This window comes from Cardiocondyla obscurior, unplaced genomic scaffold, assembly GCF_019399895.1.
Source record: "Cardiocondyla obscurior isolate alpha-2009 unplaced genomic scaffold, Cobs3.1 scaffold38_0_513239, whole genome shotgun sequence".
NCBI lineage: Eukaryota > Metazoa > Arthropoda > Insecta > Hymenoptera > Formicidae > Cardiocondyla > Cardiocondyla obscurior.
The window spans coordinates 232,663-513,239 of record NW_027228789.1 but is presented as its reverse complement, the minus strand read 5'-3'; the positions used below and the strand labels follow the sequence as shown (position 1 = coordinate 513,239).

General features: G+C 40.1%; 9 protein-coding genes and 5 pseudogenes across 11 annotated transcripts in view; 11 read left to right on the top strand and 3 right to left on the bottom strand.

Annotated features, from left to right (window-relative positions):
- The first annotated feature begins 523 nt into the window (after positions 1-523).
- LOC139112623 (histone-lysine N-methyltransferase SETMAR-like) lies at positions 524-2,016 on the top strand. Its single transcript, XM_070673703.1, has 3 exons — positions 524-896; positions 1,292-1,494; positions 1,564-2,016. The coding sequence occupies exons 1-3, from the start codon at positions 524-526 to the stop codon at positions 2,014-2,016; spliced, it is 1,029 nt and encodes a 342-aa protein (XP_070529804.1).
- Positions 2,017-11,680: 9,664 nt separating this feature from the next.
- LOC139112622 (uncharacterized) lies at positions 11,681-17,760 on the bottom strand (annotated as a pseudogene).
- Positions 17,761-38,545: 20,785 nt separating this feature from the next.
- LOC139112633 (uncharacterized) lies at positions 38,546-192,586 on the top strand. Of its 2 annotated transcripts, none has more exons than XM_070673713.1 (5): positions 38,546-38,728; positions 56,417-56,570; positions 112,534-112,663; positions 163,906-164,063; positions 164,234-166,531. In XM_070673713.1, exons 1-5 carry the CDS (start codon positions 38,632-38,634, stop codon positions 164,418-164,420), a joined length of 726 nt encoding a protein of 241 aa, XP_070529814.1. In that variant the 5' UTR covers positions 38,546-38,631; the 3' UTR covers positions 164,421-166,531. The 2 variants fall into 2 exon arrangements, with proteins under 2 accessions (XP_070529814.1, XP_070529813.1); XM_070673712.1 differs by lacking the exon at positions 164,234-166,531 and adding an exon at positions 192,044-192,586 and having other exon boundaries at positions 38,548-38,728.
- On the top strand, positions 84,796-88,208 carry LOC139112634 (uncharacterized; annotated as a pseudogene).
- Positions 124,876-127,656, bottom strand: LOC139112626 (uncharacterized; annotated as a pseudogene).
- Positions 146,129-153,743, bottom strand: LOC139112607 (uncharacterized; annotated as a pseudogene).
- LOC139112632 (piggyBac transposable element-derived protein 4-like) lies at positions 178,931-192,037 on the top strand (annotated as a pseudogene).
- Positions 192,587-201,780: 9,194 nt separating the features above from the next.
- On the top strand, positions 201,781-204,251 carry LOC139112620 (uncharacterized). The gene is made up of 4 exons (XM_070673702.1): positions 201,781-203,102; positions 203,168-203,271; positions 203,346-204,106; positions 204,216-204,251. The coding sequence occupies exons 1-4, from the start codon at positions 202,012-202,014 to the stop codon at positions 204,249-204,251; spliced, it is 1,992 nt and encodes a 663-aa protein (XP_070529803.1). The 5' UTR covers positions 201,781-202,011.
- LOC139112630 (uncharacterized) lies at positions 203,851-205,782 on the top strand. Its single transcript, XM_070673709.1, has one exon. The coding sequence runs from the start codon at positions 204,311-204,313 to the stop codon at positions 205,700-205,702; it is 1,392 nt and encodes a 463-aa protein (XP_070529810.1). The 5' UTR covers positions 203,851-204,310; the 3' UTR covers positions 205,703-205,782.
- Positions 205,783-229,027: 23,245 nt separating this feature from the next.
- Positions 229,028-230,732, top strand: LOC139112627 (uncharacterized). Its single transcript, XM_070673707.1, has one exon. It carries the CDS (start codon positions 229,646-229,648, stop codon positions 230,726-230,728), a length of 1,083 nt encoding a protein of 360 aa, XP_070529808.1. The 5' UTR covers positions 229,028-229,645; the 3' UTR covers positions 230,729-230,732.
- Positions 230,733-230,834: 102 nt separating this feature from the next.
- On the top strand, positions 230,835-232,526 carry LOC139112619 (uncharacterized). The gene has a single exon (XM_070673701.1). The coding sequence runs from the start codon at positions 230,835-230,837 to the stop codon at positions 232,524-232,526; it is 1,692 nt and encodes a 563-aa protein (XP_070529802.1).
- On the top strand, positions 232,524-233,425 carry LOC139112631 (uncharacterized). Its single transcript, XM_070673711.1, has one exon. It carries the CDS (start codon positions 232,589-232,591, stop codon positions 233,369-233,371), a length of 783 nt encoding a protein of 260 aa, XP_070529812.1. The 5' UTR covers positions 232,524-232,588; the 3' UTR covers positions 233,372-233,425.
- Positions 233,426-249,847: 16,422 nt separating this feature from the next.
- On the top strand, positions 249,848-251,050 carry LOC139112618 (uncharacterized). The gene is made up of 3 exons (XM_070673699.1): positions 249,848-250,283; positions 250,386-250,682; positions 250,806-251,050. Exons 1-3 carry the CDS (start codon positions 249,848-249,850, stop codon positions 251,048-251,050), a joined length of 978 nt encoding a protein of 325 aa, XP_070529800.1.
- A 26,308-nt stretch (positions 251,051-277,358) lies between these two features.
- LOC139112625 (uncharacterized) overlaps positions 277,359-280,577 on the top strand; it is a 4,251-nt gene continuing 1,032 nt past the window's right edge. Inside the window, exons 1-4 of one of the 2 annotated variants that reach the window (XM_070673706.1) lie at positions 277,359-277,712; positions 277,818-279,106; positions 279,179-279,355; positions 279,439-280,577. The exon at positions 279,439-280,577 is cut by the window's right edge and continues 1,032 nt beyond it. In XM_070673706.1, the coding sequence (XP_070529807.1) occupies positions 277,587-277,712; positions 277,818-278,420 (729 nt within the window). In that variant the 5' untranslated portion in view covers positions 277,359-277,586 and the 3' untranslated portion in view covers positions 278,421-279,106; positions 279,179-279,355; positions 279,439-280,577. The other variant, XM_070673705.1, reaches the window with a different exon arrangement.

The window sequence follows — 280,577 nt, the reverse complement described above, 5'->3', positions numbered from 1 at the left end:
CAGATTAACATATCTGTGTACTCACTAGCTGTATACCGCATTTCAATATAATTGAAAGCATTAATGCTGCAACACGTTCGTACAAAGAAGCACTCGACTGTTAAAGAAACAACAATTTAAAGTTATAAATAGCTGCTGCTGAACAAGTTAAATAATATTATAACTAATAATTTTATGCGGTCGGTAAATACATTCAACTTTTGCGTGTTAATTCTCATTAACAAAAATTTATTTCGTTTTCTTGTATAATTTTTGTTTAATTTTTTATTTTTTTTGAATAAAATTGACCACTCGCAAAAGTTGAATGTATTTACCGACCGGTATTAAAATTATTAGTTATAATATTAGGCGCCTTGTTACAAAAGCAGCCCAAGCAATATTTATAACTTTAAATTGTTGTTTCTTTTAACAGTCGAGTGCTTCTTTGTACGAACGTGTTGCGAGACATTAAGTGCTTTCAATTTTATATTGAAAAATGCGGTATACAGCTAGTGAGTACACAGATATGTTAATCTGTTACGGGATGGCTCACGAAAACGCGTTAGAAGCAGCCCGTATTTATCGCGAAAGATTTCCCAACCGAGCCCATCCAACGGTTGGGACAATTTTAAGATGCGTTCGGCGTGCGCGAAATACGGGTTTTGTCAGTGTGCAGAGACAACAGTTAGTGCAATTTGATCGCGGTGTTCGTCGGAACATTAATCGTGAGGAAGCAATTCTAAACGAGTTCGAAAATGATCCGACGAATAGTGTGCGGCGCGTGGCTGAAAATGTGGGTGTATCAAGACAATTAGTGCACCGCGTGATACGAGAGGATGGATTGCATCCGTTTCACTACCAACGGGTGCAACATCTTCTCCCACGGGACCAGATGCAACGCGCAATCTTTTGTCAAGGTATTTATATTTTTTCATTTCTTAAAACTCATTGTTTTGACAAAATACATGAAAAAGCGAATAAAACGATCGACGCGCAAACTCTTTTGTTAAATCTAATTCGAGCAATTCGTTGTTTTATTATCAGAATCGTGAATCTTGCAAGCAATTTGATCGTTTTCATTTAATTTGAAAAAAACATTTAATCTTGTTAGACAAGCAGGTCGATGTAAACGTTATGTACGTACACAATCGACGCGACAACATTTAGTCGACCTGCTTGACTCTAAATACGTTGAGAACGCGTATACATACATTTGTCTAACGTGTACATATGTATGTATACTTTGTTATAACTGATACTTATAATTAATTTAATTTCTCAATTAATAATAATTAATAATGTATGTTGACAGTCTTTTTAGCTCAATGTCGTCAAGATGAGACGTTTCCTGACAATATTTTATGGAGCGACGAGGCAATTTTTACTCCAAATGGAATTTTTAATTCTAAAAATTTCATTATGTGGCAACATCAAAATCCACACGCCGTTCGTCAGTGTGCCTTCCAATTTAGATGGAAGTTAAACGTCTGGGCAGGAATAATTGGCAATAGAGTAGTAAGTATTTTTCTTACATAAAATTATAATAAAAACCAAATTTTAAATATTTGTATTATTAATTTGCAGATTGGTCCGTACTTTTTGCCTCCGCGCCTCGATGGGGAAAGATACGCACAATTTTTGGAAAATCATCTTCCAATTTTGTTAGAGGATCTTCCTCTACAAATGCGGCAAACGATGATTTTCCAGCACGACGGAGCACCACCGCATTATTCACGTCGCGCGCGAATGGTCTTGGATCGACACTTTCCGGATCGGTGGATAGGCCGAAATGGTCCAATTTCGTGGCCAGCAAGATCTCCAGATCTTAACGTCCTCGATTATTTTGTGTGGGGATACATAAAAAATCGAGTGGAAAATGTGCGCGATCGTAATGTAGAAGAGGTACGCGAAAACATCATAGCGGCCTTCAATACAATTACGCCGAACGTAGCACATCGCGCTACTCGTCAAATTATTCAAAGAGCACGATTATGCATTCAACAACAGGGCAACCATTTTGAGCAGCTAATGCACTAATTTTTAACAGTGGATTAGGCCTATTGGGGACACCACTAAAAAAACGCGCCAAGCTATCTACCTCGCGAGGTGGTGTGGAAACGATAGCGTTTTCATACCGCAATAATAGAATTTCCATAGTCAAAACAATTAAAAAATAATACTTTATTCATCAGGTTGCTTATCTATTAAAGTTATAATAATAAAGACATTAAATCAAGTAAATAATCGCGAACACGAATAGAAAATAAACCCTACAATTTCCTTCGCGCATTGCTCGATGCTTGAATAGATAATATACATTAACGCGATAATAGCGTAAGCTGTGATTTCGGACGGCCAAACCTCTTCCCTCACCATGCGTCGTCGCTTCCCTTACCCGCGCACCGTCCTCCGACTCGCCTAAGAACCGAACCGCCCAATCTATGATTTTTGTAAAGTCGCGTGGGATGGGCCGTACTTCCAGCGTCTCGGTAGCTTTCAGCGGCGCGTTCTTACTCGCACGGGGGGCGTCAAATCTTTACATGTTATTTTCTCGGTTATTTACGCCTAACTTACAAAACCGTATAGGACTTTTCTACTTATTTTTCGAAGCCCAACCTACAGCTAAGAACTTTTTTATATCAACTGGGACACCCTGTATAGGTAAAACTTTCTACAAACGGTATTTCTCCTCGCCATACACTAATAGATAAATTTTTTCTAATATCTGATATTGTACAGAAAAAAAATTTTATTTTTGGTTATCCCAACCAAAGGGATGTTTAATTAATGTTTAATGTTAAATTTAATATTTAGTAAAAGATGCAAATGGCGTGTGAAATCTAACCAAATATTCAGTTGCTTCTTCTAAACGTACATATAACTAAAAAATTATTTGTTTACAGAACTCTACTATTTAGTTGCATATATTATAATCAAGCATTTGGTTCGGACAATAATACATTTTTTTTTACTAAATTTTTATTCTTTCAGATGATGTTCATAAATAAAGAAAATATTTCTTAAGTAAAACAGAACAATTTGGTTTGGTATTTGTAACCAAGTATTTGGTTAGAAATACGCAGTCAACTTGTTCTGTTTTACTTCAAAAATATTTTCTTTATTTATGAACAATTATCTGAGAGAATTAAAAATTTAGTTAAATCCAACAAAATATTTTGATTTAAGTTCCTTGCAGTACCAACCAAATGCTTGGTTAGAAATATACAACCAACTTGTTCTATTTTACTCTAAAAATATTTTCTTTATTTATGAACACTTATCTGAAAGGAATAAAGATGTAGTTAAATTCAACTAAATATTTTGAAAGATAAATGAAAGTCTCTATGTTATTTTATAAAATTTTACTTTTATTTTTTAATAAAAATAATAGTAAGTAGCTGTTGTGATAAATTTTATATAAGATTTGGTTGATACTTTTAAAGATTTGCATAGTGGACAAAATTCTTTTCAAAAAATTATTGATTCCGAGAACTAAATAATTAATTTATTTTAATGTAAAATACATATAGTAATTAAAAAATATTATTTTTAGAAAATCTAATAAGTGATGACACTCTGGGCGATTTGACTCCGGATTTAATAAAAGAGATGATAAAACCTATCGGTTTAAGAATAGAATTTTTACGGAAATGGAAAATAACATATATTAAAACAAACTGTAATGTTAGTATACGTTATATATGTACAATTTAATGGTTAAAAAAAAATACTTTAGTATAGTAAATATCTAATATGTATTTTAATGAAAAGGTTGAGCAAACCACTTCCGAGATAGAGACAGAGACAGAAACAGAGATGGAGACTTCGTCAGATATATCCGGTCTAAGTCAAAATCTAGTAGATGAACATAATAAATCATTAAAAGACAGTTGACTTTTCTGAAAGTTGTCTTTTGAATTAAGATCAAAAAAAATATCGGTTAAAAATATTTTGAGTAAAAACCTCCAAGGACAGGCAATAATCAAGTCATATAAATTAAGTAAATTTTTGACCCGAAAGTCACGAAATTTGATCGTTGATATAATATTAACAGAGTTAATGAACGAAGCATCCCGGTAAATTTTTAAATACATTAGATAATTTTTATTTTTATATTTTGGTAATAATTTTTTTGTTATATTATTTCTTACAGTTTAACTAACGAAGATTTTCAACATATTGCTGAGGCAATAGTAAAAGATTTCCCTACCGAAAACATTTCTACATATTTTATTCCTGCAATTCCCAAAAAATTATCTCGCGTGGGAAAATCTATAATTTCTCGGGGAAAATTGGTTGACAAATACAGGAATAGGTTACGCGACCTAAAACGCATTGACGCTTTATAATTTATCATTAATTTCTCAATCATGTAGTCAGTCAACCGAATATCTATCTTCGGATGAAGGTAAAAAATTTATTTTTTCATATGTACATTATCATTTTTTTTAAAATATATGTTAAATCTTTGATTTCTATGCTCTTAAATATTTTACAGAATCTACTCCCGAAGCAGAAGAATGGCTTAGAGCCCATTCTACACCGTGGGAACTTGTTTTAAATAAATGGAAACAGACTGTCGAACATCGACAAAAAATTCTGAAAGCAAATCGGAAATTAACATTGGGCGAAATTTTTGAGCGTTGGCCCATTTTGAAACATCCAAATGCATATAAATTAATTGCAGAGGATTTTAACTTTTTGAGGTTATCAGCTGAAAAATTAACATTCGACAATTGGAACAAGTTCTTTACGAACATCTTGAAAATTAGACCGGCAAAAAAAGATGACGACAATGCACGTTCTTTATTAGAAGTTCTTGAACTTGAAGATTTAACCGAGAGTAAGAATATTTGCGTAATTTTGAAATACTAGTTCCCCTAATTATTATGTTATTAAATTGTTATTTTAAAGAAATCATTAAATTTATATTTTTATATCTGTATTTATTTGTATATTATTTTAACTTTATAATCTATTTTATTTTTTATCACAGATAGCAAGATTGTTATACAATTAAAATTATTGCCCCACTTGCTGCCTCCAAAAGGTCGCGTATATCTAAAAAAACAGCATTGGAAACCGTCCATTATAGAATGCAAAGATAGTTTGATTGTTCATATAACAGTAAGTTAAAAATAGTGAAATTGTAATACGATTTTTAACAGTATTGTTTCTAACTATACTTTTTTACAGATACTCGGTGATATAACAAAAATACAAGAAAACCGAAGAGCAGCAGCGGCGAATATCGGTACAACCTTGCAGCCGTATGTGATTGCTGTTGGTCCAACACTTGCTAAAAGTAACGAATTTTTTTTAGCCGTAGATACCACAATCTATAAAATATTATCAGCTCTGGAGGCAATTGATATATGTTACAAAATATATCACGTGTTTGATTTAGAATACCCGGTTGAAAGTGCTCATTTATGGTTGCTTATGCAAAGAGAATTATATCATTATAGTAACGATGTCGACAAATTGACGCCGTATGTAACAGAAACCATCAGTGATTTACGAACGCTTGAAAACACGAACGCCTAGTGTACAATTGTATTGTGCAAACTTTTACCTAAACTTTTTTTTTTAAAGCGTGTAAAAGAATTTACTTATATAATACCAGTATATAATACCAGAGTACTATTTTTAGTTTCTTATATATTTACTTTATATTAAATACAATTATGTTTTTTATTTTTTGTAAGTAAAATTGTTTATTTATTTATTTAAAGTGTGCAATTCGTGTTTATTTATATATTAAAAGACTATTATTTCTTAGTTTAAAATTTAAATATTATAATAATTGGGTGCCTTTTTTGTGATAAGAGATTTAATATTAAAATTTTGTTTTTTCATATAAAAGTACAACATAAAACACTGATGCGTTTCGCATGCAAATGTCGCGAACCAAACTGTTCGCGAACGTTTGTGAATTTTTATAATTATAAAAAACACATATTATTACAACATTGTGTTTCACATAAGACAGTAGAAATTGAAAATGGTAATTGGAATATTAACGATAATTCTTGTAATTATTTAGAAATAAATAATGGGAGTGATTCTATTTCTACAAATTTAGCTATACCATCACTTCAGGTTACATCCTCCTTTAACGTCGAGTCATTAGATTGTAATATCGATAATTTTGATTTTATTATGCAAAAAGAAATTTCATTATTTGTTTCGGAATTATACGCATCTTCTGTTCTTCCAAGATCATTTATTTCTAATTTAATTACAAATTTAAATAAAATGTATAATGAGACTTTTTTACCAATAATATTAAAAACGTGTAATTCTACAGACACGAATCAATCAACACATGATCTGACAAAAATGTTAACAATTTTACAACATGGATTTCATGGCTAGGAATGGCGTCGTCGTCTGTCGCGCTCACTTACGCACAGCTTCCTTGTCGCTCTTACGCCTATACATTTTATGCATTTTACTTTTTTTCTCAATAACGATTGAGAATTTTACAAAATGGTACGGGACTTTCCTATTTGTATTTTTGAGTTTTATCTATAACTAAGAGATGCTCACTACTCAACCAGACATCCTGTATACAGGATGTCCCATTTTAAGTGTTCACCCCAAATAACTTCCTTATTTTTGTGTTACGTCAGGAATAGAAATATTCTTTAAAGGAGGATTACCGCTTCTCAATGGTTAAGGAAATGGTTTAAGAGCAGGTAGAAAGTTAGGAAAGAGAGAGGGAGACGCAACTACCGATCCTTGCGTGACGCGTGTGGTTCAACACCACGCGTATAAAGCGCTAGGAATAGATTTAAGCAACAACAGGTTTGATTTAGCGCGATTTTTGTTCTTTTGAGGGAAAGAATTTTACTTCTTGTTCCCAGGGAAAGAACTGGAGGCGGTTTCGCAACAAATGGACTTCAAAGGTTTATTTAAGAAATGCAGAAATTTTGGTTTGCAACTTTTAACTTAAACATTTATTTTAATTAACTAATACAAAAATAAAACAAAGAAAATAAAAAAAAAAAAAAATATTAATCGCTTTTAATTTTTAAATAAAATAAAATAGGTAATTTTAACAATTTATAAGAATAACATTTCGAAGCGCAAATATGAAATAATAAACAACAGTCGACCATAAATGTAAGAATAAAAATATATGTGTATATAAACGGTAAAGAACAAAAATGTGTACAAAGGGGTACGATGACAATTAGATAATTCTACTCGAGATCAATCTCGATGATCTCCGAGATCTTGGCCGTCGTTCTGGGAAAGACCCGATCAATTTACCTGATCGGAGCAAGGAAAGTGTGTTCCACCCCGGGATAAAAAACGAGGATGTTCTGATCAGGAGATGCCCTGCTGGCCTCTTTCCTGATCTCCTCAGGAAAGGATCGAAATAGTCAGGGCCTATGGTGAAGGCCCTTTCCGGAACAGGATCCGTCCACGGAGTGCAAGTCCTCCGGAGGAGCTCGAGGAGAGGAACAACGATCACTCTCGGTTCCTCTTGCCCTCCGAGGAACTCCACACTTGGGGCGGGGGAAGGGGAATGTTTCGGACTGTCTGGCTCTTGCCAAAAGACGGTATCGTTCTCAGCGAAAAAGCCGACTTCCTCGGGTTCCCCAGGATGTACTATCGGAGACGGGATGGGAGAGGAGCATGCTACAGGAGTAGCTCCAGGAGAATGATCGGCAGAATTCAGAGAAATATCGGGAGTATAGGAGGAAGTAGTAGGGCGGAACTGCTCCGACTCAGGTTCAAATTCGCTCAAGGAGACATTCACTGGTGTCGGACTCGAAAGACGGGCCAGTTCCGCGGTAATGATTCTGTCTGGGGAAACCTCTTCCGGAGTCGGTGAATTCGGGGGAGCGGGTGGTTGAGAAGACCATGACCGCTCTCCTCTTCTACGGGGAGGGTCGGATTTTATCTCCCTTGACGCCGCCGCGAACAAAAATTGTACAAAAAAACTCTGTACAAGTTCGCGCAGATTTCTAATCTTCTTATTTCGGCGCGTCCGGCTTTTCTTTATGGTATGGTTGTTTCTTGATTCCACTAAAATAGGATTTTAATTTAATATTTAAATTATGAATATTAAGGAGATAAATGTATAAGGGCAACTCGCCGCATTCTTTCCCCCGGTTCTATCCTTCCGTCCGTCCAAACCTTCTCTCGGATTCACAATCGCTTGAAACCTCCTTTGAGTTCCGAGTCACAGATAGTCACCAGAATTTGGCGGCTTATCGCAACCGTCTACTCAAGGAAGCTAAACATGCAAATTGCATAATCGGAAAGGCGGAAGACTTCAGAGATATTCCGAAGTTTTGACATGCGAACGGCACTCCCTCACTCTCCCGTAATTCATTTACTCAAAATATATGTGACATCTTTTTTATCCTCCTTTTTATTTTTAGCCGAATCAAAAGATAAACAATGTGAAGACTTACTACTTGACAATCTTGATCTAGAAGTCGAAGCTCTTTTCCGTTGGCTCTTCACACCCAGAACTTCCTTTGCTAGCTAATTTGGTGGCTTCTCTCTTACACACAAACACGTTCACTCGATTGAATTTTTAGAGACAATAAGAGCGAGTCGCACCAAAACACGTTGTTTTATAAGCTCGGGAAAGAGGAGAACTATTGTTGAGTTTCAGTCTTACTAAAAATTAGAATTTCATTTGCTAGGCTTGTTCCTCCACTTTTCCGTCTTCGCAATTATTGGTCGCCCTTCTCTCAGTTTTTCTAATTTCTAAGTTTTCGCCCTTAGTTTCTAAATTTTGGTGAGGAGTTCCCGATATCTATTGGTCCAGGAGAAAATGTTTATAGGCTCCCCTCCACATGGCTTTAGCCCTTCCAAGCTTCCAGATAACAGATTCAAAAATGTTTAGGTAACCCTTTTTATCGGCAGCGTGCAATTGCTCCCTGAATTTGTATAGTTTCCGGCCGCGTATCCTATCTTCATTATCGCAGGTGTTTTGCCTCTTGTTTTTCTAATCCCTAGGATCCACAGCGCAATTTTGATTTTAAAGAATTATTTTTCTTCCAGAATTTCCTTTGTCCACCGCCAGACATTTGTTGTTAATTTAAGACATTCCAAGTCCTTCTGAACTATTAATGTTTTTTATATATTTTGACAAGTCCCTTTGTTTCAATTTTTTATTCGACATCTGTTGCACAATTGTTTCAAGTTCCTTCTTTTTATTTATACATCTGGCGATTCAGGATATTCTGTCAGTAAAAATTATTTTTCTGGAAGCTTAGAACCCTCTCCTTTGATACCAATACATTCGGTATACTTCTCTTTATCTACTTTATCAACCATGTGTCGGACAAAGGAGATGTGGAGTTTACAGGACGTAACATTTTGTTTCAGGGAAAAATGTTTTAGACAAAAGTTATTTGGTTTGAAAGGGGACAACCGATGGTAATTTCGTCTTTGACTTTGAAGTCGAATTTGTAGGTCATTTAAAGATCAACTTTGAAATCTTAAATGGAAACCCCAACTTTTTTTTGCAGATACTTATTCTTCATTAAAAAGTAAGTAACTTCTGTCTGAAACATTTTTCCGAAAAATGTCATGTTATTTCTTCAAAATAATTTTTTAGTTAGATATGCCTGCAATCCAAACTGTAACTATCTCTGTAACAAACTGGATCAATCTCGGAGTGTAACTTGTCTTGTAAGCGTTTACTGATTGTTAGTGTCAATTTTTAGCACAGATTAATGTTAAGCGTACGAGCAAATTACCAAATCTTCTAATACTTGTCAGTCATTGCAGGCATACCTAATGGATTAGTACAAACGGCAGACAGATATTGCATCCATTGACTTTTTCTTGGTAAGACAAAAACTTTCAATATTTTGTCAAGTTTTTTCTTTTTTAAATTATGGCTGGTTATCTACCAAATAAAATTGTGAATATAATCCGCATTTTGGGTGAGACCAGAAATAATTACTCAACAGCAAAAAGGCTTTATGCTGAAAGATTTCCAGACCGACGCCATCCTGACAGGAGAGTAATAAAAAGATTTTGCGATTGAGCTGAGCAGGGTTTTCTTAGAAGAAACCGGGGAAAATCGGGTCCTAATGAAGTAACATCGTTAACTGTTATAGGTGCCGGGGTTTTTAATTCTCAAATCTCTACAAAAATTGAAAGACAATATGGCATACCTAAATCAACAGCCAATCGTGTGCTCAAAGTCTACAAGTTTTATCCATACCACATTCATTTTACTCAGTAATTGGAAGAGAGGGATTTCCAACGCCGAGTCAGTTTTTGTAACTGGGTTGGAAATCAAATCCAACAAAATCCCCAGTTCGCTACTAATATGCTTTTTAGTGATGAAGCCACGTTTTGTAATAGAGAAGGCGTCGATGTTAATCTACATTGGCAGAGAAATCAAGATTTCCAAAGACAGTGGTCTTTTAACGTTTGAGCAGGTATTCTGGGAAATGTTATTGTTGGTCCATATTTTTTTGAAAAAAACTTCAATGGGGCAAACTATTTAAAATTTCTACAAAATGACCTACCCAACCTCTTAAAACATATCGATAATAATGTACTCAGACATATGTGGTTCCAACAAGATGGAGCACCAGCTCATAGATCTCGAGCTGTTACGCGATATTTAAACGAAAGATTCCCAAATAAGTGGATCTGAGCAACCGAATTCAAGAATGGCCTCCAAGATCACTCGATTTGACGCTTTTAGATTTTTATTTGTGGAGATACATTAAAAACAAAGTGTATTCCAAAAAGTCAACAACCGTTGATAATATGAAAAATCGGATCAGAAAAGCTTGCAGAAGTATTAATACAGGTGTTCTTCAAAATGTTAAGGACGATTTTCAGGATAGACTAGAGTTATGCATTCAAGTAAATGCATGTTTTCAAACATCTAAAGTAATTAAACTAAATAGATCTTTGATTGGATCATATTTAAATCTTGACTGGTTGGGTTATGTCATCTTGAAAATTATTTTAAGGAAATAAAAACATTTTTCACTGAAACTAAAAATAAGGAAGTTATTTGGGGTGCACATTTAAAATGGGACACTCTGTATACTAAAGGACACAATTTCATATAATACACCATAATTTAACTGTCAACTATAAAATTATAAAAGTTTTTCATAATTTTAGAATTTTATATAAGCTATTATTAAAATACCTATGTTTTGATTTTCGTCAATACCATTTTTAGACGTATTAGTATCTATTGTACTGTTAGAAATTATCGAATTATTTATTAAAATACTGCTATTTGTGTTGGCAAAAGTGTTTGTAGTGATATCTTGAGTTTTGTCTAAAATCTTTGCCATAATTAAAATATTTAATTCTGCCACAGGTTGCTTGTAAATATTATTGTGTATATCCTTATGATGACCCATAAAGTCAGTAACAAGAGAGATTTCAGTGTCAGATAAATCAGCACATTTTGTAGCCATATCTTTACGTAAAATTGTTCCTCGTAAGCTCTCTGTATTCTCTGCTTCACACATAACAAAAAATTCACGCATCAATTTACTCGCTCTTAAATATTTAAATCGTGTTTTATCTTTACTTGGCATTCTAAATATGTATGGATTTTTGAAGCTTACGCCTGCCAAATGCCAATAGTTTATTATTACATCTACAGCTTCTTTCATTTGCATATTCAAAAGAACTGGAACACTGCGATTTAACTTGCCACGAATGATAATACAAATGTATTACTTTAGAGCAGATTTTTTTTTTTTTTCTGGCAATTTCTTATATAATTTATCATCTTTGTAATCGTCATAAAATTTCGATAGTCTGCAATATAAGCTCTCTCGACTTCTCCTGCCCAGCGACAATTAAATATTTGAATTATTGTCAATGTTGCTTCAGCAAGTGATTTCCAAGCACAAAACGTAAAATTATTTTTTACTTCTTGCATGCTAGATAATCTTCTTTTTTCTAAATAGTTATTTATCTGTTGAACGTCTGATGTTTTCGGAAGATTTACTTTTTTCTTTCGAGCATTATTAATTCGCTCTTCTGTAACAATTTTATTAACAGTACTACCATATTCAATTGTTAAGATTTTCAGAAAGCTTTTTGCTAATTTTTGTTCGTCATATTTGTATTGTTTTACAATATAAATTTATTTAATAAGATCTTATACATTTTTTTTAAACATGTACCTACAGAAGTAACATTAAATAGTACATCATAAGAGTCTGTGTTTACATTATATTTCGCAACTATATTTACTGCTTTTATGGCGATATCGTAATATTTTGGATCAAATAGCGTACATACAAGGTGTCTCAACCCACGTGTAAAATTCTATACGGATAGGTAGGTTTTGGGGAGATAAGTAAAAAAGTCCTGTATCGTTTAGAAAAATTTTCAATAGTTATTGAAAAAAAAAAATTAATTTGTCTATCTTAAGCGCGACAAGGAAGAGGCGAGCGAGCAAGGCGAAGCGACGACGCGTGAGACAGAGTAAAGAACGACATGCGAGCGAGACGAGGCGACAATTCGCGCGTGAGGCGAAGCGACGACGCATAAGGCAGAGTCAACAACGACACGCGAGCGAGACGAGGTATTCTTTACTTCATCTCGCACATTGTCGACTCACCTCACGCGCGCATTGTCTTTTCGTCTCGCTCGCGTGTCGTTCTTTACTCTGCCTCACGCGTTATCGCCTCGCCTTGCTCGCTCGCTTCTTTCTTGTCGCACTTAGGCTAGACAAATTAATTATTTTTCTCAATAACTATTGAGAATTTTTCAAAGCGGTAAAAGACTTTTTTACTTATCTTCCCAAGACCTATCTATTCGTATAGAATTTTACACATGGGCTAAGACACTCTGTATATATACAGGGTGGTCCATTTAAATTGAGACATTAAAACATCTCAAAAACACTGCGCTGCTAAATCGAAAAATGTTTCTTACAAAAGTTGTATGTTTTTGAGGGGGACATCCGGTGGTGACCTTGAGTTTGACCTTGATGTCAAATTTGTAGGACATTTAAAAGTCAACTTTAAAATCTTAAATGGAAATCTCAACTTTTTATTGCAAATTTTTATTCTTCATCAAAAAGTAAGTAATTTTGTCTGAAACATTTTTTTGAAAAATGTTAACTTATGTCCTTAAAATGTCCTTAAACTAGTCTCAAAAGTTATCTTCAAGATCATTTTAAGTAATAAGATGACATATTTCGAAATAATGTTTTATACAATAGTTGTGTGGTATAGAGTGAGACATATTGTGATATTATTGGTTTGATCTTCAGGTAGAATGTCACTATATATTCCAAATACTTAAAACTTTTTACTTCTTCTATTTCTTTTTCTTTTCATTTCCGTGACATCTTTTTCCATCTTTCCTTTTTTTCCGGCACCTCATTATTTTTGTTCTTTTCACATTCACCTCCAGTCCCTTTTTTTCTGTATATTTTTCTAAATTCTTCAACATTCCCACCATTCCCGCCTCATTTTCCGCTATTACTGCAATATCATCTGCATATGCCAATCACGAGCCCCGCTGAGCCCCGGCAACCCTGCGTCGTCACTTTTTACATATAAAAAATCGATGTTGGGACTCAACGGCACCGTCTTGATCCGTTCGCTCTCGAGCGAACAACCGATCCCAGAGCACAAACCACGGGGTGAAGCGATCTTCGTCTCGGCCAGGAACTCCTGGCGCTCACAATTCTCTCGTTCCGATCTACGAAATTCCGCACGACTAGCTAGTGGGGTGGAGCGCACTCTGCCTCCTTTGAGGACTCTCGATCCTAAGTCTGCGTTACGAATAGACCGGAGCATTAAAGATCCTGTCGCACTGTCGTGATCCTCAGGGTGGAGTGCTCTCCGCCTCGGCCAAGTACTCTTGGCTAAACGACGCCGGTCAAGGTGCATCCTGATCCACCGATCTACCGCTCATTCGCGATCATCGTCAAAATTTATTGTACCGCGCGCGCCGAAAGAACCGCGACCATATCTATCATTGTAACGTGGGCCACGCCCGCCGTTCCGCGTCCGCGTCCCGCGTACCGTCGGTCCTGCCGAAAAGGATCGTTCATAGATCTCTGTTCGAGTGCGATACACGCCGAAAACCGCGCCCACCGATACGCGACACCCACTGTGCCTGTCGTGGAGCATTTGCGACCATCCGCGAATTGTAATATGGCGCACGCGTCGTATCAATTACGATCTACGGACCCAAAGTACTCGCCGCGTAATTATACATCGTCTAGTTCGCATTTCATATCTATCTGTGTTATTGTGTATTTCTATCGACGTCGCTTGACCAAACGCAGGCCGTTGTTATATAATAAATTTGCTTACTTTGTTACTCAATTCCGTCTCGATGCATTCAAGACCTACTAACTCGAATCCTGTATCCCGACGAGCGTCCCGGGCCCTCTAGTCCGATATTCGAGATACGCGACAAAAGCAGGTCGTTTCAAATTTAATATATACACTTGATTAATTGTTTCTAGTTCTTTTCTAAAATCCGTTTGGCTATCCGGTAAAATTCTTTTTTCTTCCACCTTTTTTCTTAATCTTTCTGCCAATACCGCTGCATAAACTTTGTACGCATGCGTAAGGGTTATTCCCCTATAATCCTCTAGTTTTTCTCTATTTCCTTTTTTAACTATTGGTATAACAATCTCTTCCCTTCATTCCCATGGTACTCCTTTTCCTTTTCAAACCTTCTTACATACCTCCCATAACCCTTTCTTTATTTCTTCTGTTCCCCACTTCCACACCTTATTTCTATACCATCACTTCCTGATGCTTTTCCTCCTTTCAGTTTTCTCAGTACTCTGTCCACTTTTTCCAATTTAATCTCTTTTTCTTCCTCCCCTATTTTCCTTGATTCTTCCCGTCCCACCACTCTCCATTCCACCTCTCCCAGCAGTTTTCTAAAATGTCCATCCCATTCTTTAATCTCAATATTTTCATTAATCCCTTATCTTCTTTTTCTTCCTCTGTTAACTATTTTCCAAACATCCCCTTTCGATCTCACTTTCTCTATTTTATTTTCCCATCTCCTCTGCTCCTTCTTTTTTCTTTCACACAATTTTTTATATTCCTTCTTTGTTTTTCTGTACTCCTCACCTTCCTCTCCCTTTTCCCTCCATTCTTTTAATTTTTTCTTTCTCTTGTAGCCACGTTTCCATTAAATATATCACATCCCACTCTTTAGTTCCCTTTAAAAAATCTTTCTCTTTATTCAAAACTTCCGCTACATTTTATAAACCTATTTTAAACACTTTTCTCTCTTTTCCTTCTTTTTTAAACATATGTTTCTTATCTTCTATAATTATCTTACTGGTCTCTTTACTTTCTATATTTTTCTCTTCACATTCTCTTATTTCTTTATCTTCTCACTCTCCCCCGAATACAATTAAAAAACCTTCCGATTCTTTTCTTCAGCCTCTTTTTCCATTCTATTTTCATCTTTTCTTTCCTTTCTCCTTTTTAACTTCACTAGTTCTTCTTTCAAGTTATTCCAAATTCACTTTGTATTATCCACCCACAATTTCATGTATCCAATCTTTGCCTTTTTCCCTTCTTTTTCAACTTGTCAACTTTCACCTTTATCTTCCATTCTACCTTTCTTTCATACCGTTAAATCATCGCTTATCTATTCTCTTCTTTTTTTCAATTTCCCTTTTTTCTTTATAACTTTTAATTTCCCTTTAAAGTTTTCAAATCTGACTCATACCATTACATATCCTTTTTTACTTACTCTTCCAATCTTTCTTACTTCTTCTATTTTTACATTCACTCCCAGATCTTTTACTAATTCTTCTACCTGTCCCTTCAAGGCTTCTTATCTTTCTCTTACCTTTATTCCTTGTTTTGCAAAGATTTTAAGCGCGCGCGCAAGTTCAAAAAATAAATGAAAAAAAAACACTTAAATGAAGACGAATACTTTATAATCACACTCTAATTTATATACACTATATACAAGTCTGCATTACAGTTTTTGCCAGCACGGCAATGTTCTGTCGCCACGCAAATTCGCGGTCTTGCGTTACGCTCGCACGATACCGGTTTTTTTCCTTCGCTAATTTTGGCACTCCCAAATACCGACGCGGTCACATTGATAACTTATCGCAAAGTGGTTTTCCCGGGCGTTTCTCCCAAGGAAAAACGCGCGAATTTTAGCAATTTCCAAAAAAGGCAATTTTGGGAATTTGGCCTCGACATTGGTTATTGAGCGTCACGCAATTAAGATCCATAACATAGAGCCATTGTATCAATACACGGCACACCGTCCGACAAGCTCGCAGCACGAGCCCTCGGCCGACTGAACGTCGCGATCAGCTGCTCGTGCCTAAAAATAACGCGAGACAGCCAGCACGCTAAACCGTCTTTCGCGACCACGCCAGCGATCGACGAGTATTAAACATTCCTCTTATAATTACGTTACATTTTCTTACCTTTTTTCTCTCTCTTTTATTCTCTATTTTCAACAATTTTACTCTGTCTTCTAATCTTACAATTTCCACTTTTTCTTTTTCCTCCACTTGCTTATTTTTATCTAAGTTCTTATCCAACCCTGTTTCCCCCTATTACTTTCTTTGCTTCTTTTTCATCTCTTTCCTTTACTCTCTTCTCCAATCCTTCTATTTTCCTTATTAACATCTCTTTTTCTCTTCTCCATTTCTTCCTCAAGTTTTCTATCCACTTTTTAACTTCGTTTTTATTTTTATTTATTTTTTTTAGTTTTTTTCTTTTCGCTTCAAAACCTGCTCTTATCTCTTTTACTATATCTATTACATTTACATTTTCCTTCTGTCTTTCTTTTTCTTTTTCTTTTTCTAAACCTGTCATTTTCACCGATGATCTCTTAATCTTTATACTTTTTTTTTAACATTTCTGCCTTTTCAGACTCAATGCTTTTCTCTTGTCTCTCCTTTCTTTTCTCCCCTTTTTTGAAAACCAAATAATCGGTAGACTATGCAACCTGTCTCTTCCCCAGCTTTCTGCTTTCAAAAGTCTTCCAACTCCAATTTAACATTTTCTTCTCTTTCCCATCCTTTCCCCTCCTTACCCTCCAATTTCATGTCATCATTCTTTTTCACAATTTAAACCTGTCAGTTTTTTCTTTACTTCTCTACCTTACCGACTCTTTTATTTCCTTTAATCTTTTACCACCCTACTTACAGCGCTACTCCCTTCTTTATCCACATTTTCCTCTTTATATAGACTATTCTCTATGCCTTTACCCAATCCTATCTGCTACTCATTCAAACCTCTTTTCACTTTCCCCTACTAAATCCCGTTTTTTTACCTTTCTACCTAAATTTCCACTTTTCTTTCCAATCACTCTTTCTTTCTTCTTTACACCATCCCCTACTACCTTCTACTTTCCCTAAAACCTTCTACTATTTCAATACTTTAACCAACTTTATCCTTCTCGACAATTACACACAACAGTCATTCATGTCATCGGAAACGGAAGTCAGATCAAATAGCATATATAATTGTTCTATTTTTAGTTTAATTGATTTCAGTGCAATCAAAAATCGTCCAACAAGTCGCAATTGTTATCTTACATAATCTTCTAGATGCTGTAATCTATGAATTTGACAGAGGTAATTGCCATATAGTATAATAAGTAAATCATATTTCATCACTCTCTAAATGTTATCATTTCGCATTACTGGAAAAATATCTTTTCGTAATTTAAAGCTTGCTCGACTATGAACGGATTGTGCAGTGCTTTGTGCTAGTTTTAATATATTTCAAACTGTATCTTACTTTTTAGCTCAAATGCGATAATAATGCCAGAGATTATTTGTTGCATAATGCCCTTTTCAATTAAAACATGGTAAAAAATGAGTACCAAATTGTTTATATTTCTCAGTAGATCTTCTTACAACAATTATAGTACTATTATTTAGATTGGTTCCGTAAGAAAAGACAGCGGAAGCATTGTATTGTTTTCACTTGAGTTCTTTAATTTCGGATTTACAAGTTCTCACATCTTCTAAAAGTGAGCGTTGGCGTCGGCACCTAGTGCAAGTCAACAGAAGAAGCCCACAAGCATTGGCTAATCTGATAAAGTTTCTGCCTGGAGTGAGAGAGTGTACTAAGAAGAAAAGGAGGAGGATGGGGTACAGGTTCTCACCCAAATTCTTCTCCCAAGATGTGTGTACATAATAGAAGGACAGGGAATTCAAAAGCCCGACGGCCTTTTGTGAAGAAACTGTGGAAAGCAAACGGTTGCGACACCGCTACTTTTGCTACCGATGCTTATACAGAAGCTTCTAAAATGTTATCGGACTACGAGGCTTATCTCAGAAAGGAGAAATATGGAAAAGCTCTGAAGCGCAAGGCTGCCATCAAGACAGAGATCCGGTCTCCAAAAGTAGGGGAGAATAGTGAAGAAGTCATATTTTCAGGGAAAGTGGACGACCTTGCCAACAAAATTTCCGACGACTACACCCAGTTCGGAAATACTAAAGAAGAAAAAGATAGTATATTTGTCCTTATTAGTAGTATAACATCGGTGGACCACGCAAAACAAAGAACACCTTTGGAGGACCCTGATTTTGTGACGGGAAAGAATGTCGTCGGTAGCAGCCAGGAAGGCGGAGACACAAAGGTGATAACTAGGACAAAAACTAAATTACCATCACTTACAAGCAAGGGCCCCGACAGGATAACTGAGGCAAAGAAAATCGAGAAAGTTGAAAGATCTACTTCTCGAGCCGAAACTATATGTTAGCTAAGTTTCAAGAATTACAATACTGTCAGTGGGTACATGAGAGGAGGAGCAAAGAATAGAGCGTGGACTACATACTTGGTCAAAGGATACGCGAAAATCGTTGAAACGACCTGTCCGCGTGGTCCTCGAATAACGGGCCAGCGAGCCCGGGACGCTCGTCGGATCACAGGATTCGAGAGAATAAGGTCGAGAATGCACCGAGACTGGATTAATTAACAAATGATAATTTATTCCTTAACAACGACGCTCGCTTAGTCAAGCGACGCCGATCGAGATATAGATATATACAATGACGATGACAAAAATGAATGTGTGTACGGCGTGCGGATATAATGTGCCGGTGGGCGCGTCGGCCCTTCGATCGTGGATCGATATAACGCGTGCGCTATACGGATATTCGCGGATGGTCGCGGATGCACCACGTGAGGCGCGGTGGGTGGCGCGAAATCGTGGGCGCGGTGTTCGGCGCGTATCGCTAATTTCGGGATCGGTCTTGACGGAAGGACCGGTGGTACGCGGGCCGCGGGCGCGGAATAGTGGGCGCGGTTACGCCGCGGATCGTCGGTTTCGCGATCGATCCTGCCGGGCGGACCGACAGGATGCGGGGTGCGGGGCCGCGTGACGGGCGGGGCCCGTCGTGCTATGGATCGCAATACACTTTATTTCGTTTGGTGGTCGAATTTTACCGATGCGTTGGTGGATCGCGGTGGACGCGATGCGCGTGGTCAGGATGCACCTTGCCAGGTGTCGTTTAGCCAAGAGTCCTTGGCCGAGGCGGAGATCTCTCCACCCCGTGGATCACGACGGTGCGACAGGATCTTTATTTCGTCTGAGTCTTTCCGTACCGCCGATCTAGGATCGAGAGTCCTCGAAGGAGACGGAGTTCGCTCCACCCCACGAGCTAGTCGTGCGTTCGGTTAGAGTTCGTACGGATAGGATTCTGAGCGCCAGGATCTTCTGGCCGAGACGAAGTTCGCTTCACCCCGTGGTTCGTGCTCTAGGACGGATGTTCGCTCGAGAGCGAACGGATCAGGACGGTCTCGCTGAGTCCTGGCGTCGACTTTTTATATGTAAAAAGTGACGGCGCAGGGTTGCCGGGGCTCAGCGGGGTGCGTGACGTGTTCCGACGCGTGGCGCCGAGGCCCCGGGATGCGGCGCGCTCGGAAACGACGGGCCTCGACGTCGACGGCGCGGTTCGGCGGCGCTCGGAGACGCTCGGCTAAGTCCGCGGATGGACTTAGCCGCGGAACGGCTACGCGTTGCCGTACTGTGCCGGCGTATACAATGTTATAAAGTTTGGGGCGCACCGCGCCCCGGGTCCCCGCCGGACGGTGTTGTGTCCGGCGGCCGGCCGTTGTTGTGGCCGGAACGGTGCATCGCCGGGTGCACCGTTACATCGTGACCCAAGACATCCTTAATATCTGGGCTTCCCAGCTAATTAAGAAGGGGATGGAACCAGAGAAAGCAAAAAAGATCATCGCCACAACATGGTTTGGTATTCAATCCTGGGCCTTAAAAAACAAGAATTTGAATGAGGAGAGAACATTACCAGCAGAGCAGTCCCTACTGGTGGAGGATGCTGACGACTATAAGACAGGAGCCAACATTTTTAGTTTGGGAGTTTGTACCGCTGATCTAATCAGTGAGCCCTGTGTTCGGGAGAAGGTATGCCACCTCTGTTTACACTGCGAGCTGAGTGGATTCCATCTTATCGAATTCGATCAACAGAGCCTCCAATCATCACCACCAACTATTATATCTCCGCTAGCTTTTAAGGCTAACGCCGACTGATTGAATGCCGTTGCTAACAGGCATAATAAAGAGCAGCATGCATTAAGTGGCAACATAGTGGAGAATAACATAGATGAAGGACGCGATACTCGGGAGGCGATTATATGCCACGACACTAAAAGAGCGTGGGATATGGATCCCATTACAGGTATATGCCGTGTTGTGTACGAGGAGAATAATAAATTGAGATGAAGTTTGTAAACTAGAGCCGTCTTTATTCGTACAATGTTCAGTAACGACTGACTAATCTTAAAGCGCTCGGGGACGGTACGAACCAGAGACAACTGATACAGGATGAGAGGATGAGTTCGTATCGTATGCATATCTATGAGTAAGAGAATATAATATGATAGCTGCAAATAATACTAAGAATGACTAATCACATAACACCTTCCCTTGTAAGAAAAAGAAATAATAAACTTATTCGTACGTTAAGTAGTCTGGTTTTTTTCTTAAACGCGTCGGACGCTGTAGAATTTCTTGTGGTGAAGCACGTGGTGAGATATGTGGTGAGGTATGTGGTGACACACGGACGGGGGAAGCTTCTTTTGGTGCCGGAACTATATGATCTTTGCCGTCCGTAGTATCCCAGTAGCATTCGGAGTCGGAAATATTTTCTTGTACTGGAGTATCGCTGCCGATGGAACGTATTTGATTAACATGACGCGACCAAATACGTCCGTCGACGAGTAATATTTTATAATGCAATTTTCCGGATTTGGCGGAAACCGAACCAAATTTCCATTTCTCTTTACCCAAATAATTTCTGCATGCTACTCTTTCATTGCATTTGAAAGTTCGCGTTGATATATTAGAATTTGTAAAATTATTGTCTTTCTTAAGAGGTAAAATTAAATCTAATTTAGTACATAATTTTCTGCCTAAAAATAATTCCGCTGGTGACGTATTAGTTGATGCATGTGGCATAGCGCAATATTGTAATAAGAACTCGCATAGTATATCGTTAACATTCGATGAATTACAGTTCATGCGTTTGAGTGCTTGCTTGAGAGTTTGTACGAAGCGCTCCGCCTGTCCGTTTGTTGACGGATTATATGGAGATGTAACTCGGTGTGTAATACCGTGATTTTGAAGAAATTGCTGAAATTCGTGTGAAATAAATGTTTGACCGTTGTCGGTAACAATGATTCTAGGTAAACCATAATTCGCAAATATGTTTTTGCATTTAGCAATTGTTGTCTTAGCAGTGATATTTGATACAACGTGTATCTCGGGCCACTTAGAGTATGCATCAACTATTACTAGGAACATTTTTCCGAGGAAGGGTCCGGCGAAATCGATATGCAAACGTTGCATCGGGGCAGTGGCCTGTTGCCAGGGGTGAATCTCGACCTTCGATGAATTGTTTTTGTATGTGTTGCAGCTGGCGCAATTTCTAGCAAGGTTTTCAATATCTTTCCATGTTAGACCACCAGCAATAGCCGCGAGCTAAATTCTTCATTTTCATTACGCCAAAATGATCTACGTGTAATTCTTTAAGAATGATATTCTGCAGCGATTTTGGAATAACAACTCTGTAACCGCGCATGATAATATTGTCATGTAATGTAAATTCGATTTGCTCGATATTGAAACGATTTGCTTTGTTGAGTTGTTTACCCGTTCGTAAGGCTGATATTAATTCTTGTAAACTTGCATCCTTACTAGTCTTGATTGCTATTTTAGTTGCAGTGACGGGGAGAGTTTCGATAATTTGTAATTGGAAAGCGTCCACAACATCTGCGTGAAATTCTGAAGATGAGATGGAAAGCCGCGATAAACAATCTGCGTTGGAGTAATTTTCTGATTTTTTGTATTGAATTTTGTAATTAAATTCCTGTAGGAATATGGCATAGTGTTGCATACGCTGTAACGATGCCCCCGGGAAAAAGCACCGTTCCCGGCTAAAACCCGCCGGAGGCCAAGACGACCATCTTCTCGGCCAGGATGGGGAGCGCGGGGCGCTCCCGAAGAAGCCGATTATCGGCACGACGAGTATTACAAATAACATGTACGCGCAAAGTCCCGCGAAACGGACTTACACGAACGGCCCCGAGTTCGGCCGAGCAAACACGCCGCGTTCGGTACCACGGAATACCGCGGCAAGCGCCACGTGCCGGGATACTCCCGGCCGTCGTCTTTTCCACATAAAAAGGCGAATTCGGGAAAACCGCGCATCGTTCTCGTTCCGTTCGCCTCACAGCGAACATCCGGACCAACCGACTCCTAATGCAAGCAGAACAACGGGGTAGAGCGCACTCCGCTTCGGTCAGGCACTCCTGACGCTTGCCAGCATAGAAGTCTTCCACAGTCAAAAGCGATATTCGATCCGTACGACCGGCTCGCGGGGTGAAGCGCACTTCGCCTCCTTCGAGTGATCTCGATCCCGGATCTACGATCGTATTGCCAAGGCGCATCTCCTTTCGCACCGTTGCACAAACCCGGGGTGGAGAGATCTCCGTCTCGGCCGAGCACTCTCGGCTACTGCAACAACGGACAGGTGCTCCTTCCTCAGCTATTCTAAAAACCGCATTCGCGTCGTGATCTACGATCCATTACGGCTACCGCGTCCCGCGCCGCGTACATCGTTAAGGCCCCGCCCAGGCCCGCGCCGACGAGGAATATTCGCGCCGCTAGCCCCGTGATCCGTTAGGGCGTTATCTAGGCGGTTGCCAAAGATTGTAACGGCCCGCCCGCCGAAGATCCGCGTATCGATAACCGCCGTATCGATCCGGCGCATAAACGCTACGACTACCGCGTTACCGTCATATTATTAATTCATGTATGCTATTGTTCATTCCGGCGACGTCTTAATCACGCGTTTGTCATATTTGTCTTCTATTTAATTGAATAAACATCCAATTAATTGTTCATTCAAGTCTCGTTGCATTTTCGGACCTAACAATTCTATCGCGAATCCTGTTATCCCGGCGAGCTCGTTCGGACAATTCCGCTGGCCCGATATTCGCGGCCCAAGGAATTACGGTCGTTTCAACACATAGCCGTGTAAATTGGAAGGCTTTTGTTTGGAAAAAAGATTTGCACTAGCGGACTGTGGTCTGTAATTAAGGTAAACGTATTACCATAAAGAAATTGAAAGAATTTCTTGATACCGAATATTATCGCGTACGCTTTTTTATCTATTTGAAAATACTTTTTTTGTGTATTAGAAAATGTTTGAGACGCAAATTGAATAACCTTTTCAGAACCATCCGGGTATCTGTGCAATAAAATTGCGCCAACTCCATACGCGCTAGCATCTGTAGCTAATACTGAGGGAATTTTTGGATCAAAATGCGTCAGAAATTCATCGCTGGCAAATGCTTCTTTGGCCTTTTAAAAGGCAGATTCGCATGCTTGAGACCATATGAATGGATGATCCTTGTGCAATAGGTTATTTAATGGTTGGAGAATTGAACAAAGGTTTGGTATGAACCTGCTATAATAATTAATCATTCCGGTAAAAGCTCGAACTTCTGACACATTTTTGGGGCGAGGCATTTGCTTAATAGCTTCCGTTTTAGTCGCGTTCTTATGAATACCGTGTTTATCACTAATAAAACCGCAGTAAGTTATTTTATCTAAGAAGAAACTAGATTTTTCTAAATTAATTTGAACATTGAATTTACGTAACCTATCAAGCACCGCCTTAAGTCTTTGTAAGTGCGACTCGTCCGTTTCGCCCGTAATAACAATATCATCGAAGAAAATTGCAACGCCTGGAATTCCTTGTAAAATATTTTCGATTTCTCGTTGCCAAATAGTCGGCGCAGAAGCGATTCCGAACATTAATCTATTGACTCTGTAGAGTCCCTTGCATGTACTGATAGTAAGCAACTTTCGCTGTTCAGAAACTAATTCTAATTGAAGATAAGCCTTCGTTAAATCTATTTTTGAGAACTTGGAGCCATTAGTTAATTTCGCGAAAAGTTCATCAATGGAAGGAAAGGGGTAATCGTCCACCATTAAATTCGGGTTGACCGTGACTTTGTAATCCCCGCAAATTCTTATTTTCCCGTTCTTTTTGAGGATAGGGACGATCGGCGTTGCCCACTCGGAAATACTGACTTTTTCAAGCACTCCCTCTTTTTCTAAATTATCTAGTTCCTGCTCGACAAGAGGAATTAATTTGAAAGGAACAGGACGAGCACGCATGAATACCGGTTTGGCGTCAGGTTTTAAAGTTAGTTTGGCTTGAATACCGTTAATCGCGGAAAATTCTGACGAAATTGAGTTTTGGTACTCCGAAAGTATGGTTTGTAACTTGCCCTTTGATTGGGTCGCCATGTTATTAATAGGTACGTGCTGCGGGGAAAAATTGCATCCGATGTTTAACTATCGTAACCATTCTCGACCTAAAAGTGGTTTCCGATGGCTTGTAACTACGTACAGTAACCGGCATAATAAAGTGACCAGCACATATTGTACATCTAAATATCTTAAAACTAATATTTTTAATAAAAGAAGGATGCTGTTGTCGGGTTTTTCTGAAAGGTTTAGTGTCTCATCAAAGGTTGGTTACAAAAAATAGACGAGTATTTGCAGTAACAAAAACTTATAAGTTCATTTTAACAAAACAAGCATTTTCATATATGATAAAAAAAAGAGACCGCTTTATAAATCTTAATATATATTTTAAATAAGTTAAATTTAATATTTAGTATGACCTTCTTTGGCCTTAATAACTGCCGCCAATCGTCTGGGCAAGCTTTTGTGGCCCTAGGCCCCTGAGTTACATTCAGACCCCGCGCCGCGACTAACACCGATCGCCCGGAATTATCGCGCGGACACCGACCATTTTTAATGTTAATTACGCGGGCCGACCAGCCGCCCGCGGCGTGTAGCGCGGATCACCGGAACGCGTGACATGGGCCGCCCAACCGCCCACACCGCGCACCGCCACCGACCGCTCGGGAGTGGGAGGTCCCCCACTCTCGGGCCCACGGGTATATAAACTGCCTCGAACGCAGACGAGGCACCTTTTCCTCGCTGGAGAGCACTCCAGCATCCGACCCTCCAGGTCTTGGGCGCTCCCAAGACTTCCTCGACCGGGCTCACCCGGCTTCGATACCGCTACCTCCAGGACTCGGGCGCTCCCGAGCCTGTCCTCGACCGGGCTCACCCGGCCTTCGATACCGCTGCCTCCAGGACTCGGGCGCTCCCGAGCCTGTCCTCGACCGGGCTCACCCGGCCTTCGCTACCGCTGCCTCCAGGACTCGGGCGCTCCCGAGCCTGTCCTCGACCGGGCTCACCCGGCCTTCGACACCGCTATCCTTTTCCCCAGGACTCGGGCACTCTTGAGCCTTCTTTCGTCCGGACGCTCGCGGATCTCCCTCGCCACAGTCCGAACGGTCTCCCCTGGACTTTGCGTCGCGAACTCACGCGCCGCGGAAGTTGTACGACCGCCACGGCCCGAACGGCCTACCATGTAACCGGCGCCGCCGACTCGCGACCGCGAAACCTGTTCGATCGTCTTGGCCTGAGTGGCCCATCCTGTGTATTCATAATACCGACTCGCGACCGCGTAACCTGTCCGACCGTCACGGCCTGAACGGCCTATCTTGTACATCGTGCCGTCGACTCGCGACCGCGTACTCCCGACCGAACGACACGACTCGGGGAGTTCATTACACACCGCGTCGCCGACCCGCGAGCACGCCGCTCCGCTCGAAAAGATACAGCTCAGAGGGCTTGCACCACCCGTTGCGCCGCCGCCTCACGACCGCGTGACTTCCCCCGGACGCGGGGCCCACCCTGGATCAGCACAAAGACGGCTCGCGGCCGTATACCGCCACCCTCAGAGCGTAACACCGATCGATCCGAGAATTCGAGGCTGGTCGCGTACCGTTCCACCGAGCAGCTAGAATACTTCTGTTACTTTCTGCGTTTACTTTAGCATTAGATTTCTTTTGTATTATAGGTTTATTTTGTGTTGCCATTGATCTTATAGTTTATAATAAAGTATCATTTATATTTTTCCACGTTTAATCACGTCTCACTTCTTACTCGAACCTTGGTTCCCGGCGAGCTTTCCGCCGATAAAATTACCGCGTTACACTTTTAATTAAATTTTTTAATAATTAGGATCGAGACTATCCCAAGCTTGCTGCAGCGCATAGAAATAATTATTTTTGTTTGTGACTTCAGTTTTGTTCACATTTCTGTCTAAATTTGATTTGAAATTGACCATAAATTTTCTATCGGTTTCAAATCAGGAGATAGCGGAGACCAATCAAGCAATTTTATGCGATGATAAGTAAAAAACTTCTTTGTTTTTTTGGCCGTATGATTAGGATCGTTATCTTATTGGAAAATAAAGTTATTCTCCAAACCTAATTTGATCAAAAAAATTTCCAAATTCTTGCGTAATATATCGATATAAGTATCAGTATTCATAATTCCGTCGATTTTTATTAATTGACTCACGCCTTCCCAAGAAAAACAGCCCCAGACCATAATATTACCTTCACCATGTTTTATTGTTTTCTGGAGGTGACGATCTTCAAGTTTTTCGCTAGTTTTCCGCCACACTTGAAGTCGATGTTTGCACCCAAAAAGCTCGAATTTACTTTCGTCTGTCCAGAGAACTCGTGTCCAGAACTCCACGGGTTGATTTGCATACTTTTTTGCAAATTTGAGTCGCTTTTTCCTATTTTTTTATTAATTAGAGGGCGTTTATGTGCGAAACGACTCCGTAAATTTGCTTCCCGCAGTCTTCTGCGCACTGTTCGATCGGAAATGGAGAGATTGAGCGATTCACGAAGGTTCCTAATAGTTATCTACGGATCTTTCTTTATCATTCGTATGATGTTTGCATCATCACGCCAATTTGTGCTTCGCTTTCTACCTCTTCCAGACCGATCAGCCTCTGTTCCGGTAGTCAAAAATTTTTTACACAGTTTCTGGACTGCGCTTTTACTAACTTCATATTTTTTAGCAATCTTCCGCTGTGGAACACCGCGTTCACAATCTTTGATAATCAACTTCCAAACCTGATAAGAAATTTGTCAATCAGCCATGTTCACTACCTTTCTATGTACTACTGCGCTTTGTTCGACATGTAAACAAAGAAGTTAGTCGCAGGTCGATGTCTTGTTTATACTTTAAACGCGTTACATTGCGTTTACACATAATGGTTAAATAAAAATGCTACAAATTCTAAAGCGGTCACTTTTTTTTGTCATATATGAAAATGCTTGTTTTGTTAAAATAAACTTATAAGTTTTTGTTACTGCAAATACACGTCTATTTTTTGTAACAAACCTTTGATGAGACACTAAACCTTTCAGAAAAACCCGATAACAGCATCCTTCTTTTATTAAAAATATTAGTTTTAAGATATTTAGATGAACAATATGTGCTGGTCACTTTATTATGCCGGTTACTGTAGATATTTAAATTCTTTTTTTCATTATTGAACTCGACAGTAACCGGAATAAATCCTTTACTTTGGACAACTTTTCCGCAGTATGAGATTGCAAGAATGGGTCGGCAGGATCGAGCCGATCGCAAAGAACGTCAAAGGCTGCCGATCCAACATAGTGAAGTAATTAGGGAACCCTTGCATTGTCCACTATGTGGAAGATTAGAAATGCGCCTTGCAGGCGCTGCACCCATCTCCTCCATGAAGTTGTAGCCGGATCGAATGCTTCGATCGTGAAGAAGCCAGGTATAGTTGGTTTGGCATCAAGGTTCGGAGGTCTTGCTGGTGTAGCCATGATTAACACTGAACTTGTTAATCTGTATTTCTTGAAATTTTACTAAAAACGCGGGATTGAGCGTACTTCAATCCGCCATCCTCGTCGCCAATATTTGTTGTGTACGAGGAGAATAATAAATTGAGATGAGGTTTGTAAACTAGAGCCGTCTTTATTCGTACAATGTTCAGTAACGACTGACTAATTTTAAAGCGCTCGGGGATGGTACGAACCAGAGACAACTGATACAGAATGAGAGGATGCGTTCGTACCGTGTGCATATCTATGAGTAAGAGAATATAATATGATAGCTGCAAATAATACTAAGAATGACTAATCACATAACATGCCGTTAAAATCTGGCATCAGATAAATAGAAAAGCAGAGAAATACATGTTTCATTCGTCATATACAAACAGCCACTATGATGGAACATCTACTTATGTGAGAGCAAGTACTTTGCATCAACCAGCGGGACCAAGCCTACAGAATGTTGAGGCCAACATACTAGACCATAATTTAAGTGTGGAACAAGATGGTAAAATACAGCCATCCAAACAGAGAGGGAGGCAAGAATTCTATCATATTGCTTCTCATTCCACTACCTGCCGATGTCACGTTCTGATAAACGTATTTATTTAGTCCGTTTTTGAGTCAATTTATCTAAGAACTTTACCCGGGATCGGACAAGGATTGTGTTACTTGTTTTTAATCGTTTGGATCAAAAAGATAAAGATTTCTGTAAGTCACAAAACGCGGATCAGTTTTAAGAATAATATTAAAATTCAGATAATTGATCTGGAAATCAATCGAAATTAATTTATATTTTGGTTTAATAAATTCAATTATTTGATTTAATTTCTGGATTAAAGAGAAAGGATTTTGTTTTGCTTCAAGGGCTCTTTTGACTTGGTATCGAAGTCGTTTTATTTGAACTCGTTTACCGGCGCGTTTCTTCATTTAAAAACTCCAAAATCTTAGTTCTTTTGCTTAGCGACGGCAGCAGAAAATCTCCGGAAATCTTTCCGCGCGCTCCATAAAGAAGCGACCAAACCAAACGCGACACTTTTCGTCCGCGAGGTTCTACAGAAATACCTCCTAAAAGTATCACAATAAATAATGACAATAAACAAATTAACTCAACTTCCTTCAATTTAAAATCCGACACCAGAATCAAATTTAATCAAAATAAAATATTGAAATTAAATTAACAATAACAATTTATTTAATATAAAATATTTACCTTAAATTCCCAATTAAATTATAAAATCTCTCACAATCTTTTTAATAGATCTTCAACTTTCAATCTCTCAAAATCTTAGCTTAATTTCCTCGGTTCTCTCGCTCAATTATTCTTTAAACTCAATCGGAATCAAACAACTCTTTCTGACCATCAACCGCTTCGTTGAAAAATGCTTTATGATAATGATTATTCCAGAAATGATTTACAATTGATTACTCGCGCTTCTTCGCACGTTCTTTTATAGGATGTGGTTCCCCTTGTCCCCGCTAAAGACTTGGTTCACCACTTCTTTCAAAATCAAGGAGGAAGGATATTTGAAGATCGATAATTAAATATAGCTAATTAGTAACTGTTCTCCCCGTCGTTATTCGATCGATAAAATCAATAGTTTCATATAGTTATCCCGGCTCGGTCCCATCCGGTAACAATCGCTTATTGTTGTTCTTTAAATAGAATTGGTTTTAAATTTCTTTACATTCCAAAGTTTTATTCCCACAGTTTAATAATTAAAATAATAAATTTGTCAGCATGTGACACCTTCCCCCTTAAGTCATACGTAGTACATTATGTTACTACGTATGGCAAGTATATTAATATTTTCTTTGGTTGAAAAATTTTCATAAAATTTACATATTTTTTTTAATTAATCGCTATTAAACACTTATTTTCTTTTATTTGTTCTTTAGATGTTCACTTTTTTTTTTTTTTTTTTATTTAAAGAATAGGTAGCTTATTTTAAAATTATATTTTCGCATTTCTAATTTTTTAAATATAATATATTCTGATTAAAAAAAAAATATTTGATATAATTGTATAATAAATGTATTTTATAACAATTTTAAGTGTATATTTTATAACATTTTAAATATGATTATGTAAAGTATACAGGGTGTCCGAAATATTATTAGCAATATTAAAACTGCGGGTAAAGAATCAGATTTGGAGACAAAAAGTCTTTTACGAATTTGTAAAATTCGAAACCATTGTTGAAAAAAAAATTAATTTGTCTAGCGCAAGAGCGACAAGGAAGCCACGCGTGAGTGAGCGCGACAGGCGACAGCGCCATTCCTAACCATTCGCCTGTCGCGCTTACTCACGCGCAGCTTCCTAGTCGCTCTTGCGCTAGACAAATTAATTTTTTTTTCAATAATGGTTACAAATTTTACAAATTCGTAAAGGACTTTTTGTCTCCAAATCTGATTTCCTACCTACAGTTTTAATATTGCTAATAATATTTCGGACACCCTGTATATCATTTCCATATCTATCTGGCCTTTTTTTAGTTCTAGTAGATTTTCTTATTTCTAAATTTCTTTCAAAACTTTGTTCCTTATCTAATTCTTCATCTGAGCTAACTATAATTGTTTTATCTAGTTCTTCATTATTTTCCTGCTCTGCATGTTCAGTTTCATTTTCACTAAATCCTATTAAGTTTTCATTTTCTTCAATTATATCTACATGTCTCGCGATTATTATTTTATTATTAATCAATACTCTATAGCTTATGCTGTCATATCCTAGCAAAATTCCTAAGTCTGCTTTCCTGTCCCATTTCGATTTTCGTTTTTCCTCGGGTACACGAACAAATACTCTGCTGCCATAAAGTTTTAAATTTTTTATATCCGGCTTATTTCCTGTAAGAATTTCATATGGTGTTTCTTTATTATTGTATTGGTAAGTATTCTATTTTTTAAATATGCAGCTGCTTTAATAATTTCCGGCCAAAATCTTTTATGTACTTTTGCTTCTGTAAGAAGGCATCTTGCAATGTTCATTATAGATCTATTGTAGCGTTCTGCTGTACCATTAAGTTGATGTACATAGGGTGGACATGGTTCAATAATTATTCCCTTTTGTCTAGCTAATTTTGTGATATCTTTATTTATATACTTTTTTTCATTATCGCATCTTAATTTTTTAAATTTATTTCCCGTTTGATTTTCAACAGTATTGATTTAATCTTTAAAACAAGTATATACTTCGTTTTTTGATTTTATTAAACTTTTGCCGCTTTATTATAGTCATCTATAAATGTGAGAAAATATCTTTCTCCATATAAACCTTTAGTTGCGTAAGGTCCATTTAAGTCTGAGTGCACGATTTCAAGTATATTTTTTGCTTTTGATCGTTGATTTTCAAAAGTTAAATTGTGCATTTTATTTTTAATACAAGTTCCGCATGTATAGTTTTCTTTGTCTAATTCATCTGGGATTCCATTTATTACTTTATTTTTACACAAATTTTCCAAACATTTAATATTTACATGTCCCAAAATACGATGTAATCTTTCTTTTTGTGTAATATTATTTTTCTTTACTATCAAATTAGATTCTTTTTTATACATGTAAGTTTTTAACTTATACAATCCATTTTCTTTAAAAGCAATCGCGATTAAATCATTATGTTTATTGTAAATTTTAGAAGAATTTCCTACTGCAACTAACTTGAAATTATTTGTTATTTTTGCCACACTCAGTAAATTTTAATTCATTTCTTTAACGAAGTATACATTTGTTATTATTATTTCTTTATTTTCTCCATATCGCGAAAAGAATGTTTTAACATTTCCTACTTTAGTAGATTGTATATATCTTCCATCTCCAACCTTTACATCAATTGGCTTATTCAATATTACATATTTGTCAAACAAGGATTCATCATTAATTATATAGTCAGAACAGCCGCTATCAACAATCCAGCATATTTCAATCTTATTGCAGTTTAAATTTGTATTTAGGCTTATTGAATTTGTCTTACCTTCTATTTCACTAATAAAGACGCTTGAGTCACTCACATTTGTTTCGCAATTATTGTCTCTATTTGTTTGACGATTTCGGTTGTATGTTTGTATGGCCCGTAGCATTCCTCTTCCTCTAGGATTTAGAGCAACTCCTTATCTCGGTGATCCTCTTCTTGGCAGATTTGTCCTCTGGTAGTTTTGATTTCTTGGTCCTGAATGTCTTCCTCTCGATGATGTTTGATATTTTCTGCAACCTCCTCTGGCTCCTGCATTACGGCAATTAATCTTGATATGGCTAGGTTTGCCACATGTAAAACAGATACGTTTTTCTTTTTCTCCATAAAATGCATTTGATTGCATTTGACTTTTCTCGTGTTTGTCTTTATCCCTTAATTCCCACATTTTTATTTTATTCTTCACGAACTCACACGTTTGGTCCTCTTCTTTAATCGCATCAATATGGTCTCCAATATAGCTTAATGACTCAAAGAGTGTTCGCAGCATATAGTTTAATTTCTCTTTTTCAGTTACCTCAGCTCCTGATATTTTTAATTCATTGATGAGTTTTTCAAAATCTGTAAAGTATGTGTTGGAATCTTCATAATTTTGTAATTTTAATTTTTTCAGTCGGTTTCTGACACATATTTGAATTGCCGTTGATTCTCTGGAATACATGCTGTCGAATTTCTTAAGGATATCATATGCTGTCTTTTTATTGCTAACAAATTCTAATTGTTTGTTTGTTAGTCCACAATAGATATAATTCATCGCCTTCAAGTTGTTTTCAGCCCAGGTATTCGCATTGTCTGGTGTTAGCATTTCTCTTAATGCTGTTTCATCGCACTTTTTCATTTTTAAGAATAATAATATTCTTTTTTTCCATAATGTATAGTCGCGTCCGTCAAATTGTTGAATTAGTCTTATTTCTTCCGCCATTTCAGAATCTTCTTCTTCCTCTTCTAATGCCTTTTCCTTTTTCAACAGATATTCTTTTAACTTAATTATCTTCGGAACTACTTCTTCGAAGATATTTTTTATATCACTCCACTTTAACTCAATGCCAATTTGCATTTACTTAATGTGTTGTAGTTTGGATTTAACTACAGATATGTTATCCAACTTAATTTTTTTTAAAGTTTTTTTTTTATTTTATGAACCACGCTCTGCTACCATGTTGAGATTTTATTACAAATGGATCGTGGTTTGATTTATTAAATGAATTAATAAATATAATAATTATTAATTCTTTATTTGAAACACCTTTGATAACATACAAATAAAGTGCTTGTGAGCTCTGCTCATGGACGCGTTAGATCTGGGACTGAAGCCTTCGCCTTCCTATTATTCTGTTCGTCTTCACAAGGGACTTTCCCTTTGTCTTTTTCTTATCAAGGTTCTACGTATTTAATATCTATAATTAATAGAGTCACGTACTCTTCTAAGAACTATTTACTAACTCAGTTGGGGTATCTTATATCAATTTAGATAATATAAATTTATGGATTATATTCAATATTTCAACAGATATAGCATAAATTTAGTGACGTATTTATCGCAGTAAAATTTATTTTTACATTTTTTTAACTGTAATATGATTTAATCGCTCAACATATGTTACAAGTATGTTCTGAGAATATACAGTATACAATATACTATTAAGATGTTCCAAAAACATTTTAAGAATATACGAAAATAATGTTCTAGTGAGATATTATAATAATGTTTTCAGTACATTATATACGGTACGTATTTTCACAGTATGACTAGAAAATATTCGAATAATATCATGTGCTGTTAAGGATAATAATGCGACGGACAAAGATATTTCTAGTCCCATCAAAATGTGGTTGGCCTATGCCAAAGAACGCCTGGAGAAAGAAATGAAATAAATTAGTTTTTCAATTCACATTAATATCTCCGGTGGGTACTGGGACTGTCACTTTGAAGTGGCAGAGTTCGCACTGGTAATATTGGTGTAAAACGAATGATTAGTTTATTCCACTTTCCAGACAAAGTTTTCAAAATTAACAAAGCAGTTGTTAGTTTCACACCAATATCTTCGGTGGGTGCTAAGACTATCCTTTTCAAGTAGCAGAGTCCGCACCAGAGATGTTGATGTAAAACGAGCAACTGCTATGTTCTTTTTCAATAGTTTTGTACTCAATAAGGAATATCCTTTCGTATCAATTGGTGACTGTTTATCGGCAAACACAGAAATATGTTAGTTATGTAAATTATATTAACGTAATCTAATAAATATCCTTCGTTAAAATTCAAGCGCAAAATTTCGAATACCGCGTATATATTTTAGTTTGTTGTTACTTAAGAAAATTGTTACATGCATAAGGTATAATATGAGGCCGCTAGATAGTTTTACACTAATCTGAAGGGTGCTTCGAATTATATATTGTAACGAAGCCTGTTTTACCTCACGGTTTTCGGTGTCAGATTACCGACCTAATTATGTACCGACTCGCGGAAAATTTGGCGGTACCGGCGAGTAACGAGCCATTGCGTCGGCGCCGTTGGCCTAGTTACGGGCCTGTTTGCGGGATTCGGGACAGTCTCATGGAGGCCAGAAACCGTGAGCATTGGTTTTCCGCCCTTGGAAAAATAAGTGCGCGACGACGAAGACGTGCACGAGGCCGACACCGGCACAGAAGATTGCCATCGAATTTCCGCCCACAAGGGAGGATCCATTAATTTTCCACTCACGCGGATCCACAGATTTCCGCCGATCTATCGATTTTCCGCCCGGCGGGATAAATCACGTCGAGGGAGCGTGACCAAAGGAGTATCGTACCGTGAGTGCCCGTTCTGTGACGAAGAGCCGGAATTTTCTCGATCACGGTAATAATTCATTTTTGAACACAGGTTCCAGCCAAAGGCTGGACTCGGACCGGGCGAGATAACTCGGAAGCAGGTGAGCGTGCGAGCTGCACGCATCTATCACATGATTGCGCCGTGAGATCATACCGGCACGGGAACCGCAACGTGGAGAGTTGCTGACGGCGACGACGGTCATCGTCGCACTGCGGGATCAAATCGGCTTTTCTTGATACTTGGAGTCATCGGGGGAAAGTTGTTGAACGTCGAGGGACATCGTGTCGCAGCCGTTCACCGTGTGGAAGCAGCGTGCAGCGAGTACTCTAAGACTTTGCGTGCGGGGAGCCTCGGGGTACGGGGGAAAAATTTTGTGAAGAATTTGCGCGTGCCGAGGCACGATTCATGTGCGTGATAGGAATAGTTCGGTTTCTCGGTGATGAATTCTCGTATCAAAAATTGTATTTACGTTTTTTTTTTTTTATATAGAGCGCCGCGAGGCCTGTTCCGTACTGAGTTGCGTTCCGAGCGTTTTCGGCATTCTTTAGTTATTTCTTTTGCGTACGTTTAGAAATTAGTTGCGTTGCGAACCAATATAGTTTGCGTTCCTTTAATATTTGCGTTGCGATAAGCAGTGCGAGCTTTTGTAGTACCGTTATCACGTGTCGTTATTTCGCTTGTGTCGTGTAATATATACCGTGTCGTTTTGAGATCAAATGAGCAGCGGCGGCTGAGTCCGGTACCGTATCAAACAGCACTTTGTGCTAGATGAGTAGCCGTGGTAAATTTTCTTTTTGTACATTTTATTTTTGTTTGAGTCGCGGGTTCATCCCCGTTTATTAACTTCAAAAACTTTTCTTTTTTTTGAAAATTCTTTTATTGTGTAAATTTTTGTTTTTGGTTTTTAATAAATCTAGCACAATATAATTATTACAATATTTATGTTGTTTGTTATATGAATGCGATTCTAAATTTTGTTTTACAGTAATTTACAGAAGTGTAGTAATAATTAACGGTTATTTTGAAATTATTTTATTTTTTTGCGGCGTTGTATTGTAAGAATAAGCTGGTAGGTGCTAAGATTGCTACATGAAAGTGACAGAGTCGCACCGGTGATATTGATGTAAAACAAACAACTTTTATTCTTTTTCGAGGATTTTGTAATGAAAAAGTTACATAAGAATTGTAATAACAATTTTTTTTATTTATAATTTATATACATAAAAGAAACAATATAAATACAACATAAAATTTATGAGAAAGTAATATATTCATTAAATTTCAATTTTATTTTGTTTTATTTAACTTAACCTAGTAATAAATTAAACCTAACCTAATAAACATACTATGTTATGCATATGTGTGTGTGCGTACATGATATACTGCGTAATTTACTATAGACAATCTATTAACATTTAACTAAGATACAAATAAATATTTTGAGTATATGCTTTTAATCAAAATAGGCAGACATAGAAGCAATCTTAGAATGTACTCAGAATATCAAAGTACATATTTCAAATGTTTTGAGAATATACGCAATATACTTAAGTGATATTCTTCGAATATTCTGAGTATGCAAATGTGCTATTAGAAAATAAACAATTTAATCTTATCTACTATTACAAATTACTCCTACGCCATCGCATGCGCGCGCGCGCGCGCGCGCGCGCGAGAGAGAGAGAGAGAGAGAGAGAGAGAGAGAGAGAGAGAGAGAGCGCGGGCGCGCCATTTTGTTTATACATACCATACGCTCATTTATTCTTCCTTAATCATTCTTGGACCTCCGTTTTCGGCAATTCTTCCTCATACAGATCAACACTATTTCTTTTATTCTTACCATCACACAAATTCGCCTTTTCGCTTACCTTTTTCAATTTTTTCAGCCACCCTTCGCTCTTTCTATTTTCATTTAAAATATCTACCACTGCTTCTTCCCATCTCCTTTCATCCCTCCAGCCCACACAACTTGACCACGTACGTTCCCATGTTTCTTTTTTCCCTTCACATATCCTACACTTTTTATTTTCCTCTTTATTTCAGTACAAATTACCCTTCATATCATCCCCTAATCTAAATCTTTCTATCTTTTGCCACCTCTCCTCTTTCCAATCTCTTTTCAAATACCTTGGAACTCCTTCTTCTTTTATTTTCCCATATAATTTATTAAACCTTGTTTCTTCTATCTTTTTCCACCTTTCTTCTTTTTGTAAACTTTTTTTTCTTTCTACCATTTCTCCTCTCCTCATTTCCCCTTTCTCCCTTAATTCTTCTTTCTCTTCTACTTCCTATCCCAAACCTGCAAAATACTCGTTTTTTCCATTTCTCATTATGTAAAACTTTTAATTTCTTCTACTATTTTCCCTTTCCATTTCCATGTCATAATTTTTTTTTATTATATTTTATATTTTAATCAAATATTATAACAACTATTAAGCTAATTAAATAAAATATTGTTAAATTAACTAAGCATTTTAGTTGCATTATGTGATTTCTTCAAAATTTTTTATTATAATATTTAGATATAATAATAATTACTTACAACAACAATATTTTTTATTCAATTAACTAAAGCATTATTTTGTTATTTCTATTTGTATCATTTTCTTGATATTACTTTGGCATATGCCATTTTAACATATATAAAGTTAACAATTTTTTTTTCAGTGTAACCGAAACTAAAAAAAAGGAAATTGTTGTACTATATATGCAGAAACGCAATTAGATAATATAAATCTTAAACAAATACGCGAATAGATAATAGTTTAATTCTTAGACTAAGAGATGTACACAGTTAGCGGCTCAGCTGCTTGCGTGACCCATCAAGAGAGATAATGGGCAGTCTCTGGATGGTCAGCGTGCGCATCACTTACAGCCTACTGCATCTGATTATTAAATATGTAATTTTGTTCTTTGTTTTTCCTTTATTCTATTACAGTACACATGTCTAAAAAAGGAAGAACGTCGCGTTCAAATTAAAAAGTTAAAATTCTAAATAAAGGATTCCTTACTTAAAAACAAAGACCCTTTTCCTTTATTCAATCAACTAAAAGAATTAGAAAATCGACCTTCATACAAATTGTCTAAATTAGAAGTTCCGCATAATTTTTCAAATTATAAAACTATTAAAAAAGAAGACCCGCGTAGATTTATCTACAAACTCCGAGTAATATATGAAATTGACTCAAAGATTTTTCTTTTATCTAATTATTTGATTCTTTCTCCAACTCACTTGTAAAATTAATTCTTTAATATGTTCTTCACATCCCGAGTAAATAGTTTAAATGCTTTGACTCAAAATACGAAGAATATATCATATTTGAACGTAACAACAAAATTAAGAAATATATAAACAAACTCATATTATTATTATCACATTTTAATATTTCTTCTTAGAAAGTTTGGGATAGAAATGTAATTTACTTAAATACAATACGACAAATATTCAAACACATTCGGTTAAAAATGTTACTTGCAAATAAAAACTTCAATGTGACAAACTGTGCAAGAACTTGAATTGATAAGTATCATGTATTTACATAAACATAGTCGAGTTTCTTTTAAAAACAGAACGTGTATAATGACATTTCAGTACAGAACAATTTTATGCTTAAACTGCGTTCTAAAACTTTGATATTAGTGATTATAAAAACATGCAACTTTTTTTTCACGTTAATTGTAATATGCTACTATCGAATATATTTGTAATTGTGTTCATATTTCAAAATATTAATCTTCAAGTTGGAAAAGGTAAACATTTAGATTTTAAGTAAAATTAAGTCTTATTTTCGAAAAGTAGAATAACTATCGGCAAAAAATATATTACGACTATAAACTTAATAATTGCAAAGAAAATTAATAAAATATTTTAATTTTTTAGAATTTATTTTCTAATATTAAACAAAAAATAGATATAAGATTTGTTTCAAAATATTAATTTTTAAAAAATTATAATAAATTAAATGTATATTAGAATTATTCTATTTTTTTAAGAAAATTTTTTATTAAAATGTTTTTTCAATGTTAAGATTACAATTCTAAACTGTTTTAATTTTATTTAAAAATTATATAAACTGCAATACTCTTAAAGGTTAAAGGTGTTTAATTTTTTAAAGAATTTTTTAATAAGAATGATAAAACTTTGATTTCTAAAAGTATGTAATAAGTATTTGTACAATTGACGGTACGCGAAGCGTGAACACGCGCGACACACGTGCACGCCGATTTCACCCTGACTAGGGCGTCACGCAGTACGGGTTGTGGAAGGTTCTGTCGAAAAACGTAATGACAATAAAAAAAACCATTTTGACGCACACTATTAACACTGTCTTTATTTAAATGAATGAATATACGCGAGTAGAAACGGAATTAACAAAAGAAAAAAAAAAAAAGAAAGTATTCGAATCGGAAATCTTGCTTCACCCGTCGTTGCTGCAAAAAACGATCCGACGGAAATCTTGCGAAGCGTCCTGAGTGGAAGCCTCCGCGAACGGAGATCTTGCGCGCGACGTAATTTCGCGAGGCAGCCGGGCGACTGCGATCGCGATCCGTTCCGCCAGCGTAAAAAGGCACCGCAACACAATCGGTGCGACGATTAGAAAATAGTTTTAATAACGACGGCTTAAGCGGGCCTCGTTGGCAGACTCAATGCGCCGGAGACGCTACGATAAGAGTTCAGATAATTGTAGAAAATTGCCGAGATCATCGAGTAGATTTGAGCCGATTTCGATAACTGTTTCTGACCCGATATCTCGCGAGAGACTAACTTTGGCGGGCTAGTTCAGCCGGGCTCAGTCAGCCAAATCATGCTGGAATTTATTAGAAAAACTATAAAACGCTTATTTATTTCCCTCGCGATTGAGCAACAATCCTCACGCTTCAAATGTGTAATTCTTTTATGCTCGCGACGGAAACACCTAACGTGCTCGTGTCGGGCGACAGAGGAAAGTTCGGTCGCTCGAACGAGCTTACATACATGTGCGTGCGCGAACATATACAAAAGCTTTATAGTATTTTATATTCTTTAGAATAGTGTATTCTCATTTTTCAAAATTTCCAATTTTTTTATTTATTATTACTCTTTATTTTTTCAAAATTAAACAATTTTATAAGGACAAGAATTGAAAAGAAGCCCCAATATCGAACCTAGCCATGTATATAGTAGTAGCGGAAAATAAAAACACTTTTTTTATATAATTTAACTCTAATTTACACGATAAATTTAGAAAGCGATTGGTTCAGCCGTTGTTGAGATCTGAACATATATGGATTTCTCAATACAGCGTCTCGCGTAAAAAAGTCTCGGTAGTACTGTTGTAACCCGAACCTCATTACAACAATTAAAGTAGCACGGCATAAGATCTCGCAACACAATTCGACTAAAGCTGCATCAGCAACTTACATTTAACAAAAGATATAGAATAAATTATAATTAAAAAGAAAAGGCTGCAAGATTTTATTGCCGAAATCGTTGAGGTTGCATTGGCCCGGTAACCGTGTTACGGTTATGCAACCTGCTAACGAAAAAGATCTAGATATCATTTAAATACCCGCAGGCCACTGGCAGCGGGCAGTCACACTGAAATAAAGACGCGCGGAGACCGACGCGAACATCATGCTTGTAACGTAAACCCGGGCGCGTGCCGACGGCGATACCTTGCGAAGACGAAGACGCAATTAACTTAGTATAGTGCAGAGTGTGGTAGAGGTGAAAACATCGACCAAGTGTAAAAGAACCATTAAAACACTTTATTAATATTGAAGAATTATATATCTATTATTTTCGCTTTTTAACCCTTTCCGACGGTCCCGAAGGACGGACCCTGTGCACCGGCCCCGGTGCAACAGTAGTGCTGTGCCTATACTTGGCGCGAGATGCTACCGTACTTCTTGATTATGATTCTACGATTTATGTTTTAAGAAATCAAGATGATAACATCGTGCTATACATAGGTATCTTATTATAGATTGGTATTACGTTATTGCTTTCTAGTTGCGCTGATTCAGCTCAATAACTTAATGATATAATATGCATATTGTGCAAAATTTGTCATACAATAATATGAAAATAATATGAAAATGGATTAATTCTAAGGGTATAATACGAAAAATATTACACAAAATAAAAATGTGAGCATATATGTATTTATAAATGAAAGCTGTGATTGTTGATCTACTGTGTATATTTTCTTCATTACATTTCTATATTACATTGACGTATACATATTATCATGGAATATATTTTTCACAAAGATAATATTCATGGAAGAATTATGTTACGTAAAGCAAATTTTTACACGAAGAATAAGATATACAGCAATTTTGTCACAATCATTACATTTTTCTTTTGAATTTTAAAATTTAATTAGTGTTTCAAATTCTATCGGTTTATTCTGTATACAAGATGTCTGATTGAATAGTACTAAGCTCTTAGGGATAAATAAAGCTCTAGTACACAAGAAAAAAAGTCCAGTACTATTTTGTAAAATTGTTGACCATTATTGAGAAAAAAATTAATAGGTCTAGCGTAAGAACGACGTACAAAAATACTTTTGTAAAATGATAATAAACTTTACTATACAAAAAAAATAGTTATCAAATAATTGTAGCAACTTTAAGATATCCGTACAAAATTGTAAAAGGTAAAAAAAGAACTTGACGCTGAAGAACCAAATCTTTAAACCATTTTTCCTTTCTCTACTTCATTCTATATCCATTTCTATTTTTATTAAAAAATTTTTTTTTGTTCTTTTTTATATATAATTACAATTTGAAAGATTTGGTTTTGCAGCGTCAAGTTTTTCTTTTTTTATTGTTGAAATCAGAGGTTTATGGATCGATGGTTAGTAAAATAATGTTTGCACTTCAGAATTTATAGTTCACAAATCTATTTCTAATTATTAAATTGAATATATTTAATACACAACATTAGTACAAACCACACAAGCAAATATGATAATAAACGACAAGAACTTTAAGACAACAAGAGTTTTTGACAAAATAGCAGAGTCATAATTAAGACTTCTGCACCCAAACAAATCTTGTGAACGACTAATTTATTTCTTTGTAGTTTTTATTATTGGTACTTCATAGAGATTTCCTCTATGCCTTTGTCTTAATCATTTTTTATCTATTTGAACTATAAGCACGTAACATAAACTGTCTTCTCTGAACTGTTTATTCAAATATTTTGTTTCTTTTCTTGTATAAATTTACTCATGTTACTTATAATTCAACATTTTTATCTTTTATAATTCTGTACGGATTTCTTACAGTTGCCTCAATTATTTTATACCACTTTTCTTGAATAAAAAAGTTTATTATCTTTTTATAAAAGTAATTTTGTACAAATTTTTTACAGTTGGCGTATTTTATTTGATATCATTACTTTTGTAGAAAGTAACTATTTTTGTAAAGAAAACTTTTCCTTTAAACCGTTTTTAGAACGCCAACTTGTTCGGTGCGCGTACACTTGACGTCTTTTTTCTACTTTCTTTTTTACGAAAAGTATTTTTGTAATGTATCACTTATTATGTGGTTTTTAAAAAAACATTAAAATAATTTGTTTCCCGAATATTAAGTGTTACGTCCGAAACCTGAATGTCGGAAATATTTAAGAATGCTGGAATGTTATTGGGTAAGCAGAATAAATAATCATTTAATCGCTTGTATAAAAAAAAAAGACAGACCGTGCTGCTGCGATGGCTCGAAGAGTCACTCTGCCACCTTCCGGAAATCTGTGCGTTCGATGGCTCTTTTTTAATAAAAAAATTTAATCCTCTTTGTTGGGATGGGGCCGTGTCAAATCAGGCGAATAAATTTCTAGAGCCAATATTCAAATGTAAATTGTACTAATTTATTGCACTAAGTTTTGATTACATTGGCAATTTAAACATTTTAAAAACAATTAATATTTAATAATAGAAATACAAATGTTAATTGAATACAAATATGGACCAACCCAATTGTTGCGATTGAAATGTCCGAGATAGCGTCTATAGATGAGTACAACTCAGATGGAGACGATTCAATGGCGAGAGATGAAAGAGCATGGCGGAAAAGATAAAAAACTTACAAGAACAAGCTGAGTATTATGCGAGGACAGGCACACTGCCGCCTGGAAGAGGAAGAAGGTAGAGAAGAGGGGGAGGGGGTATTGGTATACGGCGACCGTGTATTGAAAAGTGGTAAAGAGAGTCGGGGACCATGAGTTCCAGTCAGAACCTTCAAGGCGGGAAAGATCAACTCGCCCACCAAAAGAGGCGCTTCGCAGCGCTAAGAGAAAGAAGCCAACTTTCCGAGTGATGGACTAGTTTACTCATGCAACTGCAAAGTAGAAATAATGAACCTAAAGATTGCAATAGGAAGAATTAAAAACATGTTGATTCAAATAAGTAATAAAAACAAAGATCTCGATTACTTCATAAAAACACGAATGACGGTATTCGAGAATAGATCAGTGGGAATACAAAGTTCCAGATCTGCCGCAGCAATACAAAGAACCTTGGAATTACGGGAAGAAACCTCAATCGCAATCCGTCAGACGGTGGGTCTCTCCGCTTTCTCAGCGTCTCCTCCGCAGATGGTCAACCTGCATGCTTACCCGCAGGAGTATATCGGGACCATACTAGGAGTTCGAAGAGGAATTGGGAAGCCAACCCAACCTTGATCGACTCAATCGTGACAACAATCCTGAACAACGATAATCCCGCTCCGCAGCTCAGCTGCCACAACACAAGGACCATGGGCTGCTAGCCGTAGAAAAATGCGAGGACAAGCACTTGACTCTTAAAAAACTATCTTATTTATTAAAAAAAAATTGAATGCAAATATTCTTACGCCGCTTATATGGAAGATTGTTATATATGTGCGTGAATAAATGGAAATAAGAATTACAGGTGGTGTATGCAAGTGTACATATGTTTTTAAATGAATATATGTGAAAAGTATACGAGAGTTTGCGTATGTATTGTTGTATGTAGATGGGTGTATATGTAAGCGAATGTGTGCGTGATGTGTGTCTCACGAGTGTCACAATTTTTCGGTAAGTGTAATTTTATAAGTGGTGATTTTGATACATGTGTGGATGGTAGTGTGGTTGTAAGTGTCTACAGGGCGGAGTTTGGTGAGAAAAATGAGAGGGTCGAAAAAAGAAAGGTAAGTTCTGGTTAAGAAAGCAAAGAAGATAATGTGTTTTGTTTCGGCTGATATAACCGAAATGATGTGAGCCTGGCCATTAATAATTTTTTTAGGCTGTTTGGGTAAACAATTGCATGCCCATTGCGAGTAAAGTTGTCGCGTTTCGTTAGATCTCACTTCTTGACAGGGGTAAGAAGGAATTAAATAGCGCGAGAATTGGGAATGCTGAAACTCGTTACTGCAGCAATACCCAACCCTTCTGGTATTATGACCAGAATAATAATTTTTGCCGGTTAAAGAATTTTAAGGTGGCTTAAAATATCGGGATGTATTTAAATTTTGTTTAGGGATAAGACCAGAAAAATTATTTTTTGAGTGAGGGATGGTTTATTGCTGCTTGGTTATAAAAATCAAAAAATCAATTTCGGGAAAATGGGAGTAGGCATCTGGTCTAGATCAAGAATAGGCGTGTGGAAGAAAGAGCTGATGATCGATGTCAAAGAGATAAAGTTTGAAGATCTATCTGCAGGTTGTCCTGCGGAAAGACGTAAATTACAACGGGAGACTCCTGGTAAAATGTCGGAAGTAGAATAAGTAAAGTGATGTGTAATCGATCACGAGGGTGTAAGATTACTGGTATTACAATTAATTGACAATCCAGTCTGCGATAGTCGCAAATTGTCGGAAGCTTGTGGCGCGTGAGGTTTATTGGGTTATGTACTATAAATTTTTTAGGAAAAAATCAGAGACAGCGCTTTTTTAACGTCAACTTTTAATGTTTACGGTACCGACCCACTTTGATTTCTAGATCGGCCGATCTCGTACGTGACTTATTATAGTTTGCGTGGGGTTTCTGGAATATTCCATAATGACGATTGCCTTGATTGTTGCTATGCTAGCATATCAGTTTAGAGATATTCTATAATATTTGTCTTGTGCTCTCTTAACTAGCTTGTTGTCTCTAGAGTGTTCCATAGAAGATCATATTTCTTAGTATTTTTTGTCTTGAGTAATAAAACCGAACGCCTTCTGTGGCGTAAGTGCTTCTGGTCATGAGAAAATTCAGAAAGAAACATTTTTTGATCGTTAAACGATCTGTCGTCGCTTGTCCGTTTTATTTAAGACTTTTTTGGTCACCCACGAGCGTGTCATGTAACCTGTTTACCGCGGTACATCTGTTTCCTTATGCATGAATTATTACACAGCCGGGGTGTAGGTTGTCCGAAATTAATATTTTCCACATAGTAAGAACGTCTCTGTCTTTCCGATTTTTAAACGGATAATAGTTTTTAAGGAGGAAGAGGCTTTCTCTTAGATTTTTTATATTTTTCTATTGCTTATTCTTTTTTCTAACTATCCCCTACGAAAACGAGGGTTTTTATCCTTCGGAGTAACAAGCTTTCGAATTTTTTTCAAGAAAATTATAATTTAATTTTGGGATAATTTTCGTTTTCTGTCTTGAGAAAGACAAGGCAGTTAAAATTGTCTTCCAAGTCCAAATTTTCCCCCGTCCTCTCGGTCCTTTCGGCGTTTCGCGCCTCACATACGCAATCCGCGGTAAGGCCTCACGCACACTACCCCACCTCACGCGCGGGAGCCGCCGTCGCCGCAGTGCGACAGGCCATTATTGCCGGTCACTGTACAATCGTCGCCCCTACAGCTCGGGCCAACGGGAGCGTTCGTCGGGGGAGCCGAGGTTGCTTGGGAAGCAGCGGTCGGGAGCACCCGGACGCGTCCGGGAGATTGCGGTGGCACCAAGTGCCCTTAACGTCAGCGACGGTCGGAAACACCCGACCGCAGCGGTGTCGACGGCTGATTGCCGTACGACAAATTTTGGACTTAGATGGGAGCGCCCATCCAGAAGATCTCTGTCGCCCGAAGTGTCTGGGTACGCCAGCGGTATCCGGTCGCGGTGATGACAGGGCCTCGGGAGCGCCCGAGGTTCCCAGGAATCTGAAGTTATGCTTTGCTTTGGGAGCGCCCAAGACAGCGGAGCTCTCACCGGGAACGCCCAGGTTCGACTCAAAAGCACACGAGTCGGAGAATATACGAGAGGCTTCGGAAGCGCCCAAAGCTTAAGGATCTAGAAGATGTGTTCGGGTCAAGGATCGGATCCGGATAAGGTGTTCGTTTAGCTGCGAGCTCGGCTTATATAGCCGCCGAGATGAGAGTAGGGGAGTTTCCACTTTCAACTCGGCGGCGCGCGCCATCGTCGGGCTGGTGGTCACCCGACAAATTATCCTGGGCGCGCCTGGAGCCGCTCGGACCGGTGTTTGCCCGAGGAACTTCTTGGGGACGGCCTTATGCCGTCCGGGGCCGGTCGTCGCCCTGTAGTGGCGAGGCTTGTGCCCTCGCCACATAAGTAAGCTCTCAAACGGTATCTAATGTACCTGGCTGCTGTTACGTTAAAACTGCAGCAATCTTCCGAATTTTGCCAAGAGCGGAAACAGTGATACTCGAGAACCGTCGCAGCTTCTCGACCAGATATAGCTCGTTGGTCTGACGGTTTTGCATGGCTCGTACAGAAACTCGCGGGTTTAATTTCAGCCTCCATCTCTGAGAGCTCGAGTTATAACATATTATTTGATAGAAAAATTAGATGTAGACTAGATGTATTAAGACCTGCGTAAAATATACAGGGTGTCCCATACTAAACGGACGTAATTTGAGAAGTAAGTAGAACTGGTCTAGACGAATAGAAAAGTCTTATACCATTTTGTAAAATTCTCAACTGTTATTGAGAAAAAAATTAATTTATCTAGCGCAAGAGCGACAAGAAAGCCACGCGTGAGTGAGCGCGACAGGCGAGTAGCTAAAAATGGTGCCGTCGCTTGTCGCGCTCATTCACGCGTAGCTTCCTTGTCGTTCTTGCGCTAGACAAATTAATTTTTTTCTCAATAACGGTTGAAAATTTTACAAAATGGTATAAGACTTTTCTATTCGTCTAGATTAGTTCTACCTACTTCTCAAATTACGTCCGTTTAGTATGAGACACCCTGTATACAGTAAAGATTTTAATTGAAATAAAAAAGTAAATAATGTCGCATTTTTGCAATGTTAAAAACAACTGTTAATCAGAAAAATAATATCTATTAAACTCCCCAATACTTTGCTCCTTATCAACCAGTTGTTGAATTTCTCACTATAAGAAAACTTTGTTTTTGGGCGCAATAAACTGGACTATTATTTGTTGCATGTCATTTACAACTTGCAGTGTTTTTTCGGTAAGATAGTTTGACAGGCTACGAAAAAGACAGTATTCTTTTGATGCAAGATCTGGAGATAATACTTGATAAAGAATCCTTTCCTAACTAAATTTCATGTTCTGAGCGCGTCTATCGTTGCTGCTTTTGTTAAGGCTTTAACACATGAAGTACTCATTTTTTCAAATTTCGACACGTATCTAAAATTCTGTAGATTGTGATGATCGGTCGAATAGTTGAAATGGAGTTTTCTGGTCAGATTTTCAACAATTTGCGTTGGATTTGCCTTCACTATTGCTCGGAAGACAATGTTGTCTAGTAGAATAAACCTCCCTTTTCGTAACTTTATTGCTGGGGCTGTTGTTTCCAGACTAAAATCTTTAGAATCATCTTTAGCGCGATGGCTAGGAATAGCAATTTCGCCTGTCGCGCTCACTCACTTGCAGCTTCTTTGTAACTCTTACGTTAGACATTTTAATTTTTTTCTCAATAACGATTGAGGATTTTACAAAATGGTATAGGACTTTTGTATTTATCTCGACAAGCCCTACCTATCCTTAAAGACTATGACACATGGCGCGGGACACCCTGTATGTAGGTTATTTCTAGTACGCTGACCTGCCGAGATAGCGTTTGTTCTACGGCGACTGCGGTTAACGTGCGTGAGCTAGCGAGGTGTACGTCACACAGCACAACAAAGCGCGCGTGTGCTGCGGAGCGCCGGGAAGACTGAGTGAGTAGGGAAAATAGTGCTGGGAGGTGTTCTGATGTCCCATCGTTTAACGTAGCGGTGCGATTGATAGAGCACGCATGAGATACCCGCATTTGCATGTTAAAGGCGTACTATAACTCTTTCACACGCACGCGTTTGTTCCAGCAGGCAAGCATGAGATAGAAAATATGTTTGGCGCGGACGCTTATACTTATGAACATAATTGTCGCCGTTTTAATTGCCGATTTTATTTAGCGATTAAATAAACATATTTATACAAGTAAGAAAAATCTTTCTCACTTATTCTCCTGCCCTTTCAGTCATTCCGGCGCTTCGCGGCACACGTACACGCTTCGTTGTGCGGCGTGACGCACACCACGCTAGCTTACGCACGCTAGCTGCCGTCGCCGCAGAATAAATTATCTCAGCCGATCAGTGTACAACAAACGATGAGAACACAGCTAGACAATTCTTTTTTTAATGTACATATGACAATAAAAATTACTAGATTGAACAAATCCTTAATAAGAAGATTTCTTTATTATATTACAAGTAATTTCATGCCGAGAAGTAATGAATGCTAAAAAATTTGTTTTATTTATTCTCAAAACTGCCAAGAAATTTATTAATATGTGCGAATAGTTTTACATGCCAGCATCCGGGCAAAAATTGCTAATTTATGAAAAAGCAATAATTGCTAATTTTTTAATCCCCATTAAGCATTTATGAGAAGAAGCAAGTAAAGCATGAAATAAGGCATTTCGAGAATACAGAATGCATTTGTGCAAAATCGATAGAACAAAATGTAATGATGATATTTTATATCACCTATTAATTTCATCTGACCCCATAATTTCTGAATTAAAACCACACAAAAATGAAAAGAGAAGGCAAGGCATGTTTTCTAAAACATTAGAAGTGATTTTATAAACACACGCCCGCACGCACGCACACATGTACGTAAGCACATACTGGCAAACGCACACGCACCCGCACACATACGATATGCAAAATCCGACCATGCAACTTCCTCGTAGTGCATATCGGTAAATATTAATGCCGGCGGCAACAGCAACCAATTATTGTTAATAATTATTGTTTATACAACAATGCCTATAAAAATTGTTAAGGTAATACTTAATTGATTAATTGAACAAACTTATCTAGTGAAGTTTGATTGCAATTATACTAGTCTCGTCCGGATGGATAATGGTAGTAGCGCTCTGTCGCTTAGCTCTCAATAGAATTAGTTCAACCGAGATTTTAAGAAATGTCGCCACTACTGTGGTACTACGCCACGTGTGGCGCCCTAATGTATATAAGTTTAACTCAGAGCAAATTTAAAAATTTGGGTGGGCAGTGGCGGGTCTCCATCCGGACGAGACTAGCATAATTGCAATCGAACTTCACTAGATAAGTTCGTTTAATTAATCAATTATGCGACGTCTCGTCCGGATGGATAATGGTAGTTGTTTAACAGGGATTTGCTTAAGCCTAGGAAACAAAGCGGCTAATAAGAGAAAGAAAAAAAGGTATATTTATACTTAGTACAGCCTAGATACAAAACGAAACAAAATTAATTAAAATTATTTAAAATAACTGCCTGAAAGTTCGCCTTCACTATTGATCTATTGTAGAACCTGGCGAATACGTCCGACGACTTAGTCCAGCCCGCCGTTCTCCTAATCTCCTCCAGGTTGACGCCTTTGCTGGCCGCAAATGAAGTTGCAGCATGACGGGTAGAGTGAGCTGAGAAGACAGAGGTTTCTATACCCGCTGTTTTGAGATCAGTCTTCACCCAGCATCCTAAAATCTGTAAAGATACAGGTTTATAAGGGCGGCGCCAAGAAATAAACAGAGAATCGCATCCGTTTTCCCGAAACTTACTGGATAAGGCTATATAATGTTTTACTAATGAGAAAATATTGTACATAGCTCGGATCGGTCACTGAACGGCTTAAAGTTAAGAAAAGGTTGTGATCTTTCTATTCCAGAAGTTTTTAGTCTATCTGGCACTCTGATAATTAGCGAAGCTGCAAAGGTAATATTAGAAATGCGAATAGCTGCCAGCGTTTGTAATCTCTGTGCAGTTGTAAGGGCCAAAAGCGTAACTATTTCTCTGGAAATTTTTTTGAAAGAGAAGTTTTCGTTAGAATAGATTCCAGCTAAATATTCGATAACAGGAGAAGGATCTCAAATATAGTTATAGCGTGGACCCTGTGGTTTTAAAGAGACAACGCCTCTGAAGAACCTTCTGACTAGAGGGTTAGAGCTAATGTTATTAGACGGTATCAAAGAGATTGCAGATCTATACGTATTCAGCGTGGAATAGGAGAACACTTCTGCAAGATTGTTTCATAAAAACTCCAAAAAGGACGAAACCGGTGGCAGAAAACAATCTATGTTCTTCTCCTTACAAAATAGCCACCATAGCTTGAAAGGTTTCTTGTATTGCGCCAATGTTGACGCTATGATAGACTTCAATGTCGTGTCTAGAGCTATTGCAGGAATCCCTTTCTTTATAAAAACTTAGCGGACAATTTTGCTGCCACCAGGGAAATCCTTCGCCATGCCAGGTGAAAATCCCTAAAAAGAGAAGACAGCATATTAATGTCTGGATCAAAGCTAACAGCAGTGTCTGTGATTAGCTTATTAAACAGAGGAAACCAGAACTGAGCTGGCCACCAGGGAACCACCAGAACTTCCTCTACTTTATCCGAAATTATTTTTTGCACATTTTTTGCACAACCCTTAAAATTAGAATAAAGAGGGGAAAAGCGTAGAAATATATGGAACTCCAGTGTAAGAAGAAGGCATCTACTGCTATAGCTTCCGGGTCCGGAAGCCAAGAAACAAATTGTGTACATTTCTTATTAATAGACGAAGCAAACAGATCAATTTCTAAGGGTCTGAAGTGAGAATTAATTTCATTGAAGAAAGGTAATCCCAAAGACCACTCAGTTTCCTCCGATCTCACTCTAGATTCGGCATCTGCTTCCAAGTTCTCAGCACTCGGTATATATGAGGCAAAGAGGAAAATGTTGCGATAGGCACACCAGAGCCAGATCTTTTTGGCGAGATCTGATAACAAGGGAAACTTTATAGACCCCATACGATTAACATATGCTATCGCCGTAGCGTTATCTATCCTTAGCGAACATTCACGTCCTTGAGACGCGTAGCAGAACATCTTAAGCCGTGAAAAACCGCTAACAACTCTAAATAATTTATATGAAATAACTTTTCCTCAGAGGACCAAAAACCATGAGTTCGATTCTCACGACAAACCGCGCCCCAGCCTGAGGTAGAGGCGTCAGTAAATATAGCAAGGTCAAAGTTACCTGATCTGATTTTGTTAATTTAAAACACATTTTCAAAGATAGATTTCCACCATAGTAAGTCCTACCTAATAGAAATCGGAAAATTCATTCAGACCTTAAAATTATCTTCAGAGTTGAAAAGAGCTAAGAATTTTTCCCTCTCAAGAATTTTGGTATGTAAAATACTATATAATACTGCCGGACACACTGAGATAAAAGAGCCGATAAAGCTGGCAAAGTCGCGAATCTTACAAATTCTTTTATTTAAAAAAGAAATTGTTAGCTGCAATAAAAGAGTCCTTCTGTCCGGATGAATAGCGATTGAAAAGGATCTGGAGTTTAAAATAAAGTCAAAAAATCTACAAGATCTAGAAGGCACAAGCACGCTCTTTTTGTTATTAACTACGAAACCGAAATCTGTCAATAAATCCCGAGCTGTGAATACATTAGAAGCGCATTGATCGAAGTCCGGGGCAATGAGGAGGAAATCATCCAGGTATGCCACTGATAACAGACCTTCCTTCCTAATTGAAAATAAAACGGGCTTGAGAATTCTTGAAAAAATGTAGGGCGCCGACGCCAGGCCAAAAGAGAGAGCTCTGAATTGGAATAAGCGACCCCGAAAACGAAAGCGTAGAAATTTTCTATCGCGCTCATGGATTAAAATAGACAGGTAGGCATCCTTTAAATTTAGCGAAGCTAGGTAATCGCCCGAGGAAATAAGCCGCATGGCCGTTTTCCAATCCTCAAGCTTCAAGTGCGGGGCTACAATAAACTTATTTAAATGTTTTAGATTTAGGATAAACCTCCAACCTCCAGATGACTTCCTACGAAGAAAATAAGAAGATGTGAATTGACCTTCTGTTAACGCGAACACGAAAAAGCGAGTAAATTTAAGGAGCGTAAGTGAATTGTGGACTGTATATAACAAACTGTTTACTTGAGTAATATTTACAGTATGAACAAATTTCTGCGAGCTTAGAATATCGCTAATATAAATGCTGTGAACTAATGCTAGTTCAATAAAGACGGGTTAAATACTATGCGAATCACTGCGGATCGATGTGAGACTGCGGATTACTGCGAATCGATGTGAGACTGCGATGCAATAGCTAAGCGAGCGTGTCGGAGACTGACTCAATCGGCCGCGCGGTCAGTCCGGTACAGTTAATGCTTTTGTTGTTAGACAAAAGCATAGATTCTTCGAGAAGTCGGTTCTTCCCGAAGGGATAGTCCCGTTGCCATGCGCCATTAGGCACATACGGGAGATCATATTCTCAACATATGCCTTGTAACATATGCATTGTAACAAAAGACTCGAGACTGGTCAAGGCTATAGATATAAAAGTAAGAGGCCCTTACATTTTTTACTTAAAATTATGCTAAATCCTGAACACTTTCGCTAAACTCTGCGGGCTCGATAACGCTAATCTCAATAAGCCTGGAAATCTCTTACGCACATATGTTCTCTTCTGACGGTGACAGCTGAGCTGATGTCTCGATAGATTGAGACGAAGTGTTCGCGATTTAACGGGCCCGCTCGGTGAGACCGCGCTTTAGATTAGTGTCGCGCATAATTACGCGATGGCACCACGTTACGGACCGGTAATTCATCGATAATCCGCGCCACGTGCGGCATTTGCCGGTTCTAATACTTCTTCTTGTTTCGAAAGTCAGTGCGTACGGACGGCTCTCGAAGTGTCTCGGCAATCTCATAGTTTTTTGTGGTGTTAGCTCATTCGTAAAGTGACCGGTGGTCAAGCGGTGTTGCTCAGGAAGTGCGAGAATTTCTCTCATAGATTATAAAGTAGTCTGATCAGAGATTATTACGGATACAGCCTCACTGTCCGTGCACGTGGCAGCAACGTACTCGAGCACATGCTCACGGCGTTCTCGCTACGCGCGCTCATTGTAATTACGGAATACGCCTCATTCTTTTAGACTGCTCTTTTTGTGTTAAATCACCGCGCCGGTTTGCTCATTGCTCAGTCATTCAATTAAGAACCGCTCATATCGTGTAGAAAGGCACCGCGCGCAACGCAATCATCCTGGTGGCACGTGGCCCATTCCGGCCATCAGGTTGACTCAGCTTCTTTCTTGATACGTTTCTCCGCTGCCCGTTCGATCTCGGGCATTCTCAAGTAATTAGATAATTTTTCTATTACATGAAGGATAAGAAATAAACGGTAACCGCTGACAGCTTCTAAAATTACGCAGTCTGACGTAATTAATTCCCAACGAGAATAGAAGCTGGATAACCTGCCTCCTACGCTTACCTGCGAGGAATCTATCTCCTTCTCAAGTATAATCTGAAGCGGTAGGCCTGTCGACGATTGTTCTGTGCCCCTGTACTCTTCCGACTCACTGGCCGCGAGTTCCGTACAGGGACCTGCTGGTTTCCCGACTTAGACAAAGATGCTTGTGATTGCACGTTGAGAGGTTGTAAGACTTCTGGGTAAAGTCGGAACTGTCTTCACAAGACTTTTGCTCGATTTTTCAATCGTCGTTGCTTTCTTGATTTTCTTATCGAAAGCTGTGCCAAATAAAAACTCGTCTGCTGGCAGTTGGTCCGCTGTGCTTTTAGCAATAAAGTTTAAGATGGATAAGATCTGAGCTCTTCGCGCCACGGAAAGGCGGTAGAAGAGATCCGCCAAAATCTTCGCGCTTTCGTTCACTTTAGCTACCGCCGCACGAACCTCAGTGCTCAAGGAGAGCTGTACATTAGGCGTGAGGAATTCTGAGAGAGCCTCTCCTAGTGCGCAAAAGGCTGTGCCCACTTGGTCCTGATTTAAACCAGTGTAGTAGTCTTTTTTTACAACAACGTTGTTCTTTAGGCTGGCCTTACATTCCGGGTTTAGTTGCGGTGCTTTAAGAAAAGCAACAGAGGACGGGGGGGGGGCGTACCTCTTTAGCAAGGTTTGACGCATATTATATTGAAGGCCTTGGCGAGATAGATTTTTTCAACTATTTGCTACTAAATCATTTCAAGAAGGTAAATCTTTCTTCTGAAGATCCGGCCCGAAAAGCTCCTTGGTCAAAGCCCCGACCTCTTCCTCGACTTCACCTGGAGGAGATGAAGGAGGGATTTCCTCATCGTTCAATATACTTACGACACCTAGAAAAAGGGAAAAAGATAAATCAACAACTTGTTGAAAAGAGGTTGTGCCGTTATGCCGCCTGTATTTCGCAAATACAGATCCAGCATTTTCGTACACACCTGGGGGCTGTGGCTTCGGTAAGCCTGCACTCGTGTGCGGATTCGGGGAGACCGAACGCCTAGCAGGCATCACCTGCCTCTGCTCGTCAGGAACATCCGATTCCTCCGACGGCATTAAGTCCCTGCCACTTTATTGAGAGGGGGAAGGCGAAGATGTGGCACGCCGAAAACGATGAGGCTCCCTAACCTCGCTAAGAGAGACCGCCAAAATTTCCATCACCCTGTCCAGCTTGGCTTCCAACGACGAGATTCGCTCGCTCGAAGGTGAGCGTTTCCTCTTTTGTGATTTGTGAGAAGATTTTCCCATTGCTGAATAATGCTGCTATCGTGTACTGAAGAACTTGCCTGTTAATTGCACGTGCAACAGGAAACAAATGAACATTAGGGCGCCACACGTGGCGTAGTACCACAGTAGTGGCGACATCTCTTACAATCTCTGTTGAACTAATCCTGTTGAGAGCTAAGCGACGGAGCGCTACTACCATTATCCATCCAAACGAGACGTCGCATAATTAATGATTATGTACGTATAAATATATCGTTTACACTTGACGCTATGTCGGCGCGCAATGCACGTGAATAGCCGATAGGGATTCAGCATTTGCGGTGACATACGTCTACCTCATGCTTGCATGCCTTGAACGAATCAGTGTGAGTAAGAGAGCTATTGCATACCAGTAATAAATATCGACGTCTAATGCGTTTTTTTTAATCACACGTTTCGTTAAAGAATAAAATGTCAGACCATGTCTCACTATTACATTTGTCTTCTCGATCCTCGACGCTCCGCAGTACATGTACACATTTCTTTGTAAACCCCGACATACATCACGTTAACTCACACGTACGCTAGCCGCTGTTTTATTGTAAAAAAAAATGTGTTAAATTTTTTTTATTGTTTTTCATATAATTATTGTGTTGTAGTCATTTTTATACAGATAACATTAAGGATGATTCAATATAGATACCTTTAAGAACGAACACGCCGATAAACGGACTCTCTTGTCAGAGATCGGTCAGCCGCAGAACTATAACAACACTCCGGATCAGATAATAAACACTTTAATTCTTTATTCACACCCAAGACATTACAATTATATTACAAAAATATTTACATAATTATAATAACATTTTATATTTCTACACACTTATAAAAATGTAATAATATTTTTATTAAATAAAATATAGGGTATTTTATAGTAAAAGACCAATTTTTCGGAGGTAGATAAAATTTGTAACGACGAATAAAAGGCTGTTTACTATAAAATATTTTTATAATATCATTTTTCTTATGTTAACCTTTAAATAATGCATTGAATTATACTAGGCAAAACGGTTATAGCTCAAAAATTAAAATAGTTTAAATTCTTCTGTGGCTATTTTAAACATGTTTTTAACATATTATTTTCTTAATATTTGATATATTAATTGGGAAAATGCTATAAACTTGTTACACTAAATCTTGAAATATAAACAAAAAAAATATAATAAATAAATAAAATAACCAGAAGTGTTTTATTTAAAAGTTAAAAAAAATAATCAACATTTGAATTTTTTTTAATAATACAAACAATTATATATTAACTTGAAAGTAGTTACTATTGCCTCACCTGTGAAGCAACATTATTTTGCCTTATCATGCCAGTGTACCTCATCGATAAACATAAATTTTATTTTATTGGTAAAATTCGAATAAGTCATCAGTGAAGCACTAGCGTTGTGAGACAAAATAATGTATTCTCCAGTGTGATATTAGCAATCAACATGTTAATAAAGTTAAAAAATTGTGTTATTCAAATTATTAACTTTATACAATTAATTAATAGAATTTTGAAATATGTTAAATAGCACACTGGTGGCAATCAAAATCGGCTGCACCAACATGGAATTTTCAAAAGAGATTTTCAACTCCGGAAGAATGCACGCGGCAATGTCAAGATAATGAAACACCAAAATATTGTTATTTTTTGTTTGTCCTTGAATATTACACAACAAATAATTAGTATGTACAATATTTAAGTAAATCTACGCTTTAAAATTTATTCTATATACAACATAATACAGGGTGTCCCAGACATAACGAAGGATACTAGCAGGATAGATAGAATTGATTGAGACAAGTAGAAAAGTCCCGTACCATTTTACAAAATTCTCAATCGTTATTGAGAAAAAAATTAAAATGTATAAATTGTATAGGTATAAGAGCGACATGGAAGCTGCGCGTGAGTGAGCGTGACAGGCGACGGCGCCATTTCTAGCCATTCACCTGTTGCGCTCACTCACGCGCAGCATCCTTGTCGCTCTTACGCCTATACAATTTATACATTTTAATTTTTTTCTCAATAACGGTTGAGAATTTTGCAAAATGGTACGGGACTTTTCTACTTGTCTCAATCAATTCTATCTATTCTCCCAGTATCCTTTGTTATGTATGGGACACCCTGTATAATAGTAATACGTTATTCTTTTCTTGTAGTATTATTAGAAAAAATATAGTATAAGTTTTTCTTCAATTATTTTCTTAAATAGTTATAACATTAATTGATTTATATACAGGATGAGTCACGAGAAGCTGAAAACCTAAATATTGTTGTCAAATTTAAAGATAAAAAAAATGGCTACATTGGAATTAAAATGGTTTCGAAGGATACACATTACCATTATAATTCCTTTCTGCCATAATTTTTGGTATTATCAAGGTTACTAGTTCTTTTTTTAATAAAACTATATATTTTTTTTTGTATAATTGTAATCTACATATAAGTAAGTTAAATCATGTAACATAATGTGACCTTTAAATAATCTTTAACCCAGAAAAATGGAATAATTCGAATTCAACGTCTAAAGTTCATTTGTGAAATTGGACATAACGGATCCGTACTGTACCCAGTACGCTTTAGCAGATCTTACATCCCTCGATTTTTATCTTTGAAAAAACTGAAAGACGAAGTTTATGATGAACAAAACTACTGTACAGAATATTAAAAAAAAACTAGCGAAAGTACTATCGTCACTAATTTAACGGGCAAACACCGGCCTTGACAGCGCTGTGTGTAGCGACACTTGCACCGCGATTGGACCGTTGACGCGCAACTGCGCCGATGACTAATTAATTATCAGGATTTTTCAGCAGAAGAAAGATTTGGTCGACAGGCAGAAAATAAAGTGCAAAAAAAGAAGACTATTGTCACTTTTTGTTAGTCGTCCGTTTCAGATCAATACATTTAAGTAATTTACTTTGGGATCAGGTAAGTTGTACCGTTCTATCTTATTCGTCGAGTTTGAATAAGTAGCGTAATTTATAAGTTGGTAACGAGGGTCCGTTTTGAAGATCGTTTTACAGTGCGGATAGAACATTTGAAAGTTGATAGCAGTTGGTTTGTAAAGAGGATGATCAGAAAATAAGAGATTGTGTAATGGTTTAGTAAAGTAGTCGATTAGATCTTTATTTAAATCAAAAGCTTGCTTGATTCAAAATAGGAGTTGTTTAATTTGGATGTGTTTATACAAACGTTGCTTTATTCGTATCGATGAGAATTTGATTATTAAAACGCAGTCGTGCTCTTTTGCAAGTACCTCCATATTCGCTATTTTATGGCAGCGATAAGTTTGCTTGCTACATTTTTGACAGCAAAAAGAGCTTGAGATACCTTTCTAAGAGATTGCGAGAAGGCTACTTTAAGTAGCAAAGAGTTGGAATAGATCAAAATTCGGACCGATATCAAATTAAGAACGTGATGTTTTTCGCAATTAACTGTATTTAATACTATTCAATTATAAAGACACCTTAAGAGATAATAGCGCAATAACAATTTCACGAGTTACAAGTGGCGAATAATCAATGGTGATTGTTTGTTTGCAAATGACCAAATAACCTCGTTGCAGTAAATTTTGGTCTGGATTTTACACAAAGATAGTCTCGATCTCCCAGTCTGAGATACGGGTCTACCTCGCTTGAGTTTAAAAAAAAAAACAAAGTGTATTGTGTTAAGATTTTTGTGCTGATGCGTAATTAGCATGCGTTTGTAATTTTGATACTCGCTAAAAAATGAATAGTCTTGAATTGTCTTGAATTGTACTTAGTTGCATGACTTCGACAAAGTTCCGTCGCAAATTAATATTTTTTTTAATATAGGAATTTGTTAGCCTGTGACCCTTCTTTTTCTGGTGAAAGATAATAGATAATTGAGTTTTAAGTTTTTATCGTAATTGAATACTTACCTGAAAATAAAATTGATTACTTATCTGAAATGGAAATAGAATACTTAACTCCAAATGAAATATTTATTATTTTATCGCGAGTATTAATCTTCTTCTTTCTCAAGCTGTTAAATTGTGTAAGTCCAGTTTGGACATTGTGGAGAAAAAGTAATCCAACGCTTGTTACCAAAAATATAATTTTATTCTTATCAACTACTATGTGTACTTATGTTTATGCTATCTTAAATCGACACACAACAAAAGAATTACTGTCTTTGTTTCGTCGAAAATTAAAACAAATTATATTATTGCGTATATTGCGTTGCCGTTTGGTCTCGTGCAAAGCTATATAAAGCGATCGTGTAGAAGCTGCGACGACTAGTTTTTGTCGAAATTTCCGAGTCGTTCTTAAGTCGCTGTAAATATTGTTTATCGAGATCGAATCTTGCGTTCGCGCTCATCGTTAAGTACGATACTACATCAAGATTGTCCGATTCTCACGACTATCTAAATCTTGAAGATTTCTAGCAAATCTCGCATCTGAAGATTTCCGACAGTATTGCTTCGATCCTCAATTTTGTATTAATTTCCTTTTTTTTTGTTTCTGGTATTAAAACTTGTCCGTCAATTTATCTAAGAATTTTTATTTTGACTCAATTTTCTTCTCTATACTTGTGCGCGTCGAAATTCAACGCTGAATATCACTTCTCGATCGTCTAAACGCAGACAGTCTTTATTCATGGTAGGCAATATGTGGTGCGCCCTGATCACGTCGCCAGGGTATGAAATGGACTCCCTGTCAGAGGAAATACTAGTCGTAACTCACAGATCAATTGAATCCCCACTTCGGATATCGTCAAGACGTGCGGAAACGCGTGGTGTTTGTCTCTAGTTTGTGTCGCTCGGTGCGTAGGAATTGGTTACACTGCTTCAGAAGGCGCCCGGTGCCAGCTGGGACCGGAATATCGCCAAACTCGGATGTCTTCTGGGTGTAGGAAAATTCTCTGAGGCAGCGTCAGTCAAAGAGGAAACAAGGCCAATGGTTGCGGTGCCAACAACCGTATGTAGAACGATTTCTTCTTAATGTGTACGCCAGCGCATCTCGTTGTTGAAAATGGTGGTGGTTTCCTTAATATCCCAACAAGCAGTTGCGTGGCCGGGAAAGTTTCTACTGCAATAATACGTGCCGCTGTTTAAGTACCAGCTTGCATCGGTGGATTATCGTTCGGCAGGCTTCCGAGCTTACGTGTCGGCGGTTGTAGCAGTTCACACTGACTGCCACACATTGTTGTAACGACCCCGCTTTTCGCGGACACCGAATCGTCGGCTCGGTGCGGGATGCGCCCGTTGCACTCGTCGGTTTTCCGGGATTCGAGTATATGGGGTCCGGAAATGCAGCGAGACTGAGTATCGAATGTAATAGAAGATTTATTATAACAGAATAAAAGTAAAGAGTCTTTACAATATGTACAGAAAATATGACGAGGCCGCGCGAGTGGCTTTGAGGCGATCAATAATTGCGATCGAGGCACGCGGTGTCGGCGTGTCCACGGCGCGGGCTAGATCCTACTGGCACGTGCCGCTCGGCGGCACGTGCGATCGCGGTAAACTTGACGCGGGACCGATCTGAATTGTTCGCGCTATTTGCCGAAAAGATAAGTTAATTCGCGGTGTCGGTGACGGTTTGCGGTGACGGGATGTGAGTCACCGGCTTGGTGTCGCGTACCCGAGATCACTCGGGCGAGACAAAGATCTCTCTACCTTGTAGTCGGCGACGGTGCGATAGGAGACTTGGTGTCGTGTTCTTGGCTTAACGAGGCCGGTGGCCGAGGTCCGAGATGACTCGGAGGAGGCAGAATTTGCTCTACCCCTCGAGCTGGCCGTGCCGGCGCGTCGGAAGTCGTGAACACTAGGTTGGGAATGAGCCCTAGGATCACCTGGTGAAGACAGAGAGCGCTCTACCCCCGGATCGGCTCTTAGGTTGTCGGAGATGTTGCTCGCAAGCGAGCGGATCGAGGACGGTCCCGCTGAGCTCCGGTATCACGGTTTTATACTAAAAAACGATGGCGCCGGGGTTGCGGGGTCAGCAGGGATACGGATGATCCTGCCGTGGCGCCGAGGATCTCGTTACGGCGCGATCGCGAAACGGCGGTCCTCGTCGTCGTCGGCGCGTTCGGCGGCGCTCGGCGTACTTCGGCTAAGCCCGTGCGGGGACTTAGCCGCGAGACGATAGCGCGGCGCTTGCTATCGCCTATTCTGTTCGTGTATTATAAATGTTCGGGGCGCACCGCGCCCCGGGTCCCCGCCGGCAGTGTTTTTGCCGGCGGCCGGCCGTTGTTCTGGCCGGAACGGTGCACTTCCTGGATGCACCGTTACATTGTATCAGAATAAATCCTTATTGTTTGTTAACAATCCGAATTTTAACAGTAGCGATAATGTTTTTCCATTTAGTGCTTGGTAAGATTCCAGAAATTTACTTTAAAAATATAGCATCCGCAACATGCATTACCAAGCTTGGTGTGGCAGTTCCTCTCTCTCTTTCGGTTCGGTTGAGTATACAAATCAGTACAGCAATCGAGAAATCACCTTTTTTGATTCGGTTTTCAGACACGAATCATGTTCGACTTCAAGCGCTTCCGAAGTTTTTCCTGATATGATTCTTGATGCAAGCACCTCCGAGCTAAAGATAAGCTCATTCAAATTTTTCTAACTCAAGCGCTTTTGAGTAACTTTGAGTTATACGATCGGGTGCTCTCTGTCGTTGTTAGGTTTGTATGTTTTCAAATAAGGACAGAATGAATCAAAAGATAACTATGTCTATTTATTTTTGTACTCGGATTCTCACTATGCTATTACAGGGAGAGTACGGATGAGAATGAACGTTCTCTCGGGGTGTCAGTAATGCGCGGGTGCCCACTCATGAGCTCGTGTGCAAAAGTCGTGTGCACAAGTCGTGCGCAAATCTATTGTTCTTTCAAAGAACTTAATGGAAGCTGACAAAGCTTAATGACGCACGATTCTTCTTAGGAACGGCTTATGTCACTTAGTGTAATTTAATATTTATAATATCTTATTCTCGCTATCGCATCCTAACACCTTCCTTGTAAAAAAATGAATATTGTAATGTTTCACCGAAACGAGAAGGCGGCTGCCGTTTTCTAGAGGATCGTCGTATATCCGGTGTAATTTGTGGACTTTTTACAATTTGTTCTGGGCGGTGTGGCGATGGGGGTTTTGTAGGTGATCTTGAGAAACTTTTTGGAGAATTATAAAGAATAGGGGGATTTTGATCTTGTAAAATATCTTCGACGGGTCCGTAGCTTTCATGACCATCGGATGCCGGTGTATAAGCTCCGATAGCGCGCAGTTGGTTAATATGACGTTTCCAAATTCGATCATCATCAAGCGTAATTTCATAGTGTAGTTTACCAATCACTTTCTTAACGTATCCGTATTTCCATTTAACATTTCCTATATAATTTCTACACGCTACTCGCTGGCCTAATCGTAATTGCTTAACTTTTATCGCAAAATTTGCCGTAGCCTCTTCCTTTTGTGAAGGAAAGATTAAATCTAATTTAGTGCGAATTTTATGACCTAAAAATAATTCCGCCGGAGATACATTTGTGCTCGCGTGAGGAGCCGCTCGATAATGTAACAAAAATTTTTTTAGATTAGAGTTTACATTTGTTTCAGTAGCATTTGCACGCTTTAACGCATTTTTGAGAGTTTGAATAAAACGCTCGGCTTGACCATTAGTAGCGGGATTGTATGGTGAAGTGCGTTTATGTGTAATGCCATGAAGTTTGAGAAATCTTTGAAATTCCTCAGATACAAAATTTGTGCCATTATCTGTAACTATAATTTTTGGAAAACCAAAAGATGCAAAGAAATTTTTGAATTCTGTAATTGTAGATTTTGCTGTAATATTTTTCATTATTTTAACTTCTGGCCATTTCGAATATGCATCTATAATTACTAAGAACCATTTTCCTAAGAATGGTCCCGCAAAGTCCGCATGTATTCGGTGCATTGGAGCAGATGCTGGTTCCCATATATGTTTTTCAATTTTTGGTGGATTATTTCTTGTTGCATTACAGGCAGCACAGTTGTAAACTAATTTTTGTATATCTGTATCAATACCGGACCACCAGCAAAAACTACGGGCAATAGCTTTCATTTTATTTATACCAAAATGTCCGGTGTGTAATTGATTTAGAATTTTTGATTGTAATGATTTCGGTATAACAACGCGAAAGCCTCTAAAAAGTATATTATTTTGGATTGTAAATTCTTCTTGATTTAGATTAAATCTCTCTTTATTTTGTACTTGTTTTCCGGATTGCAAGGCATGTACTAAATGTATTAATTCAGGATCGCGTTTTGTTTCTTTTTCAATTATTGATGCATTGATTGGAAAATCTTGTAATTCTTCTAATTGATAGGCTTCTACCACATCCATGATTGTATTATTATTAGATACCGGTAATCTTGAGAGGCAATCCGCATTGCTATGTTCAGTTGATTTTCTGTATTTAATTTTGTATTGGAATCCTTGTAAGAAAATTGCGTAATGTTGCATTCTCATTGCACTGTATACAGGTAAACTTTTATTCGGGGCAAAAATTTGTATTAGGGGCTTGTGATCTGTAAGTAATGTAAAGTGATTTCCGAATAAGTATTGATGGAACTTTTTAATACCAAAAATTATGCTGTAAGCTTCTTTATCAATTTGTGAATAGTTTTGTTGTGTTTTGGTGAGAGTTTGCGAGGCGTATTGTATTACTTTTTCGGTTCCATCAGGGTGCAACTGAGATAGAACTGCTCCGACGCCGTACGGACTGGCATCTGTGGCTAGTATTAAAGGGAGTTTTGGATTGTAATGTGCAAGAATTTTATTGCTTAAAAATGCCTTTTTAGCTTGGAGAAATGCCTGTTCTTGCTTATTTGTCCATACAAATTTTGAATTTAAATGAAGCAAGGTATTTAATGGATAAAGAATTGTACTTAAATTTGGGATAAATCTACCGTAATAATTAATCATTCCCAGAAAAGCCCTAAGTTCCTGGGGGTTTCGTGGATGCGGCATGTCTTTAATAGCTTCCATTTTTGATTTTTGTTTAATTATACCTTCTTTTCGCAAAGTAAATCCGCAATACTGAATTTCATTCATTAAAAATTTGGATTTGTCCATATTAATTCTTATGTTGTGTGAATGTAATTTTTGCATAACAGATTGTAGTCTTTGTAAGTGTACTTGTTCGTTTTCACCTGTAATTACGATATCATCTAGAAAAACCGCGGTACCGGGAATGTCTTGTAATATATTTTCGATAGTTCTTTGCCATATGGCCGGGGCCGAAGCGATTCCGTACATTAAACGGTTTACTTTGTATAGGCATTTATGTGTGTTAAGTGTAAGCAATTTACTACTTTCGGCATCAACTTCTAATTGTAGATAGGCCTGACGTAAGTCAATTTTTGAAAATTTGGAACCACCCGCTAATCGGGTAAAAATTTCATTAATGTTAGAAAGGGGGTGTTCATCCACTTTCAGTTGTGTATTTAATGTAGCTTTATAATCGCCGCATATTCGTAAACAGCCGTTGGGTTTTAAGATCGGCACAATAGGTGTAGCCCATTCCGAAGTTTCAGTTTTCTCCAGCACCCCGGCTTGGAGTAACTCATCTAGTTCTTTCTCAAGAAGTTCTTTAATTTTGAATGGCACGGATCGAGCTTTTAAGAATACTGGTTTTGGATTCGGAATTAAATGTAATTTAGCTTGTACTCCCGCAATTTTTGACCAGTCATTCGAACGAACTTCCTGGTATTTATGTAAAATATTTTGTAAGCTCAAGTTTTTGGAACTGCCGGTTGTAATATTATCCATTGCATCACAAGATAAAATCTTTGGAAAATCTACACAACTGAATAGTTGGCGAATCCACTCCCTGCCTAATAACGGTTTCCTTTTAATAATAGTTAAATAAATGTTTAGTACGCGCAACATATTTGTATGTTTAACTTTAACGGTAATATATCCTACTACCTTAATAATAGTTTTACAAAACGCAAGTAAATTCAGATCGGTATGATTTATGATCGAACCTGGAAACAAACGACTCGCATCGTTTTTATTCATGATAGTGACGGCCGAACCGCTATCCACTTCAAAGCTGACAGGTTTGTTGTTAATTTCCAATGCGCAGAAAAATTTGTCTCGAAATTGGGGATGTTCTAAATGTAAAATATCCTCCAGTTGATTTGCCTGCTCCCTGGATTTGAAGCACACCTTTCTCAAATGCCCTTTTTCGCCACAGCCCAAACATTTAAGATTCCTATCCAAATCGCATTGTGAGGCCAAGTGGCCTTTGCCGCATCTGTAACATGTAACGGTTTTAGAGAGAGGTTCCCTCTTAAATTTAAAATTACCTGTCTGCGCACGCGAATTAAAAGTTTGATAACGCGGAGTAGGACTAGAATTAAAATTATTGGTACGTCCCTGGGTTGGTTTCCCCTTAAGTGTTGCCTTAGTGAACGAAGTCTGCTGTCGCCGCGGGTTCCTTTTTCCTGTCAGCACCGTATCCACCTGAACAGGCGCCCCCGTATGTGCCACTTGGAGCGAAGATGATCCTTTTTCTGATAATTCCATTGTGGTGGCCACCTTGAGGGCTTCTTCGTATGTTAAGTCCTTTTTTACCAATAGTCGGGTTTGAATTTTCTTGCTGGCCAATCCGAACACCAGTTGATTTCTTAATGCCGTTTTCAGATAATCCCCAAATTTGCAATGTATACTTAATTTGTGCAGCGCGGATGCAAACTGCTGCACATTTTCTCCGTTTTCCTGGCGGCGTTGATGAAAACGGAAATTCTCCGCTATTTCCAAAGGCGGAGGCTCGTAAAAATTTTCTAAAAGACTTGTCAATCTTTCAAACCGTTGTTGAAAAGGATCCTCTGGATCCAAACGATCGCAGAGAATATCAAAAGCCGAGGACCCCACATAATGTAAGAGGTATGGTACTCTCCCGTCCTCGCGAATATTAAAAATCAAGAAGGCCCCTTGTAGTCGTTGTAACCATCGACACCACGATGTCTTTTCCGGGTCAAAAGCTTCAATGGTTAGTGAATTGGGGACTACTCCGGCTTGTACCGCCGGTGTCCTTGAACTTCCCGGTACCGCCGGGGAGGCTGGGCGTGACACTGCTTCTTTTGAATCCAAAGTCTTCGACATCTTAACGATTCACCAATTTGTGTGTAATCACTTGTATGTGTAAACAAATGCTTGACTGGAATGTTCGTTCTTCAAACTTCTTCTAGAATTTGTAATTAGCACCGCATCCCATCCTCGTCGCCAATTGTTAGGTTTGTATGTTTTCAAATAAGGACAGAATGAATCAAAAGATAACTATGTCTATTTATTTTTCTACTCGGATTCTCACTATGCTATTACAGGGAGAGTACGGATGAGAATGAACGTTCTCTCGGGGTGTCAGTAATGCGCGGGTGCCCACTCATGAGCTCGTGTGCAAAAGTCGTGTGCACAAGTCGTGCGCAAATCTATTGTTCTTTCAAAGAACTTAATGGAAGCTGACAAAGCTTAATGACGCACGATTCTTCTTAGGAACGGCTTATGTCACTTAGTGTAATTTAATATTTATAATATCTTATTCTCGCTATCGCATCCTAACACCTTCCCTTGTAAAAAAAAATCAATATTGTAATGTTTCACCGAAACGAGAAGGCGGCTGCCGTTTTCTAGAGGATCGTCGTATATCCGGTGTAATTTGTGGACTTTTTACAATTTGTTCTGGGCGGTGTGGCGATGGGGGTTTTGTAGGTGATCTTGAGAAACTTTTTGGAGAATTATAAAGAATAGGGGGATTTTGATCTTGTAAAATATCTTCGACGGGTCCGTAGCTTTCATGACCATCGGATGCCGGTGTATAAGCTCCGATAGCGCGCAGTTGGTTAATATGACGTTTCCAAATTCGATCATCATCAAGCGTAATTTCATAGTGTAGTTTACCAATCACTTTCTTAACGTATCCGTATTTCCATTTAACATTTCCTATATAATTTCTACACGCTACTCGCTGGCCTAATCGTAATTGCTTAACTTTTATCGCAAAATTTGCCGTAGCCTCTTCCTTTTGTGAAGGAAAGATTAAATCTAATTTAGTGCGAATTTTATGACCTAAAAATAATTCCGCCGGAGATACATTTGTGCTCGCGTGAGGAGCCGCTCGATAATGTAACAAAAATTTTTTTAGATTAGAGTTTACATTTGTTTCAGTAGCATTTGCACGCTTTAACGCATTTTTGAGAGTTTGAATAAAACGCTCGGCTTGACCATTAGTAGCGGGATTGTATGGTGAAGTGCGTTTATGTGTAATGCCATGAAGTTTGAGAAATCTTTGAAATTCCTCAGATACAAAATTTGTGCCATTATCTGTAACTATAATTTTTGGAAAACCAAAAGATGCAAAGAAATTTTTGAATTCTGTAATTGTAGATTTTGCTGTAATATTTTTCATTATTTTAACTTCTGGCCATTTCGAATATGCATCTATAATTACTAAGAACCATTTTCCTAAGAATGGTCCCGCAAAGTCCGCATGTATTCGGTGCATTGGAGCAGATGCTGGTTCCCATATATGTTTTTCAATTTTTGGTGGATTATTTCTTGTTGCATTACAGGCAGCACAGTTGTAAACTAATTTTTGTATATCTGTATCAATACCGGACCACCAGCAAAAACTACGGGCAATAGCTTTCATTTTATTTATACCAAAATGTCCGGTGTGTAATTGATTTAGAATTTTTGATTGTAATGATTTCGGTATAACAACGCGAAAGCCTCTAAAAAGTATATTATTTTGGATTGTAAATTCTTCTTGATTTAGATTAAATCTCTCTTTATTTTGTACTTGTTTTCCGGATTGCAAGGCATGTACTAAATGTATTAATTCAGGATCGCGTTTTGTTTCTTTTTCAATTATTGATGCATTGATTGGAAAATCTTGTAATTCTTCTAATTGATAGGCTTCTACCACATCCATGATTGTATTATTATTAGATACCGGTAATCTTGAGAGGCAATCCGCATTGCTATGTTCAGTTGATTTTCTGTATTTAATTTTGTATTGGAATCCTTGTAAGAAAATTGCGTAATGTTGCATTCTCATTGCACTGTATACAGGTAAACTTTTATTCGGGGCAAAAATTTGTATTAGGGGCTTGTGATCTGTAAGTAATGTAAAGTGATTTCCGAATAAGTATTGATGGAACTTTTTAATACCAAAAATTATGCTGTAAGCTTCTTTATCAATTTGTGAATAGTTTTGTTGTGTTTTGGTGAGAGTTTGCGAGGCGTATTGTATTACTTTTTCGGTTCCATCAGGGTGCAACTGAGATAGAACTGCTCCGACGCCGTACGGACTGGCATCTGTGGCTAGTATTAAAGGGAGTTTTGGATTGTAATGTGCAAGAATTTTATTGCTTAAAAATGCCTTTTTAGCTTGGAGAAATGCCTGTTCTTGCTTATTTGTCCATACAAATTTTGAATTTAAATGAAGCAAGGTATTTAATGGATAAAGAATTGTACTTAAATTTGGGATAAATCTACCGTAATAATTAATCATTCCCAGAAAAGCCCTAAGTTCCTGGGGGTTTCGTGGATGCGGCATGTCTTTAATAGCTTCCATTTTTGATTTTTGTTTAATTATACCTTCTTTTCGCAAAGTAAATCCGCAATACTGAATTTCATTCATTAAAAATTTGGATTTGTCCATATTAATTCTTATGTTGTGTGAATGTAATTTTTGCATAACAGATTGTAGTCTTTGTAAGTGTACTTGTTCGTTTTCACCTGTAATTACGATATCATCTAGAAAAACCGCGGTACCGGGAATGTCTTGTAATATATTTTCGATAGTTCTTTGCCATATGGCCGGGGCCGAAGCGATTCCGTACATTAAACGGTTTACTTTGTATAGGCATTTATGTGTGTTAAGTGTAAGCAATTTACTACTTTCGGCATCAACTTCTAATTGTAGATAGGCCTGACGTAAGTCAATTTTTGAAAATTTGGAACCACCCGCTAATCGGGTAAAAATTTCATTAATGTTAGAAAGGGGGTGTTCATCCACTTTCAGTTGTGTATTTAATGTAGCTTTATAATCGCCGCATATTCGTAAACAGCCGTTGGGTTTTAAGATCGGCACAATAGGTGTAGCCCATTCCGAAGTTTCAGTTTTCTCCAGCACCCCGGCTTGGAGTAACTCATCTAGTTCTTTCTCAAGAAGTTCTTTAATTTTGAATGGCACGGATCGAGCTTTTAAGAATACTGGTTTTGGATTCGGAATTAAATGTAATTTAGCTTGTACTCCCGCAATTTTTGACCAGTCATTCGAACGAACTTCCTGGTATTTATGTAAAATATTTTGTAAGCTCAAGTTTTTGGAACTGCCGGTTGTAATATTATCCATTGCATCACAAGATAAAATCTTTGGAAAATCTACACAACTGAATAGTTGGCGAATCCACTCCCTGCCTAATAACGGTTTCCTTTTAATAATAGTTAAATAAATGTTTAGTACGCGCAACATATTTGTATGTTTAACTTTAACGGTAATATATCCTACTACCTTAATAATAGTTTTACAAAACGCAAGTAAATTCAGATCGGTATGATTTATGATCGAACCTGGAAACAAACGACTCGCATCGTTTTTATTCATGATAGTGACGGCCGAACCGCTATCCACTTCAAAGCTGACAGGTTTGTTGTTAATTTCCAATGCGCAGAAAAATTTGTCTCGAAATTGGGGATGTTCTAAATGTAAAATATCCTCCAGTTGATTTGCCTGCTCCCTGGATTTGAAGCACACCTTTCTCAAATGCCCTTTTTCGCCACAGCCCAAACATTTAAGATTCCTATCCAAATCGCATTGTGAGGCCAAGTGGCCTTTGCCGCATCTGTAACATGTAACGGTTTTAGAGAGAGGTTCCCTCTTAAATTTAAAATTACCTGTCTGCGCACGCGAATTAAAAGTTTGATAACGCGGAGTAGGACTAGAATTAAAATTATTGGTACGTCCCTGGGTTGGTTTCCCCTTAAGTGTTGCCTTAGTGAACGAAGTCTGCTGTCGCCGCGGGTTCCTTTTTCCTGTCAGCACCGTATCCACCTGAACAGGCGCCCCCGTATGTGCCACTTGGAGCGAAGATGATCCTTTTTCTGATAATTCCATTGTGGTGGCCACCTTGAGGGCTTCTTCGTATGTTAAGTCCTTTTTTACCAATAGTCGGGTTTGAATTTTCTTGCTGGCCAATCCGAACACCAGTTGATTTCTTAATGCCGTTTTCAGATAATCCCCAAATTTGCAATGTATACTTAATTTGTGCAGCGCGGATGCAAACTGCTGCACATTTTCTCCGTTTTCCTGGCGGCGTTGATGAAAACGGAAATTCTCCGCTATTTCCAAAGGCGGAGGCTCGTAAAAATTTTCTAAAAGACTTGTCAATCTTTCAAACCGTTGTTGAAAAGGATCCTCTGGATCCAAACGATCGCAGAGAATATCAAAAGCCGAGGACCCCACATAATGTAAGAGGTATGGTACTCTCCCGTCCTCGCGAATATTAAAAATCAAGAAGGCCCCTTGTAGTCGTTGTAACCATCGACACCACGATGTCTTTTCCGGGTCAAAAGCTTCAATGGTTAGTGAATTGGGGACTACTCCGGCTTGTACCGCCGGTGTCCTTGAACTTCCCGGTACCGCCGGGGAGGCTGGGCGTGACACTGCTTCTTTTGAATCCAAAGTCTTCGACATCTTAACGATTCACCAATTTGTGTGTAATCACTTGTATGTGTAAACAAATGCTTGACTGGAATGTTCGTTCTTCAAACTTCTTCTAGAATTTGTAATTAGCACCGCATCCCATCCTCGTCGCCAATTGTTAGGTTTGTATGTTTTCAAATAAGGACAGAATGAATCAAAAGATAACTATGTCTATTTATTTTTCTACTCGGATTCTCACTATGCTATTACAGGGAGAGTACGGATGAGAATGAACGTTCTCTCGGGGTGTCAGTAATGCGCGGGTGCCCACTCATGAGCTCGTGTGCAAAAGTCGTGTGCACAAGTCGTGCGCAAATCTATTGTTCTTTCAAAGAACTTAATGGAAGCTGACAAAGCTTAATGACGCACGATTCTTCTTAGGAACGGCTTATGTCACTTAGTGTAATTTAATATTTATAATATCTTATTCTCGCTATCGCATCCTAACACCTTCCCTTGTAAAAAAAAATCAATATTGTAATGTTTCACCGAAACGAGAAGGCGGCTGCCGTTTTCTAGAGGATCGTCGTATATCCGGTGTAATTTGTGGACTTTTTACAATTTGTTCTGGGCGGTGTGGCGATGGGGGTTTTGTAGGTGATCTTGAGAAACTTTTTGGAGAATTATAAAGAATAGGGGGATTTTGATCTTGTAAAATATCTTCGACGGGTCCGTAGCTTTCATGACCATCGGATGCCGGTGTATAAGCTCCGATAGCGCGCAGTTGGTTAATATGACGTTTCCAAATTCGATCATCATCAAGCGTAATTTCATAGTGTAGTTTACCAATCACTTTCTTAACGTATCCGTATTTCCATTTAACATTTCCTATATAATTTCTACACGCTACTCGCTGGCCTAATCGTAATTGCTTAACTTTTATCGCAAAATTTGCCGTAGCCTCTTCCTTTTGTGAAGGAAAGATTAAATCTAATTTAGTGCGAATTTTATGACCTAAAAATAATTCCGCCGGAGATACATTTGTGCTCGCGTGAGGAGCCGCTCGATAATGTAACAAAAATTTTTTTAGATTAGAGTTTACATTTGTTTCAGTAGCATTTGCACGCTTTAACGCATTTTTGAGAGTTTGAATAAAACGCTCGGCTTGACCATTAGTAGCGGGATTGTATGGTGAAGTGCGTTTATGTGTAATGCCATGAAGTTTGAGAAATCTTTGAAATTCCTCAGATACAAAATTTGTGCCATTATCTGTAACTATAATTTTTGGAAAACCAAAAGATGCAAAGAAATTTTTGAATTCTGTAATTGTAGATTTTGCTGTAATATTTTTCATTATTTTAACTTCTGGCCATTTCGAATATGCATCTATAATTACTAAGAACCATTTTCCTAAGAATGGTCCCGCAAAGTCCGCATGTATTCGGTGCATTGGAGCAGATGCTGGTTCCCATATATGTTTTTCAATTTTTGGTGGATTATTTCTTGTTGCATTACAGGCAGCACAGTTGTAAACTAATTTTTGTATATCTGTATCAATACCGGACCACCAGCAAAAACTACGGGCAATAGCTTTCATTTTATTTATACCAAAATGTCCGGTGTGTAATTGATTTAGAATTTTTGATTGTAATGATTTCGGTATAACAACGCGAAAGCCTCTAAAAAGTATATTATTTTGGATTGTAAATTCTTCTTGATTTAGATTAAATCTCTCTTTATTTTGTACTTGTTTTCCGGATTGCAAGGCATGTACTAAATGTATTAATTCAGGATCGCGTTTTGTTTCTTTTTCAATTATTGATGCATTGATTGGAAAATCTTGTAATTCTTCTAATTGATAGGCTTCTACCACATCCATGATTGTATTATTATTAGATACCGGTAATCTTGAGAGGCAATCCGCATTGCTATGTTCAGTTGATTTTCTGTATTTAATTTTGTATTGGAATCCTTGTAAGAAAATTGCGTAATGTTGCATTCTCATTGCACTGTATACAGGTAAACTTTTATTCGGGGCAAAAATTTGTATTAGGGGCTTGTGATCTGTAAGTAATGTAAAGTGATTTCCGAATAAGTATTGATGGAACTTTTTAATACCAAAAATTATGCTGTAAGCTTCTTTATCAATTTGTGAATAGTTTTGTTGTGTTTTGGTGAGAGTTTGCGAGGCGTATTGTATTACTTTTTCGGTTCCATCAGGGTGCAACTGAGATAGAACTGCTCCGACGCCGTACGGACTGGCATCTGTGGCTAGTATTAAAGGGAGTTTTGGATTGTAATGTGCAAGAATTTTATTGCTTAAAAATGCCTTTTTAGCTTGGAGAAATGCCTGTTCTTGCTTATTTGTCCATACAAATTTTGAATTTAAATGAAGCAAGGTATTTAATGGATAAAGAATTGTACTTAAATTTGGGATAAATCTACCGTAATAATTAATCATTCCCAGAAAAGCCCTAAGTTCCTGGGGGTTTCGTGGATGCGGCATGTCTTTAATAGCTTCCATTTTTGATTTTTGTTTAATTATACCTTCTTTTCGCAAAGTAAATCCGCAATACTGAATTTCATTCATTAAAAATTTGGATTTGTCCATATTAATTCTTATGTTGTGTGAATGTAATTTTTGCATAACAGATTGTAGTCTTTGTAAGTGTACTTGTTCGTTTTCACCTGTAATTACGATATCATCTAGAAAAACCGCGGTACCGGGAATGTCTTGTAATATATTTTCGATAGTTCTTTGCCATATGGCCGGGGCCGAAGCGATTCCGTACATTAAACGGTTTACTTTGTATAGGCATTTATGTGTGTTAAGTGTAAGCAATTTACTACTTTCGGCATCAACTTCTAATTGTAGATAGGCCTGACGTAAGTCAATTTTTGAAAATTTGGAACCACCCGCTAATCGGGTAAAAATTTCATTAATGTTAGAAAGGGGGTGTTCATCCACTTTCAGTTGTGTATTTAATGTAGCTTTATAATCGCCGCATATTCGTAAACAGCCGTTGGGTTTTAAGATCGGCACAATAGGTGTAGCCCATTCCGAAGTTTCAGTTTTCTCCAGCACCCCGGCTTGGAGTAACTCATCTAGTTCTTTCTCAAGAAGTTCTTTAATTTTGAATGGCACGGATCGAGCTTTTAAGAATACTGGTTTTGGATTCGGAATTAAATGTAATTTAGCTTGTACTCCCGCAATTTTTGACCAGTCATTCGAACGAACTTCCTGGTATTTATGTAAAATATTTTGTAAGCTCAAGTTTTTGGAACTGCCGGTTGTAATATTATCCATTGCATCACAAGATAAAATCTTTGGAAAATCTACACAACTGAATAGTTGGCGAATCCACTCCCTGCCTAATAACGGTTTCCTTTTAATAATAGTTAAATAAATGTTTAGTACGCGCAACATATTTGTATGTTTAACTTTAACGGTAATATATCCTACTACCTTAATAATAGTTTTACAAAACGCAAGTAAATTCAGATCGGTATGATTTATGATCGAACCTGGAAACAAACGACTCGCATCGTTTTTATTCATGATAGTGACGGCCGAACCGCTATCCACTTCAAAGCTGACAGGTTTGTTGTTAATTTCCAATGCGCAGAAAAATTTGTCTCGAAATTGGGGATGTTCTAAATGTAAAATATCCTCCAGTTGATTTGCCTGCTCCCTGGATTTGAAGCACACCTTTCTCAAATGCCCTTTTTCGCCACAGCCCAAACATTTAAGATTCCTATCCAAATCGCATTGTGAGGCCAAGTGGCCTTTGCCGCATCTGTAACATGTAACGGTTTTAGAGAGAGGTTCCCTCTTAAATTTAAAATTACCTGTCTGCGCACGCGAATTAAAAGTTTGATAACGCGGAGTAGGACTAGAATTAAAATTATTGGTACGTCCCTGGGTTGGTTTCCCCTTAAGTGTTGCCTTAGTGAACGAAGTCTGCTGTCGCCGCGGGTTCCTTTTTCCTGTCAGCACCGTATCCACCTGAACAGGCGCCCCCGTATGTGCCACTTGGAGCGAAGATGATCCTTTTTCTGATAATTCCATTGTGGTGGCCACCTTGAGGGCTTCTTCGTATGTTAAGTCCTTTTTTTCCAATAGTCGGGTTTGAATTTTCTTGCTGGCCAATCCGAACACCAGTTGATTTCTTAATGCCGTTTTCAGATAATCCCCAAATTTGCAATGTATACTTAATTTGTGCAGCGCGGATGCAAACTGCTGCACATTTTCTCCGTTTTCCTGGCGGCGTTGATGAAAACGGAAATTCTCCGCTATTTCCAAAGGCGGAGGCTCGTAAAAATTTTCTAAAAGACTTGTCAATCTTTCAAACCGTTGTTGAAAAGGATCCTCTGGATCCAAACGATCGCAGAGAATATCAAAAGCCGAGGACCCCACATAATGTAAGAGGTATGGTACTCTCCCGTCCTCGCGAATATTAAAAATCAAGAAGGCCCCTTGTAGTCGTTGTAACCATCGACACCACGATGTCTTTTCCGGGTCAAAAGCTTCAATGGTTAGTGAATTGGGGACTACTCCGGCTTGTACCGCCGGTGTCCTTGAACTTCCCGGTACCGCCGGGGAGGCTGGGCGTGACACTGCTTCTTTTGAATCCAAAGTCTTCGACATCTTAACGATTCACCAATTTGTGTGTAATCACTTGTATGTGTAAACAAATGCTTGACTGGAATGTTCGTTCTTCAAACTTCTTCTAGAATTTGTAATTAGCACCGCATCCCATCCTCGTCGCCAATTGTTAGGTTTGTATGTTTTCAAATAAGGACAGAATGAATCAAAAGATAACTATGTCTATTTATTTTTCTACTCGGATTCTCACTATGCTATTACAGGGAGAGTACGGATGAGAATGAACGTTCTCTCGGGGTGTCAGTAATGCGCGGGTGCCCACTCATGAGCTCGTGTGCAAAAGTCGTGTGCACAAGTCGTGCGCAAATCTATTGTTCTTTCAAAGAACTTAATGGAAGCTGACAAAGCTTAATGACGCACGATTCTTCTTAGGAACGGCTTATGTCACTTAGTGTAATTTAATATTTATAATATCTTATTCTCGCTATCGCATCCTAACACCTTCCCTTGTAAAAAAAAATCAATATTGTAATGTTTCACCGAAACGAGAAGGCGGCTGCCGTTTTCTAGAGGATCGTCGTATATCCGGTGTAATTTGTGGACTTTTTACAATTTGTTCTGGGCGGTGTGGCGATGGGGGTTTTGTAGGTGATCTTGAGAAACTTTTTGGAGAATTATAAAGAATAGGGGGATTTTGATCTTGTAAAATATCTTCGACGGGTCCGTAGCTTTCATGACCATCGGATGCCGGTGTATAAGCTCCGATAGCGCGCAGTTGGTTAATATGACGTTTCCAAATTCGATCATCATCAAGCGTAATTTCATAGTGTAGTTTACCAATCACTTTCTTAACGTATCCGTATTTCCATTTAACATTTCCTATATAATTTCTACACGCTACTCGCTGGCCTAATCGTAATTGCTTAACTTTTATCGCAAAATTTGCCGTAGCCTCTTCCTTTTGTGAAGGAAAGATTAAATCTAATTTAGTGCGAATTTTATGACCTAAAAATAATTCCGCCGGAGATACATTTGTGCTCGCGTGAGGAGCCGCTCGATAATGTAACAAAAATTTTTTTAGATTAGAGTTTACATTTGTTTCAGTAGCATTTGCACGCTTTAACGCATTTTTGAGAGTTTGAATAAAACGCTCGGCTTGACCATTAGTAGCGGGATTGTATGGTGAAGTGCGTTTATGTGTAATGCCATGAAGTTTGAGAAATCTTTGAAATTCCTCAGATACAAAATTTGTGCCATTATCTGTAACTATAATTTTTGGAAAACCAAAAGATGCAAAGAAATTTTTGAATTCTGTAATTGTAGATTTTGCTGTAATATTTTTCATTATTTTAACTTCTGGCCATTTCGAATATGCATCTATAATTACTAAGAACCATTTTCCTAAGAATGGTCCCGCAAAGTCCGCATGTATTCGGTGCATTGGAGCAGATGCTGGTTCCCATATATGTTTTTCAATTTTTGGTGGATTATTTCTTGTTGCATTACAGGCAGCACAGTTGTAAACTAATTTTTGTATATCTGTATCAATACCGGACCACCAGCAAAAACTACGGGCAATAGCTTTCATTTTATTTATACCAAAATGTCCGGTGTGTAATTGATTTAGAATTTTTGATTGTAATGATTTCGGTATAACAACGCGAAAGCCTCTAAAAAGTATATTATTTTGGATTGTAAATTCTTCTTGATTTAGATTAAATCTCTCTTTATTTTGTACTTGTTTTCCGGATTGCAAGGCATGTACTAAATGTATTAATTCAGGATCGCGTTTTGTTTCTTTTTCAATTATTGATGCATTGATTGGAAAATCTTGTAATTCTTCTAATTGATAGGCTTCTACCACATCCATGATTGTATTATTATTAGATACCGGTAATCTTGAGAGGCAATCCGCATTGCTATGTTCAGTTGATTTTCTGTATTTAATTTTGTATTGGAATCCTTGTAAGAAAATTGCGTAATGTTGCATTCTCATTGCACTGTATACAGGTAAACTTTTATTCGGGGCAAAAATTTGTATTAGGGGCTTGTGATCTGTAAGTAATGTAAAGTGATTTCCGAATAAGTATTGATGGAACTTTTTAATACCAAAAATTATGCTGTAAGCTTCTTTATCAATTTGTGAATAGTTTTGTTGTGTTTTGGTGAGAGTTTGCGAGGCGTATTGTATTACTTTTTCGGTTCCATCAGGGTGCAACTGAGATAGAACTGCTCCGACGCCGTACGGACTGGCATCTGTGGCTAGTATTAAAGGGAGTTTTGGATTGTAATGTGCAAGAATTTTATTGCTTAAAAATGCCTTTTTAGCTTGGAGAAATGCCTGTTCTTGCTTATTTGTCCATACAAATTTTGAATTTAAATGAAGCAAGGTATTTAATGGATAAAGAATTGTACTTAAATTTGGGATAAATCTACCGTAATAATTAATCATTCCCAGAAAAGCCCTAAGTTCCTGGGGGTTTCGTGGATGCGGCATGTCTTTAATAGCTTCCATTTTTGATTTTTGTTTAATTATACCTTCTTTTCGCAAAGTAAATCCGCAATACTGAATTTCATTCATTAAAAATTTGGATTTGTCCATATTAATTCTTATGTTGTGTGAATGTAATTTTTGCATAACAGATTGTAGTCTTTGTAAGTGTACTTGTTCGTTTTCACCTGTAATTACGATATCATCTAGAAAAACCGCGGTACCGGGAATGTCTTGTAATATATTTTCGATAGTTCTTTGCCATATGGCCGGGGCCGAAGCGATTCCGTACATTAAACGGTTTACTTTGTATAGGCATTTATGTGTGTTAAGTGTAAGCAATTTACTACTTTCGGCATCAACTTCTAATTGTAGATAGGCCTGACGTAAGTCAATTTTTGAAAATTTGGAACCACCCGCTAATCGGGTAAAAATTTCATTAATGTTAGAAAGGGGGTGTTCATCCACTTTCAGTTGTGTATTTAATGTAGCTTTATAATCGCCGCATATTCGTAAACAGCCGTTGGGTTTTAAGATCGGCACAATAGGTGTAGCCCATTCCGAAGTTTCAGTTTTCTCCAGCACCCCGGCTTGGAGTAACTCATCTAGTTCTTTCTCAAGAAGTTCTTTAATTTTGAATGGCACGGATCGAGCTTTTAAGAATACTGGTTTTGGATTCGGAATTAAATGTAATTTAGCTTGTACTCCCGCAATTTTTGACCAGTCATTCGAACGAACTTCCTGGTATTTATGTAAAATATTTTGTAAGCTCAAGTTTTTGGAACTGCCGGTTGTAATATTATCCATTGCATCACAAGATAAAATCTTTGGAAAATCTACACAACTGAATAGTTGGCGAATCCACTCCCTGCCTAATAACGGTTTCCTTTTAATAATAGTTAAATAAATGTTTAGTACGCGCAACATATTTGTATGTTTAACTTTAACGGTAATATATCCTACTACCTTAATAATAGTTTTACAAAACGCAAGTAAATTCAGATCGGTATGATTTATGATCGAACCTGGAAACAAACGACTCGCATCGTTTTTATTCATGATAGTGACGGCCGAACCGCTATCCACTTCAAAGCTGACAGGTTTGTTGTTAATTTCCAATGCGCAGAAAAATTTGTCTCGAAATTGGGGATGTTCTAAATGTAAAATATCCTCCAGTTGATTTGCCTGCTCCCTGGATTTGAAGCACACCTTTCTCAAATGCCCTTTTTCGCCACAGCCCAAACATTTAAGATTCCTATCCAAATCGCATTGTGAGGCCAAGTGGCCTTTGCCGCATCTGTAACATGTAACGGTTTTAGAGAGAGGTTCCCTCTTAAATTTAAAATTACCTGTCTGCGCACGCGAATTAAAAGTTTGATAACGCGGAGTAGGACTAGAATTAAAATTATTGGTACGTCCCTGGGTTGGTTTCCCCTTAAGTGTTGCCTTAGTGAACGAAGTCTGCTGTCGCCGCGGGTTCCTTTTTCCTGTCAGCACCGTATCCACCTGAACAGGCGCCCCCGTATGTGCCACTTGGAGCGAAGATGATCCTTTTTCTGATAATTCCATTGTGGTGGCCACCTTGAGGGCTTCTTCGTATGTTAAGTCCTTTTTTTCCAATAGTCGGGTTTGAATTTTCTTGCTGGCCAATCCGAACACCAGTTGATTTCTTAATGCCGTTTTCAGATAATCCCCAAATTTGCAATGTATACTTAATTTGTGCAGCGCGGATGCAAACTGCTGCACATTTTCTCCGTTTTCCTGGCGGCGTTGATGAAAACGGAAATTCTCCGCTATTTCCAAAGGCGGAGGCTCGTAAAAATTTTCTAAAAGACTTGTCAATCTTTCAAACCGTTGTTGAAAAGGATCCTCTGGATCCAAACGATCGCAGAGAATATCAAAAGCCGAGGACCCCACATAATGTAAGAGGTATGGTACTCTCCCGTCCTCGCGAATATTAAAAATCAAGAAGGCCCCTTGTAGTCGTTGTAACCATCGACACCACGATGTCTTTTCCGGGTCAAAAGCTTCAATGGTTAGTGAATTGGGGACTACTCCGGCTTGTACCGCCGGTGTCCTTGAACTTCCCGGTACCGCCGGGGAGGCTGGGCGTGACACTGCTTCTTTTGAATCCAAAGTCTTCGACATCTTAACGATTCACCAATTTGTGTGTAATCACTTGTATGTGTAAACAAATGCTTGACTGGAATGTTCGTTCTTCAAACTTCTTCTAGAATTTGTAATTAGCACCGCATCCCATCCTCGTCGCCAATTGTTAGGTTTGTATGTTTTCAAATAAGGACAGAATGAATCAAAAGATAACTATGTCTATTTATTTTTCTACTCGGATTCTCACTATGCTATTACAGGGAGAGTACGGATGAGAATGAACGTTCTCTCGGGGTGTCAGTAATGCGTGGGTGCCCACTCATGAGCTCGTGTGCAAAAGTCGTGTGCACAAGTCGTGCGCAAATCTATTGTTCTTTCAAAGAACTTAATGGAAGCTGACAAAGCTTAATGACGCACGATTCTTCTTAGGAACGGCTTATGTCACTTAGTGTAATTTAATATTTATAATATCTTATTCTTGCTATCGCATCCTAACAGTCGTTCTTCAGGCACCCTCGGAAAACCGAACTTTGCTAGACGGCCACTCAGGTTCAAATTTCTCGTCATTACTTTCTGTGGCACAAATCGGCCCGGCTATTGACATTGAAGCACTTTTGAAAACAGAGAACGACGCTGTCGGCAGCAGTGCAGTTTTAATCGCTTTGCCCGACACCTCGCAAATCTCTTTTGCATTGCTGAATACAGTTCTAACAGCTCCGTTTGCATCGCAGTAGTAGCAGCGCAGTTTGAACCGCACTTCTACTCCTCTCAAATCGCTTGTTACTATACTGCCCTACTCAAGCGACTTTAGCCAGTTTCGGTCTCCATTCAACTGCTTTCCGACTAAAGATCGTCAACCGATAATTAGATTACAATCGCAAGTAAAGTGCTCAGCCTAAGAGACATTTTAACAAACTGCCTTTGAATCGCAAGTAACATCGCTCTGCCCAAAAGGCGTTTCTGTTAACCAAGACGCAACAGCGAATAATAGCGTTCGGCCAAAAGAGGCATCCGCAACATCAGATCACGACCGCGAGTATCTACGCTCAACTTATACGGGGCAATTGTAAAAAGCAACTCGTGAGTTCTGACACTCGGCACACCGGGCTTAAGTATATTAACAAAAAACAATCCAATAACACATGTCGTTAGCGGCGGTTCCCTGCGACTCTTCTTTCCCATACACTCATACACACACATTGTAAATATCCAAAAAAGATAAAATAAATTACACTTTGTTATCTAAATTTGTGTCTTAGTGTTTTCTCAACCCTGTTTCCGGTGAGCTAATTCCAGGTTCATGCCGATGCAAAAATCGCTAACGTTATAGAGCTATGCGTTAATTTCCTAGAAAATAAAGTACAGAGCAATACGTTTTATTATTTACGACTAAATAAATGTATTACAGCTTATGAGAATAAGTTTGAACATTTAGTGTAAGAAAAATGAAGCAAATAAATCTTACACGCTGAATTAATTTTATTTCATTCTTATGGGTTGAAGATCATTTGAACGTCACATTATGTTACATAATTAAACTCGTTAGATATTGGTTACAATTTGTGCAGAGGCTATAAATGTAATATCTCACAAATCTTTTAAAAACAAAATTTTTTATTTAACAAGTTAATATATTTTAGGTGTGGATAATCCCACAATCGTCGGGCAGTTGAACTCAGCCCGAATTCGTCTACTTTCAAACAAATAGTGTAATGTCAACACAAAAATCTAAATTAGACTTCACGCAAGGATACACGAAATTAAATCGAACGCAAAATATATCGGAGCAGAATGTACGCGAGCGCACGCAAAACTAAACCTAACGCAAGATAGGTCGGAACTAAAAATATGCAAGCACGCGCAAAACTAAATCTAACGCAGGGCCGCACAAAAATGTTTGTGCTTAAAGTCGCATACTGTACTTTCGGACTGTCTATACGAGTCTGTTTCGCACTTCTCACGTGCACAATGTCTTATTCTTCCCACGGCGTATGCGACCATTTTGCTGGCAAGTATTCATGCACACCACGACGTGGTCTTTCTTGCTGCCTTCTGGTCTTCGCCCGGTACTTAAAACTGTGGAAAGCGTGAAGAGCGGAAACGGCGTTCACTAGTAGAAAAACCTTTGTGAAAATGTTCCCTTGGAAGTCTTGCCACAAGGTACACGCAGGTGCTCCAACCTCAATACGCCTTACCAATACGGCAATGGTATCATGCGAGTCGTTCATTTGTCGTCCCTCGATGAGCAGCTCGCTTACCTCGCTTGCTAAGTTCTCTCACAAACTTCTCGTCCAATTACCTCGGCATTTACTTTGAACGCACTCATAACCGTTTATGTCATCGCTCTCGAAATCTCACGTGCTACTTATTGGGACGAAAATGACCGAGCAATGCCTATCGTTGGTTGAGATATCTCCACGCGCCGTCCGAAAAGTTACATCAGCCGATCAGTAAGATGTGCGCTCCAACCTAGCGCCATCGAAATCAAGGATTACGAAACTCCTCACGTTACAAATTATACAAAATAAAAAATATAATTAAAATTCATTGATGACTTTAAAAATACCAAAAATATGGCACAAAATAATATAATGGCAACAAGCAATCTTCAAAACTTTTTAAAATAATTCCGATGTAGCCATATTATGTATTGTTAAATTTAACACAGATATTCAGATGTTTTACTTTTCATAAGTTATTTTGTATAATAATACTGTTGTAAAATGTGCTCAAAATGCGTCTACCAGCGGCAGTACATTACGAACGCACGGAAGTGCCGAGCAATTACTAATTAATTAATAATCGATTAGTCGCGTTTCCGATTTCTGGCTTGCTCGTGACCGGTTTTGGTACCGGCACTTGTACGTTAGTGCTCTAAGAATGAACACGTGTGTGCACATTATATTATTAGTAGTAATTTTTAATTACGAAGACTTTGGCAATTCTTTTGAATACTTTCGCAGAATTTTTTGGACCAACTCAATACAATCATCTTTTCTTTAGACACTCAGAAACATCAACTCATCTTTACACTGTAACGGTGCACCCGGCTATGCACCGTTCCGGCCACAATATCGGCCGGATGCCGAACACAACACTGTCCGGCGGGGACTCGGGGCGCGGTACGCCCCAAACATTTTTAATCTAACACAGCGCAAAGTATAACGGCGGCACACCTGCTGTCGTTTCGCAGCTAAGTCCGCGGGGGGATCACCTACCCGCGTCTCCTACCTTCGCTCGGCTCGCCGCGGGGGGATCGGCGGACCATAGGTCTACCAGTCGACCAATCGCTAAGCGACGAAAATACTAAGGCAGAGTCTATGCTGCTAAGCGTGGATCACTTCTAAGAGCGCGCCCTATTCGCTAGGTAAAAAATATTATTATTAATGTTAATATCGCGAATTGACCAAATCGGTATAAAACTTTTGTAATTATATTTTAGATATCTTTTTAAATCCACGGTGGTGTACAAATAAGACGGGACACTCTGTATAACTACTCGCGGTTGCCCGCTAAAATATCCGGCTGTTGCTATGTAAAAATCATAGCACTCAGCAATTCGCGGGTGGCAACCGCGATGGTTCGAGAATCGTCCCGGCCGGAAACGCCAGGTTACCTTGATCGGCGCGTTTCTGCCGAATTTGCTATTTGTTTCGCGCGTGTAAGAATTTGTTGGTTTATCTCAAGTTTTCTGTTACCAGGAGCTTGGGATACAACATACCGCTAACACCAACAAGTAACACTAAAGAAGTGTCACACAACAATTTTCCTGAAACTCGGCATACAAGTAATACATGAAAAATTATTAACCACGTGTTATGTTATATTGGTCCAAAAACTGTTGGAAGAAAAGAAATCACTTTTACCGATTTTAGGGATGTTCGACTGTTTTATAAATTTTTTTTTAATAATTGCGAAATCAAGTAACTAAGAATTATTAAAGTTGCTGATAACGTTTCTAAAGTCCGTTTAAAAAAATTAAAAATGATGGATCTATTAGGTCGGAAAGTCCGTGCAGATGTAACAAATATACGCTGAAAAAATCCATGTATTTTTACATGAAAATTACTTGTTTACAATTGAGAAAATTTGTTGTTTTACGAGCAAAATCCAAGCCATTCACAAAAGCGTTAAAAATGTTATCGTTACAACTATTTTCAAATTAAGTAAAAACTTACAAGAGAACAGACACAATTGTCCCTCACTTATTTTGATGAATTTTGGATATGTTGTAGAACATCAAAAAATATTAGAGTACAAATTAGTTCGGTCCATTTTTTTGTGGTAAAAATGCATTTATTTCAGAATTTTCAAAATTAATCAAAGTATTGCCCATCATTGGATATTACTTTTTCCCATCTCTCAGGGAATTTTTGAATCCCATCGTAATAAAATGTCTCTTCTTTTGAGGCAATCCAAGTTAAGAGCCAATTTTTAATTTCTTCAAAAGAAGTAAATCGGTGGCCAGCCAAATCGTGTTGCATCTTTCGAAACAACCAGCAATCAGAAGGAGCGATGTCCGGAGAATACGGCGAGTGTGATAAAATATTCCACTTGAGCGTTTTTTATATCTTTTTACACTTTTTGCGACATGAGGCCGAACGTTGTCATGCAGAAAATAATCTTGTTATGTCGTTGCTCATATTCCGGCAGTTTTTCTCGTAGTGCACGGCTCAAACGAATTAATTGTAGTCTATATCAATCGCCCGTAATGAAATCGCCAGGTTGTAGCAGCTCATAGTATACAATACCCCTTTGATCCCACCAGACACACAGCATGACTTTTGAACCATGAGTATTCGGCTTTGGTGTTGATGTTGAAGTCGATGGCAACAATTGATCGGACATAGCATAGAATTTTTTCCTCTTAGGGTTATAATGGAATATCCACTCCTCATTTACAGTCACAATCCGATGTAAAAATCTTTTTCTTCGTTGTCTTTGGATCAACTGCTCGCAAGTAAATAATCGCCTTTCGACATCACTCGGATTCAATTTATGAGGCACCCAATTGCCTTGCTTCTGAATCAGTCTCATAGATTTTAGTCGTACGGATACTGCTTGCAGAGTTACTCCCAATGATTCTGCAAGCTCCTTTTGAGTTTGACTACGATCTTGATCGAGTCAAATCTCCAATTCGTCATTTTCAAATTTTTTTGGCTGTCCAGAGCGAGGCTTGTTTTCAACGCTAAAATCCCCATTCTTGAACCGTCAAAACCATTATCTACATGATTTTTCAGTTGGAGCATTGTCCCCATATACTTCCACAATTATTTGATGCACTTCCGCTGCACTTTTTTTTCTAATTAAAGGTCCATTTACACAGCTCCGATCCGTCTCAGGTCCGTATCTGTTCCGTCCACGTCAGTGCACGGATGCTAAATCGGTTCTATATAATTAAATGTAAGCGTTTACACTTTTCCGATCCGTACCGTCCATGACGTTTTAAGTGTTCGAATCCGTCACTTATAAGTATACCAAGCATTCTATAAAAATAAAAATTAAAATTAATATAAAAATTAATATAATTATTTAAACATTGATAACAAACCAGAATGGACATGCGCGGTCATGTATTAATGTGCGACCGCACAGCGTTCGTGTTTGAATGTCAATTTTATCTTCAACGTTCAAATAATCTGTTCATATATTTTGATAATATGGATAACGAAAAACTAATTGAATTAGTTAGAGAGCATGAGGTGCTATACGATCTTTCCCACCCGAAATATCTCGACGGACAATACAAAGATAAAGTGTGGAAAGTTATTTCTGAAAAACTGGATCAACCAGATAAATTTATAACCTATGTTATAAATATTATTTTACAAATAATATTAAAATACATGTAATATATAAAAAAAATTCTTTTTTAAAAAAATCTTTTTAAAAATCTTTCTTAAAACTTTTTAATATCAGACATTTTATTAACAAATAAAATAACATTAACATTGACATTTGTAAATTAAATTTAATTAACATTAAATTAAATTAAGATTAACATTAACATGAACAAAAACATAAACATAAATATAATTATCATTAAAATTTCGGTAAATGTTAAGAATACGGTCCTCACCTTTGATTTCGATGATTTTAGTCCCATTCGACGCGGTTTTATTCAACTTTGACAAAACTGTTTGTTTTTTTGGTCGGACTTGTTTGTGGTCCGAGATATTCCGCGTCAAAGTTGACTCCTTTTCAGGTTAAATTTTCTGTCACTTCACCGTTTGCTACGCTATTGGAGGTTACGCAGAAGCTTTTTGTGCAAGCAAATACATGCTGATCATGTGTGCATTGAACTTGATTGTAAGAATTTTTGAAATGCCGCGCGGAAAAATAAAATGTATTTGTTTTAATGTTTTATTTTATGTTGTAATTTGTTACATGTATTATAACAGTGCAATAATGCTGACTCTTTTTGAATTCGTGCGTCTCACTCATTTGCACGAAGAATTAATTAATTTTTTAAATTAAACATAAAGTAATATTAGAGGCAATTAACTACGAAAAGTGTGATAATGTCCTATACATAAATAAAGAGACGCTAATGTTTAGATGCACCAAGCGTTACACAGTGCTAAATATGCACAGAAAACGTGTTTCTAAACAGTGTGATTTTCGAAAAAGTGGAAAAGCTAGTACGTGGTTTGGCAAAAGTAATTTAGACGTGGGTACTGTATGCAGAATAGTAGGATGTTTCTTAATGCTACGACACACACGTCTAGATGACACATGTGAAGAAGTTAATGTGTCAAGGACCACGGTTATTGACTGGTTTAATTTTTGCCGAAAAGTATGTCATTTGCATTAATTTTTAATTGTTTGTTAATTAAAGATGTATAATATAACTAATATTTTAATTTGAATTAAAGGTTTGTGTGTTCTGGACTGAAAAGCAAAACGAGAAGCTTGGTGGCCCAGGACAAATAGTTGAGATCAACGAGGCAAAAATTGGTCACAGAAAATATAATCGTGGACGATTAGTGACTGGGAAGTAGATCTTTGGAGGCATCCAACGCGATAGCAACAAACTTTTTATCGTTTCAGTCCAGGATCGGACAAGTGAAACACTCCTGGTATGTATAAAGGAGTGGATACTGCCGGGTACAACAATTATCTCAGATTGTTGGAAATCTTACGATTGGTTAGCCAACGAAGGTTTCCAACATCTGAGAGTAAACCACTCATACAATTTTGTCGATCCTGACACTGATGAATACAATTATATTACTTTTCATATTCTTTTGTATGCTGTTGTATGTTAATATATATTTCTCTAATTTACAGGTGCTCAAACACAGCACATTGAACGTGTTTGGAAAAAAGTACGGGGAAATATACCAACATATAGGACGACATCATCCCATCTTGTTGGGTATTTGGCGGAGTACCTCTTGAAACGCGTTCTTTGTAAACTGGAACGAGTTGTAGCATTTTTTGAAGTTATCGCGGAAGTATATCCTCCAAGATCCACTATAAATGAAAGCCAAACCACAACAAAGGACCAGCCTTCTTCAGAAAATGAACAAGAAGAAGATTAGAGACACGTTTTCTGTACTCATTTGGCATTGTGTAACGCTTGGTGCATCTAAACATTATCGTCTCTTTATTTATATATAGGACATTATCACATTTTTCGCAGTTAATTGCCTCTAATATCACTTTATGTTTAATTAAAAAACTAATTAATTCTTCAACAAGTTTTCAGTTAATTGTACACAACTTCCTTCATATGTTCTCTGCTTTAAAAATTATAAAAAAATTTTAAAGCAGAGAAACACGACTTCTCTCATGTGTTTTACACGATCAGTATGTATTCGCGCACGTTTTCAGTTAATTGTATACACGACTTTCCCCATATGTTTCTCTGCTTTAAAAATTAAAAAAAAAATTTTAAAGCAGAGAAACACGACTTCCCCCATGTGTTTTACATGATCAGCATGTATTTGCTTGCGAAAAAAGCTTCTGCACAACCTTCAATAGCGTAGTAAACGGTGAAGTGACAGAAAATTTAACCTGAAAAAGGGTCAACTTTGACGCGGAATATCTCGGACCACAAACAAATCCGACCAAAAAACAAACAATTTTGTCAAAATTGAGCAAAACCGCGTCAAATGAGACCAAAATCATCGAAATCGGAGGTGAGGACCGTATTCTTAACATTTACCAAAATTTCTAAATTAAATTTTTTTATTTTGCCATAAAACTGATCCAGCAGGAGAGCTAAAATAATTTGTATATGTTTCTCTAACAGAGAAAGCTAATTGCGTACTGTTTGTACCACGTACGTTTATATTTCTAAGTGCATTTTGATTTTGAATTTGTACATTTGTTATATTTAAATGATTATTTTCTGTTTCTTTAATAAAATTGTGTAATACACATGTTGCAAGCACTATATAATCAGCATATTTTGGTTTTGCTTAAATTCGACGATTATAAATTCTAAACCGTTGTGTTAAAATTCCGAAGGCATTCTCAACCACTCTTCTCGCACGCGATAAGCGATAATTATAAATTTTTTTTTATCCGTATCTAGATATTTTCCCGGATATGGTCTTAAAAGATATGGCTTTAAAGGAAAAGCTTTATCTCCGACTATTACATACGGTGCTTTAGTTAGAGTACAAGGCAGAAAATCATTATTCGGAACATTTAATGTATTGTTATCAGATCTACTTTCCATCGCAGACCGTGCAAAAATACCCTTATCGCTATTTTTCCCATACGCCCCAACATCAATCATATTAAATTTATAATTAGCATCAACTAGAGCCATTAAAACTATTAAAAATGCTTTTTTATAATTAAAATATTCAGACCCGCTGTTTGATGGTGCTTGAATTGACACGTGTTTGCCACCCAAAACGCCTAAACAATTTGGAAAATTTCAAATGTTCCAAAAATCTTTAGCAATTCTTTCCTAATTTTCTTTTGTTGGTGGTAGCATTACTATCGGCATTAATTCTTCGACAATAACTCTACACGTTTCCATAATAATTTTCCAAGTGGTTGTTACTCCAAGACGATAACTAACGATATTGTTTTCAATGAATCTCCTGTTACTAAATGTCTGAAATATTACATATACCAACATATATTACATGTACTTTAATATAAATATACAAGGTGTCTCATACCTTATGACGCACCCTGAAGAAATAAATAGGTCCAATTATTAGGAGCAAGAAAGTTCTATACCATTTTTTAAATTGGGCGTTTATTTACGAGATATCAACAATTATATTTGACTGAGAGCGAGACGATGCGACGACGCATCGTCTCGCTCACGTAACGTCGCTTACCACGCCTCCCGTATCGCCGTACCGCTCACTCGCGCGTCGTCGCATCGTCTCGCTCTCGGTCGAATATAATTGTTGATATCTCGTAAATAAACGCCCAAATTAAAAAATGGTATGGGACTTTCTTGTTCCTAATAATTGTACCTACCTATTTCTCCAGGGTGCGTCATAAGGTATGAGACACCTTGTATACAGGGTATCTCAGCCCATGTGTAAAATCTTATACAGATAGGTAGGTCTTAGGGAGATAAATAAAAAAGTTCTTTAACATTGTGTAAAATTCTCAACCGTTATTGAGAAAAAAATTAATTTGTCTAGCGCAAAAGCGACAAGGAAGCTGCGGGCGAGTGAGCGCGACAGGCGAATGGATAGGAATGGCGCCGTCGCCTGTCGCGCTCACTCACGCGTAGCTTCCTTATCGTTCTTGCACTAGACAAATTAATTTTTTTCTCAATAATTATTGAGAATTTTGCAAAACGGTACAAAACTTATTAACTTGTATCCACGAGACCTATCTAACTCTGACAGTTTGTCAATATGGAATGATACACCCTGTATACACGCGATAGTAAAATAAACGAAAAAAAGGCGTAAAATCTAAAATTTTGCCAAGACAAAGTAAACGCGTCCACCGCAAACGAACCTGGGTCTGGAAACCATGACATGTACGTGTCACATTTAGCGTTAAGAGTAAATGCAAAAAAGTCTGTATCAAAAGGATCGAGGGACTTATCTATTTGGCGAAAAACATCTTGCGATAAGAACCATTCAGTGTCCGAATCAGATAGACGAGATTTGGCGTCAGCAATATTATTATCTAAAGATGCAATGTTTGACGCAAAAATAAAAATATTGCACTCTTCGAACCACTGCCAAATCTAGCGTGAAGATTCTGAAAGATGAGGATATTGGACAAACCCAAATTTGTTAATGTAAGCTATTGCGGTTATATTGTCAATTCGACAGAGAATATTGTAGTCACGGAGGTCAGAAGCGAAGGAACGAATGGTATAAAAAGCTGCTTTGAGCTCAAGGACATTAATATGTAGAAGCTTGTTCTCCTCTGACCACCAGCCATGCGTACGAAACTCGCAACATGCTGCCCTCCAGCCGGTTAACAAAGCATCCGAGAATATCTCTGAAATAAAACTGCCTAAACGAATATGATTAGATTGGTGAGGATTGGAGAAAACTAAAATTCACCACACAAAATATAAATTTAAGATACGAGAGAATTTCCATGGACGCTGAACATTTTTGATCAGATTTGATTAAAGCAAAAAATTTTTCGCGTTTAAAATATTTAAAATATAATATACCGTATTGAACGGCAGGACAGATTGAAAGAAGCGATCCAATCATACTAGCAAACGCCCGTGTGGTACACCTATATCTGCAAAACATGTCACAAATTAAGGCTAACAATTTTTCTCGATGTTGGACAAGAATAGAGATAGATTGAGCCGTAAAATTAAATAAAAAGTCTAAAAATTTGCAGAAATCTGAAGGCACAAGATGCGACTTTAAATAATTAATTCTAAAGCTCAAAGAAAAAAAGAGATTAACCGTGGCATTAACATTGGCTCTACATTCCTCCGAGGATGAGCCAAGCAATAAAAAATCGTCTAAATAAGTAACGAAATGGATGCCTCTTTGACGCAGATAAGAAAAATCCGGATGTATGATTTTGGTAAAAACGTACAAGGCGGTCAATAAGCCAAAGGGAAGAACTGTATACTCAAAAATGGCACACTGCCATTGGAAGCGAAGGTACCTTCTATGCTCCTCGTCTGAGAACTAACAAATAAGCGTCTTCAAGATCCAGGGAAGCCATTTGAATACTCGGTAACAAAAGGCGGATGATAGTACGCCAATCCTCTAGTTTAAAATGCGTAAAACTAAGATAAACATTTAGCTCTTGCAAATTTAAAATAAATTGTTTGTCGCCCGATGACTTATCAATCAAAGAAAATGATGATAAAAATTGATCTAAACGAAGCTCGACCATCTTTATCGCATCTTTACAAAGAAGACGATTTATTTCTAATTGGCAAGCCCCTTAGTCAGCTACTAAAAATTCTCTTTTTCTTAGAAAATTTCTAGGCGAAGGAAGAGATGCAAAAGGTAACGATAACCTTGAACAGCCTCTAAAATAAACTAATTCCCCATGATAGCTTCTAATTGTCTATAAAATGACGTAGGCGACTTGCGGTACAAACTTTGCTTAATGCCGAGGCCGGGATCGAGAGCGAGGAGCTGGACAGCTCCTGCGGTAAGAGGCTCCTGTCGAGCAAGCCAACGACGAATGAACAGAAGCTTTCTAGTTTCCCTGAGCGCGCGGTTTTCAAGCAGGAGCTCGAACAAAACGTTGAGTGTGCTGTTGACGTATAAGCTGTGAGATCTTCTTTGTTATAAGAGATGACGTCTTGGAAATATCCCGCCCAGTTTTCTCACATGCCTGCGCTGTCTTTAACGTGTAAGCAAAATTCTGTCTGAATAAATATTCGTCAATGGTAGTTGTCTCAGCCGCATTCTTACCCATGAGGTTAAATGAAGGAGTGGTAAAAGCCCTTCTAGCTAATGAAAACTTAAACTGATGGTCCGCTAAAAGAAGCATGCTCTCAGACAGGAGGAAAAGGGTGAAACGAGCCTCTTTATTGAGATCCTGCAAAATCTCTGGTTTTAATAGAATTGATATGCCCAAGCCAAAGGTGATGAGGCAGGCAGCGACATGAAATTGCGACTGAACCTGGTGTTCATCACGCTTAATCACTGAAGGTGCTAAGGTGGAGCCAGGCCTACAAGATCCGTTCCAATTTAAATATTTTAAAAGAAAGCTGACTTTCTCTTATCGCTTAATTCTTTACAGGCCTCAGATTGAATAGAATCGAGCATTATTGATCACCAGGAAGTTAACTGGGTTAAAAATTTATCTCCCTCAAAAAGCTTGCAGGCAAGATACTGAGATTCTGACGGCGCCTCCGGATTTTGAGAGGCCGGGGGAGTATCCACCGGTATGTCTATAACTGAGTGTATATTCTGGTTCGGAGGGAGAACGACATTCTCATCAGCAATAACAAAAAAATCTGAAAAAGATAGGAAACAGAAGAGAACAGTTGGTTACGTCAACTTTTTGTCACAACGAGACAGACTGTGGGTCAACAAATGGACATACCTGGTTCGACGCCTCGGTCAGCTTGAGCGACCGTCTGTGCTTCTGTTAAAGGCTCTACGGCCTGCATCCTATACTCTGGAGAGAATGGTGAACTATCACCGGCAGAGCAAAAAGCCCTCCTCGGCGACCTAATTTCTAAACGTCGATATCTCTGGAGATTAGCAATGAGATTCTGAACTTGTTCAAGAACCTGAGTGCAAGTGTCCACTTAGCTGCGACGAGAATCTGACAGCGAGGAGCCACGACAAAAATTGTCTTAATTATACGACGGACTGTGAAGCCTATCGTGCCTCGAGCGCTTTCGGAACCTTTTATGTCTGCAAGGGGAATAATCCCATGACCGGCGGCTATGCTTAGACGAATGTTGCTTATAACTGTTAAGCCTTGGCATCTTGAAGCGCTGAAAAATCCTGAAAAAAGAAACAACTGAAGGAAACTAAGCTAGCACGTTGTTGTCAGGACGAACAAACAAAACACAATGACGTGTAGAACTGCTGAGAACGCGTGCATACTGGTTGATGTACAGCGCCCTTTTTTTGGTTTTGGGTATCTTTGAACTTGTTGGCGGGACGCGTGCAAATGCACGACGACATAGTTATTCCATCCGGACGAGACAACGGCGCATAATACATATGTTTAATTACGTTTACACAGGCTGTCGATTCTTTATAACTTTTGTTGTTTTTGTCCGAAAACGCTAGCACCGAAGTGTACTTCGCCCCTTCCGGGTGTTCCTGGCGGTCGATTGGCCTCCAAAGCCCCGGGTTCTCTCTAACAAACACCGGTGGTCCCGACCTTTGGTCCGCCCGCCGGTTCCTCTTGCACGACACGACTCATCGGGATAGAGTATTCTCCGCTTCGGTCGAGATTTCTCAACAGCCTAACATTGAAGTGCAATATCTCATTTCGGGGAAAACGCGGATTTAATAACTCACGCCAAACCTGCAGTCTCGCGCCGAATATTTATCACGCGATACTCGCCCCTGGTTCCGTGCTCTCGCACTACGTCATTGCCGCGTCGTACGTATTTATTGTATTCCGCGCCGCAACGTGTCTTACCGCCCGGTCCGCACGCGCCGTCACCGCGGTAAAATGTAAATAGCGACACAATTGTAAATACTTGTATATATGATGTTGTAACCCGAGCCTCTAGCAACGAAGCTCCAGTCACAACCGATGATATCTGCACGCGCAAGGCAAAATGCCGAATTGCAGGAATTGCCGGTTAAAAGTTGCGATCACAGTTCAACAACTTTGACGGACATCAAACTTCGATCAAAATCCATCGAAGAAATTTGGCTTATTGCCTATTTTTTCACATGGCAACAACCGAATACAAATACAATGCCCCGAGCACCAGACGGGGCTAGTAATCTTGTAACCACGCACCGCAAGCAACCGAAGCGTTGACGCGTACCGAGATAATATACGACCAACGGGACTTGCAGATTGTTCGAAGAAAATATTAGAACAAATATAGGACTTCAAATACGTAAAAGATTAATTATTTATTTAAAAATACCGTCACCTAAACACCGATCACCGGATAGCCCGAAGCGAACCCTAATTACACCGGCCACGGTGCAACAACGACTTCTAAAAATAAACCGAACGAGTTGAGTCCTACGTTAGTGTCGCAATTTCTTTTGACACCTTGGCCGGATTCCGATCTCGTGAGGAGTCGCCGCTATCGCAGCAACCCGCTGGCCCGTCGTCCGACCAACCAAAGCAAGGGTGTTACAAATATATTGCATTGTGTTTATGGATTTTATTAATGTTCTATATTAATTGAACGAAGTGAAGAATACGTATATAAACAAACAGATCTTGGTTACTTGTTACGTAAGAAAAGCGGTCTGTGATTTACCTCCATATAATATACACTGTGATAGGCGTACATAGAATATTCTTTTTCAAAACATGTGCCTTGGTCATTGATTTACTTTGACGTCAGTCACTTTGATTTGACAAACAATTTTGATCTTCAACACTATCTAATCATTATAATCGATTATTGAAATATATAAATGTCCGTAGCCAGGAAACTGGCATTTCAATTCGCAAGTGACTTTTTTTATCTTATGCGCATCGTGTTTATACAAAACTCTTACTTCATTAATTATAAATTGGGCAATTCTGTTTATATAACTGTTTATATAAAATCAAAATTAAAAATTAATATTTTAATTTTATTGTTTTTAGAATGACACTTTTCAATCCATTTAATGTAATAATATTGCTTTATGTAACATTCAGTGCTCTTAATCTTCCACAAAGTCCAATAAATTCGAACGAAAGAAAAGTAAAAGAAACAATTAAACGTATATTACTTGAAATGTAAAACGATAAAGAACTGAAGGCCTTCTATCCAGAGAGCGCCAAGAAAAGCCCAGGGTCAGGAAAAAGCGCCCAAACGTACTTTGTCACCGAAAGTCATCAAAAGGAGAATCGGCGCGACGGAAAAATGACGAAAAAACTCTTCCGTGTTAGCGTGCAAACCGAGCAGACGTCACCAGCGAGAGAAAGATTGAGAGCGAGCGAGAACGCAAGCGAGTCTTTGCGGGAGCGAGCAAGAGAGAGAGAGAGAGAGAGAGAGAGAGAGAGAGAGAGAGAGAGAGAGAGAGAGAGAGAGAGAGAAAGTGTGTGTGCGTGCGCGCGCGCGTCGACGTTGACTGGGCATCTGGGTTCAATAACTAATTTGTAGAAACCTACCACGAGGCAAGAATTTAGCACTGGTGAGTGGCTACCGTCGGGCATCTGAACACCGTCGGCCAGACGCCGCGAAAAACCTGGGTTTAGATTTTGATCGCGTAAAACTATCGTGCTGTTCGCGAGTATTTAATGGTACACGTTCGCATGGAAAGCCCTTGGCAGTGACCGAGGTCGGAAAAGGGAACACGCAATTTCGGGACCACAGGCGACCGTACGCGTGCGATCTTTTTGGTTACAACGTCTTGCGATAACACTCCGCGTGTACGGGGAGCGCGTGGTCAGCACCACAACATTCAGGGCCGGCATAAGAATTGTGGTCAAGCGGGACCTTATTAAGTTTGTTGTTCGCGATTTTTTATTGTTGATACCGCGATATACCCGGGGCTATCAGAAGAAGGTCGATCGCATTTATCATTACCTGTTTTTTTTTTAATAATTTTTTTTGGTCTTTCTTGTTATCTTTCTCACCCCGTAATAAACGGTTTAATTGTTACTTACATTTTCGTTCGCGTAAGATTTATTTTGTGACGTCCGTTCCGTTGATCTGCAAATTCTTACGGTTTTACCCCGCCCCTCTCCGTTCGAATGAGCTACCCCCCGCGCGTGACGGCGGTTTGAGTTAATTATTAGTTGATTGAAAAGGTTAATTAGTTCGCGAATCAAATCGGCACGGCTCGGTTCGTGCCTGGCGCCCAAGAATTACATTTGGTAGAACCACGCCGTCTCGCGCCGGGATACGGCCGAGGAACCGAGACTCCTCCTCTCCGCTACCCATCGTGTCACGGCGGCACGCGGATCTCCTCTATTTGCGCCCGGTTTTTTTGTTCGCGACTCTCCTCCGTGAGGAGGATATAATATTATAAACTGTAGAGACGAATTATAAATCTTTTAGTAGTAAACTTTTCGTCACCGTTTATATGTCCCTACTCATAAATTTAAAATTGAACATCATATTTCGAACACCCTGTATATATTGGTACGTACTTTCCTTTTCGCGGAAAAAAGCCGCGAACAAAAAGGTCGGGTGCGGATCTATGATCCACGCGCAACAGTGACACGAGAATAGCAGGGGAACAGGAGTCTTGATTCTTCAGTCGTATCCCGGCGCGAGACGGTGTATCCTCACTAAATCAAGTCTTAGTGTCAGGCACAGGCCTTGTCGTGCCAATATTCTACGCGAAGTATTAGTTCCTTTTCGGGATTTATCAAAATGTCTATCAGCCGTCGCGAGCGGCTGCTAGCTCAACCGAACGGAGAGGGGCGAGGTTATGCGGACGGCTTTTGCAGGCGAACAGATAGATTGACAGCACAAATTAATTATACGCGGGACGTACAGAATAATAACATTGAGATTGTTTATTACGGTAAATGAATTAAGAACAGAGAAATGAATAAACAAGGTCGATCGTCGCCTGATTGCCTCAATTAATGTCCGGGTTTCGCAGGGATAAATCGTGAACAATGACATTAGCTCGATCTCGGTATTTGTCAAACTACAAATTTCCTACGAGCACAATACTAGTATTTGACTTTTCGATTAGTATTTCCAATATCTATCTACAGTTACCGGAAAGAAAACCTTAAATTAAACACGCTGTATAAGAAACTAGTTTTTAAATCTAACTCTCTTTGCTTGACGTCATTTTGATCTTTTAATTCTCTTTTATTTTGGTGTTTCAGAATCCCATCGTTCAAGCCTACTGCAAAAAATTTAAAATGTTGCTGGTTTCCATGAATTCTTTATGCTTAATGTTAGTTTTTCTTTATTAGTTTCAAGTTATGCACGACTCATCATATTAATATAGTTTGCTCTGAGCATTAAAATCATGCAGTCATTAAAATCTTGTCTACGTGCAGAATAAAGAGGTTATTTTTATGAATTCTCTGAGCTGCAACAATTTTACTTAAATTTGTAAGTGGTACTCCTTCTTCTTTATGGCATAATCTGTTTTTCTTAAAAGTGCCAAAACACCGATATCCAGATAACAGTATTAAATTGTACTGATTTGTAATTATAGCAATTCCTCTATCATGAAATGTTTTCATAATGATGTCAAATGTTGAAGCCTTAATAAGCATGTCAGTGTCAACTCTAACAAATACCGCATTCTTTATGGCTGTCGTTTCCCATTATCAGACGATGAATAGATAATCATAGGAGAAGATGGATATGGTTGTAGATTGTCATGGCATTGAGGAGATTCTTTAACATATCTTGGAACGCCTTCTTTGGTTGTTAGATCGTCAGAAACTTAGTGTCTAATTTCGTTTATCAGTAAGATAATCACTCTTAGTTGTTCCACTGCTCTTAAAAGCGAGTGTAATCTGTAATTATACTCAACCTGATACGCATCGAAAAAGGTTGATTTTTTTTCAGTCTTCCAAAACCATTTTTCTTTATGCCGTTGTAAATTCAGTTCTTTGCGAACTTCCTGTACAATTTCTGGTGTTGGTTGAACCAAAGAAGTTTCAGAATATTCGAAAATGCGAATTGCATTATTTACTGATTACTGATTCCACCAGAGATCTTTGAAAGCTTCAAATGAAAGCTTTGTATGAGTTGTTCCATCCTTAAGCATTAAATTGAGTTGCGTGTATTCTTTAATAACCAATGCAACAAATAAACGTGCAACCGTAGCATGTGGATCTTTATCATGTAGCATTTTGATACCAACATGCATTATTGTTTATATATGCATCCGGTGAAGGAATTATAATTTGTTGTGGTGCACTATGCTCAATCAATTTGAAACCGCCCCCTGAATTATCCGATCGGGCCGGACATTCGGCCTGGCAATCCGCCGGACAGCGGCGGATCGATGCGTGTACGGAATCCGGCCGGGGCGAAAATAGATACGCACCGTTTCGTGTATTCTCGGTTTTATTTCTATTTACAGTTACAACCGACTTGGTGACTACAAAGAAAACGTATTTACAATGCGGGCTTTGAGCTATTTATAGCGTCGACGCGATAGCTCGGTTTTCGACGAAAACACGCGTATTTTCGTGGCAACGCGCCGGGACGCAGGTAGCACGCGGTGGTTATTCCGGCGGTCGCGCGACGTCGTTTTTTCGTGTGTGGTTTCTTCGCGCACTATGTATCGTTCCTCGCACCGCGGGCTGTCACACGTCGCGAGATGCGAGCAGCCCGTTAATTCGCACGCGGCAGGAGATGGGAGTTGTGCACGCGGTGGCCGGCCGCCGAGAACTCTCGGCCGAGGCGAGGAACTCCTCACCCCGATGGACTGTGGCCGTGCGAGATGATGCGGACCGTCGGAATACCCGACGGCCCGGAGTGACGCCGACACGGAACGCCGAGCCTCCGCCACCAAGAACGCTTGGTAGAGGCCAAGCACACTTCACCCCGTAGGCGGTTCGGACGTTCGGTGACCGGTGTCGGAAGAAAGCGGCGGCTGAGAACGCTCAGCGAAGACGAACTATTGTTCACTCCGTGCTCGGTTGCGGCTTGTGTTAGGATCGGAAGGCGCGGCAGCGGATCGGAAACTGGTCGTGCTATCGCGCTAGATCGGATCGGAACTAACTTGTAGATCGGAGAATGGCCCCGTTTTATCTGCTTTTTCCGGCACCTCCTAAGGAACACCTGTTCCGAGTGGGGGCCTTCCCATCGCCACGGTCTGGCGTGGTTCGGGCCGGAAACCGATCCGCGGTTTCGTGTACGCTCGCGAATCTTCGTTGTTCGCCCAAATGCAAACTTAGCCGGCGAGACGTTCTTTCGGCGGGGTCCCGCTAGGTCCGCGTTTTTGATCTCTTAAAAAAGGGTGGGCGCACCACGCCCTTCGCTCTGCCCGGCGGATGGTCAGTCGCGGCAGCCGGTCGGTGGTCACCGGAACGGGATACACGTGGGCATCCCGTTACAAAATTATTACCATTGACTGCCATACATTTGTTAATTCGCTTATAAAAAGATTGTTACATTTCTGCGAGTATCTGGGGTGTTACATCAGCAAACGTTTGTGGAGTTTTTTCTTTCAAGTCAGGTGTCGTAGGTTTTACTGAATAAACTTTCTCTGATAAAGCCTCGTAGAAAAAAATCTAGGGAAGTAAAGTCAGGAGAACGTAGCAGTCAAGAAGTCAAACTTTTTCTTTCTATCCATCTGAAAATAAATTATTTAGAGCCGGCTGGGACGTGCTTTTTGTCGACGATCTCGCTTCTGTCAAGGTGTCGCAATTTTCTGATGTCTTCAATGATGTCCAATATGTTTGGATCGATCATGCGTAGCGTGTCGTCGACTATTGAGCTACTCGACTTATATATCCCACCGTGGAGTTTGGGTCAGTCTTTGGTTGATCCGCGTCGTCAAATAGAGGAGCCGCCTTAAGATTGTGCACAAGAATGTGTTAATGTTTTAACGCGAGCGTGCCTTATGTCTGACCGGTTGTTTAAGTTTTAGCTGATGGACTTCAGGATGGTATAGATCGATTAAATTGTAAGATCTTCGTTACTTGCACGCTTTTTATTTGTTTCTTATACAGGGTGTCCCAGATCAGTGGACGATGCCGAAAATGATAGGTAGATTTAATCGAATTAAAACGAAAAATCCTGTACCATTTTGAAAAATTCTCAATAGTTTTCAAGAAAAAAATTAATTTATGTACGCGTAAGAGCGACGAGGAAGCGTGGGCTGAGTAAGCGCGACAGACGACAGTGCCATTTCTAGTCATTCGCCTGTCGCGCTCACTCACGCGTAGTTTTCTTGTCGCTCTTACGCTTATAAACTTTATATATTTTAATTTTTTTCTCGAAAACTATTGAGAATTTTTCAAAATGGTAAAGGACTTTTCGTTTAAATTCGATTAAATCTACCTATCATTTACGGCATCGTCCACTGATCTGGGACACCCTGTATACAAGAGATTAGCACGACCGTGAATTGAATCGTAAGGGTTGTGGTCATCGTTTGTACAAAGGTCGGATGTTCCGTTCAAATATAGTGTAATATCTGCGTGATTATTCAAGCCGTTTTGCTCTTCCACGATCGGGTTTACTTTTTATACCGAATTTAAACTCGATCAGGCTTGTTCTTTCTAACGGATTGCGTTGTTTTCTTGCTTCGATCGTCATAACAAAATACAGTTTATTTTCGCTTTCAACAATAATATTATACACACAATAACATCAAAACTGACGAACGGTTGGTTACAAAATTAAATTAAAAACTGTTAATTCCGATTATGTGTCTATTTCTGTAGTGCCTACTACACATAAAGTGCTACTTTTCACGTGCGCTCCGCAAATCCATGATTACGGGTGAGTGGGTTTTTGCGATTTTTATTGGTTTGATCTCTATCTTGTGGTCAATTTCGAGTGAAAACTTTCGCTTTTTATTAATGGCAGGTATTCTCATTTTCATACTGTATTCTCTAGCTGGGGGCGCTAATCCCGGCACCGGAAATTATAATGTGCTTCCTGGCACTGGATGGATCGTGCCAGGTTAATTCGCATCACTTTGTATACGTCGTCCAGTCGCTGCTGTGTTTAATGCGGATTTCCCGGAGTGACGTGTCTGTGATCTTCCTGCGATTGTGTAAACAGATCTCTATTAGCTCAACCGGTTTTTGAGACACCATGGAAGCCAATTCAAAAAACATGGTTTCGAGAAAAACGCGTTTAAAGTTTTGCGTGCTAAATACATTAAGATTATGTTACGATTAATCAGCAATTCTACGGCTATACAGTTGACCTTTTTCATGCTCATAAAAATATTCTAGAGCAAATGTCTCTTTCTTACAATGTAATCTTTCTTTTTGAGCAGAGGAAGATGAGTGTCGCTTCGAGCGTGTGATGCGATCCATGTTTCGAGAATTTGCGTAAATTTTCGCTAGTTGACCAACGATTTTGCCCATAACGTTCATTATTTTAAAAATTGGTAAAAAGTCTTCATTAAATATTATAGTTGCTAAAAAAGATATTATTTCAACTGTTTTTGGACCGGATGAAAGTGTTTTGGTGTGAAAGTCTAAATCAAAGAATTCAATAATTCGTCGCTATTTTATAACTCTGTTCCTAAACAACGTTCTAGCAATTCGTCTTATGATAAATCTTCATAAATATGCTTTATTATTTTTAAAATTTTATCGGTAAAAGTCAGATTAGTGTGATAAAAATTTGCGAATTACTTTCAGATTCAGCTTTACGCCATTTGCACCATCTTTCTTTATCCGGAAGACAGTTTTGGTGTTGTGGCTTATTATATATGGGACTTTTGTGGAAATACGTCGCCTTATTGCGTTTTTAATTTTTTCTACAGAGTCAGGGTGTCTGCGAATAGCTAATTCATAATATATTGTAAATTCACCTATTAATTTGTCTGTTAATTTTGTTATACCTTTGCCACCAATACTTTTTTTTCTTTTAAATTATAGAATTTCGTGCCCATTCTCTTTTGCATACGACCAACGCACTCTTTTTTCACAACAGTAATTTCACCATCTTTATATGGATTCACATTTAAAATTTCTCTACTCGTTTTACTATTTCCGTATGTATTTTGACATAAAGCATTTCATGCTTTTCCTTTGATTGTAAAAACATTTTAGTTACAGCATCTATCTACATTTTACCATCACTGACTATATAATTTATGGAACACATTTTTTTGTGTTGTATACCACTTATCATATTCATCAATATTTTCGTCCTTTTTTTACTCCATAAATTGCACGCTTGGCAATAATTACTTTTATTTACAGTATTCACAACTTTTTTTGAATATTTGCCAATTAGAATGAGAATCTTCTTTATTTCCATGTTTTGTCACCGAAAACAGTAAAATGTGTTGCAATATTTCCTGCTTTTTTAATTTTTTTTTTTTTTCTTCAACTGCTTGTTGTAAGATGCAACTGTACACTGCCGATGCTGCTACATAAATGTTTTCAAGACAGGCGTAATAAGGCTTTACTATAAGTCTTTAATAACCATTCTTTGACAAATGTCTATTAAATCTCAAAATAAATTTAATCCTTTTTGTTGAACACCCAAAAATCGAAAAACAAAAACAATTTGACGACTTATTTCATATGCCTGTAACGCTTGTACTTTTGTGCGGTTCGAAATATGCTCGCTGGTGTCAGATTGCAAAAGTTTAAGCCGTGACACTGTTTTATACTGAATGGTCAAAGAGGTATATTGTGACGTATGTTCAAGTTGTCCGTAGACGTATGTGTAGCGTATTTACAGTGTTTACATTGCGCATAGGCGCGTTGAGTGTGCGGTGTGGGCGCCGCGTACATCGGTGACCAGCGGGTCGGGTGTGATAGTTGCGACGGTGTTGTGTACAATATCTGCAAGCGTGATTAGCGTATTGGCCGTAAGCGCGTCGGTAGGAACGGTTGCAAGCGCGGCAAGTCAAGGGTCGCAAGCGTGAGCGTGTCGCAACGGTCAGAAGCGCCGATAAGAATGATCGCGAGTGTGATAGTCGCGAAGGTCGAGGGGTTTTCGCGCCAATATACTGGTACTCCAGAAGAACCTCAAGATTGCAATTAAGAGGCCCCCAAGTCGCTGTACGGTAGGAATGTCCGGGTGACCCCCGAGACTAGGTAGGAATATCAGAGGAATTTGGGTAAACCCCCGTACCAACGCGCTAGTGCTCCGGAAAACCCCCAAGATTGCGACTGAATAATTTCCGAGTCGCTATACTGTAAAAAGACCGGGTAAGCCCCCGATCGATGGATCAAATCGGTTATGGAAGTCATCTCTTAGAATGGCCGAGCGATCGCTGTGAGAGCCGGTTTAGGTCAGATGTCAATTCAGCCGCAGCCGCGGTTTTTATACTCGGCAGTTAGAAGTAGGGGTGTCCCCATCTTTTCGGTCGTGGGTCTTAGTCGGCCGGATTCGAGCGCTTTCGGGCTGGTGTTCATTTGTGGTTGGGCCGATTGTGGTCCGACCGAGTGGTGGGACCAAAAAGATCTTGTCACTTGCCTTGTCAACAAATGACGATGAATCTATATGTACACGGACCACCAGAGATAGCGTTCGGCGGTACACTAGTCTCTCCGATCTGCGGCGACGGTGTATGAAAGAACAGACGAAACGCCAGCGTTCGAGCAGCATATATGTCTGTCCTTAACGCTCGCATCTAAACAAACGCGTGTGAGCGAGAGCGATATTGTATACCGCTTTGATCCCGTGCCTAACCTATAGCGTTCTCTCTCCATCACGCGTTTCTCTAAAGGATAGAGCATCAAGTCGCGCCCCACTACATTTTCCCCCGTCCTCTCGATCTCCTCGGCGCTCCGCGCGTAGTCCGCGGCACACGTGCATGCTTCATTGTGTAAAGCGTGACGCGCTAGCGCACATATACCGCCGTCGCCTCAGATCGGAGAGACTAGCGTACCGCCGAACGCTATCTCTGGTGGTCTGTGTACACTTCAGTGCAGTTTGCACTTTACGCATATTTTAAATGCCAAGTTTTAATTTGACATCGATGAGAATTGAATATTACTTTTGCAATTTTTGCTAATTACGAGAGAAGCAATTGTTGTAAAAACAGCGAAAAAATTTAAAATACAATATCCAAATTTTTTTAGAAATAAAGTACTCGATATTTTTCAAAGTATGTTGTTTTTTTCTGACGTTTTTGCAAATTCCAAGTCTGTTTCAGCTGTGTATTGATTGCTTTGAAAACATCGTTTTATTTGACGATTCGCATGATGTAAAATATGTTTTGTACCTTTTTATCCATTTTCTAGCTTAGATTCGCACGCTTTAACGTTTAAAACCGAACTGTATTCTAAGGATGCAAATGCCTTTTTACTGGTAAATCGATATTATACAAAAACTAGTTCAATTGTACGACTTTTAGAAAATATCGGTTACCCTCACAACTGAAAAATAATATCAACATAATGTCTCGACGGCAGGTACCACAAGGCTTCCGAGGTAGGGATTGCTAAATCATATTGTACGTATTGTTACGTCCAGGCCGCTGATGGTTTAAGATAAAAAGAAAAAGATGAGGCAGGCCTGGGTAACTTAACCTTAAAATCTCGAGATACACAACAAATAGTGTACTCGAAATACCGTTCACACCCAAAGCTACGATAAGAGTCAATGTCTCGAGAGACAATATGACGTCTTATTTAAGCTACGTGACCGGTGGCCACTTATTTTGATAAGGTGATTGAAGAATCATCTGTTATCAGGGATGGGGCCGGTGCGACTCAAAGCTAAAATAATCGAAGAAGTCAAATTTATAAAAAAAACAAAAACAAGTATATTTCCGTAAAATTACAATAGAAAATGCATAAGAGAGGTTAATTACAAATTTGACTAATAGTATTATATTAAAATTAGAATCCACAAAGATGTTAAGGAACTGGAGGGGAATAGAAATTTGATAGGTGTGATTCTGGGAGTATGAAAAGAATAGAATGATCGGGATGATAAACGTAAATGACAGGATCGTTATCGGATAATTCGGTTTTGACGGCTGGAGGAGGGAAGGATTGAGGTTCCGGAGGTTCTTGAGGCGGGTGAGGATATTTGGTTGCTACTTGATTAATGAAATGTCGATATCGAGGATTAGGCAAAGAGAAGAAAGGAGAGGAGAAAGAATGTGAAAAATTTGGGAGACCAATTGGTGGAGTAAGAGAGGCAAACAAAGGAAGGTAGTGAGGTAATGCGTTCAGAGTTGGAGAGTACGAAGGGCCTTGGGCCTCGCAATAATCCGCGTACAGTCGGAGCTCGGGGTAGCACACTTTACAGTCGTAACTTCCGCCGCATGGCATGGGAAGTCTTCTTTAAGGTTCGACGAGTAAGTACTCGTAGTCCGACGTATGATTATTAGATTCCGCAGAAGAACGTGGTTGCGTTCAGCTCACTATAAATGAGCAATTTTCAATTTAAAAAATAAAGATGGTAATTCGGAAAAATGAGAATTTGACTTACTACTTAAGCGGTTTTTAATACAGGCGGATCGAGCGTTGAAATAGGCTTTGGTGTCTAATCGTCCTTCTGGCGGATCAGCAAATTCGTGAGACCGGTGTCCGGAGGATCGGCGGAATTGACCGGCTAGCGGATCGGTTGATTTGAGCGACTAGCGGATCGGCTGGTTCGTCCTTCGGTTCGGAGCACTCGGAGTAGTCACACGAATCGCTGGTAAAATAATGCTAGGTGCCAAGAACTTTTTGAGAATGAATGCCTGTTCCGCCTGCTCGCGCTTTTTATACAATTCAAAAGGGCGTTGTTTACGGGTGCCGCGCGCACCGCTTATCATAGGACCGTCTGAATCATTTTTCCGAATTTTCCGTTGTTATAGATAATAACTCTTTTCTTAAAAACAATCCACTTGACCTTTCATTTATTGTTAGTCATCTTTGTGGATTCGGAATGTTCTAGAAAGAAAGAAATTAAAAAGGGCGTGGACGTAACAGTATGTTCTAGACACTATACAGGGTGTTTCGTTCCATGTGTCAGACCCGTTAGGAATAGATAGAACTCAAAGTAGACAAATATGAAAATTCCACACCATTTTGTAAAATTCTCAACCGTTATTAAGAAAAAAATTAATTTGTCTAGAGCGATAAGAAAGCTACACATGAGTCAGCGCGACAGGCGACTGCACCACTTGCATCGGTTTGCAGTGTAAAACACCTTAAGAAATCCGGACAGACCAGCTGTTTCGAAAGGAATTTAACGCGAGGAATTCCCGAAAAGGCGCGGTGTATTCGCTGAAAGAAACGTTTAATTCCAGGAAGAGTCACATTTATTTTCTGAACTAGATCACAGTAAATACACACTGAAGAAACGCATAAAAAAAACAAAAATATACGCGAGCCTGAACGCCGTTCGCCTTACCGAAGCCGCAGTACTTTTTCCTTCTTTACGAATTTGCACGCAAATTGAGAGCAAAGCCGGGCAGCGAGACGATGAAATAACGACTGACAGCAGATCGTACGGTGGACGATTATATATCCTTACCATCTTCTGGAGGGATCTGGCGATTTCTATCTCCGGAAGTACGTCACAATGGAAAAGACGAGAACTCGCGAGAACATAAAAATTACACGTTGGCGGTTAAAACGCCGGAATAAACAAAGAACAGGTGAAACATACGAGACGCTAACACGATGAAAACAACACAAGGAGAGAACCGACGAGTGATCACGCGCCAACACAAAGACGCCAACCGAAGGAAGCGTGATCACAGGACATCAAGAAATTGACGAGTTGCCGTTTGCAACACCAGCCTTGGTGTAGTTGTTAAGATCGTTTTTAATTATTAGAACTGTGTTTCTTCTTTCTCATCTTGTATCCATTTCACTCCCTTTTGCGTGGGTTTGATCAGCAAAGTTACTAGTTTGAAAAAGTTTCTGATCAATCTTTAGTATCATGATGCCATTTCTATGAATTGTGGTCTTTGCGAATGGTTGTAGGGGCCGGTCATTTAGTCACAGCGGAGATCATTTCCGGATCGATGCAGAAGCCATTCTTGTTAACTATATATCCCAGATATTTTAATTGTCGTTGGTAAAATGGTTCAACCGTAATTTATTTTCTCTAAGCCGGTAAACATTTTTTTTAAGTGTTATTGTTTTAGATGGTCCGGCAATGATTGGCTCATGACGATGAAATCGACCAAGTAAACGAACACATGGAGCTCCAAGTCCGGTCCCAATATGGTGTTAAAGAAACGTGGCTGGTGCCGAATGTAGCCCAAGAAGTATAACTTGAAATTGAAACAACCTTTTTCCGGTTCCGTTTAGGATGTAATCGGTCGGCTTTCCCGCGCAAGGAATTTTTGCTAGTATTCCTCTTTGAGGTCCAACGTGGTCAAATACCGGACTTCTCTTAATTTATCTAGCATGGCAAAATCAATATTTCCTGACTTTCTTTTTTACTAGAACGACGGGAGAACTCCACGCGCTGATTCAATTATGCCGTCTCGCTTCATTTCCTCCACCTCTTGAAAAATAATTTCCAGCATCGCCGGATTGTGTAACCAGTAACGCTACTTTATCGATAGTTGCCTTCCTTGACTTTGAGGTGGTGAGTCGCTTGGTTAATGGGACTTGATACCGTTTTGTATTTTGCTTGTTTAGTTTCCAGGAACGCCTGAAGTTGTTTCTTTTTCTCGGTAGAGTGAGTTTCCAATCCGGTAGTTAATGCGTTACATTGTTTGTGTTTGTTTTCCGTGGATGGAGGTAATTGCAGTGTTATGCCCAATTTTGCCAATAAGTCGAAGCCAATGAGTATAGCGCTTCTGACTGCTGGCATCATTAGAAACTTAGTATAATTGCCAGTATAATCGCTCTTGTACTTGTATAGATAAAATGATACTGCTGTTGATGTCTACGGTTCCGCCATTGGCTAATCGGATAGTCTTTGCGTTTTTGTTGGCAGCAAACTGTAATCGTTTAACTAATTCTAACGTTTCGATGTTAATGCATGAACTCTTTGATCCAAAGTTTGTAACAATGCCCCCGGGAAAAAGCATCGTTCCCGGCTAAGAACCGCCGGAGGCCGAGACGACCACCTTCTCGGCCAGGATGGGGAGCGCGGAGCGCTCCCGAAGAAACCGATCATCGGCGCGACAAGTCTTACAAGTAACGTGTACGCGTAAGGTCCCGCGGAACGGACTTACACAAGCGGCCCCGAGTTCGGCCGAGCGAACACGCCGCGTTCGGTACCACGGAATACCGCGGCAAGCGCCACGTGCCGGGATACTCCCGGCCGTCGTCTTTTCCACATAAAAAGGCGAATTCGGAAAAACCGCGCATCGTTCTCGTTCCGTTCGCCTCACAGCGAACATCCGGACCAACCGACTCCTAATGCAAGCAGAACAACGGGGTAGAGCGCACTCCGCTTCGGTCAGGCACTCCTGACGCTTGCCAGCATAGAAGTCTTCCACAGTCAAAAGCGATATTCGATCCGTACGACCGGCTCGCGGGGTGAAGCGCACTTCGCCTCCTTCGAGTGATCTCGATCCCGGATCTACGATCGTATTGCCAAGGCGCATCTCCTTTCGCACCGTTGCACAAACCCGGGGTGGAGAGATCTCCGTCTCGGCCGAGCACTCTCGGCTACTGCAACAACGGACAGGTGCTCCATCCTCAGCTATTCCGAAACCGCGTTCGTGTCGCGATCTACGATCCCTCACGCCCACCGCGTCCCGCGCCGCGTACATCGTAAGGCCCCGCCCAGGCTCGCGACCACGGGGAATATTCGCGCCGCTAGCCACGCGATCCGTTAGGGCGTTATCTAAGCGGTTGCCGAAAAGATTGTAACGGCCCGCTTGCCGAAGATAAGCGTATCGATAACCGCCGTATCGATCCGGCGCATCAACGCTACAATTACCGCGTTACCGTCGTATTAGCAATTTATGTATTCTATTGTTCTTTCCGACGACGTCTTAATCACGCGTTCGTCTTATTTGTCTTTTATTTAATTGAATAAACAACCAATTAATTGTTTACCCAAGTCTTGTTGCATTTACGGACCTAACAATTCTCTCGCGAATCCTGTCATCTCAACGAGCTCATTCAGACAACTCCGCTGGCCCGATATTCGCGGCCCCAAAAATTACGGTTGTTTCAAGTCTATTAGTGCTTCTAGCTAGTGGCCCCCAAAGGTCACCATAAAGTGCAATCGCAACTGGAATTTTAGTTGTGGTTGTTCGCAGATCGGGTGGCTGCGGTGTCACATTCGTTCTGTCGGCTGTTTTCTTATGGTGGGTAGCAATCTCATATAAGAACTCCATCTGTCCCGTATCTAAAACAAAATTTTTTTGGAGTGCGTCAGCAGTCCTAGCAGGTATACCCTCCTTGCTTGCACCGTCAGAAGCACTTGTCTCTGTTATATGTTGTTGCGCATAGGCATGATTGCAACGATTATCAGCGCGTAATAATAGCTTAAGTTGCAAATTCGTTGTCTCATCTTTGGACGTGCGCGTCGGAACCTTCGAAAATCAGTACTGCTGGAGCGTTTATTCAAAAAACATTACGGGTCGGGTTCAAGTAAAATCAATCATAATTTCTTGTTCTTTCAAATAAGATCTTTTATTTCTGTGAATTAATCAAATTAAAGTCACTCATCGCAGCTAAAGCGTATTTGTTATTTAACCTAGTTCAACAGTTGTGTTGTACCATAGCGGGTGCATGGAGTCTGTCCTGCGGGAGCTTACTCGGCACGAAGATAGGATACACATATAAACTTCTATTTTGGTGAAAATGAATTACACCTTTACTTTTGTTAAATTGTTTAATCTCTTTATTTCTTGCATAAGTATATTTGACTAGCCGTCACTCGAGTTACTACGCTTTTGTCGTTTCGTCACGCGCCGGGTTAAGTTAAACGCCGCGTTCTTACGTATCTAAGACTGATCGCCGCGAGCCGATAGTTCGTGTCTTTTATCGATGGCTTTTGTTAAGACAAAATCTTAACAGTCAACCGATTTTTAATGGAAAGCAACGATCGATGATTAGGCACCTTTCGCTGACAACGCTCGCATTACGAAAATGCGGGAACGCGTCTGTTTGGTGATCGTATTGATACGGTCGATAGCCTGGGGCTTTCGCTATCTTTTGTTGCTAGGGGTTCGAGTTACAACAGTTGCTGCGGTGACCGTCGGGACTGGTTTTTCCGCTATGTATAGGCTTTATGTTCTACTTATTTGTGGATATTATCATGCTCCGTGACCAGGTTGCTTTAGTTTGGTGAGGTTTCTCACATCTTTTGTTAGGATGTATAATTTATATTCGGGACGCAGAATTTTGTAAATCCAATCGAGCTGTTCCTTGCATGGCAGCCCACTGGTTCGTCGTATCAGCGTCTACATGGCCGTAACATATTCGTTGAATGATTCTAGTAGTTTCTGCTATTGTGCTTGGATCTCCCGCAGCAGCTGTGTTTGGAACCGTCGGGGTAGGTATTGTTGCCGAAAGCTGGTATCGAAATTTTTTCTTGTTTTCCATTGTGTCTGTTTATTTCGGTATCATTAAAAGGCAATTCACGTAGTAATTCTGGGAGTTCTAGAAATATCTGTACTTTACCGTAGCTATATGTTCTTTGAAGTTCTTTCACTCTTACGAGAAATCGCATGAAATTATGGCCATCAAAGTGGCAAACTCATTTTTTAATTTGGTCAATTATTTTAGTGTGGTTAAAAAGATCGTTGATCCATCTGTACTTTCTATGTCGTCTTCCTTTATTGTGACCGATATCTATAAAGGTAGTGATTGTGGCGGAGGGCCGTTTTTTGCCATTAGTTGAAATTCACAGTTGTCTTCAATATACCTTCTTAGTCGATTCCGGAGGATGTCGAATAACCCGTCAGTTTTTAGTTGTAGGTTTCTTAGTTTGGGCGTTAATTTGGCTTTATTTTGGGTGTAAATTCAACTCTTTATAAACATCGGATTTAATCATGGAAACACGGACCCGGGAGGTCCGTGTTTCCACGATTAAATCCGATGTTCGAGCGCAATGTAACGGTAGCAACTTCTGCCGCGTTGAATTAAGCCTGAGATTTGCTCGTTGAAGTTCGAGTTCGTGTAGAGGCACGGATCTAAGCGATATAGCGACAAGAGTCGAGTATCTTGGCCGGTAACGCGTACCGGCCGGGTGTGGGCAAAGTGCAGGGTCAGATTATAACAGCCGTGTAGTTTAAACTGCGTGGCTTTCAATAAAGGAGAGTGGCATAGATAGAATTACGCCGCTTTTTGGCAGAAAGCGAGAGAAAGAAGAACTGTCGGTGGTGTCACTTCATGCGGTTAAATTTGTGCAGGTGACTAGCTGAGTCCTTAGAGTTTTCAACAGTGATTTAGTCGGAGGGTCTCGGGCCGCGATAAGCGACGTCACGCCTACTGGGCGGAAGAGCTTATGTCTAGTGACGGATGGTTTTCCGGAAACGGTCAGAGTCAATTAGGGGCGCCCAATTGTGTAATCTGTCGAGGATGTCGGGTAGATGATGCGGTAGCACGGTGAAAATTACGTTCATTAGGGAAAAGGTTGAAAGTCTATCCTCAACAATGCGGTGCCGTGATTAAGACTGCCAACAGCTCACGGAGTATGGCGTAGGACTAAGCTAAACGGGAGCGCTCTTCTAGCAAGAGGTTAGTGCTCTGAGAGCGCCCGGAATGCGATCGGGAGCGCCCGATCGCGTCATTAAAAATATCTCGGGTTTACTCGAGATCAGGAAAAATGGTTCAAAAACTCTAACTTCAATGCGCTTAAGCTAGACGGTGGCCTTCTCTGCGAGCGACCGAAGTCGGCTTTTAAGTGCCTGAGTCGAAAGGCAAGACTAGAGTCTCCGCGAGAGCCCGAAGTCGGAGATGTTTCTTCTTTAACGATCGAATTAGGAAAACGGTATTCGCTTACCTGCGAACTTGGGTTATACAAATTTTTAATGGTAGGTAGGGCTTCCAAAGATAAATAGAAAAATTCTATACCAATTTGCAATGTGGGGATTAATAATCGAGATGATAATAATATTTAAAGATTTGACACCTCTGTGCGAGTAAAAATGCGCCATTTGAAGCTACTGAGACGTTGGTGGGCCTAGAGGTGTGGCCTATTCCACATTATTTACAAAGATTCATAGAATATCCAAATCTTTGTGAATAGAGTAGGATAGACCACACCTCTAGGTCCACCAACGTTTTGATAGCTTCAAACGGCGCGCTCTTACTCACACGAGGGCGTCAAATCTTTAAATATTTTTATCTCAATTATTAACTCTCAAATTGCGAATTGGTATAGGGTTTATCTATTTATCTTCGGAAGCCTCACCTACCATTAAAAACTTTTTTACTTGATCGCGGACATCCTGTATAGTTGCCGAAATAAGAGTAAGAGACTTTCCACTTGCAACTCGGCAGCGCTCGCCGTCGTCGCGTCGGAGTTTGCCCGATAAATTATTTAGGCGGTTTGCGCTACTCTGAGTCTGTGGTAACCTTTAGTAGTGGTGAAAGGTAGTCCCTCGTTATATTAATTATTATAATATCTTTATATAAAAAGATTCTTTGTACAAAAATAGTAACTTCAAATGAAAGCACACGATTGTGTTTTAATACGATCTAAATTTGTATAAATTTGAAATTTTATAATTTTATAATTTTACAAACAATTAAGAATTGGCATTATTATCATACAACACTACTTTTAAAGAAAAAACTTTTATTAATATGGATAATTTTGATCAGATTTTTTTAGAGTTGACGTTTTTATTTGATAGCACTATTTTCGTAAAGAAGATTATTTTTATACAAACATGTTAAAACAATTAACATATAAAAACTTGTCTGCTGTGAATACACTTGATATCTTATTTTACTTTTTTTAAAAGAAAGTTAATTTTGCACGCATATCTGTATAATCTTAAATGCTTTTTGGTCGTGTGTGCTGTCTGATATAACATATACATACGTATGTGTATATTGAGATGCATATTGATGTTCTTTTCCAGTGTAAATAAATACTATTTAATTACATGGTACAAATGGCTCACATATTCTTATATTTACATGAAAAGAATCTCTCGTTTATAACTTCAATATGTAGTATATTCGCGGACATACATTAAAAAAATTAACTTTTTTAAAGTAATTACTAAAATAATTTTTGTGTTTTATATAGTGCATGCGACTTCTGTGACGTTCCAGTAAACGATTCGAGAATTACATCATCATGTCAATGCGTTATAAGTGATGGAATTGAAAAAACAATATTTTCTATTAATCGCATGGTTCCAGGCCCAAGTATTCAGGTACATATGTTATAAAATTAAATAACTATGTATACAATATGTTTAATATTATATAGGCGTGTTAAAAATTTGTGTCATAATTATGCATTCTACTGCCGCGGTGCAGCACCTCGTTACCGATCGCCCCGGATCGATATCAATCCGGCGTTCAATTATTGCCTCCGATTCTCGAAAGCGTTGCCGGCTCGAGTGTCCCTCATTGTCTCATTTGCAGTACATAGATCACCTTATGTGCATCGATGTGCAGTGTGCTTTTCTCAAGAGCCTTGCCTCATCAGTTTCGACACATCTCTTTGGTCTCTTTATGTGGAATCATTAAAATTATCCGTGTGCAACTCAGGAAGACTCATCGTAGGAATCATCCAGAAGAAATCATTCTGCAGCACGAGGCGTGTTGAACCTCGTGCTCAGTTACTCGCCTGTCTTCACAGTCTAAAGACTCGTGCTAATCAATAGAATTATCCGAGGAAGTTACATTTCATAGTAAAAGTTAGCTAAACAATCAACGGACAATCTCATAAACTATCTAAAAACCCAATGTTAAACTCAGTGCGGATCCCATCTTTTGGCTACGTGCTAATCACGTCGTCTCCGCGTGACTCGTTCTTCAAAGAATTTCCTACCGCTTTCTCGTCGTAAAAAAGAACCGGCCAAAACCGCATTGCCATCCCCACGATAGCATAGTTTATCTCATACTCATCAAACTCATTTCTAAGTTCAATTTTTATACAATGCGAGTCCCCCCTTGTTATCTTAAAAACTACTAATCTCATAATGAGATGAAAGTGTTTTGTACAAAAGTTATGTGGTTTTAAGGAGTACATAAAAATGTATTATCGGTTAGATCTTAAATAGTTAGTTGAAGATCACATAAAGGTTGCTTTTAACTTCTTAAATGAAACCAACGATTTGTTATTACATATTCTTGTAGCTTATTACGAGAGCTTTTAAAACACTATAATAAAATATTTTTTGTTTAATATTTTTCGAATTATGAGGTTTAAAACTTTGATTAACACCGATGTTTAAGTATTATATTTAAACACATACTTAGTGAAATAATATTTTGTAACCTCTTAGGTCCTCCTCACCATCCCGGGACTACAGGGTCGAGCACACTCGGTCTCTGCTAAAAGTTCTCTGCGTCTCGGGAGTAATATCCTACCTCGATTTCGCGACGGTTCCGTATCGCCGTAATATCATACCGTCGATCCTAAGCGTGACACAAACGCGCACGGTGACGCTACCGCGTTGCGTCCAATACCTCGAGCAACCCGCGCCCGATTGTAATTTGTAAATATTGTATCCACGTTCCACGCAGCGATTTGTAAATAGTGTATCCGCGTCTTGTAAAAACCCAGTCGTATCGGTTTCGCCGAAACTCAGTATAAATAAGTAGAAATAAAGCTTAGCTTGTAAGAAATTGACGCGTCGTTTAAATCTCGTCTCCTTGAGCGCGCTTTCCTTTTCGCTCCTCACCGGATCCGCAATACCCGACAGGCGACAGCGGTCACCTGCTGGCCCGTTATCCGGGATAAACAGGGATTGTTACAGTGTTCGTAAAAGGGCATAGTTCTGAAGCAGTTTTCAAATAATTTTTTATTAGTGAAAATTTTCTTCGAGGCATTGTTTCCGAGTATAAAAATTAAATAGCTACACACCAATCAATCAAATACACATGGTAGGTAGGAATAGCGTAACTCAATGTTAGACTTGACGAGCTCATGGCGATATCAGCTAACCTTTTATGCACAATACACAAAAAACTTACAAGTTTAAATTACATGACAGGCACATACAATAAGCAATTACTAATTATGTAATGATTCATTCCGACCAAACATCCTTCCGACGGAAACCCGGAGTGCAGCGCGCTCCAAACCTTTTTTATATTTATCAAAACGCGCATGAAATAACGGTAGTATGCCGATCACCGTTTTGCAGCTAAGTCCATACTGCGGACTTAACCGAGCAGGGCCGAGCACCGCCCAACGCACTGGCGGGGTCGAAGCTCCGTATCTCCGAACCGCGCCGCACTGAGCACCTCAATGTCGCCGATAATTGATGATCAAACGAACTTACCTGTAAGTGAAGTTCGATCGAAATTATATGAAGAGCCTCGTTCGAGGAGATTACATATGTAGTACATGATCGAGGTACTAGGAGTCACAACGTTCCAACTAAAAAGACCCTCAACCGCGGACCGCGCCATCTTAAGTTCATTTTCTTTAGAGTGAAAAAGAGAAAAAAGGATTATTCTTCTATAGGGAGGGAATTAATTAACTAAGTACAGAAGGGAAAAAAACTCTTTCTTGTTGTTGTGTTGTTTTTTTTTGTTTTTTTTTTTTGGAGGGGATGGGTTGTTATCTCTTCGAACGAGGCTCTTCATATAATTTCGATCAAACTTCACTTACAGATAAGTTCGTTTAATCATCAATTATATTTCAGGCCTTGTTCTCAAAATTACATATGTAGCTGTTTAGAGCACTGATAATTCTTTTTTCTCTTTTAGAATTGATTAAAAATTAAATTTTTGCTTGAAAAAAAAAAATAAAGTATCTCTTTTATATATATATACAGGATGTCCTTGTTGATGTAAAAAAGTTTTTAGTTGTAGGTTGGGCTTCCAAAAATAAGTAGAAAAGTCCTATACGGTTTTGTAAGTTAGGTGTTAATAACCGAGAAAATAACATTTAAAGATTTGACGCCCCCCGTACGAGCAAAAACGCGCCGCTCGAAGCTACTGAGACGTTGGTGGACCTAGAGGTGTGGCTTATCTTACTCTATTTACAAAGAAATGGGTAATCTATGAATCTCTGTAAATAGAGTGGGATGGGCTACATCACCACTCTATTTACAGAGATTCATAGATTACTCATTTCTTTGTAAATAGAGTAAGATAAGCCACATCTCTAGGTCCACTAACGGCTCGGTAGCTTCAAACGGCGCGTTTTTGCTCACACGGGGGGCGTCAAATCTTTAAATGTTATTTTTTCGGTTATTAACGCCTAACTTACAAAACCGTATAGGACTTTTCTACTTATTTTCGAAAGCCCAACCTACAACTAAAAACTTTTTTACATCAACTGGGACACCCTGTATATATATATATATATATATATATATATATATATATTGTCACGATTATTCTTATTCGTCTCTCCTCCCGGAGGAGAGAGTCGTGAACAAAAAGGGACGACCGTGCACGGACGAAGAATCCGTGCACCGACGTGCCACGAGGGGTAGGGAGGGAGGAGGGGTCGCGGTACTTCGGCCGTATTCCGGCGCGGGACGGCGGAATCTTGCACGAACACGAATTTTGGGCGCCAGGCACGGGCCTCGCCGTGCCGATTTTTATCTCGGACTAGTTATCCGGTCCTCGACAATTCTTACCGAATCCGAATCGCCGTCACGCGCGGGGGCTAGCCCATCCGAACGGAGAGGGGCGGGGTATAGCGCGCGGAATCCTCGGACAAACGGGAACGACGACACAAAATAAGGCGTACGCGAACACGACCATAAACAGAGGATCCGTTTATTATGTTCAACGGAACAAACAAAAATATAAAAAAAAATAACCAAAATTTAAGTAAGCGTACGAGAGCTAGATCTTCTCGCGTCGGCCCTGGATGTTGTGGTGCCGGCCACGCGTCTCCCCTGCATGCGACGTGCCTCCACGGGACACCGCGACACGAAAGACTCTACGCGAAAACTCGCCTGTCGCAAACGAGACCGCGTGATTCCTTTTCCGACCTCGGCCGCTGCCGAGGGCTCTCCGTGCGGACGCGACGGACGACAGCTTCACATACGATCGAATCAACCAACGCAGACGAACCGTCCCGGTAGGTCTCGCGGGGCCCAGTCACCGGCCCTGGGACGCCCATCGGCTGCCACTCGCTAACGTTACGTCCTTGTCTCGCGACAAGGATCCACCAAAATAATCTAACGGGCCCGCGTGCCCGTTGTATGTGGCCGGGTATCGTCCAAGTTCGCGTCGGCCTCCCCGGGAGACGAAGGGCGGTACAATACAATAATTCCGCAATGCGGGTGGAAAATCTCACCGAAGAAACGCTCCCTGACTTCTCGAGACGTCCTCGCTCTCCCTCGCACTCTCGCTCTCTCTCTCGCTCTCGCTCTCACTCTCGCTCTCGCTCTGGTCGTCCTCGCTCACTCTCGCTATCGCTCGCTGGTTCCTGCCGATCGCCCGTCAATCACGCCGGTCTACACGGAAGAGAGCGAGGACCGCGCGAATTGTCGGCACGAGGCCCGGCGTATCCCCACTCCCGCGTCTCGCGGATTTTTCCGCGCGCCACGCCGCCGATTTCCCGCGAGAGCCGCCGCCCTCACAGGGCCCTATTGATACTAATAAATTGGCGCGAGCTTCGGATAAGCCGTTATCGCCACAATTCCCCCCCGCAGGTAGTTCTCGGCGCTTTTGTGACGGCCGCGGGGAGCTGCAACGAAGCAGCGAGAGCCGCCACGTCACAATATATATATATATATATATATATATATATATATATATATCAATTTGTTCTTGTCGTCTAGTGCGTGTTTACATAAATCATTCTTGTCCGTAACATAATTAATACATCTAAAAATAGTGCCTGCGTATTAGAAGCTGTCAAATTGATAATGTTGATTTCATACATAAACTTATATGCATATTATGTACAGTTAAAGGCGTAGTTTGTTGATGTATTAATTAGTCCGCTTTAATCAAAAAGCATCTGTTATAAGTTAATTGAAGTTGTTCTTCGTAACATTTTATATGCATTGTAATATTCCGTCTTTCTTAATGTATATACCAACTTTAGTACATTATGAGGACCGTATTTAAAATTATGCATAACGCACATTATGAGGACCTATTACATTCTGAAATTCTGTATATCGCAATGACTGTCTCATTTAATTTGCCGTTATAACGAATTTAAATCAGTGAAACGTATAGGCGCACTTTGTTTGTAACGTGCGCGATGTTTACTGTCAATTATTTGTTTATATCACATTTATGGAATGTAAATATGATATTCTGTTTTGTGCGTATAATAATTTTACAAATTAAAAATAATTTTATCTATCGCTTTTATATATTTTATTTGATAAATTTTTATTTTATTGTATTGCATATTTGTGTATATAAATTACGGCAAATTAGATAAAATACTTATTGCAATATGTAGAATATAAAAATTTAATAGGTCCTCATAATGTAAAAAATTAAATAAATAAATAAATAAATAAATAAATTATTTACATAAAGCTGGATTGCGGAAAAAGCATGATGTTTAGGTGCCACACGTATTGTAAATAAATGTGGCACCCAAACATGAAGCTTTTTCCGAAATCCAGCTTTATGTAAATGATTTAATACTATTTTATGATCATTCTTCAGTTCTTGAGCGATGCTGCGACTGCTAATATGGCGGTCTACTTCGATCATTTCCATAATTTTATCGCTGTTTTCGATGACGGGCCTTCCTATGCGAGATGCGTCTTTAACGTCAAAATTATGGCAACGGAATCGACGAAACCAAAATTGCGCGTAATTAGCTGTCACAGTAACAAGACCATAAACTTCATTTACAATTTTAACCGCCTGGCTCACGTTTTCACCTTTATCAAAGAAAAAATGTAAAGTATAGCGAATTTTCTCCTTATTGCCGTCCATCTTTCTCACGCTGTAAATCACAACAAAGTCGACTAACTACAAAACTTTTGAAGAACTTTTCTTTAGTACGAAATGCCACTTACAAAAAGTATGAACATGAAGCTAGACGATTAATACATTACGTGATATATGTCACTAAAGCCATATAGTAAAAAAATAATGGATTACTTTTTTCCCAACCTTTACCGACTTTCGTATATTATGAGAACCGTATTTAAAATTATACATAACGCACATTATGAGAACCTATTATATTTTTGTATTATACATATTGCAATGAGTATCTTATCTAATTTGACGTAATTTATATACACGAATAAGAAATAAAATAAAATAACAGTTTAACAAATTAAATATAGAATAGCGATAAATAAAATTATTTTTACTTTTGTACAATTTACTAATTGTATAAAGTATAGGCATATAAATAATATCACATTATATCTACAATTTATAAAGGACATATAGGCGCATTTTTGGACAAAGAACGTCTCGCGCACGTTAGAAAGAAAGCGCGCATATGTGTTTTCCTGATTTACATTCTTGATATTTCGTTACATAGTCATTAATTGTGCACACATAATTATGATTTTTTTAATTCAATTATATAATTTATTTTTTTAACATTTTTTATTTTACTACAGATTTTTGTATATAAGTTGCAACAAATTAAATAAGATATTTATTGTTATATATAAAACACAAAAACTGAAAAGTCCTCATAACGTGCGTTGCATATATATTTGGAAGGTGGTTCTCATAATGTACGAAAAATCTTGAAGATATTACGAGGTCCGGTCCACATAATACCGTTTGGTCTACATAATATACAGTGGTTTAATGAAATTGTCCTCATAATATACCTCTCACATATATATATATATATATATATATATATATATATATATACATATATATATATATATATATATATATATATATATATATATATATATATACATATATATATATATATGTAAATATAAATTAATATAATTTTCTTTCCAGTAAGTCCTACTTCTGAAATAAGCTCACTGGTTTATACGGTATACTTAAGAAAAAATCTTTAACACAATTAGTGCTTAGCTACAAAAAAATTTTTTATTTTGTCTTACCTCAAGTGTAAGCTCAATGATAACCGTATACAAGAATTGTATTGTACAAAAAAAAGGAGCAAGTTGAATAATTATCAGCCTGTCTTACCTCTAGTGTAAGCTCGCTAATAATAAATACCTTGAGGCGTCTTTGACGATAATTCATCTAAGATTTTGATCCTAACCTCTAAAGGTTTCTTAGCGTCTAATAATTTCTGATATTTTTTTATTTTCGTCTCTAACTTTTCTAAAGATTTTCTTTTTGACATAATTGTATTTGTTTCTGAAAATTTAAAATTAAGAAATACAAGAGAATTACAAGAGAAATAACAAAAAACTTATAATAACACGTGGACAACGAAATGACTTCTCGCACACAACGAAAAATAATGAAATTAAGATGGCGCGGTCCGCGATTGGGGGCCTTTTTTTAGTTGGAACGTTGTGACTCCTAGTACCTCGAAGATGTACTACATATGTAATCCTGAAAACGAGGCCTGAAATATAATTGGCGGTGACTGTCCTACTAGGAGAAGCACCCCCGGCAGCGTTTTTTTTCCATATAAAAAGACCGCGCCAGAGTAGAGTTCACTCTGCCTTGGCCAGGTACTTTTAATGCTTGATGTTGGTTATTTTATAAGTTTTTAATGTAGGAAAGGTCAAATAATTAGAGATGATCTTTCTATTTAGGGCGAATGCGAACTGATTCAATTATTTATTTTAAAGAACAATAGAGTATACGTTGGTTCTTAAGAGTGCCATCTACATACAAAATAAAAATGTCTTAGTTTACTTATTAGTTAACAGTTATCGACTGTACTTCAGCACCCTCCCATAAACTAGATACATTTTTATAAAATAAATTTAAACAAAAGCTATTTCTTACTTAATATATGGTTACATTTTTACTATGTATGATTATTATTTATGATTTTATACCTTTTATTCTTTGGTACGTAACAAGTTTAGTGTAAATTTTTCATGTGTAGCTGTATTTAAAGGTTTAGTTAATATATCGCTTATGTTGTGTTCTGTGGGTATATATTTAATGTCAAAAAGTCTCTTATAATATTCATCTTTAACGTAGAAAAATCTAACTTCTATATGTCTACTACTTCTCAGTCTGCCTGCTTTAATTAACTTGATGGTACTGGTATTGTCTATACAGGGTGTCTGGTTGAGTAGTGAGCATCTCTTAGTTATAGATAGAACTCGAAAATACAAATAGGAAAGTCCCGTACCATTTTGCAAAACTCTCAATTGTTATTGAGAAAAAAATTAAAATGCATAAAATGTATAGGCGTAAGAGCGACAAGGAAGCTGCGCGTGAGTGAGCGCGACAGGCGAATGGCTAGGAATGGCGCCGTCGTCTGTCGCGCTTACTTACGCACAGCTTCCTTGTCGCTCTTACGCCTATACATTTTATGCATTTTAATTTTTTTCTCAATAACGATTGAGAATTTTGCAAAATGGTACAAGACTTTCCTATTTGTATTTTCAAGTTCTATCTATAACTAAGAGATGTTCACTACTCCACCAGACACCCTGTATAAAGTGTTGGCTTTATCTGTTTGTCTAATAATTCATTTAGTAATTTGGTCAGATGTTTTAATTCTTTTGTGCATTTACATTCTGCGATTAGTTCTGCTTTTGTTGTTGATTGGGCTACTACAGGTTGTTGTTTTGAACTCCATACTATGGGTCTGTTACGAAATTATTGAAAATTTGTTGCCTCGAATTTCCCGTCGGTCCGGATCGTTCGCTCTCGTCCCCAGGATGTAGATGGAGGTAATTTTTTAATAAATGGACTCGATGTTAAGTTCCGCGACCGATTTATTTAACGTTCTGCAGAAGGCAGGACTTTGGTGCGATTTCGCGCTTACAAGGTAACGTTGAGTGCGTTCGTACGTAGGCCGGTAAAAATGTACTTATTAACTCGAATTATTATTGCGACTGGACTCGTCTCGCTTCATACCGCCGTTTTTATACATAGCCTCGTTTTTAGCAATTCGCGATGTTTCGAGGACGTCTCAGATCGTTGAACCGCCGGTCTGTTATTGTCCCTACGTGTCTTATCGCCTGCTATGTTTATATGACATGTTTTGTTCGGTTACATTATTTTACATATTTTTTAAAAATTGATCGTTTGGTCTAAAGTCCGTGTTTCGTCGTTTTTTATCGAACATGGTCCTCCACAAAATGTTATTACATATCCAGATGTACTTTTTCGTTTGATTTCCTTTGTATTGTCTCCGTCTGTGGTAAAAATGTCACCCGCGTAGTCCGCATCAGAATATCCTATAAGTTCCAGTATGTTTGATGAATCTGAAAAATTATTTTGTTCGCTTTTGTTGTTATATAAAATACCAGTATTCATTGATCTCTTTATATAACGTAAGGTTCTCTTTACATTAATATAATCTTGTTTTAATGGTTTTTTGGTTGATCTGCTCTCATAATTTATTGCATAACTTATATCTGGTCTTGTTTTACAGTAAGGTATAATAAACTCCCTACTGCTACTTTATAATCAAATTCTGTGTTAGTATGTGTTACCTTTTCTGTATTGTACATATCTTTGATTTGTGCTATGGGTGTTTTGGTTGATTTGCAATGTTGCATGTTGAAGCGTTCCAAAATTTGATTGGCATAAGTTTCTTGTGAATGGAATATTCCATTTTTAGTTTGATTTATATTTATTCCTAAGTAAAATTTTGGATTTTCTGTTATAGATGTCTCAAAATGGTGTTTTAGATTATCTTGTAATCTTTTTATTTGTAATATATTTTTACCTATTATAATTCCGTCATCAACGTGTATGGCGAGAAAAAGATCAGAATGTTTAGATTTGAATATGCATGAATCGGTTTTTAATTGTTTCATGTTTATTTTATGTAGTATTTCGGTAAAATTCTTATTCTGTTTATTTGGTGACTGACATAAACCGTATAGGGTTTTTTGTAACAAGCACACTTTTCCGGGTTTATTGAAACCTTCGGGTACTTCCATATATATTTCCTCGTCTTCTAAATCTCCATTGAGGAAAGCTGTTTTTACATCTAATGTCTGAATATTCCAGTTATATTTTGCTGCTATAGCTATGAGTAATCTGAGAGATGTTGTACCCACTACCGGACTGTATATATCTTTATAATCTATTTCGTTTTTATTTTGTGTACATCCTCTTGCTACTAATCTCGCTTTATATGTACCGTCTTTTTTTAGTTTAAAAATCCACCTGCTCGTTAATATTTTATGATTTTTGGCTTTATCTCTATCTACGTAGATCCATGTTTTATTTTTAATGAGAGATTCCTCTTCGTTTTTGATTGCCTGTTTCTATTGTATATGCTTTGGTTCTTTTATTATCTCTTGGTAGGTAAGGAAGGTGTCTTCATTTATGTCTTCACTTATATCTGATGGCATTGTCCATTCGCTGGGCTCAATTAAAATTTCTTCTGTCTCATTGCTAGTGTCAATTTCCATTTCATAATCACGATATCTTGAGGGCATATGTTTCTCTCTTTCTGGTCTCTCTTTTTCTTGTTGCTGTGGTAAAGTATCTTCTATTGTTTCTTTCTGTTGTTAAATTTCTTTCATGTTGTCCTCTTTATTCTCATCTTCTTTGTTGTCCTGTTTGTCTTCATAAGATTGTATAATTTCATCCTGATATAGCCGATAATCTTTTTCATCTTCTTCGTCTGAAAAAGTAATGGTTATGAATTCATTGCAATTGTGTTTTAATGAGTGTAGATATGTGTTCGTAAAAATAATGTCTCTTCGTATTATTATTTTCTTTTTTTTTATGACTCATAAATTGTATCCATTTGGCGAGTATTCCATAAACATTGTTTTTCCGCTTCGTTTGTCTAATTTTCTTAATGGTTCCAATACTTTGGAGTATGCTTTTACTCCAAAAATTTGTAATTTACTTAAATCTGGTTTCTTGCCATACCACATTTCCGCCGGTGTAATTTTTAAATCTTTCGTAGGGCTTCTATTTGTTAAGTATGCGGTTGTCAAAACAGCTTCTCCCCAGAAATATCTGTTACATCTTGTATCAAACAACATTGCTCTGGCTTTATTCATGAGGGTCATATTCATTCTCTCCGCCTTTCCGTTTAATTGTTGTGTGTACGGTATTGTTGTGTCTAAAATTATCCCGTTTTCTTTGCACCATGTTATGACAAGTCTGTTTGCAAATTCTTTCCCGTTATTTCATCGGATTTTATGTAATTTAATGTTGAATTAATTTTCTGTTGAGTGAGTGTAATTTTTAATGCAGTTAAACACTTCATTTGCTGATTTTGTTTCTAATAAGTATACGACTGTGAAATGTGTGTAGTCGTCAAGTATACCATAAAATAATTTTTTTGATCATATGTCGGCGGATCTATTGGCCCACACAGGTCTATATGTATGAGTTCTAGTGGTCTCGACGCGCGTTCTCTTATTGTATTGAAAGGCAATCTTGTTTGTTTTGCCTGTGGGCAAACTTCGCATTTTGGTTCTTCTTGATTATTCATTTCTAATTGTATTCTATTACACAATTGAGGCAATTTATTTACGCTTAAGAAATTAAGGTGTCCGAGTTTACGGTGCCAGTTTATTATTGTATTCGTATCGTGTTTAGTAATTAACGCGTCTTTTTCAATTCCTTCTAAAATTATTTTGTATAGGCCGTTTTTGGTTTTATTTCTTTTCAATACTACGTATTCATTTGGAATTTTTATTTTATGATTTAACACGTATACTTTTTCGTCATCAAAATACACGGTATTATTACTATTGTGTGTTATTCCGCTTACAGATATTAATTGTGTGACAAGTCCGGTACATAATAAGCGTGATTAATAATGCAACGTTTCATATTCAATGTACCTTGTCCTTTTATATTGATCGTTTCACCAACCTTAGCTGTCCTCATTTGGTCCGTGCAATATCTCAGATGACTTATCTGATCTCTGTCTCGAAAAAGCATCTTATTACATTCGCTATCAATTATTACTTCTAGGCCTTTCTTTGTTTCCATCTCTGTTGCTTTTTCCTCGTCTACAAGTAAAAAAAATATTTTATTACTTTTGTCTTGCTTTGTATTATTTTCTCCATTGGTATTCCTAGTATATGTTTTAACTCGTTTCTCATGTTTTTCTTTATAGTAACAATCTTCAGATTTATGATTTAGTTTCTTGCAATATCGGCATGCTTTGTTTTTGAGAAAGCATTCTTGTTCAAAATGGTTATTTCTTTTACATATCCCGCAATGCTTTTCCTTATTTTTACATTGTGCTTTTATATGTCCCTTTAGTCCGCATGCATGACATCGAATTTCTTGACTTCTATAGGCTTTGAATACTACTGGCGTATCTTCTTTATTATTTATTTTAAATTTATCTCCTTCTAATGCCAGTCTTGAAATTAAATTTTCAATCGTTTTGTCATTTAACGGGATTGAATCCCACGCGCTGCTAAAATGTTTATATCTGTCTGGCAAAATCGTATCTTTGAGATTATCATTGTATCTGTTATTTGTTCATTCAGTACTTTTAATTTATATGCCAGATTTTGTAAGTGACTAATGTTCCTTTGAATGTCTATTTTTATTGTATGTATAAGAGTAAAATTCCTGTAAGAGCATGCATTTTTCTTGGGTTGTATCTCTCTTGTAAATTTTACAGACTGTGTCATACATACCCTTTGCGTCTTTACAAGTCGCAACACATCTAAGCTGATTCGCGATGTTAGTCGTCGAACTAACGTAGCAAGACTGACGCTGGGTCGGAAAAGTCGCAGGGATCTGCAGCAAGATCCTTTGTTCTTAAACGTTACTTTCTGGGGTTTCCGACGCTTGAGGAACTAGACAGCTCAGTTTTTATAAGCGTTTACTGACGCCAGGCCCAAGATAGGACACGCAATAAAAATTTAAAACGATTTCTTTTGTTAACGATATTCTACGCCGGAAATCTCGTATTGACGGCGCGTCGCGAAGGCGCCAGAAATATTACACCAAAATTTTATGTCTTTTTCCAACAATCAGCTATTCCGGGACCGTACAAATACCCTTTCTCCTGCTTATAAAACTTTGCAAAGTCAAGTTTTCTTCCCTGCGATGAATTTTTCTTTCAAACTCGACTAATCGTTCCTCCGAGCGACTAATGCGATTTCTGTTTCTGAGCAGTGCGTAAGTTTCAACGTGGTGTCTAATTTTTACGCTCATTATATTTAATACTTTTAAAATTCGCATAAATCCTTCATTAAAAATAATTTAAGCTCAAAAAGTTGAAATTTCTTTAATTTTAGGTCCAGAATAAAGATGTTTAGGAGCGAAAGTCCAAATTAAAGAATTTAAAGATTCGTTGATATTATGTGTTTCTGCTCCTAAACAGCGTATCAGCAACTCGTCAGATGATAAATCTTCATAAATAGGTTTAGTTATTTCTAAAACATTATCAGCAAGAGGCGGATTGTCATGGTGAAAATTTGCAAGCGTAGAATCGGCTTCGTCTTTACGCTACTTGCACCAACTTTCTTTACCGGCAGGGCAGTTCTGATGCTGGTGCTGAAGCTTTTCATCGGTAGAACTTTTGTGGTAGTATGTTGCCCATATTTCTTTCTTCATATCTTCTATAGAATTTGGGTGTCTACGTATAGCTAGACCATAATACGTTGAAAGTTCGCTTATTACTTTATCTGTTAGTTTTCCGACACCTTTGCCGCCAGGATCCTTGTTATTTTTTTGGCATTACAAAGTCTCGTGCCCATTCTCTTTTGTACATGACCGACGCATTCTTTCTTTGTTACCGTAACTTCATCTTCATACGGATTTGTATTTAAGATTTCTCTAAAGGTTTTGCTATCACCGTCTCCTATATAATTTGTGTACATAACTCCCTACTTCTGTTTCAATCTTAGAAACATTTCAGTGATAGCATTCACCTCCATTTTGCTTGCACTGCCAACATAATTAATCGAATACGATTCTTTATGAGTTGCATATCAATCTTCGTATTCGTCAATATTTTCGTTTTTTTATTTTTTCATAAATTGCAAGCTTGGCAAAAACTACTTTTATTAACGACATCGATTGCTTTCTTTAAATATTTGCCAATTAGAGTAGACACATTAAATAAGGATGAAAAGCCTCTTTTTCTATGTACCGTCTCCAGAAACTGTCAATTAAGTTGCAATATTTCCTGCATTTTCATTTTTCACTTTCTCTTCTTCAACTGCCTGTTGTAAGATGTAGTTACAGATAATGCCACATAGATATTTTCAAGGCAGGCGTAATAAGTGTTTGTAACCATTTCTTGGCAAATATCCATTAAACCGCAAAATAAATTTAGACCTTCTAAGCCGACACCCAAAAGTTGAAAAATAAAAACAATTCGTCGGTTTATTTCGAATGCCTTGTCAATAAACGGCGATGAGTCAATATAAGTTTTATTGCAACTATACTTCACGCAAATTTTGAATCCCAATCTACGATTTGATGTTGGAAAGAACTCAATACTTTTTTTGCAATTTTTGCAAATTACGAGAGAAGTTAATGTTGAAAAAACCGAGAAAAAATTTATAATGCAATAACCAAACTCCTTTGAGACAGGGAAATCGATATTTCTAGAACTGATCTGTTTTTCTGCCAATGTACTTGTAAATGTTGAATCCTGCTGAACTGTACGTTGATTACCTCGAAAATTTCATTTTTTTAACGACTTGCACGTGCCACTTTATTTCTCGAGCCTTTTCTATTCATTTTTAATCAAAATTTTAGCTTGTATCCACTTGCTTCAACATTTAAAACCGAATTGAGAAAGCAAACGTTTTGTTCGTTGTTTAGATGTTTTGATCAATAAACATACATAAAAAACCTTGTTCAACCAATGGCCTGCCTAAGTATAACGGTTACCTGACTCAAACAAAATATAATACCTGTAATGTTTAATGCTTAAGGCTTCTGATCAATATATGCTTATAGAATAGTAGTTTGTCACGCATGCTTCGCTATCAATTCTTTTTGTTATATGTTCGCACTACTTAAGGTGTCAGTCTCGCCTGGACCATTTATAGGGGATAGGTACCATGAAAGAGACATTTTTCTTTCGCGTCAATTTCTAAAAATATAATAATAGTTACTTAAAATTTAAATTCTCTAATAAGAAGTATGTTTATTAATCTTCAATAAAAATGCCATAGAAACTCATCATTATTAATGCAACAAAGAAAAATTTTAGATTTTTAAAAAAGTGGAAAATGTCCCTTTCATGACTGGGTGGTTTTGAATGGGACACAACATGTTATGAAAAGGACACGTGAAAAAAAGTTAAGAAAAGTATTAGATATTAAAATTATAATTTTAAATTTTGAAATTATAAAACAAATAAATAAATCTAAATATAAAATTAATTAAATACATATTTTTTAATTTTAAATATTTAAATACTAAACATTAACATAAAAATAAGATTTTTTAATTATGTATTAACATTTTTATATTAACATTTTTATATTAACATTTTTATATTAAAAATTGAAAATATAATTAATTGCATATAAAACAAAAAAAAATTGCGCAGACTTTTTATGCCGCATGATTCATTGGCCCATTTGTCGCATATTTTGCACTGGAACCAATTTTCTTTACTAGTAGCAAACTGTACTTTGCAAACACAGCATTTATTATTGTCTTCAGAATTTTTTAATAGTTTTATTTGCTTTTGTAAACTCATGTTTGAATCAGGGCAATCATCACTTGACTCTAAATCAGAAATTACGCTTTTTGATGTTATATATTTGTTGAAAGTGATGTAAAGAAGGCGGGTGACGCAGCAATGCGAATAAACCACGATACGACAGTTAATCGTACAGACAATTATGTATGCTATTTTATTACTTAAGGGGCGAAAGCGTGCGGCGTACAAACAGACCGTTACAGTAGACTAGAAGCGACAGACTAGGACTGCGTACAGTACAGTGTGTGAAAAGCGTTGAGGTCGCGGTACAGACCATAATGGGGGAAAAGTTTTTTTTGTTCATGCCGCGCGATACAAAATAAAAGAAATAGGTAGAAGTAATACATTTACGAATTGCAATATAAAAAAGAAATAAAAACCAAAAATTATGATACGTTTATAACACTTTCTTTACGCTTTCTTTTTGGTTTTATAACGTTTGATTTTTTTACTTTTTTTTTCATTGAAGATGTTTTAAAAATATCAGTCAAATTACTTGTAAAATTACATTTTTTAAACAATAAATCTGTTATTGATTCTGCGAGCAATCTGTCTTTCTCTGCTGTTGAGGTGATAATTTTAGTTGTAATTTTAGAACGTTGCTTCACGTTTTTACGAGAAGGGGCTTTAGGATAAGGACAAACATCTTCTGGACGGAGTACAAATGTTTCGGGAACTTGATTATTATTGGATACAGACGGTGTAGCAAGATCAATTTGGAGGGTACTTTACTAATCATCTAAGGTTTAAGATTAAAAAAAATTTTTTTAATTAATTAGCTTTATTTAAATAAATTAGTTTCCTGATTAATAAATGAATTTTCTTTCTATTTGAAAGCGGCTGTTTTATTGTCAAAGAACGATCCGTAGCTGTTAATGGTAGAAAATCATCCTCAGTAAAAACATTTTTATTAAATGAATAGATGCCAGTATTTTTAAAACCCGAAGTAATGTTTTGCATATTAAATGCAAAATAATATGCATCTTTAGCAAATTCAGTAACATTGTAAATAGTTACAGTTTTTCCGGGATTATATGTCATCCAATCATTCATTACAGTTCTGTATCGAGTTTTAAATGGCCCGAAGACAGTCACATCAAGTGGCTGCAGTCGGTGACTACAATGCGGAGGAAATGTTAAAATATTTATGTGATTTTCACGTGCAAATAAAACTACATTTAGAGTTATGTGAGTTTATTGATTATCCAGTACGATTAAAGCAGGATTCTTTTCTGTCGGTTGAACATACTTTACAAAGTGCTTTAATGAGTCTAGAAAACAATTTTCTGTAATCCATCCTGACTGATTGGCCAAGCCTAAAGCACCACAAGGTGCATTTTGCAGCATGTAAGGCTTGAAACGAACCCGTGGAAATATAAATACTGGAGGAATATTATTTCTTTCTACATTAACAAAGGCCAACATTGTAACTAAAGTGCCACGTTCCCCTGAGCTAATTTGTCTTACACGTTTAACACCTAATTCAGTCACAATTTTTGGTGTATTAGTTACAGTACTACAACCAGTTTCATCTATGTTCCAAATCATATTTGGTGAAAAATGATATTGGCGATAACATTCTTCTAAATTGTTAAAAAAATTTGTAACATTAAATGTATTAAAGCTAGTAGTCCTACTTAAAGAGGTGTTTTCATGTTTCCTAAGAGTTAATGTATTATTCCTTTGGAAAAATTCTTTAGCCAATCCACCGTAGCTATCTCATTTTCACTCCATTTTCTAGGAACAATATTTAATTTTAAAGCGTATTCATATGCTAATTTCCTAACTTGAACCGTAGTTAGTCCATAATACATTTTTGCTGATGTTTTCAAATATTCTGCTAACATGTTTTCATGTTCTGTACTGAAAATTTTTCGATTTCCAATTGTTAAAAGATTTTAATTTAGTAATTAATCATGTCACCGCCGCGGGAGCAGCACCTCGTGGCCGATCGCCGGCGACGGATCGATATCGTTCGATAATTGCCTCCGATTCTCAAAGGCGTTGCCGGCTCGAGGCTTATCAATGTTCACTCAGCCGTGCCAAGCATCACCTCGTGTGCAACAACGTGCAGTGTGCTTCTCTCACAATTCTTACTCATCGTGCTACTCATCGTGCTACTCATCGTTCAACTCATCGTTCAACTCATCGTTCAACTCATCGCCTTGTCTCCAGTACAACTCATCCAGATCATCTTCGCAGTGTGCAACACGCCAAGAATCTTCTGGAAGACATCACCTTGCAGCACGAGGCGTGTTGAACCTCGTGCTCAGTAGCTCATCACATCTCGCAGCGTGTGAACTCACGATTAATATAATTGTGACTCATTGTTTAAACTCAGTGCGAGTTCTCAAGAACAGTTAAACAGACAGATATCAATTTAAAGACTAACTCAAGCGTGAAACTCATTTATAGATTCTGTGCGAATCTCATCTACCGGCCACGTGCTCAACGCGTGTCTTCGCGTAACTCGCATATTCGAAGGACTAACACCCGCCTTTTCGCGTTAAATAAACCGGCCACGACCGCGTAACATCCCCGCGGCGTTAATTGTAATTTTTATTTGTAAAACTCATATTATAAGTTTGATTTTTATACACCAACTTTAGGACAATATACAAATTCATTTTTTGGTAATTTTTTTGCTTTATTAACTAATCTACACAAATGAGATTTACTCATTTGGTAGGCAATTGCCACAGATCTTACAGAACCTCCTTGATCTATAACTTTTCTTACTGCTTTTTGTATTTTTTCGGCACTGATTCGAATTCTTTTCTTTGGATTCATTTTATTTTAATCTAGAAATAAGAATTTAAGTAAGATTATGTAAAATATTAGAGGGACCGGAAAGTAATGTCGTATAATAACAAATATCGAGCGCAGAAACGACATTACTTTCCGGTTTCCCTAATATATTCTTATATTTCACTGTCCCATTCAAGACTAAGAGAGCTTTTTGTAAATTAACCTCAAAAATAAGTAAAATAGTAACCAGATTTAATTATCAAATTTTCTCGTTTTAATTAAATGTATTGAGAACATTTTTAAGTACTTTAATATTTAGTATACCTAACTTTTAACTCAGGAAACGACTCAAAGCAATGGCAAAAATATTTACTTTGACCCTTATAAATTTTTAACCACGACTCGTCAGATTGCTATAAACAAAAGTGCTGTAATATTTGCACCAAATAATTAGGTAGGGACACACAACAAAATAAAAAATAATTTGCATATGCAATGTGTACAGATCTTTTGCAATGCACTTTGTCCCATTCAAAACCTGTCCCATTCATGGCACCTATCCCCTACCTTTAGTAATAAACTTAGTAAATATAATCAACAAGTGCTTTATTCTCCTCCAATACATAACAATACCACAATAAGGCTGCGTTACGTATTACAAAGGTCCCGAGGTAGGCGCTCCGGGCGCTCCGTTATGCGTCGGAAGGCCCGACGAGTGAATGTTCCGGCGTGCATAGAAGGGCCCCCGAGCTTCGGATCGATAAATCCTTTTGCGTATATATTCTCTAGATTATATACTTGCAAAATATGCAAAAAAAATCGATTTTTTTTACTTGCTAGACTAGAAAACTCTTTTGATAAATCTGGGATGTCTCATTTCGTGCGTGCTTAATCACGGTGCGCGATTACTATCAGTAATATACTGCATTGACTTTGCGACAATGTTATATCCTGAGCCCCTGGCAACAGAAGGCTCGAGAATAACGACGAAATCTCGCAAGCGCGCGACCATTTAGCAAGATCGGCAGAATACCGCCGATCAAGGTAACCCGGCATTTCCGGCATGGACGCGACGCTTCAAGAACATTCGCGATTGCCACCCGCGAATCTGCTGATTGCTATGATTTTCGACATAGCAACAGCAGGGCATATATAGGGGCAACCGCGGCCCGAACGGGCAGTCGCAATTAAAAGTGTATCGCGTGAAATCGATGACTGTAAGATCAAAAGAAGAAAATAAAAATAATGCATCAATTAACTTGCGAAGATCTTTATTCGTCCCGCTTCGTTTACACGTCCGGAGAACGGACCCCACAGCACCCTCCGTGGTGTAACAACAATTTGTGTTCAATTAAAAGTGAAAGAGCTTTATCGCCGGAAAGAATTGTTTTTGTTTGATTATCTAGTATTACTTTTTTCACTACTTTTGCAGCATCTAATTTATTTATTGTAGAAAGGCTGATGTGAGTTGCATATGAAAGTTCTTCAATACTGATTTCTGCACAAATGGTTTGTATTTTTCTACATTTTCATCGTTTCTTGAAATCTTTAAATTCCAAACTTGGACGATCACGACTTAAACATGGTTGTTCTTTTGATAACACAAGTCGGCATACCGCTGTCTCAACGTGGCTTCTATTCGAAAACCTCCATTTCTACTAAATATTGTTCATTTTTCAGAAATAAAATATCTCTTTTTATTTAATTGTTATACATTTTTTGATATTGAATGTTTTCTCTGCTTTATGAGCTCCACATGTTGCTCGTGTGAAGATCACTTTTCAACTGGCTTATACTTGCAAGGTGTACACAATAGACTTTTTTTACTATACTGTTAAATAGGTATAAATACTTGACTTTGACAATTCTGTAAACTTCTTCAAGTCTTGAATAAGCGCTTTATTTTTGTCACTGATATCCAACTCCACAAGCTGCACTTCATCGCTGATATTTGATTTCCGCATTTTGACAAATCCTGGAGATTACTTTATGAGGCTTCCAAGGCACATGGTATCAAAAACGCTAACGGTGACTCAATCAAAGCGAACAGTTATTGGTTAAGTCAAAAGCATCCCGCTGTCTCGTGTAACTCACCATCACAAAAGAACTAAGGTAGACGTAGTACTTGCGCAGTAGGTCGGAGGAATTACAATACCATGAGAAAGGAAACCATAAAAATAACTGAACTAAAACTAAAGTTTTTTTTATTACAAATAAATAATTTATAATATACAGGGTGTCGCAAAGTCATGTAGACAAACTTTGGAACTAGGTAGATCTCGTTATTTTAAGACGAAAAGTCCTTTACCATTTTTTATTCTGAGTAATATTACGCGAGATAAAAATTATTGAAAATTAGGTTTTTTGGGCGGATCTTACTGCTTCTCACACCGCGCGGAGACGCTCTATCCGTCGGTAGTCCCCAATCCATGCTTTCTTGATCATCGATAATTTTCTTTGTATTGTTACGCGTCGTCGCCTTTCTTTTATTCCTGGTTTAGACCAGTTTATCTAGGCGGGCCGATCGCAACCGCCTGTCGTGCCCCGCGCGCCTTCATTTTTCTTATCGATGATCGAGAACGCAAGGATTGGGGACTATCGATGGATAGAGCGTCTCCGCGCGGTGTGGGGTGCAGTAAGTTCCGCCCAAAAGACATAATTTTTAATAATTATTTTCTCGCTTAATATTACTCGGAATAAAAAATGGTAAAGAACTTTTCTTCTTAAAATAACGAGATCTACCTAGTTCCAAAGTTTGTATACTGTCTCACCCCATGTGTCGAATCCGTTAGGAATAGATAGAACTCGGGTAGACAAATAAGAAAATCCCACACTATTTTGCAAAATTCTCAATGGTTATTGAGAAAAAAATTAATTTGTCTAGCGCAAGAGCGATAAAAAAGCCACGCGTGAGTGAGCGCGACAGGCGACGGCGCCATTCCTAGCCATTCGCCTGTCACGCTCACTCGCCCGCAGCTTCCTTGTTGCTCTTGCGCTAGACAAATTACTTTTTTTCTCAATAACCATTGAGAATTTTGCAAAATGGTGTGGGACTTTCTTATTTGTCTACCCGAGTTCTGTCTATTCCTAACGGATTCGACACATGGGGTGAGACACCCTGTATACAGGGTGTCCCAGACATAACAAAGAATACTAGCAGGATAGATAGAATTGATTGAGACAAGTAGAAAAGTCCCGTATCATTTTACAAAATTCTCAATTGTTATTGAGAAAAAAATTAAAATGTATAAATTGTATAGGCATAAGAGCGACAAGGAAGCTGCGCGTGATATGAGCGTGACAGGCGACGGCGCCATTTCTAGCCATTCGCCTGTCGCGCTCACTCACGCGCAGCATCCTTGTCGCTCTTACGCCTATACAATTTATACATTTTAATTTTTTTCTCAATAACGGTTGAGAATTTTGCAAAATGGTACGAGACTTTTCTATTTGTCTCAATCAATTCTATCTATTCTCCCAGTATCCTTCGTTATGTCTGGGACACCCTGTATACAGAGTGTCCCGAACCATGTGTCAATGCTTCTAGAGATAAGTAGATATCGGGAATACAAATTAAAAATTTCAGTGCCATTTTGCAAAATTCTCAATGGTTATTGAGAAAAAAATTAATTTGTCTAGCGCAAGAGCGATACAAAGCGACAACGCGCGCGCGACACGATGCGACAATACGTGAGACGAGGCAAGTGACCACGCGCGAGCGAGACGACGCGACAACGCGCAAGCAACACGATGCGACGCGTAAGGAGAAGTGAACGAAGCACCGCGGACGAGACAAAGTTCCGAATTTATAATTAATTTTTTTATACAATGTGCAAACGCTATCGTTTCCTCACTATCTATTGAGGTAGATAGCTCAGTGCGTTTTTTTTTTTTGGTGATATCCCTGATAGGCCTAATCCACCGGCACAAGTTTAATGCAACAATTGTTCGAAATGCTTCCCTTGTTCTTACAAACAAAGTTCCGCTCTCCGAACAATTTGTTGCATTGTTCTATGTGCCATGTCGGGCGTAATCGTACCAAAGGTCGCTATAATTGCATCGCGAACCTCTTCAACGGTACGATCACGTACATTTTCTATGTGGGCTTTAACGTGGCCCTAACGAAATAATCCAGCACGTTCATGCCCGGGGAACGTGCTGGCCACGAGATAGGATCCCCCGCCCCATCCACCTATTAGGGAAATAAAAATCTAAGATCTGTCGCGCACGACGACTGAAGTGTGGCGGCGCCCCGTCCTGTTGATAAATCAATTGACGCCGAAATTCCAAAGGAACGTCTTCTAGGAGAACCGGTAATTCATTCTCAAGAAATTGACTATAAAGTTTTTCATTTAGTCGCGGTGGAAGAAAGTATGGACCGATCTAAACATTATAAATCAAAATATTGCTAATCTCATATCAATTTTAACTAAACGAATTTTTATGTTATGATAATACTTACAACTCTGTTGCCTATTACTCCCGCCCACACATTTAGTTGCCACCTAAATTGAAATCCGCTCTGGCGCACAGCACGTGGATTATGACGCTGCCATTGAACGAAATTTTTAGAATTTAGAAATCTATTAGGAGTGAATAAAGTTTCATCCGTCCATAATATTCGATCCGGAAATTCTGGATCTCGCCGATGTTGTGCGAGAAATCCTACATGTGTTTTATTAATAATTATAATAATTTACAATAAAACCTTTGTACTAGAAAATTAAGAAAACGGAAATACGTGCCTTTATAAAAGATTGCGCGTTCTATTCTATCGCGCGGAAGAAGATGTTACATGCTTTGGTAATGAATTTGTTACATTGAGTGTTCGCGCTGCTCAACGAATACTGCTTCCTGGCTCTTCTTCAAAAATGCGCAAAATTTCTTCCTCGATTTTAACGCAAAAAATCGCCAAAAATGATTGATCGATGATGATTGAAGGATAATTCATGCGAATATTGTGATTTGTTACTTTTAAATTGGGCCGTACTTTTTACCACTGCGTTTAAATGGGGAGTGTTATGCTTATTTTTAAAAAAATGATCTTTCACCGCTTTGGGAGAACCTGCCGCTTAACGTTCGGCTAAGATTAATTTACCAGCAGGACGGTGCTCCGCCGCATTTTTCGCGCAACGCACAACAGGTATTGAATAATCGTTTCGCTGGGCGTTGGATGGGTCGCGGTGGTCCCATTATTTGGCCAGCACGTTCGCTGCATCTGATTGTGCTGGATTATTTTGTTTGGGGCCATATAAAAGCTCAAGTCGAGCACGTGCGTGAAGGTACTGTGGAGGAGGTTTGTACTGCAATTATAGCGACCTTCGATACAGTGACGCTCGATATAGCACAACGTGCAACGCAACAAATTGTTCGGAGAGCCGAACTTTGCCTACAAGCACAAGGGAGGCACTTCAAACAATTGTTGCATTGAGTTGTTGCAGTGAATTAGGCTTACTGGAAAAACCACTCTAAAAAAAACGCGCCATACTATCTACCTCGATAAGTGGTGAGGAAAAGATAGTCATATTTACGCCGTGTAATTGTTTAATTTTAAATTGGTAACTTTACCCGTATCGTTAACATTGGTGTCTCCTCTCGCTCGCGTTTCGTCGTTCGCCTCGCTTTGTCGCACATCGTCGGCTTGCCTCACACGCGCATTGTCGCCTCGTCTCGCTCGCGCGTCGTTCTTGTCACCGCCTTACGCGTCGTCGCCTCGTCTCGCTCGTGCGTTTCTCCTTGTCTTTCAAACAGCGTGAGTCGGTCCTATACTTGCAACGTTAACTCCTTCTTAAAGGTATGCTCTCACTCGCGAAAATTTTTATAAATTTTTATTTTGCTTACGAATAAAAATTAAGCAAAATCGTATAGGACTTTTCAATTTCTCTTCCTAAAACCTACCTACTCGCGAAATATTCGATACATGGGGTGATACACCCTGTATACAGGGTGTATTATTTAATGTGTCACGCCGAGTAGGAATAGATAAGTCTTGGTGAGAAAAATAAAAAAGTCTTATACCATTTTGCAAAATTCTCAATAGTTTGTACGAAAACAATTAATTTGTCTAGCGCAAGAGTGACAAGGAAACCACGCGTGAGTTAGCGCGACAGGCGAGTAGCTAAAAATGGTGCCGTCGCCTGTAGCGCTCACTCACGCGCAGCTTCCTTGTCGCTCTTACGCCTATACATTTTATACATTTTTATTTTTTTCTCAATAACAGTTAAGAATTTAGCAAAATGATACGGGGCTTTCCTATTTGTATTTTCGAGTTCTATCTATACCTAAGAGATGCTCACTACTCAACCAGACACCCTGTATATATTTTATATTCTAACAAATAGTTCTTAGTAATTTTAAATCTTCATTGTCTTAATAGTACTTACAATAAAATCTTTTAATTTTCACACATTGTTCTGGCCACTGTAATTGCATTGCTGCTTTTTTTTAACAAATATAGACAGGTATAATGGAGGCCATTTAATTTTTGCTATTATTGTGTCATCAATATCAGAGATTATCCATTTAGAAAGACCAATATCATAAAATTCATCTTCTGCGCTATCTATATCATTGTCATCATTATTGAAGTATTTAAAAACAACAAACTGTAAAAAAAAAGAATATTAAATACATTATACTAGATGACATTTTTTGAACATATATATACCACATTTGCTTAAACGAAATAACATATTATAAGAAAGTATTATTTTAAAGTAAGGTTATAATGTACATTTCTTTTGTTCAAATATGACACATAATGAAAAAATGCAACAAAAAGTAAAATTTCATTAAGTAGTGATTATCATAATTTTAATTTTAGTAAGGAAAGAGTGTTAAACATAGGAACACATGTATAATCATCGCCGTCAGGTAAAAGCCGACATTTACAAACAATATTATGCACCGAGAAAATTAATCTTTCTTCATTCAAAAGCGAAACTTTCACAATTCCAATGACAGATGAGGGCAAAGGATATTCGTATATATTCATAACATTAGAGAAAAAAAGCCCAATAAAGTACACATTATTTTTAATTTTTATAATGTTCTGTAGAACTGCAATGGTGTTGTTACACGTCTTGAAACAAGCATTTTTTTCGTTGCATTGGAATAAAACACCATTTATATAAATTTTTTTATATTGGGTTCCCTCCATAACTTCATTTACAATAGGGTTTCTTTGTTTTCTAGAAAGTCGCACAACACTATTATGCTTATTCCGTAATATAACGTTAATTTTTTTTTTTTCTAAGTCACATTTGGAATGATCAATGCTCATTTGGAGGTTATGAGCCTAATTTAAAAATACATTCAAAAATACATTGTAATCGACATCATTAGATATCGATTTTACATCAATATAATAACTTATCATTTATCGCTGCAAAAGTTGTTTTTACAATTTTTTTAGCTTAAATGCTTTATTTTTAAACATAAATATTCTAATTCTAAGTACATATATTATAATTAAAACATTTATACCTAAAAATATTAATAGTTTTATGTTATCTCGAAATTAAATCAAAATTTTAATCTCCATGACTTCGATACATTTTGATAGCATTGATATCAAATCGATCTCAAATTGAAATTTTATTTCTCACTGGGCCGTGGTGTAACAATATGTAATGGTAATTTCTGTTGACATGAGTGTACGAACGCATCTCGACCAAATCAGCTTGCCACAAGTTATCATACCCGCGCACTATGACATGTCTCTGTGGGAAATTTTTTCTTGCTGAAGTATGCAATTCGTTTATCAACTGCTGTTTTTCGGATCTTACATTTTCGAACATGTTAAAACTTTAAAATCCGTTGTACAACAGAAACGACAAAGACAATAGAAACAAAAACGGCAACAGAAACTATAACAGTAATGACAACGACTGCGGCTGTTTAATTATCTTCGCTACAAATCGTGTTAGAATAATACGCACAGTACTTTCTAGTATTTTTTTTATCTATTTCGTCCAATCAATCTTTTAAAATGCGCACATTTTGTTGTTCTAATATATCTCTTTTTTTATAAAGTTCTTCCAATCGATCATTTAAAATGTGCGCATTTTGCTAAACATATTGTTTGTTGGCTGCATTACGATCGTCTAAAGGTTCCGCCACACGTTAAATTTTGCGCAACCGCGCATCGTAATCGGTAGGTGTTGCGCAAAGGGCGGTATCACGCACATAATTTCTAACGCGTTATATCGATAGTGCTGTGCAGTAATTCACAAATTATTTTACCAAATACTAAAGTAATATTATATTTAACATCAAAAATAAGAAAAAGAAAATATAATACTCGGGGATGTAACCCACGATACTATGCCTCTGCCCGTTGGCTACAAATAAATATTCCGAGAATGTGCACGGAGGCTAACAAAAGAAAAGATACTCATTACGTGCAAAAGAAAGATATTCAGCAGCAACTCAATTTATAAGAAACTAGTAATGTAAACGCGACGAAGAGAGAAACCAAAACGGAAAAATTCCGTTTGCTACACACGCACGCAGCAACGATAACTATGCGAACCGACGCTACATACAATTCCGCGCGACACACACACATACTCTACTTAATAATTCGTCTCGGTTAGCGCTATACATATATATACAATTTGCCCGAGACGCACGCAAAACCAAAACTTTCCCGGCAACAGCCGTCGCATTCTTTCAGACACGTGATCTGCACGCTCGCACTCGCATTCCCGCATACGGTAACCGGCAGACGCAAGTCCTTGGTCACGTGACGCACACGCGATCTTCTCGAGTCCCACGGCGGCGACGCTTCCCTACGTTGAAAGGGATTACACGAGGATGACTTCCACTGTCGCGCCGGAATCCTGGTACTCAAACCTCGTACAATGGCAAAAATAATTGTTCCTCTGGAACACGGCACGCTTGTAGACTCTGATGTGAAGCCAGGAACACGGCACGCCGGCTGTCTCCTACGGGTCGCCGGGAACACGGCACGCCTCAATCCGGGTCCCGTACCTGAACTGTCGAATAATCTAGCATTAACCCGGGGCCTCAACTGCACGAGGACCCAGGAGTTCGGCCGACCTACCGGTACGCAACGATACGTCGTTTTTCCCCGCTCGTCGCCGCTGCTCGTCGCCGCTGCTCGTCGCCGCTGCTCGTTGCAACCGCTGCTCGTTGCAACCAGTCCCGTCGCTCGTCGAAGCCTGCTTGCCACAACCTTTCCGCAATTACTTATCCACTCACAAAACGCTCCGCTCGACCGCACAATCTCGAAAGAGCACACCGGCGTGCTTCTTCTCGAGCCACGATCGCGATTCTCTCCTGCGCCGACGCGAGACTTCGTCGGTAACGCGCTCGTACCGCTGCGCTCTAACCGGTAATTCATTACCCGCACGTCGGTAATTTCGCATCGCGATTATCCTACGTTACAGTGCAAATCGATTTCACTTCCTCCTCCTCCGAGCAATAATCCAAACTTGTTGATCGGCATTTCGATGTCAAATGATTGAACTGTCCATGCATATTTCAATTTATAATAAGCCCCGCTTCGCGAAGTTCCTCAATAATTGATAAAATCTCATTGTCGTGAGCGTTATAGCCCGCATAACGTGAGGCTTCGAGCAATCGAAGACAATCTACAAGCTCGTTTGGATTATTTCAATGAACATAATCGATTTTATTACTCTTTAATGTTACAGCGTATGGTATACCTTGTTCAATTTTTTTACCCAGCACAGGAGCGATTTTTTTAAATATTTGTGGCCTTTATTACTCTTTATTTGATTATGAGAATAATAGATTTTGAATATACTTTTATAATTTTCTTTATCGGTATCAATATAACTGCTCTCATCAGGAAATCTCATAAAAATTAATTTATGAAGTTCCACCGTCCCTGCATACTTTTTACCATCTATAAATTTATTATCGTTTTTATTTAAATCAACACGCTTGTTACAATTTATCGTTTCATTGTTGTTGAAATAATAAACACCGCAAATGTTATCGATGTTGATGGATTTTTTTCTACTCAAAACAGCGCCTAGATACTTTTGTCCCAACGGCTTATAATGAGTTTGAAGAGTCTTCCAACCTTCGGATGTTTGCAACTGTTGCTGAATAGATGTTACCAACGGTTCGTCTGCAATATCGAAAATATCTTCAATGGAATAAAAGTGTAAACAATCCCTTGATAAATTTCGTTGTTGCGCGAACTTAAGCGTCTTGTTCAACGTAGACGGTATGATATGTGACCGTTTTAGCATCGATTTAATTAGAGTCGATGCTGTTATCGGTGACGATGCTGTTATCGAAGACGTTGCGTTTGATCGTTTCCGTTTTGGTGTCAATCTAATTTCATTTTTTTCTTCAGATAATGATATCGATGATGTATTCATTAATCGGTTCCGTTTTGGTGTTGATCTACTTTCTTCTTTTTCTTCAGTAATGATATCGGAGACGCTGTGATTAATCGTTTCTGTTTTGGTGTCGATACATCTTTTTTTCAGAAAAATACAATTTATTCTTTAGTATAGTTGTTTCAACTTTGTTGTTTTCAACGGTGTTTTCTACAATATGTTTAAGAAGTTTGTAACGATGCCCCCGGATTGTCAAGCATCGTTCCCGGACAACACCTAAACCGGGCGCCGGCACGATCATCCAGCCGGCAAGAATTTAAGGGCGCAGGGCGCCCCGGAACACCGATAGATTAGAATTCGGGCGACAAGGCGATTGTCTATCGCGCGCTAAGTCCCGCGAGCCGGATTTACTCGAGCGGCCCCGAATTTAGTCAAACGAACACGCTGCATCGGTACCAACGATTACCACACCGAGCGCCACGTACCGGGCTACCATTGGCGTTCGCCTTTTTTCGTTTAAAAAGGCGGAATCGGTCTTTACAAGGACCATTCTCGATTCGTTCGCCTAACCGCAAACATCCGGACCGACCGACTTTTGGTGCGAGCAAGAAAACGGGGTAGAGAGCACTCTGCCTCGGTCAGGCACTCCTGACGCTCGCTCAGTAAAGTTTCTTTACGTTGAGAAACTCTTGATACGCACGATCGGCTCGTGGGGTGAAGCGCACTTCACCTCCTTTAAGCGATCTCGATCCCGCGTCTGCGTTATTTAAGTACCAAAGCAACCATCCTATCGCACCGTTGCACTTATCTGGGGTGGAGTGATTTCCACCTCGGCCGAGAACTTTCGGTTACTGCAACACTTGGCAGGTGCTCCTTCTTGTCCGAAACCTAGCCGTATTAGCGTCGTGATTCCGTACATCTGGCGTACACCGCGTACCGCACCTCGTAATCGTAATAAGCCACGCCTAGGCCCGCGGCCCGCGTATAAGATTCGGTCGACCATCTCTGCGACCTACTAGGGCGGTATTTATGCGGCGACCGAAACTATTGTTACGGGCCGCCTACTGAGAACCGCGTATCGATTACCAGCGTATCGATCCGGCGCAAAACTATCATTGTAATCACGGCAACGCTTCACTCTTTGTATATTAAACCTCTTTTATTTCTTCGGCGACGTCTTAACCACGCGTTCGTCAGATTGTTACATATATCTATCTTAATTGAATAAACGCTCAGTTAATTTGTTAATCCACGTTTTGGTGTATTTACGGACCTTTTAAAATTCTCTCGAATCCTACTTTCCTGGCGAGCAGTTCCGGACATCCGCCGCTGGCCCGATATTTGATGACATAGAATTTACGGTCGTTTCAAGTTCAACGATGGGTTTAAAATGTCGCTTTAGGTAGATATCTTCCTCCATTTTTCCCTTCTTCATAGCATGATTCTTTTTGCGAATCGATTCGCTCGTTTGAGTAATTTTCTTCGCAATCATCTCACGATTTTTAAGTTTGCTGTTGTTATTCATATCGAGTTTGATAGTTGCCAATCGGCGTATCGATAATGATTGATTGCATTAAGATACTACAAAGTTATTAAATCCTTTTTTACAGCGATCGTTTGAAATGGCGCTGTCCTTATTAATTACCACAAAGCCATACTTTTGTTGCCAACATATTTAACACAATTGTAAGGCCAAAATTCCGGATTATCTAGAATAATTAAAATATGTATTAAAAATGCTTCTCAAACGATCGACAGTCACCCGACGATAAATAAAGACGCGAAAAAAAACAACACGTGTAACTCGGCTCTTCCTACGAACAAGGGAAAAGGCCGATGAACTTAGAAAGTTCGGGAAGCATCGCGTAATAGATAAATAAACCCGCTTGAAAAAAAGCGAGTCAGTTCTCGCCTTGATGTCAAATAAAGACTGTGTCGCCTGACACTAATTTATTATAAAAAGTAGTTTTCTTTTAAACCGAATAAAACGAATATACCGAGTGATTCTATAAGTTTTGGGAGCTCGTGCCGCGATTTGAAGTTGCGGGATTGAATCAAGGAATCAGACGACGATACGAGAAGTGCAAACTATTCTAGCGAATAACAAAATCGAAGAAAAACGCAAAATGACGAGCATCGAGAAGGATGCAAGCAATCTAACGGTGAACCAGTTAAAGGAGATCCTGCGAAGTATGGAATTATCGACGACTGGCGTAAAGAACGAGCTTATAGGCAGACTATTTGAGAAAGATCCAACGGGTAAAAAATCTCCAACGCGCCAAACAAAGTGGAGAAACCGCGTGAGGTTAACGAAAGCGCAGCTGGATCGAGTGCGGACGATTTCGACTTCGAACGTATGCGTCGAGAAATGGAACTCTATCGCAAGGAAAAGCAATTGATGGAACGAGAGTTGCGGCTGGTGCAACGGGAAAACGAATTGTTAAGACGTATGCAGGGCACCGGTGGAAACGGAGCCGTTCGAAGTTATGATGAGACGGTGTGAAGTCCGGCAATCTCACACGAGTCTGGTACGATAAATATCAACGCGATTACAAGTTTGTTAGCGTATTTTGAGGGCGATAGCAGCACATACGAGGCATGGGAAAGGCGAGTCGGATCCCTCAGAAGTGCGTACGGTCTGTCAGATGACCTGACAAGGATCTTGATGGGGACGCGTTTGAGAGGCAAAGCACAGGAATGATTCCATTCCGATCCAAGATACACTGAGATTGATGTAGAAAAGCTGTTTTTGGAGCTGAGAAATATGTTCTTCCATACAATGGGGAAGGTACATATGCGAAAGCAGTTCGAGAAACGCATCTGGAACAAAGATGAAACTTTCAATGAATATCTGCATCAAAAGATGATTTTGGGAAACCGTATTAAGATTGAGAAAGACGAGCTGATCGAGTACATCATCGAGGGAATCCCAGACTTAGCCTTACGAGATCAGGCGCGGGTGCAGCGAATGCGGACAAGGAAGGCGCTGCTCGAGGCGTTCGAGCGGGTAATGCTGCGAGGAAGAACGCAACCTGAGATGCAGAAAAGCAAGGGAGAACAGCGCATCCCAAAACGTACCAAAAGAAACGAGTCGAAGGAGGTGCAAAGGCCACCATGCTATAACTGCGAAGCGCGAAACCATCAAGCGATGGTGTGTCCGTACAAAGCGAGAGGTAGGCAATGTTTTGAGTGTAGAGAATTCGGTCATATCGGAGTGGATTGCGAAAAAAGAAAAGCTAGAGTAAACGAAATTAAAAGCATTTGCGCGAAGTCGGGACAGAAATATTTTAAAGATGTGAGAATCAGGAACAAAAAACTAGTTGCGTTGATTGACACGGGGAGTGATTTATCACTCATTCCAGAGAAACAATATTTTAAGATAAGGTCACCGAGCTTGACCCATCAAGAAACCGTATTTCGTGGTATCATGCTTTGCGACAATGAACCAGTTTATCAAAGACTAGGCGTTTATCTCCGGCGGAAAAGGAAAAAATCGATAATCGTATAAGCGAATGGTTAAACGCGGGCATCATCCAACCGTCGCTTTCAGAATATGGGAGTCCGGTAGTATTAGTAAAAAAAAACGGGCGGAACAAGGTTATGCGTCGATTACCGGCAGCTGAATAAAAAAATTATCAAAGATCGTTATCCGCTTCCGTTGATCAAAGATCAATTAGACGCGTTGCAGGGAGCCTCGATATTTAGTACTATCGATTTAAAGAACAGATTTTTTCACGTGCCAGTAGCGAAAGAAAGCAGAAAATACATCTCCTTTGTAGTCCCGGATGGACAATATGAGTTTCTTTATACGCCTTTCGGTTTATGTAATTCTCTGGCCGTGTTTCAAAGGTTCATCAATCAGGTTTTTCGAGAATTGATTAGAGACGGTGTGATGCTAACTTACATAGATGATCTGATCATTCCATCTGGAGATCATGAAACCGTGTTATTAAATTTGAGGAAAGTCTTAGACGTTGCGGAAAAATTCGGGCTGAATATTAATTGGAAAAAATGTAAACTCCTTCAAATAAAAGTTGACTTTTTGGGACTTGTAATTGAGAACGGCTCAACGCGACCGAGTGAACATAAGACAGAAGCCGTGATAAAATTTCCGCAACCGTAAAACAGGTACAAAGCTTTTTAGGATTGACTGGATATTTCCGTAAATTCATAAAAGATTACGCATTAATAGCTAAACCCTTGAGCGATTCATTGAAAGCAAACGTAGAATTTGAGTTCGGAACGAAACAAAAAGGAGTCTTTGACAAATTAAAATTTATGCTAAGCAAAAAACCGGTGTTGAGATCAAGGGGATATTCTAGTGTAGAGGCATGAATTTTGCCCGGTTTTTGAAGCGCTGTACAAATGAAACAAAAAATATTTTTACTATCCATTTTTTTATCATTTGTTTATTGATGTTTTATTATTACATAAAAAAATTAACCAAAAAAAAAAAATTAAAATTCACAAAATTATGAACAGTCAAAATAGGGGGTTTAAAAAAAAAGGGTGCCTTGGCGTAAATGATTTAACCCTTCTGGTAATCTGAAAAATAAAAAACAGACGGATTTTTCATTATTATAGATGTCACTATCACATGACCCTTGAACAAGTAAAAAAAAAATTTTTGTCATAAAATAGCGGCTGTTTGAAAAAAAAAATTTGTTTTTTATATTTTTTTAACAATTTCGAATTTTTTAAAAATACAAAATAAAAAGTTATAGCTTTGGGCAAGGCCCAAGTTAGAAAGGGATGTATAAAAAACATCCTCTCCAAATTTGAAGTAAATCGGTTAATTAGAACTCGAGATATCGTTACCGCCAGCTCAAAAAAAGTAGTTTCGAGAAAAACGCGTTCGAAGTTTTGAGACAAGTTTTCGGCAATTTTCTTTATATAATGGTACAGAATCCTTATATATTCTTAATCGGCAATACCTGCTTCATATAGGAAACCTTCCTCTACTTCAAAATCCTCATTTTCTGATGTTCTCTGGTGAAGACGAGCAGTTCTACCCTCCTTTGAAGCCTCTGAAGTCCGGAATTCCGAGCGCTCGATACGCGCATCGTTTCGTCGCGCTACAAAAGCATTAGCATCTGGGCCAATCGTGATTCCCATAACTTCTAACATTTTTAATATGGGTATAAAACCTTCATTAAAAATACTAACTGCAAAGAAAGTGGCAATTTCAACTGTCTTTAGTCCAGCGTGAATGTGCTTCGGAGCAAACGTCCATATTAACGAGTTTAAAGATTCGTTATTATTTTGGGTTTCAGAACCCAAACATCGTTCCAATAAACAATCAGCTGATAAACTTTCGTAGATTGGTTTTATTACTCGTAAAACGTTGTCACTTAGAGAAGGATTTTCGTGATCAAATTCATCAATAGTGCCGTCTTCTATTGCCTTTAGATACTTGCACCAACTAAGCGAACAATTCATGTGTTGAGGATTTTCGTTGGTTGAAATTTTATAATAATAAGTTGCCCACACATCTCTCTTCATGTCTTCAACAGAATTTGGATTACGATAAATGGCTAAACCATAATATTGTTACGCCCGGTATACGGAGCAGCGTGAAGCTGCCGGCTCGCTCCGAAGTCTCGGTTCCCCGTTGCCAGGGGAACGAGGATTATTATTATTTGTTAATTGACAGTTCTGCCCATGTCTTGAATTGGTGCAGACGTGTAACTGCTTGCATGCTCTTTATTAAACATCGTTCCTGTTTCTTTTTACAAATCGTGTCTCTTTCTTTCGCGGAGCTCAGGCGCCGCGAGTGTGTGTGAGTGAGAGTGTGAGAGACGCGAACGCGGAAACGTCCGCCGACCCGTTCCCGGCGTAACATTTTGGGGGCTCGTCCGGGATGGCTATGCATGCGGCGAAGAGGAGGCGATCCCGTCAGGAGGATCCTGCTTCGTCTGAGGCGGCGGCGTTCGAGTCGTTTCGCCAGGAGATGCGTCAACTGCGGGTCGAGCAGGAACAGAGGGAGGAGAGTCTGCGAGCTGAGATTCGTCTGCGTGATGATGCGATCACGAGGATACAGAGCCGAATATTGCAGCTAAGTCCCTCCAATAATTTTTCGCGCGTCTCCGGTGTTCTTCCGGCGGAGGGGGGCGCGAGTTTTGTTCCGGATGTCCCTCCCGTTGAGGGTGACGCGCGTTCCGTGTCCGGGTTGAATCTAAAGTTAGACATATATGACGGTTCCGTTCCGTTGCGGGAGTTCTTTTCCCAATTTGATTTAATCGCTCGGGCGAAGCAGTGGGGACAGGAGGCGAGAACTGTTGCCCTTGTTTCTTGTCTTCGGGGTAGAGCGCGTTCGGTTCTTTGTTCTTTTCAAGATTCCGAGGGCATGGGTTACGCGGAGCTAAGAGCAAAGCTCGAGTTGTGTTTCGGGGAGCCGCGGTCTTCTCAGAATTATTATTCGCTTTTTACAAATCGGAAACAGAAGGAGGGGGAAGATTTTGCTTCTTTTGGGACGGAATTAGAGCGGTTGTCTCAATTAGCTTATCCAGAATGTCCCTATGAGGTACGGGACAAGATCGCTTGTGCTCAGTTTATTTCTGCGTTATTAGACGCTAGGGTTAAGAGAACGTTGCAGTTAGAAGGAATTTCTTCACTTAAGAAGGCGATTGAGAGATCGAAAGTGATCGGGACGATTTTCGGGGAACCTTTTGATAGGAGAGTGTCAGGTTATCAGGGACGCGCAAGTTCTTTTAGAAATTTTAATTCTTTTCGTTCGGAAAAGTCCAGGGGGGACGTTAAGGAAAACGAAGGGAAAGGGGAAAGTTCGGTAAATTCTAGGAAGAATAAAGGGAGTAAGTTTTCTCGGGAGACGAAGGGGGGGGCTCGAGGAGAGTGTTGGCTTTGCGGGAGGCCAGGACACTTCCAAAATCAGTGCCCCACCCGTAAGGGAAACTCGAAATAGTCGACCTCTTCGGGGGGGGGTCGGCTAAAGTAAAGGGGGCCCCGAGAGAGTTGTTTTCCAGAAGAATCGGTTATTCTTCACGTGATTTTTGTTTTGCAGGAAAAATTAATGGTAGGGAATGTAATTTCAGAGTTGACACGGGCTCTGATATTACTATTTTGAGTTCTAGGTTTTTCGGAAAGGGGAATTTAGTTTTGCAATCGCTTAGAGAGGGGCTAAGGTTTCGATATCCTACAGGGGAGGATGTTTCCATTAGAGGAGAAGCTAAAGTTTCTTTGGAGGTAGGAAAGTTTGCTCTTGAAATGAGCATGTTTGTAGCAGAAATTTCGGATGATTGTCTTCTCGGGGCGGATTTTCTGAGGAAGGTTGGTTTTTCTAAAATTTTTGACGAAGCTTTTGGTTCTTGTCGGAATTCTTTGAGGGTGGCCAGAGTCGAACAGACTTCCGGGGTGAATTCTTCTTTTTCTCAGAAGCTTTTTGAAGAAAGCTTAAAGGAATTAAATGATGAGCAGAAGAATGTAGCTTCTTCATTCTTTAAAGAATTTCAAGCGATATTTTCGGAGGAAATTGTTGCAGGGAATTGCGAGTTAGTGAAACATAGGATTGATGTAGCGGGCGCTCTTCCGATTAGACAGGTTCCTCGTCGGATTCCTTTTCGAATGAGAGATGAGGTTGATGGGATTATCGAAGACATGAAGAACCGTGGGGTAATTGAGGAGTCACGAAGTCCTTGGGTTTCTCCAGCAGTTTTAGTTAAAAAGAAGGATGGAACAATTAGATTCTGCGTCGATTATAGGAAAGTTAATGCGGTTACGGTGAAAGATTCTTTTCCTCTGCCAAGAATAGATGATATTTTAGATCGTTTGGCTGGGAATTCCTGGTTTGCTACTCTTGATCTTAAGAGTGGGTATTGGCAAATCAGGATGGATCCAAGGGACAAGGAGAAAACAGCTTTTTCCATAGGAAAAGGGCTTTGGCAATTCACTGTCATGCCTTTTGGTCTCACGAATGCTCCGGCAACTTTTGAACGATTTATGGAAAGGGTTTTAGAAGGGCTTTTTTCTAAGAGTTGTTTTGTGTATTTGGATGACGTGATAGTTTTTGGAAGAAGTTTCGAAGGACTTATGGAGAATCTTAATGAGGTGTTTCTTCGTTTGAGAAAATTCAATTTGAAAATCAATCCAGGGAAGTGTGTTCTTTTCAGTAGGAAAGTTAAATACTTAGGTCATGTGGTTTCTTCAGAAGGGGTAGCTACTGATCAGGAGAAAGTAGCAGCAGTAATAGATTGGCCAGTTCCTCATACAAAGAAGCAATTGAGAAGCTTCTTAGGTTTTTGCTCGTATTATAGGAGATTTGTGAAAGGTTTTTCTTCGATAGCGAAGCCACTTCATTATTTGACGGAAAATTTGGTGAAATTTTCTTGGACGAATGATTGTCAGGAGGCTTTTGAATCCTTGAAGCGAGCCTTAACTTCTCCTCCAGTGTTAGCGTTTCCGAAGGAAGAAGGTCAGTTTATTTTAGATACTGATGCTTCTGGAATAGGAATCGGGGCTGTTCTTTCACAGAGACAAGGGGATGAGGAGAAGGTTATAGCGTATTTCAGTCGGGTTTTATCGAAGTCTGAAAGGAATTATTGTGTTACTCGACGCGAGCTTTTAGCTATTGTAGATGCAGTTAAATCTTTTCGTCATTTTCTTTTAGGAGGGAAATTTTTAATTCGTACGGATCATATTTCTTTAAGGTGGCTCTTGTCTTTTAAGGAACTCGAGGGTCAGTTAGCTCGCTGGGTAGAAAGATTACAGCAATTTCAGTTCGAAATTGCTTATAGGAAGGGGACTTCTCATGGGAATGCCGATGGTTTATCGAGGCGGCTTTGTGAAGCGGAAAACTGTCGGTATTGTTTTAGGGTTGAGCAAAAAAGTCTTCCCGAAGGAGGGGAGACTGTGGCTCGAATAGTCTTCCATGAAGAGGAGTTAGATCTTTGGAAGAGGGATCAGCGGGAGGATCCGAGTCTTAATGTTTTAATACAGGCGAAAGAGTCTGGGGAACGTCTTTCCCGTTCGGAATTTTCTTCTTCAGATTCAACGGGAAGAGTTCTTAATTCTTATTGGGATTCCCTCGTTCTAGAGAACGGAGTTCTTTATAAGAAATGGATAGCTCCAAATTTAAAGAAGGTGCTGTTGCAATTAGTGGTTCCTCGTAAACGGATTAAGGGGATTCTGGCTGATGCTCATGATTCTCCTTCGGTTGGGCACTTTGGAATCAATAAGACTCTAGATAGAATTCGAAAGCGTTTTTATTGGGTTTCTTGCAAGCAAGATGTAGAAGATTGGTGTCGTTCATGTTCGGTTTGTTGTTCAAAAAAGGACCTTCTGGCAAGGGAAATCTCCTTTGCAGATTTACAATGTCGGGTCTCCGTTTCAGAGATTACAGATGGATGTTCTTGGTCCTTTTCCTATATCTTCTTCTGGGAATAGGTTTCTTTTGGTAATTGTAGATTGTTTTTCCAAATGGGTGGAAGCATTTCCGGTAAGGAATATTAGGGCAAGAACGGTAGCTGAGGTTTTTGTTAGGGAAATTATTTCAAGATTTGGAGTTCCTGAGGAGATACATACAGATCAGGGGCGAAACTTTGAGTCCGGTCTTTTGAAAGAGTTGTTGAATCTTTTGGGGATTAGGAAAACTAGGACTACTGCTTTACATCCACAATCGGATGGGCAGGTGGAGCGACAGCATCGTACGGTTTTGGAATATCTTTCAAAATTTGTTTCAGAAAATCAAAAGGATTGGGATCGTTGGATTTCAATGTTTTTGTTAGCCTATAGGTCTTCGAAGCATGAGGTCACTGAGGTTTCTCCGGCGGAGCTCTGTTTTGGCAGGGATTTGAGGTTACCGTTAGATTTGACGCGGGGAATGCCTCCTCAGTCTTCTCAGTTTTCAGCTTCTCAAGGAGAATTTGTTAGGAGTTTAAGACAAAGGCTTGATGAAATCCATTCTCAAGTCAGGAGGAAGATGGCGGTTAAGTCCTCTCGTGTTAAGGCGTTTTATGACAAGAATGTTAGAGATGTTTTATTCCAAGAGGGACAGAAGGTTTGGTTTTTTAATCCTTGTAGAGTTAGAGGTAAGGCTCCTAAATTGCAAAGTAATTGGGAAGGACCTTACTTGATTTTGAAAAAGTTAGGGGAGGTGGTGTTCTGTATACAGAAGTCGCCTAAACATAGAAAAAAAGTCGTCCATGCGGATAGGTTGGCTCCGTATTTTGAAAGGGAAATAAAATAGATTTTGGGGGCCGTGTTTGTTTTTTTTTGGGGGGAGAAAATTGATTTTTCTTTGGAAACTGCTTTTCTTCTTTCTCTTTTGAGGAGGAGTTTAGCTGGACGGGGAGAAAGAAGAATTTTTCTTCAGGAGGAACGTGTTCCGCTCCGTTTCAAGATAAAGGAAGATTTTTCATTAAGAAGACTGTTCTTCCCATGGTTTTTGATCTGTGGTTTTCCATGGGACGAAGGGCTAATGCCGGAACAGGAACTTGGGGAGACCTTGAGTCGGAGGGTCCACAGAAAGTTATGCCCCCCCCCTTGTTTGAAGATTTTAAGAGGAGCAACGGAATCGGGCTGGGAGCCAAGGACGGAAGCATCTTCGCGCTGAGGAAGATTCTTCGCGTCGCTTCGTGGAGTTCAGGAACTTGGACAGGAGTCCAAGGTGGAACAAAAAGCCACGGAGGCCCCCCCTGATTGTCGGGGCGACAATCTGGAGGAAGGGGGGGGGGCAGTGTTACGCCCGGTATACGGAGCAGCGTGAAGCTGCCGGCTCGCTCCGAAGTCTCGGTTCCCCGTTGCCAGGGGAACGAGGATTATTATTATTTGTTAATTGACAGTTCTGCCCATGTCTTGAATTGGTGCAGACGTGTAACTGCTTGCATGCTCTTTATTAAACATCGTTCCTGTTTCTTTTTACAAATCGTGTCTCTTTCTTTCGCGGAGCTCAGGCGCCGCGAGTGTGTGTGAGTGAGAGTGTGAGAGACGCGAACGCGGAAACGTCCGCCGACCCGTTCCCGGCGTAACAATATAAAAACAATTCATTGATTAGCTTATCAGTGAGTTAACCAGCGCCTCTGCCACTAATACCTTTATTCTCTTTTTTTGCTTTACGTAACCGTGAACCCATGCGTTTTTGAACATGCCCAACACACTCCTTTTTTTCTACTATCGAGTTATCATCGTAGGAGTTTATATCAAGAATGCCTTTGAAAGTTTTTGAATCACCATCTCCGATATATCGGACATATTTGGCATTATGCTTGATTTCTGACCTCCCAAACATTTCAATAACCGCGTCAACCTTCATTTTTCCGGCGTTTCCTTTATGATTTATAGTTCAGATTTTTTCATGCTCTTCGTACCAATCTTGATAAGTTTCGATGTCATTATTTTTTTTGTGTTTTCATAGATTACACCCTTGACAAAAACTTGATTTTACTACCGTATCAACAACTTTTTTACTGTACTTACCGACGAGCGTAGTAACACCAAAGAGAGAATTGAAGCCTCGTTTTTTCCACGTGCCATTGCCCGAAACAGTCAAATGATTAGGATTAGCGTGAGGATCAGACTCTTCTATTAATTCCTTTTCTTCTCTTACGGCTTTTAAAATAACTAGATCGTAAACCGCTGAAGCGGCCGTATATAAATTGTCAAGGCAACTGTAATATGTACCAATGGTCAAGCTTTGACAAATGTCCATTATACTACAAAATATGTTTATACCTTCTCTTCCAACTCCTAGCAATCTCATAGCTACTACAATTCTACGATTCACTTCGAATGCTTTATTTATAAAGGGCGATGATTGAATATATCTTACTTGCTCACACTCACATTGTAAAGCAATTTTGAACCCTAATCCACGAGCAGCTGCACGACTAAATTTTATTTCTTTCTTACATGTTGAACACAAGATCAATGTTGAAAGCGTGGTAAAAACAGAAAAAAATTCTAAAATACAATAACCGTAATTGTTATTAATAATAACTTCCTCATCCTGCGAATGTTTTAATTTTGCTGCAGATGCACTAGTGAAACTGGTTTTTGTTTCTGCAGTAAATTGATTACCGGAAAATTTTCTCTTTTTTGATCTGCATGGCCGTGAAGAACTAAATTTTGAAAATTTCTTATCCATGACACTATAAATAAATTCACAATTCACAATTTACGAAATAATTTTCACTTGAAAAATTTTAAACACGTTGTCAAGGTTTAGCACGTCCACTCAGTACGAAGGTTGGCTCAAAACTAACTTAAAATAAAACTAAAAGGAGAATATTCCAGCAAAACTCGTTTCTATGGCTTTCAATTAAATATAAATTTCAGAGAAATACTATACAATAAAGATTTTAAGAGAATTATTAATCCGTAACGATCCGGGAACGCTTACCGTCTTTTGTTCACTAATGCAAATAAGACCGGAACCGATGCAACGTCACAAAAACAGCTATAACTTATTAAATAATAGGAATTTTAAAAAATCCTTTTAATGGCATACTCTTGAATGTCTACACTTTCGAAATATCAAAAAAAAAATTTTTGATTTTTTCAAAATTCTACACTAGAATACCCCTTTAGTAGACCGAAAGCGGAAACTGAATTACATACCGACGCATCGATGCACGCTTTCGGTGCGATTTTATTTAAAAAATGTGATGACAACGGCTCTTTACCCCCGATATATTATGCGAGCAGAAAGACGACAGATGCCGAATCAAGGTACACAAGTTACGAGCTAGAAACATTGGCGATAATAAAGGCATTGCGAAAGTTTAGAGTATATTTACTAGGAATCGATTTTAAAATTGTGACGGATTGCCGAGCGTTTACATTGACCATGAGCAAAAAGGATTTATGCGTTCGCGTTGCTAGATGGGCGTTATTATTAGAGGAGTTTAATTATACAATTGTACATTGTCCGGTAAAAGTATGATCCACGTGAATGCATTAAGTCGAAATTCATTACCACGTATTATGTTAATAAACAGCGAATCGGAAGACAGCATGATCGCTAAGATTAGAAAAGCGCAAAAAAAGACACGAATTTACGAAGTATGTATCCGTTAGCTGAGAAAGGAAAAACTGATGGCTATGTAGTGCGAGAAGGACTCGTATATAAAGAAAATAAAGACGACTTGCAGTTTGTTGTGCCGAGACGTTTACAAACACAGATAGCTTGACAGGCTCACGAAAACGGTCATTTCGCGACCGAAAAAACCGAAGCGTTAATCAGACAAAATTACTGGTTTCCAAATATGCGAAATGTAATAGAAATCACCATTCGAAATTGCGTGGATTGTATTTTAGCAAACAGTAAAGCGGGCAAAATAGACGGGTATTTAAATCCGATACATAAGGGTTATACGTCTCTCAAAACGTTTCATATCGACCATCTAAGGCCGCTTCCTTCGACTAAGAAAAGTTATCGACACGTTTTTGTAACAGTGGACGCGTTTGCTAAATTTATGTGACTCTTTGGGACGCGATCGACCGGTACGTCGGAAGTAATTGATAAACTAAATTAATTCGCCGTAAATTTCGGAAACCCGAAAAGGATCATCTCAGATCGGGGAACCGCGTTTACCTCACACGAATTTCGCGAGCATTGTAAAAAAGAAAACATCAAACATATATTAATTACGACTGGAGTCCCTCGGGCTAATGGGCAAGTCGAACGGATAAATCGTACTTTGATACCTGTATCAACTAAACTGACTGCTCCGAGACCTAACGAATGGTACAAGTATTTGAATCAAACGCAACAATACTTGAACGCGGTACCAAGTCGAAGTACGGTCAAAACGCCTTTCCAATTAATGTTCGGTACGCATATAAGACTTAAAGAAAACCCTCATTTAAAAGAGTTAATCGAGGAAGAGTTAAAGGCAATATTCGAGGCTGGTCGGGATAAAACGAGAAAGCAAGCGCGAGAAAGTATAATGCGTACGCAGAAAGAGAATAAACGAAATTATAATAAACATCGGAAAGAGGCAAGAAAGTACTGCGAGGACGACCTAGTAGCTATAAAAAGAACACAAACTGGTCCAGGGTTAAAGTGCGCCGCGAAATTCTTGGGGCTGTATCAGATAATAAAAGCGCTTCGAAATGAGCGGTATATAATTAGGAAGGTAGGCGACCACGAAGGTCCAAATGAGACATCGACAGCCGCCGATCACATGAAACCATGGATGGAAGACGACGATCTTAGTGACGATGACCGCGATCAGGACGAAATCTGAGGACAGATTCAGAGTCAGAAATGGCCGAATGTAGGGCCAAAATTCCGGATTATCTAGAATAATTAAAATATGTATTAAAAATGCTTCTCGAACGATTGACAGTTACCCGACGGTAAATAAAGACGCGAAAAAAAACAACACGTGTAACTCGGCTCTTCCTACGAACAAGGGAAAAGGCCGATGAACTTAGAAAGTTCGGGAAGCATCGCGTAATAGATAAATAAACCCGCTTGAAAAAAAGCGAGTCAGTTCTCGCCTTGATGTCAAATAAAGACTGTGTCGCCTGACACTAATTTATTATAAAAAGCAGTTTTCTTTTAAACCAAATAAAACGAATATACCGAGTAATTCTGTACAATTTACCAAAATCTTCGAAAGACATATCAGTGTTTACATGATTATTTTACAGAGTGTTCCGTAAGTCGAGGTCAATCGCTCGGGAGATGAATGAGGAAACAAAAACAAGAAAAAAAGTTAATATAAACATAGGTACAAAAATGCGTTGTTTTCAAATTATCGCCAGTTTTGAGTCGCGCGCGCGCGCGCGCGTGCATAGATCTAAAAATTATATAATGTGTTTGAAATGACCTTTTTCTGCATTAATGCATGCTAAGCCTTCTTTCTAAGGAGTTCCGAACTCTTAGTAGCACTTCGGGATTTTCTCTAATGTTTCCAAATCCATTAGTTATTCTTTGTTTAAGTTCATGAACGTTATTAATTGGCCGTTTATAAACAAAGGATTTTAGGTGACTCCAAAGATAGAAATCACACGGTTTGAGATCGGGTAACTTAGGATGACAGCGTACAGGTCCTCCACGCCCTATCCATCGTCGACCGAATTTGCGTTCCAATTCTTGTCTAGCAATTAAACTGAAATGTGCACCATCATGCATAAATCACATATTATGTCGTATGTTCAAAGGGACGTCTTCAAGAAGTATACCTAATCTGCTTTTAAGAAATTCGACATAAGTTTCTCCATTTAATCTGCTTTCAAAAAAATGTGATCCAACAAGTAAATTGTTAATTATTCCTCCCCAAACCAAACAACTGAACAGCTGAACAGCTACATTATATTCCAAAAGAATTTTTTTTGTAACGATTTTCACAACATATTGACTATCTGTGGAATAAGCTTTCTGAACACTTAAAAGCCGATTTAGATGTTCAACAATATCGTCGATGTTTAAACATAATTTATCGAGTTACCAAACGCGTGTTGATGATCCTGCGCCTTGAATAAAAACTGTCGAATGTCTAAAAAAATTGGACAAGGTCTGTTAAACAGAGCGATTAACGCACTTTCGTTTAAATTGCACATACCCAGGTACCAGCTTTGTGGCCCGAGAATTCGATTGAACGAACGACTTACCAGGGGAGATCGTAGAATTAATCCGTTAGACGCGGTTTGTTGCGATCATAATATAGTTTATTTACGTAGTAACAATCTCGCAAAGCGCCAGGTAGCTAACAATAGTCTCGCCAATAAAGCACTGCAACGCATTAACTCAAAAGATTCAAGTTTCGGTGAAAAAGATACAGCTACAACCGTATGGGCAGCTATGAAAGCAAAAACGAAACTTCGTATAGGCTTATGTGCTACGAGGAAAATAACATCGAAGTGTAAGGATGGTTAAGATTAAACGAGAACAAGTTCACAAAATTAAAGTATATTTAATGGTTTCTTATATACGGAGCGGACCTTCGTCTTATTATATTATCAGAGCGAGACTGACTCCTTAACCGTTATTAACGCATGATGATTGAAGAAAGGACTTATATCTATTTCCTTTGAAGTGATCTTATCACATCAAGGTTAAGGTTTGCAGAAAAACAATAGGACCTTGGCCCTGACGAAAGCTAATATTCAGCGTAAACAGTTCTATAAATAATAAAATAATACGTGAAACTAAATATTTAAGCTCTTATTACTACAGAAGAAAACGGTGAAGAAGCTAGCACTTTCGATAGCGAAACGTGGTGGCGTTATACCGCTTCTACCCTTACTGAATGTTATTGGTTCGTTTGCTAATGGTGCTGCAGGAATCGCAAAAGTTGTAAACGATTAAAAAGTTGCACAACATCAACTCGAAGAAATGAACCGTTACAATTATGCTATGAAAGGTCGTGGTGTTTATCTCGCTCCATACTAACGTGGCGGTGGAGTTAGAAAAATAATAGAAATAAAAAACAAAAAAAAAACATTAATGAGACGTTAACACTTCCCAAAGATAGCACTACTGACATACAGTTACGACAGTTAGCAAAATACATGTGCATTCCATATTTTAGAGGCGTTTTCATGCGCAACACTACCGGTTGAGGAAATACATCAAAACGAGAACGGTATTGTGAATTTAGAAAAAGTCAAAGGATTGGGTACCCACTGGGAAGCGTATGTGAAGACAGGAAATTGCGCTATGTATTTCGATAGTTTTGGCAATTTTTGATCATCACAGGAACTCGCGCGATATCTGTGGAATAATGCAACACAAATTGTATATAATGGTTTGCCACATCAACGTTATAATCAGAACAACTACGGGCAATTGTGCCTACAGTTTCTGTAGACGATCGATGCGCAATTCAAGAACAAACGTTATGCCTTGTAAACTCAGTATCAATTATGTCGCTAACGCTCACGTTATCGGGCAAAGTAATATCCTTGCGGTGAGCTACTTTCCTGCTGTAGATTTAAGCGATGGTGAATATAAACTCGGGTTGGCTGATTTTGAAACGTATTTTACAATTCTCAACGTAATCAAATAATACATTTTATTTTGGTAATGTTGATGATGATGATGATGAAAGTATCATCATTCCTGACGGGTCGTACGAGCGGTGTGACATTTGTAACACAGTAATTTCGGGTCCGGAAAGCTCGTCGGAAGCCAGAGTGCGAGTGTAAAGAAACCGAGACTTGGTTAATCGTAAAATAAAAGATTTATTAATAAAAGAAAGAATATAAAGTCAAAATAATACACTTAATCTAACAAAAGGAATAAACAAAGTAATAAACTAAAGAATGAATTGCAACAAAACGGCCATCCGCCGTGAGCTGGATTCCAGGGGAACGCTAGTGCGGGTCGCTTTGGGACGTATCCTAGGTAACAGGCCATATCGGTCATACAGGCTTCCGTGGTTGCGAGTCGGCGGCGTGGATTACAAACCAGGCCGTGCGGGCCGCATCGGACGTACAGGCTTCGCGTTCGCGAGTCGGCGGCGCGGATTACAAACCAGGCCGTGCGGGCCGTATCGGACGTACAGGCTTCGCGTTCGCGAGTCGGCGGCGCGGATTACAAACCAGGCCGTGCGGGCCGTATCGGACGTACAGGCTTCGCGTTCGCGAGTCGGCGGCGCCGCGACTTAATTCGACTATGCGACGGAACGCCAGGACCGTGTTGGCGAGAGAGAGCGAGAGAGAGTCGGGAGCGCCCGAGTCTTGGGGATGTCGGTGTCGAGAACGGCCGGGAGCGCCCGGTCGAAGGAAGGCTCGGGAGCGCCCGAGTCTCGGAGATGTCGGTGTCGAGGATGGCCGGGAGCGCCCGGTCGAAGGAAGGCTCGGGAGCGCCCGAGTCTCGGAGATGTCGGTGTCGAGGACGGCCGGGAGCGCCCGGTCGAAGGAAGTCGTATAGAGCGAAGTCGGTTTCGGAGGCCGGGTGAGCCCGGTCGAGGAAGACTTGGGAGCGCCCAAGTCCTGGAGGATCGGATGCTGGGGTGCTCCCCAGCGCGGAAAAGGTGCCTCGTCTGCGCTCGAGGCAGCTTATATACCCGTGGGCCCGGGAGTGGGGGACACCCCACTCCCGAGCGGTCTGTGGCGGCGCGCGGTGTGGGCGGTTGGGCGGCCCGTGTTACCCGTTACGGTAATCCGCGCTACGCGCCGCGGGCGGCTGGTCGGCCCGCGCGTAACTTAAATTTTGGCCGGGGCCGCGCCAAGTCTTTGGCGAACGGTGATGGTCGCGGCGCGGGGTCTGGAAAGTGCAGTTTTCGTGGCTTAGTGCCACACATTGCTGCGTACATAAAACGTGCGCTCGATGAGCGTCATATCAACGATGTTGCGAATAAAATGATCCAGCATGGTACGATAAAAATGATTACCCTTTGACAATTCGAGCTAATAACAATACGATGAAAAGTGAGATCAAGCGTATTTATCAAATAAATTTCACCAAACCTTGCAACATTGGATCGCTCTTAAGATTTTTACCAAATCGAATATTCGAGTCGTTGCGCTAGCATGAAACGGACGCACCGATACAAATTATCAATATAAATGTTATTCGTGTTATATCTCGAGCCCCTGGTAACAGAAGACTCGAAAATATCAACAAAGTCGTACACGCGCGAAACGAAACAGCAAAATCGGCAGAATACGCGCCGATCAAGGTAACCCGGCGTTTTTGGCCGGGACGCGACGGTTTCAAACCATCGCGGTTGCCACCCGCTAATTGCTAAATGCTATGATGTTTACATAGCAACAGCCGGGTATTTTAGCGACCGACTACGGGCCGCCCGCGGGCAATTACAAAACGAATCTCTGTAATCGCTCTTCGTCACTTCCAAAGTATAAAAAGAAAACCAAAAATAAAACGATTGAATTTAACTCCGCAAGATCATTTACTTAAAAACTAAATATCGCCGATTGTATAATCTCCGGAGAACGGACCCTACAGTATCGTTTACGGTACCACACCTTCATTCATTCTCTTAACTGATTTAACTTTCTATCCATATCTTTGTTTATATATCCTCTCATTATTCTCCACCATTCTTCTCCCAAATTTATTTTCCTTGTCCTCAGTCCTCCCTCCTTCATTTTATTTCATTTTTTCCTCTCCAGTTTCTCCCTCATCCCCATGATCATTCCTACCATCACTCTTTCCTTCTCACTTCTTCTTCCTGCCTTCTGCTTTTTCTATACATATCCTTTCAATAACCACGTCTTTACTTTTTCCCATTCTTTTTTTTTCAACCACTTCTCACTTAAACACATTACATCACATCTCTTGATTTTCTCCTAGAAATTTTTGTTTTTATTCTTTAACCCTATCACATTTTAAAAAAACCTATCTTAAATTCTTGTTCTTTTTTCCTTTTTCTATATTTTATTCTTTTTTGTCTCTTTTCTTTTCCTTCTCTTCTAAATTCTTCTTTTTCTTTTTCTTTGTTTTTTCCTCTTCTCAATCTTTTTCTAAAAAACCTTACTATTTTCATTCTTCTTGGTTTTTTCCCTTATATTTCCTTTTCCTTTTTCTGCTTTTTCCTTTCATTCCCCTAAAGCTTCCTTCATCTTATCCTAAACCCATATTTTATCCTCGATCCATATTTTTATACGTTTCATTCATACCTTTTTTTTTCTGTTTTAACTTTTCTTCTTCGTTCCTGTCTTGCCATTCTATTTTTTTTTTCATTAAATTGTCCGATATCCACTTCTTCAGCTTTGCTTTTTTTTTAAAGACCTTTAATTTTTCTTTCTGTTTGAGAGTTAAATAAATTTGAGACTAAAAAACAAATATTGTTGAAGAAAAAATCATTACAAGCATCAAGAAAATTTGTTTCTAAAGTAAAATCAGAGATTATGTTGGTAAGTGAAAACAATGTTTATAATTCCAATTAATCGGGGTATAATTTAGAAATTTATACAGGTCAAGTGCTTAGCGCAATGTTTGAATTCTTTAACGCACAGCTATACACTATTCAACCAATCATTTCTGCCAACGGAGATTTAAAGTCCCCTTTATTAATAGTTCTACAAGAGACTAGTGGTAAATTTGGATCAATCGTTGAGAAAACTTTATACAAAGCAGACAATATTACCGTATTTGCATCAAAATCAGGCAAACTAACATCCGACCTTGTCATTAATTGGTTCACAAACGTTTTTTTACCAAACACTGGGAAAAACTCTGTTTTTTTTGTTAAATTCCTGGACTGGCCAAACTGAAAAAAAGTTCGACAATATTGATAAAGATAATAGAAACGTCCAAATGTTTACAATTCCCGCTGGAACCACTGGTTTAATTCAACCGCTGGATGTTTACACTTTTAGACTTAAAAAAAATTTTTTTTAATAATTTTTGAATATTGTCATGTTGTATAACTATGATGTAAATGTACATTTAAAAAAAAACATTCTCAAAATACAGTCTTTAATTCAAAACCAGTTTTCCTTCACCAGATTTAAGAATATATTTTGATACGCTTGGAGGAAGTGTGGGTATATTGCAGAAAAACCTGACAAATGCGGAGGCCTTGAAGATTTCTGTTCAAAAAATTGCAATAGCGCATGTGAATTCTGCAATGATATTACAATAATTAAATGTGATTGGTATATGACATCAGTGTGCATGCAGCACTTTTTTTGCCGTAACAAACGTTAATTTTGCACATTATTGCATTAAATTTAAAGTGTAAGTCGAAACGTATCCCAACTCGTAAGAGGCACGAAGACTCACGTTTAAAAAGCACCCCGATTTGTAAGAGAAAAGGAAACTCACGTTCAAAAAGCACCCCGATTTGTAAGAGGCAAGGGAACTCACGTTTAAAAAGCACTCCGATTTGTGAGAGGCAAGCGGACTCACGTTTAAAAAGCATCCCAATTAGTGACAGGCAAGGAGACTCGCGTTCAAAAAGCACTTTGATTTGTTATATCTGCACGGACTTCTCATCATATTGAATCCACCATTTTAAATTCATAAAAACAGGCTTCAAATTCGTTATCAGCAATCGCAAAAATCCTTAGTTACCTGATTTTGCAACAATCTTAAAAATCATTCGTAAAATAGTCGAACCAACCCAAATCAATAAAGGTGATTTCTACCTTTCAAATGGCTTTTGGGCCGATATAAAAAAATACGTGTCTAATAGTTTTCCATGTACTACTTGTATGCCAAGTTTTGGGAAAATCGTCGTATGACACTTTCCTAGTGTTACTTGTGAGTATTTTTACTTACTACTGTGCACAGTCTAAAGATGCGAATAAAAAAGATTGCCACGCTGGCCAAATGGGTGCCTTAAATACTAAGCTCTTTTTCGAGAAAAATCGAGACAAACCGAGCTTCGGAAGTACGTTATCGCGGTATATTCGAGAAAGATTGGGAACTGTTTTTAACAACATAAAGACAGTTAAAAATTAAACGTACAAGTCAATAACCTGACAATGGCTATACTTAAGCCCGTTGATGAAACCAAACACACCTTTTAGCCCGGCTACACAATTGATCAGGCATGCAACGGCCTCGTGATAGCGGCAAAACAGACAACGGATCGAACGGCTATATAGTTCGCGACAAATATAAGGCCAACAAATATAACGCAACGGATGCATTCTAAACAGAGTACTACGTTGTATTGCTGGACGAATTGAAGACTACCATTAAGAAAAATCGTCCGCATTTGGCCAAGAAAAAATTCTGTTTTATTAGAATAACACTCGAGTTCACACGTGCATAGTTGCAATGTCAAAATTAAACAAATTAAAATTTGAATTGCTTCCGCACGCACCTTATTCGCCAGATCTAGATCTTAGCCACTTTTTCTGTTTTTTAATTTAAAAAAATATAAGTCTAATACTAAGATGAAAAGTGCTGTAAATCAGTATTTTTCAGGATTAGACAATGAATTTTTTTTGGCGGTTTAAATAGATGGGAGAAACGTTAGACCAAATGTATTGAATTGCAAGGAAACTACGTCGAGAAATAAATTTTGTTTTGCTTCGAATTAAGTGTTTTTCTTAAAGAAGCCAAAAACTTTTCAAATAGCTCTTGTATCTCATTTAAAACAAAAAATTAGTGTGCGTCTTACATTTGTAGTTAATACTTACAATAATGTTTTTTACAATAAAATTTCTAATAAAAATTGCATCTTTTTTAAAAAATTGTTAAAAATTTTATTTTTTTATTTTATTTATAATTTTTTAATTTATTTATCAAATGTAAGGTGCATACTAATTTTTTACTTTAGATAAGATTACAAAGGCGCAATTGTGTTCACAGTGCAGTCAGCTTTGACGGCAAAGTGTTAGAAATATTTCATTACTTTTTTACATAAATGTTTACAAAAAAATTTTGTATTACATTTGAAGATGTAAATAAAACATATATATAGTATTTTAAACTATAATTTTTATATAAAACATATATATTTTAATAACGACATAGTACTCAAGCGCTGGCTACTTGTAACCGATCGATTGCCCAATACTTGATTAAATGAGTCGTTCTACACTTCTAAAACATTTATCGCTTCTATCAGCGCATTCTCATTTATTTTATTATACACATGTTTTAAAACTTATATCTTAACTGTTAATGCAAATAATACAAAACAATATAAGACTTTTTGTTTATTTTTTTAATTTCTTTTATCCCACGAATGGTTGAACTAAAATCATGATTCCCGTAGGACACTCTGCATATGTATTAATAATTTAAATAATGTTATTTATGAATTTTAAGGTTTGCAAAAATGATTACCTTATCATTGATGTAGAAAATAAAGCTGATGGTCTTGAAGCAAGTATACATTGGCATGGCATTTTTCAAAACGGATATCAATATTATGATGGCGTACCATACTTGACGCAATGTCCAATTTTATCAGCTAATACATTCAGGTATGTGGCAAGTTTATATAAATATTTTTGAACTTGTTTTGAAGTATCTATACAGGATGATTCAGAATAAGTACACAACCAGTGAAAAGTAATACGTCAAATTGACGTTAAATTAATATTAGTTTAATATTAAAATTTTATGCTATTTTTATATCGTTTTCGATATTTAGGTGTTTACAATTTGATAAAAAAAATATATATATTGTTGCGCTCTGGCTTGGTGGATGCACACTCGCCTGGTTACTCGCTTGCGGTTCCGAAATACACGGTCACGCACGCGAAGAGAAAGGAACACTCTTTACAAAAGGAACGCGTTTTATTAGGAACAAAACAGAACACAATAACAGGATGTGTTAGCTCTTGTTGACAGCACGACCCGGAATCCCTCAACTAATAATACCAAACTTCACGTCGAGCAAGGCCACAATAATATCAAATTGATGTAGAATTGATTTTACATTGATGGTAATGCAATGACTATTTCATTGCCATTGTTCGCTGAGTGTGTTAATGATGTTAGTGATATAAAAAATAACTAAAAGTTGTTATGATTACGGTAGAATAAGCGTTATATTAAAAAGGAAGGTAAATGATCAATTTATCAGGTGTATGCAAAACAGTGTTACTCTGTGTCTGTTCTCCGACAGTCTCCTGTGCAAGCCGAGCGGGTCTAATTAGGATGCGTCATTCCAGTACAGATAGTGAGGTCCACTTACAACAAATATGTTTTAATATACTTTAATTTTTAAATTTTATTTTTAATATATATTTTCGTAAGCAATATAATTAGCATTATGTGATGAAGTGTTCTATAATATTCTGTTAGTCGGCTACATTAAGTTTCTTGCAATAAATAATTCCATTTGTTTATGTGCGTTATCGAGGGCTGACTAGCTGTTTTTTATAATAAATTCAGTCACAGGCATTTTTTTTGTTTTAAAATATAACAGTAATGCATCTGTTACGTCTGACGCCGTATTGCTCTTCTAATAACTTGTCTTTTCGACAAACACCACCTTAGTGAACCATTTAACAAAACTTAAAATCGATGAACATAAAGCCAAAGCACTATAGCAAGCGGAGGCGTCACCAATAAAAAATTGTTAAAATTCTAAAGAAAAAACTTTTTTCTATACCAAGAGAGTATCCCGCCCAGATTATAGAAAAACAGAAACCGTTACAATTCCGGTAGTTGACATCTTGTTTGTCTGATAATTCAATCGTAAGAAAAAATCAAATTTACTGCGGTCAACAAGTTGAACGGTATGCTCATGGCTAATCAGTAAAGTGATAAAACGAAACATAAGGGATCACGAATTGGCCGGCAATTAGAAGATCTCTCTTTTTAGTTAAAGGGCACGGTTACTGTGACCTCTCGACTTTGTTACCTCAGATAAAGAATACCAAGAAACGTGTCTCTGCCATGGAAAATTCCAAGAACAATGAGCGAAATTTATCTAATATTCCAGAATTAAATACGGAGAAAATGCCAAAGCAGAACGGTGTTACGCAACGATCATCAGCAGAAATAATAAAAATAAGATATCCAGCAACGACTGATCTAAGTATCAAAGACGGCCGGTGTCATAAATTTCAAGAAATAACGTGGAATTAAAGCAATAGCAAAAATCGGAAGATGAGCAATCAGCCAATCTAAAGATGAAACAATTCTCCTTCCTTTTCATTTTTTGGCTATAAAAACCTCACAACTTTAGGCAAGAAGCACTACCGAATTAAGAAATTAAAGTATTAACACCATTACTCTGCCCGATTTCCTCGCTAACGAATTGTGGAAGATTTATTATTAACGATACGAGGAGCCTTATGCAACGCGGCGTCAGGAACTCATCGCCATCTTCGACATATTCGAACCGTACATATAAATCCATTGACCGCCCGCCACTCACCCCTGAGGAAGCTACAACCAGAGAAGTCCGAACTCAGATAATCTCCGCCAGCAGGAGTGAGTCAAAATCTAAATTTTAACTATTCTTGAAAAAAGAGGAAGACTTGACATCATTAAATATCTCCCTAAAAAATTATAGTGTCGTATCCCATGAATTTAACGCGTTAACAAACCTCCGATAATTTGTGACCAGCCCAAAGCGGACCACCAACGCATCGTAGCTTAATTAACACTACACCCTCACGTCTTATTACCAATACCGTCACATATACGGCCCCTGATGTCACTCAAATAGCATCTCGGTGTGAATTTCTCTCTCCTGTTACTTAACCTAACAAAAGAACTTTATCCGCAATTTGATATTGATTCGCATTTGTTCCCTTCTAATTTACAAGCTGTATCTAAACCAGAAACCTATCACCCATTTCTAGAAATAGATTTTTTTAACCCCGTTAACGCGACAATTTATCATCCCGCACTCCAAAAAAAATTTTTCTAGCTTTTTTCTCGACAATAATCCATCTACCTCACGATTTTGTGAATTACCAACAAATTCCTTACAGAATGTAAGTAATTATCATTATTAAACTAACCGGAAATATCAGTGTTGTTACAATTGCGAATCTTAGTTTTCTCGGTATTCTTTTCCCTTGTGTAATTATCAAGGAGAAAGGCATACCGAATTTTGACAATCGTGTCTTTACGTGTCATTTTCATACAAGCAACTTTTTTTTTTTATAGTGGGGGAATGCATTTACGCATACTCTCTTTCCTGGAGAAAGAAGAGGGTTATGTCGGGCTCGGGTCTTAAGCCGCGAGGCTGCCCACTACCGACTAAACCCCCACTTTAAGCCCGCACTGGTGTTGTTGACTGGTGGGGGGGTTCAGGAATCACGACCGTATACTTCTCAACCCCCCCGGCCCCGACCCACCCGATGACATGGGTGGGCCTCCCGCGCTGCCGCCCATAGGACTAAGGGCGGCAAGGTCCGCAAATTGCTGCGGACCGGCTTTTCTCGGTTGCCGTTTATCGACAACTTCTTCGTAGGAGAGTGAAACTGGGAGAGGCTTCCCAGCCTCTTAAACTTCCCAGTCTCGTCCTTCTTGAGACGAGAGAGAGACGCTCCGTCAAGATTAAACGCGACCTGGCAGGGCGACACTCGTCCCTCGCCTCTATCGTCATGACGGCGCGTCGGGGTTCAGGCGTGGACTCCGACGCACCGGCTGGGCATCGACGTCGGGACCAGGGAGGAGGAAAAAGGCTTGCGCCCGTCCTCTACCCCCAACCCGGCATCGACTTACAGCACCCGTGGGGGGTGGTTACCTTTCCCACGTACTACTTTGCCGGCCGGAGGGGGAAGAGGCAAACCTCTTCCCCCGACTGGATCCCGGGAGCCGGTAGTCGTCTGGCCATCGGCTGGCTGAGCAGGGAGAGGAGGCATGACCGGTATAAGAACCGTTGGCTGCCTCCTTCTTACCCGATCGGCATCCTCCTTTTGCCGCATAACGCGGCTGCAGAAGACAAGGAATGCATTTCATACTTTCTCGTTTTTTACTGCCTTTTTCATCAGGGTCGGGAGGGCCAGGTTACGTCCCGCTCTTCCGACCAGTATCGCCCTTTCCTGTTGCCACGCGGGGCACCGCTCCAACGTATGCTGGGCATCATCCCTTGGTGCCCCGCAGTGACAACACTTCTTGGATCTCTCTTTTCCGATGCGGCGCAGATACGAAGCAAAACATCCATGCCCCGTTAATATCTGCGCCGCATGAAAAAAGAGTGCCCTTCTCTGTTGGCAATTGAGCCAGCCCCTTAGAATCGGCTCGATGGCTTCAAGAACGCGCCCGCTCTCCATCCTTAATTGGGCACGGAGTCGAGTTCACCCTCCTTTATCGTTTCGGCACGGTGGTGCAACCTTATTCGGTTTTTAATCGCCGGAGTCAGCCGCACCCTGTGCCTCTTTTTGAACTCAAGAGTGCTTGTATGCACTCAGGAGTGTTCTACAGCCGTCAGATCTAACGGCGGATTTCCCGCCAATATCGCGGCGGCTGCCCTCGACACGGTGCGGTATACGCGCGCCGACCTGACATTGGCCAGGTGAAATGCCCTCTCTATGAGGGCACGACTATCCTTAGCCAATGCCAGGTTATTTGCCCATACAGGCGCGCCATACATGGCTATAAACCGCACCGTATTTGCGTACAGCCGCCTAGCTACCCCGCTGGGACCCCCAATATTTAGAAGTATACCCCTCAGAGCAGTTGCGCTGAACGCCAACTTTTCCGCGGTCGCGGCAAAGTGCCTGCGGAAAGTCCACCGTTCATCCAGGATAAGGCCCAGATATTTGACGGTGGACTTAGGCACTATCTCCGCCATGTCGATCCTTACGACTGTTAACGACGGTGAGCCCTGGGTTCCGTCATGGAACCACAGGGCCTCCGTCTTTTCCAGCGCCGCCTCTAGGCCCATCTTTCTGATGGCTAAGATGACGGCCCAGGAGGTCATCTCCGCTTGTGCAAGGGCCTCGCGCCAACTGCTCCCTCCCCGGCCAAGACAATTGTGTCATTGGCGTAACACGACATATGACAACCGGAGGGTAGCGCCGTGTACAGTACTGCATCGTACCTCAGATTCCACAAAAGGGGTCCCAACACGGACCCCGGGCACTCCGCGGTATAGAGGTCTCTCGCACGTTCGACTTTCTCGGTCAGTGTAGGCAAACCTTCTGCCCGCAAAATAGTCGCCCACGACAGCACGCAGGTACAGCGGTACCCCATGCTGCCGAAGCGACTTCTCTATAATGTCCCAAGGGAGGGAGTTTAAAGGCATTTGATATATCTATCAAAATACCAAGTGCTACCCTGCCTTGGGACGTCACCTCTTCCGAGAGGGACCTTAAACGTGAAATGGCATCCACTGTCGAGAGTCCCTCTCGGAAACCGAACTGAGCCGGGCTCAAATTGGGGTCCTTCTTCGTTAGATGCTGGACGAGGCGGTTTGCAATAACTCTTTTTAGAAGTTTTCCCGCCTCGTCCAACAGACATATAGACCGGTAGGAGGAGGGTAAGCCCTCCTCCTTGCCCTTTTTCCTCAGCAGTATCAGCTTTGCTTGCTTCCACTGCTGAGGAAAAACTTCTTTGAGGCACCTATTTAACAGGTGCCTCAAATCCTTTCCGGCCACCTGGAGAGACAGGGCCCACGCTTTCTTGTGGACTCCGTCAGGTCCAGATGCCGTGTTCCCTCTGAAACTGCGGCCCGCAGCAATTAGGAATTCCCCCTCTTCCAAAGAAGGAATCTCCTCGTTTACATTAAGCAGCAAACCGTAGGGAGGACCGCCGGACTCCGCTTCCGGAAGGGCTTCTGGGAAGAGTGTGTCTACCACCCCCCGTACGAAGTCCGGCTCCAGCGTCTCGGTCACCGAGAGGGCTGCCGTTCTTAGTTTCTTGGTAACTATTTTATAGGCTAGCCCCCACGAATCTTTATCCAATTCTCGGATTAGGTCCTCCCATGCTTCCGCCTTTGCCTTCTTAATTGCGGACCGCAGTTTCGCTCTGGCGTCTCTGTAGGCCTCCAAGACAGGTGCCCTCTGAATCGAATCGTCCCCGCTGCGAGTCACCACTTTGCGCCTGCAAGTTGCCTCCCGGCGCAACTCCGTGATATCCTTGCTTCACCAATAGGTAGAGCGTCGCGGGCCGCGCCGGACCCTTGAGGCGTCGCAGGCCATGGTGACCGCATCTATGAGACAGTCAGCCTCTTCCTGCACGGCTAACGGCAGGTTCTGAGACCGACTGTCTTTGCTCCATCCGGAGACTTCAAGGGAGGCTTCAAATACGTCCTCCCTCACACTCCGGATGGCCCATCTCTTCTCCTCATCGGGGCGATTCGCTCTAGTGGAGGTGGCCCGGAGCCCGAGCTCCAACATAATATATCTGTGATCAGATAAATGCTCGAGCTCCGTAGCCACTCTCCACTTTCTTACCATATTAGCAGCCGCAAAAGTGGCCCATGTCAAGTCTATGATAGACTTTTCCTGCGGCCTCACACATGTGGGCACACTGCTTTGGTTTATGAGCACCAGATTTTTACCCGATGCCCAGGCCTCCAGGAGAGGCCCTCTCCTATTGGTTTATCGGGAACCCCACGCGGTGGACCACGCGTTAAAGTCCCCGGCAACCAGGACAGAGAGTGGCCGAAGTCTGTCGATACAAGCCCCGACATTCTCCAGCCACTCCTCGCACTCCTTTATGGAGCCCGATGGCGGCAGGTATACACCTATAACAGCCACGAGCCCCCAATGCGCGGCAACATACCTGTTGAGCGGAGTTCAAGATGGAGCGTTCCGCCACCATCTCCAGGTGATGGCCACCGACCCCAGACGGTCCCCCACTCACAACGGGTGGTTATCGGGAACACGATGGGACTCGGAGACCACCCTTATTGTGCAGCCACTTTCCGCAAGCGTGTGCAGGAATAAATCCTGCGCTGCGCGGGAGCGGCATAAATTAACCTTTAACAATCTCAGGGCCATTACTTAGCGATCCTATCTCCTTCCTCCTAAAGACCGCGGCCGTGAGATGTTACCCCGGAAGTGGTCGGTGTGTTCACCTCCATGGGCGCTCCGTCAGCAACTGAAGGGGGAGTTGTTTTCTCCCCTACCGTTGTTTTCCCTTTTTTGTTCTGGGTGGCACATGCCACACCACCCAGAACGTGATCGGCCTTTTTCCCGATATCCGTGCAGATCGGACATCGGGGGGAGGCCGTGCATGCTCGGGCCACGTGTCCGCGGCCACCACACCGATAACATTTGTCCGACCTATCAGTCGGACTCAGGCATAACTCCCGGGTGTGGCCGCGCTCCAGGCACTTGAAGCACCGGAGAGAGCGCGGATCGAGAAGAGCCACCTTGGCCTTCGTCCAGCCGACGTCGAGGGTTTTATCCCTCGACGCCTTTTTGGCCGCGACCAACGGCATCTGCGCCCACAGGCTGCCCATTTTGCCTCGGAATGGCCTCACGTATCCTGCCTAGATCTCTCTTGGCAGGCATGAGCCCCCTGTTTGTCAGTGCGTCAATGACCTCTTTGCGCGTGACAGACGGCTCTAGAGGCCAAACCCTGACTTCCACCAGTACTGTTGGACAGGAAATCTTGACGTTCTCCTTGTCCTTAAGCACTCCTCGCATGAGGCCGGCCAACTCATTGGCCTTGCTCTCATTTTCCGACTCGGGGACTTCTATTAGGAGAGCTCTCGTAGCCGTAGTGCGCATCCTCATCTTTTCGGTGATGCCGACCTCAGCGAGGTTTATGTTCCTTCGGACCTCAGCCATAAACTTGTCGTATCCTCGCCGGGAGACGAGAGGACGACGGCTGAGGTCTTTGGAGCACGCCTTCTCTTGGCCTTTTTTAGGCCTGGATTTACAGCAGCCGCTGTCGCTTTAGAGAAAGAAGGAGGAGCACTACTTTTAGAAGCTCCCCCATCCTTCTTACCTTTTTCTTTCCGCGCAGCAAGCGCGGCGGAGAGAAGAGCCGCAGACTTCGACGCTTGGCTGGCCTTTTTCTTCTCTTTACGTCAGACGACCTGAGACCATGGTGTCTCTGTAAGATGGACGGAAGGCGCCTCGGGAGCTTTATCTTTTCGAGAGGACGAAGGTCCAGCCTTAGCGGACCTCTTCTCCGCCGCCGCCTGTTTTCCAGCGGGCGGTTAATCGGTTGAAGGAAAGGCCTCAGCTTTTTTGGCCTTCTTCTTCCATTCCTCCGCACCCCCCTGAGTCCGTTCTCGGAAACCAGACGCGTCTTAGGGCCATTCCTTGTGTTGGGCCCCGCGGACACGTTTCTCCGGGCCTCGTTGAAGGAGAACCATTAGTCGGACCGTCGGGAAAAAGAGATCATCGCTCGTCGAATCTCCTCCCTTATTATTACCGCAAAGCTCGAGAGCCTGTCATTTATCAGGCTCTCAATACTCTGCGGCATTTTTTTTTTTTCTGTAGAAGAAGGGGGGGAATTTCCCTCCTTCTGGCCGTCGCTGCCGGTTTCTTGTCATCCGGCAACACTTTCCTAGCTCTCTTAATGGAAGGTCTCATTGCGGCCGGCCACTCCTTTTTGGAAGGAAGGGTGACCGCCGGGGGGTTTCCTCCCTCCATCTCCATGTCCTGGGGGACATTGTCAGGACCGACAGGAGGGGTGAGAAGAAGAGGAGGAGAAGAGGGGAAAGGAGTCGCGCGCGCATTTCTCTCTGCTTTGAGCTGAGCGAGGTCCTCGCGTAAGTTACGCATCTCTACCCTCAACTCCTCCACCTCGTGCGCGTTGAAGTCCTCTTTTGGCATCGCCCTCTGGGTTATTGTGTCTGCGCTGACCTCGATCTTCAGCGCGGCCTCCCTCAAAAGGCGGACGAAGCCACCCTTTAACTTGCCCGATTTAAGAGCCACCTCCTATATCTGCTTTGCCGCCTAAAGAATCTCCGCGGCGAGCGCTCCTATCGGGAGTTCGGACGACTCTTGTTGGAGCCGTTCCGTTATTTTGGAGCGGCTTTTCCTTTTAAATTCGGAGGGATCGTAACCCTCCTCCGCAATCTTACTCATCGTCGCAATCTCATTTTTAAGCATTTGAAGCTCTTTTTGCTTCTGCTTGATCGCGACGATGGCGACTCCCTTACTTGTAACAATGGGGCGTCCCTGTTTCTTTTTTTCTCCTTCTTGTCGAGGAAAAATTCCTCGTCGGAGGAGAAGATATCCGCCACCTTTTGGGCTTGGAACGACATGCGCTGGGTCTTAGCACCCATTGTCTCTCCCCGGTTTCTCTTAGCCCTTTTAAAGGCCCCGGATGCAGTGGAGCGTAGAGAAACATTGGAGGCCTCCGATTCCTCCACCGCATCCGTGTCTGCCTCAAACGCCGGCACATTCAATCCGGGGACATTCTCCTCCGTTATGGTGGGGATATCCAGTTCCCCGGTTCCGAATTTTCTATCCGGAGGAGGTGACGAGTTCGCGTTAGGCCTAATGGCCTTAAACGGAACCTGCATCTCAAAGGACTAGCGCGTTCTGCTTCTTGGGCCAGCTCTCTTTTTATTTTTGAGAGCTGACGCGTCTGCAGGCTTTATCACCCGCATACAGACGACCCGAGGGAGCTTGAAGAACTCCCCATCAGTGTCGCTCGCGGGCGAGTAAGAGCAGCCAGCAGCGACCTTTTTACCCTGAGAGCCAGCATCGCTCTCCTGTGCGCTGCTTAAAACAGGCACCACTTCCTCTCGGGCTTCTGCCGTGTAAACGGCCAAGCCTCTTTCTCCCGGCAATTTATAATCGCCCTTCTTCTCCTGGGTTCTTTTATTTTGTGAAGCCATATATGTATGTATTTTAGAACCGGTTCGGCCATCATGGCGGGGCAGAGCGCAGGTGCTCCTTTTCCTCGGTTATAAAGCCTTGATAATGGGTGTGGAAACCGCTAGTCGGCTTGTCGGGCTGACCCTGCTCTATTCACACCCCCCCGGTAAATCCCCCCCCCAGCCCGGTAACGAACGCGTTCCGTATCCGGATGTCGCTCATCCGTTTACCGGCGCTGGGTTGTCAAGGCACACATACAAGCCCCCCTCCCAACAGGGGCTATGAGGGAACGGTGGCCTGCCGCCCCTCCACACACCCACCCGGATGTGTCGGCTTCAACTCCTGGATTGACTCCGTACGGCCCAACGGGAGCGGTACTTCCCACGTTGAACTTGTGGTTTCCTGCGGTCTTTGCCAGGACTTATTGGCACCGCCTGGACTTATGCACCCACGTAGTACGCCACAGAGGTCAGGTACTGACATCACCGTGAGCCACGGTCGGGGGGCTACTACTCCCCCCTTGGCTAGTCTCCAAAAAATATCCACCAGCAATCCGGCCGGGGACACATTCACACACGCACATTCACACCAGAATGTGCGGAGGGCCGCAAATACACAAACTCTCCGCCCAAGATAAAATAGACGCGCCACGGGGTCCACCTCGGAATGCGTCCGAGTGGCCCCGGTGGTTGATCCCCCCAACGTGGCATGGCGGGTCGGTCGAAAAGCCTCCCCTACGGTCCCAGCCGACCGGGCATTAAAATTCCGGGTTGCCTTCCCTTACCACCTTGGGGGGAATAATTCCACCCTCTCGGTAAAGTGGTCGCCGGGCTCAGGAAACACCTCCGGGATCGCCAAATCCTGTACCGCGGATTCCAGCCCTGAAAAGAACTGTTTACCGCGGTCCCTGAAGGTTGGACTTGTACCCCCGGCTTGAGTACAAACTGTACTCAAAGTACGATGCCGAGGGTACTGTACGCTCTTAGTAGGACTGAATCTCCCCGCCGGGCCCTCCCCGGGACTTAGTCCCAGGTACAGTGACCGGCAATAATGGCCTGTCGTACTGCGGCGACGCCGGCTCCCGCGCGTGAGGTGGGGTAGTGTGCGTGAGGCCTCACCGCAGATCGCGTACGTGAGGCGCGGAACGCCGAAAAGAGCGAGAGGACGGGGGAAAATTTGGTGGGAGGCGTTTTCATGCTCTATCCCGCTCGCGACCCGTGCGTGTGAGAGAGAAAGCATGAGTGAACGCTAAGAAATTATTATAGGCGCACCTTCGCTCTCTCGCTTGCACGCGTTCGTGTTTATACGTGCGGACAAGGATAGAAGTATATCGCAAGAGTACGCTATTAATTCTAGCGTATACTTTAAGACATTTCGCGACTTTTGACAATCAAAATTAAATACTCATGTTACTTATATTTTAAATATATATTTTTACATTACGTATAATTTAATTTTGGGATAATTTTCGTTTTCTGTCTTGAGAAAGACAATTTTAAATGCCTTGTCTTTCTCAAGACAGAAAACGGCACGTACAGCTTCAAGAAAGTTACGAACATATGCTGCTGCATATGTAATATAACAACGGACCCTTGCCGGTCAATAAAATTAAAAAGCCAACAGAAAAATAACTGTAAAGAATTAAAGAAAATTACAAAAATTCCTTAACACCGGGGGTCGTAAGGAGGGCTCAAGGAGCGGACTCCTCAGACAGGTATCTCGGTTCGGGTGTTTGAGAACGCTCGGCAGAGGTCAAGCACGCTTGGACTCGTGTACCGTCGGAGGTTCGAAACCTGAGGCAAAAAAAAGAAGTCGGAAGCGGCCAAGAATTTTTGGCGGAGACCCGGAACACTGGACCCCGGACTGCTGCTTCCTAGGAACGTTCAGATGAGCGTTTTTTCTGTAGGCGAAAAGTTTCGCCTTTCGGAGATGTGATCGCTCGAAGCGGACAGCCAGGAACGGTGACTTGGTCCCCGCTGCTTGCCTGTTTATACCAAAAAAGGTGAACCTGGAGTCGGTGCGGCGCGGCGTGTTTTTCTCCCGGATGGCGGCGACGGATATCGTGATGCGCGCTACGGGCCCGCGGTGAGTTACGCGTATCACCGTGCGTCTTACCCCGAATCTCTTTGTGTAAACCCGGTAGCGGACTTAGCCGCAACGACAGCTTCGCTTGCTTGCGGACTCACATGTGGTTTAAAAAAGAGTGCAGGGTACTGCCTGCCCCGTCGTTCTGCTGGACAGGTGGTCGGTCATCAGCAGCCGGTCGGTGGTCGCCGGAGGTGTTGCAAAACCATTCGCGGATCATTACAATTCTAAATAAGAAAATATTCCATTTACAAAAAACGTAGGTAAATCTATTAGTTTTATAAACTATGTAACGTTTGTCAGCAACACTTACCTCACGACAAAAATTAGTCCAATCTACAGCCGTACTGGATGATATTTGCATTATATTTGTCAATAGTTTTTGCCGTGGAGAATTTATCATTAGAAAGTAAAAAATTATACAACATATCGTGACTAAATCTAAATGTACTTTTAAAAAACATATTCCCGTCAATGCGCTTAATTTAAAATTACATGTTTTTCGTTGTCTTTTTTTTATGTACTTGTTTGTAATAGGAATTTGTGTAATGCATTATAAATGAATCTGTTTCTGATTTTACTTCAATATCTATATTGCATCGTGGACATGTAATATAATTTTGAAGCATTGTTTTGCTCTGTAAATAACGAATTAATTCTATATAATTATAAATTAAATAAATAAACTCGTGAAAGCGTACGATGACAAGAGATCACATTAATAGTAGAGGAACAACTGTGTTCTGCTGCTCTACACTAATTGTAAGAATAAACACAGAAATGGGAATAGTATTTATGATATTTTATGTTTATATTTTGGCAAGTCTGTTTCATATTTCGATATATTAATCCAAATAAATTAAAGCAGTACCTTTAGGTACCTAGTTATAATTTCTTAGTCACCGAAATAATTTCACGTTGTGAACGTTTTGTACTGGATTATTTGTGGACTACAAATTAAGAATGCCGTACACAATAGAACAAGTAAGTAATAACCATTGGATTGCAGTTCAAGACGTTGTTGGTGATGCAAGAATTTGACTTAAATTTATTAGAGAGATGTTTTGGAATAAGAATTTCAAGGATTACAATCGAATGATTATCGTAAATTTTGCATATTTTAATGCAAAATTAGAAGAATTTCTGCATGACATTTTAACTTTTACGTTAAAACAAGCATACACAAGTGATAGAAAACGGAATATTAAAAATAGATTTCGTTATTTAAGTCACAAAGTAAGTCTTCATTTTTTTATAACTATTACTTGTAAAATATGTATATTTATTAAATAATTTTCACAAATTTGTAAGATCTTAGACGAAATCAACGTTAATTTTTGTTTAGGCTGGTAGAGAGTTAATAATAACAGAATGAACTATATTACATTTAAGATTTTCGTTTTATTTTTAATAAAATATAGCATAATATATTATCATTAAAAATTATAATCAAAAATAAAGAATCTGAGTTCCTCAGCATGTTAAACTAAAAAATAAACTAAAACAGCACAGTTAACCTGAAAATAAAGAGTGTGAAAGAATAGAATGTCAGGGTATCTGTTTACACCTGATTTTATGAATTATACGCTCGATGTTGAGAGTTTTGATTCTTTGATTAATCGATAGCCCGATGTTAAGAGCTTAGTTATTGTTTGATTTGATAGTTCAATGTTAAGAACTTAGTTATTTTATTAGATAGCCCGTTGTTAAGAGCTTGATTATTTTTTTGCTCGAAGTTTAGAGCTAAGAAGCTTTGATTAAAAATTCTTCGCATTAGGTGCGTTGCTAACCGATATGATATGGCTTGAGATTACCTGTATTATGGATGTAAATCGTGTTTTCGATGGCCTTATGGCCTTTCTTATCGAATAGGCTGTTCCCTTTTTTAAGCAGGCGTACTCTCGTAGACGATTCTTATAACAATTAACTGTAATTACTAATTTCCGCTATCTGATGGCCAGTTTTCTTTTGATATGCACGTGGATACTCTATGATACTCAACAGCAGTAATAATAAACCCGTTAGCAACGAACTTGCAGGAACAAGAAGCAAGATAGGCTGGAAATGCGCAACCAATCGCGCGTTATCAGTCTCTTCTCTGCTGCCGGGAATTTTGAATATCGCCAGGGCTGTAATAATGCCGCAACAATTTTTTTTTTCCAACGCGATCAAAAAACGCACACATTCTTTAATTAACCGATATTTTTGTCAAACTTTCCGTTTATTATAAAGAGTGACGGCAAAAATTCTTGTTTTTTTCTATTTTTTAAATAATGGGTCAATATTAATCCCTGTAATAATGTGAAAAGTAATGAATTATGAGAAAATATCACTTTCACTTCTTTAAAACTTTGGAACCATGCGTATGCTCGTCTTAAAATTTTACTGGGATTGATATCTTTATAAACCGTTATTCATAGTTACTTCTTATTTTAAGATTATCTTAAACAATATCTTAAAACGATAATACGATTCTGTTATTGGTTTAAAACCAAATAAAACTGTACTTAAAACAATCTTTAAAATAAGAACAAACTATGAATATTGGCCACATAATATTATTTGTCATGAAAAAAAGTTTGAAATGTAAAGTTTAAAAAAATAAGTCACGTTTATCGTCACTCTTTTGAACGAGTTTATTCTATTTCGAAAATCTCGTGGATCACGATCACGAACTGCGTTTACTTCCCGAACTTCGATCGCATAATTAATTTCCGTGAACAATATTCACGGTTAACATGTTTAAGGTAATTAAAAAATCTATTTTCAGTCGCTGCAAGCTGAACTTACTGGTGCAGTAAATTAGAATAAAACAAATTATATTTGATTTACTCCAACTTATTGCACTAGTGTGCATCAGTTCAACAGTGAAGCGACTGAGAACAAACTTAAGATAATTAAAATTATTTTTACGACACTCACCATAGGTTGAAGGCACCTTTTATACAAGGTGTCCTAAACATACGTATGGAGCCGGTAAGGGAAGGTAGAACTCGCCAAGACAAAGCGAAAAGTCCTATTACTATTTTGCAAAATTCTCAATAGTTATTGAGAAAAAAATTAATTTGTTTAGAGCAAGAGCGACAAGAAAGCTACGCGTGAGTGAGCGCGACAAGCGACGGCTCCACTCGTCTGTCGCGCTTACTCACACGTAGCTTCCTTGTCGCTCTTGCGCTAAATAAATTAATTTTTTTCTCAATAATTATTGAGAATTTTGCAAAATAATATAGGACTTTTCGCTTTGTCTTGGCGAGTTCTACCTTCCCTTACCGGCTCCATACGTATGTTTAAGACACCCTGTGTACAGGGTGTCTCATACCTTATGATCCACCCAGGAGACATGGGTAGTTCTAATTATTTCGAACAAGAAAGTCTTATACTATTTTTTAATTTGGGCGTTTATTTGCGAAAAATCAACGTTTAAAAATTTATTATATTCGACCGAGAGCGAGACGATGCGACAACGCACGAGCGAGCGGTGCGGCGACGCGCGAGTGACACGATTCGACCGAAACAATACGATGACGTGCATCCGAGACAATGCGACATCGTCGTATCGTTTCGGTCGCATCGTGTCGCCGCACCGCTCGCTCGCCCGTCGTCGCATTATCTCGCTCGCGTGATGTCTTTAATCCTTTCGCTACAAGCGTCGCTCATAGACAACATCCGCGCGACGACTTGTGTGTACCAGCGTCGCCTATAGACGACGTCAGTTTGATACCACTTGACCATGAGCCCCGCGATGTTTTTATCTTTAGGAATACTGTACATCGATGGCATTTGTCTCATTCTCTGGTTGATTCGCATTTGTTTAAAACAAGTAAATAATAAGCATGTAATTTTGTTGGAGCAATCGGGGCAAGAATCACGCTACAGTCTCGTTCAAGCTGTCAATGGCTAATATTCAACCGTTCTGAAGTAATCCAAGTATAGGTATATTTTGAAACCGAAATATATATATTTGAAAATATATATATTCTGTACGTCAAAACAAGTTTTTTCTTTATTCTATTTGAGAATAAATTGTTTGTATTGTACAAAAGTACAATACAAGTTCCTTGAATCATTAGAAGACATTGGATAGCAGCTGTTAAGTTTCCAAAGTTTGCAAACATTTATTTGAAAATTTTACTTAGAGCTTTGGTTAGTTTGTTTTATAAGATCTTTTATACCTCCCTTATTAGAATGGCACAAAGAAGATCGAAAAGAATTCGATCCTGTAATGGCTTAATTGATTCAACCAGTGATTTAGATAATGAAAATCAAATTAATGTAATACCACACAGAAAAAGAAGAACTATATGTAGTACTTCCGAATCAGAAGCAGAAGAAATGGAAGCCCATGACAGTAATTGTAAAGTATGGACGTCGAACACATTCGTCCCCAAAATACATAATTTTACGGTAGCGAATTCAGGAATTAAAAAAAATATTAATAAATCTGCAAAAATCGTAGATTATTTTCAACTTTTTGTTTCTGAAGAGCTCGTAGAGTTAATTGTAAAAGAATCTAATCAATATTGGTCTCGAAAGAATAATAATAACGTAAATATGTCAGATGGAACAGTATTAGCCGAATTATATTGTTTCTTTGCTGTGACATTATTGATGACCGGCAACAAGAAGTTATCATTAGCAGAATACTGAAGTAAAGATAAACTTCTGTGTAACGATATTTTTGGAGAAGTAATGACAAGAGAGCGTTATTTTAAATTACTACAAATGCTACATTTCACGGATGATGTTGACCAAACTAATAATCGTTTATACAAAATATGAAACGTCGTTGAAATATTACGGAAAGTATTTAATAAATCATTTCAGCCTTATCAACGGCTATGCTATTGACGAAAGTCTGCTTCTGTATAAAAGACGGCTTTCTTTTAAGCAATACATACCATCAAAGAGAAACAAATTTGGTATAAAATCGTTTATTTTGGCGGACTGTGAGACAGGGTTCGTGCAAGATTTAATTGTGTATGTCGGATCATCTACCATGGTGGATACTGAAAATCGAGACATTGGAAAATCTGGAGCAATAGTGGAAACCCTTATAAATCCGCATCTGGGAAAGAGCCATACCCTTTATGTAGATAATTGGTATGCGAGTCCCGCTTTATTTAAATTTTTACATAATAATGGCACAAATGCATGCGGAACTGTAATGAAAAGGAGAAAGAAAATGCCCAAAATTGACAAACGATTGAAAAGGAAAGAGGCTGCATTTAGATCATCCGATAATTTATTAGTTTTAAAGTGAATGGATAAGAGAGAGGTGTACATGCTTTCTACAATGCATACAGCAGAATTTAAGACGGTAATCAGGCACGGAGGAGAAAGAGTTTGTGGCCTGAGGCCACGAATAACTGCAGACCCCGCGCCGCGACCACCACCGTTCGCCCTAATTAATCGCGCGGTCCCGTCCACGATTAACATTAAGCACGGGCCGACCAGCCGCCCGCGGCGAGTAGCGCGGACCCTTCGCAACGAACGACATGGGCCGCCCAACCGCCCACACCGCGCACCGCCACCCGACCGTTCGGGAGTGGGGGCCCCCACTCCCGGGCACACGGGTATATAAGCTGCCTCGAGCGCAGACGAGGCACCTTGTTCCGCGCTGGGGAGCACCCCAGCAACCGATCCTCCAGGTCTTGGGCGCTCCCAAGACTCCCTCGACCGGGCTCACCCGGCTTCCGAAACCGACTTTGCTCTCGACGACTCGGGCGCTCCCGAGCCTTCCTTTGACCGGGCGCTCCCGGCCATCCTCGACACCGACATCTCCGAGACTCGGGCGCTCCCGAGCCTTCCTTTGACCGGGCGCTCCCGGCCATCCTCGACACCGACCTCTCCGAGACTCGGGCGCTCCCGAGCCTTCCTTTGACCGGGCGCTCCCGGCCATCCTCGACACCAACATCTCCGAGACTCGGGCGCTCCCGAGCCTTCCTTTTGACCGGGCGCTCCCGGCCATCCTCGACACCGACATCTCCGAGACTCGGGCGCTCCCGAGCCTTCCTCCGACCGGGCGCTCCCGGCCGTCCTCGACACCGACACCTCCGAGACTCGGGCGCTCCCGAGCCTTCCTTCGACCGGGCGCTCCCGGCCGTCCCTGACACTGACATCTCCGAGACTCGGGCGCTCCCGACTCTCTCTCTCTCGTTTCTTCGCGCCAGCACGGCCCTGGCGTTCCGACGCACGATTGAAGTAAGTCGCGGCGCCGCCGACTCGCGAACGCGGAACCTGTGCGTCCGACACGGCCCTCACGGCCTGGTTTGTAATCCGCGCCGCCGACTCGCGAACACGAAACCTGTGCGTCCGACACGGCCCTCACGGCCTGGTTTGTAATCCGCACCGCCGACCCGCGAACGCGAAACCTGTGCGTCCGATACGGCCCTCACGGCCTGGTTTGTAATCCGCGCCGCCGACCCGCGAACGCGAAACCTGTGCGTCCGACACGGCCCTCACGGCCTGATTTGTAATCCGCGCCGCCGACTCGCGAACGCGATACCTGTGCGCCCGACACGGCCCGAGCGGCCCGTCCTGTAACCCTCGGAGTCCTGTATAACCGACGCGGTCTGTTACCTAGAATAAGACCGGAAGTGACCCGCCCTAACAATCTCTGGGAACCCAGCTCACGGCAGACCGCCGTTTTCGTGACAATTTATTCTTAAGTTCATTTCTGTATTTATATATCTTTCTTTTCGTAGATTAAGTGTATTATTTCAACTAAATATTTCTTTCCTTCTTTTGATAATAAATTCTTTATTTTTCGATTAACCCAAGTCTCGGTTTTCTTTATACTCGTGCCCTGGCTTCCGACGAGCTATCCGAACCGGAAATTACCGTGTTACATGGCGCCCGAACAGGGACCTGACCGAACCGACACTCGAGTTAACACGAATGAAGAGCTGGATTTACAAACTGTCCAAAAACGATCTAGCCGAAGAATTAGCGCGAATTCACATTGACAGTAGCGGGCCTTGCAGTCAATTACGACACCGACTTCGAAGGTTTGTAGAAACCAATCCCGACTATAAGCCCTCGATGGCCCTTAACAGAACCGATCCACCGAAACCACAGTGCAAATCACAATCAACCATCCTCATGGAGGTACCAGACGACGAGCTACACGCCTCCGAACACCTGGATGCGTTTGCGGCTGGCACACCGCAGCACCAACCGCTCCCAGCATTCAGCCACGTGGAAGAACTGTTACCACTTCACGCCCCGGCACCAGAGGCTCGGATGGAGGGTGCCGCCATCAGTCGGGCCGAAACAAGTTCCCCGCGTGAGGACGAATCTGTCAACCTGACCGATCACGCGAAAGTTATCAATCAGATTAGAAAATGGGGCGTCCACTTCGACGGAAGAGACCCGTTCGCCTTCCTCGAGCGCATCCAGGAATTACAGCGAGCGTACGGCTACCCGGGGGACCTCTTGCTGCTAGGGCTACCCGAGATGTTAAAAGGAGATGCTTTGCTCTGGTTCCGAAATAACCAGGACCAGTGGAAACGTTGGGCCGATTTCCAGGAGAGCTTCCGGAACTATTATCTGCCCCACCGATATCGCGCCCAGCTCACGCGAGAAATACACGGCCGAATACAACGAGCGGGGGAACCGTTTAACTAACCATGGCCCGTCGAGCGGGGAACCTTTCCACCGACGAAGTACTAGACCGCGTCTACGAGAATATGAGACCCGAATACAAATTATACATCCGAATTCGAGACGTGAACAACTTGAAGGACCTCACTAACCGGGCAGCCGAATTTGAAGATATCAAACGCCAGGAAAAGGAACATACCGAGAAACAGCAAGCCAGTCGACCACCGGCAGTAGCCGCCGCCGTCGCCTATAGCCGAGAAGAGTGCTGTTGGCGCTGCAAACAACGAGGCCACACCAGAGCCGAATGCCGACGCCCCGCCGTAAAGTTTTGCTCCCGTTGTGGCAAGGACGGCGTTCTAACAAGGGATTGCCATCCGTTGACGGGAAACGCACAACGGGCCGGGGGCGTCGACCACGCCGACCGGCCCAGCACCAGCCAGAATTAAGGTTCCGGCCCCGGCCGCACCTGCCGATTACGCTCGGGAACAACGAAATTGAGGCATTACTCGACTCAGGATCCGAGCTGTCATGCGTCAATGCCGAGGTAGCAAGATTGGCCGAAGACCTGGGCCATCATCGACGGGCGAATCAACAGCAGGTCAGACTGGCGGACGGAGAAACCACGGAGACCGCCGGTAGTCTGCAACTTCCAGTCTGTTATAAAGGGAGGACGTACCAGCACGAGTTTACAATTATGCCGCACGCTCGCACGCCCATGATCATAGGGATAGATCTCTGGGAACGGATCGGTTTAACTTTGCGGATCCCACCTGGCAGCACCCGACTGAAACAAGCATGCGGTTTGAACAAGGCCGGTTTGGCCACGCAAACACCAGAGGAGGAAGATCGCCTCAAACATTTTCTCGAGGTAGAACTTGGCAAGTTCCGAGATGTGCACGGGCCTACCGATAAAATTACTCACCGGTTACGCCTGAAAACCGATCAACCAATTAAACAGAGATACCGCCCACGCAACCCGGCCATGCAGGAGGTAATAAATCAGGAAGTCAACCGAATGGAGCAAGAGGGAATTATCGAACCCTCCCGCGGGGCATGGAGTTCGCCAATTGTGCTCGTCAAGAAGAAGGACGGCCGGTATCGGTTCTGCATCGACTACCGTAAGGTCAACGAAGTGACCGAAAAGGACGCATACCCGCTGCCTCAGGTTAATGCCACGCTCGACAAGTTGCGGGGAGCACGATACCTAACTACGCTGGACCTGAAGGACGGCTATTGGCAGGTGCCACTAGAACCAGAAAGCCGACCGATCACTGCGTTCACGGTCCCCGGCCGAGGCCTGATGCAGTTCAAAGTTATGCCGTTCGGACTGCACTCAGCGCCGGCCACGTTCCAGCGGCTCCTGGACGCAGTGATCGGTCCCGAATTTGAACCGTGGGCATTGGTTTACCTCGACGACATTATCGTTCTCAGCCGTACGTTCGATGAACATCTAAACCACTTAAGAGCGGTTTTCGAGCGCCTGCGTGATGCGAAGCTACGCCTAAACCCAGAGAAATGTTATTTCTGCCGACCTCAGTTAAAATACCTGGGACACATAATTGACCGTCGGGGTATACGCACCGATCCGGAAAAAACGTCAGCCGTAACCAACTGGCCACCACCAACAACCCTCCGCCAAGTACGACAGTTCCTGGGCATGGCTTCATGGTACCGCCGGTTCATCGAAAATTTCTCCAGCATCGCGGCTCCGCTGTCACGTCTTACCAGAAAACACGCCCGTTGGAATTGGGGCCCCGACGAGGAGAAGGCGTTCACCGGCCTGAAAACCGCACTGACAACAGCGCCAGTACTGGCCTGCCCGGACTTCACCCGCCGCTTTGTACTTCAAACGGACGCTAGCACCAGCGGCCTCGGCGCAGTATTAACACAGCACTTGACGGAGGGAGAACGGGTGGTGGCATACGCCAGCCGCACACTCAACAAGGCGGAGAAAAATTACAGCGCCACAGAGCTGGAATGTTTGGCAGTTGTCTGGGGTATACGGAAGATGCGTGGATACATCGAGGGTTATTCTTTCACGGTAGTCACCGACCACCAGGCATTGAAATGGCTGCAGCGCCTGGAGGAACCTTCAGGACGACTGGGACGATGGCTGTTCGAGCTGCAGCAATTCGACTTCAACGTGCGTTATCGACGAGGGGCGGCAAATCAAGTGGCCGACGCACTCTCTCGACAACCGATCGTGGCCAGCACCGAGGCAGTAACCTCCGATAACTGGTACCAACGCATCCTCGCCGGAATTCGGGAAAACCCAGCCAATTTCCCCGACTACCGAGAACAAGAGGGGCGCCTGTTCCGTCACATCTTACATGAATTAGATTTCAAAGAAGTCGAACCATCGACACAGTGGAAACAATGCGTACCCAGGCCGGAGCGGCAGCGGACGATAGCTCGACATCATGAGGACGTTAACGCAGGACATTTTGGCACCGCCAAAACCATTGCCCGTATGGCCAGATTATTCTACTGGCCAGGCATGTTTCGCGATATCACCCGCTTCGTAAGACAATGTAAGAGCTGCCTCGCCTACAAGGTATCACCTACGAAGCCAGCCGGAAAGTTATACACAGCCCCAGTAGCGGCGCCATGGCAGCAAGTAACCATGGACTTGGTCGGACCCTTGCCACGCTTGCGGAAGGGCCACACGTGGCTGTTAGTTATGCAGGACCGGTTCTCAAAATGGGTAGAACTCCAGGCATTACGCAAGGCAACTGCAGGGGCGGTGGTCACCGCCATAGCAGAAAGAATCCTGTACCGGCATGGGTGCCCCAACCAAATTATCTCAGACAACGGCACGCAGTTTAAGTCCCGCTTGCTAAAACGACTACTGGCATCCTGGCACATCCAGCATCGTACGACGCCTATCTACACCCCTCAATGCAACCCGGTCGAGCGAACTAACCGTACCATCAAGACGATGATCGCACAATACACGCAACGACATCACCGGCGCTGGGACGAGCAGTTAGGTCCCATACAATTCGCGTTTAACACCGCTCAACACGATGCAACCGGATATACGCCCGCCTTCCTAAACCATGGGCGCGAATTGGCGTTTACGCATCCCGACGACCGCCGGCACGCCACACCGACAACGCCGCACCGAACTCAGCGCGCGCTGCACGAGGCCTTTCAAGTGGTCCGGATTAACTTAGCTCGAGCATTTCAGCGCCAAGAAACCGCCTATAATCTACGGCGACGAGACTGGCGACCTAGAATCAACGACACCGTATGGAAAAAAGAGCACCCGCTGTCACGGAAGACCGACGGCTTTAATGCAAAACTGGCGCCAAAATATTCAGGCCCGTTTACAGTGACCAAATTCCATTCGCCAGTGATAGTGGATCTCCGCGACGCCCGAGGGCGCTGGCAGCGGCGCATCCACATTCAAGACCTCAAGCCGGACTCCCCACCAGTAGAAACCGACCAATCTCCGACTGAGACGGCCCCACAGCTAGGGTATATAAAGCGCTCACGGCCACGGCCATCATCAGTCAGTCGACCGAAAGCAGCAATGGCTAATCGAGAGAAGATACACGAGCTTTTTGGAAGCCTGAGCGAAGGAAGCGAGTCGCCGCCAGCCAGCCCGCCGCCAGGGGCCTGGCCTCCGCCGGTCGACCCGAGCCGCCGCTATCCGGTGCCACGAGTAGGGACGAGCGTCCAGCGAGGAGACGGCAGTCAACGGGGTCACACCCGTTGGCTGGAAGAGCCACCACCCGCTCTTCCGAAGGCGCCCCGCAGAGGCCAAGGACGTCCGCGGGCTCTGCCAGATTCAGCCGCCGGGGCGACCAAGACCACCGTCGCCCGCTCAAGAAAAGGACCAGGACAGGCGACGGCGACAGGCCCGCAGGGATCAGCCGGGAAGGCGCAGCCCGCCAGAACGAGCGCCACATCCACCTCGGGATACCGCAGGACCGACGGCGGCCCAGTCAAGACGGCGGCGCCCGAGGCCCACCAAGGCAAGCCAAAAGATCCGGGTACGAGCCGGCCACAAGCGCAGCCGCCAGAACCATCGGCGGCGCGTAAAGATCCAGCCGAGCCGCCTGTGAGGCACAGGCAAAACTCGCCACCACGCCAGGGACCAACGATTCGGGCCATGGAAATTCTCCAACCGGCCCGACGTGAGCCAAGAAACATCGCCGGAATCGAGGTCAGCATTCCAGACCGAGGCCAGACGGGGCTGACAGCCATGCCAGGAGGACCGCTAGCGCGCGGCAGAACAACCAGGCTGAAGGCGCCGCGCATTAGGCCAGCCACCGCAGCCGCAACGACCGAACCGGCAACAACCAGGGCTCGGGGAGAAACGGTGAGCCTCGCGGCAGCAGCCAGGATGTCGACTACCACCAGTACACCCACGGTTCTGCCACTGCCGCCATTTGCATTGGAACTAAGGCAGACCACGACACCACCAGTGGCTCCACCACCAACGCCACCTGTGGCCCCACCGACGACGACGCCTGCGGCTCCACCACCGACACCTCTGGCAGTTCCATCGCCAACGCTAGTGGCGGTTACATCGCCAGCACCACCCGCCTACGTCCGCGAGAAAGGATGGACATCGAGGCCAGGCATCCCGCTCGCTGTGCCAGTACAGCTCCCAAACGGCGAAATTACGTCAGTGCCAATGTCCGCCATCCGCCACAACCGGAAGTGGCGGGCCCGGACCGCAACCGGCAGGTGGCTACTGCGTTTCGCCCCCGATGGCAGACTCACGATGTGCCGAAAGATCCAGGGGGAGGCCTCTGAGTAAAAGAGGGGGTGATGTGGCCTGAGGCCACGAATAACTGCAGACCCCGCGCCGCGACCACCACCGTTCGCCCTAATTAATCGCGCGGTCCCGTCCACGATTAACATTAAGCACGGGCCGACCAGCCGCCCGCGGCGAGTAGCGCGGACCCTTCGCAACGAACGACATGGGCCGCCCAACCGCCCACACCGCGCACCGCCACCCGACCGTTCGGGAGTGGGGGCCCCCACTCCCGGGCACACGGGTATATAAGCTGCCTCGAGCGCAGACGAGGCACCTTGTTCCGCGCTGGGGAGCACCCCAGCAACCGATCCTCCAGGTCTTGGGCGCTCCCAAGACTCCCTCGACCGGGCTCACCCGGCTTCCGAAACCGACTTTGCTCTCGACGACTCGGGCGCTCCCGAGCCTTCCTTTGACCGGGCGCTCCCGGCCATCCTCGACACCGACATCTCCGAGACTCGGGCGCTCCCGAGCCTTCCTTTGACCGGGCGCTCCCGGCCATCCTCGACACCGACCTCTCCGAGACTCGGGCGCTCCCGAGCCTTCCTTTGACCGGGCGCTCCCGGCCATCCTCGACACCAACATCTCCGAGACTCGGGCGCTCCCGAGCCTTCCTTTTGACCGGGCGCTCCCGGCCATCCTCGACACCGACATCTCCGAGACTCGGGCGCTCCCGAGCCTTCCTCCGACCGGGCGCTCCCGGCCGTCCTCGACACCGACACCTCCGAGACTCGGGCGCTCCCGAGCCTTCCTTCGACCGGGCGCTCCCGGCCGTCCCTGACACTGACATCTCCGAGACTCGGGCGCTCCCGACTCTCTCTCTCTCGTTTCTTCGCGCCAGCACGGCCCTGGCGTTCCGACGCACGATTGAAGTAAGTCGCGGCGCCGCCGACTCGCGAACGCGGAACCTGTGCGTCCGACACGGCCCTCACGGCCTGGTTTGTAATCCGCGCCGCCGACTCGCGAACACGAAACCTGTGCGTCCGACACGGCCCTCACGGCCTGGTTTGTAATCCGCACCGCCGACCCGCGAACGCGAAACCTGTGCGTCCGATACGGCCCTCACGGCCTGGTTTGTAATCCGCGCCGCCGACCCGCGAACGCGAAACCTGTGCGTCCGACACGGCCCTCACGGCCTGATTTGTAATCCGCGCCGCCGACTCGCGAACGCGATACCTGTGCGCCCGACACGGCCCGAGCGGCCCGTCCTGTAACCCTCGGAGTCCTGTATAACCGACGCGGTCTGTTACCTAGAATAAGACCGGAAGTGACCCGCCCTAACAATCTCTGGGAACCCAGCTCACGGCAGACCGCCGTTTTCGTGACAATTTATTCTTAAGTTCATTTCTGTATTTATATATCTTTCTTTTCGTAGATTAAGTGTATTATTTCAACTAAATATTTCTTTCCTTCTTTTGATAATAAATTCTTTATTTTTCGATTAACCCAAGTCTCGGTTTTCTTTATACTCGTGCCCTGGCTTCCGACGAGCTATCCGAACCGGAAATTACCGTGTTACAAGTTATCCAGAAACCTGTATGCGTGTTAGACTATAATAATTCAATGAGTGCAGTGGATAAAGCTGATATGGTCATAAGCACTGTGAACTCGACCCGGAAATCTTTGAAGTGGTACCGGAAATTTTTCTTTCATTTGATAGACATTTGCGTCTGGAACGCTTATTGTCTGTACAAGTATAAGATGAAACGACCAATATCTATGGCAAAATTTCAATTGCAAATAATTAGGGAAATACTAGGGAAGTACCATCATAGAAATCATCAATATCGAGCGTCAAATAATCATTCACTGAGATTAATAGAACGACATTTTCCGTCGGCTTATAAATCGGTAGGTGTTTCGCAAGGATACTTTGCGCGCGTGTAATCGAAAGAAAAAAAACGTGAATTTGGACGAACACTTTAATTACAATTTTCTATATACACTATGTACAGTTCAATAGTACGGTTTCGTCAGCACGGCAAACCCTTTTGATATTGTTGTAACCCGATACAACAATAGCCTTAAGTAAGACTTAAGTAAGAACCAAATAACGAAATAATACGGAGTAAGATCTCGCAACACTACCTCAGCAACTCGACCAAATGAAAAGATTAAATAAATGTAAACCACGAAAACAAAGAGTTGCGAGATTTTAATACCGAGAACAGCAGATTGCATGACCCAGTAACCGAGTAACGAAAATGCAATCTGCTGACATTGTAAAAACAAAACAGTTAAATACCCACGGATCGGTAGCGACGGTAGCGTAACGTGAGATCTGTCGCGTGCCGTTACCAATCCGACACCGCGCGGAGGCAAGCTCCGCGATAACGTAAAAGAAGGGACTTGAATAAGTGAAGTTAAGACATCTGTGTAAAAACAATAAAAAAGGAAAGGACTTTATTGATAAAAACACCTCCTGACTTGTTACATCCCGTTGGCTCCGAAGGACGGACCCCGTGCACTGGCCACGGTGCAACAATATGCAACTTTGCGGTCTCGCGATACGCTCGCACGACACCGGTACTTTCGCGTTTTTTTTCTCGTAATTCGGCGCTCCCGAAAACCGACACGCTCGCGTCGACGACTTTACGCTCAGTGGATTTCCCGGAAGTTCCTTCCACGAAAATGCTTGCGAATTCGCGGTACTACCAAAAAAGGTAATCTTGTAAGTTTGGCCCCGGCATTGGCTGATGAGTCGCGCGATCGCGATCCATAACAATGCGCCGCTGGATTAAAACACGGCACATCGCTAGACAAGTTCACGGCACGTGCCCGGGGCCTGACAGAGGATCGCGATCAGCTCGGGTCTAAAAATAACGCGAGACCGCCGGCACGCCGAACTATCTTTCCGCGATAACGCAAACGATCGATGAATAACCGACAGTAGGAAAAAAACCAAGGAGAAGGTGTGTTGTTTGCCATGCGAACGACAGAAGACGCGAAACTGCGTATGAATGTAAAAACTGTAATGTGGGATTGTGTGTCGACCTTTGGTTCAAGATTTATCACACTGAATTAAATTGTTGAGAAGTTTAATTTGATATTGTAAAGTGTAATTTTAAATTTTTTAATATATTTTTATTGATATAATAATTGGAAAACCTTAAAATATGTTGTTGTGTAACACTTAAAGAAGCGTACGATCCGGAGAATGACAAGTCTGCACAGAAAGATATGAGGCCGAACACCAGTTTACCTAAGCACAACATGCATACTTTCCGGCGCAGTGGTCCGTTCAGTGGCGCTACTTCGGCGGTACGCTGGCCCGTACAGCGGTACCGCTCTTACGGAAAACACTGCCGTAGCAAAAGGGTTAACCACAAATTAAAAAATGGTATGGGACTTTCTTGTTCGAAATAATTAGAACTACCCATGTCTCCCGGGTGGGTCATAAGGTATGGGATGTATACGCACCCTGTATACGCGCATTATCAAAATTTATAATTTTTTAAAATCGTTCTAATACAATTAATTTTGCTACATGGAGTTTTATTTACTCCTAAAAACTTCGAGTATATCCTTTTTCTAAATAAATTTAATTAATTAACGTCGCTACTAATTACTTAAGTCGCGATACAGGCTCACCTGTCAAATCGCATGAGTGCCGCCATATTGGATTTTTGCTAAATGTGCTGCAAAATGTACTACAGACTACATTTGGCGGCACATTTAGCAAAAGCCTATAAATGTGCTATAAATGTGAATTCAGAATAGCTTTTTCGAGATAGAAGCTCACATTTAGGCTAAAAGTGACTGTTACTTTTAAAAGTGCCTTTAAATGTGAGTTCAGAATACGACTACTTTTATAAAACCACTTTTAGAGGCGCTTTTAGTTAAAGGCGCCTCTAAATGTGATCTCAGAATACGGGTCATTATCTCCCTAGACAATTTTAAGTTTTCTTTCCGTCGATCCTTTGATCCCACATATAATTCGAAGAAAGTCGAGCAAGGCACCCGTTAGCTTTGCGACGACAACAAACGACGTCATGCGCGCCGCAACAAAGCCAGCTTTTCGATCAAGCGAGAACAAAATGCTCAACGCCGCGACCAGCAAACGCTCTAAGCAACACGCGGCCGAAATAATTATTAAGCATCCCAAACAGCAACGTTTCCTTATAATAAACATAAAATAAATAAATTCACTTTGTATCTATAAAAATTGTGAAACATTATCAAGTTAAAGTATTGGTTTTATTATCAATTTTTTTTTATAGTGTATATTTTAAAGACTTTAATTTTAAAAATACTAAAATATTTTTAAATATTTTCTCACACTTTCTTTCTCTTTATGATTTTCTTACAGATATCAATTTAGGGTTAAGAATTCAGGAACACATTTTTACCACTCTCATGAATCGGTTCATATGTTGGATGGGCAATATGGATCTCTTATTGTACGTGATTCACCAAAAGAAAATCCTCACAAAGATTTGTACGACAAAGACCTTCCGGAACATGTTATTATTATCAGTGATTTAATTCATGAATTAGCATTGGAACGCTATCCTGGTAGATATAGAAATAATATTGGACAAAGTCCAGAAAATATTTTAATTAATGGAAGAGGTAATTGGACGGTAAGAAAATATTAGATTATTACATTGTAGAAATATAAAATAAACTTTTTATGTTTTTATTTAAAAAAACATCTGGTTATTTTACTTTATCTTATAACCTAATACATATCCTGTGAAAATATTATTAGACATGGTTGAATACTATTAGACATGATTGAATTTTACGCGGGATTGTTTTTTTGTACAACAGAAGTCGATGCGAATCATTCATAAACGATACAGCACTGTAATATGTAACAGACAATACTGTTCTTTACTCGAGCACATTGGAATAAAGTTTATGACGATTAAATTATAATTTTTCTAAAAGATATGATGCATATACTTTAATTTGAATAAGTCACTTTAATAATTGTTCGCGAATACGCCGCTCTATGCGTATAAATTTTGCTTTTGTATTGGGGGCACGTGAACCTTGCATGCGTTCCCGATTCCGCGCGAAATTGAACGACAAAATACTCGGTCTCACGGGTATTTCGTCAGACTGCTTATTCAGAGTAGTAGCTCACTAGACACGATTCGATACACGGGCCATTAATCGCTTCCTTTTTCGGACTTCGCTACCGCGGATCTATAGTTACTCCGGCCTGCTGGCTTGCAATGCAGCCCGCCGCGAGTGCATTTCAGTTTTTATTTTTATGGTGCTTGCTACTGTTACGTCAAGAAGATTAATTTTATTTAATTAATTAATTGGAAGGAATCTTCGGGAATGGAATTTGAGGGTAAAGTAGGAAAGTGACGTACCACCGAATTTACGTGAGATTCGAGATTCGAATCCACGCAATTTTACGCGCAGATTATTTATTTTAATATTTCGGATTCCGATTGAGCGCATAAGTGGTTCCTTTTTAGAGAAAGGAAATGAATCCTTATTCTCTGGGATAGAACCAGGCGTGGTTGTTCGCTTTAGGAAAATATTTCAGGGTAATAACGAAATAATTAACTCATAATTTCAGTAACGCAAAATTAACAATTTTAATACTGTGCTAAATTTATTTATTTATTAAATTTGGAAAACATAAAAACAAAATTTCAAAAACCATAAGTTGCTCTTTATCAAAGTCGGGGATGAACCCGCGACTCTGCTAGGAACGCAATGAACAAAACTTTACCCCGGCTATAATTTAGCACAAATCAAATTCGGAACGTGAAGTGAAACTGCGTGTACGGTTCGCAATAGGGTAAACGCAACGCACACGGAACGCGAGAAAGATGCGCGACGCAACGGAGAAAGATACGCAGCGCAACGCGAGAAAGATACGCAACGCAACGGAAAAGATACGCACTTAACGCGAGAAAGATACGCAACGCAACGGAAAAGATATACGCACGGAACGCAAGGAAGATACGCAACGCAAGAAAGATATACGCACGGAACGCAAGGAAGATACGCACGCAACGGAAAAGATATACGCACGGAACGCAAGAAAGATACGCACGCAAGAAAGATACGCGACGCAACGGAAAGATACGCAAAAAAAGAAAACTCTGGGCTGCCGGCACGCGGCGATACAATGCCCACCCCCGGTACCCCACCGAGAACGGATCGGATTCCGAACTTTCCTAACACGCGCGCAGGACGTGTCACGACACCCGCGAATTCCTGCTCGAAACTCCCCCCTTTCACCCCGGGGCTCCACGCAACACGCTCGCAAATACTCGCCGCACGCCGTCTTCACGTGATGACTGCGACTCGACGTCCCACGACGTGATAAACACGGCACTCCGCCGATTACAGCTTTTTCCTCGGTGGCTGAATGTACCCGGAGAAGCCGGTATGGTCCCACGGCGCGGCGGAATCCGTCGTCGCCGCCCCCAACTCTGCTCTGCTGCGGTACTTGCGCTGGCACCCCGTGCTGGTCACGTGATCGGTGGGTGATCGGCAGCTCCTCGTCGATTTTCTCAAAAGAGCTGTAGCTCAGGATTGCCAGCCCCTGGCCGGAACCTGTTTATTAAAACATGATTAATTTTTCGATACCGGGCGACTCCTGGCCCTTCGTCACGAAACGGCACTCACGATACGACACGTGATAACCGCGTGCTCAACAGCTCGCCGGTCGCTCTCCCTCGTCGTCAGTCCCGCCGGGCGGAAAATTCATGTGAGACTCGCTCGGCGAAATCACTCAAGCCCTTCACGGGCGGAAAATCCATGGGAGAAGTCTTCCCTGTCGGCGACAGCCTCCGCACTACCTCGTCGTCAGTCCCGTCGGCAGAGTTCGGCACCTCGGTCTCCGTGCGACTAACGTGAGACTCGCGAACGGGCCCGTTGCCAGGCCAACCGCGCCGACGCAATACTCATTACGGTGTTGGTACCGCCAATTTTCGCGAGTCGGTAAATCGCCAGGTCGGTAATCCGACACCGAAACCGCGAGATAACGCAGTTTTTTGTTACAATTAATTGCATCTGATCTAATTATATCATCATGTCGGAAATTTATTGAAAATAAACCTGAAGAATTTTCTGACAATGTTAAAAATCTTTTAGATTTAAATAATTAAATTAAATAAATAATATAATTATAAAGATTAAAAAATTATAATGTATGTGAGAAGCAAGGAGTCTCACAATAAACAAGCACCCCAAAAGGATTTATAAGAAAAAATATTAATTGTCTCAGAAACGTCTATGTTCGATTTTCGACCTTTTCGTTTCACTATGCGGCGGCCCGACCGTTCTTTGCTGGAACGAGGTGAGACCGGTTACCTTGTTACAAAGTAGATCATAATTCACTGGAAAACAAAGAAGAAAATTTTTAACCTTCCAGAAAAAAATTTTGCAATAGGAAACTTCCACTGTTGCCAAACGCAGAAAAAATAATAATAAAACAAAATCGTACAATCGGCGCCAGCGAAATCAGGCAATAGAAATTCGTTCAAACGTTGCGTAATACCAAGTGTATGCATAAGTTTTTGCCGGTTTAATTAAGAAATGGCGCCAGCGAAAAGTACCCAGCGGATTAATTCGGCGCATACTTTTTTATCTTTTTATCGCAAATTTGTTTATCCGATATTACACTACAATCACACGCAAGTAGAGTCCATCAAAAATTAGCGTCTTTATTTTATTGTTCGGTAATCATGGCGAGTTTTGTGCCTGAAAAAGAACATTTGCTTTTTTTATTTAATCACAAGAAAAAGGCAGTTAAAAGTCACCGTTTACTGGTAGAAACATATGGTGAACACACTCTATCGATTAGAACGTGTGAGACATGGTTTTGACAATTTAAAAGTGATAATTTTGATGTGAAAAACAGTGAACGGTCTGGTAAATCACAAAAGTGTGAAGACGAGCAATTGCCAAAGTTATTGGATGTTGACCCAACTCAAAATCAGCAGCAATTGGCAAAAGCTTTAAATGTATCACAAGAAACAATCAGCAGACGTTTACAAAAAATGGGCAAGATTAATAAACTCGGTAATGGGTTCCACACAATTTGAATCAACGTCAAATAAAAAATCGCAAAGTCATTTGTAAAATGCTGCTTTAACACTTGTAACACGGTAATTTCGGGGGTGGAAAGTTCGTCGGGAACCGGGGTACGAGTTAGAGAACCGAGACGTGATCAATGTACAAAATAAAGTAGTTTATTTCAAAGCCCAAAATAATGGGGACAATATAATACAAAGTAAATGAAGAAAACAAAAGGAAATGACATAAGCAAATTGTACAAATGGTTAGAGAAAACTAAACGCTAAGAGCGGGATTACGCAAAGGGCCCGTCTTCCCACGAGTTCTAAAACTATTTACAGGCGGGTGGCCGACCAAACCGTTCCGGCGGGTCGTATTCCTAAACGCAGTGTACAGATCGGTCGCCCGGGCCGTGTCAAACTGACAGAGTGTCGCGATCGCGGGTATTCAGCGCAGGATTCGAGCTCGGCCGTCTAGGCCGTGTCGATCGGACAGAGTGTCGCGGTCGCGGATATTCGGTGCAGTGTACAAACTCGGCCGTCTAGGCCGTGTCGATCGAACAATTTCCGCGGTCGCGAGTTGACGGCGCAGTAGTGTAATTCGCCCCCAAAGCCGGATGTCGGGGTAGAAAACGGTCGGGGGGAGATCCGGGAGCGCCCGGTCAAAGAAAAAGGCTCGGGAACGCCCGAGTCGTGGACACACGGTATTGAGGAAGGCCGGGAGCGCCCGGTCGAAGAAAGGCTCGGGAGCGACCGAGTCTTGGAGGTAGCGGTGTCGGAGGCCGGGAGAGCCCGGTCAAGGAAGGCTCGGGAGCGCCCGAGTCTTGCGGAGCAAAGTCGGTTTCGAGAGCCGGGTGAGCCCAGTCGAGGAAAACTTGGGAGCGCCCAAGTCCTGGAGGATCGGTTGCTGGGGTGCTCCCCAGCGCGGAAAAGATGCCTCGTTCGCGCTCGAGGCGGTTTATATACCCGTTGGCCCGAGAGTGGGGGACACCCCACTCCCGAGCGGTTTGTTGGCGGTGCGCGGTGTGGGCGGTTAGGCGGCCCATGTTACCCGCTACGGTGGTCCGCGCTACGCGCCGCGGGCGGTTGGTCGGCCGACGTAATATTAAAATGATCGGTGTCCGCGCGAAAATTCAAGGCGATCGGTGTTAGTCGCGGCGCGGGGTCTAACGTTAAGGTTCGTGGCCTTTGGCCACACACTACGAAAAAAAAATTATTTTTGCATCGAATTGTGACGGGTGACGAAAAATGGATTTATTTTAAAAACCCAAAGCGAAAAGATCATGGCTTTCACGTGGCAAAACCGGTCCTTCAACATCAAGGCCAAATCGCTTTGGCAAGAAAACCATGCTTTGTGTCTGGTGGGATCAAAACGGTATTGTTTACCATAAACTCATAAAGCCCGGCGAAACCGTTATTGCACAACGTTATCTCCAACAAATGATAAATTTAAATCACGCATTAATCAAAAAACGACCGGAATGAGACAGAAGACATGGTAAAGTAATTTTGTTACACCACAATGCGCCGTCTCACACATCACAACCAGTGCAAGACATTTTTATATTTCTTGGATGGGACATCTTTCCGCACCTGCCGTACTCTCCAGACCTGGCGCCGTCGGACTACCACCTCTTTTCATCAATGAGACACGCGCTTGCAAAGCAGCACTTCAGTAATTTCGAAAAAGTTGAAAAAAGGCTTGACAAATGGTTTGCTGCCTAAGACAAACAGTTTTTCTGGCATGGTATACATAAATTACCTGAAAGATGAGCGAAATGTGTACAAACTAATGGCCAATATTTTGAATAAAAAAAAATTAATTTCTTTTGAAAAAAACGTGTTTTCTTTACCAAAGACGCCGGCAAAAACTTATGCATAGACCTGGTATAAGATATAACCGAACGTGCTCAGGACAACATAAAAGTAAACTTCAACCTCAGGAAATGTTTAAGTACACTATCGAGCGTCTGACTATAGATAAAAAAGATTTACAAAAAATATCTTCTAGACTTGTAATCGCGCCGCGGATTCTACGCTTCATAAGAAACCAAGACTTGAGTGTGATGCAATTACAAGGATAAAGTACACGGATGAAAGCAATAAAATCCAGGTAGCGAAACGTGACTCTTTGACAGTTAAGAGTTTTTCATATCATTTTTTATATTTGTTAATAATATTCTAAAAGGTTCGGAAGATCTAGGCCCTTGAGAGCGGAGCTTCTTATAAACATTTATCCTGACACTAATGGATATTGGGAACTCCTCACCAGAACTTACAAATAAGAACAAAAATTAGAAAATTTAAGAAACAGAGATGGGGTGAAGTACGAACGCCCAATTTCCGTGGAAAAGGGAAAGTAGAGAGAAAGTCAAAAACTCAGCAACGATGCTCCCTTTTTCCGAGATTATAAAACGCGTGTTTTGGCGGAGGACGCTCTCTTGCCTTCCAGACTTCGTATCAGAAAAAAAAGTGTATATCAAATCTTGTGCGAACCAATGACTGCAATCCCGTTTGTTCGAAGCTTAAGACATCGTATTTAAAAGTAAGTTCTATTTTTATTAGTTTTTATTTGTTGATTACCGGTAATTTGAATATAAAAATATTATATCAATGTATCTTCGTGGTTCGGGGAGTTATGAAAGGGAGGCATGCAATTCTGTAATTTTCGGGCCTCATCCAAGTTTGCCGAGTTTTCGCTGCACATCATGTCTCGTGATTAGTGTCGCCAAACATTCTGCTGCAATAAGCCGCAAATAAATGGGCGACTATCGATGGCCAGTTCGAGTGATGTGTCATGAGTGGTTGAGTCGGTGAGAATCTTAGGGGACAGGAGGAAGAAATCGGAAGAGCGGACGCAGTAGTCGCCCAGTAATTTCTTCTCCTTTCTACGACATAATTCTATTTAAGATTTTCTTCCTAAAATTAATTGAAATTTTAGTAGAATTAAAGAATCAAAATACCATTAAAGTAGGGAATAAACACGGGTTCTAACCCAGGAGCGTTGAGGGAGGCGAGGGGACGGGGAAAAAATCCGTGATGAGAGGAGCGCGGGGAGAGGTAGCCGTAGGTGGGAAGAGACGGGGATCTGTCGCCCATTCATACCCCCGTCTCTTCCCACCTACGGCTACTCTCATCACGGATTTTCCCCGTCGCCTGCTCTGAGTTAGAACCCGTGTTTATTCCCCTTACAACACCCCCGCTAGCAACCACCGTTAATATATATTACAAATAAAATAAAAACTTACGTTTTTAATTTTGCCGCATTTTTTCACCCGCGGCAATTCGCTGTCTACAAAGGCGAATCGTTTCCCGTGGGTGCACAAGTTCATCCGCTTGTCTATAACGTACCCACACTCGTCACCCACGGGATTTTCGGGAACAGAACGAGGTGCTCTGTCAAAAGTCAATATTTCGCCACGTTCGCACTCACCGCGTATGTGATTATCGTAATATAAGCTCAATTGAGCTGAACTGTTTTTTTGGTGTGTGCCACACCACACACCGCCTGCACTAAACGGGGTGCGATCCCCCAACTCGCGGCGTGCGAGAATGTGTACCAACGATGCACACTTTTTTCCATTTAAGAAGTTATTTAGACGTGTTGCACTTGAAAAAATCAGCATGCGACTGACAGGCAACAGCTACGAGCTCACTGCAGACAGTCAGAAAGAAAAACGAAAGCATTTTTTTATCAACAGCAGTCCCGAAGGTGTGACATATACTCGTAAGAATCTTTTACAGCGTTTAGCACGTTTGAAACTTAAGATGCATTCTATCACGCAATGAGAGATTAAGAAATTATTTCATTTAAAAGATGTATCTCGAAAATGTGACATATACTTACGCAAATCTTTTACATTTAATTCCGAGTTTTTAAAGAAATATGTATGAGATCAATCAATCAATAGTTCATGGATATTGGGGGAAAAATGCAACAATAAAAAATTTTTTTAATATAAACATTTAAATTATATATTTATTATAAAATATAACATTATTTGTATATTTTGATGGCAATAAAAAATGTTTTTAATATAATACAATATAATATAATATAATATAATATAATAAAATATAATATTACTTTCGCGCTCCGAATACTAGAGCTAGCAGCTCACAATCAACAATTTGATTCCCATCATAGCAATCGCTAGCATGTATCGCGCTTACAACCTCGTCACGAGTTTTAGCAGTGGAAGCGATGCTAGCAAATCGTGCAAATTTCGAATCAATTATTTTAAGAAAAGATGTTAATTTATTAAACGCTAATGTAATACACTCATCAAGATCAATCATTTTAAGAAATGTCGATTTCATCATCATTAAGCATTTGCCAGCTGATTCAAACCGCAAGACATCCATGCCATTAAAGTTGCGTAGTCTGGCTGTCAACGCACCGAGGTACACGAAGTCTTGAAGATTTTTAAAATCGTTGTGGAGCAAACTTAAAATGTTTGCGCGATACTCGCAGAGTGATTTCCAAGCCTCGAGAGATAGCGGCATTTCCAATCCTCGATTATCACCAATAATAATTTCCACATAACTAGGTGTTCCAACATTAACACCAATTTCTAAATATTTATAACTCGTAGCCGTCAATGCATATCGCTTACATAGAATACGGATTGCATGATCTTTAGATGAGCTAGTGTAAAAACAAAAAAAAAATGACCATATAAAGTTTTTATTAAAAAAAAATTTTTAGTTAGAAAAATTAATACTCACTCATTATTCACACACGATGTGCTAGATGCATTAGCTGGCGTGTAATAATTCATATTACACGCATATGATGTATTAGCTGGCACATTAAATTCCATATTTGTATTAGTTGGCACGTAAAAATCCATCACATTAAGAACGGTAATAACAGATCAGTTTGATGCGCGTGTTACATTTAATGTGATATAATTGTTCCGAGATTTTTTATATATATATCCCCACCACTAATAAGAAATGCATCAATTAAGTGGGGGGATTAAATCTTCAAATTGTGTAAGTTTTATTCCTAGGCAACACACACAGGACACATGTTGCATGGAATTATCATATACATTGGAAGTCCACAATTACCACATGATCTACCGCATAATGCGTTTTGAGTATCAATTTCATGTTTGCGAATGGCAATCATTGGCCCACCCACATCAGCTAAATTAATCATACATGGTGCACATACTGCAATAGCTTCACTAGGTGTGCAATAATAAAAAGACAACATACAATGTTTAGTACGTCCATTAAGCGCGAAAAGTTGTGGTGAATCTATTTTTCGAGAAATACAATCTTCAAGATCTTCACTTTGATCACTCATATAATCACTATCGTTGGGCAATCCAATATCGTCCTCATCAGATAAATCCATTAATTCTCCATTGTCATTTACAGCATTTAAATCAGCCATATTCTCTTAACACAAAATATAAATTTAGTGAACTGTCACCCGATGGTATTTATATAGATCACATTTGTAGGTAATAGTGGGGATCACAAGCATTAGTCTTAAAATAAAAAATGATATCATAAAGATTGCATCAGAAATGCAAGATTTGCGGGCACCACACGTGCTACTGCACTGCATTGGAAATGCAAGATTTGCAGACGCCGCACGTGCCAGTTATCTCAGGCAATGGTGTGGATTACAAGCGTTTAGTCTTAAATGAAAAAAACAGTGATTTTATGTAAGCGATAATGTTATGAAGATTGCATCAGAAGCGCAAATTTGTAGGCGCCGCTATTAAAATGTAATAAAAATAATATCATATAAAGATTGCAAGATTTGCGGACACCACACGTGCTACTGCATCGCACTGCATTGGAAATGCAAGATTTGCAAGATTTGTAGACGTCACACGTGCCAGTTATCTCAGGCAATGGTGTGGATTACAAGCGTTTAGTTTTAAATGAAAAAAACAATGATTTTATATAGGTAATAATGTTATGAAGATTGCATCAGAAGCGCAAATTTGTAGGCGCAGCTATACACATGTGCTGAAAAAAATACTAAGCAAAAATTTGTAGACGCCACATGTATGTCACTTATCACAATATGCACGTGCAAAACTGCTAACATTAAAAAAATATAAAATTATCAGGCGGCTTCCAGTGTTTCATCTGTTCTCCATCGTTATGAAGGTTAATACTTAAAATGCTGACATAATCGCTATGAATTCATTGAACTTACTTAAAAATGTAAACGTAGCAGTTTGTCATATACCACATATAAAACTGTGGAGCATACATCACATTTTATCATTTAACATATTGAAATCTCGAGAATAAAATGGATCGACGAGAGCAACAGTTGACAGCGCAAGCAGATCGATTGACTTTAGAAGAATTTAATGCATGGAATCAGCAATGTGAAGAATATATCGAATTATTGGAGGACCAGGGGCGAAATAAACGTGCAAGATTATCAATCGGTGCGAAGCAATCACTAGTTGCATGTATTGCACGTATCGAAAGTTTAAGAGATTTAACAAAACAACGTTTCATTCATGTGGGTGCTGGACATAATACAAAAAATAAAGGACTTCGATGGAGTGAAATTGACACAGCTTTTGAAAGCCGCATATTAACTGGTGTGGTAATTAATTCAAACTATATCGAGCCTCGCAAATTTCTGGAAGATGCGCAAGACATTGTATTAAAACATGTGCAAAATGTTATGCATAAACATAACAATATAAAAATTAATGTTGTATTTAATGGTGAATTTGTGGCTAACAATAAAACTGCAAATAAAAGTGTGTGCACAAAAAACTGTGAACTCTTTCGTTCAAGTGATCTACAAGAGTGGTACGAGTCACGCATTATCGAGCCTATTCTCACATCCTTGGATGAATTTCAAGAACGTGACAGCGGGTGGGCACTGTCGCGTATACATAATTTGATGATAAATGTAAATAAACACAATCCATTACATGCTGGGTGCCATGTGATATTACCACAGGAAATTAAAATGAAAAGAGCTGTGATAAATATACAATCTGCTGACAATGCATGTTTCGCATGGTCAGTGGTAGCCGCTCTATACCCAGCCGAGAAACATGTGGATCGAATAATATCATATCCACATTATGCAACAGTGTTAAATCTTGAAGGTATTGAGTTTCCAATAACTATGAAACATGTTAAAAAATTTGAAAATCTTAATAATATTTCCATCAACATATATACGATTGAGAAGAAAAAAATTCTACCAATACAACTCACAGATAAAGTACGAGAGAGACACATTCATTTGTTGTACACACAGCGAGATAATGATGTTGGACATTTTTCATTGATAAAAAATTTATCACGTCTTATAAGTTCACAGCTTAGTAAAACAAAGAGTAAGAAATATTTTGTGATCGGTAAGTATAAAATGTAAGTAAAAATGTTTTTCTTTTATACAATAAAAATTTTTAATGCATTTATATTCTTTATTCCAGATGCTTACATTACTTTAGTTCAAGTGAAAGATTAATGGTACACAGCGTAGATTGTGGAAAAATTAATGAGTGCGCAATTATATTACCATGTGATGAAAAAAATGGTTAAGTTTTGACAACTATACTAGAAAGGAACGAGTTCCATTTGTGGTATATGCCGATTTGGAATGTACCCTAGAAAAAACGAATGCTGACTCTACCACATCTACATGTGCACACCAACATCATAAGGTTTTTAGCATAGGGTATTATGTATGCTGTTCATACAACAAGTCGCTATCAATGTATCGGTTTCATCGCGGTAATAACTGTGTCGCATGGTTCGCCGAGGAACTTAAAAATTTAGCGCATAATGTAAAAACAATTTTATCAGCTAATGTACCCATGGCTGATTTTACACGAGACGAGTTGGAAAATTTTAACAAAGCTACACATTGTCACATATGTGAAAAACCATTTGTATCAGATGACATACGAGTCCGCGATCACTGTCACTTAACCGGTCGATATAGAGGACCAGCACATTCAAATTGTAATATAAATTATATGGATTCGAATTGTATTCCCATAGTTTTTCATAATTTATCGGGTTACGATGCACATTTTATTATCAAAGAAATTGCAACTGCCTATGAAGGAACTATAGAACTGCTTCCCATAACGAAAAGCACCACCGATAATAGAAATAATTGTATAAAATTAAGGTTTATTGATTCATTTAAATTTCTAAATACAAGTCTTGAGAAGTTAGCATCATTTCTAAGTAAAGATAAATTGCGAGTGTCGCGATATGAATTTTCTAATCTAACTAATGAAAATTTTGATTTATTAACACGTAAAGGAGTCTTTCCATATGAATATGTTGACAGTATTGAAAAATTGGAAGATGTATGTTTGCCTCCACGTGAATCATTTTACAGCTCATTGACTGATGATACAGTATCCGAAAATGATTATGCACACGCTATAGATATCTGGCAACGATTCTCAATTCAAACGCTCGGAGAATACAGTGATCTGTATTTAAAAACTGATGTCTTGTTATTAGCTGACATATTTGAAAACTTTAGAGACAGCTGTATAGTGAGTTACAAACTTGATCCCGCATATTATTACACCTTACCAGGTTTTACGTGGGACGCGATGTTAAAACACACGGGTGTAAAATTTGAACTTCTTACTGACATTGATATGGTTATGTTTATTGAACGTGGTATACGCGGCGGTTTAAGTCAATGCTCAAGCAGATATGCATGTGCCAATAATAAATATATGCAGTCATATGATTCATCAAAATCATCAACATATTTAATGTATTTTGATGTTAATAATTTGTATGGATGGGCGATGTGTCAACCGCTACCATATGCCGATTTTCAATGGGTTGACAATGTTTCTAATTTCGATGTGATGAGTGTGCCACTAGACTCACCCAATGGTTATATTTTCGAGGTTGATTTAGAGTATTCACAACGTTTACATGATGCGCATGCCGACCTGCCATTCTGTCCAACGCGCGATAAGCCACCCGGTAAGCGGCAGGACAAGCTTCTCGCAACCTTATATGATAAGAAGCGTTACATCATTCATTATCGCAATTTACAGCAATGTATTAATCATGGACTGCATCTTACAAAAATACATCGCATATTACAATTTAAACAATCCCCATGGCTACGTGTTTATATAGAACTTAATACCAAATTTAGAACGCTTGCAAAAAATGATTTTGAAAAAAACTTGTATAAATTAATGAATAATGCAGTATTTGGAAAAACTATGGAGAACGTGCGTAATCATGTTGATGTAAGGCTCGTAACACATTGGGAGGGCAGATTTGGTGCTGAGGCATTGATCTCGAAACCGAATTTTCATAGTCGTAGCATTTTCGCCGAAAATCTGGTAGCGATTGAAATGCGTAAACTTGAAGTGAAATTTAATAAACCGATCTATGTTGGAATGTGCATTCTGGACATATCTAAAACATGTTTATATGAATTTCATCATGAGTACATGCAACCTCTTTATCAAAATAAATGTAAAATTATGTATACTGACACAGACAGTCTTATATATCATATAGAGTGCGAAGACGTTTATGAGATTATGAAACGTGATATTAATAGATTTGATACAAGTGATTACGCTTGTGACAATGTGTATGGTATTCCACAAGTCAATAAAAAAGTACCAGGTTTGATGAAAGATGAAAACAATGGAGCGATCATGACTGAATTTATTGGACTTCGAGCAAAAATGTATGCATTACGAGTAGATGGTAAAAAAGATACAAAAAAGATTAAAGGTGTTAAGAGTAATGTTGTCGCCAAGAAGATAACGTTTGATGATTACACACGATGCTTGAAGGAGGAAATAGAAATGACGCGTCAGCAAACATGTATAAGATCTAAGCTGCACGAAGTGTATACTATACGTGAGGAAAAAACTGCTTTAAGTCCATATGATGATAAACGATATATTATACAGGATTCTATTGAAACATTACCATGGGGGCATTATAAAATACCGTTGTAAAAAATTTTTTATATATTATACATTATACATTATACATTATACATTATATATTGTAAATAAAAAATTTTTTTTAATTATATAAAATTCTTATAAAACGTTATTCTTGCATATCCATAAGTTATGCGAATTATTAAATCCCAGCCACTTTACATAAACATTATTTCCTTGTTTTCGTAACACTTTTTCAACAAGATATACATCAGGATTATTTACGTGAAGCAATTCCTGTTCATAGAATCCTCCAGCGATAGGTTTTCCACAAGAATCCTCCAACAAGTATGTCACAGGATTAGTTTTTTGCACTTTGACGATTGTAAATACTTCCGTAGTCCAATTTGGTGTATAGCCTTTTTCAAATATTGTTTTGAATTTGCTAACACGTACTGAATCACCAGTTTTAAACCGTGCTGGAGCAGCAATCTTTATGCGGCTGTAGACCGTTGCCAAGAGTTTGCCTGCGTTTGCAGGGGTAACATCGACAGGTCGCATACCAATAGTTCGATGTTTTCGAATATTATAATCCAAAACGAGCTGCTGCAGTGAATCAAGCCATTTATAATTTCCATTGAGTGTAAACATTTTCCACATAGCGTTTTTAAGCGTTCGATTAAATCGTTCGACAACTGACGCTTTCATTACAGTGTATGTAGAATAATGGTTAATATTATGTTTTTTTAAGAGTTTTTGTACGTTTGCGTTGTAAAATTCTTTTCCTTTATCAGTTTGAAGATTATTCGGACATCTTTTATTATTGCGAAAGATCTTTGCAATCGCTGTTGCAACTTCGATACCGCTTTTTGTCTTTAATGGTACAGCCCATGCATGCTTGCTCAGCACATCGATAACGATGAATATGTAGTGGTAACCTTGGTTGACACGTGTGTATGGGCGCATCTCGACTACATCAGCTTGCCACAAGTCATCATACCCGCGCACTATGACACGCCTTCGAGAAAAATTTCTTCTCGCCGGTGTATGCAATTCGATTACCAATTGAAGTTTTTCTGAGCTTATTTTCTTTGACATTTTTTAAAGCTATGAGATTTACCGCACTATTAAAAAATTTTTTTCATAAATATGAACAATAGCAACACCGAAAACGATAACAAAAACGGTATTAACAATAGAAAACGGCAACGGCAACGGCAACGGCAACGGAAACAGCAAACGGCAACGGCAGCTGTTTAATTCTGTTCACCGCGAATAAATTTATTGCGAAGCGTGTTTACCACAACCTGTAGACTACTCTGTAGTATTTCCATTTTCTTATTCAGTTCATTTAGTTGATCTTTTAAATTCTGCACATTCTGTTGAACATTATTATTAAGTTCCACAATTTCATTCTTTAAAATCTGTAAATTTTGTTGAACATATTGTTTGTTAACAGCATCATCATCGTCCAAAGGTTCAGCTACATGCTTAATTTTGTGTGATCGCGCGTCGTAATCGGTGGATGTTACACAAATAGCGTTATCGCGCACGTAATTTCTAACTAACGCATTATATCGATAATGTTGATTAGTATTACTTCCTCCACCATCTTTAAGCAATGTTCCAAACTTGTTAATCGGCATTTCGATATCAAATTGTAACGAGGTAGGCATCTACCTCGTCCCGGCAAAACAGCGGCCGGACCGTCGGACCGAACATCGTCCGACGGAATAGGGGCGCGGTGCGCCCCGACCCTTTTTTAATACACCGCAATAAGTAACGCGCACCGTTCTCGGTAAACGTACCACCGTCCCGCGTCGCGCGAAAATTAATACTTTTTACGATCGCGACGGGCGCTGCGACGCCAACCCCCGGGAACCCGAACACCCCGGGCCACGCGAAACACCGAATAAAAAGGCCGGGTACCGAGCGATCGAGAGCAGTCTTCCGATCCACTGAGCTCCGTTCCGGGCCTCCGCTCAGTAGCTTCCTAGACAACCGAATCACCCAGGAGTCGCTAAGCACGAGGGTCGAGCGTTCTCGGCCTTCGCCAAGAGTTCTTGGCCGCGACACCGCCTCCTTTCCTCCGAAGCTCCCAGGTCGCCGGCCACAGCGGATAAAGCGGGGTGAAGCGTGCTTCGCCTCCGCCGAGCGTTCTCGGTTTATCCCGTGGACGACGCCCGGGCAGCATCTCCAGCCGCATCGGCGGTTCCTAGCGAGCGTGGCGCAGTCCTGAGGTAAAGAGTACTTTGCCTCTGCTGAGCGTTCTCGGCGATTGCCCCCCGCGCTCCCGTTCCTAAGGGAAAACCGCGGTCCAGCATAGGGAGGGCACGGTATTATATCCACGCGCGCGAATTCACGCGACCGACGACGATACTGTTTGCGTCACCCGTGCGATAGGCGCCGCGTTATAAAAACGTGCGTATAAGAAAAGCGAAACTCGCGCGACCGCCGGCGACTCTGTTTACGTCGTTCGTGCGACAAGCACCGCGGCGGAACAGCTGTACATATTGTAAATATAAGAGCTAAAAATAAATGTAAATAGTCAACTCGAAAAGACACGAGACTTGAAGTAATTTCGTTCCTTCCCGCGGACACCCCGGCCGGCCCTGAACGCACGCGACGACTCGCCGAATATCGTGGCGAGTCGCTTGACCGTGTCCGGCCACACGGAGGGGAGAAAGGGGGGTGTTACATGGCGCCCGAACAGGGACCGGGAAGACGTTAACCGGGAAGGAACGAATACAAATGCCGAAAACCGACGTACCGCGGAATTGGATATATCGGTTGTCTAAGGCAGAGCTTACCGCCGAATTACGTATCTACGCGCTAGACATAGCGGGAAACATCGACGAGTTACGCGCCCGACTAAGCCAGTACGTCGCACAAAATCCCGACAAGTTTCGGACCCCGCGAATAATCATTTCCGATCCAACCGACATGCCGGACACCGCCGGACCCGCTACTCTGCCCGTAAATACCGCCGAGGTCCCCGCGCACGACGATACCGCCAAAAGCATTAACCAGATTAGGAAATGGGGGTGCTTTTTCGACGGAAAAGATCCCGTCGCGTTCCTCGAACGGGTGGAGGAACTGCGCGAGGGCTACGGACTCACGGGGGATCAGGTCATCCGAGGCCTACCGGAATTGTTACGGGGAGAGGCGATCCTCTGGTACCGGAACGTCAAGGACCAGTGGGGTGGTTGGGAGGAGTTCCGAGAGGCGTTCCAACAGCAATTCTTTCCCCCGCGGTACCGCGCTAAGTTAAAACGCGAGCTTGAATCCCGTCGGCAACGCGAGGGGGAGAATTACCGCAAATACGCGACGGACGTTATGACGCTGATGCGACGGGTAGGGGGGTACGCAGCCGAGGAACAGGTCGAAATCATGTACGACAATACCGACCCGCGCATTAAAATCCATATTGGCCGAGAAACCGTAAAAACGATCGACGAGTTAACCCGCCGGGCTGTGGAGATCGAAGGATGCCTCGAAGAGACCCGTCGAGAAGCTCGAAATATACCGCGTTCAACCGCCGCCGCGACCACCCCCGCACCCTACGACAAACGAGAATGCTGTTGGCGGTGCAAACAGCGCGGGCATACCCGTTTCGACTGCCGCAGAATTCCGCGGAAATTTTGCTCCCAGTGTGGACGCGACGGCGTGCTCACACGCGACTGCCATCCTCCGACGGGAAACGGCCCACGGGCCGGGGAAGTGGCGGACGCACCCCGGGACCCGTAATCTCGTTTTCACCGCGCCCGCACCTGGCCGTCCGTATCAACGGCCAGGTTATTACCGCGCTATTAGACACCGGAGCCGAGGCGTCATTCATCAGCGCCGACACCGCCGAAACGCTCCGACGTGCCGGCCTCGAATCCGAGCCATACGACGGCCAGGTGCAGCTCGCGGACGGGACCCCCGCGACGACCTGCGGACGCGTGACGGCCAGGATCACGATAGGCAACGTTAAACTGCGGCACGCGATACAAATTCTACCCGCGCTCGACAATCCCATGATCGTCGGTATCGACTTATGGGGACGGACGAAATATGCAATACCGCCACCCCCTCGGGCAACCCCCACGTATCGACCGCGGACGGCCGCGTTACAATGCGACGAGGAGACACAACTCAGTGATTTTCTACGGGCAGAAATGAAGCGGTTCGAGGGAATACACGGGCCGACACCGATCATTACTCACGAGATACATACGAAACCAGGAATATATCCGATTAAACAGCGGTACCGGCCGAGGAACCCCGCGATGCAAGCCGTGATTGACGCGGAAGTGGAAAAAATGATCCGGGAAGGCGTGATTGAACCGTCGCATAGCGCCTGGAGCTCTCCCGTGGTCATCGTACGGAAAAAAGACGGAAAACCGCGTTTCTGCATCGACTTTCGGAAGGTCAATGAAGTAACCGAGCCCGACGCCTACCCCCTCCCGCAAATTACAGCCACCCTTGATAAATTGCGGGGGGCGCGATATTTTAGCACGTTAGACTTAAAAAACGGCTACTGGCAGGTGCCATTAACGTCCGAGAGCCGGCCTATTACGGCCTTCACGGTACCGGGGAGAGGCCTCATGCAATTCCGCGTGATGCCGTTCGGATTACACTCGGCACCAGCCACCTTTCAAAGGCTGTTAGATAGACTGCTCGGGCCGGAACTAGAACCGCGGGTATTCGTCTATTTAGATGATATTGTAGTCTGTACGGCCACATTTCGAGAACACCTAGATACATTGACCGAGGTCTTTCGCCGACTACGCACCGCGCGACTACGATTAAATCCGGAAAAGTGCAATTTTTGCACCGACCGCATAAAGTACCTCGGCCACGTAATTACACGAGAAGGAATAAGCACCGACGCGGAAAAAACGGCCGCTATCACCGCCATACCCCGCCCACAAACGGTCCGACAGGTGAGGCAATTCCTTGGGATGGCCTCGTGGTACCGACGTTTCATCGAAAACTTCGCGACAATCGCGGCACCGTTAACGAGCCTCACAAAGAAAAACGCGCGGTTCGCGTGGGGAACCGAGCAACATGAAGCCTGGGAAAAATTAAAACGCACATTAACAACGGCACCCGTCTTAGCTTGTCCGGACTTTACGCGGCGATTTATATTACAGACAGACGCAAGCGTCGCGGGGTTGGGGGCCGTTTTAACACAATATTTTCCCGAGGGGGAGCGTGTAATAGCGTATGCCAGTCGGACGCTCAATACCGCCGAGAAAAATTACACCGCCACCGAACTCGAGTGCCTCGCGGTCCTATGGGGTGTGCGGAAAATGCGGGGGTACATTGAGGGGTATCAATTTACGGTTATCACCGATCATCAATCATTACGTTGGTTGCAGAAGCTCGAGTCACCATCAGGTAGACTGGGGCGATGGGCATTCGAGCTGCAACAGTATTCGTTCGACATTAAATACCGTAAAGGTACGCTAAACCGAGTCGCGGACGCTCTGTCTAGACAACCGATTTTAATTAGCATAGCAACGAGCACGTGCGGGTGGTACGACCGCATGCGACGTACCGTTACACAGCACCCGCGAGACGCTCCTGACTTCCGAATAGTCGACGGGAAACTGTACCGACATATATTACACCGCCTCGATTTTAAAGAAGTGTCGCCGGACGACGAATGGAAGGAATGCGTACCGCGTGACCATCGCCAGGAAATATTAACGCGTTACCACGACGAGCCGACTGCCGGCCACCTGGGTATCGCCAAAACAATCGCGCGTATCGCCGAACACTACTATTGGCCCGGGATGTTTCGCGAGATCACCCGGTACGTGCGCGGATGCAAAAACTGCTTGGCCTACAAAGCGTCACAACAAAAGCCGCCCGGCTTATTACATGCCACACCGGTCGAACGCCCGTGGCAACATGTGTCAATCGACCTCGTCGGGCCCCTCCCCAGGTCGAAGCGCGGCCACGTATGGCTACTAAATCTCCAAGACCGATTTACGAAATGGATCGAAATTAGAGCCCTATCGAAAGCGACGGCTCCGAGCGTCACGCGAGCGTTAACCGAAGCCGTAATCCTGCGACACGGGTGTCCGGAAATTGTCACGTCTGACAACGGGACGCAGTTCCGATCCGACCAGCTCGAAACTCTGTTGCGATCTATGGGAATCACCCACCGCCTAACACCGCCGTATTCACCGCAATGCAATCCGGTGGAACGGACGAACCGGACAGTCAAAACCATGATCGCACAGTACGTCGGGCATAAACACCGAGCGTGGGATGAAAAAATAGAAGCGCTACAATTCGCCTTTAATACAGCGACACACGACGCGACCGGTTACACCCCTGCGTACCTAAATTACGGCCGAGAACTACGGCAACCGACCGAACCGAGCAAAAATACGGGCCCTGTCACCGAAACGCACCGGCGTTTGCAGGAAGCGCACGAATTTGTCCGCGTAAGATTGGCCCGGGCATTCCAAAGACAGGAGAAATATTATAATCTCCGACGACGTCCGTGGCGGCCGCAAATCGGAGAAAGCGTGTGGCGGCGGGAACACCCGCTGTCAGATAAAGGAGCGGCATTCAATGCAAAATTAGCTCCCAAATATGCCGGCCCGTTCGAAGTACGAAAAATAATATCGCCCGTTATCGTCGATCTGAAAGGTCCAAACGGCCGTTGGTACCGGCACGTACACGTAAAGGACCTTAAGAGCGTTACGCCAGAACAGGCAACCGATATCAACAAAGACGCGGATGACAACAACGAGGACGACGAGGAAGAGGACGATACCGAGAGCCGGACGACAGCGGTACACCGGCTCACTTGCGATAACACCAGCCATGGAGCAGGATATACTCGCGGAAATAAACCACTAGAGAAAGGTACGATCCCGCGGAGCCTGGAATCAACGAGGAGTGATTCGCATACCGCGGCGATACGGGAGGAGGAGACCTGGCGTCAGCATCCCACGCTGGAACCTCTACGAGTCATGGGGCCATTACCACCGCCGCCGATCCCAGTAGAGGTGGCCCCCGGTGTAATCGTGGACGTGCCACATTCTCGGCGCATCTCCCGGGAATACAAAGCGCGTCGGCCGCCAGCGATGGCATCCGTTTCGACGGGCGGGGCGAGTACGATCGGCAAAATTAAAATAAATTGCTAAATGCCTCAAAATTCAGGCATCTGTAGGAAGGGTGATGTAACGAGGTAGGCATCTACCTCGTCCCGGCAAAACAGTGGCGGACCGTCGGACCGAACATCGTCCGACGGAATAGGGGCGCGGTGCGCCCCGACCCTTTTTTAATACACCGCAATAAGTAACGCGCACCGTTCTCGGTAAACGTACCACCGTCCCGCGTCGCGCGAAAATTAATACTTTTTACGATCGCGACGGGCGCTGCGACGCCAACCCCCGGGAACCCGAACACCCCGGGCCACGCGAAACACCGAATAAAAAGGCCGGGTACCGAGCGATCGAGAGCAGTCTTCCGATCCACTGAGCTCCGTTCCGGGCCTCCGCTCAGTAGCTTCCTAGACAACCGAATCACCCAGGAGTCGCTAAGCACGAGGGTCGAGCGTTCTCGGCCTTCGCCAAGAGTTCTTGGCCGCGACACCGCCTCCTTTCCTCCGAAGCTCCCAGGTCGCCGGCCACAGCGGATAAAGCGGGGTGAAGCGTGCTTCGCCTCCGCCGAGCGTTCTCGGTTTATCCCGTGGACGACGCCCGGGCAGCATCTCCAGCCGCATCGGCGGTTCCTAGCGAGCGTGGCGCAGTCCTGAGGTAAAGAGTACTTTGCCTCTGCTGAGCGTTCTCGGCGATTGCCCCCGCGCTCCCGTTCCTAAGGAAAACCGCGGTCCAGCATAGGGAGGGCACGGTATTATATCCACGCGCGCGAATTCACGCGACCGACGACGATACTGTTTGCGTCACCCGTGCGATAGGCGCCGCGTTATAAAAACGTGCGTATAAGAAAAGCGAAACTCGCGCGACCGCCGGCGACTCTGTTTACGTCGTTCGTGCGACAAGCACCGCGGCGGAACAGCTGTACATATTGTAAATATAAGAGCTAAAAATAAATGTAAATAGTCAACTCGAAAAGACGAGACTTGAAGTAATTTGTTCCTTCCCGCGACACCCCGGCCGGCCCTGAACGCACGCGACACTCGCCGAATATCGTGGCGACGCTTGACCGTGTCCGGCCACACGGAGGGGAGAAAGGGGTGTTACAAATGATTAAATTGTGTATGCATACTTCAATTTATAATAAGCCCCACTTCGCGAAGTTCCTCAATAATTGATAAAATCTCATTGTCATGAGCGTTATGACCCGCGTAACATGAGGCTTCGAGCAATCGAAGACGATCTACGAGCTCGTTTGGATCATCCCAATGAACATAATCGATTTTGTTATTGTTTAATGTTACAGCGTATGGTATACCTTGTCCAATTTTTTTACTCAGCACAGAAGCGATTATATTCTTATATTTATGATCTGTAAGGGATTCAGATAAATTGTAAAGTAAAAATTGATTTAAAGAATGCTTCAAAAAAGAATTTATTGATTAGAGCGGACCTCCGTTCTGTTACAATGATGAGGCGAGACTACTCGCTCGATGCAACTTACACCGCTAGCCTTTGCACCAAGGCCAAGTTAGGGGATTTTGCACAAGGAGATAGGAGTACGCCGAATTAAAATTAATATGATATGATATTTCGCTACGTGATATTGATTAAATTGCTACTAAGAATTCTAACTTCTATTATTACTACAATTTTCGGCCAGTCCTGACCATACTTTGTCCTCAAAGTTCACCGCAATTTTTCCATGGTCTTATGTTTGCAGCTTCCCACGTACCTTCGTACGGTTTTTGAGACATCTGATGTTCCTTTACATCTTTAATTACGTATCGATTATTTCTTAAAACGCGACATATCTCATACGGTCCTTTATATTTAGGTATAATTTTATGAGACGTTCCGGGAGTAGTTTCGATATTTTTTATCATAACAAAATCTCCTACTTCGTATTTTTAGCTGGTTTACGCTTTTATCAAAATATTCCTTATTATATTTTTGGCTTCGCATTATTCTATCCGCCGCTCTTGCACGCATTAATTGCAGATCTCGATCGTTATCGGTAAGGTTTAAGTTCAGATATTCTCGTATAGCATCTATAATTTTTCCTTTTTGCTCTACCCCAAACAAAAGTCTTGTGTTTCCCTTGTTGTTTTATGAATAGTATTATTTAATGCAAATTCAATATCCCAAATTATCTTGTACCAATATAACTTTTCGTCATTATTTATAAGTTTTCCTATCATAGGTCCTATAACACGATTTACGCGTTCAACTTGTCCATTTGCTTGAGGCGATTGTGTAGCGGTAAGGATATGCCAAATATTATTTTCTTTACAAAATGTTTCAAAATCGCTTGAAGTAAAAGCTGTCCCTCTGTCGGATATTATGATACGCGGTCTACTATAATTACAGAAATGTGTTTGTAGTTGACTTATTACTTCTTGAGTCGCGGTAGTCTTAGTCGGATACAATTTAACAAATTTCGTAAATGCGTCAATAACTACTAACATATATCGTTTAGCTAATCGCTCTTTATCTATCGGACCGTAATGGTCGATATGATATACGTCAAAGAGAGTTTCACCCTTAGGGATACAATGTAAATTTCCTTCCTTTTTTCCGTCGGCAGGAGAATATGCAATGCATTTTAAACAATTTAAAATATAATTCTTAACTTTCTCTTTCATATTTGGAAACCAATAGCTTTTAGATATATTATCATAGGTTTTTTCTACTGCTAAATGTCCCATATGATCGTGATATTTTTGCATTATATGTATCTCCATCGCATGTGGTACATAAAACAATAAATCTTTGTTACGTTTTCTGAATATGATTCCGTTTCGCATTTCAAAGACCGAGTCTTCCGTTTTTTGTAATATATCTTTTAATTCGCATAATTTGGCGTCTCGACTTTGACTAAGAGCAAGGTTTAATTCGAACGGATTATCGGTGATTACCATTATTTCGTGTGGCAATCGACTTAACGCATCTGCATGTCCCATTCGTTTTCCGGGTCTATGCTCGGTTGTATAATCATAATTCATTAATTCTAACACCCATCGACTTATTCGAGGATTTATTTCTTTTTTCTTAATTGCTAAGGCTAACGCATTACAATCCGTAACTATCTTAAATTTAATTCCATTTAAGTAAACTCTAAATCGTCGCAGGGCATATATTATACATAACATTTCCAATTCAAAACTATGATATTTACTTTCTGCGTCTGTAGTTCGTTTTGAGAAAAAGAAGACTGGATGAAAATATTTGTCTTTACCTTGTTGCATTAATACTGCCCCGAAACCGCTCGTACTCGCGTCGCAGTGTAGCTCTGTTTCGCTATTTGGATTGTATATCGCTAGTACAGGTGCCTGTGTTAATTTAATCTTTAATTCCTCGTATGCTTTTAATTCACGCGGTCCGAAGGTAAATGTCACATTTTTACGTAATAATTCGTACAGTGGCTTAGCAATCAACGAGAAGGATTGAATAAATTTTCTAAAATAGGAACATAAAGCGACAAAACTATGTACCTCCTTAATATTACGCGGTACTGGAATTCTTTTTACGGATTCTATTCCTGCCTTAGTTGGTTTTACTCCGGTGCCTGTAATCAAATACCCGACAAATTCTATTTCTGTTTGGAGGAAAATACACTTATCGATTCTTAATTCGAGTTTATTTGTTACAAATAATCTAAACACCTGTCGCAATATATTTAAATGTTGCTCAATTGTTTCCGATATTACTAAAATATCATCCATATAAACTATCACCTTCGATTCTCGAATGAGATTAGACAATATTTGATTAATATAACGCTGAAAACGGGAGGCTACTAAACCAAACGGCATACGCAAAACAAACCCTAACGGCGTTACAAACGCGGTATATTTTACTGAATCTTTTGACATTTTAATGTGGTAAAATCCACAAGTCTAACTTTGTAAAGTTTTTTGTTATACAATGAATCTATCAAATCCTCTATGTTTGGCAATGGATAATTATCCTTAACCAATAGTTTGTTTAATTCGCGAAAATCTACACATAGTCGTATATCTCCTGTTTTTTTACGTACTAACACAACCGGAGATGCATATTCCGATTCGCTTGGGCGTATAATTTTTTTCAACTAACGAATCTAATAATACTCGAAGCTCCCTTTTTCTGCATAAGAAGGCCGGTTTGAAGGAAAGTTAAATGGCTTATTCTCTCGTAATTTTAAACAAAGTTCCGCGTCAACCTTTGGTTTTTCTGGCCTATCGGGTTTTACATATTCATTTTCAAATAGTTTCTTAACGGATACTTGTATTTCGGGACTTATTTTTGATTAATGTTTATCGTTTTTTTATATCACAATTTACTTCGTCTATGGATATTTGCAATATTTCCTTTATCACTTCATCTTCTGAGATTTTGCCATCTGACTTTTCTTTTCCAAAAAATTGTATTAGCAGGTCTCGACCGATTACAACTGATGCCTTCATTGAACGTTCTGTAACAACCATTATTATTACACACTTTGCTTCTTTCCGGTTTAATATTATATTTGCTTTTACTTCCTTTTATTTGTAGTTTACTATTATTTAATCCGCAATACATATTTTTATCCGATGAAACAGGTCTTACAAATTTTGGTGGCACGAGAGTTTCTTTAATAAAACTTATAGGACTACCGGTATCTAATAACGTATCGAGTTCTAGAGAAATCTTCATATCATTTGCTTTATCTACAAGTTCATAACTTACTTTTCTATGAAAGTCCTTAATCTCGCTATTAGACACGCTATTAATAATTTCGCTTCTCTCGCCATTTGACATGCCGTCGCTTTTTTCGTCTCCTCTGGTGGTTGACACGCTGTTAACTTCTTTCTTCGGGCGTCCTTTTATCGGGCAGTCCTTGGCTCGGTGACCCATCTGGTAACACTTGAAGCAAGCTCCTCTTTCTCGCTTAGGCATCGGACACTTGTTTGCCATATGACCTTCCGCGTTGCAATTATAGCACCGCACTTCTGTTTTCACATTCACTTCACCACTACTTTTCTTATATGCACCCGTTGTTTTGCCTGTTATCTTGGTCGCCCCTTTTTCCATTTTTTGTTGCGTTTTATGTTCTGTAGGCAGCGAGATGTTTTCCATTCCGTGTAGCATTGCTTCTTTATCCACGAATCGCAGCATCATTGCCTGTCGTCTGATGGAGTCATCTGGAATTCCCTCAATGATGTAATCTACCATCTCCTCTTCGCTTATCGGAACCTTATTGGCAAGAATAACTTTCTTGTGATAATACTCGGCAAACGTTTCGCCATAATTCCATTTTTTTTTTTCGAATTCTCTTCGTAGGGTCAACTTCTTTTCACGCTGATCATACATTATCTCCATACGTCCTAACAGGTCCTGAAGAGTTATAGAAAGGTGCTCCGGTACCGAATGGAACCACTCGATTGCATCTCCTTCTAGTTTTGCTCCTATCAGTAGTTTTGTCATACCGTCGTCCAGTTGGTACGTTCGCTTTACCAACGTCAACTGCTCTTTCCATTTCTGAAAAGTTCCGTATTTTCCACTGAAGGCCGGTAACAGTTCCTTTAAACTAGTCAAACTAATCTTGTAGGTTGACGCACTGAAACTTTCGTTTTGCGATACTTGTGTCAAAACGCGTAACTGCTCATTTTCTCTTCGCATAACGTCCAATTCTCGAGCCATCAAAGATCGTTCTCTTTTCGCTAACTCATTTTCCCTTCTGAGCATTTCTTCTCTACCAGGTGGATTTTCCCGGTCGTCTGCTGCCCCACTCGGACTCGAGGTTTCACTTCGCTCTTCTTCCGACGCGTCTACCTCCGTTGAATCAAGATCTATGATCCATTGTCCTGACGGATCCGCTTCTTGAAGCCTCTTGATTAACTCATTTTTAATGCCTGTTGTAGCCAGGTTTAGCTCACGCAGCTTATCCTTTAATGTCGTAACAGTGAATGTACTAGGATCTCTCATAACGATTCCTTGACTCATACAATTCACAGTTCCAATTCACGCTTTCGCGCACAACTTATTCACTTCAAACTTATTTCGATCTCCTTTGAGATATTCGAAATCACTTCTCCTCGTTTTTACCTGAGGAATTCGGAGTCTCGATCCCACTTCTGATTTTGTAAGGGATTCAGATAAATTGTAAAGTAAAAATTGATTTAAAGAATGCTTCAAAAAAGAATTTATTGATTAGAGCGGACCTCCGTTCTGTTACAATGATGAGGCGAGACTACTCGCTCGATGCAACTTACACCGCTAGCCTTGCACCAAGGCCAAGTTAGGGATTTTGCACAAGGAGATAGGAGTACGCCGAATTAAAATTAATATGATATGATATTTCGCTACGTGATATTGATTAAATTGCTACTAAGAATTCTAACTTCTATTATTACTACAGATCCTTGTTACTCTTTACTTGATTTTGAGAATTGTAGTCACGTTTATGTGCATTCGTTGCCATGAGTATACTTTTATAATTTTTTTTATCGGTATCAGTATAACTGCTCTCATCGGGAAATCTCATAAAAATCAATTCATAAAGTCCCACTGTTCCCGAATACTTTTTACCATCTATCAATATATTATCGTTTTTATCTAAATCAACACGCTTGTTGCCAATCATTGTTCCATTGTCGTTGAAATAAACTCCGTAAACGCTATGATGTTAATAGATTTTTTTCCGCTCAAAACAGCGCCTAGATACTTTTGCCCCAACGGTCCATAATGAGTTTGAAGAGTCTTTCAACCTTCTGATGTTTGCAACTTTTGTCGAATAGATGTTACCAACGGTTCGTCTGCGGTATCGAAAACGTCTTCAATGGAATGTGAGTGTGAACGTTCCCTTGATGAAAAATTTCGTTGTTGCGCGAACTTAAGCGTCTCGTTTAATGTGGACGGTATGGTGTGTGATCGTTTTAACGCTGATTTAATTGAAGTCGATGCTGTTATCGATGACGTTGCATTTGATCGTTTTCGTTTTGGTGTCAATCTACTTTCATCTTTTTCTTCTCCCAATAAAGATATCAACGATGTATTTATTAATCGATTCCGTTTTGGTGTCGATCTACTTTCTTCTTTTTCTTCAGGTAATGATATTGGAGATGCTGTAATTAATCGTTTTTGTTTTGGTGTTAACACATCTTTTTTTTCCGGAAAATACGATTCGTTCTTTGATATGGCAGATTCAACTTCGTTGTTTCCAACGGTGTTTTCTACAATCTGTTTAAGAGGCTCAACGATGGGTTTAAATGTCGCTCCAACGCGATATCTTCTTCCATTTTTCCCGTCTTCATGGTATGATACTTTTTGCGAATCGAATCGCTCGTTTGAGCAATTTTCTTCGCAATTATCTCTCGATTTTTAAGTTTACTGTTGTTATTCATATTGAGCTTGACAGTTATCAATCGGTGTATCGACAACGACTGATCACATTATGATACCACGAAGTCGTTAAATCCCTTTCTATAGCGACCGTTTGAAATAGCACTGTCCTTATCAATCACCACAAATCCATACTTTTGTTGCCAACATATTCGACACAATTTATCAAAATCTTCGAATGACATATCAGTGTTAACATGATCATTATATATATGTTTCATATTTGTAACATCCTGTTTAAATAGAATTAAAAAATTCGTATTGTCACGTATAAGATGCTTCGGTATTTTCGCATACGTTTGACAAAGATAAAAACTGTCAACGTTCGCGTGTCGCCCCATTGCAAAGTATTCTCTTACCGCATCCTGCTTATCACATGCTATGTCATCAAAAATAAATATAGAATTCGGAAGTGCTTCGCTCGGTGGAACAACATCAATATTATTTGAAAATGTGAAATAATTAATTTTTTCTATTGGTGCCAATATCTTTTTCAAATACTGATATTTTGGTTGTTGCAACGATTTCGAGTATACATAAACGTTTTCAAATCGTATACCATGCGGACTTTCCAACAGACTTATTAATACATTAGTTTTGCCGCAATTTGATGGACCACAAATGATAGCGCGAATAGAACTCGGTAACATATTTCCATGTCTACGTAACACACACTCAGATAATAACTTGTCATCGAAATTCACCACCTTGATTGGTGGCGCTTGCTGTATGAACCGCATTCTACCTTCTAAATGAGATCAATATCATCCATGCTGATATATTTATAGTTGTGTGCATAAAAATTAAACGCTCAGTATTCACTATATTTTTGTTGTTGTCGGACGATTGTAATATTTGTGATTTAACCGCTGAACAACTACAACATATTCCAAAAATATTCTTATTACAACGATTTTCGCAACATATTGACTATTTGTGGAATAAGCTTCCTGAACATTTAAAGGCTGATTTAGATGTTCAACAATACTGTGGCGTCATCCTTAGTCCAACAGCGCAACGAACAACCCAAGTAGATGTGGCGCCATCCGTAACCCAACAACACAGCGGGCTACCCTCTATATATCAATTATTCCGTGATCCAAGGAACAGACCTGCAAATCAAAAATTAATATTCATTGTCTGATCAGAAATCGAACTGTTAACATATCCTAATCAAATTGTACTTGTTAAAACTTGTTAAATATATATTTTATATCATATACAAATATTGTCATCAACCTCCGAACCAAGATCCCTACAATACCGTCGATGTTTAAAACATTATAATTTATTGAGTTATGAAACGCATGTTGACGGTCCTGCGCCATTAATAAAAAACTGTATTGAATGTCTGAGAAAATTGGGCGAGGCTTGTAAACAGAGCGATTAACGCACTTCCGTTTGAATTGCACATACCAGGGTACCAGTTTTGTGGCCCAGGAACTCGATTAAACGAACGATTTGCCAGAGGAGATCGTGGAATTAATCCGTTGGATGCGGCTTGTCGCGATCACGATATAGCCTACTTACGTAGCAACAATCTCGCAGAGCGCCACGTGGCTGACAATATTCTTGCCAATAAAGCGCTGCAACGTATTAACGCAGAAGATTCAAGTTTTGGTGAAAAGGCCGCAGCCACGACCGTATGGGCAGCTATGAAAGCAAAAACGAAACTTGGTATGGGCTTATGTGTAGCGAGGAAGAATACGCTGAAGAAGAAAACGGTGAAGAAACGAACACTTCCGATAGCAAAACGTGGTGGCGTTATACCGCTTCTGCCCTTACTGGGTGCTATCGGTTCGCTCGCCGGTGGAGCCGCAGGAATCGCAAAAGCTGTAAATGATAAAAAAGCCTCACAACGCCAACTTGAAGAAATAAAACGTCACAATTACGCCATGGAAGGTCGCGGTGTTTATCTCGCTCCATACAAACGTAGTGGTAGAGTTCGAAAAAATAATGGAAATAAGAATGGAAAAAAAAAACGCCGATGAAACGTTAAAACTTCCCAAAGGTGCTACTACCGATATACAGTTGCGACAATTAGCGAAACACATGCGCATTCCATATTTTAGAGGCGTTTTTATGCGTGACACTTTACTGATTGGGGGAATACATCAAAACGAGAGCGGTATTGTGAATTTAGATAAAGTTGAAGGATTAGGTACCCACTGGGTGGCATATGCGAAAAGAGGAAATCGCGCTATGTATTTTGATAGTTTTGGTAATCTTCGACCGCCACAAGAACTTGCTCGATATCTGGGGAATGATGCAACACAAATTGAATATAATCGCTTACCATATCAACGATATAATCAAAACAACTGTGGGCAATTGTGTCTACAGTTTCTACAGACGATTGATACACAATTTAAGAACAAACATTATGCGCTGTAAACTCAGTATCAAACATGTCGCTGACGCTCACGTTATCGGGCAAAAGTAGTATCCTCGCGGTGAGCTACTTTCCGCTATAGATTTAAGCGATGGAGAATATGAACTCGGGCTGGCTGATTTTGAAACGTATTTTACAATTCCTAATGTAAACTCATCAAATAATACATTCTATTTCGATAATGCTGATGATGATAATGATGGAGAAAGTATTACCATTCCCGACGGCTCGTATGAACTGTGCGATATTGCCGAATATCTAAAACGTACGCTCGACGAGCTTCATATCAATGATGTTGCAAAGAACGCGATTTCATATGGTAATGATGAAAAAGATTATCCTTTAACGATTAAAGCTAATAACAATACGATGAAAAGCGAGATTAAGTGTATTTATCAAATAAATTTCACCAAACCATGCAACATTGGATCGTTGTTAGGATTTTCATCAGATCGCATACTGGAGCCGTTACGTTGGCATGAATCGGACGCACCGATACAAATTATCAATGTAAATGTTATTCGCATTGAATGCAGTGTAACGGGGGGTGCATACAGTAATGGAAAACGTGTACATACAATACATGAATTTTCACCTAAGGTTCCACCCGGATATAAGATATCTGAAACTCCAACACAGATCATTTACCTTCCAGTCGTCGTACGAAGCGTTACTGATTTGACGATTCGCATTGTAGATCAGAACGGACGATTGCTTGATTTTCGTGGCGAAGAAATTACCGTGAGACTGCATGTGCGGAGACGACTTTAGTGTGAGATGCTCGTTTTGAATAAAACATCGAACGTGAGACAAACTAAATACACAGCTTCCACCAAAGCGGTTCAATTATTGAAGAAAAAACTTACTACATCAAACGTAGAATTTTTTAAATCATTGGGCTTCATTGTGTGCAACATCTAAAATGGCTGATATATTGATTATTGATGATAAGCCGATCTTTGACAATAGTATTGTTAAAATTGAAACTCATACGTACAACCCATATGCTAACACAACGTTTGGATATAGTGATGAAATACGGATACCAATACAACAACAGGATTTGTATACGTTGCCATGTGACAGTTTTTCTATATTGAGGAAAAATAAAAATAAAAAAACCTGACGATAAGTTAACAGCTGCGCTAGGAAATAATTGTGTAGCATTTATGTTCGATGAAATCCGTTATGAACTCAATGGTGTAGAAATTGATCGCAACAGAAACGTTGGAATAACTAGCACTCTTAAAAATTATATATCGCTAACATCTGATAATGCTGTGATGCTGCAAAATGCTGGATGGAGTGAAACATCAACTACGTCAGAAGGATTCTTTAATTTTTGTGTACCCCTCAGTATATTGTTAGGTTTCTGTGAAGATTATAAACGAGTGGTTGTCAACGCTCGCCATGAATTAATTTTAATACGCGCTTGCAATGATAATAATTCCATTATTGGAGATTCGAAATTAGAGCCAGAAATTGAATTGCATAAAATACAGTGGCGAATGTCTCATGTCATATTAAATGAGGTCAATAAATTATCCATGCTGCGAACTTTGGATAGTGGGCGATATTTAAGCATGACTTTTCGCTCATGGGATTTGTATGAATATCCTCTTTTGCAGAGTACTACAAAACATTCTTGGGCCGTCAAGGCTGCAACGCAACTTGAAAAACCTCGATACGTTATCTTTGCTCTGCAAACCGATCGCAAAAACGTTATGTCTAAAAATCAACCATTTTTGATGATTGTAAATTAACGAATGTGAAACTTTTTCTCAACTCTGAATATTATCCATATGATGATCTGAATTTAGATTTTGACAAAAAAAGATACGCCATTCTTTATGATATGTATATACGTTTTCGTAAAGCTTATTATGGCAACAGTTCTTATGAGGCTTTTTGCAATGTAGCAGCATTTCTATCATATGGACCATTTGTTGTTATCGATTGCTCTCGACAGAACGAGTCAATCAAAAGCGCCACTGTAGACGTGCGATTAGAATTTGATTGCAAGGAAAATGTTCCTGCAAATACAACCGCATATTGTCTTATTTTACACGATCGCATAGTTGAATATAGTCCACTGTCTAACGTTGTGCGCAAGGTCTTATAAAATTGCTATATCAGCAGTTTTTATCATATATAAAGAAACAATTTTATCTACACATCATTATTGTTTCAAACACGCGTTCATCATGATTGCGCCAACGTTTGTTGATCTTCAAGGTTTTAATATTGGACGGCGATTTATTGTAAAAGAAGTTGCAGTGCTAAGAAAGGGTACTGTTCTAACTCATTACATCTTTAAAAATCCAGTGCCATGGTATTTTTTGACACAATCTGAAAAATCATGCATTTCTTGGACAATAAATATCATCACACATTGTCATGGGAAGAAGGAAATCAGCCATACAACATGGCAAAACAATTAATTACAACAGATGTAACAGGTGTAGATGAAGTGTCACGTCTTATATACGTCAAAGGATATGAGAAATGCATATTATTGATATGCTCGACGATGATGTTAGAGAAGATTACACCATTGAAACCTTAGACGCTGATTATGAAGATATTGAATCTTTTAAATATTTTGTAGATACTATTACTGTGCGATGCGGAAATCATCTTACGCATTGCGCTTTACAGAATGTATTTAAAATATTCAACTGGTGGTCGCAGCGTCAAAAGGAATTATAAAGATTAAAAAATTTATGTTAACGGGGATGGCGATGAAGTGTAGCATCTTATATCAAAGGATATGAGAAACGTACATGGCTGATATGCTCGACGGTGATGTTAGAGAAGACTACATCATTGAAAAACCTTAGACGCAGATAATAAAGATGCCGAATCTTATAGTAACCGCGCTTGTAATTTTAGTAATTTGGTAAACTTCAAGCCATTTTGTATACTGAGTCACTATAATTAAAGTATGTTCCTTTAACTGGACCCTTAAAATCAATATTGACTCTGTACCATGGGGTACTCGGGTATTCCCACGGATGTATTAATTCCTTTTTAGGATTATTGATTTCTTTCATGCACGCATTACAATTCTTTGTAACTTCCTTAATATCCTTTTCCATGCCTCGCCAATAACAATATGATCTCGCTATAGCTAACATTTTTGACGTGCCTACATGTCCTTCGTGTAGTTCGCTTAATATTCTATCTTTTAACGTTTCCGGTATTACCACTTCTTAATTCCTTTCATTAAACGCCAACCTTTGCTGAATGGAGAATTCCGCTGTTTTATTCTCCTCACTTTCCCCTTCTAAAACTGCTCTAAATAATTTCGATAATTCTTTATCTTTTTTGTGTTTCTCCGGGCTATTTCTTTAACAGTGAGTGGTAGCATTGATAATTGATTCATTTCAAATAACATAGGTTCATCCTTGTATTCCGATATTTCTTTTTCTACGGGAAATCTTGAACAAAAATCTGCGTTCGCGTGTTCGCTCGACTTACGATATTCAATCCTATAATCAAATCCTGAAAGAAATATCGCATAATGAAGCATTCGGGTGGCACTTAAAATTGGTAATGATGCATTTGGCGAAAATATAGATAGTAGGGAATAAACACGGGTTCTAACCCAGGAGCGTTGAGGGAGGCGAGGGGACGGGGAAAAAACCGCGATAAGAAGGAGGCGCGGGGGAGAGGTAACCGTAGGTGGGAAGAGACAAAGGGTATCCGTCACCCATTCATACCCAGTCTCTCTTCCCACCTGACTACCTCTCCCGCGCTTCCTCTCATCGCGATTTTTTTTTCCATCCCTTGCTCTGAACTGCGTGTTTATTCCCCATCTGTTTACCCCCGCGCTAGCAATACCGTCAATATATATATATTATAAATAAATAAATAAAACTTACGTTTAATTTTTGCCGCATTTTTCACCGGCGGCAATTCGCTGTCCACGAAAGCGAATCGTTTCCCGTGGGTGCACAAGTTCATCCGCTTATCAATTACGTATCCACACTCGTCACCCACGGGATTTTCAAGAACTGAACGAGGAGTTCTATCAAATGTTAATGTTTCTCCTTGTTTGCACTCACCGCGAATATGATTGTCAAAATATAAGCTCAATTGAGCTGTACAGTTTTTTCGGTGTGTGCCACACCACACACCGCCTGCACTAAACGGGGTGCGATCCCCCAACTCGCGACGCGCAAGAATATGTAGTAGCGACGAACACTTATTTTTATCCATTAAGAAGGCTCTTAATTAGACGTGTTACGCTTGAAAAAATCAGCATACGACTGGCAGGCGACAGCTACGAGTTCACTGCAGACAGTCAGAAAGTAAAACGAAAGCATTTTTTATCAACAACAGTCCCGAAGGTGTGACATATACTCATGAGAATCTTTTACAGCGTTTAGCACGTTTGAAACTTAAGATGCATTCTATCACGCAATGAGAGATTAAGAAATTATTTCATTTAAAAGATGCATTCTATCACACAATGAGATTAAGAAATTATTTCATTTAAAAGATGTATCCCGAAAATGTGACATATACTTACGCAAATCTTTTTACATTTAATTCTGAGTTTTTTTAAAGAAATATATATGAGATCAATCAGTAGTTCATGGATATTGGGGAAAAAAATGCAACAATAAAAAATTTTTAATATAAACATTTAAATTATATATTTATTATAAAATATAACATTATTTGTATATTTTGATGGCAATAAAAAATGTTTTTAATATAATATAATACAATATAATACAATATAATATAATACAATATAATAAAATAAAATATAATATTACTTTCGCGCTCCAAATACTAGAGCTAGCAGCTCACAATCAATAATTTGATTCCCATCATAGCAATCGCTAGCATGTATCGCGCTTACAACCTCGTCACGATTTTTAGCAGTGGAAGCGATGCTAGCAAATCGTACAAATTTCGAATCAATTATTTTAAGAAAAGATGTTAATTTATTAAATGCTAATGTAATACACTCATCAAGATCAATCATTTTAAGAAATGTTGATTCTATCATCATTAGGCATTTGCCAGCCGATTCAAACCGCAGGACATCCACGCCATTAAAGCTGCGTAGTCTGGCTGTCAACGCACCGAGGTACACGAAGTCTTGAAAATTTTTAAAGTCATTGTGGAGCAAACTTAAAATGTTTGCGCGATACTCGCAGAGTGATTTCCAAGCCTCGAGAGATAGCGACATTTCCAATCCTCGATTATCGCCAATAATAATTTCCACAAAACTAGGTGTTCCAACATTAACACCAATTTCTAAATATTTACAACTCGTGGCTGTCAATGCATATCGCTTACACAGAATACGGACTGCACGATCTTTAGATGAGCTAGTGTAAAAACAAAAAAATGACCATATAAAGTTTTTATTAAAAAATTTTTTAGTTAGAAAAAAATTAATACTCACTCATTATTCGCACACAATGTGCTAGATGCATTAGCTGGCGTGTAATAATTTATATTACTCGCATATGATGTATTAGCCGGCACATTAAATTCCATATTTGCATCAGTTGGCACGTAAAAATCCATCACATTAAAAACGGTAATAACAGATCAGTTTGATGCGCGTGTTACATTTAATGCGATATAATTGTTCCGAGATTTTTTTATATATATATCCCCACCACTAATAAGAAATGCATCAATTAAGTGGGGGGATTAAATCTTCAAACTGTGTAAGTTTTATTCCTAGGCAACACACACAGGACACATGTTGCATGGAATTATCATATACATTGGAAGTCCACAATTACCACATGATCTACCACATAATGCGTTTTGACTATCAATTTCATGTTTGCGAACGGCAATCATTGGCCCACCCACATCAGCTAAATTAATCATACATGGTGCACATACTGCAATAGCTTCACTAGGTGTGCAATAATAAAAAGACAGCATACAATGTTTAGTACGTCCATTAAGCGCGAAAAGTTGTGGTGAATCTATTTCTCGAGAAATACAATCTTCAAGATCTTCACTTTGATCACTCATATAATCACTATCGTTGGGCAATCCAATATCGTCCTCATCAGATAAATCCATTAATTCTTCATTGTCATTTACAGCATTTAAATCAGCCATATTCTCTTAACACGAAATATAAATTTAGTGAACTGTCACCCGATGGTATATATATATAGACCACATTTTGTAGGTAATAGTGGGGATCACAAGCATTAGTCTTAAAATAAAAAATGACATCATAAAGATTGCATCAGAAATGTAAGATTTGCGGGCACCACACGTGCTACCGCACTGCATTGGAAATGCAAGATTTGCAGACGCCGCACGTGCCAGTTATCTCAGGCAATGGTGTGGATTACAAGCGTTTAGTCTAAAATGAAAAAACAGTGATTTTATATAGGCGATAATGTTATGAAGATTGCATCAGAAGCGCAAATTTGTAGGCGCCGCTATTAAAATGTAATAAAAATAATATCATATAAAATTGCAAGATTTGCGGATACCACGTGCTACCGCACTGCATTGAAATGCAAGGTTTGCAGACGCCACACGTGCCAGTTATCTCAGGCAATGGTGTGGATTACAAGCGTTTAGTCTAAAATGAAAAAAACAGTGATTTTATATAGGCGATAATGTTATGAAGATTGCATCAGAAGCGCAAATTTGTAGGCGCCGCTATTAAAATGTAATAAAAATAATATCATATAAAAATTGCAAGATTTGCAGACGCCACACGTGCCAGTTATCTCAGGCAATGGTGTGGATTACAAGCGTTTAGTCTAAAAATGAAAAAACAGTGATTTTATATAGGCGATAATGTTATGAAGATTGCATCAGAAGCGCAAATTTGTAGGCGCAGCTATACACATGTGCTGAAAAAATACTAAGCAAAAATTTGTAGACACCACATGTATGTCACTTATCACAATATGCACGTGCAAAACTGCTAACATTAGAAAAAATATAAAATTATCAAGCGGCTTCCAGTGTTTCATCTGTTCTCCATCGTTATGAAGGTTAATACTTAAAATGCTGACATAATCGCTATGAATTCATTGAACTTACTTAAAAATGTAAACGTAGCAGTTTGTCATATACCACATATAAAACTGTGGAGCATACATCACATTTTATCATTTAACATATTGAAATCTCGAGAATAAAATGGATCGACGAGAGCAACAGTTGACAACGCAAGCAGATCGATTGACTTTAGAAGAATTTAATGCATGGAATCAGCAATGTGAAGAATATATCGAATTATTGGAGGACCAGGGGCGAAATAAACGTGCAAGATTATCAATCGGTGCGAAGCAATCACTAGTTGCATGTATTGCACGTATCGAAAGTTTAAGAGATTTAACAAAACAACGTTTCATTCATGTGGGTGCTGGACATAATACAAAAAATAAAGGACTTCGATGGCGTGAAATTGACACAGCTTTTGAAAGCCGCATATTAACTGGTGTGGTAATTAATTCAAACTATATCGAGCCTCGCAAATTTCTGGAAGATGCGCAAGACATTGTATTAAAACATGTGCAAAATGTTATGCATAAACATAACAATATAAAAATTAATGTTGTATTTAATGGTGAATTTGTAGCTAACAATAAAACTGCAAATAAAAGTGTGTGCACAAAAAACTGTGAACTCTTTCGTTCAAGTGATCTACAAGAGTGGTACGAGTCACGCATTATCGAGCCTATTCTCACATCCTTGGATGAATTTCAAGAACGTGACAGCGGGTGGGCACTGTCGCGTATACATAATTTGATGATAAATGTAAATAAACACAATCCATTACATGCTGGGTGCCATGTGATATTACCACAGGAAATTAAAATGAAAAGAGCTGTGATAAATATACAATCTGCTGACAATGCATGTTTCGCATGGTCAGTGGTAGCCGCTCTATACCCAGCCGAGAAACATGTGGATCGAATAATATCATATCCACATTATGCAACAGTGTTAAATCTTGAAGGTATTGAGTTTCCAATAACTATGAAACATGTTAAAAAATTTGAAAATCTTAATAATATTTCCATCAACATATATACGATTGAGAAGAAAAAAATTCTACCAATACAACTCACAGATAAAGTACGAGAGAGACACATTCATTTGTTGTACACACAGCGAGATAATGATGTTGGACATTTTTCATTGATAAAAAATTTATCACGTCTTATAAGTTCACAGCTTAGTAAAACAAAGAGTAAGAAATATTTTTGTGATCGGTAAGTATAAAATGTAAGTAAAAATGTTTTTTTTTTTATACAAAAAATTTTTATGCATTTATATTCTTTATTCCAGATGCTTACATTACTTTAGTTCAAGTGAAAGATTAATGGTACACAGCGTAGATTGTGGAAAAATTAATGAGTGCGCAATTATATTACCATGTGATGAAAAAAAATGGTTAAGTTTTGACAACTATACTAGAAAGGAACGAGTTCCATTTGTGGTATATGCCGATTTGGAATGTACCCTAGAAAAAACGAATGCTGACTCCACCACATCTACATGCGCACGCCAACATCATAAGGTTTTTAGCATAGGGTATTATGTATGCTGTTCATACAACAAGTCGCTATCAATGTATCGGTTTCATCGTGGTAATAACTGTGTCGCATGGTTCGCCGAGGAACTTAAAAATTTAGCGCATAATGTAAAAACAATTTTATCAGCTAATGTACCCATGGCTGATTTTACACAAGACGAGTTGGAAAATTTTAACAAAGCTACACATTGTCACATATGTGAAAAACCATTTGTATTAGATGACATACGAGTCCGCGATCACTGTCACTTAACCGGTCGATATAGAGGACCAGCACATTCAAATTGTAATATAAATTATATGAATTCGAATTGTATTCCCATAGTTTTTCATAATTTATCGGGTTACGATGCACATTTTATTATCAAAGAAATTGCAACTGCCTATGAAGGAACTATAGAACTGCTTCCCATAACGAAAGAGAAATATATATCATTTACAAAAAATGTTAAAAGCACCACCGATAATAGAAATAATTGTATAAAATTAAGGTTTATTGATTCATTTAAATTTCTAAATACAAGTCTTGAGAAGTTAGCATCATTTCTAAGTAAAGATAAATTGCGAGTGTCGCGATATGAATTTTCTAATCTAACTAATGAAAATTTTGATTTATTAACACGTAAAGGAGTCTTTCCATATGAATATGTTGACAGTATTGAAAAATTGGAAGATGTATGTTTGCCTCCACGTGAATCATTTTACAGCTCATTGACTGATGATACAGTATCCGAAAATGATTATGCACACGCTATAGATATCTGGCAACGATTCTCAATTCAAACGCTCGGAGAATACAGTGATCTGTATTTAAAAACTGATGTCTTGTTATTAGCTGACATATTTGAAAACTTTAGAGACAGCTGTATAGTGAGTTACAAACTTGATCCCGCATATTATTACACCTTACCAGGTTTTACGTGGGACGCGATGTTAAAACACACGGGTGTAAAATTTGAACTTCTTACTGACATTGATATGGTTATGTTTATTGAACGTGGTATACACGGCGGTTTAAGTCAATGCTCAAGCAGATATGCATGTGCCAATAATAAATATATGCAGTCATATGATTCATCAAAATCATCAACATATTTAATGAATTTTGATGTTAATAATTTGTATGGATGGGCGATGTGTCAACCGCTACCATATGCCGATTTTCAATGGGTTGACAATGTTTCTAATTTCGATGTGATGAGTGTGCCACTAGACTCACCCAATGGTTATATTTTCGAGGTTGATTTAGAGTATTCACAACGTTTACATGATGCGCATGCCGACCTGCCATTCTGTCCAACGCGTGATAAGCCATCCGGTAAGCAGCAGGACAAGCTTCTCGCAACCTTATATGATAAGAAGCGTTACATCATTCATTATCGCAATTTACAGCAATGTATTAATCATGGACTGCATCTTACAAAAATACATCGCATATTACAATTTAAACAATCCCCATGGCTACGTGTTTTTATATAGAACTTAATACCAAATTTAGAACGCTTGCAAAAAATGATTTTGAAAAAAACTTGTATAAATTAATGAATAATGCAGTATTTGGAAAAACTATGGAGAACGTGCGTAATCATGTTGATGTAAGGCTCGTAACACATTGGGAGGGCAGATTTGGTGCTGAGGCATTGATCTCGAAACCGAATTTTCATAGTCGTAGCATTTTCGCCGAAAATCTGGTAGCGATTGAAATGCGTAAACTTGAAGTGAAATTTAATAAACCGATCTATGTTGGAATGTGCATTCTGGACATATCTAAAACATGTTTATATGAATTTCATCATGAGTACATGCAACCTCTTTATCAAAATAAATGTAAAATTATGTATACTGACACAGACAGTCTTATATATCATATAGAGTGCGAAGACGTTTATGAGATTATGAAACGTGATATTAATAGATTTGATACAAGTGATTACGCTTGTGACAATGTGTATGGTATTCCACAAGTCAATAAAAAAGTACCAGGTTTGATGAAAGATGAAAACAATGGAGCGATCATGACTGAATTTATTGGACTTCGAGCAAAAATGTATGCATTACGAGTAGATGGTAAAAAAGATACAAAAAAGATTAAAGGTGTTAAGAGTAATGTTGTCGCCAAGAAGATAACGTTTGATGATTACACACGATGCTTGAAGGAGGAAATAGAAATGACGCGTCAGCAAACATGTATAAGATCTAAGCTGCACGAAGTGTATACTATACGTGAGGAAAAAACTGCTTTAAGTCCATATGATGATAAACGATATATTATACAGGATTCTATTGAAACATTACCATGGGGGCATTATAAAATACCGTTGTAAAAAAATTTTTTTTATATATATTATACATTATACATTATACATTATACATTATATATTGTAAATAAAAAATTATTTTTAATTATATAAAATTCTTATGAAACGTTATTCTTGCATATCCATGAGTTATGTGAATTATTAAATCCCAGCCACTTTACATAAACATTATTTCCTTGTTTTCGTAACACTTTTTCAACAAGATATACATCAGGATTATTTACGTGAAGCAATTCCTGTTCATAGAATTCTCCAGCGATAGGTTTTCCACAAGAATCCTCCAACAAGTATGTCACAGGATTAGTTTTTTGCACTTTGACGATTGTAAATACTTCCGTAGTCCAATTTGATGTATAGCATTTTTCAAATATTGTTTTGAATTTGCTAACACGTACTAAATCACCAGTTTTAAACTGTGCTGGAGCAGCAATCTTTATGCGGCTGTAGATCGTTGCCAAGAGTTTGCCTGCGTTTGCAGGGGTAACATCGACAGGTCGCATACCAATAGTTCGATGTTTTCGCATATTATAATCCAAAACAAGCTGCTGCAGTGAATCAAGCCATTTATAATTTCCATTGAGTGTAAACATTTTCCACGTAGCGTTTTTAAGCGTTCGATTAAATCGTTCGACAACTGACGCTTTCATTACAGTGTATGTAGAATAATGGTTAATATTATGTTTTTTTAAGAGTTTTTGTACGTTTGCGTTGTAAAATTCTTTTCCTTTATCAGTTTGAAGATTATTTGGACATCTTTTATTATTGCGAAAGATCTTTGCAATCGCTGTTGCAACTTCGATACCGCTTTTTGTCTTTAATGGTACAGCCCATGCATGCTTGCTCAGCACATCGATAACGGTGAATATGTAGTGGTAACCTCGGTTGACACGTGTGTATGGACGCATCTCGACTACATCAGCTTGCCACAAGTCATCATACCCGCGCACTATGACACGCCTTCGAGAAAAATTTCTTCTCGCTGGTGTATGCAATTCGTTTACCAATTGTAGTTTTTCTGAGCTTATTTTCTTTGACATTTTTTTAATAGCAACGGCAATGGTAACGGCAACGGTAACGACAACGGCAATGGCAACGGCAACGGCAACGGCAATGGCAACGGCAATGGCAACGGCAACGGCAGCGACAACGGTAACGGCAACGGCAGCTGTTTAATTCTGTTCACCGCGAATAAATTTATTGCGAAGCGTGTTTACCACAACCTGTAGACTACTCTGTAGTATTTCCATTTTCTTATTCAGTTCATTTAGTTGATCTTTTAAATTCTGCACATTCTGTTGAACATTATTATTATTAAGTTCCACAATTTCATTCTTTAAAATCTGTAAATTTTGTTGAACATATTGTTTGTTGACAGCATCATCATCGTCCAAAGGTTCAGCTACATGCTTAATTTTGCGTGATCGCGCGTCGTAATCGGTGGATGTTACACAAAGAGCGTTATCGCGCACGTAATTTCTAACTAACGCATTATATCGATAATGTTGATTAGTATTACTTCCTCCACCATCTTTAAGCAATGTTCCAAACTTGTTAATCGGCATTTCGATATCAAATGATTAAATTGTGTATGCATACATTAATTTATAATAAGCCCCACTTCGCGAAGTTCGTCAATAATTGATAAAATCTCATTGTCGTGAGCGTTATGGCCCGCGTAACGTGAGGCTTCAAGCAATCGAAGACGATCTACTCGAGCTCGTTTGGATCATCCCAATCAACATAATCGATTTTATTATTGTTTAATGTTACAGCGTATGGTATACCTTGTCCAATTTTTTTACTCAGCACAGGAGCGATTATATTCTTATATTTGTGACCCTTGTTACTCTTTACTTGATTTTGAGAATTGTAGTCACGTTTATGTGCATTCGTTGCCATGAGTATACTTTTACAATTTTCTTTATCGGTATCAGTATAACTGCTCTCATCGGGAAATCTCATAAAAATTGTTGCACCGGGGCCGGTGCACGGGGTCCGTCCTTCGGGATCCGTGAGGGAGGGCGAAAGTAGTAGTTTTAATAAAGACTTAGATTTTTTATTAAGTTGCGTTGTTACACTTTTTCTATCTTCCTATGTTTCCCTTTTGGTTGGTTCGGCGCACGTCCTCGCGTTGTCACGCGTCTTCGGCTCCGCGAGGTCTCCTCTTACATGGCACGCGACCGAACTTTGATTATCTCACGCTCTCAGTTTACGGCACGGACTCAGATGCGACTGCCCGTCCGTGACGGTTCGCGGTTATTTAATAGTGACGTAGGGCCTTGGCGTCATCGGGTTGCAATGCCGAACTTCGGTTGTTCGGCGAATGCAACCTTAGCGATTTCGGCAATAAGTTCTCGCACGTGTTTCTCTTTTGTTTCTTATTATTTAATTTCTTAAGGAGGTTTGCTGATCTTGCATCCTCCGAGGTTATTTAATTACGAGATACTTATGCCGAAATGCCCTGCGTCATGTTTCGTGTTGTAACGGGGTTTGGGTTACAACATCCCTCCCCCCTAGGGGGAAGAAAAGGTTGAGTGTGTTTATACACCTCAATATTTTCTTCCTTACAATATGTTCTCTTATCCTACTTACAATTGTATCATCGTTGGTCGTGGTGTTTTTACATTCGGCGTTTCTTTCTTTTTTCTTCTTTTTATTTCGCTGGGTAGGATTATTTGTTCGGTTACTTTATTCTTTTTCTTTTTGTACAGTTTTACTATTACTATTGTTAGTACTATAATCGCTATTATTGCTATTATTGTGGCGCTTGTGCCCGTTGTATACATGATTATTCTATTTGTTAGTATTACATTCCCGTCTAATTGCTTATCCATTCTATTTAATTCTATCCCTAATTTATTTAATTCATTCGGGTTTTTTATTACCTTGTCGCGGCTTATTTCTTCTATTTTCTTTATTATTGGGTCGGTTTTTTCGTCCTGTTCTGTTTCTATGTTTGTTAGATTATATGTCGGTACGTGTCGTTTATTTTGCTTTCTCCTATCGTGTTTCTTGTTTTTATTGTCATTTCTGTCGTTGTTAGTTTACAAGCTGTTCTTAATTTTACTATTCCTGTTCTATTTATTTCTAATTTTTTACTCGGTCTATGTCTACATTGAATTTCTATTGTTTGCTCTTTCGTTGTGGAGTATATCCACTCTTGTGGTTCGCTTACTGCTATCCAGAGTGTTGCCCGTGATGCAACTTCTCGCGTTACGCACGTGTCCGGCTTTTTTGCTGGCTCGGTAATCGCTCTTACCTCGCACGGTGCGCTTGCCCTGGTATGGTATACCGGGAGGCTTTGTTCGCATATATATATATTATTGTTATTTGCGCATTGCTTGATATCCTCTCTTTTTAATGTTCTCTATCTATTATGTAATATTTCTATTATTTTAAATACAGGAAACGGTGTTACTCTTTTTAATTCGTACCTTGCATCGTCTACTATCGGGAATCTTATTATTGTGACTATCATTTGCTCGTCGCTATATGCGCTTATTTCCGCATATTTTTCTATCGCGTTCCAATTTTTTGTATTGATTCTAAAGGGGAAATACGTCCCTTCTTCTAGGTGCGCGGTTGCTTCTTTTAATTCTTTGATTATTTTATTAACCGGTAACATTCGCGTGTTTTTTATTCCCAATTTCGTTTGTGCTATAAATTCCATTGTCTCTTGCACGTTTGTTAATAGATCTGTTATTAACATTCTTAATATGTAGAAATGTTCCGTCATTTCTACTTGTCCCGTTATCCCGTCTACTTTTTTGCTTAATAGCTTCGTCGCGTTTGTTATAACTTTCTCGTGGTACTTTATTGTTTCCTCTAATTCCTGTATGTGACCAATCGAACTATTTATTACTTTTAATTGATTTTTTGCTACATGTTGTAACGTTTGCTGTCTTTTCGTTAGTATTTCTAACTGTTCGTTTATTACTTTTTCGTCGTCCGCGTCCATTGTTCCGAATAGCTTTTTACTTATTGTTCCTATTACGTCTATTAATCCTCGCTTTGTTTTTTGTGCCTCATATGTTGTTAATAATTCTATCGCTGTTATTAGTTTTTCGTTTTGGGATCGTACTGTTTCTGCTAAGTATTTACATTTATCCTTAAGTAATTCTCCGCTATATGTTTCGCACGCTTTTTCTCCGTCTTTTACCCGTTCTTGTAGTTTTTCATATTGCGCTTTTAATTCTTGTGTTTTAGTTATTATTACTAATTTCCACGACGCGTCTGATAGCTGCAGTTATCCCACGTTTTCGTAGTAGAGTCCGGGTTCATGTACGAACTGCGTTACCGTGTACGGTGAGCTTATCTCCGGCGGTTTTTCGCTTGCGCCCAGCGTCACGGTGATTATTATTCTGAAAGATGATTTTCTTTCAGATTGATTTCTCGCGGTTTCTGCGTATTTTAATTTCTATTTCTTTTCGCGTGTGTTATCTGTTGTGTGCGTGTATGTTCTTCGTGGGAGCGACTGTGTATTATGATACGACGTAAGTCTTTATAACTTTTCTCTGCTGTGTTCGCGCGGTTTCGCGTTGCACTTCTTGAAATTTTAATATGCATTTTTATATCGAGTCGGATTTGTCTCTTAGCCTCGTTGTCCGTTCTGTCAGTCTGTCAGTTGCCTTCTCGCTGTACAGAAAATTTTTTATAATGTCGTACGTGTTTGAGTTTTTTCTCTATTTCTTCGGGAACTCTTTTGTTTTGTACTCATCTGTTTTTTATTTTCTCTATAGTTCATCTGTGGATGTCCTTTTTGACGTTGCGGAGTCTTCTCGCCGGTGGGTGTCTTGTACTACCTGCCGGCGGGAGTTTATGGCGCTCCGCTGTTTCGAGTGTCAATTGGGCGATATACCTCCTGTTCGGTCGCGGGTTTACCGGCTCACCCCCGTGCCGAACTTTTTAGTCGTGGTTGAGGATCGTCCGGACGGCGAACATCGCGCCGTCTACCCAATGCATTCTGGTGAGTGAAAAATTTTTTTTTTTTTTTTTTTTGTTAGTGCTCTACAAATGCTTTTAATCTATTTGCATGCACTCTTATGCTTCTTCTGCCTCCTTTTATTTTGTAATTTACTTCTCCGCATTTTTCTATTACCGTGTACGGCCCTATCCATTGTGCTTCTAATTTCTTTGATCTTCCTCTTCTCACTGTTTCATCGTGCAATAGGACTTGATCTCCTATTTTGAATTTTCTTTCCCTTGTTTTCTTATCGAAGTTTGTTTTCGATTTTTCTTTTTCTCCTTTTAAGTGTTCTTTCGCGATTGTATTTGACGCGCGTAATCGTTCCCTTAGTTCCTGCGCGTAATCGTCGTACGTGTATGTTTTTCTTGGTGCCGTCGCCAGTGCCGTCGGCAGTGTGGCTTGGTGCCCGTACACTAATTCAAACGGCGTGTACCCCGTTGCTGTGTGCGGTGTCGTATTATATGCGAACATCGCATACGGTACCCACTCGTCCCAATCGGTTTGGTCTCCGTTTATATAATGTCTTAGGTATTCTGCTAGAGTTCGATGTGATCTCTCTAGCGCCCCATTGCTTTCCGGATGATATGCCGTTGTTTGTATTTTCTCGATTTTCAGTAATTTGCATACATTTTTGAACATTTCGCTTACAAAGTTTGTTCCTTGATCCGTTAGTACTTTTTCCGGAATTCCATGTTCGAAAATTATTTTTGTTGCGAATGCTTTCGCCACGGTTGCCGCTTCTTGATTTGCTACTGATATTGCCTTGCTAATTTCGTTAAGGCATCTTGAAATGTTAAGATGTATTTATTTCCTGCGTTTGTTACTGTTAGTGGTCCTACGATGTCGAGTGCGCATTTTTCGAATGGCTTTTCCGGCGTGTCGGTTATTACCATTGGCATTTTCGTTTTTCTGCTTAGTTTGTTCTTTTGGCATTTTTCACATTTACTGATGTATTCTTCCACTTCTTTGTTCATGCCTGGCCAATTATGGTTGAGTTTTATTCTATTTATTGTACGTTTCACACCCTGGTGTCCTCCCAATGGGCAGTCGTGATATTCTTTTAATATTTCCATTTTTTCTTCTTCAGAATATTTTTTTGTTTTGTTCTCTATTTTATTTATTTCGGTTTCTTCGATCGGGTTTCTACTTAGTGCATCAGCGTTTGTGTTTTTTTTTCCGTCTTTGTGCACTATCTGATATGTGTATTCTTTTAGTTTTAGTCTCCAGCGTATCAGTCTTGAGCCCGGATCATTTACGTTGAATAACCATGTTAATGGTTTGTGATCCGTTATTATCATGAATTTTGTTCCGTATACGTATGGTCGGAAATGTTTTACCGCCCATACTATTGCTAGCAGTTCTTTTTCCGTTGTGCTATAATTTCGCTCCGCTTTATTTAGGATTCTGCTGGCATAAGCGATCGGCTTGTCTTCTCCGACCGTTCCCTGTGATAGTATTGCTCCGATTGCATAATCCGAGGCATCTGTTGTTACCAGGAACTGTCTTGTGAAGTCCGGGTAACTTAACACTGGAGCTGTCGTTAGCTTTTCTTTTAATATTTCGAATGCGTTCTGCTGTTCTATTCCCCATTCGGATTTTTCTCCCTTTTTTGTCAGTTTTGTTAGTGGTTTAGCGATTTTCGAAAAATTTTCTATGAATTTCCGGTAATATCCTGCCAGACTTATAAACGCTTGTATATCTTTTACTTTTTTTGGCGTCGGGTAGTTTCTTACTGCGTTTATTTTTGCTGGATCTGGTTGTATTCCGTTTTCTGTAATTATGTGTCCTAGGAATAATACTTTTTTCCGTAGGAATTCACACTTGTCTGGTTGGAGTTTCAAATTATTTTCTCTTAGTCTGCTAAATACGCTCGTCAGCCTTTTGTTATGTTCTTCAAGTGTCGGTCCGTATATCACGACGTCGTCCAGGTATACCAGACACTTGATACCTTGTAATTCTGCTAGTACTGAGTTCATCAGTCTTTGGAACGTTGCGGGGGCGTTTTTTAGCCCGAAGGGCATTCTGTTAAATTCGAAATGCCCATGTGGTGTTGAAAACGCTGTTTTGCATTTGTGTTCTTCTTTCATTTGTATCTGATGGTATCCAGATGCAAGGTCCAATGTGGTGAAGTATTTCGCGTTTCCTAGCTGATCTAGTATTTCGGTGATGTTTGGTATTGGAAATGAATCACCTATCGTTATTTCGTTGATTTTTCGGAAATCCACCACTATTCATAATTTCGCTTTTCCTGACGCGTCTACTTTCTTTGGTACTACCAGTATAAGCGCGTTCCATTGGCTGCTACTCTGGCGAATTATATCTTCCTTCAACATTTTGTCTATTTGTCTATTTACTTCTTCTTTGTGTTTCTCTGGTAGCCTATACGGGCGACTATTTATTGGCGGATTTTCGTTTGGTGTATTTACCTCGTGTTTGACGGCTGCTGTGTACGTTAGTGCGTCACCTTCTACATAAAATATGTCACAATAATGTAAGCATATTTTTTCAAGTTCTCTTTTTTCTTCTTTGTTCAGATGATCCGTTCTTAGCTGCTTCATTAATTTTTTGCTGCGTTCCTGTATCGTTTCGTTGTCGGTTCTTTTATTCAGCGTCAGCACTTTCGCGGAGTTGAAGGTTCTCAGTTCTTCTATCTCCACTTGCGGTGTATGTATTTCCATCGGTTTTTCTGTCATGTTGAGCACACTTACTGGGCACTCGTTATCTTTTGGTGCTACCAGGCAGTTTCCTATGAATACTCCTGGTTTTGTTTCTTCCGCGTTAATTACTCCTACTTGATTTTGACTTGTGATTGCTCGGAGTATTGTTTCGCTGCGCGGGGGTAGTATATATTTTTCGTACGGATGTAATTTAAATTTTACTCCGTCTATTACTATCTGCTCCTTTCCGTGCAAGCAAGATGCTCGTTGTTTTGTCAGAAAATTTATCCCTAGTATTCCTTCGTACTCGACCGGGAAATCGTCTCTTACTACGTACATTTTCTGTTTTACGTTTTTTTGCCTATTTTAACTGTTGCCCTTATTTTCCCTATCGTATTGATTTTATGTCCTGTGACACCCGTTAATGCCATTTTTTCCTCGATTATCGGTGTGTCTTCCTTTAAATTTCCTACTTTTATTAATGTGATTGTTGCTCCTGAATCCACCAATAAATTTAATCTTCCCTTTTTCGCTTGTTCGACGTTTAGCGTGATGAGTTTTAATCCGTTGCTCACTTCTTTCGTCGCTATATTCGCAACTTGATATTCTCTTGCCGCTCTTATCACTCTTGGTTTCTGTCTTTTTTCTTCGCTCTCGCTTCCGCTTTCCTTGCTTCGGCTGGTTTCTTTTCTATTTCTACTTGTGCGAGCTATGTTTATCGCGGGTGATTGTCTTGTGCGTATTGTTTGTCTGTTGTCTTTTCTTTGCCATCGCGTATCTGGTCGTCCGTTCACCGACCAGCATTCGTCTCGTGTGTGTCCTGGCTTTCTGCAGTGTGTGCAGAATTTCTCTGTGTTATTAATTCTCGCACGTGTTTCGGCTCGCGGCAAGTTGAATCCGTTTATATGTTTGTTGCTTCGGCATTCGCGTGCTATATGCCCTGCTTTCCCGCATTTGTTGCATGTAATGCTTGATGATCGCGGTTTTTCGTGCGTTTCGTTTGTTCGCGTTTTCTCATATGTGCCTTTATATTTTGTTACCCTTATTTTTTCTTCTTCCACTGCGCCTTCTATTGCGTCTTTTAACGTCTCGAAATGTTGCGAGCGGACCATTGTTTTAATGTCGTCTGTTAGTCTCATGTGAAAGTAATGTAACGCTTGTCGCTGAATTAATTTTAGAACCGTACGTTTTTGTTCGCTAGTCATTTCTTCTTCATCCGTCATAGCTTCGTATAATTCCATCGCGGTTTTTTGTACGCGTAGTCCGTATGTTGTCGCGCTTTCTCCGTATTTTTGTTTCAACGAGCTCATTTCTGTCTGTAAGCGCGAAGTTCCCTTTTTCCTCAAATATGTTTTTTCGAATTCCTTTAGAAATTGGTCAAACGTTGTTATGTCTCTTGCGTCGAAATCTAATAGCGCGGCGCCCTTCAATTTCGTGCAGAGTACCGCTTCTAGTAGCGTTTCGGTATCTTCGCGTGCAACGTGTCTCGCGGCGTACGCGCATGCTTTTAAAAATTCTTTTGTTTGAGCATGATTTGTTTCGTCTACCGTCGGAATCATTGCTCGTGCGTCCTTAAGTTTAAACGTAGATACTGGTTCTGTCGGTCTATTTCGTACTTCTCCGTGCGTGCGTCCATTTCCTTCGATGAGCTCTTGATTTCCCCGCGTTTCTCGGCTTTCGTTTGGTCGTCGTTCGAGGCGAACAATTCGAGAATTCATTTTTCGCAAGTTTTCGAGTACCTGTTCTAATAATCGTTCTTGTCGTTGTGTCGGGTTTGGCGTCGCGGTATGTAATTCTCGCAACGCGTTTACCTCTCTGTCGATGAGTATCTCTGGTACTCCTCCAACCGCTCCGTCCAGTAATGAGTAGTTGTGAGTCATTTTTTCACGGGTTGTGTTTAAATTATTTGCGAAAATTTCCGCGGGATCAAACACGCTACTGTCGTATGTTGTTAATGAGAATTCTCCCCTGTCCGAAATACCGCTAATGTCGCTCGGGGTGTCTGCGAGTATTTGATTATGTGTACGGCGCGCAATATTTCCGTCTCCGCGGTTTAATAACGCGTCGTCTATATCGCCAAAATCAAATTCGCGCGGCGTGATAATATTTACGGATTCCTCGCTTTCTGTCGCGGGGTCGTCTTCGTATTCTAACACGCGGCGTACCCTATTTCTAATATCGTTTAACGCGTTTATGGCGACTTTCAATGGTCGTACAGGTGTCGGCTGTAAGGCTCGTCTAGCCGCTTGGCTGTGTAGCCACGAATTGTTTGCGACGCGGCGTTGTAATTCTAATTCGCTATCCGACATGGTTCGGTCGGTTACAAAATTTTTCGGACTTACATTAACGCTGTGACTCGCATGTTTGATCTGCTTTGCTGCTGGCTGGTATGCTGCTCTCCTTGTCTCGCTGCTTGGCTGCTATGTTGCTCTCCTTGTCTCACTGCTTGGCTGCTATGTTGCTCTCCTTGTCTCACTGCTTGGCTGCTATGTTGCTCTCCTTGTCTCGTTGCTTGGCTGCTTCTTCCTTCCTTTTTTTTATCACGGGGTCAGGTACCGAGTCTACTGCTGACTCAGTACTATGTTCACTGTGGTGTGTCCGTCTCGTCACGTTAATAAATTTTTTGTACTAATCTTCGATTTTTCTTTGTTTCAGAGATCGTCCTCGCCGTCGCAGAATAGGCGGCTCTGCGCCTTCCGGAGGGCGGATCCCACCGTTGCCACCACTTTTGTTGCACCGGGGCCGGTGCACGGGGTCCGTCCTTTGGGATCCGTGAGGGAGGGCGAAAGTAGTAGTTTTAATAAAGACTTAGATTTTTTATTAAGTTGCGTTGTTACACTTTTTCTATCTTCCTATGTTTCCCTTTTGGTTGGTTCGGCGCACGTCCTCGCGTTGTCACGCGTCTTCGGCTCCGCGAGGTCTCCTCTTACATGGCACGCGACCGAACTTTGATTATCTCACGCTCTCAGTTTACGGCACGGACTCAGATGCGACTGCCCGTCCGTGACGGTTCGCGGTTATTTAATGGTGACGTAGGGCCTTGGCGTCATCGGGTTGCAATGCCGAACTTCGGTTGTTCGGCGAATGCAACCTTAGCGATTTCGGCAATAAGTTCTCGCACGTGTTTCTCTTTTGTTTCTTATTATTTAATTTCTTAAGGAGGTTTGCTGATCTTGCATCCTCCGAGGTTATTTAATTACGAGATATTTATGCCGAAATGCCCTGCGTCATGTTTCGTGTTGTAACGGGGTTTGGGTTACAACAAAATCAATTCGTAAAGTCCCACTGTTCCAGGATACTTTTTACCATCTATCAATATATTATCATTTTTATCTAAATCAACACGCTTGTTGCCAATCATCGTTCCATTGTCGTTGAAATAAACTCCGTAAACGCTATCGATGTTAATAGATTTTTTCCGCTCAAAACAGCGCCTAGATACTTTTGCCTTAACGGTCCATAATGAGTTTGAAGAGTCTTCCAACCTTCTGATGTTTGCAACTTTTGTCGAATAGATGTTACCAACGGTTCGTCTGCGGTATCGAAAACGTCTTCAATGGAATGTGAGTGTGAACGTTCCCTTGATGAAAAATTTCGTTGTTGCGCGAACTTAGGCGTCTCGTTTAATGTGGACGGTATGGTGTGTGATCGTTTTAACGCTGATTTAATTGGAGTCGATGCTGTTATCGGCGACGTTGCATTTGATCGTTTTCGTTTTGGTGTCAATCTACTTTCATCTTCTTCTTCTCCCAATAAAAATATCAACGATGTATTTATTAATCGATTCCGTTTTGGTGTCGATCTACTTTCTTCTTTTTCTTCAGGTAATGATATTGGAGATGCTGTAATTAATCGTTTTTGTTTTGGCGTTAACACATCTTTTTTTCCGGAAAATACGATTCGTTCTTTGATATGGCTGATTCAACTTCGTTGTTCCCAACAGTGTTTTCTACAATCTGTTTAAGAGGCTCAACGATGGGTTTAAAATGTCGCTCCAACGCGATATCTTCATCCATTTTTCCCGTCTTCATAGCATGATACTTTTTGCGAATCGAATCGCTCGTTTGAGCAATTTTCTTCGCAATTATCTCTCGATTTTTAAGTTCACTGTTGTTATTCATATCGAGCTTGACAGTTATCAATCGGTGTATCGACAACGACTGATCACATTATGATACCACGAAGTTGTTAAATCCCTTTCTATAGCGACCGTTTGAAATAGCACTGTCCTTATCAATCACCACAAATCCATACTTTTGTTTTTAACATATTCGACACAATTTACAAAAATTTTTAAATGACATATCAGTGTTAACATGATCATTATATATATGTTTCATATTTGTACCATCCTGTTTAAAGAGAATTAAAAAATTCGTATTGTCACGTATAAGATGCTTTGGTATTTTTGCATACGTTTGACAAAGATAAAAACTGTCAAAGTTCGCGTGTCGCCCCATTGCAAAGTATTCTCTTACCGCATCCTGCTTATCACATGCTATGTCATCAAAAATAAATATAGAATTCGGAAGTGCTTCGCTCGGTGGTACAACATCAATATTATTTAAAAATGTGAAATAATTAATTTCTTCTATTGGTGCCAATATCTTTTTCAAATACTGATATTTTGGTTGTTGCAACGATTTCGAGTATACATAAACGTTTTCAAATCGTATATCATGCGGACTTTCCAACAGACTTATTAATACATTAGTTTTGCCGCAATTTGATGGACCACAAATGATGGCGCGAATAGAACTCGGTAACATGTTTCCATGTCTATGTAACACACACTCGGATAATAACTTGTCATCGAAATTCCCCATCTTGATTGGTGGCGCTTGCTGTATGAACCGCATTCTACCTTCTAAATGAGATCAATATCATCCATGCTGATATATTTATAGTTGTGTGCATAAAAATTAAACGCTCAGTATTCACTATGTTTTTGTTGCTGTCGGACGATTGTAATATTTGTGATTTAACCGCTAAACAACTACAACATATTCCAAAAATATTCTTATTACAACGATTTTCGCAACATATTGACTATTTGTGGAATAAGCTTCCTGAACACTTAAAGGCTGATTTAGATGTTCAACAATACCGTCGATGTTTAAAACATTATAATTTATCGAGTTATGAAACGCATGTTGACGGTCCTGCGCCATTAATAAAAAACTGTATTGAATGTCTGAGAAAATTGGGCGAGGCTTGTTAAACAGAGCGATTAACGCACTTCCGTTTGAATTGCACATACCAGGGTACCAGTTTTGTGGCCCAGGAACTCGATTAAACGAACGATTTGCCAGAGGAGATCGTGGAATTAATCCATTGGATGCCTTGTCGCGATCACGATATAGCCTACTTACGTAGCAACAATCTCGCAGAGCGCCACGTGGCTGACAATATTCTTGCCAATAAAGCGCTGCAACGTATTAACGCAGAAGATTCAAGTTTTGGTGAAAAGGCCGCAGCCACGACCGTATGGGCAGCTATGAAAGCAAAAACGAAACTTGGTATGGGCTTATGTGTAGCGAGGAAGAATACGCTGAAGAAGAAAACGGCGAAGAAACGAACACTTCCGATAGCAAAACGTGGTGGCGTTATACCGCTTCTGCCCTTACTGGGTGCTATCGGTTCGCTCGCCGGTGGAGCCGCAGGAATCGCAAAAGCTGTAAATGATAAAAAAGCCTCACAACGCCAACTTGAAGAAATGAAACGTCACAATTACGCCATGAAAGGTCGCGGTGTTTATCTCGCTCCATACAAACGTGGTGGTGGAGTTCGAAAAAATAATGGAAATAAGAAAGGAAAAAAAAAAACGCCGATAAGACGTTAAAACTTCCCAAAGGTGCTACTACCGATATACAGTTGCGACAATTAGCGAAACACATGCGCATTCCATATTTTAGAGGCGTTTTTATGCGTGACACTTTACCGATTGAGGGAATACATCAAAACGAGAGCGGTATTGTGAATTTAGATAAAGTTGAAGGATTAGGTACCCACTGGGTAGCATATGCGAAAAGAAAAAATCGCGCTATGTATTTTGATAGTTTTGGTAATCTTCGACCGCCACAAGAACTTGCTCGATATCTGGGGAATAATGCAACACAAATTGAATATAATCGCTTACCATATCAACGATATAATCAAAACAACTGTGGGCAATTGTGTCTACAGTGTCACGTGCTGACAAATTTAATACTTTAAATAATAAACTGTGGGAATAAACTTTGGAATGCAACGAAATTTAAAACCTATTCTATTTAAAGAACAATAAGTGACTGACACCGGGTGGGACCGAGCCGGTTACCATCGGGGACCGAGGCGAATAAGAAATATGATTTTATCGATCGAACATCAACGGGTAGAGCTGTTACTAATTAGTTATATTTAATTATCGATCTAAAATACCCTTCCTCCTTGATTTTGAAGAGGTGGTGAACCAAGTCTTTAGCGGGGACAAGGGGATCCACGTTCTATAAAAGAACGTGCGAAGAAGCGCGAGCAGTTAGTTAGTCAGTTAATTAATTAATCAATCAATTGTGAAAGAATACAGAGCATTGTGAATGAAGCGATTGATGGTCAGAAAGAGTTGTTTGATTCCGATTGAGTTTAAGGAATAATTGAGCGAGAGGATCAAGGAAGTTGAGCTAAAACTTAGAGAGATTGAAAGTAAAAGATCTTTGGAAAGATTGTGAGAGATTTTTAAAATTAATTGGATATTTAAGGTAAATATTTTATTTAAATAAATTGTTATTTGATAATTTAACTTTAATATTTTATTTTGATTTAACTTGATTTTGGTGTCGGAATTTTTAAATTGAAAAGAGTTGAGTTAAATATTATTTATTCCTTGGAGGTGTTTCTGTAGAACCTCGCGGACGAAGAGTGTCGCGTTGGGTTTGGTCGCTTCTTTATGGAGCGCGCGCAGAAAGATTTCCGAAGATTTTCTGCTGCCGCCGCTGAATGAATAATTTAGATTTTGAAATTTCTAATGAAGAAACGCGCCGGTAAACGAGTTCAAATAAAACGACTCCGATACCAGGTCAAGAGAGCCCTTGAAACGAAACAAAATCCTTTCTCCTTAATCCAGAAATTAAAACAAATAACTGAATTAAATAAACCAAAATATAAATTAATTTTGATTGATTTCCAGATCAATTATCCGAATTTTAATATAATTCCTAAAACTGATCCGCGTTTTGTGACTGTGTGAAATGACGGGTTCAAAACAATTTCGGTTTTAAATCGGTTATATTTAGTCTCTTTACAAAAGAAATGTTTGTTGTGCGCGACGGCGTCGCAAAAACTCTAAACGTGCAGCACGCGATTAAATCGAGACACTTGTCTCACGATACTCGACGCGTCGAGAAATGACAAATCGCAAAAAACCGGGGAATCCGCACTCTGTTTTCAAAACGACTGTGTGGCGACGAAAGAAACCGCTCCTTTTATACCGAGAAAAGGCCCAGAATTTTCGGGAAAGTGCCGGCGCCGATAACACGCTATTATGAAGTGATCTAGATCGCTTCAGATGAGTTTACCGGTGTGACCACGGCATAAACAGCTTAAAGGTGAGGTAACACGATGCTCACCACGGCGTGTCAAAAATATTGTTGCCGAGGCTGGCGTTGAAGCCAGCTGTTCGGCACGCGGGCGCGGCGTGATCCACGCGACATCGACTCGCTAAGCGGTGACCGCGACGGTAATTATTTTCCTTTCCGAACAGTGACTTACAGAAATCTTTATCTTTTCGGTCCAGACGATTAAAAGCAAAGAAATAATTTCGCAATCCTTGTCCGGTCCCGGGTAAAGTTCTTAAATGAATTGACTCAAAAACGGACTAAATAATTACGTTTATCAGGACGTGACAACAGTTTCTACAGACGATTGATACACAATTTAAGAACAAACATTATGCGCTGTAAACTCAGTATCAAACATGTCGCTGACGCTCACGTTATCGGGCAAAAGTGGTATCCTCGCGGTGAGCTACTTTCCCGCTATAGATTTAAGCGATGGAGAATATGAACTCGGGCTGGCTGATTTTGAAACGTATTTTACAATTCCTAATGTAAACTCATCAAATAATACATTCTATTTCGATAATGCTGATGATGATAATGATGGAGAAAGTATTACCATTCCCGACGGCTCGTATGAACTGTGCGATATTGCCGAATATCTAAAACGTACGCTCGACGAGCTTCATATCAATGATGTTGCAAAGAACGTGATTTCATATGGTAATGATGAAAAAGATTATCCTTTAACGATTAAAGCTAATAACAATACGATGAAAAGCGAGATTAAGTGTATTTATCAAATAAATTTTACCAAACCATACAACATTAAATCGTTGTTAGGTTTTTCATCAGATCGCATACTCGAGCCGTTACGTTGGCATGAATCGGACGCACCGATACAAATTATCAATGTAAATGTTATTCGCATTGAATGCAGTGTAACGGGGGGTGCATACAGTAATGGAAAACGTGTACATACAATACATGAATTTTCACCTAAGGTTCCACCTGGATATAAGATATCTGAAACTCCAACACAGATCATTTACCTTCCAGTCGTCGTACAAAGCGTTACTGATTTGACGATTCGCATTGTAGATCAGAACGGACGACTGCTTGATTTTCGTGGCGAAGAAATTACCGTGAGACTGCATGTGCGGAGACGACTTTAGTGTGAGATGCTCGTTTTGAATAAAACGTCGAACGTGAGACAAACTAAATACACAGTTTCCACCAAAGGGGTTCAATTATTGAAGAAAAAACTTACTACATCAAACGTAGAATTTTTAAAATCATTGGGTTTCATTGTGTGCAACATCTAAAAATGGCTGATATATTGATTATTGATGATAAGCCGATCTTTGACAATAGTATTGTTAAAATTGAAACTCATACGTACAACCCATATGCTAACACAACGTTTAGATATAGTGATGAAATACGGATACCAATACAACAACAAGATTTGTATACGTTGCCATGTGACAGTTTTCTCTATATTGAGGGAAAAATAAAAATAAAAAAACTTGACGATAAGTTAACAGCTGCGCTAGGAAATAATTGTGTAGCATTTATGTTCGATGAAATCCGTTATGAACTCAATGGTGTAGAAATTGATCGCAACAGAAACGTTGGAATAACTAGCACTCTTAAAAATTATATATCGCTAACATCTGATAATGCTGTGATGCTGCAAAATGCTGGATGGAGTGAAACATCAACTACGTCAGAAGGATTCTTTAATTTTTGTGTACCCCTCAGTATATTGTTAGGTTTCTGTGAAGATTATAAACGAGTGGTTGTCAACGCTCGCCATGAATTAATTTTAATACGCGCTCGCAATGATAATAATTCCATTATAGGAGATTCGAAATTAGAGCCAGAAATTGAATTGCATAAAATACAGTGGCGAATGTCTCATGTCATATTAAATGAGGTTAATAAATTATCCATGCTGCGAACTTTGGATAGTGGGCGATATTTAAGCATGACTTTTCGCTCATGGGATTTGTATGAATATCCTCTTTTACAGAGTACTACAAAACATTCTTGGGCCGTCAAGGCTGCAACGCAACTTGAAAAACCTCGATATGTTATCTTTGCTCTGCAAACCGATCGCAAAAACGTTATGTCTAAAAAATCAACCATTTTTGATGATTGTAAATTAACGAATGTGAAACTTTTTCTCAACTCTGAATATTATCCATATGATGATCTGAATTTAGATTTTGACAAAAAAAGATACGCCATTCTTTATGATATGTAAATACGTTTTCGTAAAGCTTATTATGGCAACAGTTCTTATGAGGCTTTTTGCAATGTAGCAGCATTTCTATCATATGGACCATTTGTTGTTATCGATTGCTCTCGACAGAACGAGTCAATCAAAAGCGCCACTGTAGACGTGCGATTAGAATTTGATTGCAAGGAAAATGTTCCTGCAAATACAACCGCATATTGTCTTATTTTACATGATCGCATAGTTGAATATAGTCCACTGTCTAACGTTGTGCGCAAGGTCTTATAAAATTGCTATAACAGCAGTTTTTATCATATATAAAGAAACAATTTTATCTACACATCATTATTGTTTCAAACACGCGTTCATCATGATTGCGCCAACGTTTGTTGATCTTCAAGGTTTTAATATTGGACGGCGATTTATTGTAAAAGAAGTTGCAGTGCTAAGAGAGGGTACTGTTCTAACTCATTACATCTTTAAAAATCCAGTGCCTTGGAATTTTTTAGCGCAATCTGAAAAATCATGCATTTCTTGGACAATAAAATATCATCATACATTGTCATAGGAAGAAGGAACCGTGCCATACAACATGGCAAAACAATTAATTACAACAGCTGTAACAGGTGTAGACGGTGATGAAGTGTCACGTCTTATATACGTCAAAGGATATGAGAAACGTGCATGGTTGGCTGATATGCTCGACGATGATGTTAGAGAAGATTACACCATTGAAACCTTAGACGCTGATTATGAAGATATTGAATCTTTAAATATTTTAGATACTATAAATACCGTGCGATGCGGAAATCATCTTACGCATTGCGCTTTACAGAATGTATTTAAAATATTCAACTGGTGGTCGCAGCGTCAAAAGGAATTATAAAGATGAAAAAATTTATGTTAACGGGGATGGCGATGAAGTGTAGCATCTTATATCAAAGGATATGAGAAACGTACATGGCTGATATGCTCGACGGTGATGTTAGAGAAGACCACATCATTGAAACCTTAGACGCAGATAATGAAGATGCCGAATCTTACAAAATATTTTAGATCCTATTAATAATCATCTTACGCATTGCGCTTTACAAAATGTATTTAAAAATATTTAACTGGAGCATCAAAAAGTTGTAAAAAATTTTAATAAAAAATTTTAATAAAAAAAATTTATGTTAGCGGATGGTGACGAAGTGTAGCACCTTAAAATATTCAATTAGTGGTTGTAGCGTCAGGAGGAGTTATAAAGATTAAAATAAAAATTATTTTTATGTAAAATTATGTTTTTTTTATTTTAACAAATATATAAAATATATAAAATATATAAAATATATAAAATATATAAAATATATAAAATATATAAAATATTTAAAACATATATAAAATATTTAAAAACATATATTTTTAATCTTAATCTTAATCTTAATCTTAATCTTAATTTAAATCAGGTTTTGGGGGCTGAAATATAATTATAAATTAAAAAAAATACAATTATAATATATTAAAAATATATATTAAAAATATATATATTTATTTATTTTTACCTAATTCCAACTTTTCGGCGCAAAGGCGATGTCTTCTTCCATGTTAAACAGGTTGCGCAGCCCGAAAACATCACCACCTTCATGGGGGCCCATCCAAATATATCTGTTATACTCCCTATCGCGACGGCGTTCATTTTTTCTCGCATATTTTTTTTTTATATTAATAAACCCTATTATATTGATTTCTTCCGGATCAATCCAATCCTAAAAATTAAAAAATTTAATTATTTTATTTCTACATTCTTTATTATTTAAATATATTTTTGTGTAAAAAGATGACTTACGGGCTGTACGCGTGGAATTTTTATTTTCATGATATGCTTTATTTGCACCTCATGATACGGTTCGCTGTCTATGTATATGCGCTGAAAAAAGTATTATGATACATTTTTTTTCATTAAAATAGTTTGTATTTTTACAGTTTTTACCCCAATCGCTGGATATGTCACATCAATGTGATTTTCTATACAATCGTTATAAATAGAATCCATTTTAAACAAAAACTTTTTATAATAAAAATTAGCTCACAAAAACTCAAATGCTTCACGACTGAATAGATTTTCATCTCACAGCCTCTCTTATATATACATTTTTGCATATTGATGCATTTTTAACACATGTCGATTTGACAGCATTTTTTAAATGATTCGCATGGGTATATGTCACACACCTTAGGATAGTAGATGATAAAAAATGCTTTCGTTTTCTTTCTGACAGTCTGTAATGCTCTTATTTTCAAAGAAAGATTCGCATGAGTAAGTGTTTTAAATGTTTATATTATATTTCAAAAAATGTTTATATTAAATATATTGTTTATAAGAAAAAAATATTTGCAAATTTATATTTTTAATATAAAATAATTTCACATTATGTGCAAGAATGCATCTTGAGTTTCAAACGTGTAGCTATAAGAAAAATTTGCATAAGTATATGTCGCATTTTTCGAGATACATCTTTTAAATGAAATAATTTCTTAATCTCTCATTGCATGATAAAATGCATCTTAAGTTTCAAACGTGCTAAACGCTGTAAAAAGATTCGCATGAGTATATGTCACACCTTCGGGACTGCTGTTGATAAAAAAATGCTTTTGTTTTACTTTCTGACTGTCAGCAGTGAGCTCACAGCTGTAGTCTGTCAGTCGTATGCTGATTTTTTCAAGTGTAACGTCTAATTTCTCTCAAATGGAAAAGTGTTCGTCGCTACTGCATATTCTTGCGCGTCGCGAGTTAGGGGATCGTACCCCATTCAGTACAGGCGGTGTGTGGTGTGGTACACACCAAAATCACAGTTTAGCTCAATTTAGCTTATATTTAGACAATCGCTTATGTGGTGAAAGCAGCCGTGGTGGAATATTAATATTACACAGAACTCTTCGTTTAATTCCTGAAAATTCCGTGAGTGACGAGCGCATATATGTACTTGATAAGCAGATAAACTTGTGCACCCACATAAAACAATCCGTTTTGGCGGACAGCGAATTGCTGCCGATAAAAAGAATACGACAAAATTAAAAAACGTAAGTTTTTATTGTATTTGTAATATATTAACGGTTGTTGCTAGCGCGGGGTGTTGTGAGGGGAAATAAACACGGGTTCTAACTCAGGAGCGTTGGGGAGGCGAGGGACGGGAAAAAATCCGCGATGAGAGGGCGCAGGGAGAGGTAGCCGTAGGTGGAAAATACACTGCTCAGAAGTGGCCATCATCTTCTTTACTTCCTATGTCGTTTTGCATCGATCTTTGGATCTCACGTTCGAAAAAGCCAAACCACGTTTTAAAGTGGAAATGTTCTTCGTCTCACCTGGGATTATCGACAGAAAAATACAGGTGTGTATATCTGTGTGGATTAAAGCTCTTCCAGAGATCAAATGGATCCCATGTAAGAGGTCAAAGTTTAAAGAATGGTTCTGTCTTTCTATCATAAAAAATTGTTGTTCATTCATTCTTAAGGAAAAGTACAATGATTACACACATTAAGAGCAGATAAAGAAGAAAGCTACTATTCAAATTGAGCGTGTGAGACTGGCTGATCAGATACTGTTTAAAGATAAGTGGTTGGGTGAAGCCATAGCTGATAGTCTCATGGATCTCGCTGGCATCTAACCTTACGTTTCGTCTCACTCAGTCTGGTTTGTTTCATTGTTTAAATTCATTTTTTTTAAATGATGATTTATAGAATGGTTTGCCAGTTTTTCAAACTAGTTCGTAAAGATCTCTATACATAGGAGTTAGTCATCATGGAGTTACCTGTTGAAATCATTCTCGTTCTAAATAACATCATAGGTCAAGAATTTACAAATTTGAGTCATTTATTTTCTTCACAGAACCCCTTCTGAAATACATATTGTATGGTGGTTGAATCATTCACATTATTTTGATACTCTTATATATAATGTTTAATGAATTCTTTCATTTTAAAGGTTCAGGTGCTTTCAATGAAAAAAAAACCACGATCTAAAATGTATTTAACCAACTAGATCAATATCTCATTCGCTACATATATACCTAAGATCTTCATCTGATTTGATCTTTGATCTTCTGTCATTATTAATAATTTAGGTCTAGACCAAACAAGACCATCACTCTTGCACATTCTGAATGATACTGAGTCCATTATGATCATGAAGCTATTAAGAAGAATTTGATTTTATTTATCTTAAAGTTAACTCATAACTGGTTCTTAAAGTTGCCTAAAAATCTGGTTTTCAGTAATCTCGTTCTCTTATCTATTCTACAATTTTTGAGTTTACATTATTTAAAAATGGATCTAAAAAATCATTAAGTTTTATTGGTACGTTCAGGTAGAACAATGCGGTTTTCATCACCTGTTCATAAATTAAACAAAAAAGGACCCCAATGTCAGCGGCTTCTGCGTTTGGTTGATCTTTTGTTAAAAACTACAATCCTTGGTTGTTAACTTAATTCAAAGCTGGATACTTGTATATGTCGTCACTTACCAAAAGGGAATGACTAGTTATTAACCCAAAAAATACAAAACAAACCAACCTGACTTTGAGCACTGCGTCAGTTATTACACAAGAACTATTACTTAGTTACAGGGATTTTAAAAAAGGTTTTGTCCATCCATTAATCTGTAGTAAAGTATAAAGAGAAGGCCTCTTTCCTAGTCAAGGCGTCTGATAGATTGTCTTAGCATATGATATTGAAATAGTTCAGATCGTTTCGATCTTTCAAGTGATATTATTTGTGTTTCAGTTGTTGGTATCATGGTTATTAAATGAATAAATATACCGTCTCTCCTTTCAATTTCTTTTCTTTCAAAGATACTTCAGTTCTAAATAATGGATAGAAATTAATAGTTCAAAGAAAGGTTAAATTGGTTTATTCAGTTATTCCGTGGTTGTCAGATCCCTCACCACACCTAATGTTAATACTGGCTTCCTGGATCACTTGAAAAGTCGTGATCAAATCAGCTGGGACAGGTCAGTACTATTGAAGAGATGCAGATCCTTCAGTGCCGCTCTATTATTAATCAGTTATCTTAAAGAATTCGCGCCAAATGTTAAAATCTTAGTTCAATCAGATCAGGTTATCGTTTTCTGTTCCAATGTATTTCTAATGGTCAAGTTGCTTATATGGGTTGCCACCGACACATGCAAGGACCACCTGTGCATCAATATATATTTGTTTTGTTCAGTCAAATAATGAAGTCAAATAAAAGTTTAAATAAAATACAAATAAATATCAATAATAGATATGTTGATTGTTCTAAATATAATTACCGTTTTCATTATACTTGAAGAAAAAATTCATCCTTTAATGATTACTTGTCAAAGTTTAAGGTCAGTCAGACCATATGGAGAAAAGGAAAAAAAGTGCAAGAATTAACAAAAGAGGTTATGGTAAATATCATTGGGAATTCTCAAATGTGTAAAAAAAAAAAAATTAAGTAAATTTGTTTTGATCAACTAAAGAAGAACACGGATCTCTACAGGAGGTGTATCAGATTTTAAGTCAGGCTAACAGCAATACAAATATTCAATCAGTTAAATGGTTAAAAAATTTTCTATATTCAAATACAATGTATGGCATTCATAAACCAACATAACTCTCCAGATAGAACAGTTAAATCAGTTGTTCAGTGAAATAACCTCAAAAGGGATCATCTTGCAGACAATCGATGGAATGTTAAATTCTTTTTAAAGATCAACTAAGCTTTTTATTCAATCTAATTGCATTATTAAAAAATTTGTTTTCAAAGTGTCAGTTTTCAGGAAGTTATTCTATTGACTCAATAATAAAATTATAAATGAAACAAGAAGGCTATAAATGAGTGGTTGAACAGGTTAGGAAAGAGAGAGAAGAGGATCTTCTGGGAAGGATAATTGAGAAAAGTTCAGATCGTGTAAATCTTATTGATTCTCAATTAGTTAGTCAGTTTATTTTCTATCACTATTCTTCTTCTCTCTGCTCGACCTTTCTCATCAACATCCTCTTATTCCACAGTCATCCTCAAGATCTTTTAATCCTCTGCTTCTTGTCTCTTCCTTATCCTATCTGTTCTCCTCTATCTCTGATTCCTCATCATAGCATGTTGCTTTCCTATCTGCTTCCCTATATTCTCCTCTATATATAAGACCTCTGAACTTAAGATCATCTCATTATTGTGCCTCTTTTGTTTCAGTTACATTTCATTCATCTTTGATCGCATCATCCTCCTCCTCTCAAATAACAGCAGTTCTTTCATTGCTTTTGTCATCTATCCCTCCACCTCTCAGCTTATCTTATTTCCATCTCTTGTTCCTCTATACATATTACTCTCTCTCTATTACGTCCTTTTTCTCGACTCCTGTATATAAATGTTTCTCCTCCCTCACTCACCCTTGCCACCTTTTTGTGGATCCATGCCAGTTCTTACTCTTTAATGTATTTAGATTATCACACGGTAGCTGTATCTTTACCTCATACAAACCGTTCTACTTTGTATATCGCTGCTTCAAATACATGGTTCCTTCAGTTCTTCCTAAATCTCGATCAGCGATCAACATCCTCTCTTTCTGCTATTCCTCTCTTTATGGATGAATTCGATTGTTTTTATCATACTATTCTTCTCTTACCATTCATATCTGTAGTTTTTTTCATCTTTTCCTATCTTTCTCTCTGTGTGTTTCTTATTGGTAGCATTCTGAAGATGGCTCAGTTCTCAAATATATCGAAGAAATATTTCTTGCTTTCACAAATGGGAAGACCTCGGATTATCGCCGATCGACAGGGCGATGAACCTCATACAATATTCAAATAGCTCAGGTTGACTGACCCTCCGGTCAGCCACCGCGGCGAAACTCGCTGAGGTTCAGCTCGGCGGAATATATGAACAACGACAATCAAAGAATGCGTCGCCGATTATTCTGACCTGAAACGTGTGCCATCGTCAGCTGTATCATGCCGGAAAATAAGGAGTCCTAATATTTTGAAAAGAAGACTTTGTTAACCACCGGCTTCTCGTTGTGGCGACATTCCGGCAGAGCGGATTGCCAGCACCATGCCCGTTGTAACCAGTTTTGAGCAATTACATTCGGATGCCTCTTATAGCGGCCGCGACCGCGTCCAGATCCACGATCCGCTGATGTGGCGATCCGACCATGCCTGAGAGGATGATTACGTCCACGCGCCAGTGATTGTTTACCTGTAATGGATCATGATTCGAAATGTGATGAATGATGCGTCTACAAGGTGAACGATCACAAAAAAAAGATGGAGAAGCATAATCTCTTGGTCAGGCTGCTGTGAGATGTAAACCGTCCACAGGCTCATTTACAATGATCTGGATCAAGAAGTCATATCCCTTTTTCTTGGAGGCTGGCTAGTTCTCACGTGGAGGCAGTTCACTTTACAGAAACACCTTTGATACCCGTTCGCTACAGACCGCACCCAAAGAAACGAAAAAACAGGGTTACTATGATAAATACCACAAAGAATGATTGTGGACTCCAAAAAAGAAAGATTCAAAGACCAGTAGCCATATACCTGTATGGTTAATCAGACAAGTACCGGTCCTGGCGTGGTTGCCATCGCGTAATTGCGCGACACCGTCAGGCGCGAGTCTCGATCAGGTGAGCTTCGTTAAATCACGAACAGGTCTCCTTCTGCTGTTCTTATCTCAACAGTTCTTCTATCATTCTACTATTTGCCTCCATTGTCTCACTTCTTTGTTTTTTTTCTGTCAATTATTCATCTCTCTGTTTAGAAAGAAAGTTCCATGCTGTCTCTTGCTTCTATCACCTCTGCCCACCACGTCTCGGTTTCTCATGCTGTCTCTTTCTTATCTTGAGGCTCATTCATTCTCTCCTCTTATGCACTCATGCTTTATATGATGTCCTAATCAGGATGCTTGTGGCCTAGTCTAAGTGTGATAATGAGCACTGTCTTTCTTCCCAGTTCTACTCTCTGTTTTATTAAATGCATTTGTGTATGTAGTTATCTATTGGCCCCCATCTACTTTTTCTAAATCCTTTGCTATAGCTTTTTCGACAGATATTTCTTCTTCCATCTCTTATTAGTTTTCAATCAACAACAGTGCATCATTGTATCATCATCAACTCTTTTGACCCTGCTTGCTTTCTGCAGTTCCTTTGTCATTATTACTTTTTCTCAGTTTTTGTTCACATGTTTTCCAGCATCAGGATCGCATCTCTTTCTCCTCCTGCACCATATTTCTCCATGGTGTTCGTTCTTCAACAACTTTCTCTTTCTTTAATTCTTTTCATCGTTTTTGTGCTTATCCTTCTCAGTTTGTATCTTCAAAACTCTTATTATCCTCTCACTCTGTTGCCACACTCTACAGTTCTTCTTTGTTATTTTGAGAAATGTTTTTCAAAACCTCGGACTTTAAACTTGACCCCTTCACTTATTTCTCTTTTCCTATGACTCAGATGTGGCTTATCAGATGTTTTATCTTTTATCTTTATCAGTTCTTACATAACATAAATTACTGCAGTTCTTTGTGCTGCCTCCTCAGTGTTGATTCGTCTCATTGCCTTTATCTTCCCTTCGATCCATTGTTTCGTCTGCTGTTATGCATCTCGTCCACCGCCCCTCTATCGCCGGTTTCGTGTTCTATCATATCTCCGTCTGATCTCCTCTTATAAGTGTTTTCATTCAGTTCCTCGTTTCAAACAACCAGTTCAAAGCGTCTCCCTTCTTCCCATGTTCCTCCTTATCCTCTTGAAATCTTTCTTAACAGTATCTCCATCTTTTTCAATATTCACTTATTTGTACCTTTTCGTTTTATCATTCTGGAAGAAATGGGTCCGGTCCACCATATCTCGATCTCATTCAATAACTGTCTCCTCGTTTCTGTTACATGATCACTATGTCCTTGTTGCCTTTAGTATGTCCACATTTGTTGTGTCTGCAATCTTTATTTCAATTGGATTATCTGTTTCTCCAATTATTTTATTGCAAGTTTTATTATCCATGTTGTTTTTCCGTCTTGGGTTTTCTTATATTATGTTTATCATTTATATACCTGTACCATGTTCATTCTACTTCCACTCTGTTCATAGTTAGTCTATATTCTTTACCTATCTTTCTTATCAAAATCCCGGTTTTCAGCAGATTGTTTTTCCTCCTCTTTCGTCATTGTATACTATTAAGTTCCATAATATTGTCTCTTACCATCATGTTATAGATCATCAGTTCCGCCTCTCTCTATCACTTTGCCTTCTCCAAAATTAATATCAGCGCACTTGTTCTCTATGAACTCTTCAGTTTCATCTGCTCTATTCTTATATAACCTTGGTACTCCTCAATGTTAACATTGTTGATTCTCTCTTAGTGTTATTACATCTTTTTCTTTCCTACCATGTCTCCAACGGGTTCTTATCAATATTCTTCAAATCTCCAGGAATTTTTTGTCTGTTCCTAAGCCTTACATTCAGAATGTTGTCCTTGTTTCTCTTTGTCATATTTTTTATCTTTTTTACATATATTACATATCTCACTCTGTTTCCTCATTTGCTCCCTCTTCTCCAGTTTCTCATCCACATCTGCCTTTTTCTTCATTCTCTTTTTGTATTCTATATCTTTCTCCCTCAGTTCTTTCCTTTTCCCCTGTTTTCCTTGCTGCTTCTCCCTCTTGGTTTGACAAATCTTCTGTGGTTCTACCATAATTTTATCAGCCATTCAATTTTCTTTCATTCTTCTGCAGAACAGCTTCTCCCTTCTCTTACAGTCTTTTCCATCTCAGGTTTCTTATATTTTCTCTCTTATAATCTATTCCTGGATCATAGAATTACATTCACATGTTTTCTTGTTTAACTGTTTTCTGTACTTATGTGATCTAGAATTATATTATTGTTTCATCTTGATTTTTATTTTATCTCTATACATATACCTATATATATCTATATACATATCATATATTTCTTTCTTATATATCTCCATATATATATATACCATACATATATCATCTCTTCCACACCTATACCTGCATATCTCTCTTTTCTTATATATATCACATCTGTCTCACCACATATACATATATATATATACCCTTATATATATATATATATTGTCTCTATCTCTATACATATATCTCTCTTCTGTCTCTGTATATATATACTTCTCACTATACCTTGTATGTATCTCTTATCATATATCTCTACTCTATGCCTATATATGCCTCTCTTCATGTATATATCTCTGTATATCATCTCTATATATATACTCCTCCCACCATATATATATATGTCTCTTATATGTCTCTATCTCATCTCTCTTTTTCTATATATATATCATATATATATATATATATATACTCATATATATATATATATATTATCTCTCCTATCTTTCTCTATGCCATATATATACTCTCACTCTTCTTCTATACTCATGTAGCTCATCTGTATGTTCATGCCTCACCATCTCACTGTATATCTGTCTATCTCATCTCACTCTCTGTCTTCTATATATATCTCATATATATATATACCTCCTTCATATACCTCTTATATACATATCTTTATATTATATATATACCATATACATATATATATATATATATATATATATCTCCTGTATATATATATATCATACTCTCTCTCCTTGTGTCATATATGTATATATATATACCTTCTTATCTCTCATATATATATATACCACCATACTCTCTCATCTATATATATACCATATATATGCATATATATATATTATATATACTCATATATATATATTACCCATATATATATATATATATATATGTCTAATATTATACCCATATATATATACATGTATGTATTACATATATATATTTGTCTCTATCTCTCTCATATATATATATCTCTTCATATATATATATATATATCCTCTCTCTGCATACATATGTATATATATATATCTATCCATATATATCTCTTCATATCTCACCATATATATACATATATATATATATACTATTTTGGCTCTCATATATATATATGTTCTATACATACATATATACTTATATATGCATATCTATATACATATATACCATACTATATTCTTCATATATTCATCTCATCTATATATATATGTCTTGCTCTCTCTATGTCTATATATCATCTCTCTCTCTCTAATAAGAAATGGACTGCTGTGCTTAAAGGAACATAAAGCATTATTGTCTTATAAGAGATATAAAAGCATTATTTTTCAAAAAAACTCACTGGGCTTCTTCTTCTTTTTCTTCAGTGATAATGGAAAGGAACATCTCATGAAGAGCCTTAAAAACATAGGCTGTTTCTTTGCCAAACGACATAGGCAGCTCCTGCGTTAAATAACCTAGGCCGTTGTGCACCTGTATTTAAATACTAATAATAATTTAGATAACATAAATTTAAAATTGTAAAAAGTTATTTTACAGCCTAAAGAAAACGATGAGATCGTTCAAGGAGAATGGTTCAGTGATATCCACATGGATCATTTTAACAATCTATTAGAAAATCATTCAGATTATAAACCTGTTTCGACATAACGGATACAATTACCAGAGACAATAAATGCTGTTCCGCCAAATAAAAAACATATACAAATATTATACAGCCCACAACATTGGGTATGTAGTTAATACAATACAAAACATATATTTATCTATGTATTTATTCAAAATCGTTTAGATGGTTTGGAACGCGGATGTTAGGAATTAATTATGTTATGCAGCTCAATAATTTCACCTTTTTTTTCTTGGTTCTATTGAAGCACAATACACAAAGTGTTATTTCGCTGTTAAAACAGCACACGATTGCACGCGGCGTTTAAAATATAAGAAAAATGCTTCTTGCGAAGCTCCACACGATTGCACGCGTTTGCTTTTGTACGCAATATAAATACTTATCGCGATAAATAAGAAAACTTTAGATTTATCTCGAAAGTATTCCGCGAAGCTAGAGAACTTATCGGAACGGCTGTAAGGAAATTGAAGTAGATGTATCTTGAGCGGTTCTGGATCACTACGTGTTAGTGTATCCGTGTGACCTATGGCGAGGGGTAATGACGTCACGCGGGGAGGGGGTTGTTAATCGTTCCCTCTCGCTCGCACTCGTTCGCGCCGCCCATCATCTCCTCTCGCTCGCACTCGTTGAACGCATGGAGCGGTTCTGGATCACTACGTGTTAGAGTATCCATGTGACCTAGGGCGAGGGGTGATGATGTCACGCAGGGAGAGGGGGTGTTAACGGTTCTGGGTCCGTGAGACCTAGGGCAAGGGGTAATGACGTCATGCGGGGAGGGGGTGGGTATTTATAAATCACCCCTGTGTCGGCGATTCTAGGAACGAATTGTTTAGAAAATAATAACATCATCGAAACTCTGAAATGCAATATTATTTTTAAAAATGATAAGCGTGTCGTCGCGCAGCGGCATGTTTACGCGGCATCGCGACTTTCAAAGGAGTCGCGATTTTTTCAAAGGAGTCGCGATTTTTTAAAAGGGTCGTGTGGCGTCGCGGCGGCAACGGGCGGCGACGGCGGCGGCAAGCGGCGGATCGCAAGGTATCGCGCCCAGCGTCCCCTCTCGCTCGCACTCGTTCGCGCCGCCCATCGTCTCCTCTCGCTCGCACCCGTTGAACGCACAAGTGTCGCGCGCCCAGCGTTTTCTCTCGCTCGCACTCGTTGAACGCAAAGTATGGCGCGCTCATCGTTCCCTCTCGCTCGCACTCGTTAAGCGCCGCCTATCGTTTATCAACGATTCTTTTATGCGCTTATACGATTCGAATGCGGGTGACGCTGTACACACTCCCCGGGTAATCGCTCCTCCTTATCTTATTTCTTTCTCTCTCAGATACATACGTTACATACGAACAAGGCGGATTCACGAGGTGGACTTACGCCTCACAATTATAAGAAGATGAAGGATGGAATAGAAATAATTAAAAATGTTACATAAAGACTACAAAGTATATATTTTTCTAAATATGCGATACAATATATTTCATTATACTGTTTTCTTACACATTTATTATAATCGCAAGCATTTCACAATCTATAATTTGTTGTTCGTCGAAGGAATCGCTGCTGCGTACAGCGCTCACCGCTTCGGTACGACTTCTTGATGCGGAAGCGATTTTACAAAATTGCTCGTATTTGTCGTCGATCTTCGGTAGGGCTTTGGTGAGTACGTTGAATTTCAAAGCGACGCAATCATCAAAATCCAACATTCGCGTGAACGTAGCCTCGGTCATAGCCATACGTGCGTCGAGAGATTCAAGTCGCACAAGTTTCATTTCATTCATATAGCATATTCGCACTGTGAGCGAACCTATGTTCAAACAGTCGTATGGTTGCTTCGGTCGATCGCGAAGCATATTCTGAATTGTCCATCGATGCTCGCAGAGTTCCTTCCAGGTGTCAAGCAACATCGACAATTCATCTCCTCGATTATCGCCTACGATGATCTCCACAAAACTACGCGGACCAACGTTCACGCCGATCTCGAGATATTTGTATCCCGTGCGGGTCAGCGGGTATCGCCTGCATAGTAAGCGCGTCACGTATCGTTTCGGTGGATCGCTGGAAATTAAATAAGAACAATCGTGAATATTAATATATTAATTTTAAAGTAAATAATTTTTATAATAAAAAATACTTACTCGTGAGATGAGGAGGGTTCATTACCGCAATCAATTCGACGCACTTTGTAGCAATTTCTCTCGGTGTAATACATTGTCGTATTCGTAATCGTAGACGTAATCGTAGACGTTGTCGTAATCGTTGCTGCTGTTGCGGCCAAAGCGAAAAATGTACTGATCGCACGATCAGAGGGTACCTCGAGTCGAGGACGGTTGTAAAAATCCCCTCTTTCATTATTTAAAATTTTGCATAGAGTGGGGTAATATAAAACGCAGTTAGACAAATTATCGGAGAGGGTAATTAAGAGAAAGTGATTGGTAGAAGGTAATTGAGAGAGGGTAATTAGGAGAGGGGTAAAATAATCCAAAGGCGCAGAAGTATAAGTATAAAAAAAGTTTATTCAAAATTATACATTATCATCATTTTGACGGTTACGCCACCAATTGTACAATTTAAATACATTTTGCACGGCGCAATTTTTGGAATGTCTCCTACAGCGGAAAGTATTCGAATCGTTTAAATCGCTAAGTGATTCAACATGTTCGAAATCATCTTCAATATTTCTGACGATCAGATTGTCCGTGTAGAATTTGTGACCATCGTCATAGTCGCCGTAGTAATCCTCTTCAAGCATATCTCGCAGCCAATCGCGTTTCTCGAGTCCTTTGACGTATACGATGGCGTGATCGTAGCAATCTTCCTCGTTTTGTAGGGCCCTGATGATCTGGCGTTTAGCCTGATTGTACGGAACGTCCCCGTCTTCCCACGCTATACCGTGATGATTTCGTACCAACCAGGTAACGAGGCGTCTGTCGTCTCGCGATACAACACCCCATGGCATAGGCTTTGCAAAGACGTAATGCGCAAGAACGGTACCACCTCGCAGCACCGCCGCTTCCTTCACGATGAAACGTCGTCCGATGGGATATCCTTGGAGATCGACGAACGTTGGCGTGGACATGATGATGATGATGATGATAACGATGCGACTCGATCGGAGGAAATTTCGTTACTGAACACGCGCGAGCGTATTCGTCAATCTTTTAATTTTATCCCCTCTTTTCCAAATTGTATTACTTTTTTAAATGCTTCGAGACAAAATCCGTCACGCGTTCCTGAAGTCGTTCGCTTCGCGACTTCTTATCCGTTTGCGTGGCTACGTCAACCACTGTGTTTCCCGTGGATGTCACTCGATACGTCATTCCTCTGTTCAATAAGTGATCCGTCGGTCTAGGATCCGTTTGCGTAGCTTTATCTTCCTTCATGCGACTCGCGTTGTCGCACCAACAAGACGGTTGATACTTTGATGGTTTCATGACGACGATGACAATCTCTCTCTCTCTATCGACGTTACGCATACGACGGAATGGAAGTGAATACGCAACGTTCGTCGATTCACCGCTTTATATACACACGTCGAAGATCATTTCTACGTGATCTTACGTACAACGTTGGTCAACGGATTGTATTGAACCAAACGATCGTGTATGATGAGACAGTAAGCCGTGGTATTTGGCGCTACATTGTCCTTGCATTCAAACTCTAATCTCACGTCCACGGTAGCGGTTTTAACCGACTCGTTTTGACGCGAGCAGTCGATGATGACGAACGGACCGTTGAGCAGAAACGACGTGACGGTGAGATTCGGTTCGAGATACTCATAGCCGTAATATTCTTTGCAAAAACGCGCGTACGCGTCGTAGAGAATCGCGTATCTACGTTTGCCAAAGTCGAGGTTCATATCGTCGTACGGGTAGCACTCTGAATTGAGATAAAGCTTCACGTTGGTCAGTTTGCAATTGTCGAAACGACTGTTGTCTTCAGACATAACGTTTTTTCGACCCGTCTGCAGAGCAAAGATAATGTATCGAGGTTTCTCGAGTTGCGTGGCGGTCTTGATGGCCCATGAGTGTTTGGTCGTGAGTTGCAGTAGCGGAAACTCGTACAGATCCCATGAGCGAAAACCCATACTGACGAATCGGCCGCTCTCCAAGGTGCGCAACATCGCCAATTTCTTTACTTCGTTCAAAAGTACATGAGGCATACGCCATTGTATCTTCAGCAAGTCAACTTTAGGCTCGAGCGCGGAACTGCCCACTAGACAGTTGTTGTCGTTGCGCGCTCGTATAAGAATCAATTCGTGACGAGCATTGATCACGACGCGCCTATAGTCTTCGCAAAATCCTAGCAGCATGTTGAGCGGTACGCAGAAATTGAAGTAACCGTTCGCATTGATCGTGGGACCGAGCCATCCCGCGTTCCGCAGAATCACGCTCCTGTCGGATGAAACGGTCGCGTAATTTTTCAGCGTGCTGGTTACGCCAACGTTTCTGTTACGATCGATCTCCACACCGTCGAGCTCGTATCGTATCTCATCGAACATGAAGGCGATACAGTTGTCCCCAAGGATCACGTCGGCTCCCGCAACCACCTTGCCCTTCGTTAATTTTCCCTCGATGTAGAGAAAACTCTCGTGCGGCAGCGTGTACAGATCTTGTTGCTGTATCGGTATTCTTATCTCATCGCTGTATCCGAACGTCGTATTGGCAAACGGATTGTATGCGTGAGTCTCAATCTTGACGATTCGATCGTCGAAGACCGGTTCGTCTTGGATATTCAGAATGTCGGCCATCGTTTAGATAAAATTATTTCGCACAGCGAATCCGAGCGATCTCAGAAATTCAACGTTTGTTTCGGTTAGTCTTCTTCTTCTTATCCTTCCAACGCTATTTACAGCGATATGTTGTCGCGGTTCAGGCTGTTGAATCGTACCAGTACCGAAACTGATCGTCGTAACGCGTCTCGTTTCGTTCGGTATTAACATGCCACGTTATCGTTGTCGTTGTCGTTGTAGTCGCACGTGCAATCTGATGGTGATCTCCTCTCCGCGAAAGTCGAGCGGTCGTCCGTTTTGGTTGGTGACGCGTATCGTGAGATCCGTAACGTATCGCACGATGATCGGTAGGTAAATGACCTGTGTGGGCGTTTCCGTGATCTTATATCCCGGTGGCACTTTCGGTGAAAATTCATGAATCGTGTGCACGCGTTCGCCGTTGCAGTATGCGCCCGCGGTTACGTTACATTCGATGCGAATAATATTCAGATTGATTATATTGATCGGTAAGTCGGACTCGTGCCACTTTCGCGGTTGCAGTACGCGATGCGGTGAGAATCCGAGAAGCGGTCCCAACGAGTTTGGTTTTGAAAAGTTCACTACGTACGCGGATTTGATCTCGCTTTTCATAGTGTTGAAGTTGGCGCGAATCGCTATCGAGAAATCATCATTCTTCTCATTCTTCTCATTCTTCTCGCTCTTCTCATTACGATTTCCATCGACGGTGTCGCGTTGTCGCGGCATCGCGTGTTTCAAAAATTTGTCTATGGCCTGTATCTCGTACGATCCCTCGGGAATCGTAATTTCTTTACCGTCCGTGCCATAGTAAAATTTGTTGTTCGTAGAATCGACGTTCGGTATGGTGTTGTAAGTCGCAAAGTCCGTGAGACCGAGCTCGTAATCACCGTCACTGAGATCCAACGCCGGTGAGTAGCTCGAATGGAGAACACTGCTCCTACCGGTTAACGTGAGCGTGATCGACATGTTTGAAGTGATACTGAGGCAAAGTGCGTCGCGACGTCAGTTTTTAAACGTAATCGCGTCGATTGTACTTAAAAAACGTAGACACAGCTGTCCGCAGATACTCTGATCGTACGTTTGATAAGATCGTCGATTGTACTCTATCGATGAGACGTTGACTCCGAGATATCGCACCAATTCCACAGGCGGTCGGAGATTACCGAAGCCGTCAAAGTACGCGACGCGATCTCCCCTTTTGGCGTACGCTACCCAGTGAGTCCCCGGACCCGTCACGTTATCCAGGTTCACGATACCGCTCTCGTTTGTACGTGCGCCACTCGTAGGTAGGGCGTCGCGCATAAATACACCTCTGAAATAAGGAACGCGCATACGTCTGGCCAGATGATTTAATTGCACGTTCGTAGTAGCACCCGTGGGCATTTTTAACGTCTCTTTTTTTTCTTCCTCTCTTCGCAACAGTCGTACCTCTGCCGTACCTGTACGGCTTGAGAGAGAGACCCCGTCCACCGTTGTACGGGGCCAGATGTACGCCGGATCCACCGGCTGCTGCGCGCGCAGCTCTTCTCTCATTTACAGCTCTCGCTATACTCGCAGCTCCACCGACAAGCGATCCGACTGCGCCGAGAATCGGAATAATCGGCAGCATGCCGCCGCGCTTTGCTGTTGGAAGCATGCGTTTTTGCGAATCGTACTTCTCCGCCTCTTCGTAATCGTTCTGTTTCTCACAGTCCTCAACCTCTTCCTAGTCGTAGTAGACATACCCATGCCAATTTTCGTTTTAGCTTTCATCGCAGCCCACACGGCTGCTGCGGCGGCTCTCTCACGTAAGCCTGAATCTCTCGCTATAACGCGTTTTCCCGCTCTCTTGGCGAGTTCTCTGTCCGCTGCGTGTCTGTCCGTGAGATCGTTGCTTCGCGCGTACGCCAAGTCGTGCTCGCGACACGCTTCGTCCAACGGATTGATGCCTCGATCACCTCTCGCTATGCGTTCCTTCAATCGAGTTCCCGGGCCACAAAATTGATAACCGGGGATGTGCAGTTCGAAGGGAAGGGCGTTTATCGCGCGATTCAACAGACCCTTGCCGCAGCACTTTACTTCCGACGAATCGGTAGACGACGTTGACACTCGCCGCACTCTCGGATTAACGGAGCAGGTCCGTCGATGTGCGTTTCTTGCCAGGGTTGATTGTAATGCTCGAGGCACCTGCGGTAGGTTCGAACCTCCGGATCTTCCGTCAAGTGCGCGGGAAGTTTGTCCCACACGTGATGAATGTAATCACCGCAAACGTGCAGTAACACGTCCTTTGGTATGGTGCTCAACTGTTCCGCGGTTAAGTTCAACACGTCAAGAGGATGTTTCAGCGCGAGATACATATCGATTAATGAGCTATTCGCAGGTTCGCGCGACTATAAATAGGCGCGCGAGCGGTTGTCTCCGTACAGCGGGGACAAGATGCGATTCGTGCGACAACCGCAGACGATACGCGTCGCGAATTGTGACGATAGATTACGATTAATGGATAGTCTCGAGGGAGAGAAAATACGCAGGCACGGTGAGATGCTGCCAAACACCGTGCGCGCGATCGTGTGCGGTCCATCAAACTGCGGTAAAACGAACGTTCTGATCAGTCTGTTGGAAAGTCCGCACGGTTTGCGTTTCGAGAACGTGTACGTGTACTTGAAATCGCTGCAACAGCCCAAGTATCAGTACTTGGAACATCTGCTGACACCGATCGACGAGATAGGCTATTTCACGTTTTCCAACAACAGCGACGTCGTTCCACCGAGTGAGGCACTTCCGCATTCGATTTTCATCTTCGACGATATCGCGTGCGACAAGCAAGACGCCGTGAGGGAGTACTTCGCGATGGGTCGTCACTCGAACGTAGACTGCTTTTATCTGTGTCAGTCGTACGCGAGGATACCCAAGCATCTAATACGCGATAACGCAAATCTGCTTATTTTGTTCAAACAGGATGGAACAAATCTGAAACACGTGTACAACGATCACGTCAACACCGACATGTCGTACGACGAGTTCAGCGTGTTGTGTCGCGAATGCTGGCAACGCGATCACGGTTTCGCGGTGATCGACAAGGACAGTCCGCTCGACAACGGGCGATACAGGCGAGGATTCGACGTGTTCGCGGTACCGTCGAGTTGATTTAACAGGTTGTCGAAATCGCGCGACATCCAGTCATCGAAGACGCTTTGTCGAGAACAGATCGGAGGGGATACAATCGATTGATCGATATGACGGGGAAAGATGACAACCACGACGTGCGCGAGCGTGAAAAGATTACGCGGGAGATCGAGAAGACGAGCGAGGCGATTCGCAGAAAACATCGAGCCATAAAAACCGACACGATCGACGCCGACATTGCGTCGGAGAAGCGTCTCAAGCCCATCGTCGAACCTCTAAAACGGATGGTTGAGACCGTCGAGGAATCCGGTATCGCGGTACCGAAGATGGAGTTAAAATCGGAGCGTTTGACGCCGAAACTGGAGCGACGATTGTGGTCGACATCAAAACCTGAACGGCGTTTAAACGTCACGTTTGACGATTCGTTGTCATCGGCAACGTTGGGTGATACGATTGTAGCTAATCCGTCATTTGGTGATACGACCGTCGATTCATACGTTACGACCGAAAACGCCGAACCTCCGTCGACGCCACGGCCCCGGACATCAACGCCGCGGTCCGGCATATCGACGCCGCGACCTGGCGTATCGACACCGCGACCCAGCGTATCGCTGGCAACGATGTACCTTGAAGCGGCGAGCGGTGACAGAAGAATAAATATCGACGACGTTTTCGGTATATACTTTGACACAAACAAAGTAATGCTCGGAAACAAACACGTTGAATTCGACCATAAGAACGACGATATAATCATCGCTGGTAAGAGATATCCTGGAACGGAAGGTCTGTATGAGTTGATTTTCAAGAAGGTACCCGACGTAACTGCTTACACCGAGGCGGATAAACGTCACTACAAAAGCATACTCGAATCGACGAACGCGCATAAAAAAATTTCAGCGACGACGGTCGCGTCATGGGTAACAGAGGCTCAAAGTATTTGAAGGTGATCGCACCGCTGATGTCGGGCGATTCGGCCAAGAAATCGAGAAGAAAAAGTTCCGGTAAAGGATTACCTCACCTCATGACGTTGAATGATCACGCGATCGACTACGTGCACTGGGACGATCCCAACGAGCTCGTGGATCGTCTTAGATTGCTGGATGCTTCGCGTCGAGCCGGTCACAACGCTCACGACAATGAAATTCTGTCAATTATCGAGGAACTGCGTGAGGCTGGTTTGATTATAAATTAATCGACTGAAGGAATCAAGCGACAGAATCGGCGTGCTGCGGGACGTGATTGATCATGTCTAAATCACGCAAGTCTAACGACACGGGTCCTGAGAGGAGGCGACTTGTCGACGAGTTACACGCCCCGGCGAGAAGAAACTTTCCGCGAAGACGCGTCGTGGTCAAGGGATACGACGATTTGTGGCAGGCTGATATCGTCGAGATGCAACCGTACGCGCGTTTCAACCGAGGTTACCGTTACATTCTCACCGTCATCGACGTACTCGGCAAGTATGCGTGGGCAATACCGCTGAAGAATAAAGGCGGCAGCGAAACGGCTGACGCTTTAGCGGAGTTGATGCGAAAGAGCGGGCGATGTCCGAAAAATTTACAAACCGATATGGGAAAAGAGTTTTACAACACCGACGTACAACGGCTCTTCACGAAACGCGGTGTCAATCATTACTCAACGTACTCGGTGTTAAAGGCGTCAGTAGTTGAGCGATTCAATCGCACACTCAAAAACATTATGTGGAAGATGTTTACGCTCAACGGCAATTACGAGTGGTGCGACGCGCTACCGCGTCTCGTAGACGAGTATAATAGGCGCAAGCATCGAACGATCGGCATGCGGCCCATCGACGTGACACCTGAGATCGCCAAGAAACTTCTTGACACCGTGTACAGCGCGATAAAGATAGCCGCTCCGGCCAAATTCAGGGTCGGTGATAAAGTACGCGTGAGCAAGTTTAAAATGATTTTCGAAAAGGGATACACTCCAAATTGGACCACCGAGGTTTTCACGATCGTCAAGGTGCAGCAAACCAATCCAGCAACCTATCTGCTCGAGGATTATCGCGGTGAGGCGATAGCCGGAGCGTTCTACGAGCATGAGTTGCACCGCGCGACACATCCGGACGTATATCTGGTGGAGAAGGTTCTGCGTAAGAAGGGTGACAAGGTCTACGTGAAATGGTTGGGATTTGATGGATCACACAATTCATGGATCGACAAAAACAGCATCGTTTAATAAAGTTTTTTTATTTTTTACACATGTATATGCGATTCAATGTATTTAAAAAATAAAAACTATATACTGCATAGATGTATATCCTTATTATTTTACACATTTATATGCGATTCGATGTATTTAAAATAATAAAATATAAAACTGCATACTACATACTGCATACTACATACTGCATACTGCATACTACATACTGCATACTGCGTACATGTGTACTGCGTACATGTGTACTGCATACTGCGTACATGTGTACTGCATACTGCGTACATGTGTACTGTATACTACATACATGTGTACTGTATACATTAACGCAATCTATAATACATTAACGCAATCTATAATACATTTGATACATCTGTAATACATATATAATTATAGAGGTATGCGATAATGACCCCATGGTAAGGTGTTGGTCGAGTCTGGCACGAGATATCGCTTGTCATCATACGGACTCAAAGCGATCTTTGTCTCGGATATGGTGTACACTTGATGCAATTTCGATCTTACGCACGATTGGTCGCGAGTCATAGCAATCTCATTCTCGAGACACTTGACATAATCGTCAAACGTTATAGTTCGCGCCACGACTCCACTCTTTACACCTTTTGCTTTTTTAGTGTCACTTTTACCGTCCACCTTGATCGCGTACATTTTCGCTCTGAGTCCTACAAATTCTGTAACAATCGCACCGTTGCACTCATCCTTCATTAAACCTGGTATTTTTTTGTTCGCGAGAGGCATACCGTACGCGTTATCAGGTGGATAGTCGCTCGTGTCGAACCGAGCGATATCACGCTTCATCATCTCGTATACATCGTCACACTGGACGCTGTACACGAGACTATCCGTGTCGGTATACATGACGCTACATTTGTCTCCAAAAGTTGGTAACATGTACTCGTGATGAAACTCGTACAAACACACCTTAGATATGTCGAGTATGGACATACCAACGTATATCGGCTTAGCGAATTTTACCTCGAGTTTACGCAATTCCACAGCCACCAAATTTTCCGCGAATACACTTCTACTGTGAAAATTAGGTTTGGCGATCATCGCTTCCACACCGTACCGACCGTCCCACTGCGAGAGCAATCGAACGTCGACGCGATTTCGTACGTTCTCCATCGTTTTACCAAACACCGCATTGTTCATAAGTTTAAACAAATTTTTCTCGAAATCATTGGTCGCGCGAGTTCGATGTCGCGTGTTGAGCTCGATGTAATCGCGCAACCATGCTGACTGAGTGAATCGCAGCGCGCGGTAAACCTTGATGACGCGAAGACCATGACGCGTGCACAGCTGCAGATTGCGATAGTGTATGATGTATCGCTTCTTATCGTACAGCGTAGCCAAAAGTTTTTATCATGTTTTACCCCGGTGGTTTCTCTCGTGTGGGACAGAACGGCAGATCGGAGTGCATGTCGTGCACGCTTGCAGGATACTCGAGATCCACCTCAAGGATATAACCCGTGGGCGAGTCCACGGCGATCGCGTCTACGTCGAGGTTCGCGAGTTCTTGGTCGTTGGCCCATTCAAAATCCGCGTACGGTAACGGCTGACACATAGCCCAACCGTACAAGTTGTTTACATCGTAATACACGATGTACGACGAAGGTTTCAACGAGTCGTACCCCGACCGCATGTATCTGTTATTAGCTCGCGCGTATCTGTTGGAGCATTGACTGAGACCGCCGCGTATACCGCGTTCGACGAACATCACCATATCGATGTCAGTTAATAGTTCAAAATTAATACGCGTATGCTTGAGCATCGCGTCCCACGTGAAACCGGGCAAGGTGTAATAGTGCGCGGGATCGAGTCCGTAACTTTCGACGCATCTATCGCGAAAATTTTCAAATACGTCAGCCAATAACAATACATCGGTTTTGAGGTACAGATCGCTGTACTCGCCTAAAGTTCGAATAGAGAATTGCTGCCATACGGTCTCGGCGTGCGCGTAATCTGTCTCACTCACCGTGTCACCGGTCAGCGAGCTGAAGAACGATTCGCGCGACGGTAGGCTCGACTCATTTAATCTTTCAACGCTGTCGACGTACTCGTACGGAAATATACCTTTTCGTGTCAAGAGATTGAAATTTTCCTCTGAAAGTTTTGCAAATTCACCGCGCAAGATTCGCATTTTATCTTTAATGAGTAAAGACGATAATTTGTCAAGGCTAGCGTTCAAAAATTTGTACGAATCTATAAAGCGCAATTTTATCGCAGTTCGCAAGTCCTGTCCCTTAGCTGTATCGTTTACATGTTTTGTAAAAGAAATGTATTTTTCCTTCGTTATCGGCAACAAATCGACTTTACCCTCATACGCCGTGGTGATTTCCTTTATGACAAAGTGTGCGTCGTAGCCTGACAAATTATGAAACACGACGGGGATGTAACGCGTGTCGCGGTATTGCAAGTTACATTTTGAGTGCGCGGGACCTCTATACCGACCGGTCATATGGCAATGATCGCGCACACGCTTCTCGTCCACCGCAAACGGACTTTCACACACGTGGCATACTGTCGCGTTCTCATGCTCCTCGCGCTGCATATTCGACAAAGTCTCCATCGGGATGGTTTTCAATATTATAATTTTTACGCGATGAGCCAGTTTCACTAACTGCTCAACGAACCACTCGATGCAATCGAGTCCGCGATGATATTCATATCTTGACAGCGACTCGTCGAACGAGCATCGCACGTAGTATCCCACGCTGAATACTTCATGACGTTGGTAGTTAAACGTCGTTTGCTCCGGCGACGATGGTGGATCGATCTTTCGCAACACGCACTCCAGATCGGCGTATACGATGAATGGTACGCGTTCCTTGTTGTAGTGATTGGAAAAGCTGAGCCATTTGTCATCCTCGCTAGGTAGTCGTATAGCGCAGTTGTTTAAAGTTCCACAATCCACGATATGAATCTTAAATTTCTCGCTCGAATTAAAGTAATGAAGACACCTAAAATAAAATATTTTTTAATATATTAAAAAAAAAATCAAATGAAATATTCAAAATTATACGTACCGATCACAAATATATTTACGATGCTCGCGTCCGCTTAGTTGTGAGCTGATGAGACGTGACAGATCACTGATACATGCAAAGTGTCCTACTTCCTGTTTATCGTTGTCGTCGTCGCGTTGTACGTACAATAAATTTACATGTTTCTCTTTCTTCTCGTTAGTGAGGTGTACAGGTAGAACGTTAATTTCTTTTCCACATCTCTCAGTGGCGTACACATTGATCGAGATATCGTTTAATCGTTCGAGTCTCGCAACGTCTTTAAGAGTCGCGGGAAACTGTACACCCTCGACGTTCAACACCGTTGTGTAATGCGGGTACGACGATTCCCGATTCACGTTCTGCTTCGCGGGATACAGAGCCGCCACTACCGACCACGCGAGACACTTATCGTCCATCGACTTTACACATATCACTGCTTTTTTAGCGGCTAACTTCCGTGGCAATGTAACGTAGCATCCCACGCGCATCGGATTGTACTTATTTACGTTGATTATCAAATTCAAAATTCGCGACAACGCCCATCCGCTGTCACGCTCCTGAAACTCCTCGAGAGAAGCCAGCGTGGGTTCGACAACGTGTAGCCGGTACCACTCGCGCACATCCGTTTCTTGAAAAATCTCACAGTTTTTCGTGGTTATACTTTTGTTGGCGCGTTTGTCCCCAGCCGTAAACTCACCGTTGAACGCAGTATTCACTTTTACACAATTGTTTTTAAGCACGATGTCTCGTATGCGCTCGTATACCACGTTACCGGCATCCTCCAGGAATCGCAGCGGCTCGATATAGTTTGTGTTTATCACCACACCCGTTGCGATACGACTTTTGAACGCGGTCTCGATCTCACGCCAATCGAGTTCATTAGTCGTTTTGTCACCATCACCGTCGGCAGCACTAGTGCTCGCGTACTCACCACCCTGGTGCACGTAACGTTCGTATAAATGTTTCTTGGCACCCAGGAGTCGCGCGATACTCGCCACCGTGGATTGCGCGCACCCGACGGATACGCGCGCTCGCTTAGCGCGGCTACGTTCCTCGAGCTGATTTACTAGCTCGTCACATCTTTCAGCCCAAGTGAAAAATTCTACCAAGGTAGTCACGGTGTTAGCCTGCAGCAGGAGTTGGCGCTCTTCTTCTTCGAGGAGACTTCGATCCATTTTTATGTTTATCATACGTCTCGCGCACTCAAAAGTTGAAAGACAACAACAGTAGCAATAAGTACGACAAAGACAACGATATTAACGATAAATACGACATTAACAATAAATACAACAAAACAACAACATTAGCGATAAATACAACAAAAACAACGACATAAGCAAGACAACATTAGCAATAAATACAACAAAAAGAAACTACATTAGCAATTAACGCGAATGTATAATCGAAGTACATTGCTCGTTCACGCAGTTGTGCACACCGGGCACATATCACACGAGATTATAACAAACGTTGCAGCTTTGCAATTCGAGCACCACGTACCGTAGAGACTGTCATAGGATCCTACAACGTGTTTGCGAATCTTGAAGATGGGGTCATATAAATCGTATTGCATCGATATCAAACAAGAAGCGCACACGTTGTATCCTCGCTCGTCACCGTAATAAAAATATATAGCGCAAAATTTCGTACGCGGAGTAATCGCGCTTAAATTCTGCAAATTGATCGTTTTCCGCGTAGTATTTTCAACCATTTCATCGTCGTCGGTGTTGCAAGCACTATCCTCCGACAAGGGATGAATCTCGATTTCTTCATCAACTTCGATTTCTTCATCAACTTCTATTTCTTCATCAACTTCGATTTCTTCGTTGTTCATTTCATACATAGTCGTCGATCGCTCAATCACTAATGAGATTCACGCATTGTGACAAAAGAGGTATAACGAATGCATTATATCCTACCCCTACTACCAATTAATCATGTGATTTCATTTCTTACCCTCTCTCAAATTATATTGAGTCATTTGCTAATATTAAAAACCGTTAGTAAAAACCGTTAGCTTATCTCTTTCAGATAAAAATTCGGTTACCCTCGTCTAAAATTATTTTAAAAAACTTTTACTTCTCGGAATTAAAAACGTTGACTTATTTCTTTCCGACAAAAGAAATGTACACCCATCGAATAGCAACTACCCTCTGTTTTGCAGAGTCTTTGCGTTTAGCCGCACAGCCTTTGATCTCTGCATAGTCTATTTTATAAATGAGGGTTGAAGCGAGTGCACATATGTTTACGAGGGCAAAGTGAGTGAGAACGAGAATGATAATTTTTATCTCTATAAACATGAAAACAATTTGGCTCAAGATGAATCCTTCAACCGTCGAGCAGTCAGTTCCTTGCAACCACTCATCAGTAATTGATCGTCATCGTTTGTCACCAAAAATTGTAAGTATATATTCTTATATATTCTTAAATATTTTTTAAAACCATTTTAATACATAAAAATTTATAATTTTATACTTTTTAAATTTTTTAATTTATTTTTTTCAGATGATTTCCAACATCGACGTAAGACAGCTGTCCACTTGGCCGATTGAGGTACGCGTGGTACGCGTACAATCACCTACAATGTTTTGGGTGAAATTAATCAACGATGAAGCAGCTCATAAGGAAATGCTGGAACGAATGGCCTTACGCATGAGATTTGCAGCATCTCAACTGATACTGTCACCGAATGAAATAATAATAGGAACTCTCGTTGCCATCCGCGAAGGTTCAAAATGGCAAAGAGGGATCATCGAGTACGTCGGTGCTACTTCGATTACTGTAAATCTTCGCGACTGGGCTCGCACAACTGAAAGAATGCCGCATGAATGTTTACGACTAGAGAGCCAATTCCATGAAATGAGGTGGCAAGCAATACCATGTGTTTTAAATGGAATCTTGCCTCTGCGAGCTCAGGTATGGACGGAGCAGGAGGTTGTGCACGCAAAAATCATCATGGAAAAAACGCAGGGATGGATCATTATCAATGATGTTCTCAGTGACAATGCTGCACTTGTTTCATATCTCAGAGGCGGGCAAACGGAAAACGTGCCTATGATAGATGTATCTACATTATTTATACAAATAGGTATTGCAAAAAAAATTTAAATGGGATAAAACGCCGACTGAATCAGTTGCATCGCAAACACAGTGAAAAAACAATATCGTTATGTGCGGTGTGTAAAAAGGGTGTTAAAAAAGAACCTTAGGTTCGTTCATATGAATATCCGCTTCTAATCATGAGTGTATTTACGAACACACTTATGAAAGCAGGGATAGAAACGCAGCACGGAATTTTTTTCATTGTTCGCTCGTCAATCGGACGGTGAGGATCTCAAAAAAATTATCAGTAAAAAAGTGATTATCTATCTGCTCTTGTTGTTATTTTGACTCTTGTTTGTATAATTGTTGTTTTTGTTGTTTTTTGTTGTATATTTGTCGGGTTTTTTTCCATTTATTAAAAAAAAAAATGAGTTGTCGTGATTTTTTAATTCGAGTGTGCCAACGAGAAAATTGTAATAAATATCATGAAATACGCCGATGTACAAAAAATAATTGTACTCAAGGCAGCTCCTGTAAATACGTACATTTACGCCAAGAAGAAGTCGATAACATTAATAATAATATAAGACCACACAGTAAGGAGGCATATGAAGAATTGAAGCGAATTGCATATCTCCTACGTGAAACATACCCGGAGGAACAAAAAAAAAAATCATGCACGCTCAATTTATTAGGCGAATGTTTATGGACCTGTGTAGCATGTGGAACTGCAGATGCAGAACTGCCAACACGTAAGTATTTACTGTTGTACTAAGATTTTTACTCAATTAAAAAAATTTTACTTAACAAATTTTTTTTTTCAGGAAACATGCCAACCTGCAATTATTGCGAAGTGAAATTAATTGAAGGGTTCAAGGCACTGGTATGCGGCCATGCATACTGTAAATATTGCATACCAGTTCTTCCGTTTAGTGTTGACGGTCCTCTGCCATGTTACTATTGCAGTACTTGCAAAGCGTGGAAAGTAAAAATAAACCTATGTAAGTACATGTCAATATCTTAATAACCAATATCTTAATAACTAATATGATAATTTATTAATTTATACTTTTTTCTTTTCCAGATAATGACTAAAAAAAGGAACTGCCATTATGTTTAAAATCTGTATCATTTAAAATCTGAATCATTTTTAATCTGTATCTTTAATTAGCCTTTGTCATATATAATTAGCTTGTGTCGTATATAATCAGCCTGTGTTGTTTATAATTAGCTTTTTGTAATCATGTTATTGTTGTAATCATGCTATTGTTGTAATTTTAAAAAGATATAATCATAGGATAACATCATTTTTTATAAATAATAATTTGTACATCATTAGCTTTAATTTATTACAATTCTAATTTTGTAGAAAATAGTTTAAGCTCTTACGATAATATATATTCAATAAAAATGTTAAAAGTGAAAAAAAAAAATTTCGTTTTTTTTTGTACATCATTAGCTTTAATTTATTACAATTCTAATTTTGTAGAAAATAGTTTAAGCTCTTACGATAATATATATTCAATAAAAATGTTAAAAGTAAAAAGAAAAAAATTTCGTTTTTTATGCTCTCACACTCTTAAAATTGCGTTTATTAAAGTAATGAAATAATGAAGAAATCAATGTAATTAAAAAAAAAGGCAAATTTTATTTTTCAATTCAATGTAATTAAAAAAAACAAATTTTATTTTTATCTTAAATGTCATGTTAATAATACTAGAACATTGTTTTACACTATATTAATCTTATATTAATCTTATATTAATATTACTACGTAAATAAAAAATACAAAAATATAAAAATACAAAAATATAAAAATACAAAAATACAAAAAATACAAAAATACAAAAATACAAAAATACAAAAATACAAAAATACAAAAATATAAAAAAAATGTAAAATTACAAAAGCGGTTATACAATCAAATACATCAAAAGCGGTTATACAATCAAAATACATCAAAAGTCATTATACAACAAAAGCGATTATACAACAAAAGCATTATTTGAAAAACGTGGTAAAAAAAATGTAGTGTATAATAGTAATAATGACAGAAAAAAATGGTAAAAAAATTGTTAATATAAGAAATCGTATGATACTGTAGATTTGCACATGGGGCATTCAATTGTTAAAATATCTTCAGTTTGAATATAATCTGCACATTTTAAGGCACATGTGTAGCAATACACATGCTTACACCTTCCAGCACCAAATGTGTCTCTC

Excerpts from the sequence above, each read along its gene's own strand:
- LOC139112623 (XM_070673703.1), top strand. The coding sequence starts at position 524 with ATGGCTCACGAAAACGCGTTAGAAGCAGCCCGTATTTATCGCGAAAGA. Across the intron at positions 897-1,291 it reads ACGCGCAATCTTTTGTCAAG|TCTTTTTAGCTCAATGTCGT; the intron begins GTATTTATATTT and ends GTATGTTGACAG. Across the intron at positions 1,495-1,563 it reads GAATAATTGGCAATAGAGTA|ATTGGTCCGTACTTTTTGCC; the intron begins GTAAGTATTTTT and ends ATTAATTTGCAG.
- LOC139112633 (XM_070673712.1), top strand. The coding sequence starts at position 38,632 with ATGCAACTTTTTTTTCACGTTAATTGTAATATGCTACTATCGAATATA. Across the intron at positions 38,729-56,416 it reads TAATCTTCAAGTTGGAAAAG|CACACTGGTGGCAATCAAAA; the intron begins GTAAACATTTAG and ends TATGTTAAATAG. Across the intron at positions 164,064-192,043 it reads TTATCAGCTAATACATTCAG|ATATCAATTTAGGGTTAAGA; the intron begins GTATGTGGCAAG and ends ATTTTCTTACAG.
- LOC139112620 (XM_070673702.1), top strand. The coding sequence starts at position 202,012 with ATGGATCGACGAGAGCAACAGTTGACAGCGCAAGCAGATCGATTGACT. Across the intron at positions 203,272-203,345 it reads ACCATGTGATGAAAAAAATG|AAAAAACGAATGCTGACTCT; the intron begins GTTAAGTTTTGA and ends AATGTACCCTAG. Across the intron at positions 204,107-204,215 it reads GCTCATTGACTGATGATACA|CTGACATATTTGAAAACTTT; the intron begins GTATCCGAAAAT and ends TCTTGTTATTAG.
- LOC139112630 (XM_070673709.1), top strand. The coding sequence starts at position 204,311 with ATGTTAAAACACACGGGTGTAAAATTTGAACTTCTTACTGACATTGAT.
- LOC139112627 (XM_070673707.1), top strand. The coding sequence starts at position 229,646 with ATGGATCGACGAGAGCAACAGTTGACAACGCAAGCAGATCGATTGACT.
- LOC139112619 (XM_070673701.1), top strand. The coding sequence starts at position 230,835 with ATGGTACACAGCGTAGATTGTGGAAAAATTAATGAGTGCGCAATTATA.
- LOC139112631 (XM_070673711.1), top strand. The coding sequence starts at position 232,589 with ATGAATAATGCAGTATTTGGAAAAACTATGGAGAACGTGCGTAATCAT.
- LOC139112618 (XM_070673699.1), top strand. The coding sequence starts at position 249,848 with ATGGCTGATATATTGATTATTGATGATAAGCCGATCTTTGACAATAGT. Across the intron at positions 250,284-250,385 it reads TAATTTTTGTGTACCCCTCA|GAGATTCGAAATTAGAGCCA; the intron begins GTATATTGTTAG and ends ATTCCATTATAG. Across the intron at positions 250,683-250,805 it reads ATCAACCATTTTTGATGATT|CTTATTATGGCAACAGTTCT; the intron begins GTAAATTAACGA and ends GTTTTCGTAAAG.